Source organism: Cetorhinus maximus, chromosome 2 (genome assembly GCF_964194155.1).
Source record: "Cetorhinus maximus chromosome 2, sCetMax3.hap1.1, whole genome shotgun sequence".
Classification (NCBI taxonomy): Eukaryota; Metazoa; Chordata; class Chondrichthyes; order Lamniformes; family Cetorhinidae; genus Cetorhinus; species Cetorhinus maximus.
In genome coordinates this window covers 178337105-178625462 of record NC_135880.1, presented here as the reverse complement: position 1 = coordinate 178625462, position 288358 = coordinate 178337105, and the positions used below count along the sequence as shown (strand labels likewise).

Here is a 288358-nt window from a genome sequence, read left to right as displayed (position 1 = left end):
TACTACCATCCAGAAGGACAATGGCAGCAGGTAGGTGGGAACTCCACCACCTGGAAGTTCCCCTCCAAGCCACTCACCATCTTGACTTGGAAATATATCGCCGCTCCTTCACTGTCGCTGAGTCAAAATCCTGGAACTCCCTTCCTAACAGCACTGTGGGTGTACCTACACTACATGGACTGCAGCGGTTCAAGAAGGCAGCTCATCACCTTCTAAAGGGCAACTAGGGATGGGCAATAAATGCTGGCTCAGCCAGCAATGCTCACATTCCGTGAATGAATAAGAAAAAATCTCAGCAATGAACCCTCATCAATTAATCTACAAGAGACCCACTCTGAGACTTGAGCACCAAATCTACAAACTTCTAGTCTACAATTGGTCTCACCACCATCTTCTCAATGGCAATTAGGGTTGGGCAATAAATTCTGGCCTCGCCAACAACATCCACATCCCATGAATAAATAAAATAAAAACCCAGACATGAGGTGAAGAAACTCACACTGTTGGAGAACTTTGCCATCAGTCTAAAGTCCTCCCAAACGTGCTACACTTTCTTGATGTCACAGCTCACATTAATCATATATTGTATTTTAAAATATCATTTCCAGAAAGATATTTCATTTGCATTTTGGATAAATCCATAGTATCAGCTTCCACGGTCTCCATGGGGAGCCTGTTTCATTGTAATTTTAACCCTAGTGGCCTGATGAAAACTGAGTGAATAAATGGTTGAAGTAGCCAAGGTTACCTGATCCCTAGGTCCCACCAATTGCAACTCTTACTCAGGCTTCTGAATGGGTAGCTAAGCCCTGCACCAAGTTGTCATGGTCCTTCTTTATCTATGCAGATTGTGGCATCATTAGGCCCTAATTGCAATTTTAACTCAGTTCTGAGCAGGGAAATCTCTGCAGGTTTTCCCCCGTGAAGAGGCTTCACCGGGGAACTTTTCACTTTCATGTGCACTGACCTTCATTGGTAATGCCTCAAACTTAAAATCCTCACCTTTGTTTTCAAATCTCATCGTGGCCTTTCTCCTCCTTAACCCTGTAACCTCCTCCAGTCCCACAACCCTCTTGAGATGTAAACACCTCCAATTTTGGCCTCTTGAACATCCCCGAGTTTAATCGTTCCACCATTGGCAGCCGTGTCTTCCGCTGTCTGGGTCCTAAGCTCTGGACTTCCCACACACCATTCTCTGGCACTCTCTCCACCTACCACTTAAAACTTAACTTTATAAGCAAGCCTTTAGTCACTTGCCCTAATATCCACTTATGTGACTTGGTATCAAATGCTGACTGATGACTTTCTTATGAAGAGCCTTGGGATGTTTTTAGCTATGTTAAAGGTGCTATATAAATGCAAATTGGTATATTTTGTAGGGCCAGGAAGAGCAAGAATCCTTCCCAATATAGCCATGTCTCAAATTTTCTCCAGTGCATGTCATTTTACACTCATCCTCACAAATTACACATGGGCCAGAATTTTTCTCTCAGTGGGTGGGCTCGACGGGAGCAGGTGGGAGCAGTCCTGGAGCTGACCTCCGCCTGCGATCGGCTCCGTGCCGCCATTTTACGCGGGTGGGCCAATTAAGGCCTGCCCAGCATAAGACATGAGCCGTAGCGCTCAGCACTATCTGTGCAGGTTGGGGGAGAGGGAGGGCGCTTCAATCTCCCTGGGGCACGGAGCTGCCTCAGGGAGGTTGAAGAGCTTTTGAAAAACATCAACAAATGTAATAAAAATTTATTGAAACATGTCCCCTCATGTGACTGTGTCACATGAGATGGAACATGTTTTTATTTTTCTGAAAAACTTTTTATTTCATTCATAAAAGCTTTAGGAAACCTCATCCCGCTCGTGGATGAGGTTTCCTAAAAAACATAAAGGCTGCTTGGCCTTTTGGCCTGCCTACTGACCGTAAGTGTCACATGAGGGGATATGCTTTTAACACTTTAAAATTCTTTATTTTTTTTTATATCTTTGTCTCCCTGGGCCTCAGGGACCTTTTCCTGTGTGCACTCGCCCTCCTCCCACCCCAGACAGGCAGCGCTAAGCACCAAACCACGCATTTCACGCTGAGCAGGCCTTAATTGGCCCACCAGCGTGAAATCACGGTCCAGCCCCCATCGCGGGCAGTGGTCAGCTTCCCGACCGCTCCCACCCTCCCCCGCCAAGTCCGCCCGACAAGGGCAAAATTCTGTCCATAGAAACTAGGAGCAGGAGGAGGTCATTCAGCCCTTTGAGCCTGCTCCGCCTTTCAACATGATCATTGTTGATCCTCTATCTCAACGCCATACTCCCACTCTCTCTCCACACTCCCTGACGCCTTTAGAGTCTTGAAATCTATTTCCTTCTTAAATATATTCGGCGTCTTGGCCTCCACAGCCTTCTGTGATAGAGAATTCCACAGGTTCACCAACCTCTGAAAGAAGTTGTTTCTCCTCATCTCAGTCCTAAGTGGTCTACCCCATATCCTGAGATTATGACCCCTTATTCTGGAATCCCAGCCAGAGGAAACATCATCCCTGCATCCAGTCTGTCCAGCCCTGTCAGAATTTTACACATTTCAATTAGATCCCTTCTCATTCTTCTAAACTCCAGTGACTACAGGCCTAGTCAGTCCAATCTCTCCTCATACGACAATCCTGCCACCCCAGGAATCAGTCTGGTGAACCTTCGCTGCACTCCCTCTGTGGCAAGTATATCCTTTCTTAGGAAAGGAGACCAAAACTGTACACACTACTCCATGTGTGATCTCACCAAGGCCCTGTACAACTGCAGTAAGACATCCTTGCTCCTGTACTCAAGTCCTCTCGCAATGAAGGCGAACCTACCATTTGCTTTCTTAACTGCAGTAATAAGTCAGTCATACATAGTGATTAGAAAATTCTTCAATTAGTTAGTTCACATGGATTTTTAATACATGTCAGGGCAGAATGTTAAGATGTTTGGTATACACTTCACACCCAGTAAGGGCTGTTAAACTTCATGCAATCAGTTCTGTGCAGCAGATGATGATAAATAAGACTTAGTCATAATGGACAATTAGTTCAATTTCTAATTAAAACATCTGTTCCATTAAACTGTAGACGGTGTCTGTTTATGTCGATTTAATTCTATTTAAATCATTAAATCAATTGATAATTAGCAGCATAGCTTTTGGCAAGATTGAGGAGCCCTCTGAACATCATCTTGGGCCAGAAGCAATTATAACAGTCACATCCATCTTTCCCTTTTGAGTTCTCTGAATTAAGGTTGCCAACTTCGGTTGGATATATCCTTGCAGGTTTTACAACATGGTCTCCTGCCTTCAAATGCCCCATCTGGCTAAAAAACAATTGCCTTTCTTTGCCATCTCTAAAGTTTTTATAATTAATAAAAAGAATTCAAAGGAGAACAGGAGTTCTGTTTCTTTTTATTATCCCTATGATTTTTGTCCTGGGTGCCACTCACTGCACTGTGTCCTGGAGATTAGTCTTCAGTTCCTGGAGAGCCCAGGACATATCCTGGAGGGTTGGCAACTCGAGGCTCTGAATTTAAAATCATTCATAGAATCATAGGGCACAATTTTGCCCTTGGTATGCAGGATTGGTGGGTGCGGGCGGGAAGCACACCGCGATTTCATGCTGGCTGGCCAACTAAGGTCCGCCCAGCGTGATACGCAAGCGGCAGTGCTGAGCCCTGCCTGTGCGGGCAGGGGGAGGAGGGCGAGCAGGCCTAGCGTGAACTTCGCGCATGCACCTGAAAGAGCATCAAATAATCTCCCTGAGGCACAGAGCTGCCTCAGGGAGATGAAGAATATATCGAAAAAATTATTAAAGAACACAACAATTTAATGAAACGTGTCCCCTCATGTGACTCCGTCACGCGAGCAGGGACATGTTTTTAATTAAAAATTAAAGTTTTTATTTCATTTGTATTTGATTTTGGAAACCTCATCCCGACCGTGGATGAGGTTTCCAAAAAGATGCAAAGGCCGCTTGGCCTTATCGCCTGCACGTCAACCATTATGTTGAATGGGCAGTGAAAAATTAAAGTCAATTGATAATTTAATGGCCTTAATAGGCCCTTTAATTGTCGGTGGGCGCACTGCCGGCTCTGGCACGTGCTCGCCGACTGAACTATCGCGCGACTGCACGTTGACGCCAGCACACTCAGCCGACGTCATTGCGCATCATTTCACACTCGGTTGGGTCAGGCGCACGCCCACTGACCAAGCTAAAAATCCTGCCCATAAAATGGTTACAGGACAGAAGGAGGCCATCTGAGCCATTGTGTCAATGCCAGCTCTCTGCAAGATCAATTTAGGCTAGTCTCATTCCCCTGCCTTTTCCCAAGGCCCCAAAGTTGTTTCTCCTTCAGGTAATTATCCAATTCCCAACCGAGATTGAATCTGCCTTCACCATACTCTTAGCGCATTCCAGATCCCAACCACTTGCTGCATACAAAACCTTTACGCCTTTGGTTCTTAAACTGGTGTCCCTTAGCTCTCGACCCTTCCACCAATGGACTCAGTCTAACCCCCTCATGGTTTTGAACACCTCTATCAAATTTCCTTTCAACCATCTCCAAAGGAAACAAACACAACTTCTCCAATCTATTCATGTAACTGAAGTCCCTCATCCCTAGAACCATTCTCGTGAATATTTCCTGCACCCTCCCTAAATCCTTCACATCTTCCCTAAAGTATGGTGCCCAGAAATGCACACAATACTCCAGCTGAGGCCAAACTAGTGTTTCATAAATGTTCAACATTACTTCCTTGCTTGCTTTGGTATTCTATACTTTTACGTATAAAGCCCATAAGATTCCATAAGCCTTTTTCACAGCTTTCTGAACCTGCCTTGCCATCTTCAATGAATTGTGCACATATACCCCCTGGTCCCTCTGCTCCTGCCCGACCCATCCCACCTTTAGAATTGTATCCTTTATTTTATATTGCCTCTCCTCTTCCTTCCTACCAAAATGTATCACTTCACACTTAAAATTAAATTTAATCTGCCACATGTTCGTCCAGTCCTTTCAGAATTTTTCTTTGTCCTCTTGGAATTTATCACTGTCCTCCTTATAGTTCACAATATTTCCAAATGTTGTGTCATCTGTAAACTTTGAAATTGTGCCCTACACACTCAAGTCTAACTCATTAATATATATGTATATATATATATATATATATTTATAACCTCAAATGTAAGTTTCCCTTGCTTGGGTTGTTAAAACCTCTTTACTTTATAAAGTTGTGGTATACAACTTTGATTGTTATCAGATAAACTGCATTAAAAAGATACGGAACGCACAATCCTGTTGAAAAGGAGGAGCAGCTACAAAGTCAAAATATACGCTGTAGAAATGTGAGACTCTCTTTCAAGATCTTGAAAGGCTATATCCACTTAAACAGCTACTCAAATCTAGCAGCCTGTCCACAATGACCTTGCTGTGCATTGCCCCAATCCTCCTTGTTAAAACTGTGCAAGGGATTGTTTAAATTCTATCCGTCTAATTGAAACAAAAGGACCTCACCTCTGCAGTAATCATAGAGTCTGACTAAACAGAAACACTGGTGTTAGGGCAATTTCACCTTTTCACTACGCTACCGGAGTATCAATTTCAAATTGACCTCTGACCCAGAGCTGGGAAGATAGACTTTAATAAATCTTCCTGTTATACGCTGCCAGGTTCACATTAGAATGAATTTAATAGCACTTTCACACCGTTGTAAAGTTGGCAATGGAGATCGTGTTGTGAACATTCCAACAGCAGGTGAAGGTTTGTTCACGAAGTAGAGTACTCTACTTATCCCACTCACTCAATGAAATTAATTGGAGAGTTATAATAGATGAATCATGCGTTGTTTGTAGTAATGGAATTTTGCTGCCTCATCAGACTCTCAGAACTTACAAGAGAGAGAAACTAAGTAGACATATGTGTCCAGATGAACATTCTCTAGCTTAGCCCAAACACACACAGCTTCTCCCAGACACCTAGGGCAGGATTTTACTTATGGCAGGCGGGCTGTTCAGGAGTGGGCATGGGGCCGATCGCCACCCACGTGAATTTTACGCCAGCGTGAATCGCGGCTCCAGAGAGCAGTGGGAAGGGGCGGTTGGTGGCGGGAGTCCAATGGCCACCAGGCCCAACGGCGGCCCGGCGGCCTACTCAAAAACGGCGCAGGCAGCCGTTGTAAGGCTGCCACCAATGTCGCACAGCAGGGTGTCCGACAGCACTCTCAGAAAGCAGGCCAGGCAGGAGGGCAGGTCGGCGGGGCAGTGTGCCCCAAGACTTTCGGATGAGTGCCTCGCCACCCTCCTCAAGGAGGCGGCAGCACGCCGCGAGATCCTTGTGCCAAGGGACGGGAGGAGGAGGCCCTCTCCCCCCCCACATAACGAAACGTGCCTGGGAGGAGGTGACAGAAAGGGCCAGCTCCCACAATGTGGTGAGACGCAACTGGGTGCAGTGCCACAAGCGCTTCAACAACCTCTTGCGATCAGGAAGGGTGAGTACCGTGTTGGCATGGGTCACTTAGCACAGCAGGTAGGTTGGCCCCCCCTGACTCCCCCTCCCCCCACAACTCAGAATTTTGTTTTTGCATTCATTCATTCGCTGCACGTGGCCTTCGTTGGGTGGGCCAGCATTTATTGCCCATCCCTAGTTGCCCCTGAGACGGTGGTTGTGAGCTGTCTTCTGTATCCGCTGCATGTGGTGCACGTACACCCACAGTGCTGTTTTGGGGTGAGCTCCAGGATCTGGATCTAGGTGCAATGGTGGACCGCCAAGTCATTTCAAAGTCAGGACACTGAGTGACTTGGAGGGGAACTTCCAGGTGGCGGTGCACCAACTATCTGCTGCCCTTGTTCTTCTAGGTGGTAGTGTTCGTTGGTTTGGAAGGTCTTACAGTGTGAGTGGCAAATGTGATGGAGGCAGCATCTGGGCAAGGGGGTCAGCCCTGGCTGTTTGGAGTGAGTGTATGGCAGCTCCAGGGTCATGAATCGGATGAGCCCTGCAATGTTTCACTCAGGTGGGGCTGGCAGGGCTGCAATGGCAATGCAGGGTGGACTAATCAATGCTCCTTTCTCCCTTCAGGAGAAGACCTCACACAATAATGCTGAGAGGCTGCGGACTGGCGGAGGGCAGGCACAATTACTCATACTCACCAGATACAAGCAGGAGGCTCTCCAGCTGGAGAGGCGCCATGAGCCCAGGTCACCCGGCCGCGGTGAGGCTGGAGTGCCACTGGGAGGTAAGAGTGCCATGCACTGAATGTCTGTCAGTGCAAACATTCCATTGTTGACTGTATATTGATTTCAGCATCCAACATGGGTTGCCCATTGATAATGGAAGGAGGAGCGCATCCTGATCCAGGTGCCAGGCGTACACATTAACAGCGTAATGACTTCTACTAATCAAATGTCCTTGTTCTTCCTTTCAGCCTCACCAGTCCACACTCAGGAAGCAGAGGGACCGCCGCTGACCCCTGAGGGCTCAGAAGATATAAATGCACCAGCATCACACCCTCTCAGCCAGGCAGGCACCAGCACAGATACCAGCACCTTGATGGGGATAAGATCATCGGCTAGTGTCTTGGTGCACAGCGGTGAGGGCAGTTCACACTTGCTTGAGGTGCAGGCAGAGGCAGAGAGTGCCCAGGGCACCGGCAGTCGGAGGACGGCTGGGGACCAGGAACATGCTCAGTCAGTGGCTGATGTTGAGCCTCTGGAGCCGTCCCTGAGGCGGCAGATGCTGGAAATCCAGCAGGGTGTGTGGGAGGATCTGACGGAGATACATGAGGGAATGAGTGCCATTGTCTCCGTGATGGAGGAGTCCATGCGGAGCACGAGCCATGCAATGACCCTCATGGCCGAGCGCACTGCCTCCTCCATGGAGAGAGTGGAGACTCTCATGGAGAGGATCCTCCAGGAGCTGAATCAGGGGTTCCTGGGGATGCACTCAGGCCTGCAAGCCCTCACAGTGGCATTAACCTCAGGTGGTCATTGCCCGTGTGGGAGATGGATTGGGCACCTAGTATCCCATCTAGGTGCCCGTCCATCAATGGTGAGCAGGGAGGTCCTAAGCGACCTCACATTGGTGCACGAGCTGCCTGTCATCTCTGTGGGCTCCTCTCAGGGTGCTCCAGATGAGGGCAGCAGCTCCTCTGCCCCTCTGCCAGTGACCGTGGAATCTGATGAGGTTACGACAACTGGGGAGATGCCAGCCATGCCACTGGCTGCTCCCTCCCAGTCATGACCAGCACAGGCGCCACAGGCCAGAGGACACCCGCCAAGGCCATCAAGGCCAACAGGACAGCTGAGTGAGCAGGCTGTCTCCAATGCTGGTGCCAGCGAAGGGGGAGCACCTAGACGTAGCACCCACAAACGTAAACATAAATCACCTTAGGCACAACACAGGCTTATCACTGGTGGTTTCCTTTTGCCCTCTGTTTCATTGTTTTTCAGTTGGTGTGCTGCTCAACAACTTTTAATGGACTTTCGTTTCTGTATGCAATCATTAAATGTTTTGGCTCTCAACAAGCCTCTGGGTGCTTCATTCGTTCTGCTGGTGAAGGGGAACCCATGATGTTATGAGTGACTTGTTTGCCATTGAGCTTTATTGACAAGACACTTAGCTATGTTCCTAACCAGGCAAATGTTGCTCTCAGGTATCGAGTATGGAGCCTGCAAGCCCTGGGTGTTTTGGAGGTTCATCCTTGGTGGGCTAGCTGAAGGGTTGTTGCATCAAAGCCTCCGGGTGTCCCTGCCTCCCTGGAGGTTGCCTGGGTCAGCGTCTATCCCCACAGCGCTCTCCTGAGCATGCTTGTCCTCGGACTCACTGCTGGACTCATGGTCTGCAGCCAGAGCATCTGCGTGTACATCTTCTTCCTCCACTGCGTTCCCCTTTTCCAGCACCAGATTGTGGAGAGTGCAGCATGCAACCATTATCAGTGACACACAATCCGGGGGGTATTGCAGTCCGCCCCTTGAAAAGTCCAGGCATCGGAAGCACGTCCTCAGAAGACCAATGGTTCTCTCCACCACAGCCCTTGTGGTGCCGTGGCTCCTATTGTACCGTTGCTCAGCCCCTGTTCTTGGATGGTGGAGAGGCGTCATGAGCCACCTTTTGAAGGTTTGAAGGGATAGCCCTTGTCACCCAGCAGCCATCCATCCAGCCAGGCTGGAGCACTGAAAATCCTCAGCACCAGGGAGTGTCTCAGGATGTAAGCGTCGTGGGAGTTGCCTGGGTACTGTGCATAGACTTGCAGAATCAGCATCCTATGGTCACAAACTATCTGCACGTTCATGGAATGGAAGCCCTTCCTGTTGACAAAGGAACCCGGCTCACCCGCTGGTGCCTTGATGGCCACATGTGTACAGTATATTACACCCTGGATGCGGGGGACCCCAGCAATCACTGCAAAGCCTCTGGCTCGCTCAGCCTGGCTGGCCTCGTCCAAGCGGTTGGGAATGAAAGTCAATGTATGCCTGACCAGAGCATCTGTCACCAGCTTGACACCACTGTGGACAGCTGACTGGGAGACTCCACAAAGATATCTCACTGACCTCTGAAAAGAGCCGGAGGCATAGAAGTTGAGGGCAACCATGACCTCCAGCACCATTGGCATGGGGTGTCCACCCATACAGTCGGAGCTGATCTCATGGCCGATCATCTGACAGATGGAGGTCAATGTCTCCCTTGAGAGGCAGAGCCTCCTTCGGCATTGCACATCGGACATATAGCTGCATCGCCGCCTGTAAACCCTGGCAGCAGGATAGTGGCATCTTCTGCAGCCCCTTCCACCTTGCACTTCCTGTTGGCCCTGCACCCCTTGTGCCTGCGACTCTCCTCCCAAAGGTAGCTCCCCTAGAGGCTGACTATGGACTCCTGGCCTCCTTCCCCTTCTGGCCCTCTCTTCCTCTTCAGAGGAGGTGCTTCCAGTGGAGAACACAATCCCCATTCCCAGGGTAAGGGAAGGCTGCCTGGAACCTGCAAGGCCCCAAGAATGATGTTTCCTCCAGAGGCCTGAACTGAAGCCTGTTTTTTCTGTCAAAGCAGCTCTGAAGAGAATTGAAGTTGTCCTGTTCACACAAGCAAGTAGCAGTAAGTTTAAAAAGTAAATAACTAACAACTCACATTTGCGAGCCCACTCACCCCTCTTATCCCACCCGTGGATGAGGTTTTTAAAAATGTGGCCTACCCGCCTGCCTGTAGTGCCCATGCGGCACACTGAAAATCACATGGGCTGCTAGAAAATGCTGTCAATTACTCAAGGGCCTTAACTGGCCCGTTAATTAATGGCAGACACGCCTCGGAAGTCATAGCGCTCGGCCTCCAAAATATCGCGATGGTGCGTGGTGACGTCAGGACACACACTCGACATCATCGCACGTCATTTTACGCGTTGGCGTGTCGGGCCCGCCCCCGCACGCCAACGGCAAAATTCTACCCCTAGTGCATTTTAAATGAATAACAACAACTTGCATTTAAACAGCACCTTTAACATAGTAAAACATTCCAAGCCACTTCACAGGAACGTTGTCAAAAACAAAACACCAGGCCATGTCGGAGATTTTAGGGCAGATGACAAATCTGCCCTCTAATGAAGTAAAACGTCTGAAGACAAGAGTGCTATCAACAAAATTTGCTAGCTAGACACGAGGACATATTAGGGGCAGTTCTGCCCTTGTGACCATTCCCGATTTCAATCGCTCTACCATTGGTGGCCCTACCTTCGCTTGGCTAAGTCCGAAGCTCTGGAATTCCCTTCCTGAACTTCTCCACCTCTCTCTACTCTTTGAAACGCTCTTCAGAACCTACCTCTTTGACCATTAAGGTTTTAATCGAATGCTCTAATATTTCCTAATGTGTCTTGTTTGAAAATTTTGTTTGCTAATAATCCGGCCTTTGGACATTTTACTTCATAAGAGGCACTATATCAGTGCCACTTGTTGGTGTTGTTATTAGCCTCTAACTAGAAAGGCAAAACTGGTAATCTGGTTGTCATGGATACAAATAGAAAAAGCAGCGAAACACATGACAGATACTCATCAGTTGATGTATGGGTTTGTACTGAGAAACAACTCATCATCAGGTTTGTGCACAGAAAATCTTAGATACTGCACAGAAGGAGCCCATTTAGTCCATTGTGTCTGTGGCAACTCTTTGAAAGAATGAGGATAATAAACAATTTTGTGTCAACCAATGAATGACTTGAAGGGCTATAAACAAATGTGGGGGTTCCCCCCAATTGACTGCTGTAAGTTTGACAGGAGTTCAGCAAAAACAACCACAACTTCTACTTACCTCAGCACCACCCTCTCTTGACTCCACCATTGTCTCTAAATTGCTTGTCCAACATCCAGTGCTAGATGAGCAGAAATTTCCACCAATTAAATATCAGGAAGTCATTGTCTTCAGTCCGCATCACAAAATTTTTCCCTTGCCACCGACTATGTTCCTCTCCCTGGCAACTGTCTGAGGCTGACCCATACTGTTTGCAACATTGGTGTTGTATTTGACCCCAAAGTGAGTTTCCAGTCACATATCCAAGCCATCACCAAGACCACTAACTTCCACCGCCATTACATCGCTCAACTCCACCCATGCCTCAGCTTGTATGCTGCTGAAGCTCTCATCCATGCCGTTGTCACCTCTAGACTTGACTATTCCAAAGAACTCCAGGCCGGCTTCCCACCTTCCACCTTCCACAAACTTGAGGTTATCCGAATCGTTGCTGCCTGTACCCTAACTCGCATCGAGTCCCATTCACCAATTATCCCTGCACTCGCTGGCCTACACTGGCTCCCAGTTAAGCAACCCCTCCATTTTAAAATGCTTATTCTTGTTTTTAAAACCCTCCATGGCCTCACCCATCATCATCTATATAACCTTCTCCAGCCCCAAAACCCTCCGAGATATCTACACTCTTCTAATCCCAGCCTCTTGAATCACAGAATCACACAGTGCAGGAGGCCCTTCGGCCCATCAACTCTGCACCGACATGTGAGAAACACCTGACCTACCTACCTAATCTCATTTACCAGCACTTGGCCCATAGCCTTGAATGTTATGATGTGCCAAGTGCTCATTCAGGTACTTTTTAAACAATGTGAGGCAACCCGCCTCCACCACTCTCCCAGGCAGCGCATTACAGACCGTCACCACCCTCTGGGTAAAAAAATTTTTCCTCACCTCCCCCCTAAAGCTCCTGCCCATCACCTTGAGCTTATGTCCCCTCGTGACTGACCCTTCAACTAAGCGTAACAGCTGCTCCCTATCCACCCTGTCCATGCCCCTCATAATCTTGTACACCTCAATCAAGTCGCCCCTCAGTCTTCTCTGCTCCAACGAAAACAACCCAAGTCTATCCAACCTCTCTTCATAACTTAAATGTTTCATCCCAGGCAACATCCTGGTGAATCTCCTCTGCACCCCCTCCAGTGCAATCACATCCTTCCTATAATGTGGTGACCAGAACTGCACACAGTACTCCAGCTGTGCCCTCACCAAGGTTCTATACAACTCCAACATGACCTCCCTACTTTTGTAATCTATGCCTCGATTGATAAAGGCAAGTGTCCCATATGCCTTTTTCACCACCCCACTAACATGCCCCTCCGCCTTCAGAGATCTATGGACACACAGGCCAAGGTCCCTTTGTTCCTCAGAACTTCTTGGTGTCATGCCGTTCATTGAATATTTCCTTGTCAAATTACTCCTTCCAAAGTGTATCACCTCACACTTTTCAGGGTTAAATTCCATCTGCCACTTATCTGCTCATTTGACCATCCCGTCTATATCTCCCTGTAGTCCAAGACACTCAACTTCACTGTTAACCACCTGGCCAATCTTTGTGTCATCCGCAAACTTATTAATCCTACCCCCAACATAGTCATCTATGTCGTTTATATAAATGACGAATAATAGGGGACCCAGCACAGATCCCTGGAGTACACCACTGGACACTGGCTTCCAGTCACTAAAGCATCCTTCTGTCATCACCCTCTGTCTCCTACAACTAAGCCAATTTTGAATCTACCTTATCAAATTACCTTCTATCCCATGTGCATTTGCCTTCTTTATAAGTCTCCCATGTAGGAGCTTGTCAAAGGCTTTGCTGAAATCCAGATAAACTACATCAACTGCACTACCCTCATCTACACACCTGGTCACCTCCTCAAAAAATTCAATCAAATTTGTTAGGCATGACCTCCCTCTGACAAAGCCATGCTGACTATCCCTGATCAAACCTTGCCTCTCTAAGTGAAGATAGATTCTCTCCTTCAGAATTTTCTCCAATAGTTTCCCAACCACTGACGTGAAACTCACTAGTCTGTAGTTCCCTGGCTTATCTCTACAACCCTTCTTAAATAGCAGAATCACATTAGCTGTTCTCCAGTCCTCTGGCACCTCCCCGTGGCTAGAGAGGAATTAAAAATTTGGCTCAGAGCACCTGCGATCTCCTCCCTCGCCTCCCTCAGCAGTCTGGGACACAAATCATCTGGACCTGGAGATTTATCCACTTTTAAGCCTGCCAACACCTCCAATACCTTGTCACTCCCTCTATCAATTTGCTCAAGAACCTTGCAGTCTCTCTCCCCAAGATCGATACCTTCATCCTCGTTCTCTTGGGTGAAGACGGATGTGAAGTATTCGTTCAATACTCTACTGATGTCCTCTGGCTCCACCCATAGATTGCCCCCTTTGTCCCTAATGGGCCCTACTCTTTCCCTGGTTATCCTCTTCCCATTGATATATTTATAGAATATCTTGGGATTTTCCCTACTTTTACCAGCCAGAGCTTTGTCATATCCCTTCTTTGCTCTCCTAATTACTTTCTTAAGCTCCACCCTGTACTTTCTGTACTCCACTAATGCCTCTGCTGATTTGCTTCCCTTGTACCTGCTAAAAGCCTCTCTTTTCCTTCTCATCTTATCCTGAATATCTCTGCTCATCCATGGTTCTCTGGGCTTGTTACTCCTTCCTATCACCCTAGAGGGAACATGTTGAGCCTGTACCCTCCCCATTTCCTTTTTGAACACCCCCCACTGCTCCTCTGTAGATTTCCCCACAAGTAGCTGTTCCCAGTCTACCTTGGCCAGATCCTGCCTTATTTTACTAAAATCCGCTCTCCCCCAATCCAAAACATTTTTATGCAACTTGTCTATTTCTTTGTCCATAACAAGCTTAAATTGTACCATGTTGTGGTCACTATCACTAAAATGCTCCCCCACCACCACCTCAGCCACCTGTCCGGCTTCATTCCCCAGAATTAGATCCAGCACTGCGCTGTCCCTTGTTGGACCCTCTACATATTGACCTAAAAAGTTCTCCTGTACACATGTCAAGAAATCCACTCCATCCAAGCCCATAACACTATGTCTATCCCAATTAATGTTGGGAAAGTTGAAATCACCTAATATAATTACCCTATTGTTATTGTTTTTACACACCTCCGCAAATTGTGCACATATTTGCTCCTCAATTTCCCGCTGACTATCTGGGGGTCTATAATAAACACCTAACAATGTGGCTGCCCCTTTTTTATTCCAAAGCTCTACCCACAAAGCCTCATTCAATGCCCCTTCCAATATATCATCTCTCCTTACTGCAGTAACTGACTCCTTAACTAATAATGCAATGCCTCCTCCTCTTTTACCCCCTCCTCTGTCTCGTCTGAAGATTCTATATCTCGGAATGTTGAGCTGCCAATCCTGCTCCTCCCTCAACCACATTTCAATGATGGCTACTATATCACTATTCCATGTGTCAATCCTCACCCTTAACTCATCCTTTTTACCTGTAATACTCCTGGCATTAAAATAGAGGCCATCCAGCCTTGCCTTACTCTCTTGAAACTGAATGCAGCTGTATTCCCTCTGACTTGATTGTTTTACTGTATTATGATGTGTCCCTATTCTGCTAACATTCTGTGTCCCCTCCTCCTGCCGAATTAGTTTAAACACCCCCCCAACAGCACTAGCAAACCCGCCCGCAAGGATGTTAGTCCTGCTCTGGTTCAGATGTAGACCGTCCTGCTTGTACAGTTCCCACCTTCCCCAGAAACGGTCTCAGTGATCCAGGAATCTAAAACCCTCCCTCCTGCACCAACTCTTAAGCCACATATTCATCTGTGCTATTCTCCTATTTCAGAGCTCGCCAGCACATGGCACTGGGAGTAATCCAGAGATTACAACCTGAGAGGTCTTGCTTTTTAGTCTACTGCCTAATTCCCTGAATTCTTGATGCAAGACCTCATCCCTCTTTCTACCTATGTCATTGGTACCAACATGTACCATGACCTCTGCCTTATCACCCTCCCCCTTCAGGATGTCCTGTAGCCGTTCAGTGACATCCCAGACCCTGGCACCAGGGAGGCAACACACCATCGTGGAGTCATGTTGACGGGCACAGTAGCACCTATCTGTTCCCCTGACTATAGAATCCCCTATTACTATTGCTCTTCCTCTCTTCCTCCCCTCCTGTACAGACAGGCTGCTTATGGTGCCAGAAGCTTGGCTCTGTCTGAACTCCCTGGAGGAACCAGCACCCTTATCAGCCTCCAAAATGGAATACCGATTTGCGAGTGGGACCCCAGGGGACTCCTGAACTACCTGCCTGTTTCTCTTGGACTGCCTGGTGGTCACCCATTCCCTTCCTTCCTCAAATCCCTTCAGCTGCGGTGTGACCACCTCTCTAAACATGCTATGCACAATGCTCTCAGACTCGCGGATGCTCTCCAGTGTCCCCAGACGCCGTTCCAGCTCTGAAACCCGAGCTTCCAGGAGCTGCAGCTGGACATATTTCCTGCACACATGCTGGTCCCAGGCACTGGAAATGTTCCCAGCTTCCCACATGGAGCACGAGGAGCACACCACGGCTTTGACCCTGCCATGACTTATCCCTTTAAATTAAACCTTTTAAATCAATTACTCTTCTTTCCTGATCCTCGTTACTACAGAATATACAAATTATAAACCACAAAAACACCTGAAACTATAAGCAATAAAAGTAGTAAATACTTACCCAACCTTACCCACTACTTAGTAGTGATTCTTTTCCCTTGTAGCCTCTACTGCTGCAGCAGGGCAAGACCACTCTCTGAAGATTTAAGAAGTTGGATAGCAAAGAAAAATGCAAAGAACACCTCTTTCCCTATGCACCAAATTCCCACTGTGCACCAAATTGCCAATACCCACACTCACTCTGGCTGTGTCTCACTCAGGATGAGGTCTCTCCCCTACTCGTGTGCAAGCATCCCTGATTTTAATTGCTCCACCATTGGTGGCCGTGCCTTCAGCTGCCTGGGCCCTAAGCTCTGGAATTCCCTCCCTATACCTCTCTACCTCGCTTTCCTCCTTTAAGACACTCCTTAAAACTACCTCTTTGACCAAGCTTTTGTTGATCTGCCCTAATTTCTCCTTATATGGCTTGGTGTCAAATTTCATTCAACAACGTTCCTGTGAAGCACCTTGGGATAGTTAGCACATTAAAGGTTCTATATAAATGCAAATTTTTGTTGTTGTTAAATAGCACCTTTAATAATAATATTGTTTTATTTTAGCTTTTTTACGTAAAGCTTTAATACTGCATTTGCTTCCAGCAAATAGATAAAAAGCTAAGGTTCTGTACCATACTGAGCATTAAAGAACATTTCTCTTTATTCACAATCGACAAACACCAGTGCCTACAGACATTTTAATAAAAGCAAAGTACTGCTGATGCTGGAAACCTGAAATAAAAACAGAAAGGGCTTGAAAAACTCAGCAGATTTGGCAGCATCTATCGAGAGAGAAACAGAGTTAACACTTAGAGTCGAATAGGACTCTTCTTCAGAACAGAAGATTTTTTGAACCCCCCTCCCACACCCTCAAATCCTGGGAAGACGATGGCATAGTGGTATTGTCACTGGACTAGTGATCCAGCAACCCAGAGTAATTCTCTGGGGATCCAGGTTTGAATCCTGCCATGGCAGATGGAATTACAAAGTCTGATGATGACCATGAAACCATTGTCGGTTGCTGTAGAAACACATCTGGTTCATTAATGTCCTTTCGGGAAGGAAATCTGCTGTTCTTTACCTGGCCTATGTGTGACTCCAGACCCACAGCAATGTGGTTGACTTTTAAATGCTCTCTGAACAAGGGCAATTAGGGATGGCAATAAATGCTGGCCTAGCCAGTGATCCCCACATCGCATGAATGAATTTTTAAAAAGTCCAAACCCCACCTGCAGTCAGAGAGAATCTGAGGAGCTGGTAGCTTTCTGTCTAGAGCTACTTTTGTGTTCTGTTACTATTAGGGAAGGAGATAACAGAACAGAGGCTGCAGCATCATGAAGGGCTTCTCTCCCATCAACCTAAAACACTCATAGGTTTATTTCCCCATTATATGATTTAAAAGGAAGAAAGTGAGGGATACTGAAAGGCAGGGAAGGGATCTTAATCAAAATTATATAAGGTGTTGTTGCGTTCTTCTGCTTATTGCAAACTCACCAATCATACAGCAAGGGTTGGTAAAGCAATAATTTATTTGAATATAAGACAATATACAGATGATGTAAAGTGGGAGGCTATGTAGACATGTCTGACCTGTAGGACTGCTGCTGTGTTCTGTCTACAGAGTCACATCCCGTCTCATGGTGGATAGTAATGGACAGCAGTTTAAGGTATGTCCCCTTATAGGTACATGTACATCACATCACAAGATGTTCTTGTAAAAGAAAGTCTTGCATTTATGTAGCGCCTTTCACAACCTTAGACCAACCCAAAATGCCTTACAGACAATGAAGCACTTTTTGAAGTGTATCACTGCTGTAATGTAGGAAACGTGGCAGCCAATTTACGCGCAGCAAGATCCTACAAACAGCAATGTGGCAATGATCTGATAATCTGCTTCTTAGTGATGTTTGGTTGAGCGATCAGGACACCAGGCAGAACTCCACTGCTCTTCTTCGAAATTGTGCCATCGGATCTTTTAGCTCCACCAGAGAGAGATGACAGGGCCTTTGTTTAAAGTAGCTGTACTACTTTTATCAAATCAAAAATTGCTTTAGAAAGAAAAGACAGGAAGACTTTGTATTCCGATAATACCGTTCACTTCTCCACAATACTCTAATGCATTTCCTATGCAATCAGTTAATTGCTGTTGAATTATAGTCACTGTTGATTTGTGGGAAAATCCTGTAGCCATTGGCAAACAGCGAATCGTAAACAGAACCCCATTAAAGTGTGAGCCAAAATTCTGCTTCCTGCTTAGTATTCATGTCTTTTCCCACTAAAAATAGAAGCAGAAAACATACTCTTAGATGTCTGCAAAAAACAGTGAACTACCTCATGAACGCATCCCAGATTACTTCAAGGAATAAGAAGACAAATTGAGATATTAATGAGATTAATGTTCCTGGTAACTCCATAAGCACTTGTGTTGTACTGCTTGTACAGAGTAAGAACATAAAAATGTTACAAATCAGAGCAGGAGTAGGCCATTCAGCCTCTCGAACCTGTTCCATCATTCAATAAGATGATGACTGATCTTCTACTTTAACTCCACTTTCATGCACTATCCCCGTATCCCTTAATTCCCCTTAGTACCCAAAAATCTATCAATATCCATTTTAAATATGTTCAATGACCCAGCTTCCACAGCCCTCTGGGGTAGAGAACTCCAAAGAATTCTCATCCTGAATACCTTACTCTGGTACTGTAACCCTGTGTTCTAGACTCCCCAGCCAGGGGAAACATCTTTGTAGCATCTACTCTATCGGCAGTTTAAGAATTTTATATGTGTCAATGACACATTCATTCTCCTCAAGAATATAGTCCTAGTCCATTCGATCTCTCCTCAAAGGACGATCCCCTCATCCCAAGATCCAGTCTAGTGAACCTTCATTGTGCTCTCTCTAGGGCAAGAATCTCCTTAGGGTAAAGAGACATAAACTGTACATAGTACTCCAGGTGTGGTCTCACAAAGACTCTATACAATTGCAGCAAGACTTTGTAACTCTTATACTTTATAATAAAGGCTAACATACCATTTGCTTTCCTAACTGCTTGCTGTACCTGCATGTTAAATTTCTGTGATTCAAGTGTGAGAATACCCAGTTCCCTCTGAATATCAACATTTCCCAGTCTCTCACCATTTTAAAATACTCTGTTTTTCTATTTTTTCCTGCCAAGGTGGATAACTTCACACTTCCCCATATTATATTCCATCGGTTATGTTCTTGTCCACTTAGACAACCTGTCTATATCCCTTTGCAGCCTCTTTGCATCCACCTTGCAGCTTGCTTTCCCACCTAACATTGTGTTGGATACGCTGTATTCGGTCCCCTCCTCTAAGTCACTGAGCTGGATTGTACCTAGCTGAGAATCAAGCACTCATCCTTGCAGTGCTCCATTAGTTACACCTGAAAATGGCCCAATCATTTTGTTTTCCATCTTACACCAATCCTCAATCCATGCCCCCAGTCCCATGAACCAAATTTTATGTAATAACCTCTTGAGTGGCCCCTTATTGAATGTTTTTTGAAAATCCACTGCTACATCCACTGCTTCCTCTTTACCTACCCTGCTAGTTACAACCTCTGTAATCCAGTTGTCAAACGCAATTTCTCTTTCATAAATCTGTGTTAACTCTGCTTAATCATTTGATAATTCTCTGAGTGCTCTGCATGTCCTTAATCATAGATTCTAGCTATTTCCCTGCTACCAATGTCAGGCTAATTGGCCTATCATTCCCTGTTTTCACTTTCCCTCTTTTCTTGAAAAGTTGGGTTATAATTGCTTTCTCTTTTATGGAGACTGTTCTAAAATCCAGGGAAGATCACAACCGATGCATCCAATATCCCTATGCTACCTTTTAAGGCCCTAGGATGCAGGCTATCAGGTCGAAGGGGTTTGTCACCACTTATACCCATTAATTTCTCCAGCACCATTTCTTTCATAATAATATCCCCAAGTTCCTTGTTCACACTAAACTTCTGCTTCCCACTATTTCCAGAATGCTTTTTGTGTTTCCTACTGTTAAGACAGATTTCATTTCATGTCTTGCCATTTCCTTATTCCCTATTAAATTTTTTCCTGTCTTAGTCTCTAAGGCACCCATATATACTTTCACTAATCTCTTCCTTTTTACATACCAATAGAAACTTTTACAATCTGTTTTTATGTCTCTTGCTCATTTACTCTAATATTCTACTTTCTCTCTCTTTATTTATTTTTTGGTCATGAATTCTAAAATCCACCCAATCCTCAAGCTTACTACTTTTTTTAGCAGCATTATGTGCCTCTTCCTTTAATACTAGCAGCATTTTTAACTTCTGTTATGGATATTATCCTGACGCCGGAAAAGCGAATGAGATACAAACCCAGTAATTATAGACCAGCTTGCAAAACATCTCTGGTAGAGGTAAAACTTTGCAGCTTTATACAGGATGCTATTCAGGTGTACCTAGAGAGTACAGGTGAATACGGAACAATGAGCCTGCATTTAGAAGCGCATAAATATCATGGATGAATTCCATCCCCTAGTTCAGTTACTTTCTTAAGATATTTCAGCTAGTTAATCGCTCTTCACAAACTTGCTGAAATTCCCTGAGAGAATTACTGAACTTGTCGATGAGGGCTATCCATTCGACCATGTGAACATACGAATTAGGAGTAGGAGTAGGCCTTTTGGCCCCTTGAGCCTGCTCCAACCATTCAATAAGATCATTGCTGATCTGATTGAGGCCTCAACATCACACTCTGCCCACCCCCAATAACCCTTTACCCCCTTGCTTATCAAGCATTTATTTACCTTCGTCTTAAATATTCAATGACCCAGCCTCCACCACTCTCCAGGGAAGAGAGTTCCACAGGTTCACAACCCTCTGAGAGAAAAAAGTTGTTTTCATCTCCATCTTAAAATCTTATTTTTAAACTGTGTCCCCATGTTTTAGCCTCTCCCACAAGGGCAAACATCCTTTCAGCATCCGCCCTGTCAAGTCCCCTCAGGATCTTCTATGTTTCATTCTCATTCTTCTAAACTCACATTATTCTGATTCCACTGACAGGTAACATATTCTTAAAGTTAGCTTAAAATTCTCTACACCTATACATTCCCATAGAAAACGTGATACAATGTGCAAGCCCAATTTCTCTTTCAATGCAAGGAGTATGCAAATATGACTGGATAGTTTTAAGCGTGTTATGAAAAGAGACATCCTGTCAGATTGTGTTCTGCAAATTAGTACCACTCATCAATCCACAATTAAACTCTATCAGGTTCTGTACAGCTAGTCAAATGGGATTTATTAACAATAACGGGTGTCATTACTCCCAGCACACATGCAACGCTGAAGGATCTTAAATCAGGACCAACTCATCATCATTTCAGAATTCCTCACCTCCGGTGCGATAAATCAACACTGAAGCCCCAGGCTTTTCTTTTACGCAAACAGTTGAACCATTCGGGTTAACAATCATTATTAATAACCGTTCTTCATCTTAATAAATAAAATGATGAAGGGTCATCTCGACTTGAAATGTTAACTCTGTTTCTCTCTCCACAGATGCTGCCAGACCTGAGTATTTCCAGCAATTTTTGTTTTTATTTCAGATTTCCAGAATCCACAGAATTTTGCTTTTGTATTCGGCTTAACAAAGGAAGTTTCAACAAGAGAAACTATAAAAACAGCCTGTACATTTTAAGCGCTTCCAATTTGAAGCGTTGTGAAATTGAACCATGCCGATATCTCCCAATTCTTCAAATAAGATTTCAGCTGCATCCAAAGCACAGAGTGACATTCAGATCAGTGGGAGAGGCTGAAACATTGATAGACCTGATAGTGACAGACTCCTAGTCAAGACAATGAAGTTCACGTCACAGCCTCTGTTAGCTATTAACCAGGGACCAGGAAGCTGGAGTGGGGAAGAAATAGGATGGGATCTTCCCGAAGTACTCAAGGATGGGGAGGGTTGGAGGGCAGTTTCTGGTGTCAAGGTCAGGATTCTTGTTGGTCCATTCTTGGGATTTGGGCAGCACTGGCAATGCCAGCACTTTGCCCTTGAGAAGGTGGTGGTGAGCTGTCTTCTTGAAGCGCTGCACTCCATGTGGTGAAGATACTCTCACCAGTTAGGGAGGGAGTTCCATAATTTTTCCAGATAGTCCCAGCAACAGTGAAGGAACAACAATATATTTCCAAGTCAGGATGGCGAGTGGTTTGGAGGGGAGTTTACAGGTGGTGGTGTTCCCATGCATCTGCTGCCCTTCTTCTCCTGGGTGGTAGAGGTCACGTGTTTGGAAGGTGCTGTCTAAGGACCCTTGCTGATTTTCTGCAGAGCTTCTTGTAGCTGGTGCACACTGCTGTCACAGTGCACAATGGAGGGAGTGAATGCTTAAGGTGGGGGACGGAATGCCAGTCAAGCAAGGTGCTTTGTCCTGGATGGTGTTGAGATTCCTGAATGTTGTTGGAGCTGCACTCATCCAGGCAAGTGGGGAGTATTCCATCACACTCCTGACTTGTGCCTTGTAGATGGTCGACAGGCTTTGGGGAGTCAGGAGGTGAGTCACATAGTGGATGACACTTTATTCAATTTAGACGGTAATGAAGTACTCCCAGTGGTTAGTCACCGCCCATAGATTTATAATTGATCCCTGTCCGATGGCATTCTGGCAGTACGGTGGACATTTGTGATTGCTATTGAAAGCAAAAGGAAGGAAACTTCGATTTTCTCTTTTGGTGGTTATACCAGGACAAGACTTCCATCCACCTGCACATCAGGTTATTTCCATACTTCAGACCAGACTGACTCTTAACAGCATGTGATAATCACCAACCTATTTTTAAAAAGCATTCTTAACATAGTAAAATGTCTCAAGGTGCTTCAAAGGAGGGTTATCAAACAAAATTTGACACTGAGCCACACAAGAAAATATTGGGACAGGTGACCAAAAGCTTGGTCAAAGAGGTAGATTTTAAGGAGCATCTTAAAGGAGGAGAGAGAGGCAGAGGGGTTTAGGAAGGGAATTCCAGAGCATAGGGTCTGCACAACTGAAGGCACGGCTGCCAATGGTGCAGTAATGGAAATTGGGGCTGGGCTAATCTTACCCGCTTCCCATGCACCATTCTCACAGGGCCATAGTGCCAGGGGGTGGGTAACAATTGACTCTATTGGCATCAATGTGGCTTCTCCAAGTGTCCCACTAATTCAATGTCAACTGGCACAAATCAGTTATAATGTGGACATGCACCTATTGGGGATTGAATGTGTTATGATGTGGCAAATGATATGTGCCAGGCAGACCAAATCCACGAGGGAAACTTGGTTGTGCTATCACAACAGTTTTGCAATTTGTATTTATTACGAGAGCTGTGCACTGAATTCAGAAGCAATAAGTCCACAAAGGCCTTTGGAGATTTTAAAAATTAAATTAAAATATTTATTATCAAAATAAAATATTTCAAACACATACTTAAGACTACAATTACTACTATAATAACTCCTAAAAATCCTAATTAACCTGGTCCCCAATTACACCCCCATTAAGGCAACGGTCCAAAAATAGATTTTAAATTTAAAACAAATTCAGCAAGTTAACACAATACCCTGGATAGTGGAATTCCTAATGGCTTTTCCACAGCTTCTCTTTCATTAGACAGCAGACTTATGCACAAACGCTGGAGGCTTCATTAAGGCTATTTCACACACTCCTGTTAGATTTTAAATGGCCTTCTGACACATAACCTTTCATTCTCCCTTATATGTTTCTCTCTTTTTAATATGTAAATTCTATTGTTCCATATGTCTTTGAAACTGTATCTTCCTCATAACTTAAAAACTTTCATGGTGCCAATATTGCCAGTAACCTTTGCGAAAAATAAACACATTCCTTAGCCTTGCTTATCTGGCTAGTTGTAAACAGACTAAGATTACTTTGAAATCCAAAAATCCCTTCATTTATCTAAAAACGGAAATTCCCTTCACACCCTACATGCTAAGCCAGCATCCATGTTTACTCATTAGCATGTCAAGCACCTATCTTGTTTTGATTATTTAAGCTTGCAGTCTACTTGACTAAAAATGTAATTAAATCATACACAGACAGACCCAACTATACTTACCCCCTTAAACCAACTTCACAATAAACTATAAAAATATTATGAAAATTATTATACTTTCATGACAAATGGATGGGTCTCAAATCTGAAAGGCCATTGACCTGAAATGTTAAATCTTTCTCTTTCCGCAGATGCTGCTGGACCTGCTGAGTATTTACAGCGTCCACAATATTTTGCTCTGATAAAATGTAGTGTGTTTACCCAAGGCACCCAGTACTAAACAAGAGCTGATATGGCAGTAATGAACAGCAAAGTACACAAATGCCGGTATGCTAAAATAATAGCTACCAAAGTAAAAGGTCATATGGAACCCCGTTTTATAAATTGTGATGTTGAATAGAACAGCAAGGAGCTATTGCTAAATCTATACAGATTACTAGTTGGTTAGAATATTGTATCTCATTCTAATTAAATCAGAGGATATAATTTGACTAGGGAAGCTGGGACTATTCTCTTAGCGCAGAGAAGGTTGTGGGATGATTTAATAGAAGTGTTCAAAATTAGAAGGAGCTTTGTTGGAGTAGATAGGAAGAAACTGTTTCTGGCGGTAGGAGGGTCAGTAACAAGAATGGAATTTTAGAATGGTTACAGCACAGAGGAGGCCACTCGATCTGTCATGCCCATGCCAACTCTTTGTAAGAACAACTCAGTTAGTCCCAACCCCCTGCGTTTTTCCCACAGCCTTGCAATTTTTCTTTCTTTTCAGATAATGATCCACTTCTCTTTGGAAAACCACAATTGAATCAGTCTCCTCCGCTCTCTCAGGCAGTGCTTTACAGATCCTTATTCACTCACTGAGTAAAGAATATTTTCCTCATGTCATCGTTATTGCTTTTGCCAATCACCTTAAGTCAGAGCCCTCTGCTTTTCAATCCTTCCGCTAACCAGAGCAGTTTCTCCCTGTCCTGTCCACACCCCCTCGTGGATTTCTTTTATATTCATTCACGGGATGTGGGCATTGATGGCTAGGCCAGCATTTATTGCCCATCCCTAATTGCCCTTGAGAAGGTAGTGGTGAGCTGCCTTCTTGAACTGCTGCAGCCCCTGTGGTGTAGGGACACCCACAGCGCTGTTAGGGAGGGAGTTCCAGGGTTTTGACCCAGCGACAGTGAAGGAACGGCGATATATTTCCAAGTCAGGATGGTGAGTGGCTTGGAGGGGAACTTTTCAACCTTCTCTTCTCCAAGGAGAACTACCCCAGCTTCTCCAATCTGTCCTCATAGCTGCCGTGACCCATCTCTGGGACCACTTTTGTGACTCCTTTCTGAGCTCTCTTCAAGGGCTTACATTCTTCCTAAAGTGTGATACGCAGAATTGGACACAGTACTCCAGTTGAGGTCGAACCAGTGTTTTGCCAGGGTTCATCATAACTTCCTTGCTTTTGTACTCCTCTGCCCCTATTTATAAAGCCCAGGATCTCGTATGCTTTATTAACCACTCCCTGAACCTGCCCTGCCACCTTCATTGATTTGTGCACATATACCCCCGGGTCCCTCTGCTCCTGTGCCCCCTTTTCCCATTCTTCCTACCAAAATGAATTATTTCACAATTCACAAGAGGACCCAGATTTAACATAATTGGCAAGACAGCCAGAGGGGATATAAGTCAACTTTTGTTTTTACACAGTTGTTATGATCTGGAATGTGCTGCCTGAAAGGGTGGTAGAAGCAGATACAACAGTAACTTTCTAAAGGGAATTGGATAAATATTTGAAAAGAAAGAAAGTTGCAGTACTATGGAGAAAGGGCAGGGGAACTGAGACTAATGGGAGAGCTCTTTCGAAGAGCCGGTACAGATACAATGGGCTGAAGGGCCTCCTTCTTTGCCATATGGTTCTTACATTATAAACCTATAACATCAGATACATGTTCATGAACTGAGATTTGCATTGTTTACTTCAGATTTAAAACAATTAACACAGAAGTCAAACTCATCTTTCTGTTCGTGTATCTGGAACTCACACTGCCGTGACGAATAACCTATCTAATACCAATCGCCTCAGCCATGATCCGATGTTGTTCTCGGGCATCTCACTGCTGCATGGTGTACTAGCTGACAGCAAGTACTCTATTAGTAAGTACCTGAGAGAGCTACGAGCTGAATGGTTAACTAAAGAAATAGCATAAGAGTCTTTGCATTAATTATGATCCCAATAACAAATAAATGTTCTTTACTGCTGCAGTGGTCTCCATTTTAGAAACAGAAAAATAAAATTTTGAATTATAATCCACGTGTGTGCATTGGAGACACCTGTTCATTCAGCTGTTGGGAGTAATCATCAGGAAAATGACCACCAGTTAAAACCCAACATTTTTCTTTCCTTTATCTTGCTCTGAACAGATATTTACTGAAAATCACTTTCACAGCCAAATATATTTCCCCAGCAACTGTCTTGGGCTCTGACTTACATTCCAATTTAAGCTGTATGCTTTGTTTTCCAGACCTTGACATGATATTCAACATCCCTCCAATCACAGCTCTCACAACCCATACTCAAGCACCATGGTGGGATTTGAACTCCTGGCATTAATCCAGGCCTCTTGATTACTAGTCCAATAAAATTACCACTATGTTACTATTCCTGCTCAAAACAACTAGGGATAGGCAATAAATGCTGACCTTGCCAGTGACACACATTCCCGAGACAGAATAAAACATTTTAAAAGTTTTCTCTTTCAATGGAGTGATAAAGCAGGAAGGACCAAGACCGTGGAACAGGAGTAAAGTGGGACAAGAGACAAGGTCAATTATGTAGGAGTGATTCGGTGGTGCGAAGTGTTAAACTGGTGAAAGAATGAGGTTCTTCCAATGGATTCTCCGATTGAGAGAAGAAAGAAAGACTTGCATTTATTGAGCACCTTTCTATACCCCAAGGTGTTCCAACAACATTTTTCAGCCAATGAATGTATTTTGAAGGTACAGTAACTGTTCTAATGCAAGAAATGCAGCAGCCAATTTGTGCACAGCAAGCTCCCACAAACAGGAATGCATTAAGACTAGTTCATCTGTTTTTTTGTGATGTTGCCTGAGGGATAAAGATTGGGAAGGACACCCTCGGTTCAGCACTGGCAGTGTCAGGCTAAATCATATACATAGATCTCTGGAGTGGGGCTCGAACCCACAACGTTCTACATGTGACTCTAGACCCACAGCAACATGGTTGACTCCTAACTGCCCTCTGAAATGGCCAAGCAAGCCACTCAGTTCAAGGAAAATATGGATGGGAACAAATGCTCGACTTGCCAGCGATGCCCACATCCCATGAAGGAATCAAGAAAAACAAATATCTTCCAAGGTAGGTCGGTGTCGGTTTTTGTTTGATAATGCTACTGTGGAGTGCACTTGTGCTTTTACTAAATTAACGACGTTAGATGAATGCAAGTTGTTCTTGTCTCACACCTGTCTCTTGGCCCTTCAACCAGGATTCTGAGTTAAATAAAGCACTCTCCTTCTGCATGCTAAGGTATACCGGTTGTGGTAACTGTGCTGTGAAGACTCCCCATAGAGACATATGGAGCAGACTGTATTGCTTTTGATTTATTCATTAATAAGGGGTTGCTTTCTTCATGAGGGTTAACTGTTTGCGTGCACCGTGCCAAAGGCAGCAGCAATTGCTTTTTTTATGCAGTGTAGAGGAATACTAGCCCAGTGATCCCTTTACAGCAGAGGAGGCCAAGGGAAAATTTAATAGATGTGTTCAAAATCATGAATACAGTAAATAAGGAGAAACTGTTTCCAGTGGCAGGAGGGTCAGTGACCAGAGAACACAGATGTAGGATAATTGGTAAAACAACCAGAGGGGAGGTGATTTTTTTTTTGTTGCAGTGAGTTGTTGTGATATGGAGTGCACTGCCTTAAAGGGCAGTGGAAGCAGATTCAATAGGAACTGGATCAATATTGGAAGGGGAAAGTTGCATGGCTATGATTTTTGTTGAATTCATATTCCACCATATGCTGTGGTAGGATTTGAACCCAGGTCCCCAGAGCATTATTGTGGGTCTCTAGATTACCAATCCAGTGACAATACCACTATGCAACCATCTCCCTTCCCCCATATGGATATGGGTGAAGAGCAGGGCAAGTGGTACTAATTGGATAGCTCGTTACTGTAATTGATCATTATCTTCAAGCGTAAAGTGCTTGTTTAGTATCTCTGCCATACCCGAGGAGTGTGGCTCAGTTCGTAGCACCCTCGCCTTTGAATCAGAGGGTTGTGGGTTCATGTCCCACTCCCGGAAACCAAGAACTGTGATTGTACTCGAAAGAGTTGCAATCTGTGACTGTTGATAACTCGAAAGAGTTTCCTTCCAACCAGTCCTCGAGTATCTTTCAGGAAAGTGTCCCAATATTGCCCAGTGATATCTAAATAGATCCACTGCATGGGTTAACATTGCGACGTCACGAGTGCCAACTTGGATTGGTTATGTCAAAAGAAATCTGTGCATTTTAACTATTATATGTTAATCAGATCACAGTACTTCAGTGAAAAGCTTGTAACAAATTTCTATTGCTTAAATTTACATGGCATGTACAGCACAGAATAAAGCTATTTGGCCAATTGGTCCATATTGGTATGCTGCTGCCCATTGCTCTACATTCTCATATAAGATAAAGGCAAAACACTGTGGATGCTGGAAATCTGAAACAAAAACAAAAAATGCTGGAAAAACTCAGCAGGTCTGACAGCACCTGTGGAGAGAGAAACGGAGTTAATGTTTCGAGTCTGTATAAGAGTCATACGGACTCGAAATGTTAACTCTGTCTTTCTCCACAGATGCTGTCAGACCTGCTGAGTTCTTCCGGCATTTTTTGTTTTTGCTCTACATTCTCACCCTAACTAGAGAAAGGAGTCCCAGCTTGTTCGGCCTTTTGTGATAAATATATCCTCTCAATTCTGGTTTTATCCTTGTGAATCTATTTTTGCATCCTCCCCAACTTCCTCTGTATCCTTATTATAACAGTGTAATTACAATTGTAATAGAACATTCTTTAGAACATAGTTTCATGAACACTTATACATTGTAATTTTTAAAAATTTATTTATGGGATGTGAGCGTCACTGGCTGGGCCAGCATTTATTGCCCATCCCTAATTGCCCTTGAGAAGGGGAGGTGATGGCATAGTGGTATTGTCGCTGAACTAATAATCCAGATGCCTAGGGTAATGCTCTGGGGACCTGGGTTTGAATCCCACCAGGGCAGATGGTGCAATTTGAATTCAGTCAAAAAAAACTGAAATTAGTCTAATAATGACCAAGAAAGCATTGTTAATTGTTGTAAAAACCCACCTTGTTCACTAATGCCCTCTAGGAACGGAAATCTGCTGTCCTCACCTGGTCTGGACTACGTGTGACTCCAGACCCACAGCAATGTGGTTGACTCTTAAATGCCCTCTGAACAAGGGCAATTAGGGATGGGCAATAAATGCTGGCCTAACCAGTGATGCCCACATCCAATGAATTAAAAAAAGCTGGTGGTGAGCTGCCTTCTTGAACTGCTGCAGGCCATGTGGTGTAGGTACACCCACAATGCTGTTAGGGAGGGAGTTCCAGGACTTTAACACAGGAACGGTGATATATTTCCAAGTCAGGATGGTGAGTGACTTGGAGGGGAACTTCTAGGTGATGGTGTTCCCATCTATCTGCTGCCCTTGTCCTTCTAATGATTGTGTGTTTGGAAGGTGCTGTCTAAAGAGCCTTGGTGAGTTTCTGCAGTGCAACTTGTAGATGGTACACACTGCTGCTACTGTGTGTCAGTGGTGGAGGGAGGGAATATTTGTGGATGGGATGCCAATCATGCAGGATGCTTTGTCCCAGATGGTGTCAAGCTTCTTGAGTGTTGTGGGAGTTGCACTCATCCAGGCAAATGGAGAGTATTCCATCACACTCCTGACTTGTGCCTTGTAGATGGTGGGCAAGGTTTGGGGAGTCAGGAGGTGAGTTAATCATCACAGGATTCCTAGCCTCTGACCTGCTCTTGCAGCCACACTATTTACATGGCTAGTTCAGTTTCTGGTCAATGGTAACTCCCAGGATGTTGATAGTGAGGGATTCAGTGATGGTAATACCATTGAATGTCAAGGGGCAATGGTTATGTTATTTGCCACTTATCAGCCCAAGTCTGGATATTGTCCAGGTCTTGCTGCATTTGGACATGGACTGCTTCAGTATCTGAGTAGTCATTGTGTAATCATCAGTGAACATCCCCACTTCTGACCTTATGATGGAGGGAAGGTCATTGATGGAGCAGCTGAAGATGGTTGGACCGAGGATACTACCCTGAGGAGCTCCTGCAGTGATGTCCTGGAACTGAGGTGATTGACCTCCAACGACTAAAACCATCTTACTATGTGCCAGGTTTGACTCCAACCAGCGGAGAGTTTTCTCCGATTCCCATTGACTCCTGTTTTGCTAGAGCTCCTTGATGCCACATTGAGTCAAATGCTGCCTTGATGTCAAGGGCAGTCACTCTCACCTCACCTTGGGAGTTCAGCTCTTTTGTCCATGTTTGAACCAGGGCTGTAATGAGATCAGGAGCTGAGTGGCCCTGGCAGAACCCAAATTGAGCATCAGTGATCAGGTTATTGCTAAGCAATTGCTGCTTGATAGCACTGTTGATGATCCCTTCCTTTGCTTTACTGATGGTCGAGAGTAGACTGATGGGGCAGTAATTGGCCAGGTTGGATTTGTCCTTTTTGTGTACAGGACATACCTGGGCAATTTTGCCGGGTAGATGTCAGTCTTGTAGCTGTACTGGAAGAGCTTGGCTGGGAGTGCAAGTTCTGAAGCACAAGTCTTCGGTAATATTGCCGGAATATTATCAGGGCCCATAGCCTTTGCAGTGTCCAGTGCCTTCAGCTATTTCTTGATATCACAGGGAATGAATCGAATTGGCTGAAGACTGGAATCTGTGATGGTGGATACCTCCAGAAGAGGCCAAGATGGATCATTCACTCGGCGCTTCTGGCTGAAGATTGTTGCAAATGCTTCAGCCTCATTTTTTGCTGGGCTCCTCCATCATTGACGATGGGGATATTTGTGGAGCCTCCTCCTCCAGTGAGTTGTTTAATTGTCCACTACCATTCACGATTGGATGTGACAGGACTGCAGAGCTTAGATCTAATCCATTGGTTGTGGAATCGCTTAGCTCTGTCTATCACTTGCTGCCTGTGGTGTTTGGCACACAAGTAGTCCTGTGTTGTAGTTTCACCAGGTTGACACCTCAATTTTAGGTATGCCTGGTGCTGCTCCTGGCATGTCCTCCTGCTCTCTTCATTGGACCAGGGTTGATCCCCTGGCTTGGTGGTAATGGTAGAGTGGGGGATATGGCAGGCCATGAGGTTACAGGTTGTGTTTGAGTACAGTTCTGCTGCTGCTGATGGCCCACAGTGCCTCATGGTTCCCCAGTCTTGAGCTGCTAGATCTATTCAAAATCTATCCCATTACCACGCTGATAGTGCCACACAACACGATGGAGTGTAGTTGGTCAAAGGTTTACTGCAGCTACCATATCAATACTGAGCCACAACGAGTTGCAAGATCCCAAATTCAATTTACAGTTTGTATATTTCTAGCCAGGGTGGGAATCAAGATGCATGGGAACCCTGGACTAGATAGAGGAGGGTGGGCATGTGGTGGGGTGGGTGATAAACAATGAAATATGATACTGCTTTTGATGACTGTCTGGTGAATTTCAGTTACATCACACTTAGAGTATAATGCACTCTCTGCTCTTCATATTATAGAGAGGGCATAGAGGCACTGGAGAAGGTACAAAAAAATTTACAAATTTGATACCAGAATTGAGGTATTATGTTTATCAGTAAGTATTGATCTGTATTATTTTCTGTAGAAAAAAAAATGCTGAGTGGTGACCCGATTAAAGATATTTAAGTTTATGAAAGGATTCATTAAGGTAGACATATATATACATATATATATACTCATTGCTATTTCTAAGTTTTTAAAACTGAACCTTGGCTGAACAAGAATCTTAAAATGGCTGAACCTATGTCTGTCTGTGACCCCAGAACAAAAGAAGCCACTTTGCAGTTTCAGGAAAACTCACACCTCATTATTTCTGAGGAGCCACTAACGATCACTTGGGGACTGCGCAGCCCAACTTCAAAGAGAACTATACAAAGGCCATTTGCATCTGATAACCCAGCTGGCCTGCAGAAGACAGCGGGTCTGCTAAGACAAAAGACCCCCTTGAGTATTCCTTTCAATTCATAATGCTGGGATATTTAGCAGCCTTTGAGACTCACCCAGACGATGGACACACATCCTTTGTTGAAGACCTGGTGGAGAAGTGGGGATCATGTGACATAGGTCTCTGGCTTGTTGAACAAGTAATATTGCCTTGCTGAACTGAATAGCTCAGTCTACTGCTTTACCATCTGACTAGCAGGCCACATAGAAAGGAGCTCCGCCCAGTTTGAAGACCTGGCTCCATCTACACTGCTTCTGATGGAAGTTCTATGCCATCGTCTATAAGACTGCTTCACCTTTGTGTGCCTATCTCATCTTCTGAAGTCAACCACCACCGGAAAAGTGAATTCTGCAGCATCGATTTTCAACCTGCTGACCTAGGTGAAGGAATACCTCATTGAACTTTGATTCTGGACTCTGGAACTCATGTGAATCAATATTTATTTTCTCTGTGGACTCTGTACAGTAAAACCTCCTTTACTCTATCCCTCTCTTTACTGTCTGAGTGCAGAGATGACATTGCAAACCCTCCTTCTCGCGTTTTGAGTAGGTGCAAATAAACTAACCCTTTGAATTCACCCTACCTCGGGTTTGTTGTGGAGTTATTAATAGAAACTTGGATCACACTAAAAACAAGCAGTTGGGGAAATATGCCACCGCTTATAAAGAGGGAAACAAATCAAAACACCTTTCTGTTTACAAACGGGTGGTGAGAGGAGCAATTAGTGCTGTTTAAATTAACCCCCCCTCCTGTCCGTAACAGTAGTCACTCATAAATCCAGTCGGAAATTCAGGAGAGACTCCTTAATCCAGAGAGTGGTGAGAATGTGGAACTCGCTACCACAAGGAGGTGATTGAGGTGAATAATGTAGATAAATTTGAGAGAAATTTAGATAAGCACATAAGGGAGGAAGAAATACAAGAATGTGTTGATAGGATGAGATGGAGAGGAGTGGGAGGAGGCTCATGTGGTGCATAAACAGTGGCATAGGGCAGTTGGGTCAAACGGCCTGTTTCTGTGCTGTCCATTCTAGGCAAGTCTGCACAAGTTGCTGGAAGTGTGCATGTGGGCATTGAATGAGGACAGGAGAGGCCTCAGCTGTGATGCTACCCAAGGAGAAACAGCCTGACTGTACTTACCATGAGAATGTTGATCAGGTCAGGAGCAGGTGGGATTGCTGGTGAACGTGACGCTATGCCCCAGCAGGAGGCAGTGAGCTTCAGAGTAGAAACAAATATGGTTACCGGTCCTTTTGACTCGATGTTGCTCAGATATCTGAACCACCATAATGTGGGTTTAGTGTGGGTGCGCAAAGTGGGGCTAGGTGCTTTTTTCCTAACAGATCTTTATTCAATAGCATGATATTTGCCCAATTTGGCAGCACCCATTGACTATATTTGACCTAGAATCACAGTGAACAGAAGGAAGCCATTCAGCCAATTGGCTCCTTTTGGAAGAGCTGTCCAATTAGTCCCACCAGCAACCCCTCGCTCCACCGCACTCCTGCCGTTCTACTCTTTCCCCATAGCTCTGTGGTCTTTTTTTTCTTTTCAAGTGTTAAGACCAGGATGGGAGGAGTGCGCGAGTTATCAAGCCCCACTACTCTGCAGGCCATACCATTGATTTAAATGGTTAATTTTCTCACCGAAATGGTCAATTGTGTACCTATACTTCTAGTACCCAGAAGGAAAGAGACTCGGACGAGGCTTCTGTCAAAAAACTCAGTACAGTTAATTTATTTTAAAGCAAAATCTCTTTTAGCAAGTTGCAAGCACTGGTTAACACACAATTGTAATCAGACAGTATAACTATCTATCTCTTCCTAGAGAATTCCCCCAGCACACACACAGGCACACACACACACAGACAAACAAAGGACAAACAGATAGAGTCTCTCTGCAGAGATGAACTTTACAGGATGGGTGTTATAAAATAAAGGATAAAGTTCACAGGGTCTCCACGTTGTTGGCCTGGAGTTGCCTCATGTGAAGATGGGCCACTGGTCCCAGTGGATGTCTGGAAGTTCTCACCAACTGGTCTCAGTTTTGCAGGTCTAAATACAGACTGGCTACACTCAGATGAGGGTTCTCTGACTGCAGGTTGATAGCCGCACACAATTTTAGGCAAAGTAGAGAGAGGAAGCCAGTTAGGGTAACCTTCCTTCCTCAGCTCGTTCCCCAGCAAGACTGCCTTCAAAACAAGCAGGTTCACAACTTAAGTTTTTTCTCTCTCATCCACGTGATTTCCAGAAAGTTACCAACCTTCCTTTGCAGTTTATTTCCCTCCATCAATTAAAATGATTGCTGTTCAAAACGAACAACCAGATTCTCCTCAAGTACCATAAAGGTCAGATAATTTCTTGGAAGAGGCCTGCTTGTTGACAGTGCCAAGGTGAACTTATGACCTTTTAAAACAAAAGCCCCAGATTAACATCCAAATATCCAGATCATCCCATGTCCTTTCATTTTGTAAAAGAAAAATTCAGTCTTGAGAGATATAATTCTAACACAAGCATTTATCCAATTCCCTCATGAAAGTTACTATTGAATCTGCTCTGCCATCCTTTCAGGCAGCGCAGTCCAGATCAGAAGGTCTCATTGTGTAAAAACAAATTCTCCTCCTCTTCCCTCTGGTTCTTCTGCCAATTATCACAAATCCATGTCCTCTGGTTCCCAACCCTCCTGCCAGCAAAACACTTTTTCCCTATCTATTCTGTCTAGACCCTTCATGATTTTGAACACCTCTATTAAATTGCCCTCTAAGGAGAAAAATCCCAGCTTCTCCAGTCTCTCCATGAAGTCCCGCATCCCTGGTACCATTTGAGTAAACCTCCTCAGCATCCTGTCTTAAGGCCTTCACATCCTTCCTAAAGTGATGCCCAGAATTGGACACAACACTGCAGCTGAGGCCTAACCAGTGATTTATAAAAGTGTAGCATTGGTTCCTTGCCTTTGCACTCTTATTTCTTTTCTTTACTCTTCATGTGCATCCGGTACATAGAGTGCTGAGTGCCACTTGTGCTACCTCTTACCCAGTTTTATGCCCTTTCTCCCTTATTATCACCTTCTACAGATTAATTGCACACAGCCAGGATTGAAGAAGCAAGATGGGTTAAATTTTCTGACTCTGATGAAATGTTCAACCTAAAAAGGACAATCTGTCTTTGCGCTACTAATCGACCAGCTATGAATTTGATATTGTTAATTGCATAAAATTGGGTTACCACATAGATAGATTCACCAGAGTACAGCCAAAACTAAAGGGTGAAATTATGAGAATAGGTTGCACAGACGACACTTGTATTTCCTTGAATATTGAAGATTATGGAGTGATCTAATTGACATGTTGAAGATAATTAAAGGATATAATAGGGTAGATAGAGAGAAACTAGCTCCTCTGGCGGGCTGAGTCCAGAACAAGAGTTCAGAACCTTTTTTTTGTATTCATTCACGGGATGTGAGTGTCGCCGTCTAGGCCAGCATTTATTGCCCATCCTTAGTTGCCCTTGAGAAGGTGGTGGTGAGCTGCCTTCTTGAACCACTGCAGTCGATGTGGTGTAGGTACACCCACAGTGTTGTTAGGGAGGGAGTTCCAGAGTTTTGACCCAGCAACAGTGAAGGAACAGCGATATATTTCCAAGGCAGGATGGTGAGTGACTTGGATGGGAACTTCAAGATGGTGGTGCTTCCAGCAATCTGCTGCCCTTGTCTTTCTAGATGGTAGTGGTCGTGGACCTGGAACTTGGAATAACTTTGGAATGTACTCAAGCTAAGTTCAAGCCTTACGCCCTTTTTTGAATTACCAGGGAGTTTGGGGAGCCAATAATTCCCCGCTGCTTTCTCCAGCAGCCTCGGCCAATCAATCAACTTGCTAATCAATCAGCACCCTTTTCTCCTGCAGTATAAATTGTTGTGATCATTTAAAATTTGGTATTCTTGCATTTGTCCTGATGAGTGCAAGATGAAAAGCTTTGGCAACATGTCTCTCTTTTCAGCAATGTTCAACATTGAAATTAGCGCCAGGCCATTCAGGGGGTGATGTCAAGAAGGACTTCTTCACAAGAAGGGTAGTGGAAATCTGGAACTCCCTCCCTGCAAAAAGCCTTTGAGGCTGGAGGTCGATTGAAAATTTCAAAACAAAGATTGATAGATTTTTGTTAGGCAAGGAGCAGTAAGGGATAGGGAACCATTACAGGTAAATGGAACTAAGATACAGAGCAGCTATGACCTCATTGAATGGCACAACAGACGCAAGGGGCTGAAGGGTCTCCCTCCTGTTCCTGCATGATCTACTGTATCCACCACTGGTTAAAGCTCATGGCACAGGAGGGGAGGTTTCCTTTGTGTTTGTTTTCGCAGAATCATTTACAGGACAAGATTTTAATTTACATTCGTGCACAGACAGAATCATCCCTGAGCAATAATTTGGTTTGTGTACTGATAGACCATATTTACTTTTCAGTAATAATTAAGATTGTGCAGATGAGAGGCAGCAAGTGCCAAGTGGATCGTACAGAAAGGAGGAAGATTAAGATTTGGGAAGGAAAGGTTTTTTTTTAAAATTGCTGTTGATTTTCAGAATCACAGCATTTGGCTAAGAGCAGAAAACTTCCAGCTGATCCACCAGTCACTGTATTCAGGAACAATAAAGGACAATAAAACCTTAAGAATGGATATGGGTGGAAAATCGGTAGATGTGGTTCTGCCTGACATCAGCATCCAAAAGTGCTTCCGACTGCATAGTTAGGTTCATTGGTATAGCCCTATGCAAATCACAGGGTAGACTGTATCATGGGCTGTGGCTAGGGTGGGTATGTCATGCGGGAAACGTGTACTTCAAGGTTTGGTGTGAAATAAAGTATACACTGGTAGGGAAGATAGCACGAGGCAAAGCGCACAATAGGATCCAGGGCATAAGGCAAAACAGGCATCAATCTAGCGGCTGAGCAAACATGCATCCTGGCATCTGGCATGTGAGGTATGATCAGACAGAGGTGAGAACACGGGGCCACGAGAGAGGAGGAAGTGGCAGTGTGCCGACCGGTGCTGTTCCTAATGCTGCTCCCCTGTGTCAGCTGTGAGCTCAATGGGTAGCGCGCTCACTTCCAAGTTCGATGGTCGTGGGTTCAAATCTTGAGACTTGAGCACAAAAAGCTAAGCTGACACTCGAGTCCAGCACTGAGCGAGTGTTGTACCGTCGGAGGTGTTGCCTTTTAGGTGAGATGCTAAACTGAGGTCCTGTCTGCCCGCTCAGGTAAATATTAAAGACCTAATGGCACTATTTTGAAAAAGAATGGGGGAGTTCTCTCCGGCGTCCTGGGCCAATGTTTATTCCCCAACCAACATCACAAAAAATGATTACCCAGTCATTGTCACATTGTTAATTGTGGGATCTTGCTGTGCATAACCTGGTTGCCGCGTTTCCTACATTACAACAATGACTGCACTTTAAAAGCACTTCATTGGGTGTAAAGTGCTTTGGGGAATCCTGAGGTCACAAAAGGCATGATATAAATCCAAGCCTTTCAAGTCCCTTCACCATCTCATCCTCACCCATCCCAGCTCTTCCATCCTCCCTGTGAGGTGCAGTATATGGAAGGATCCAGCAGCCAAGGCACAATGTATGTCCCTTGCACATAAATCAGAGCCCAAACCAAGGTCTGTCAGTGTACCTCAGGACTCTGAGTATCACTGTCAAACATTGGCAGATGAAATACTCAGAGACTAGTGTGGGGAAAAGAGTGGAATCTGACATAGGTGCTTTTGAGGGGATAAAAGTGAAACAGGGACTGTTAATTTTGGGGGACTGAGGAGAGAAGTTGGAACAGCTAGGGGAGAAGCCAAGGGCACCATCTTTGTGTAGTAGAGAGACAAATCCACAGCAACACCTTCAAGGGAAGAAGGGAGAGCCACGAGCAGTACTTTGTGGAGAGGGACAAGGAACAGAAGTGGAACCAAAAAAAAAAAATGCTTTGTAGAGAGGGAACCAGGAGTGGTGATCCTGGAAATAGGAACATCTCCGAAACTGAGGAAGGAGAGAGCAGCATAAATCAGGGAATGGAAGAAAGTTATCTTAAACTGGATCAGAGGAGGAGGAGTCACCACTTAAACTGGACGGAGTGCAGTGGAAGGAATACAGTGCCAGGTTGAAATAAGTGTGGGAGGTCTGAGAGGGGAGAAAGAATGTTGGATAAACTTGGTGGGGAAGAATGTGTTTACATACAAACATATCAATTAGAAGCAGGAAAGGGCCATTCGGCCCCTCGAGCCTGCTCTACCATTTGATAAGATCGTGGCTGATCTGATTGTGGCCTCAACTCTACTTTCCTGTTTACCCCGATAACCTTTAACTTCCTTGTCGATCTAGAATCTATCTAAATCAGCCTTAAAAACATTCAACGACCCAGCCTCCATTGCTCTCTGGGGAAGAGAATTCCAAAGGCCAACGACCCTCAGAGATAAAACTTAATGTCCATCTTAAATGGGGGACCTCTAATTTTTAAACTCTGTCCCCAACTTCTAGTCTCTCCCATAAAGGGAAACATCCTTTCAGCATCCATCCTGTCAAGTCCCCTCAGGATCTTATATGTTTCAATAAGATCATCTTACGTTCTTCTAAGCTCCAGTGGATACAGGCCCAGCCTGTCTAACCTTTCTCCTCATAAGATAACCCCCATCCCAGCAATCAGTCAAGTGAACCTTTCCTGAACTGCTTCTAAGGCAATTATATCCTTTCTTAAGTAAGGGGACAAAAATTGTAGAGTATTCCAGATGTGGTCTCATTTTAATGTGTCCATAAACTTAGCCCTGGTTAGACCACACCTGGAGTATCATGGACAGTTCTGGGCAACATACCTTATGAAGAATATATTGGCCCTGGAGAGAGTGCAGGGTAAATTTATTAGGATGATAACTGGACTCCAAGGGTTAAATTACAAGGGGGGGAATTACACAAAGTAGGGTTGTATTCCCTAGAATTTAGAAGAATAAGGGATGAGTTGATCAGAATTTTTAAGGTATTAAGAGGAACAGATAGGATAGATAGAGAGAAACTATTTCCACTGGTTGGGGACTCTAGGACTAGGGGACACAGCCTAAAAATTAGAACCAGTCCTTTCAGGAGTGGAAGTAGGAAACATTTCTTCACACAAAGGGTAGTAGAAGTTTGGAGCTCCCTTCCAAAACAGGCAATTGACCTGGGTGTATTTGTGCGTACATTGCTGAAGGTGACAAGGCAGATTGAGAAAGCAGTTAATCAAGCATATGGGATCCTGGGCTTTATAAAGAGAGGCATAGAGTACAAAAGCAAAGACGTTATGATGAACTTTTATAAAACCTTGGTTCAGCATCAACCAAAGCATTGCGGCTAATCCTGTGCATCACACTTTAGGAAGGATGTGAAGGCATTGGAGAGTGTGCAGAAAAGATTCACGAGAATGGTTCCAGGAATGAGAGGCTTCAGTAATGAGGATATTGGAGAAACTAGGACTGTTCCCCTTAGAGAAGGTTGAAAGCAGATTTGACAGAGATGTTCAAAATCCTGAGGGGGCTAGACAGATTAAAAAGGGAGAAACTGTTCCCATTGACGGGAGGATTGAGAACCAGAAGGCACATATTTAAGGTGATTGGCAAAAGATCCAAAGGTGACATGAAAAAACATTTTTTCATGCAGCAAGCGGTTAGGATCTGGAATGCACTGCCTGAGGGTGTGGTGGAGGCAGATTCAATCCAGGCATTCAATAGAGAATTGGATTATCTGAATAGAAACAACTTGCAGGGCTACAGGGATAGGGGATTGGGACTAGGTGAGTTGCTCTTGCAGAGGGCTGGCACAGACACAATGGGCTGAATGGCTGCCTTCTGTACTGTAACTGTTCTATGATTCCTGAGAGAAAGGAAGTTAAAATATAAAAGAGAGCTAATGCATGCCCAAAATGATAAATAGTGTAATTTTCAAATAAAATGGAGCAAAATGACCCTTTCCTTTAGTATGGGTAAAAAAAAAAATCCATGGTCATTAGATTCCAAAGTATTGGAAAACACTTCAAAGGTCAATGCCCCCAAAAATTCAAAACTTTCTGTGGAGGCGTGCACCAAAAATCCCCGAGTTAATGAATCTTGGCATGGAGTTTCCAATAGGTTAGATTATTTTTTCAGACAGACAGTGAGGGGGGTTGGGGGGGTGGGGTTTGAGAAAGATAATTAAGGAAATTTCAAACTCAAATTACATCCAATGCAATTCGGCTTTACACAATCTTTTACAACTGATTTGAAAATAAAGTCATACAGAAGCTGCCCTGTCCCCAAAACTGGCCATTTCCCCAGATCAAATTAATCATCGTGTTTCTGCTAATGGTATCCATTTGTATGACTTCGAGGAGGCTCTTCAAATGATGCTGTTTTTCCTTTCGGTCCAGGACACTAATATGCATCTTTTAAATATATTTTATTTCAATTCACCTGGAAACCTAATACCGCATCCTAGGGTAACTTATAAATGGTTCTGTGCAGTTTTTTAAAGTCATTTTCAGTTATTTAAAATCAGATTATGTACAGACAATGGGCTGGACACTAAATAAAATTTTGTTTTGTGAGAAACCCATTTTCAGCTGCGTTAAAGTAACTGCACCAAGTTACCACTCTTAAAGACATCAAGAAATGCAATAATAGCTTTTAATGTTTAAAAAATCACATTTGAAAACTCATCCTGATTGTGCTGGTTCATGGCAGATTTTACATATGCAAATAAGTTGGGGAGGAAATTTAAGCAAAAACAACTTTTCTTAAAAGTGTCACAATTTTGAGCACAATTTGTTTTTGAATTACAGGTTGCGCTCAAAGTGGAAATTCCTGGTCCCTGTATCTTAAGCACTTCTAAAGCTATTCAGGTGTTCATGCATTTATGTCTCTCATGTCTGCCGCTAGAACTGAAAATCTAACTCCACAACTCCCTCCCTCCAACATCACCACTGCCCCATATCCCACTGCACTTTCAATGTACTTATTTGTTTTTAAATGTTGCCTATATTCAGGGTTGTTGCAGTTATTCGTGTTTTGAAGCCACTGGTCAACTTTTGCTAGCTTTCTAGTTTGACATTTAAATGATACATGTACATTTACCTGGCCTCTTTTATGACCTCAGGAAATATTCAAGGGCTTTACAACCAATTAAGTACTCTTGAAGTGTAGCCACTGTTGTAGGAAGTGCAACAGCCAATTTGCACACAGCAAGCCCCCGCAAACTGCAATGAAGTAAATGTACAGGTCACCTGTTTTCAAGGTGTTATTTGAGGGAGAAATCTTGGCCAAGAGGAAGTCCCCTAATCTTCTTTCACAGTCACCTGAGAGGACAGAATGCTCAATTAGATCTCCTTTCAGTTAGGATTGATCACCGACAATAATTCAGGATTAAAACTTTCACGCAAGAGGTGGGCTCTCATTTCCATTTTACATTGCCAGTCGTCAGAAACTGAGCTGTATTGAATGAAATTGGGTAAATCTGAAACTCCAATCATTAAAGGACTCTGGGCAGCCTCGGAGCCGCTCAATGCGTATCCATTTACTAGGAATTTCAGACCTGCAGGTGACAGCAGGAGAGGAAAGACGCATACGTTTAACTTTAGCCATTGATGTGCGCGCGTCAAAGAAAAAAGCTTTCATGGTGACCACAGGGAGCCAAGTACAATCCACATAAAGCAGGGTGCTGAAATGGGTGCTTATCTTGCTTTTCGAAGCTCCGCGGGGCATGTGAACCATGAGTGCACTCACACATCGTCTCCTGGGACACAGTGATTGGAGCTTTTAAAACCTGGAGCAAGCAGCAGCCGGGAGTTTCTGATAGTCTGCTCCACACCATGCAGCACTCTCCCTGCCTCTGAGCCACTTGTACCATCCGCGATGAGCCTCAAGAAAGTTTCTGCAGTGGATCCATCTGTCACGAATTCCATTTGTGCTCCAACAATAAATTTAGGGCACCTTTTCTTTAATTAAAAAAAATACGATTTCACAAATATATTTCAGAAACTCAGTAGCAATCTGATGATTTTAAGTTGGGCGGGTACACAGGGGAATTTGAAGGTCCTTCGCTTCACGATTTGCACCTGTCTCAGACTTATTCAACGTCGGCTTTCGTTTTCCGTAACTTTTCCTCAGAACTAAAAGGTGGCAATCGTGATTTGACTGACTCTGCCAAGGAAATGTCTAGAATTCCGTGCCTAAGAGCATGCAACAGGGGTTTGGTGGAGGTATCTCTAGGCAACAACAACAGGATGTTCCAGCGGACAGATTCAGCACTGCTCCCCCTTTGCTGTCCACTTCCCAGCATTTTTAACAATCCCATTTCCATCGGACAACAGGTTCAGACCATATAGAAATTTGATATTAACACTACACCAGCCACTGAGGTGACTATATTGAACCACATACAGCGAGACCCCTGCAGCATTTTAACCGCTAGTAATCTGCCCCCCTCTTGTTAGATTGATGTTCCTCCCGACTCTGGGCAATGCTTTGCTCATGACAAAGGCAGGAGGGGGTGACTCGTTATCACAGTGCCCACTTTTTTTGTTTTTGCAAATGGACACACACACACACACACACACAAAACCCCTTTGTAATGCCATTCCAGACAAGCACAGGCTGGAAGGCATCCTGCTCACCTGCTGCTGCTGTTGTGACGGGAAGCCAGACCGTTTCACCGAACCCTGCTTTGAACTCAGCCTCTTCCAGGACTCTGCGAATTTCCCCCGGCTGGACCTCCTCTCTCCGCCCTCCTCCCGCACACTGCGCCCTTTCTCCACCTCGCCTGGGCTCCGCCACTTCTTTTTACTCACTCGCATAGTTTCGGCACTTCTTAGCGTTTAGTCTAGCGAGAAATGCGAGAGCCACCTCTGTACTGCACCGCAAGCATAGTCTCTCTCCCTCTCTTGTCTGTCTGTCTGCCTCTCTTACACTCTCTCTCTCTGTTCGTTTGGCATTTAGGGGAGGACAGGGTGCTTGAGGGCTCCGCCTTTGGTGACAACACAGATGCAGAAGGGGTCCCTGGACCGTTTCAGGGACAGTCGAACAAGATTCAGAGGCATTTCCACGAGAGAAAAAAAAGGGATATTGATGTACGCACCCGCTACCCTTCAAACTCTCCCGCCTCTGCTTCAGTGATTGAGTTCACAGCCCAGGCGCTGTTTGTCCCAGTGCGTTAGATGGTTAGGATAAGCGAAGATAAAAGAGGCAAGCAAAGAAGCCAACAGCATCTGGCTGCTCTTTCCCTCTTGCTTGCTTCACTCGCTCGGCCATGCGAATAGGTTGGAGAATGTGGTTGATATCCTGTTTTTGTATTATGTGCTGGATCTCTGCACCCACTCGCCAAACTCCCAACAGTGTTAGACTTTGATCACATGGAGCATGAACACCAGCAAAAAGAAATAAAGGTTTGCATTTATATATCACCTTTCACAACCTCAGGACCTTCCACAGCACTTCACAGCCAATGCGGCACATTTGAAGTGGAGTCACTGTTGTAATGTGAGAAACGCAGCATACCATTTGCACACAGCAAGCTCCCATGAAGCAGCAACATTGAGCGGAAGACCAGAAATTCCCGCTGAAAATCAATGGATTTTTGGCCGCTCTTGATGCCCGCCACTGGCAGGACCAGAAAATCCCATACATTATAACTACCAGATAATCTATTTGTTTATTGATGTCAGCTAAGGAATAAATACTGACTCGCACATTGCGAAGAACTCCCCTGCTTATCTTCAAAATAGTGCCACAGGATCCCCAACATCCACTCACAGCACATCTGTTTAACATCTCTGAAAGACTGCACCTCTGACAGTGCAGTGCTCCCTCAGTACCAGCCTGAATTTTTTATGCTCAAAACTCTGAAGTGAGACTTGAACCCACAACCTTCTGACTTTGAGGGAGGCATGCTACCCACTGAGCCATTGCTATCAACCAGATAACTGAGCAAAAGTTCAGGGAGAGATTTCCAGGGCCAAGCACACCACATTGTAGGGAGCTGAAGGCACAACCACCAATGGCAGAGTGATTAAAATCAGGATGTAGAAATGGCCAGAATTGGCGGAGAGAGTTCTCAGAGGGCTGTAGGGCTGGCAAAGGATACAGAAATAGGGTGGTCATGGAGATATCTGAAAATAAAGATGAGAATTTCAAAATGGAGATGTTGCCAAGAAGGTCAATCATTTATATGGTTGCAATAAATTGAAAGGACTTTCTAGATTTCAATTGTTTGTCATATTAACTGATGTGTTTAGATTGTTGATAATGCTGAATTGTGCTTTGCAATCTGGTATCCTTGGGTCTACTCCAGCTCTTCACTATGAGGTTAAGACAATTGGATAGATAGTGCTAAATGAAATGTCAGTTAGGGATATTTCAAGCCAAATGTTGATAAAATTTTAGTATTTGTTACTCAAGCGTTTTTTTTACATAGAATTTACAGCACAGAATCAGGTCATTCGACTCAACAGGTCTTTGCTCGTATTTATGCTCCACACGAGACTCCTCTTACTCTACTTCATCTCACTGTATCATCAAAACTTCTATTCCTTTATCCCTCATGTGTTTATCCAGTTCCCCTTAAATGTATCTATGTTATTTATGACAGCTATTCCCTGTGCTAACGGGTTCCATATTCTCACCACTCTCGCGATAAAGACCTTTTTATGATTTATGAAAGGCTATTTTATCGTTATGAACCTCAGCTTTGGTCCTTCCCCACGCCCCACCCCCCCCCACCAACTCCACGAATAGAAATACCATCTCTACATTGATCCTATCAAACCCCTCCATAATTTTAAAGACCTCTATCAGTTCACCTCCGCAGCCTTCTCTCTTCTAGAGAAAAGAGCCCCAAGCCTGTTCCTCGGCTCTGGAAAAGTAATTTTTACCAAGGATTACCCATGTAAATAGACCCGTGGCTGCTGAAACCTGTACCGTAATTGAACAGGGCGAGCCGAAACCTTTGGGGACACATACGCCACACTCATCCTGGACTTCACAAAGGTAAACAAGAGAGACTTCCATCCCTGCATGCCTTGCTTGATCTCAGGACGCCCCAAGGTGCTTTGCAGCCAATGAAATACTTTTGAGATATAACTGCTGTTATGATGTAGGAAATTCGGGAGTCAATTTGTGCACAGCAAGATCCCACAAATATGACAATGGTCAGGTAATCTGTTTACGTGATGTTGGTTGAGGGTTACGTATTGGCCCGACGGCCTCAGCCAGAACTGCCCTGTTCTTACAAACGACAGGCAATTAAAATTTTTTAAATAATGGAAATGTCCTGCTTATAGGCCTTTGAGACCTGCCCAGCTTGGTTTTATGAATGGGTCTTGAATGGGCGGCTAAAGCATGTCTGAAGTGGTGCTGTTCACTCTCCCGCATTGGTACCAAAATTTCAACAAACACATAGGGAAATGGTGGTATAGTGGTATAGTGGTAATGTTATGGACCAGTAATCCAGATGCCCAGGCTAATGCACTGGGGATTTGGGTTCAAATCCTACCGTGGTAACTGGTGGAATTTACATTCAATTAATAAAATCTGGGAATTATAAAGCTGGTCTCTGTCATGGTGACCAATGAAACTATCATTGATTGTTGTTAAAATCCACCTGGCTCTTTAGGGAAAGAAAATCTGCCATCCTTACTTGGCCTAGCCTACATATGACTCCAGATCCTCTTAACAGCCTAGTAAGCCACTCAATTAATAGGCAACTAATGCTGGTTTTGCCACACTGCATGAAAGAATATAAAAAAAACATTAAAAGGGACTGCTTCTGAGAAACTAGTCACGTGCTCAGTGAGTTAGACAAATGTTTGATCGACAAGGGTCATGGTTGAAGCCACCAGATCCTATTGAATATTGGAAAGGTTTGAGGGGCTGAATGGCCTACACTGGCTCCTAGTTCTTGTGATGTTTCTGTGGGATTTGATGAAGATGCTCTTTGGCTGCTGACTGCTCAGTTGTTGCTTCCCACTCACCCCTGATTGGCCTCTTCCTCTCAATGGCCTGAAACCTGATTCTGCTTCATGAAGCAGCTGTTGGATTCCACACCCCCACCCACAATGCTGAGCCCCCCATATACACTCGCCCAAAATATTTCTTGAGTTATATGGCGGAATCATTCCAGATTTGTACTAAGTGCTGTAGTGGGTGTGAAATTTGACATTTCACCCATGGGCCGCAATGGTGGAGTTTCATCATATCACTGTATCGTCTCCTTTCCGCCTCATAAACTAAGCAGTCATGACAAACACTCTGGATCGCTGCTGGCCATCCTCCGATTTGTCCGCCATGCTGCTACCCACCGCTTTCTCACGTCATATCTAAACTGCAGCCGTGCGCACACTTGCAAACACTTGCAGCCCAGGACTGCTCCAGTGAGGACATGACCCCAAAAGCCAAGAAGAATGCAGCCCCCTCCTCCCCCCCACTCCCGATTCAGTGACGCATCCCTGGAATGCCTTTTGGACATCGTGGAGGCCCGCAGCGAAGTCCTCTACCCCCGCTTTGGCCACAGGAGGCCCATCAATTTCACCACTCCGGCTTGGGAAGTGGTGGAGAGGGGTCAGTGCCAATGCTGCACACATGAGGTCAGCCATCCAGTGCAGAAAAAGCATGAATGATCTCACCCATGCCGCCAGGGTAAAGCAACAATCTCATCACTCTCCGTTCACACACTCACAGGCCCATCACACATTCACTGGCATCGCACTCACTGCCAGCTCATGAGACATCACCACTTACTCTCTCTCTCACACACACACTCACATCTCCACCTGGCCTCATCTCCTCTGGAGATAGCCTCCTCATCCCATCCATGGCTCCATTCAGAACACACACACGCCTGGCATCCTTCTCATTTGGCCTGGCATGCACCTTGCTCACACTCTTTCCATCTGTCTTCACGCAGGACAAGATCACACACAATCACTGGGAGAGGTCCTAGACTGAGGGTGGAATGCTGGACATCAAGGTCTTAAGTCTGTTTGAGAGTCACGTGTTGGAGTTGGCCAGAGAGGACGTGGACTGTTCCTGCTGTGACAGTGAGGTCTGTGGCAAGTATCCATGTGAGGTTCCTGCACCACATGATCCCCCTCTTAATGCTATTCTGCGTCCACTGTTCTGTTTGTAATATGTCTGCAAAGTATGAATAATCTTCACTTTCTCCCCTAGGTACATCTGACACGTCACAGTCAGGCAACCTTAATCCCGATCCCAGCACCGAAAGCATCTCAGATGAGGATCCTGAGGGCAGCACCACTGAAGTCCCATCACAGCGCTCACCCACACCCTCCACCAGCGCAGTGACACACTGCTCGGTGAGGTCTAGATGTAGAGCGGCTCGGGATTACAATCTGGTGAGCACAGCACACAATCTGTTCCACAGCAGGCGGAGGCAGGGACAGCCTTTGTCACTGGCACTCAGAAGTCTGCTGGAGTCAAGGAATCTGCTGAGTCCGAGTCAGATGATGAGCCTCTGGATTCGGTCCTCAATCTGTTGGTGGAGCTGTAAAGACAATCATGGGGACATCAGGAAGGGATGTCCGCTGAACTCCTCAGATTGCAAAGTATGATGGAGGTATCCATATGCCTTCAGTCCGAGGTGATAGCGCCAGCATGCTGACACACTGAGGTCAACACTGGCAGGATGACGGCTGCCGTGGGAGCCTTGGTCCAGGACATTGGACCAAGCCCACACAGCAGTGCAGGACCATTGCTGATGTCATAGTTGGCCTCCAACAGTGTAAACAAGAGAGGGGTGTGGGGCAGTTCGATCTCATAGCTTCCCCTGCTCCTCAAGGAGTCAGCCAGGGGCTGTTGGGCACCCATAGGGAGGAGGACCAGCAGCTCGAGACCCTCCAGAGAACACCTGCCAAAGTCATCATAGATGGGGCGTAGCAGTCAGCAGACTGCCTTCACCTCCGCTATGGATGTCAGGGGAGCACCAAAATATAGTGGCAGGGTTACGAAGGTCAAACAGATGTAGTTGCACCCCATGGGCACAGGTGTTAATCACTTCTACATAATGTTCACTTTTGTAAATAAACACCCAAGAATGTCTCCTTGCCTATGGCTCCTTGTTCTGATGAGCAGTGTTTGTGTCTCTCAGGTGTGAAACCTTGGTTCCTGCACAAGATGAAGGCAGGTGTCTCAGTCCAGGGCCTCTTCCCTGTGCAGGGTGTAATCTTCAGAGCAAAGTGATTGTCCGGCTTCATACTCACTGGACATATTAGTGATGCCTGCATCTCGATGGTGCTTGTTATTACTGCCAGAATATTGTGGGCAGGTGTCACAGAGTTCCATCATTCTCTCTGTGCGCCCTCAGCACCTTTGAGTTGGGACTGGCCCCCATCTCTCCAGTATTTGTGACCGGTGACGCTGTGTTCCTGAAGGGGACAGGTGCTGAAGGCTGACAAAGGATCAGGTGCATTTAAAGCTTCATGGCTGTGTCTCCATGATATGGCCCTGATCACAGAGCACAAGCGAGCTGCCCTCAGCCAGACAGGAGTCAGACATTCACAGAGGCAATGTGAAGATCTATGGAGTGTACTCACTGCATGTTGTCACCATCCTCCTGGAATCTAACAGCTATTAGGGCCTCCATTGCGTCTCCATGACATGAGCCTGAGCACTGAGGGTATGTGCACTGCCACTAGCCACACCGGAGTCAAACATTCACAGATGCAAAGTGAGGATGTCAGGACTAACCTCACTGCATCTCGTCATCATCTTCCACGAATCTTGCAGCTATAAGTGTCTCCCGAGCACCCCTGCCTCTTTGTCTCATCGCCAGCATCCCACCTTCGAGGACCTCATCAGCCTTATCCCCTCCAACATCCTCCTCACTGGAGGAGTCAGGTAGCTCCTCCATCTCCTCCTCAGCCAGGTCCTCCCCACATTGCAGTGCCAGGTTGTGTAGCGCACAGCAAACAACAATGATGTGTGACACCCTCTGGTTACTGTATTGCAGTCTCCACCAGACCTTTCGAGGTACATTTTCAGGATTTCTATTGTTCGCTCCACCAAAGTCTGGGTTGCGGCATAAGCCTCATTGTACCATCTCTCTGCTGCAGTCTGAGGCTGCCGCACGGACGTCATCAACCACATCCTCTGCGGGCAGCCCTTGTCCCTGAGGAGACAACCCTGCAGCCTCTGTGGACCCTGGAAGACATCAGGGATCTGTGACCTGCTAAGGATGTAGGAGTCATGGACGATCCCTGGGAATCATGCACAGACCTGCAGGATGCTTTGGCGTGGTCGCACACCGGCTGAACATTCAGCGAGTGGAAGCCCTTACTGTTGATGTAGTTGACTGCTTGTTGTCATGGAGATCTAAGTGTCACGTGAGTGCAGTCGATGGCACCCTGCACCTGTGGAAAACCTGAGATCTGCGCAAATCCCAGCACTATTGCTTCCTGGCTTTCCTGATTCCAGTCGAAATGCACAAAGTTCTCAGCCTTCACGAAGATGGTGCCCAGGACCTCTTGGATACACTTGTACGTGGAGGCGTGCAAGATCCCACACAGGTCACCTGTGGAGCTCTGGAAGGAGCCACTGGCATTAAAATTGAGTGCTGTGATCACTTTCATGGCCACTGGAAGCGGGTGCCCTCCACATCCCCGTGGCGCCAAATCCTGCAGTAGCTGGCATGTGTGACTGACCGGTTCCCTAGACATGCGCAGTCTTCAGCAACACTGGTTCTCAGTCATCTGCAGGAATGATAAGTGCCGTCTATAGATCCTGGGTCTCGCAAGGTCCTACGAGTGACAGCTCTCTGTGGATCATCAGCTGTTTGAGCAGGAGGCCTTGCTGCACCCTCCTCCCTTTGCTGAGCCAGGCACCTCTGCCGCTCTCTTCTTCTTCTTCACTGCTCCCTGTAAGCCATGAGGCAAACCGCTAAATCACCAGGCTCCATGATCCTGATGTTCTCCTGCTGCAGGATCAAAGTGAGAGACATGTGGGTTAGCATATGAGTCCTAAAGTCCTCTCTTGGTTAAGTCTGAAGGCCCCTTCATGCATGCCAGAAAGTGCTGGCCACCACTTGGGTGGCCAGTGTGTAGTGCGTTTCATTGGCTGTCTGAAACCGCGCCCACCTCCACCCCACCCGATTGGCGGCAGCTTCAGCCACTGGACTGCATGCTGTGCTCTCAGCTCAGGTGCAGGCATTCTCCTAACCCGTACTGTAAGGCTGCACTGTTAGTTTGAACCATGAGGGATACTGGTCCAAACCTTAATAAAGACATTGCAAGGGGCCGTGAGCACCTCCACCAGTGACTGCACCATGGTCACCTTTCGCAAAGGGATTGTTTAACTTGTCCAGTCAGCCAATTGTTCTGCTGCCCCCTAAAATGCACATTAATTTGCAGTCTGCACCCGTTGGGTTAAAAGTTCTGGAGAATTTGCTGGCACTTTCATGCTTTTGCGTTGCTTGATTGGGCAGAAATGCTTCGGAGGCCTGACTCCAAACGTGTCAATGGAGCTGCTGCTGAACAGTCTCAGTTGCGGAAGAATGCGCGCTTTTGACAAGCTTTACCAAGTGCATGGCCACTTCTCTCACCCCCTTCCCCGGCATGTGCTTGTATACTTCCTTCAGTCTATGCTGCCTTGCCATATTGTCCACTCACGCCCACCATGACACCCGCTGCAAATGGGAGCAGATGATTCCGGCCATAGAGTCATTTATGGCACAGAAGAGAGCCATTCAGCCCATCGAGTTCAAGATGGACCCCCACAGAGCAATCCAGTCAGTCCCACTCCCCAGCTTTATCGCTGCAAGTTTATTTCCTTCAAGTGCCCATCCAATTTCCATTTGAAATCATGGATTATCTCTACTTCCACCACCCTCGTGGGCAGCACTGCTAGATTGGGCAGAAATACATGGGTCATTACCACTCACTGTGTTAAAAAAGTTCTTTCTCACATTTCCCCTGCCTCTGCCCAAAATCTTAAATCTGTATCCCCCTAGTCATTGTACAACCAGCTAATCGGAACAGTTTTTTCATGTCTGCCTTATCTAAACTTGTCATAATCTCGTACACCTCTATCAAATCTCCCCTCAATCTCCTTTGCTCCAAGGAGGACAACCTTGGAGTAGGTACTGGGTGGGTAGCACAGATCCCTTCACCCATTGCTTCCCACCGCTCTTTGGGGAGGTGATGGTGTAGTCGCAATATCATTAGACTAGTAATCCAGAGGCCCAGGCCAATGCTCTGGAGACATGAGTTCAAATCTCCCCACAGCAGCTGGTGGATTGAATCCAATTACTAAATCTGGAATATGAAGCTAATGGTGGTGCATGAAACTATCGCTGATTGTTGTAAAACTCATCTGGATCACAAATCTCCTTTAAGGAAGGAAATCTGCCATCCTTACCTGGCTTGGCCTACATGTGGTTCTGGACCCACAGCGATGTGGTTGACTCTTGACTGCTCTCTGAAATGGCCTAGCAAGTCACTCAGTTCAAGGGCAATTAGGGATGGGCAACAAATGCTGGCCTTGCCAGCGATACCCACATCCCATGGAGGAATAAAAATAAAAACACATGTTTCTTGTTGTGGTTATAGTGGTAAGCATGTGCCTGGCTAATGTGACACTCATGCATTCTTCAGGATAGCTGCATAATCTAATGTTTTATTCTTCAATTTGGATGTGGGCATCACTGGCAAGGCCAGCATTTGTTGCCCATCCCTAATTTCCCTTGAACTGAGTGGCTTTTTGAACTTAGGCCATTTCAGAGGGCAGTTAAGAGTCAATCACATTGCTGTGGGTCTATTGTCACATGTGGGCCAGACCGGGTAAGGACGGCAGATTATTTTCCCTAAAGGGCATTAGTGAGCCAGATAGGTTTTTATGACAATGGGTGACAGTTTCACGGTCACCATTACTGAGGCCAGCTTTCAATTCCAGATTTTATTAATCGAATTTAGCTGCCATGGTAACAGAACATTAGCCTGGGTCTCTGGATTTCTAGTTCAGTGACATTATCACCATGCCACCATCTATTCATTCCCAATAGAAGCAAACAAAAAGAGCCACCCCATTCTACAGACTGGCAGGGTGCCCACAAGTGCTAGAGGGCAATTGACAGAACACACATAGCACTCAAAAGATCTATATAACTGCCCACCCAATGTAGGAAGAAAACTTCATTCTCATGATGTCCAGCTGGCAGACAATGTCAATTACCTTGCCCTGCACGTGAGTGGTAGGTACCCAGGAAAATGCTACGACTCTAGACTGATTCCTGGTATCAGTAGATTGCCCTGCGAGGAAGGATTAAGTAGAATGGGCCTATCTCCTCTGGTGTTTAGAAGAATGAGGTGTGATCTCATTGAAATGCATAAAAGTCTTCAAGAGGCTGACAGAGCAGGAGAGTCTAGAACTAAGGGTATAGTCTCGGCGTAGGGCATCTTTGGAATTCTCTCCCCCAGAGTGCAGCAGATGCTCAGTTGTTGAGCATTTCCAAGAGCAAGACTGACGGATTTTTGGGCACTAACAGGGAATCTGAAGATAGGCTAGGAAAGTGGAGTTGCCATTGAAGATCAGATGTGATCTTGTTGAATGGTGCAGCAGGCCTTTTGTCTCCTCCTGCTCCGTATGTTCTTATGACATTTACATCATGCAACAATCCATCGTACCTTGTCTCAGAGCCATATTTCTCCATGGTTAATTAGGGATCTGATTATCCTGTACAACCTGGAGGTTGATGCCTCTAGTGAGGCTTCTGCTGACAGATGGGGACAGCAAACACAGTACGATACAATAAGACACTGCACTGCCATGCGAGACTGGGATTGGTTTTACGCACATAATTTGTACTCACTATATCTTGTAGCTTGTTGTAGTTTCGGTCATGAGATTACAGGACCGTCATTAATATAATAGGCAAAAAAAAAAATCACTAAAACCGGGCTGACATACTGTTACAATCCCCATGAGGGAACCATAAACCAAAATAACCAAATGACCCATAGCATACAGGGCTACGAGCCAAATGCTGGAAAATGGGATTCGAATAAATAGGTGCTTGATGGCCGGCACAGACACGATGGGCCAAAGGGCCTGTTTCTGTGTTGTATGACTCTAAGACTAAAAGGAGAAATTGCCAACAGAATATCACTTTGTGAACTCTTACTTTAACATGAATCAGAATGAACCCAAATTAAACATGAATTAAATAGGCAAGTTATACTTCAGCTAAAAAGGTAAATTTCACGTTAAATAGTCGATACAACAAAAATATGTCTTATGCAACCACAAGCATCTCCCTTGCATGTATGGTACTGAATAATTCCACAATATGATGTTCTTTAATCACACAGAGTAGATCAGATGTCCTATTTGACAACAGCTCTTCGAGTTTCACGGGTACAATTATCATCAGCAAGGCACACTTATACGGACCCCCTCTTGCTCAGGCATGACCATCCTGATGGTGTAGCTTTCCAGAGTTTCTTTACAATCAAACAATCAATAAGAACCTGGTTCACAATTTAACTACTTTTGGAAAATAAAACCCAGCTCTTTAGTGTGTCTGAGCTACTTACCCAAATTTTCATATTTTAGACCTTTTAAGCCAGCTCACACAGTGCCACCAAGAGCTCCTTCTTTAGAGCAATACTTTATCTGTCTTCTCTGGTTACATGTCTTCTCATCTTAACTTCCTTCCTGTGGGTACTGTTTTCAGGTCAAGGGTTGTCAGGTCACATGGACCGGTGCTTCTTATTATCAAAGAAAATTGCAACTGATTCCTTTACAATTGATGCAAACTCTTAAAAGTCCCTTTCAAGCATTCTTAAGAATAATTACAGATTCCACAGGCACTTTAAAGAAATTACAAATTTCCTTACCGCTCTCCTTCCGGGTCAAAGATCATCATATTATGAATAAAAAAACAGTGCCAAGAGCTGGACTTTAATTTTCAGAGTGAAGTGACATAATCCTGCTGTAATTAGGAAACTATGTTCGCCGTATTTTGCATCATGAGTTCAAAGATTCTCAAGCCATATCCCACGTCCAATTCATTGGCCAACCTCTTAGGCAGTTCCTTGGGATTGAGGATGACTTGCTTCCACTCTGGTTCGATGGGTTCTGAGATGGTTGGTAAGTCCAATAGGTGATCTGCAGGCTCTGCCATATGTGGTGCTTGAAAGGTTGGGCAGATGGGTTGTTTGGAGGTTTGTGCGCTCCCTCTGATGCCTCGACTTTGCCTCTGCACATTGCCGATGAAGTCTGTTGATGTGTTTGCTGCCTTCTCCAATGAGCCTTCTCCATTTTGGTCAGTCAAAAGCCAAGGTCTCCCATGAGTCAGCGGGGATGTTTGACCTCTTCAGGGATGTCTTGAAGACATCCCTGAGACATTTCCGCCAATAAGAGTGGTGTCAATTTTCATTTAAATTAAATAATGCAGCCCGTTCTCCCCCAAACCTGTCACAGTAGTTCCTTGCTGTCAAACTCTAACACATTTCTTAATTGAACAGATCTATATTTCTCCTGTCACCCATACCTTTGAATGTTGAAAGCATTTGCAAAAATTAACTCGAAACAAACCGTGGTTATTTTACAGAACAGCAATCAGCAGTTATAAATTATGTTGCTATTTCCCTTTTCTATGAAAAATTACACACTCTTTGACAGTCCACAATAGCTGAAATCATTGCTATAAGGGGTAAAGTAGACCTTATTTCATAAGGCTCAAATTTCATTTCTTTAGATGCCCGAATGCTATATTCATGGTAAGTGAGCTTTTAGGAGCAGGAGAAACAGATAAATGCATGAGAGTTAGCTTTTCTAATTTAGCAACTAAAATTATCGTAAATCATGACGGAAAGATAGAGGACAATTCCATTATCAGCAGGGATCACAGATAAACATGTCATGTTTGAGGATATGGAAGGAAAGGAGGCATTATGGTCTGAGATTCTTAATTGGAATTTATATCTTGTCAGGAAGTGACGCTTTTTAATTACGAACTGGCAGAAGGCAGTTATCGAACTCGGCATTCAGTTCAGATGGCGTGAAGTTAGTTGGATTTTACGTTACATATCCATAGATTTAACAAGGTGCCTTCATGTGATTATTGTGGGCAGATCTTTCCGAAGCATTTTTGGTCATGAATCAATTGATGGCCATAGCCCCATGCTTGTTATAATCAAAGAAAAATGGAATAAAGTAAAAAGAATCCAACATTCAAGATCCATGAGCTACTTTGATCAGACAGCACTGTAGCAGACAGAGAATAAACTGGTTCACAACTCACTTATTTGTCATTAAAAGAGGGTTGCTACCTTAACTTAATCATTCTGCATGGCATTTCATCTGCCAATTTGAGAGATTATAGGATAGGAGCATAGACACAGAAAGAGGCCATTTAGCCCCTCGAGCTTTCTGTGCCATCCAATGAGATCATGGGCTTTTTTTTATATTCATTCACGGGATGTGGGCTTCGCCGGCCACATTTAACGCCCATCCCTAGTTGCCCTTGAGAAAGTGGTGATGAGCTGACATTCTTGAACCATTGCAGTCCATGTGGTATAGGTACATCCATTTGTTGCTCAACTCCATATACCAACCTTTGCGCCAAATCCCTTAATCCTTTTAGCTAATGAGAAAGCTATCAATCTCAGGTTTTATATTAACAATTGATTTTGCATCAATTGCTGTTTGCAGAAGAGTGTTCCAAACATCTACTACCCAGGCTAATGCTCTGGGGACATGGGTTCAAATCCCACAATGGCAGCTGGTGGAATTTAAATTCTATTCATAAATCTGGAATATAAAGCTAGTGACCAGGGTGACCATGAAACTATCATCAATTGTCATAAAAACCCATTGGGTTCACTAATGTCCCTTTAGGGAAGGGAATCTGCCATCCTCACCTGGTCTGATCTACATGTGTCTCCAGACCCATAGCAATGTGGTTGACTCTTAACTGCCCTCTGACATGGCCTAGTTAGCCATTCAGTTCAAGGGCAGTTAGGGATGGGCAACAAATGGCAGCCACATCACATGAAAGAATAAAGAAAAAAATCTAGACTCCCCAACCAATGAAAAAAGCTTCTCACTAGATTTTACTCCACCTTTTCCCCTTAATACCTTGAAAACTTCAGCCAAGTCATCCCTTAACCTTCCAGTTTATGGTAATGACGTATAACTTGCAGAGTTAACATCAATAGTTGCATGTTGCTGTACACCAGAGCAAAGTTGTTAAACCTTTAGGTAGATTTAACAGTGACTTTTCTTTAAATTCATTCTTGGGGTGCAGGGTCACTGATAAAACTAACATTTACTGCCCATCCTGACTGAATGAAGTGCTTAGACACTTGAGAAGACAGTGAAGTCAGTCACGTTGGTGTGAAACTGGTTTACATACAAGCCAGACCGGCTAAGGATGGCAGATTTCCTCCCCTAACGGAATTTTCCTGGCCCTATGGAGGCGGGTTTGGAGGTGGGAGAGCCGGGGAATAAGCAGAAAACCCCGTTGGAATGGTCTGGATGCTGTGTCACCTCAAGGGGAATCTCCCAGGGTGGGCTTTCATGGGAATTGGCACCCTGCTCCACAGAGGCAGGCAGCCAATTAGGCTAATTAAGGCCCCATTTAATATCCATTTTCAGATGCCGAAGGCATTTTCTCAGCATCAGATTGTCCCATGCCATCCAAAGCCAGATAGCTCCTTCAAGACAGCCTCCCGGAAGTAGACTGAAGGGCAATCAATGCCTCCACTCACTGGCCCTATGAATGAGCTACAGGAGTGAAAAGGCCACAAGCGCGGTCAAACCATGGTTTCCCCATCACACTGATGGCCGTAACAACCATGGGCAATTCTTTAATTTTACATCTTTAGAAGGTTTCTGGGACAGCTTCCATTTTGAGGTGCCCTTATACTTGCCCCTCTGTCTCAGCAGCACCTACCTCTCCCAGTGGGGTGCAGGCATTAGAGAGCTGCAGACCATCTCAATGGGTCCCCTGCCTCCAGAACTCACCCACCATCCTTAATTGGATGACAAACAGGCCGCCAATTACAAGCCTCACTTAAAGGTATGCTATCGGGCACCTTAACAACAAGTGTGGACTTGGGACCTGTATTTGGTCCCAACTTTGTGTTCCCTCCACCCGAGTTAGACCCAACATTTCAGGATGATGACTTTTCATCAGAACTCTGATGAAAGGTCATTGTCCTGAAACATTGGGTCTGATTTTAACTCAGTGTAGGTGGGTGAGTTTTGAGTGAGTTAAAATCTTGTCTGTTACTCTGCTTCTCTTTCCACAGATGCTGCCCAACCTGCTGAGTATATCCTGCATTTTCTGTCCTTAATGTATTTCAATGATCCCCTTAGCATAGCAAACCTTCCCAAGGTGCTTCACAGGTTATATGGTCAGAAGCCCAACTCAGCATCAAATATGACACCAAAATTGCGAAGCGTCTGGTTCAGCCTCAGACTTTTGCTAAAGAGAGGTATGGAGTCGGAGCCTGAGTTAGTGACAGGACCATAGATAAAGGGTAGTGCATTGTCAAGTGTGGATATGATGTGGTTACACATTAATTTAGTGGTTTGGCTGAAGTGCGTTTATAAATATGAAACGTTCTCTTGTCAGTGCTTCTCTCAACGCTATTCCATTCCTCACTGTTTCTGGATCTAAGACGTTGGAGGTAGAACTATGAAATGTCAATGTCTGTGACAATGTGGTGAGGAGGTGCCTGTGCTACTGCTCTGTTCAGTTTGCTGTCATGTTCATCTCCCCATGTTCAGACTGCACAGCAGCTGTGTACACGTTCCAGTGTCAGAAAAATGAGGAACCTCATGTTAAGCCCGGACAGGGCCAAGTGACAATCTAACAGAGCAGCCATAGCACAAACTTCAAACCAACACATATCCCAAAACCTAACCATCAAAGAAATAATGTGATTTATATACTGCCTTTCACAACCTCAGGACACCCAAATTGCTTTACAGCTGACAAAGTTGCAATGTAGGAAACACAGCAGCCAATTTTGCACACCACAAGCTCCCAGCAACAGAAATGAGATAAATAACCAGCTCATTGGTTTTAGGCGGCTGTCATGAAGCTATTAATGTGTATAATATTTTGGAAAATATTTTTCTTTTAACATAGAGGTTTAGGCTGTGGGTGTGTCTTAATTGGATTAAAATCAATTAGTCTGGGTGCTTTGATATGTACTAGTTTTGAGATGTAAACAGAGAGGTAGAGTGCATTTGCATTTGTTGAATACACCATTCAAGAAGCAGGGTGAAAACTGATGCCAATCCAGCAGCTATCAAGCAATATGTTTATACTACTAATAAAATTGGTACAATGAAAGGGGTTTTATTGTTGAGAGGTTTAGTTCAGAGGTTGGGATGTTCACTGATGATTGCACAATGTTCAGCACCATTCAGGACCCCTCAGATACTGAAGCAGTCCAGATCCAAATGCAGCAAGACCTGGACAATATCCAGGCTTGGACTGACAAGTGGCAAGTAACATTCTCGCCACACAAGTGCCAGGCAAAGACCATCTCCAACAAGGGAGAATCTAACCATCGCCCCTTGACATTCAATGGTATTACCATCATTGAATCCCCCACTATCAACAATCCTGGGGGTTACCATTGACCAGAAACTGAACTGGACTAGCCATATAAATACTGTGGCCACAAGAGCAGGTCAAAGACTAGGAATCCTGCAGCAAGTAACTCACCTCCTGACTACCCCAAAGCCTTTCCACCATCTATAAGGCACAAGTCAGGAGTGTGATGGAATACTCCCCACTTGCCTGGATGAATGCATCTCCAACAACACTGAAGAAGCTTGACGCCATCCAGGACAAAGCAGCCCACTTGATTGGCACCTCATCAAGAAACATATACTCCCTCCAACACCAACGCACAGTGGCAGCAGTGTGTACAATCTACAAGATGCACTGCAGAAACTCACCAAGGCTCCTTAGACAGCACCTTCCAAATCCACGGCCACTACCATCTAGAAGGACAAGGGCAGCAGACACATGGGAACACCACCAGCTGGAAGTTCCTCTCTAAGCCACGCACCATCCTGACTTGGAAATATATCGCCATTCCTTCACTGTCATTGGGTCAAAATCCTGGAACTCCCTCCCTAACAGTACTGTGGGTGTACCTACACCAGGTGGACTGCAGTGGTTCACAAAGGCAGTTCACCACCACCTTCTCAAGGGCACTTAGGGATGGGCAATAAATGCTGGCCTGGCCAGCAAAGGCCACATCCAATAAATGAATTTTTAAAAATCCCTCACTCTCTCCGCACCCCCGTATAAAGAATGGAGCCAACATTTCATTGATTACTAGTTTTGCCAAAAAGACTGAAGCGTTTATTTGCTAATAGCACTGATTTTAATTGAATGGGGGCCCAAACACTCCTTTCAAGTGAAGCAGCATTTCACTTGCATTTCCCCTAACTTAGTCTACTGCATTCGTTGCTCCCAATGCGGTCTCCTCTACATTGGAGAGACCAAACGCAAACTGGGCGACCGTTTTGCGGAACACCTGCGGTCTGTCCGCAAGAAAGACCCAAACCTCCCTGTCGCTTGCCATTTTAACACTCCACCCTGTTCTCTTGCCCACATGTCTGTCCTTGGCTTGCTGCATTGTTCCAGTGAAGCCCAACGCAAACTGGAGGAACAGCACCTCATCTTCCGACTAGGCACTTTACAGCCTTCTGGGCTGAATATTGAATTCAACAACTTTAGATCTTAAACCCCCCTCCCCCCATCCCCACCCCGTTTCTTTTCCCCCCCCCACCCGCCTTTTTTTCAATAATTTATATAGATTCTTCTTTCCCCACCTATTTCCATTATTTTTAAATCTAAAACTAAAACCTTTAGTCTTTCCACCCCACCCCCACTAGAGCTGTACTTTGAATATCCTGTCTTGCATTCTTAATTAGCACTTTTCTCAGACAAAGACCACCACCTTCAACACCTCTTTGACCCTTTTGTCTCTGACATCTTTTGATTATCTGCTCACACCACACCCTCAATGTGTCTCTTCCCCCCCACCCACCTTAAACCAATTTATATTTCTCCCTTGTTGAAACTATGCTTCAGTTCTGCTGAAGGGCCATGAGGGCTCGAAACGTTGACTGATTTCTTCTCCGCCGATGCTGCCAGACTTGCTGAGTTTTTCCAGGTAATTCTGTTTTTATTTTGTTTTGGATTTCCAGCATCCGCAGTAGCTTTTAGCTTTTTGTTTTTATCCCTATATTCCTCCTTGTTGGGTTACAACAAATTGCATTTGGGGAGGGCAAACAAAGCAAGGTAATACTGAATAAACAGGAGGATATTGAGAGGGGTTGAGGAAGTGAGAGACCTTGGTGTGCATGTCCACTTGTCCCTGAAGGTGGTAGGACAGGTGGACAAGTTGGTAAAGAAAACAAATGGAATGCTTTCCTTTATTGGACAAGGAATTGAATAGAAAAGCAGGGATGTAATGCTAGGACTGTATAAAACACTGGTTAGGCCACAGCTGGAATTTTGTGTACAGCTCTGGTCGCCACATTACAGGAAGTACATAATTACTCTGGGGTGAGTACAGAGAAAGATTTACAAAAATGTTGCCAGGGCTTGAAAATTGCAGCTTTGAGGAGAGATTGGATAGGCTGGGGTTGTTTTCCTTAGAACAGAGGAGGGGGCGGTGACCTAATCGAGGTGTACACAATTATGAGGGACTTGGATAGGGTAGATAGGAAAGACCTGTTTCCCCTAGCTCAGGGGTCAGTTACCAGGGGGCACAGATTTAAGGTGATTGGTAGAAGGATTAGAGGGGACGTGAGGATAAACTTTTTCATCCAAAGGGTGGTGGGAGTCTGGAATTCACTGTCTTAGTTGGTGGTTGAGGCTGAAATGCTCAATTCATTTAAAAGGTACCTGGACCTGCACTTGAAGTGCTGTAAACGGCAAGGCTACAGGCCAGGTGCTGGAAAGTGGGATCAAAAATGAGCAGTTAGTTTCTTTTTCTCCTTTTATTTGGCTGGCACAGATACAATGGGCTGAATGGCCTCTTTCTGTGCTGTAACTTTTCTATGGTTCTATGATTCTATGGAAAGACAGAATCTGGTGACTACTAAACCACACAAGGAAACTAGTGGCGCTGTTCAAAAATAAAACGGAGCAAGGAGGTAGCTTATTCTTCTGCACAGTCCTGGTGGCACGTTGCTACAACATGTGTCATTCTTTTTGGGAATAAAAGTAGCTTTTATTTTTGTTTTACCCCTCAATATTTTCATGCAGACAATCTGTTGGGAACGGAGGAGGATTTTAAAATCCTGACTTCTGATCCCCAGGAGGCACCGACACACATCCACCCACCTTAGCACAAAGGAGGAGGCATTGCCTTTATCACATATCTGCCTTCTCTCACACCGGACTCATTGTAGCTTAGAGTTTCTTTGCAACAACATGAACAAAGTGGATCGATATAGCAACTTGGCCACCCCCAGGTGCTTCACAGGAGCATTATCAAATTTCATTTGGCACCGAACTGCATAATAATCGTGGTATTTTATTCGCAGCCCAAAAACTGAGGCTGGAATTTTCCGGTCCCCATGGCGCAGGTGTCATGGTGGGAGAGGGGGTGGGGGTGGGGGGGAAACATGGTGAGAAGGCCAAAAAATGGTTTCGTGCCGGCACAGCGGGATCATCCGACGGTGCCCGCCATAGTGGAATGCCGGTCCCGCTGGAGGCCGCCATGAACCTGCTTTGCATCTCGCTCATGGGGTGCAATGTAAGGCCTAACGGGAATTGTCCCCCCCCCCGCCCCACCCCCCAACGCCAGATTTACCATTACTCCGGTGGGAAAACAAGCCCGACCAGAACACGTCTGGACAAGTGTGACATGCAGAAGTCGGCACTTACCTTTAGGGCCTTGTTCAGGTCGCGGTCATCCGAGGGGAAGAAGATGCTGGAGCCCTACAGCTACCGGACCCTCGAGGAACACACGCATCGCACTGGGTGGATTCTCATGGACATGGCTCCGCTGCAAAGCAGTTCACAGAAGGTGGGAGGTCTCTGTTGATGTCTCGGATCTGCTTTGGAACATCACGGTCTGGCCATGGGCTACTACAGATGATCGGTGAGGTGGGCGGGGGGAGAGGAAGGTCCAGCTGTGAGTGGGAGAAGGTTGTGTACCTTTGGGGGAGGGGGTGCGGGGTGGTGTGGGAAAGGAAGGTCTAGGTTTGACTGGGAGAGGAAGGTGTACTGGGGAGGGTGAGATTGGGGGGGTGCGGGTGGAGGGAACGACAATGTTGGGGTGGGTGAGGTTGGGAGGGTGGATGATGAAGGCGTCGGGGGTGGGGGAGTTTGAGGTTGGGAGGCTGGGAGGAGGGAGTACGGGGAGGAGGGCATAATGGAGAGAATGCAGCAAGTGGGGAGGTAGGTGTAAGAGAAGGAGTTTTGTGGGGGAAGGAGTTCAGAGGGGGGAAGGAGTCCAGGTGGAGGAGGAAGTAAGGGGTGAAGGAGGGAGTAAGGGTGAAGGAGGGAGTAAGGATGGAGGAGGGAGCAAGGGTGGAGGAGGGAGTAAGGGTGGTAGATGTCCAGGTTAACATGCAAGGGAGGGGTCTGTGGAGTCAATGACTGCCTCCTGGGGAGCAAAATGAGAATGGGCGTGATAGGAGGGAATGGTGAGAATGTAAGGGGGGCAGAGGGAGCCAAAATGGTGGGAAGGTGAGGGTGCATCAAAAGCGGTAGAAGGGACAGTGAGGTGGTTGGTGGGGGCTTGAAGGCAGACACGGACTCTGGGGGTGGGAAGGAGGAGGGCAATATGAATGGGGGTGGGATTCTCAGAAAGGCAGGGAATGTGCATGTTCACCTGGACGTCCAGGAAAAAAAAGGGTTTGGGTTGGTAGGTGACGGTGAGGAGGTGGAAGCTGATGTGAGGTGGTCAACAACGATGGTGGAAAAGTCATGGGTGACTGGGAGAGGGCAAAGGATGGGGGAGCTGAGCAAAAATCTGACTACAACCATCGTAGTCAAAATCGAAAGTGAGCGGAGCCTCATGTTGGACGGGCACAGCTGCTGCATGGGAGTGCAGTCAGTGGGTGGGCAGACATGCAGGTCAGCTCAGATGGAGAACTGAAAGAGAACCTCAGCAGGCAGCATTGAAAATGCCCAGGGCATCGATAGTGTGATTGAGGAAGGCTCCGCGTGCGTGGGAGAGAGTGTTTGCACGAGGCTCCAACAGGCCCTGCCACACGCACACTTCTCCCTCCAGTATCACTCGTGGTCCGGCTGCGTGCAACTGAACTGCTAGTGGTGGGGGGGTGGTGAATGCAGTGGGAGGTCTCAAATGGAGCTGAAAGACAACATTACACATTACTCAGTGATGAGTAATAAATGAACTTATTTTCAGATTATAAAGTGACAAAATGTGTTCACCCATGCAAGTCCTTGTTATCAGAATTTCTTAACTTTTCTAGGCCTGCCACTTCTTCTAGGTGCTGCCCTGACATCTGCAGCAAGGGTGGAGACAGCCTATGTAATGATTGGCCCTGCTGCCTCTGATGACTTTGGTGCGTGTCCTCTAGAGAGCCGAGGCCTTGGGGGCCCCGGCTTGCTTTGGTTGTCCTCCTGTGGGCCAGCTGCTCCCTCTGCAGTGACAGAGGATGAGGTTGAGGGGGTCACAGGCAAAGGGGACTTAGAGGGAGAGGACAGCCTCTGAGATTCCTGAGTGGATGACCCAGGGGTGTCCAGCTACTGTTCCTCCTCCTTTCGGGTACCCAAGAGCCCCGGCCTGACTACTAGAGGGAAAGGAGCACCTGGAAGGACATCGAGGTGCCCCATTTCCTCCAACTCGTGTGCCACTCTGTTGACGGCTTCCAAAAGTCTGAATGATGTTCCCCTGCCTTCTGCTGACTCTCCATGATGAGTTGGAAGGCCGAATCCAAAGGCTCGTCATCGGACCTCACAGATGCCTCTTCCCCAGCAGTCCTCCGACTGTCTCCTCCTGCTGTGGACACATGTCTGTACAGTGACCACCAGATTGTTAACCCGAGCTTGCTTTAGATCTATGTCCCACTGAGGTGCATGTCTCTGCGCCGGTAGGTAAGCACTTTGACGGGTCTTCCAGGCTGCTTATTTCCAGCTTTTCAATGGAGGAGGTGTCTTCTTGGTTGGAGGTGAGGACATGGATGGAGCTGAGGGATTGGCTGGCTGAGGGCATTGGTCACTTGGCAGAGCTCCCTGTGAACCAGAGTAGAGATGATTAGTGTATGGCAGCAGAGTCAAAAGCAGGAGAGAGAGCACTCACAGTTGCATTAAGAGAGGGATAATGTAGTGCAGGATCCTCACATATGTGTTCACCACCGACCTCATTGTCACCGCAGACAGTCCATGCCCTCACTACTCACCGTGATGGCACATTCCTCAAAGTGAGTGACGGGCCTAATGTGGGCCACTTCACCCCTGGTCTTGGACCTCTCCCTGCTGATGGGAACAGGCTTCTCCTGCATGAAAACAGATGGAGAGAGTGTGAGCAGGACACATGGCACCGTGTGGAATGTTTATGTGGTGAGCGGAGTCATGGACGGGATGAGGGTGTGAGCCCCAGAGGATATGAGCCTGGTGGAGATGTGAGGGTGCGTGTGAGAGTTAGTGGTGTTGTCCCTTGAGGTGTGCGATCCCTGTGGATGTGTGATGGGTTTTTGAGTGTGTGAGTTGAGAGTGATGAGGTGGTTGACTTACCCTGGCAGAACAGATAAGAGCATTCGTCCTCTTCCTGCACTGGATGGCTGACCTCCTCTGTGCTTGGGTGGCACTGATCACCGCTGCCACCGCCTCCCAGATGGATTGGTGACTCTGGTGGACCTCCTGAGGCCCGAGCTAGGGTAGAGGACATCGCAGTGTCCTTCCACTGCATCCAGCAGGTGCCCCAGAGAGGCGTCAATAAATTTGGGAGCTGCCATCTTCTTTTCTTTCAGGGCCACCTGTCGCCTGGGGCAGTCCTGGTCTGTAGCCGTGAAACATAGAAACTAGGAGCAGGAGTAGGCCATTCAGCCCTTCGAGCCTGCTCCGCCATTCATTATGATCATGGCTGATCATCCAACTCAATAGCCTGTTCCCGCTTTCTCCCCATACCCTTTGATCCCTTTCGTCCCAAGAGCTATATCTAACTCCTTCTTGAAAGCATACAATGCTTTGGTCTCAACTACTTTCTGTGGTAACGAATTCCACTCTCTGGGTGAAGAAATTTCTCCTCATCTATCTGAAGCAGACATGCGCTCTGGTGCATCTTTAAATATGGAGCCCGGAGTGAGGGAGCGCCGAGGTCACTGAGAGACATGCAGATCTGAGCCCGCCTGCCAGCAAATCCGGTGTGTTCTCCGTGAATGCATTATTAACGAAACAGGACGCACCGGGAATGTGACAATACAGCGCGAAAACCCGCCATTGCAGCCGACAGGTAAAACGTCCTTTTTCCTGCCCACTACCACACTTGGTGCAAATCTGGAACAATTCTGCCCTGACTGAGAAATCGGGTTTAAAAAAAAAAGTGGAATCATGTGGTGACAAAAATAGTCAAACAAATTCAGCAGGTAAGCAGTGGATGAGATATTAAAATAAGGGATGATGAATGAAAGTCATATTAAAATTATAAACCAGTACACCATTCCTACCTTACAGGCACTGAAGTGCATAAAGGTTTCCTTGTTTAAGGTACTAGAACACATGACCAAAAGCTTGGTCAGAGAGGTATTTTTTAAATAAAAGAAAGACTTGCTATTATATAGCATTTCTCATGATCACCGGACCTCTGAATGCACTTTATCGCCAATGAAGTACTTTTTGAGATGTAGTCACTTTTATAGTGTAGGAAATGCAGCAATCAGTTTTCTCACAGCAAGCTCCCACAAACAGCAATATGATAATGACCAGGTAACCTGTTTTTGTGGTGTTGATTGAGGGATAAATATTGGCCAGGACACCAGGGAGAACTCACCCTGCCCTTCTTCGAAATAGTGGCCATGGGATCTTTTACACCCAACCAAACAGACAGTGCAGCCTCAGTTTTACATCTCATCCGAGACATGGAAAATCTCAAAGGAGAAGAGAAAGGTAAAGAGGAGGGGAGTTTAGGAAAAGAACTCCAGAGCTTCGGGCCCAGGCAGCTGAAGGCAGGCACCAGTGATAGAGTAACTGGAATCGGGGTGCTCAAGCGGCCAGAATTAGAGTTGTGCAGATACCCCGGAGGGTTGCAGGGCTGGAGGAGATTACAGAGATTACATGGACGTTTCTGAACATCAGCATGTGAATGTTAAAGTTAACAAACAAATAAAGTGTCAAACCCTCCCAGAATTTGGTAACACATTTTTAAAAATTCCATGGTTCATTCTTTTGACAAGCGCCTGGAGCCTCTGGAATCAATTCCCGATCTCCCACCAAAACTTTAGAGTCTGGAGGAATTTAGCTGACCTTCTGTGGTAATTATGGTTTTGTTTAGCATGCACACATGTAGTTGCTGCTGAGTATATTGTAAATAAACTTAAAGTTTCCACCCAAGAAGTGTCTGCAGATCAAGTCTATCATTAATAGCACAATTCGGCCATCCTACAACAAACTGAGGATAAAACAGGATTGAACAGAAGAAATCTAGTTTAAAAGATATCAGCACTGTACCTCGTTCAATGATTGTATGTAGCAAGCTCCTTTAGAATTGAAGAAGTAATCCTCTCTCAAAATGCCACAATTTGGGAGAATTGATCTTTTTGAACCTGCCACAGATGATTGGTCTCAATACATAGAACGCCTCATATTCTTTTTTCAAGCAAACAAGATTACAGGGGAACAGAAGAGGCGAGCGATCCTCTTGAGTACTTATGGGAGCAAAACCTACAGCTTGATTCGAAATTTGACGGCACCCAGTGCCCCAGATTTGAAGAATTTCAATGAGTTGGTGGACCTCATGAAGGGTCACGTTCAACCAAAGCCCTCAGTTGCATTACAGATGTTCAGGTTTAATTCGCGAAACAGAGCCCCAGGTGAGACAACTGCATGCAGCATGGCAAATTTGAGGCAACTAATAGAACATTGTGAGTTAGGTACGACTCTGAACAATATGCTCAGAGGTCATTTAGTGTGTGGTGTGAAAGAGGACACTATTCAGAAAAGATTATCGTCCGAAGTGAATTTGAATTTCAAGAAGGTGCTAGAGATAGTGCTGGCCATGGAAAGCACAATAAGAGATTCAAAAGTATTACAGGCCGCATAAAATGGCGCCATCCTCCACATCGGGCGGGAAACCTCAGCTGAAAGAGGCGCGAAAAAGCAAGACTCCGCCGAGAAGCGGGAAACAGATCCACTAGCCGAAGAATGAAGAAAAATAACTTAGCAGCGAAATCGAAGAATAATTTAAATAGAGGTGGAAGGAAGCACTCTTTTAGCAATTGGCAGTTTAAAAAAATCGAATGCTACTATTGTCACAGAAATGGACATATAATGAGGCAGTGCAAGGAAAGATTCAAGCAGGCTTGTAAACAAAAGAAGAAGCCCAATGAAATCTACAATGTAGAAGAGCCCGAAACAACAAATTCAGACATTTACTCATTGTTTAATCTGAAAGTTGAAAAGACAGAACCAATATTCGTCACAGTGAAAGTAAATGGACATGGGAGCTTCCACTACAGTAATTGAGGAACATATCTTCAGATATTTGAATAACGATGAACATCAATTTAAGTTTAGAAAAAACAGCTGCCAAGCTAAAAGCATATATGGGTGAAGACATTCAAGTAAAAGGCACAAGCAGAGTAACTGTCCATTATGGAAGCCAATCAGCAAAGCTACCAGCGTTAGTATTTGGAGGCAGAGGACCAAGCCTTCTAGGGAAAAATTAGCTAAGGGAAATCAACCTGGATTGGCCACTGGGATTCCAAAAGGAAGCTGGAAGCATTCTTGTTTTGAAAAAGGAGTGTGTAAGGACTCAACAACCTGAAGAAATGCAGGCTGTCTTAAGCCAAGACCTGGAATAATAACAGAAGGAACTCAAAGAGACCCTGCTTGATGACAGAGTTCGAGACGAGGTGAGTAACCTTTGAAGGGAAAAAGAAAACCTGCTGAAGGACCATCACACACTACAAGATTCCCTCAGGTCAAAGTTTGTACCTCTGGAAAAGTATGAAGAAAATCAGAAAGAATTCAGCACCTCTCTGAACAAACTGGAGAATGAGTTGGCAGAGAATTTTCCAGGAGGCAGCAAACAAATACAAAAAAGAGACAGAAGAGCTGAATAATCAGTTAAATGAAGCCAAAGAGGCTTTGGAAGCAAAAGTCACAGAACTTTCTAAGAAGCAGACAGATGATGAAATTTTGGGAGACTCAGCCACTGATCTCAGACAAGTTGCGATCACATCTGAGGGAAGTCTGGCCAACAATGAAGTCAAAAAGAAGGCCGAGATTAAAGTCTGCGCTAGAAAGAAGAGGCACACAGAAAGGAGATACAGAAATACTAATAGGGCTTCAATTCTGGCAGCATACGCATACACCTTCGTACATAGGCCTGGAAATCAAATCGCAAACGCCGATTCCCTTAATCATTTGCCTTTAGAAGAAAATGATGAGCACATCCCAGATCCACAGGAACTTGTTTTACTGTTAAATTTCTTAGATTCCTCGCCGGTACGTGCTCAACAGATCAGAGATTGCATAAGTTGGGACCCAGTCCTATCTCAAGCATGAGAACAAGTGCTACATGGTTGGTCACAGGATCCCGTATCTGATGAAATGAAACTGTACTTCAACAGAAGACATGAAATAACCAGTCAGGATGGCATCTTATTGTGGGGAACACGAGTGATAGTTCCTCCAAAGGGAAGAGAGTCACTTTTAATTGAACTACACAGCGCCCATCCAGGAATTTCCCGAATGAAGACCATAGCACACAGCTATCTATGGTGGCCTGGGATGGATGGTGAAATAGAGAATTTAGTAAAGCATTGTGTGTAATGTCAGCAACTGCAAAAGTTGCCAGTGACAGCTCCATTACACCTACGGGAATGGCCAGGTAGACCCTGGGTGTGGTTACACATTGACTACGTTGGACCTTTCCTGGGAACAATGTTTCTGCTCATTGTCGATGCCCATTCAAAATGGTTGGGTGTATATGAGGTGAAGTCACCAACGTCAGATGCTACAATTGAGAAACTACCTCAGAGTTTTGCCATTCAGGGACTACCAGAGGTAGTCGTTTCCGATGACGGCACGGCATTTAAGAGTGCTGAGTTTCAATGGTTTATCAGCCTCAACAGTATCACTCATGTGAAAACTGTACCGTACCACCCTTCCTCAAACCGACTGGCCGAAAGGGCGGTTCAAACGTTCAAGGCAGGCATGAAAAAATTAATTGGCAATTCCTTGGAAACCAAAGCTAGCACGCTTTCTTTTTCATTACAGGACTACTCCTCATACAACAACAGACATCACACCCACAGAGTTATTGTTGAAATGCTGTCTCAGGAGGAGATTGAGCTTAATAATACCGAATTTAGAGGGGAAGGTGGAAAGGAGTCAGGGAAGCCAGAAAACTAGACATGACCGGCATAGTCGCAAGAGGAAATTTACCGTGGGGGAACCGGTATACTTGAAAAATTTCAGGGAAGAACCTGGTGAAATAAGTGCAGTGACTGGTCCTCTATCTTATCGCTTGGAGGTGGAAGGCTGGATCTTCCGTAAACATGTGGACCATTTAAGGAAGAGAGAGACAAATCATCAAGATTTGGTTCCACCGGTGATCATGATCAGGTCTGCGTTTCCTGTTGAGGATACTCAACCCAGGACTGACATGTCTGATGTTCCTATAAGAGTTGAGGATACAGAACTGCAAGTGCCCACCGAAGCTCCTGATGTTCAGGAAACTCTGGAAAAGGAGGTTCCTGACAAAGAATCTGAGGTTGTGGAGCTGTGACGTTCCACACGTACCAGGAAACCGCCTGAAGGACTGAACTTATAAATTCCTTCCCCAGGGTGAATATTATGTTGTCTTGAAAAACATATACTTGTAAATATAATATGTATAGCCAAGTTAAAGGGGGAGGAATGTAGTAATGATGGTTTTATTTAGTGTGTAATGTACCTTTCAGAATAATACTTGTTAGGTAAGATCACATGATCTGTAGTTATCAATAGCGTGGGCTACCTCGGCAGTCAGTGTAGAGATAGAGTTGGAGTTGAAAGCACACATGTAGTTACTGCTGAGTATATTGTAAATAAACTTAAAGTTTCCACCCAAGAACGTCTGCTGATGAACTCTATCATTTACAGCACAACTCAGCCACCCTACAACATCTTCTGTGGAAGTTCTAGCTAGAAATGGGGGTAAATCCTGGCAGAAATTCACCCCCATACTGTTTGATCTTTTTATTTTAAATGGGTCAATAACATCATGCAAATAGAGAAATATAAAGAGGCTTCAATAAACTGATAATCCGATAAATATTGTGGGTAACTATACAAACTCTCTGGCCCCATTGGAGTGTGAATTGAAAATCCCAGCATGCTCCTGAAGAATTTATTTTAAGAGAGGGAAATCATTGGGATATGCGCTTCAGAGTCTGGAACTCTACATGATTTCATAAAACTACTCCTCACAAATTATGATAATATATTTCTAAATGAAGGAACTTATTTTCATTGAAATGCGGCCAAGGTCACAATTTCTTTAATCATTTATTACTTTCCTGTCAGAATGAAAATTGCTCAGCGTGTGTTATAAGAGGAGACAAAACTGATTTTCAATGTACCACATACACTTAATACATGGTGACATAGGGTTGCCATCCCTCCAGGATTGCCCTGGAGTCCCCAGGAATTGAAGATCAATTTCCAAGGCTCTGCTGTGTGCAACCCTGGAGAAAATTCATTGGGCCATTGAAAAAGATCAGTTTTTCTGTCATTTTCTTTGGACATTTCTCTTTACCAAAAATAAAAATGTTGAAAATGGTGGGATGGGGTGGAGGGGTGGATGAAGAAAGGCTGTTTGGCTGACAGTCAAGCATCGTCAAATTGGGTAATGAGGCTTTTTTGCTTTCCAATTGGAGTTGGAAGGCAGTACGTCACAAGGATGGACGTGTTGGCCGACTAGTGGCTGGAGTGTAGGGTCAAGTCATGTGATGAAACCTCCAGGAATACATTTAGTCAAAGTTGGCAAACCTAGGTGATAATCAGTGACACTCTCACCTCTGAATCAGCAGTTTGTGGATTCACATCCTCCTCCAAAGATTTCAGCACGTAATCCAGGCTGATGCACCCATTGCAGAACTGTAGGAGTGCCGCACTGTTGGAGGTGCTGTACGTATAGGACATCAAATCGAGGCCTAATCTGCCCCTTTGTGCGAATGTAAAAGATTTCGTGGCTATTCCTTTGAAGAAGAGCATGGGAGCTCTCCCAGGTGTCCTGACCAACATTTACCCTTCAACCAACATTACTAAAGCAGATTATCTGGTCATTATCACATCGCTGTTTGTGGCAGCTTGCTGTGCACAGATTGACTACCTACATTGCAACAGCGACTACACTTCAAGAAGAGCTTCACTGGCTGTTAGGTACTTTGAGATATCCTGAGGTTGTGAAAGGCACTATATCAATGCAAGTCTTTCTTTCTAAGTAACAGCTTATTCCACTCCTGGGGCCATCAAGTGGTGGAAGATTTCTCAGCAAGAGGCTGAATCACTCACTGGCACTCAGCAGGGATTTCCAGTCACTTGTACAGCAGAACCCACACTTGAAGACTGGCCAGCTACATTTTGAGGATGGTGTTTGAGAAGTACATGTGCCTGCAACTCACGATAAATAGAGTTTATCGCATTGTACCAAAACTAGTATCAAATGTCAGAAATCATGGAATAGATGTTCATCTTCTTCGTCAGGTTGGCAATGACCTGGTGTGGAATATACACCCTTTTTCAAACCCACCTGATTTTTGACACCCAGGTTTTGAGTTCACCTAAAAATCATCTTCATTATTAAAATGTCGGGAGGGCATGCCAACCCTCCATCCAAAGGCTACCTTTCATTTCACTACCTATCATTGTCTTGCTGATAGCTTTTTGAGGAGAGATTGGGCCGACCAGGCCTGCATTCACTGGAGTTTAGAAGAATGAGAGGGGATTTCATTGAAACATATAAAATACTAACAGGGCTGGACAGACTGGATGCAGGGACAATGTTTCCTCTGGCTGGGGGGGTCTACAACAAGGGGTCTCAGTCTCAGGATATGGGGTAGGCCATTTAGGACTGAGATGAGGAGAAACCTCTTCACTCAGAGGGTGGTGAACCTGTGGAATTCTCTACCACAGAGGGATGTGGAGGCCAAGTCACTGAATATATTTAAGAAGGAAATAAATAGATTTCTGGACTCTAAGGGCATCAAGGGATATTGAGGGGGCCCAGGAGTACGGCATTAAGATAGAGGATCAGCCATGATCATATTGAATGGCGCAGCAGGCTCGAGGGGCCAAATGACCTACTCCTGCTCTTATTTTCTATGTTTCAATGTTAAACTATTTCCAGCGTGCAAAGTAAGACTTACATTTCTATAGCACCTTTCACAACCTCAGGACATCCCAAAAACACTTTTGAATTACCTTTGGAGCATAGTTACCATTGTAAGGAAATGCAGGAGCCAATCTGCACACAGCAAGGTCCCACTGACAGCAATAAGATAATGACCAGATGAACTGGTTTTGTGATGTTGGCTAAGGGATAAGTATTGACCGGGATACTGGGGAGAACTCCTCTGCTCTTCTCTAAAATAGGCCCATGGGACCTTACACTACCACCCGAGAGGTCTTTGGTTTAATGTCTCATCCAAAAGTCAGACAGGGCAGCATAAAGTTCTGGCCATGGTTACCATTAATGAGGGTAGCTCTTTATTCCAAATTTAAATTCCTCGAGGGCCGTGGTGAGATTTGAACTCACGTCTGCAGATCACCCTTGTTAGCTCCTGGATTACTGATCCGGTAAATGTTGCCTAAGCTGCCATACCCCTCAATAACAAAAAATTAAGAAAAAAAGCTGTCAGTTTGTTTAACATTTACTTAATTTTGGAGTATTGATCCACGTGTTCGCTGATAAAATTAGTCACCCTCTGGTTGCAGTAGAATGATCCCAAGTGGTTCGCTAATATCCTCTAGGGAAGGAGACTCACCTTTCTCACTCGGTCTGGGCGTTTATGTGACTCCAGTCCCCACACCAACTTGGTTAAGTCTTAACTGCCCCCTGATGAGGCCTAATGAGCCAATCTGTTACATTGAGGCATGGTTGATGGCCTATAGATTCTGGCGTTGCCAATAACACCCACAGGGGGAGGTGCTGCTGCACTGGTAATGTCATGGGACTAGTAATCCAGAGGCCCAGGCTAATGGTCTGGGAACATGGGTTCAAATCCCATCATGGCAGCTGGTGGAATTTAAATTCAATTAATAAATCTGGAATTGAAAGCTAATCTCAGTAATGCTGACCATGACATGATCATCATATCGTAAAAACGTATCTGGTTCACTACTGCCCTTTAGGGAAGGAAATCTGCCACTCTTACCTGGTCTGGCCTACATGTGACTTCAGACCCACATCAATGTGGTTGACTCTTAACTACCCCTCTGAAATGGCCCAGCAAGATAATCAGTTCAAGGGCAATTAGGGATGGGCAACAAATACTGGCCTTGCCAGTGATGTCTGCATCCCATGAAAGAATTAAAAAATTCTGACACTGAATAACCATTTCCAAAGCAGCTATGCACAGATTTCTGGTAGTCTTCCACACTGTTTAGGAAGATCCCATGTTAAATCGTAGAGGTCTGTGCTGAATTTGTTGATCACAAGGCAGTGCCTTTCAATGTCTCAAAGAACAGCCTTAATTAAAATGCACGCAAGAAGTCAGCAATTAGTCATTTATTTTTTTGCGTCTGCCCTGATAAGAAATCCATAAATCTTTAACAAGCAACTAAATTTTAATTCACTTCTCACAGATGCTAGCTGGTAGCCATAGCGATGGCAAAACCCCTGCCTGGTACATCTTCATGAAATATGCACCGGTCATCTTTGATCTAGTCCTGCTTACTCACAGACATCAGAGTGCTGCAAAGGCAGCTTCCTCTCTTACAGTAATTGGCAGTTCCCCATCAGCAGTCACAAGCAAAAGATCACCCAAAAAATGTTATCACAGCCTCTCATGCAGGAGAATGGCCGCTCCATCTGCAAGAACGTATCTGCACAAGTGTTTCGAATACAACCGTCTCTCTGAATTCAAGCACCTCAAAACACGACTCATGGCATGATTCCAGGAAAATTTCCAACTCTCAAAGACCGAATGAAGGAATAAATATCAATTAGATTCTATTCAATAGAAATAAAGGAAAGGCTTGCATTTACATAGCGCCCTTCACAATCTCAGGATGTCCCAAATCGCTTTACAGCCAGTTAAGTAATTTTTTTGAAGCCCACTCTCTGCTGTGACATAGGAAACACGGAAGCAAATTTGCACACAGCAAGCTCCCATTAATGGCACTGCGAACGTGACCAGATAATCTATATCAGTGATGTTGGCTCAGGGGCAAATATTGGTCAGGACAATAGAGAAAACTCCTTTGCTCTTCTTCAAATAGTGCCATGTAATCTTTTACATCCACCTGAGAGGGTAGACAGGGGCCTCGGTTTGACACTTTGCGTTTTGGGACATCCTGAGGCCATGAAAGGCGCTATAGAATCTTTTTTCATTCATTCTCGGGATGTGGATGTCACTGGCTGGGCCAACATTTATTGCCCATCCCTAATTGCCCTCAAGAAGGTGATGGTGAGCTGCCTTCTTGAACCACTGCAATCCACGTGGTGTAGGTGCACCCACAGTGTTGTTAGGAAGGGAGTTGTAGGATTTTGACAGTAAAGGAACTGCAATATAGTTCCAAGCCAGGATGGTGAGTGGCTTGGAGGAGAGCTTCCAGGTGGTGGCATTCCCATGTGTCTGCTGCCCTTGTCCTTCTAGATGGTAGTGGTCGCAGGTTTGGAAGGTGCTGTCTAAGGAACCTTGCTGAGTTCCTGCAGTGCATCTTGTAGATGGTACACACTGCTGCGTCGGTGGTGGAGGGTGTGAATGTTTGTGGATGGGGTGCCAATCAAGCGGGCTGTTTTGTCCAGGATGGTGTCAAGCTTCTTGAGTATTGTTGGAGCTGCATTCATCCAGGCAAGTGGAGAGTATTCCATCACACTCCTGACTTGTGCCTTGTAGATGTTGGACAGGCTTTGGGGAGTCAGGAGGTGAGTTACTCATCGCAGGATTCCTAGTTTCTGACCTGCTTTTGTAGCCACAGTATTTATATGGCTAGCCTAGTTCAGTTTCTACAAGTCCTTCTTTCTTTTTCTCAGTGTGCTGTGTCACTGTATTATCCTAAGTACCAACCCAGCACAGTGGCGAGGATAAAGAGATTTACAGAGATATTTTAACTCTAGACGTTGCTTGCTGCTTTCCAGTGTGTTTGAAACTAGAACAAGAGTTTACATTGAGATAACATTTACTTTAAATGTCTTGTCAGTGTTACATTAATTGGAACATGGAAATGGTAGTAAAACTATTTGTAACCGAAAGCCTACGTAAGTGCAGCTACACAACTGAACAATCAAACACAGCAGTCTTAGTTGTGTAATAGTTATCCTTTATAATAAAATTATAATAAAGTACCAATTTTACCAAAAAGCATGCCCACTCTTGCTAAGCACATGAGACTCATTGGAGTTTAGAAGAATGAGGGGTAATCTTGTTTCTGAGGGGTCTTGACAAGGTGGATGCTGAGAGGATGCTTCCTCTCATGGGGAAACTATAACTCGGGGGGCACAGATTAAAAATAAGGGGTCTCCCATTTAAGACGGAGATGAGGAGGAATTTCTTCTCTCACAGGGTTGTTAGCCTTTGGAATTCTCTCCCCTGGCGAGCAGTGGAGGCTGGGTCATTGAATATATTCAAGGTGGAGTTAATTGGATTTTTGATTGACAAGAGAGTCAATGGTTATGGGGGGACAGGTGGGAAAATGGAGTTAAGGCCACAATCAATTCAGCCCTCATCTTATTGAATGGTGGAGCAGGCTCGATGGGCCGAATGGCCTACTCCTGCTCCTATTTTTTATGATCTTATGCGATCTTAGGCGTTGGTTTGTCCCAGTGTCATCAATCGAAAACCAAACTAAACTGGCCACTTTTTAAAGGGACACAACCATAAAGTAAACCTTAATCAGTCATGTCCACTATGCATGTATTGGGGATTAAATTGATGGAAATCAGCTTAGCTTTGAAGCTGCTTTACAGAAAGAATAATAATATGGCACAAATTGAAACATTTCGCAAGAGAGATGTGGCAACATATTAAGGGAATACAATGACCTCTTTCACCCGTTGAAGTCGTGGGACTTCCTTATTACCAGCCTGATGCTTCAAAATGTTGTGGGTATGATTGTCCTTGAGCTGCCCCAGAGCAGTGAACTTTAACGGAAAAACTGTGCCTGACTCTCTAGAGTTGTGGCATAGACAACGTCAGCTATTAAATTGCCTGTCACTGTCATCGACTGTTCTTGGTTTCCCAGACTTTCTGTGGTATTAAACAGCAAGCTAATTGCTTTAAAAAAAAAGATGGGGTTAGATCAGTTGAAAGGAGTAGGCAGGCTTTGACAACTAACAGGATCTGAATTGGGCTGCTAATGCATCCAGGAATTGAAAATTAATGTCCAGGACCCTGCTGCCAGCAATGCCATGGAGAACAAGAATTACGGGGCATTTAAAAAAGAGTAATTTTCTTTCAACATATTTGTTTTATTCATTATGAACGTGTTGGAGGTGGGAAGGAAAAAGCTGATTGATTGGCAGTCAAGACTCACCCAGTCAAGCAACTGGATCAACAACCAGCGATCATAGGTTTAAAATAGATTTAAAAGGGGGTGGCGGTGGCAGAGTGGTATTGTCGCTGGACTAGTAATCCAGAGACCCAGGGTAATGCTCTGGGAACCCGGGTTCCAATGGTCAAATTTGAATTCAATAAAAATCTAGAATTAAAAGTCTAATGACGACCATGAAACCATTGTCGATTGCTGTAAAGACCCATCTGGTTCACTAAGGAAATCCACCATCCTTACCTGGTCTGGCCTATATGTGACTCCAGGTCCAGAGCAATGTGGTTGACCCTTAAATAACCTCACAAGCCAATCAGTTGTATCAAACCTCTAGAAAATCACTAAATGAAACCGGATGGACCACCCGGCATCGACCTAGGCACCGGAAAAGACATCAGCAAACTCAGCTCTGTCGACCTGGCAAAGTCCTCCTTACTAACAGCTGTGGGGCTAGTGCCAAAGTTGGGAGAGCTGTCTCACAGAATCATACGGATTCATACCTTACAGCTATTGTCCCACGGAATCATGCCTTACAGATAATGTCCCAGACACCACCATCATCATCCCGGTGGGACAGGACATACCCAGCAGAGGTGGCGGCACAATGGTATACAGTCGGGCGGGAGTTGCCATGGGAGTCCTCAACATTGACTCCGGATCCCATGACTTCTCATGGCATCAGGTCAAACATGGGCAAGGAAACCTCCTGCTGATTACCAGGTACCATCCTCCCTCCGCTGATGAATCAGTGCATTGAGGGTGGCAAGGGCGTAGATGTACTCTGGGTGGGGGGGCTTCAATATCCATCACCAAGAGTAGCTTGGTGGCACCACTACTGGCCAAGCTGGCCGAGTCCTAAAGGACATAGCTGGTAGACTGGGTCTGTGGGAGATGGTGAGGTAACCAACAAGAGGCAAAAACATACATGGCCCCATCCTCACCAACCTGCCTGCCACAGATGCATCTGTCCATTATCTGTAGGAGTGACCACCGCACAGTCCTTATGGAGACAAAGCCCCACCTTCACATTGAGGATACCCTCCAACATGTGGTGTGGCACTACAACCATGCTTAATGGGATAGATTTTGAACAGATCTAGCAACTTAAGACTGAGCAACCATGAGGCGTTGGTGGGCCATCAGCAGCAGAATTGTACTCGAACACAATCTGTAACCTCATGGCCCAGCATATGCCCCACTCTACCATTACCATTAAGCCAGGGATCAACCCTGGTTCAATGAAGAGTGCAGAAGGACACGTTAGGATCAGCTCCAGGCATGTCTAAAAATGAGGTGTCAGCCGGTGAAGCTATAACACAGGACTACTTGCATGCTAAGCAGCAAGTGATAGAGCTAAGCGATCCCACAACCAAAAGATCAGATCTAAGTTCTGCAGTCCTGCCACATCCAGCCTTAATTAGTGGTGGACAATTAAACAACTCACTGGAGGAGGAGGCTGCACAAATATCCCCACCTCAATGATGGGGAAGCACAGCACATCAGTGCAACAGATAAGGCTGAAGCATTTGCTACAATCTTCAGCCAGAAGTGCCGAGTGGGTGATCCATCTTGGCCAGATGCCGGTCTTCAGCCAATTCAATTCACTCCACATGATATCAAGAAATGACTGATGCTGTAAAGGCTATGGGCCCTGACAATATTTCTGAAGACTTGTGCTCCAGAACTTGCCGCACCCCTAGCCAAGCTGTTCCATTACAACTACAACACTGGCATCTACCCGGTTATGTGGAAATTTGCCCAGGTATGTCCTGTACACTAAAAAGCAGGACAAATCCAACCCGGCCAATTACCACCTCATCAGTCTACTCTCCATCATCAGTAAAGTAATGGAAGAGGTCATCAACAGTGCTGTCTAGCGGCACTTGCTTAGAAATAACCTGCTCACTGACGCCCAGTTTGGGTTCCGCCAGGGCCACTCAGCTCCTGATCTCATTACGGCCTTGGTTCAAACATGGACAAAAGAGCTGAACTCCTGAGGTGAGGTGAGAGTGACTGCCCTTGACATCAAGGCAGCATTTGACAGAGTGTGGTATCAAGGAGCCCTAGTAAAACTGGAGTCAACAGGAATCAGGGGGAAAACTCTCCACTGGTTGGATTCATAACTAGCACAAAGAAAGATGGTTGTGGTTGTTGGAGGTCAGTCACCTCAGCTCCAGGGCATCACTGCAGGAATTCCTCAGGGTAGTGTCCTAGGCCCAACCATCTTCAGCTGCTTCATCAATGACCTTTCTTCCATCAGAAGGTGAGAATTGGGGATATTCGCTGATGATTGCACAATGTTCAGCACCATTCGCGACTCCTCAGACACTGAAGCAGTCCATGTCCAAATGCAGCAAGACCTGGACAATATTCAGGCTTTGGCTGACAAGTAGCAAGTAACATTCACACCACACAGGTGCAGGCAATGACCAGCTCCAACAAGAGAGAATCTAACCATTGTCCCTTGATATTCAATGGCATTATCATCACTGAGTCCCCAACTATCAACATTCTGGGGGTTAACATTGACCAGAAACTGAACTGGACTGGCTATATAAATACTGTGGCTACAAAAGCAGCTCAGAGTCTAGGAACCCTGCAGCTAGTAACTAACCTCCTGACTCCCCAAAGCCTGTCCACCAATCACAAGGCACAAGTCAGGAATGTAATGGAATACTCTCCACTTACCTGGATGAGTGCAGCTCCAACAACACTCAAGAAGCTTGACACCATCCAGGACAAAGCAGCCCGCTTGATTGGCATGACATCCACAAACATTCACTCCCTCCATCACTAATGCACAGTAGCAGCAGTGTGTACCATCTACAAGATGCACTGCAGGAACTCACCAAGGCTGCTTAGGCAGCACCTTCCAAACCCACGACCGCTACCATCCAGAAGGACAAGGGCAACAGGCACATGGGAACACCACCACCTGGCCTCCCTCCAAGTCACTCACTATCCTGGCTTGGAAATATATCGCTGTTCCTTCACTGTCGCTGAGTCAAAATCCTGGAACTCCCTCCCTAACAGCACTGTGGGTGTACCTACACCACATGGGCTGCAGCAGTACAAGAAGGCAGCTCACCACCACCTTCTCAAGGGCAGCTAGAGATGGGCAATAAATGCTGGCCCAGCCAGTGAAGCCCACATCCCTTGAATGAATAAATAAATAATAAATAAATATCTAGAGAGGAGATGAGGAGAAGTGCTTTCACTCGGTGAGCTATCAGCATCTGGGAATGCTCGACCTGAAAGGGTGGCACTGATTCCATCAATAATTTTAAGGGAAGTAGAGACAAGTTTCAAAAGGAAATTTAATGGGCACTTGAAGCAAATAAACTTGCAGGGCTACAGAGATCGAGTGGGAGAGTGGGATTGATGAGATTGCTCCGCAGAGAGCTGGCATAGATGTGATGGGCAGAATAGTCTCCATCTGTGCCATAAATGACTCTGTGACGTTAAGAAAGTTGGACAGGTATTTGAGGATGAGTAACTTACTAGGTTACAGACAAAAAGTTGGGGTGTTGGACGAAGCAAGTCTGCACTTTCAAAGAGCTGCAACAGGCTCGATGGCTTGAATGGCTGTTTCTGTGCTGTAAACTTCTGTGATTCTATGAATCATCCAACTGGGTAGTGTAAAGTTTGTTGTCTTTCCAATTGGCAGTGTGGTGTAACAATGGACATGTTAAACAGGCAATGGGAAGACGCGTGATGATACCTCCAGGATTGCATCTGGCTAGAGTTAGAAACCTTATATCCGGAACCTATGCCAGTACATCTCAGTCTTGTAAAACGTTTGAGCCTCTTCAGTTCTCATGCAAGTTAAGTGAATTTTCTATTCCGCCCCACCACCCGCTACCACCCACCCCCAGAAAAATCCCGACTTGTCCAACTGGGCAGAAACGTTACCAAAACTTGTTCTGGCGCAGACATGATGGGCTGAATGGCCTCTTTTTGCTCCATAACTTTTCTATGGTTCTATGGATTTTAGATTTTAATTTGTTATCTTCTAGTATTTGTTTTCTTAATAATGGTGAGACAATCAATTGAACTCACTGCGGACTAAATGTTTCCAGCTACAAGCTGCTTCTCTGTATTAATGTAGTGAAATTCATCCATCGAACCACCTGCCTTAAGCATTTCCTGAGAACCAACAGGTTTCAAACAGAATTGAACATAACCTGCAGATTAATCAGGCAGCCATCTGCAATGTTCCCATAGCAACCGGGCAAAAATGATAGTTAATCTGAAGCAGGTAAGAACACATTGACTAGATTAATCCAAATTGAAGCTTTACTATTGATACTTTAATGCACCCCATAAACCATCCCTTGGATCTAACCGGTGATGTATCACTCACCAGATTTAAGTCACTTCATTAGTTGGCTCCTCGGGGGAAAAGAAAACATTGCAGTGCATTTGTCAATCATAAGGGCCTGGATATTAAGTTACTAATGAAAGTGAAACTGTCAGCATTCCAATGAAATTGACAGCAACTCCTAGAGTTTGCACATGCGCTGTTAACCGTAGCGATCTGGAAGTTGCTCTCAATGATTCTACGATTCCCCATAGGCTGTGCTGTTGCCACACCTCCCCCAACCCCAACCCCAACCCCAACCCCAACCCCAACCCCAACCCCAACCCCAACCCCAACCCCAACCCCAACCCCAACCCCAACCCCAACCCCAACCCCAACCCCAACCCCAACCCCAACCCCAACCCCAACCCCAACCCCAACCCCACCGATTGTAATCAATTAGAAATCACTGAGTTGTTAAGAACTTGCCCTTTTATGCTAATAGTTGTTAATTGTATATTAATTGTGTTCAACTTTATGCAGGTGTTCACCCAGTGCAGAGGGGAGCCATGAAGGAGGAGGACCTCCTCATGAACCTGCTCCTGGGCTTGGCCAAGTTAGCCATTAATAGGTTCAGGCAGCGGGCGATCGAGGGGGTTGTCCCACTCGACTGTTTGCCCCTCTGCCACGGCTATGTTCACAGCCAGGTGTCCCTGGAGGGGGAGCACGCAGTGTCTGCCAGCACCGTCGAGGCCTTCCGTGCCCGGTGGGCACTGCGGGGGCTGGGCAGCTTTATCGACCCTCTTAATCACATTTTGATTTGATGTTTGTAAGTTTTCTTTAAACTTTGTCCTTGGTTATACAGCTAACCTAACTTAGGGGCTGTGTTTATTTTATCTCTCATTTTGTTAATTTAGTTTATTAGGTTGGCTTTAAAAGAGCTCATTCTCCCCAATTGTTCTCACCTGTGGCTCATTTGCTGCTCGTTGCTGCTGCAGTTGCAGCCTGAGAGTGAGGAGAGCTGGGTGTAAAAAATTTTTTTTATATGCAGGTGGTGGGCATTAACTTGAGGCTCCTATAAATAACATAGATTCAAACTGTGGTTGTTGCAGTTAGGAGGTGCATGCTTGTAATGATTAACTCTGTAAATAAATATAAAAGTGTCTGAAGATTGGCTTCAGTTCTATCATTCACCAACTGGCTTTCTAGAGTAAAACATTTGTCTTGTTGTAAAAGCAGTCAAAAATGTTGCATCTTGTTGAATGAGGTTTAACTTTTTTTTTTAGCAACATACTAAGTTTATAATTGCTGACAAACAGCCTCACTGGCTGTGAGAAACTAATTTTATATTTGTGGAATGTCAAATTTCTCCATTATGATAAAAAAAGTTCTATCTAGTTTTAATTTTTTTTTAAAGTTTGTTCATGATATTCTAGTTTCTATTTAATCCCTTACATATGTCCTAATTGACTATTTCACTCTGTGAAAAAAATAATTAAAAGTGAAGGATAACCAGTGCATTTAACATAAAGTTTACATTTTACATCTTACGTTTTACATAATGTTTTGCTTTCACAGAGGGTTGGCCCTTGTTCTGCTATTAACACCTTCTGCTATCTTACCTTTATGTCACTGTCAACACCTTCTTTACTCTTTACCACTACCATTAACACTGCCTTTGTCTTGTGACCATGACATCTTTGTCAATCTCTCCTTAGCTGTCACTTATTCCTGACCTTCTATCTCGTTCCACCTGTTCCACCCCCTCTTAAACAGTATAAAATCCATCACATTTCTACTTCTCTTTAGCTCTAAAGAAGAGTCATATGGACTCAAAATGTTAACTCTGTTTCTCTCTCCACAGATGCTGCCAAACCTGCTGAGTTTTTCTGTCTTTATTCTATATTAGCATGTTTTACTTCCTGATTTGCTGACTGTGATAATGCTTCAATATGATTAGTTGCATAGCCTGCTTGATGATATCATGGTAACTGGACACCAGGAGATCTCTTTGGCTTGGTACCAGATTCAAACTAATACTGGAAAAAGCGAAACTGGTGCTACAGAGATCACTAGATCTTTGTGCGAAACTTATTTGAGGTCAATGGTGAGTGCCATTGCTTAACTGCTGACCACAGTCTTGAATATTGCAACCTATCAATTTTTCTTTGTAGCACTAGCACATAATGCATGTGGTATGACCTGCGGGCTCAGAATTTTTAGGGTCGGTCCACAATATGTGAACCAGCACAAGCTTAATTCCAATGGAAGTGTGAGATTGCCATGGAAAATGTATTTATGCCATTAGATTTCCAATTGCAAATAATGCACTCGTGGTCTCTGATACAATACTCAATATCTATCAAGATTTCTGTTTTTAAGCAACTAGCTTCAAACACAATTAAGTGCAAACTCCAAACAACAAAAACAAGATTAAGCCGATATCTGACTCAAGTTAGAATGAATTTGCAAGTTGCCTTTATTATATTGTGTTCTAATCAGATATAGTCAATTTCCAAACCATTCACTAAAAAAGTATTTCGGAGATCTTTGAGCCCAACCCAAGAAGCTAACCTGAACACATCCTCCTACAGCAGGATGGGAGACTAAACGAACCATGGATCTTTCCACGCCTTACACTTTGTTGTTCAGACAATCGATGGCGATCTTATGATGAAGATAACTCAGATTTCATTTGAGCCGAGATGCCCTCTCCATCTGGTTACTAAAGATAAAAGAAAAATTAAACTCATCACATTCATAGGGACAGGTGGAGGCCAATCAGCCCCTCAAGCATGTTCATCCATTCAATTAGATCAGGAGCTGCATCTTAACTCCATCTACCTGACTTTGGATCTTAATACCCCCTTGTCTAACAAAAATCTATCAATCTCAGTTCGAAATTTTCAATTGACCCTCCCCAACCTCAGCAGCATTTTTGGGGAGAGAGTTCCAGATTTCCACTGCCCCTTATGTGAAAAAGTGCTTCCTGACATCACCCCAGAAAGGGCTGTCTCTAATTTTGAAGTTCTGCCCCCTTGTTCTGGATTCCCCCCACCACCATAGGAAATGATGCACTCGTGGTCTCTGACCCAATACTCAATGTATACGAAGGTTTCTGTTTTAAAGCAACTAGCTTCAAACACAACTAAGAGCAATCTCCAAGCAACAAAAACAAGATCAAGCAGATATCTAACTCAGTCTCGGTCTCTCAAGTTTCACCCCATGCTAGAGTTTAATTCATAGCCACAATAAAACAGATTATTTTTTCACTTTTACAGCTTGTTTTATTACACTGGCTGAATCATACCGTGACACTTTTAAAATTATACACAAACTAAGATATTTAAACGTGCTAGTAAATACGTTTCCAACCAGGCAAATAATATCATCCATGACATTTTCTTTCAGACAGTCTTTTACCAATTATCCATGAGAGCTCTCAGGTTTCCATAGTGACGCTAGTATTGCAAACCGGCCTCTACATTGGTAGAAGGCTCTGTGGTCTAGATAGAATAAATATAAATCAGACTCGAACTACAACAACTTTCATTGATTTAGCACCTTCAATAGAGAAGAACCATCTCAAGGCACTTCACAAAAGTGTAATCAAGCAAAAAATGGACATCAGCACAAAGGGTATATTAGGACGGGGTGACCATTTTTAAAAAAATTCATTCTTGGGACATGAGTATCCCTGGATAGGTCAGCATTTGCTGCACATCCCTAACTGCCCTTGAGAAGGTGGTGGTGAGCCACCTTCTTGAACTGCTGCAGTCCTTGAGGCATAATAACACCCATAGTGCTTTTTCCCTTAGCGGTTTGACACATTTGAGTTGTTTGCGGAGTCATATCAGAGTAAATCACATTGCTGTGGACCTGGGATCACATTTACATGACAGGCCAGACAAGGATGGCAGACTTTCCCCCCTTAAGGTTTTTCCTGATGATCTGGTGGTTTCACTATTAATGAGGCTAGCAATTTAATTCCAAATTTAGGTTCCCACAGCTACCATGGTGGGATTTGAACTCATGTCTCCAGAGTATTCATGCAGGCCACTAAATTTCTAGCTCTGCAACATTACCACTATGCTATCATTCCCCTTGGTCAGCCTTGGGTTACAAGGAGGGAAGGAAAGACAAGGGGGCAGAGGGGTTTAGGACGAGAACTTCAGCCTATGGCCCTGCTGGTGATGGGGGTGAAGAGAGATGTCGATGAACAAGAGCGCACGTGTTAAAGGAACAGAGAGATGGGTTTGGAGGACGTTATCAAGATAAGGAGAGGTGAGGCCATTCAGGCGATTTTAAATTTAAGGATTTGGGCTTTTGGAAGTCAGTGTAGTCCCATAATGAGAGAGAGAAACAGGTGAGCAAGACTTGGTGCAATTTAGGATAGGGGCTGTAGAATTTTTGGTGAACTGAAGTTTACAGAGAGTGGAGGATAAGAGGCTGGCAGGCTAGGCAGGGGCGAATGGGAGTGGTCGGGAAGCCGACTGTCGTCCGCAATTGGGCCACGATCGCGATTTCACCCTGGTGGGCCAATTAAGGCCTGCCCAGTGTGAAATGTGTGCTGAAGCGCTCAGCGCTGCCTATGTGTGGGGGGGTGAGGAGGGCAAGCAGGGAAGTTCAGAACTGCCTCAGGGAGATGAAGATTTATGAAAATAAAAAAACAAAGATTTTTAAAATGTTAACAACATGTCCCCTCATGTGACTCTGTCACGTGAGCGGGGAAGATGTTAGCAATTAGTTTGAAAATTTTATATATATTTTTTTAATGATGGATCAAAACCTCATTCCGCCCGCCGATCGGGTTTCGCAAGAAATCCAACGGCCGCTTGGCCTTTTCGCCTCCTGCCAACCATAAGGTTGGACGGGCAGCGAACAATTGAATTCAATTAGATCCTTAATGACCTTAATAGGCCTGTTAATTGTCGGCGGGCACGCTGCCGATTCCTGCACGTGCCTGCCGACCAAAATATCATGCAAGTGCGCGATGACACCGGGACGCTCGCCTGACATCATCACTGCACGTCATTTTACGCTTGTTTGGGTCGGGCGCGTGCCGAGCAGAAAATGCTGCCCCTAGACGAGGTTTTCCACAGAAATAGGGGAGGGGTGTGTAATGTTATAGAAATAGCGATCATCGTGACGAAGAGGACATGGGGTCGGAAGGTCAGTTTAAGCCAAATATGATTGTGAGCAATAACAACTTGTATTTAAAGAATGCCTTCAACATACTGAGATGTCCTGGTGCGCTTCACAGGTGCGATTATCAAACAACATTTGACACTAATACAAAAGCAAAATACCGCAATACTGGAAAGCTGAAATAAGAACAGTAAATGCTGGAAATACTCAGAGGGTCAAGTGGCACCTGTGGCGAGAAACAGAGTTAACTTTTCAATTCGAATGGTTTTGATGAAAGGTCATCGACCTGAAATGTTAACTCTGCTTCTCTCTCCACAGAAGCTGCCAGATCGGCTGCGTATTTCCAGAATTTACTGTTTAATAACATTTAGCTCCAAAGGAGACATTAGGACAGATGACAACAGAAGTAGGTTTTAGGGAGTGTGTTAAAGGAGGGGAGAGGCAGGGAGGGTTAGGAAGGAAATTGCAAAGCTCAGCTGAAGTCATAGTCACCAATCGTGGAGCGACTAAAATCAGGGACGCACATGTGACAAGAATTGAAGGAGTGTGGAGATCTCGGAGGGTCCTAGAGCAGGAGGAGGCTATAGAGATAAGGAAGGGTGAATTCATGGAGCAGAATTTTTCCCTCAGGCACACTCCCAACCTGAACGGAGAGTAAACTAGTGCGCGATGACATCAGGTGAGCGTCCCGACGTCATTGCGTACTCTCGCGACCTTTCGCTCGGCAGGTGCACGCAGGTGCTGGAGCTGCGCCCAGCATTAATTAACAGGCCACTTAAGGTCCTTAGCAATGCAATTGGCTGAGATTTTTCATTGCCGTGCGATTTTCTGCTCATCGCACAGGCGAAACAGGCAGGCGACCAGCCGTCATTTCCTCAAACCTCATCAAAGCGCAGGATAAAAAGGGTCAGCAGCATTGCCAGTGTGAGTAGTGAGGAGTTTTGGAGATAGTTTGCAGCTGGCTGCTTCTTGGTACTTCATCTCTGTTCAGGGCTTCATTCTTAGCTTTCCCAGGCCTCGTTTCAGGACTCATTGCTCTCTGCCAGGCCCCCAGAGGTTTCAGACCATGTGGACCCTTCCAGGTATCAGACAGCCTTTCCTTACCCTGGTAATGGGGATTGTGGTTTCTGCTGGAGACACCTCCTCTGAGGAGGAAGAAAGGGGTAGAAGGGAGAGGAGGCCACGCGTCCTCTGCAGCTTCCAGGGGAGGGACCTGTGGGAAGAGAGGCACAGGCACAAGGGGCGCAAGGCCAACAGGAAGTCCAAGGCGGAAGGGGCTACAGAAGACACTACTATCCTGCTGCCAGGCAGCGGATGCAGCTACCTCAATATGTCCCAGGTGCAATGCCGAAGGAGGCTCCACCTCTCGAGGGAGACCGTCACCTTCATTTGCCAGATGATTGGGCCTGAAATCAGCTCTGACTGTCTGGGTGGACACCCCATGCCAGTGGCTCTGAAGGTCACAGTGGCCCTCAAATTCTATGCCTCTGGTTCTTTCCAGGGCTTAGTGGGGGATCTTTGTGGAGTCTTTCAATCGCCTATTCATAGTTACATCAAGTTGGTGGCAGAAGCTCTGTTCAGGCAGATACTGACCTTTATTCTTTACTATATGGACGAGGCCAGCCAGGCTGAGCAAACCAGAGGCTTTGCAGCAATTGCTGGGTCCCCCACGTCCAGGGTGCAATCGACTGTACACATATGGCCATCAAGGAGCCAGCGGGTGAGGCCGGTGCCTTCGAACGTGCAGATAGTGTGTGATCACAGGATGTAGATTCTGCAATTGTGTGCAAGGTACCCTGGCAGCTCCCATGACGCCTACACCCTGAGACACTCCGAGGTGCCGAGGCTCTTCAGTGCTCCAGCCCGACTGGATGGATGGCTGCTGGGTGACAAGGACTATCTGCTGAAGAGTCTCTCCACCACCCAAGAACAGAGGCAGAGAAGTGTTACAATATGAGCCATGCCTCCACAAGGGCAGTGGTGAGAGAGCACCACAGGTCTTCTGAAGATGCACTTCTGGTGCCTGGACCGTTCAGGGGGAGCACTACAATACCCCCCAGAGTGGGTGTCACTGATAGTGGTTACATGCTGCGCTCTCCACAATCTGGCACTGGCAAGGGGGGACCCACTGGAAGAAGAGGATCTTGATGCAGCTGCACAGGCCACAGAGGATGAGTCCAGTAGTGAGTCCGAAGATGAGCACTATGTGGAGCACACTGAGGGTGTGGATACAGACCTCGGTTACCTCCAGGGAGGCAGGGACGCCTTAATCCAATGCTCCTTCAGCTAGGCTACCAAAGATCAGCTTCAAGCCAGGGCTGCCTCTTCCATCCCGGATGTCTGAAAGGACCCTTTCTTATGAACGCAAAGAATACACAGTGCCTGTGCAATAAAGTTCAGAGCCTCTTACGTCCAGCATTACATACTGGCTTACCCTGCATCAATAAAATAAAAATGTGAAGCATACTCAGGCCATGATGACAAAAACAGATTTATATAATTTTGACAAGTACAGACTATTTACATCAACTTCCCTAGTCTTAAGTCCCAGACCAGTATACATTAACTAAACGTAAATGAACATAAAATCACCCGTGACCTGTCCCTCTTGTGCTCATGGTGCCTTTAACTTCCGCTTGTGAGTGCTATGTGTAGGTGCTCCCACCTCGCTGGCACCGGCATTGGAGACAACCTGCTGACTCTGCTGTCTTGTTGGCCTTGATGATATTGGCTGTCATCCTCAGGCCAGTGGAACCTGTGCTGGCTGTGCCATGGCTGGCCAGTGGCATGCCTGGCACCTCCCCAGTCGCTGCAGCCTCATCAGATCCAATGGTCACTGGCAGAGGGGCGGAGGAGCTGCTGTCATCATCCGGAGGGCCCTGACAGGAGCCTGCAAGGACGACGGGCAGCTCGTACACCAACATAAGGTCACTGTGGACCTCCCTCGTGCCATTGGACAGGCACCTAACTAGGATACTGGGTGCCTTCCATCTCCCACACTGACACTGACCACCTGAGGTCAGTGCCTGTGTGAGGGCTTGCAGGTCCGAGCGCAACCCTAGGAACCCCTCATTCTGTCCCTGGAGCTGCCTCTCCATGAAGTCGCCCATGATGGTCAACACAGTGCTCATGCTCCGCATTGACTCCTCCATCACAGAGACCATGGCACGCATTCTCCCCTGGACCTCTGTCAGATGCTTCCGCACGTGTTGCTCAACATCCAGCATCTGCCGCCAAATGGTCAACTCCAGAGGCTCATCACCAGCCTTCGACTAAGCACTGTTCCGGTCTCCAGCAGTTCTCTGACTGCCGTCGCCCTGGGCACTCTCTGCCTCCGCCTGTACCTCAACGAGTGTGAGGTGCCCTCACCAATGTGCACCGAGATACTAGACGCCGAACTAATGCCCACCGAGGTGCTGGTATCTACGCTGGTGCCTGCTTCAGAGGGTGGGTGTGATGCAGGTGACAGAGATGCCCAGTGGTCCTCTGGCGTTGGAGGTAGACCTTCAGGGTCTACAGATAGGACGCCTGCTGGCGAACCTAAAAGGGAGAACAAGGACATGCCATTAGTTAAGGTCATCGCACTGTCACTGTGCATGCTAGGCACCCTGGTGAGACAATGGAGATCTGCATCACGGTGCCAATGTCTTCCAATGATCGATGGGGACGCCAGGTTTGAGGCTCACATCAATGAGGAGACGTCACTAGAATAGTTGCACCATCCAAGAGTCTCACCTCGGTGCACTGAACTCTTACCATCGTCTGGCACCCCATCTCTCCACATCTGGTTGCACTGGAAGCGTGCCAGCTCTCCAGCTCATAAGCATCCTGCTCGAACCAGGACAGCAGCAGCAGGCTGGGCGGGCCTCCGCCTGTACGTGACCTCTCTGATTGGTTATGGCTTGTCTTCTCCTGAAAGGACAGAGGAGCATTGATTAGTCCACTCTTTACCTGCAACACCATTGCAGCCTGGCCAAACCCAGCTGAGGAACACCTCGCAGGGCACATCCTAGACATGGCCCTCGAGCCGCAAGGCACTCAGTCCAAGCAGACAGGGCTCAAACCCTTGGCCAGCTCTGGCACGATTGACAGTTGGCACTCAGACTCTAGCACTGCTGAGGTCCATGGGGGGACAGCCAGACCTTAACGCATCTGCACACTGACCCATGTCAACACGGTACTCACCCTTCCTGAGTGCAGCAGGTCATTGAAGCGCTTCCGGCACTGCACCCATGTGCGCCACACCACCTCACAGCTGCTCACCAGGGCTGTCACCTCTTCCCATGCCCTCTTGGTGAGGTGCAGCCATCTCCTCCTCTCATCTCTGGGGACAAAGGTGTCCTTCCTGGCAGCCACCTCCTCCAGCAGGACACCAAGGCACTCAGCAGAAAAGAAGGGAGCGAGGTACCCACCTGACCTGCCGTCCTGCCTGGTGTTTGCTGCCACACCCGAGTGCATCGTCCGAACGGCAGCCAGACGTCCTTCGCTGGCAGCCTTTCCGGGGCTGCCCGGGCCTCCTTTATACCAGCCACCAGGTCGCCATTGGACACAGCGGCAAACAGGCCCCTGCCCCTGCTCGGCCCTTCCCGACCTACGGTGAGCCGTGTTTCACGCGGGCTGGGCCTTAATTGGCCAGCCAGCATGAAATCGCAGTCAGGGCCCGATCACGGGTGGCAGTCGGTTTCATGGCCGCTCCCGGTCCCGCTCGCCACACCCACCCGACGAGGGCAAAATTCAGCTCCTGGAGGGAATTGAAAAGTAGGTTGAGAAATTTAAAATGGAGGCATTCCAGGGCTGGGAGCCAATGTAGATCATCAAACACAGTGGGTGATGGGTGAAAGGGACTTGGTTCGAGTTAGGATATACCCAATGCAGTTCAGCCACAGACAATGGCAGGGAGTTGATGAGTAGGGCACAGAATCTGTGTTGGGAGTTAAAGACAATACCACTCCAGTACTTAACTGGAGAATACTGTGGCTCACTTAAGAACTGAATGTCAGACAAGCAGTCTGACAACATAGAGACACTGGAGGCGTAAAGAATTCATAATTAGTACATTGAATTCCTGAACTGAAAACATTACAGAAAGTGCATTCTCATAATTTAAAAACAAAATTGAACAAATCAATGCTGAGTAAAATACTTATATACATTTTTCACTGATTAACAGCATCAAGCACCCTCTATGAGGCACAGCACAGGCCAGATGCTTAATGCCCATTGTAAGCCACAACTGCTTAAGTAAAAAACCCAACACAAAAACTGTTTATTACAACACTGAACGTTTTGAGTTCCACATCTGCCAACGTTAAGGTCTTTTTTGAGTGACACAGAAAATTTAATGCCAATTTCTGCTTAATTAGACCCCATAACTTGTGACACTACCCAAGTTTAAAATAGGTCCCAGGCATGAAAATATATCACAGAAACCCATAGCCCCACACATCCTTCAAAATTGAATAAATTGGAAAAAATTTCAACTAATAGTGATATTTTCTTTCTCATCTTTTTTTTCTCACTGGTACATTAACAATCGTGTCATTTTAAAATGTACTTTTTTTCAGAGAGTTTTATACATTTTGACCTGTAAATTCCCTTCCCCCTAATCAAAGTGTCTGCTTATTCTGCTTAATTAGTGGAAACAGCAATAAATTTCTAATAAAGGTGAAGTGTGACAACAAAAGGCCCAATAATAGGATCATAGAATGGCAGAAATTTTACAACATGGATGGAGGCTATTTGGCCCATCGTGTGTGTGCCAGTCGCCATGCAGCCTCCAGCCTAATCCCACTTTCCAGCCTAGCCTTGTTACAGCACTTTAAGTGCATATCCAAGTATGTTAAAAATGCTGTTTAACTGAATTCCAGATCCCCAACATTCTCCAATGATCCCCTCAAAACCCATCTGAACCTCCTACTTCTAACCCTACATCTCTGCCCCCTGGGTATGAACCCCTCAAACAGGGTGATTAGGTCCTACCTACCCAATCTATCTAGACCCCTCAAATTTTATACATTAGGGGTGGAATGTTATGACAGCAGGATTTTATGGTCCTGATGGAGTTTAGAATGGCTCGTCACATTTTATAGCCCCATCCCCACCACAAAGTGGTTGTAAAATTCTGGCCCAGGTCTCCTCTGTTCCAAAGAAAACAAACCCAACCTATCCAACCTTTTCTCATCGCTACAGTTCTCTAGTCCAGGCAGCAGCCTCGTGAAATATAAATACAAATCCTCTACTTTATAAAACACATGAATAGCATGTAGATGACTGAGAATGTAATGAACTCAGCCCAACAACATGTGATCTATGGACTTTAATATGAAATGTAGAGTGTAGTAGACCTTTCATTTTTATTCTGTTAATTAAGGAGACCAGCATTTTTTTATTTTTCATGGGACGTGGGTGTCGCTGGCTAGGCCAGCGTTTATTGCCCATCCCTAATTGCCCTTGTTCAGCAGACATTTTTTTTTAACAGTCAACCACATTGCTATGGGCCTGGAGTCACATGTAGGCCAGACGGGGTAAGGATGGCAGATTTCCTTCCCTAAAGGACAGTAGTGAACCAGATGGGTTTTTACAACAATGGCTTCATGGTCATCATCAGACTTTTAATTCCAGATTTTTAAAAATTGAATTCAAATTTCACCATCTGCTGTGATGGGATTCGGACCCAGGCCCCCAGAGCATGACCCTGGGTCTCTAGAATATGAGTCCAGTGACAATACCACAATGCCACTGCCGTACACTGAAATGTTCATAATTGTGCAATCCGTTTATTATTTTACACTTCATTTTTACTTTAATGATTGTCTATAGCTATGTTATGAATTATTATTACTGGTTTTATTTGTATCATCATCACAATTCAGCACCCGCCAATATGGAGATGTTTCAATAAACCAATTATTTATCCATCTATCAAAATCTCCTCTGTACCCTCTCTAGTGCATTTACATCTTTACAACAGTGCAGTGAAAGTGGGAAACGTTCTCTGGTCCAGAAATATTCTGATGTGCCAGATGTGCTTCAAGGCTGTAACAACTTAACCCAAAATGTTTGTGTGTTCCACTCTTATCGCCACATGTAGAATGTTAGATCACTTCTTTTAAGATGGAAGATTCACCACTCCCTCCTTGAGTTAAATTTACTAATATGAGTTCTTGATTTCTCTTCCAGATATTATGCTTCTTTTTCACACCTGTTAAGTTGCTTGAGAGGAACTGAAGTGGACCCCGTGGTGGCCAGATTGGTTGGGCTGGCAGCTTAATGCGGGCCCCAAAAAGCAGAGTGAAGATCTTCTGTCTTCTTCACTGGGTCTTTGAACAGAGGTTCCCTTTCATTTTCCACTCAGATTGCTTCACTGAAGATCATGGCCTAGCCTGAGGTATCATCCCACAGACATTGTCCATCATCCAGCACGACGTTATCTAGCAAGTAATTAGGAAGACAAATGGAATGTTGTCCTTTATTGCAAGTGGGATAGAGTTTATAAGTTGGGAAGTCTTGCTACAACTGCACGGGGCATTAGTGAGAGCATGCCTAGAGTACTGTGTATGGTTTTGGTCATCTCACTTAAGGACGGATATACTTGCATTGTTCAGAGAAGGTTCACTGGTCTGATTCCTGGGATGGGGGTGGGGTTGTCTTATGAGGAAAGGTTGAGCAGGTTTGGCCTATACTCATTGCAATTTAGAAGAATAAGAGATGATTTTATTGAAACATTTAAGACTCTGAGGGGGCTTGACAGAGTAGAGGTTGAGAGAATGTTTCCCCTCGCGTGAGAATCTAGAACTAGGGAGCACAGTTTCAAAATGAGAGGTCTCCCATTTAAGACAGAGATGAGGAGGAATTCCTTCTCTCAAGTTTTGGGATTCTCTACCTCAGTGGGCGTTGGAGCTTGGGTCATTGAATTTATTCAAGGCTGGGTTAGACAGACTTTTAATTGACAAGGGAGTCAAGGGTTATGAGGGACAGGCAGGAAAGTGGAGTTGAGGCCGCAATCAGATCAGCCATGGTGTTATTGAATGGTGGAACAGGCTTGAGGGGCCAAAAAGCATTGCCCTGCTCCTAGTTCTTATGTTCTTACGTTAACCCTATTGGTTAATCTTCCTGTGTGTGTACACGCTGTCAGCATTGGCACAATATTTGATCGTGTGATTATCTTAGTTTAATCAGGCCTTCCCAACATTTGAGATCCATACACTTTCCAACACCAAAAACCAAATAGGTATCTAAAGCAGGAATCCTAGCTGATTAAGCCCAACAGCGATGGGCCTCCCCCTGATGAGGCCAGAAAACTGAGTATAGATTTAGGGTCAAGCCCAAGAATGCTCCTTATCTGTATGGCTCAGTACTCCACCACACCACCATGCAGGCGCTCTGCCCAATCACTGCAACTGCAGAGGAACGCCGAACCAACCACACGCGGCCTGCCTCCCTGCCATGCTGTGTGCCTGCGCTGGGACTCTTGAGCATTCTGGGAATTGTAGTCCTCAACCTACACCTGGAAAACCCACCCAGGAATACACAACCCCTCACAGTTTAAATAGGCTAATTTTATCCAAAGTTTTAAACAAACTCTCTCCCTACCTATTAGCGGCCCCTGCCAAACTCAACCCAACTCCCAGTCCTCTTAAGAATGCCTTTGTTAAAATAACTGATGCATCATCAGACCAAAAAAGAGACCCCTAAGTGGTTAGGATAAAGAGATTTTGACTTTGAGTTATTTTAACTTTTTCAATACTTTTAAAACTACAACAAATGTTTACGTGAAGATTCAGGTTAATGTTACATTTATGCAGCATTATAATGGCATTAACATTATTTACAACCATAACCCGAATTAAGTGAAGCTAAAAAACTGGAGCAGACTCTCAGCTATGGTACAGCAATGCTTTATATTTATATTTGAATCAAGGACTGCTCAATATCTTTGAGAACATGGCTCTCCTAGATGACCAAAAGGAGACCCTGGGGCTTCCCCACTGGCATCAACCGAAAACCAAACAAAAAAACGACTCTATTTAGGGTAACACAGCTAATAAAGAAACGATCCATTAAAAAAAGGAAACCTAGAAACTTAAATATTATTGTTGCCCGTGCCCACGGTGCCATCCAGTCCCTGCAGTGCCCAACAGACCTCAAGCATATTGGTGAACACCGCACACTCCCTCTTCAGGCACACGAAGGTGTCGACAATAACTGTGGAACCGAGGTGAGTGGTCAGAGTGACCGGTCTGTATTCCCCACCATACCCCCCACACAAACCCACACCAGCCGTGTCCAGTCTGGACCTGTGGATAACCACCTTGGTCAGGTCTCAGGGGCAGACACATGAGGAGGTTCCCCTCCAATTTACCCACCACCTCTCCGCACCCCCTTCTGAGAATGTGAAAGCTGGTCAGGCAACCGTTTGATCCTGAGTCCACCTGAATGTAAAGTCTAGCACCTCAGCAATGGTAACTACTGGGGCTAGCCTACCTTTTAGATCTTTTGCAGACGGAAGCCAATTTTAAGAGGAAGGAGTCTTCCTTATTTGATTTCAGTTCAGCTTAAGTGTGCAATAAACTCTGATATCAACCCAAAAGTTTTTTTCTAAAGACGAGCCTTTTGTCTTTTTTTTTGTTTTCAAAGCTTATACCTGATTGAACTGATGTTGTTAACCAAACTGTGTTCCTGGGGAAATAAAATATTCTATCACAATGGACGCATTATTGCTGATGAATATTTATCAAAATGCAACAGAACTGCTCAGCATAATGAATATGAAATCTTGAGGAATTTTCCCTTGTAGAAATATTAATACAAACAACACAGTTGAGCATTCTAGTTCCTATAGCATGCACATCCATATTATTAATTTGTTAGGAAATACTGCCTTGACTTCAAAGGATAGAAGTACCACAAGAATGAAAAAAGGTTTTAGAGAAACTTACCAGTGTTTCTTAAGTTTCCGAGTTTTGTTTTGCTAATGAAGACCTCTCGGTTATATCAGGGACCGAAACCTTTGAACTGAGATCATTGCGTATTCATTGGCACTCAGGCTCCCATTTCCTTAGGGTGCACTGCACTCCAGACCAGCAGCTATCGTGTGTGTGTGTGTGTGTGTGTGTGTTCGTGGAAAAGCCATAGAATGAAGCGACGAAGAGACTAATTGTAGCACAGGTCGAAATGACTGTGTTTGACCGTTGCTTGTCTCTCAATCCCTTCTTGCTGTGTTTGGGCTGTGCATGTGATGGCACACCGCTGTTAGCCCTCACGCTGGCTCCAGAGGTTCACCAGAGTGCTGCACATTTAAACGGCAAGATAATCAATTGCCCTAAAAAAAAACGATTGCCACCTGTTCCAGGGGATCACACAAGGATTGGATTTGAACATCACCTTAACCCCTCCCTCAACCTAACTGCTACATTACACTCTATCAGAAGATAAATAGATGTTAAACTGATTTGTTAAATCCTTTGTGACACACAATCTAATTTGTGTTAACACAATTTACTATTTATAGATCGCTGATAAAATATTACGCTGTCTTGGGGAAGTATACCTTTAGCCCCTGAATCTTATTTTTGCTCATTAATGGTGCCTGGCTTAGGGATCATTGGTATTAAATCTGAAAGGAGCGTCAGCAAGCTAGCGGGTGGTGGATTAATGACTAACCTGATACTTCTCATAATCAGAATAGATGATTGGCTTCGTGTGGGCAAGCTAAGCATGTGTCATGAAGAAGCTGGGCAGGTGCTGTCTGCCGAGATCCTGCTGTGGCTGGGGATTCTGCAAACGGTGGCATGCAAAGCTCCTTGGCTTTCTCGCTTCCTGTTGATCCTTCCTAAATGAGACAACGCATCCTGCTCCGAGTTATCTCTCAGTTGTAGCGATTAAAAGTCCTTTCCTTTATTGCTCTGCAGATGTATAACCACTGGATGAGCTAACCCTTTCAGCCCCACTGCACCAAGGAAGGCCTCTGTGGCAAGTGGTTGCTTTTCAGACCGGAGGCAGGCGTACAGCAATATCCCCAGGGATCAGTGTTAGGGCCATTGCTCTTTTTGATATACATTGATAACCTGGACTTGGGTATAAAGGAAATTTTGCATAAAGCTTGTAGATGGCATAAAGCTGGGAAATGTCGTAACCAGCGAGGAGGATCGTGGCCGACTTCAGGAGGACATGGACAGGTTGGTGAGATGGGCAGTTGGCAGATGGGTTGCCAACTATGATTAAATGCATTCCTGGAGGTTCCATCACATGACTTGCCCCCATGCTCCAGCCATTAGTCAACCACCGCATCCATTCTTGTGACGTACTGCCTTCCTACGCCAACTGGAAAGCAAAAAGAGTCATCACCCAATTGGATGATGCTTGACTGTTAATCGAACAGCCTTTTTTCCCCCATTTTGCAATATTTTTATATCTGGTAAAGAGAAATGTTCAAAGAAAATTTAAAAACAACTATCTTTTTCAATGTCCTTATGATTTTTCTCTAGGGTTACACACAGCAGTGTCCTGGAAATTAATCTTCAAGTCCTGGAGACTCCAGGCCAATCCTGGAGGGTTGGCAAGCCTGCATGGCAGATGAAGTTTAATACAGAGAAGTGTGAAGGGATTCACTTTGGTAGGAAGGATGAAGAGAGGCAAGATATGCTTAAATTGTGCAATCTTATCGGGGATTAAGGAATTGAGGGAGCTGGAGTGTGTCTGTACACAAACCTTTGATGGTGGCAGGGCAAGTCGAGAATGCTGTTAAAAAACCAAACAGGATCCTTGGCATTACAAATAGAAGCATTGAGTACAATTAAGCAAGTAAGGTATCCTAAACTTTATAAAACACTGGTTAGGCCTCAGCTGAAATATTGTGTCCAATTCTGGACACTTTAGAAAGGATGTGAAAGCCTTAGAGAGTTTTACGTTTTTGGTTATCGAGTTTGCTTTGTCTGGTGAACGCCGCTGATATTAAAACATTAGTTGGTGCTTGAAACAATATAGGCAGCGAGACCAATTAACTGAACAAACATTGGTGGCTTATTGGAACTAAGAACAGAGCACTGACACCCTGACCTGAATTTTTCCCTCGGTGGGCGGGCTCAGTGGGAGCGGGCGGGGGCGGTCATGGAGCTGACCTTCGCCCGCGATTGGCTCCCCACCGTCATTTCACGCGGGCGGGCCAATAAAGGCCCACCCAGCGTAATACACGAGCAGTAGCGCTGATTGCTACCTGCGTGGGCTGTGGGAGGGAGTGTCGGGTCCAGCGCTCATACGTGCCTGCGCGTGAAAGAGCGCTTCAGTCTCCCTGGGGCACGGAGCTGCCTCAGGGAGGTTGAAGCGCTTTTGAAAAAATAAATAAGTGCAATAAAAATTTGTTGAAACATGTCCCCTCATGTGGCTGTGTCACATGAGATGGGACATATTTTTATTTTTCAGGAAAAAGTTTTTATTTAATTCGTAAAAGCTTTAGGAAACCTCATCCCGCCCTTGGATGAGGTGCCTGCCCGCCGACCGTAAGGTTGGACAGGCAGCGTAAACTTGAAATTAATTACTTGTTAATGGCCTTAATAGGCCTTTTAGTTATTGGTGGGCACGCAACCAACTCTGACGTGCGCCCGCCAAGCAAAACGTCGCGAGATTGTGCGATGACGTCAGGATGCATGCCTGGCGTCGTTTCACGTTCTGGCATGTGGGGCCCGCCCCCTGCACACCGAATGTAAAATCCTGGCCCAGATGTGCTTCTTCAATCACCACCAGCTCTAGACTTACAGTCACCCAAGAAGCCTGCGCTGTGTAGCGATTGGTCAATACAGTCATATGGTCAACTGATTACATTCTCTTAAAGGTACATAGAGCGAATGCCAAGGAGATTAGCTAGAATGATACCAGGGATGCAAGATTTCAGTTATAAGAGAAACCAGGGAAAATGAAGGCTTTCTCCTTAGAACAGAGAAGGTGAAAGTTAATTTGATAAAGTCATCAAAAATCGGGAAAGGTTTCGATAGGCTGGGAGAAACACCTCTCTGGCTTTGTTTAAGGTGTAAAACATTAAAAGGAACATTCATGTTGGAAATGAGCTGTTCTTATGAAGGCTTTGTCTCCCTAACAATCTGGGAGCAGGCAACAGGTTGTGCAGCCTCTGAAACAAAAAATGCTGGAAAAAAACTCAGCAGGTCCAGCAGCATCCGTGGAAAGAGAAACAGAGTCAACGTTTTGAGACTGTATGACACCCCTCACCCTCCCCCCAAACCCCCCAAGCAGTCTCTGAGTTGGGTTTTCATTTTCTTGATCACTGGGTTCTGAACTCTGCCGAACAGCTCTGTCCAAAACATTAATTTGTCTTTTGGATAGCAATTGACCCGCTTCCAGCACTTTGTCAGCTCTTACTTTAATCTGTAATAAACTCCCCATCACCGACCCCACCACCTTGTTGCAGGCTTAATCAACAAAGCCAAAGGCTCTCAGCAGGCCGGCTGAAAACCTCTGCGGACTTAGGCCCAGCATCAAAAAACAGGCTGCAAACGTCGCGCAGCTGGACGAATAGTGTACTGTACAGTGGATGAACTGACTGAGGGACAGTCCGAGGTTTTCAACTCTGGAGAATGGTGCTCAGGTTGTTTCCGTCTCAGCCTGAGCTCAGTGCAATCTCTACAACGAGCCTGTCGCGAGGTAACTAACGGGGCTCGCACACACTGTAGTCCTCGATAGCTTGAGATGGATACTGAGCAAACAGTATCGCGATTGCCAGAAGCATCCCTCCACGTGCTGGAGGAATGGGTACACAGCTTAGCACAGTCCCCAGAGTCCCGCATACAATCAGCTTGAACTCCACACAGCAGCGGCGAGAAACATGAACAAGGTCCTCTCAGGATTTGTGTAAGAACCAAATCATTCAAGGTTCAGGAGAAAAAAAAGTTGTTCACTCAAAATATTTTAAATGGAAAATCAGTGTTGCAGTAAATTGAAGTCTATGGGTAAATCATCTCAGGATTGCACTAAGTGCAGTAGCGGGCGTGAAAAACAATGTTTTACACCTCACCCCCCACCCCCGCCGCAAAGGCGGGTTTTCATGACATATCATCCGCTTCCAGCCTCATTAATTATGCAGCCACAGGAAACACGCTGTCTCGCTGGCGGACGGTCTCTGAATCACCCGCCACACCGTTACCTCACCGTTTCCTCACTCCGGGTGCCATATCTAAACCGCAGCCATGCACAGTTCTCAACACTTGCGGCCCAGGACTGCCCCAGTGAAGACATGGCCCTGAAAGCCAAGAAGAGTTCAGTGACCCGTCATTGGAATGGCTTTTGGAGGCCCGCTGTGATGTCCTCCACCCCAGCTCTGGCCGCAGGATGTCCAGCAATCTCACCACTCCAGCTTGGGAGGCGGTGGCTGTGGTGATCAGTGCCAATGCTACACAGAAGAGGTCGGCCATTCAGTGCAGACAGAGGGTGAATGATCTCATCTGTGCCGCCAGGGTAAGGGACCTCATCACTCCAAACTCACGCACAAGCCCATCACACATTCACTGGCATCTCACTCACTGCCAGCTCAAGGGGCATCACCACTCACCCTCTCACACACCCTCACATCTCCATCTGGCCTCATCTCCTCTGGAGACTGCTTCCTCAGCCCTCACCATCTTGAGGCCACTTGATCGACATGTGCTCCATACACACCCTGGGATACCCTCCTTCCCTAGTACAGCTCTCGTCCTGCAGCCTCTTCCCTTGCCTGAAGCCAATTCTCTCCCTTCCTCAAGCAAGCCCTAGCCCTGCAGCTATTGAACAGCCACCCCCACCTTATGGCTGGTCTGGTAGGTAGAGACCTGCCCATGAGCCCCCCTAAAAGTGATGTGGTGCTGTCTGTGAAGCCTGGCGCTGATGACCATGAGTGCTGCCCGAAGCAAGGTCAGCAAACAAACCTCAAAATCCCAAGTGAAGTGCAGTTCTCCAGGTGCATGTCGCTTATGTACAGTTATGAAAAACATCTGTGTGCATGTCAAGATGATCTAGGGTGAGGGGATGATTCCGGCAAGCAGGGCTTATAATGATATGTTATATCAGATGTATAACATCAGCAGATGTGTCATGAAACCAGTTTGCAATTGTCTGCTCCACCCAGAAATGCAGCCCGCCATTGACGGGTGGAGCAGACAGTTGCAAACTGGTTTCACGATGTCGTCAAACCGATTTTTGGCCATCCCGCCATATTGTCCGCTCACGCCCGTCATGATGCCTGACGCCAACGAAGACAGAAAATTCCGCCCTATGTGTTGATCCAGCAGCAAATCTCCTATTCCAGTTTTGGGTGAGACTTTAAACCGAGGACAGGTCTCTTCTCTCAGGTAAACGTGTAAGATCCCATGACCACCGCTGAAAGAAGAATGGGGAGTTCTCCCTGGTGCTCTGGCCAATATTTATCCCTCAGCCAACATCGCTAAAACAGGTTAGCTGGCCATTTGTCTCATTGTGCTCTTTGTGGGATCTTGCTGTGTGAAAATTTGTCACCGTTTTTTCCCACAATACAACGGTGACTGCACTTCAGAAGTGCTTCCTTGGCTGCAAAGTGCTTTGCAATGTTCTGAAGTTGTGAAAAGCGCCAGAGAAATACACACCCTTTATTTTCTTTACAAAACTGGCAAGGAATTCTTGGTACAACAAGAGTGTTAGAATAGAATCCTCAATACACTACACGGCTGCTGCAGATCACCTGCTATCTGATGACTTTTGTAGGTCAGGCGAGAGAAAGCTGAGCTGAAGGAGAAAGTGAGAGGGTATCGCGCGAGCATGCAGTCCACATGTGACCATCTCAAACAGAAATGGGATTCCCACTACTCTTCCAGCAAAGTAACAGTGACAGCTCACAAGAATTTCCCCACAGGGGGAGCTAGAGCATGGCAATGCATGCCAGTGTTAACCCACCTATAGCCTTATTCACCCAGTCTATTTGCCACCTCCTTAATCACAGAATCACAGAATTTTAACAGCAAGAGGAAGCCATTCGGCCCATCGTGTCTGCATTGGCTCTCCAAATGAGCATTATGACCTTGTGCCAATGCCCTGCCTTCTCCCCTAATCCTCTTTCTCTTCATCCAACTGTCCAATCTAATTTCAAATGGGGTCATAACCTTAAAATTGCAGCTAAGACATTCAGGGCTTTTTTAAAAAAAACTCTTTTGTGGGATGTGGGTGTCGTTGATAAGGCCAGCATTTGTTGCCCATTCCGCATTGCCTTTGAATGTCTTGCTAGTCCACTTCAGAGGGTATTTTTAAGAGTCAGCCATATTGCTGTGGGTCTGGAGTCACATGTAGGCCAGACCAGGTAAGGACGGCAGATGTTGAAGGATATTAGTGACCAGGTGTGTATTTATGACAATCAATGATAATTTCATGGTCACTATTACTGAGACTAGCTTTTGATTCCAGATATTTCATTATTAATTAGTGTAATCACAACTATCATGGTGGGATTTAAACCTATGCCCCCGGCATTATTCTGGCTCCCTGGATTACTAGCCCAGTGACATTACCACTATGTCACCATCTCCCTGTAAAATTGCATTAAGAACTTTTTGACATTAGGCTATTGGAAATCCAGAACTCTCTCTCTCCCTCCCCGCCCCCCCAAAAAGTATTGAGGCTGTGAATTGAAAATTTCAACATTGTGATTGATAGAATTTTGTTTGATAATGAGTATTAAAGGCCATGGCACCAAGGTGCATAGATGGGAGTTAAAGTACACATCAGCCATGATCTAACTGAGTGGCAGAACGTGCTCAAGGGATTGAATGGCCTCCTTCTGTTCCTGTGATCCTACATTCTTATGTTCCTTATGCCTGCTTCAACCTTTAACCCGGATATAAATTCCACAGTCCTCCCACACAATAAAAGAATGGCATATTGCTGAAAAGTGAGTAAAGTTTATTCTATTTTCAGGGCTAGTTACAGGCTTGCTTCATTGCTACATTAGCCGCTTGGGTCATGTGACTCAGCATTTGGCTGGTGACACCAGGAGTTTCCCCAGCTGCGGGAACCGAGCTGATGAATGGCGCGTGGGTTAGTTGCTGGGAAATGCTGAAGGCTTGTGATTGGTAACCGTGATCCAGATACACAACCCTGGATCCCAGAGACACCATTCATGCATCTGAAGCCATTCGTATACCAACAGTGTGCCAAGACCACAACCTTGATGTCAAGGACACAACCCTGATGTCAAGGCCACAACCCTGATGTCAAGGCCCCAATCTTGATGTCAAGGCCCAAGATTTGGTATCAAGATGTATACTGTAGTGTTCAATGGTTTTATTGATTTGTGTTTGATTATGTTAGTCTCGTAACTGATCCTTGTACACTTGCTTGATTGCTTAAGCCTGTGGACGGAGCTAGAGATTTAAGAAATCAGAGATGTTCCAGAGAGATCTAGGGATCTGAGCAGAACACGTGTGTATAGAAAATCCTCTAAATTCTGAGATATAAACCCATTGGGATTTAGAACTAGGGTCATCTTTGCATTGTTCTGAGATAAATCAGATAGCTAAGATACACAGCAAACTGGTGAATACATAACACCAACCTCATCCTGATATCAAGGCTCCAATCTTGATGTCAAGGCCCTAATCTTGATGCGAAGACCCCAACTTTGTCTTGCTAAATGATGATTCTAGGCACAACCAAATGTAAAAATATAGATACAATTCCCTGCTGTGGCATCCCCTCCCCACTTCCATGTAACAAGGACTCTTTGTCTCTTCCCCCAGAGACCCTGGGCTAGAAACTGAATGGCACAAGCCTTGTTCTTTGGGCAATGAATGGGCGCTGAAGACTTCAATCTACCTTGTGGGGTGCCCTCATCAATCTGATCTGTGCTAATGTTTATGCTCCACATGATCATCTCCCCCCACCCACCCAACTTCATCTAACCTCATCATCATATCCTTATATTCCTATCTCCCTCGTGTCATTATTTAGGTTCCTCTTAAATGCATCTTTGTGTTCAATTCAACCACTACAGACACAAAATAAAACCAATAACAGGATACTTAGTTTATGCATCGACCTACCTATTGGGCAAAATTTTCCGTGCCCGCTGGTGTGTTCAGGTGGAGTGAGTGGACAAGATGGCGAGAAGGCCAAAGATCGGTTTCATGGTGTCATGAAGCACAGTTTGCTCAGCCAACAGCTCTGTGTCACCATCATCTGCTCAGCCCGTCGATGGCGGGCCGCGTTCCCCACCATCGGTCATCAAGAACCTCATTGTAATACATCAGCTTATCATTATAAGGCCAGCCCGCCAGACCCATCCCCCCTCCACTGGATCATCCACCCATGTTGGCGGGAAAACAAGCCAGTGCAGAACACGTCTCGACGTGCAGAAGTCGGGACATACCGCCAGAGCCTTGCTCACAATGGAATGCAGGTCTGCACACATCTCCACGATCTGCTGGACCAATGTCTCCATGACATCCGCTATCCTCCCCATGAGACCTCCATACACGCACATATGGGCACCACTTCATCAGAGAGCTGGCAGACGCACCCCACCGACTCGCAAGCCACTCTGTTGAGGGCTTCCAACAGCTCTGTGTCACCATCATCTGACTCAGACCCCATAGATGTCTCTTCCCCAGCAGTCCTCCGAGTGCCGGGGAGCTCGGCTGAACCTGCCTCCTCCTGCTGTGGGCACGTGTCCGTGCGGTGACCACCAGATAGTGAACCCAAACCTGCCCTAGATCTAGGTTCCACCGAGGTGTGTGTCTCTGCGCTGGTGGAGGGTGTGGGTGAGTGCTGTGAGTCTTCCAGGCTGCTTATTTCCAGCTCTTCAATGGAGGAAGTGTGCCCTTGTCTGGAGGTGAGGACCTGGATGGGGCTGAGGGACTGGCTGGCTGAGGATGTCGGTCACTTGGCAGAGCTCCCTGTGAATCAAAGTAGAGATAATGAGTGTATGGCAGCAGAGCCAAAAACAGGAGAGAGCGCACTCACATTTGCAGGAGAGAGGGATGATGTGGTGCAGGATCCTCAAAAAGGTGTTCGCTGCCGACCTCACCATTGCCGCAGGTAAGGTCCATGTCCTCACCAGTCAGTGAGGTGGCACACTCCTCAAAGTGAGGGAGGGGCCTAGTGTAGGCCACCCCACCCCTGGTCTGGGACCTCTCCCTGCGGATGTGAGCAGGCTTCTCCTGCATAAAAACAGACGGAATGTTTGTGTGGTGAGCGGAGCCATGATGGGATGAGGATGAGGACACAAGCCCCAAGAGGATATTAGCCTGATGGAGATGTGAGGGTGTGTGTGAGAGTTACTGATGTTGTCCCTTGAGGTGTGAGATCCATGTGGATGTGTGATGGGCTTGTGAGTGTGTGAGTTGCGAGTGATGAGAAGAGTGAGTTACCCTGGGGGAACGGATGAGACAATTCATCCTGTAGATGCACTGGGTGGCTGTCCTCTTTTGCAGGGCATTGGCGCTGACAACAGCTGCCACCACCTCCCATGCTGGATTAATGATGCAGCTGCCCATCTTGCAGCCAGGACGGCATAGAGGACATCAGGGTGGGCCTCCATGGCATTCAAAAGGTGCTCAAAGGGAGGTCAATAAGGCAGTATTCTTGCCTTTTGGGGCTATGGCTTCTGTGCAGCATTCGTGGGCTGGGATCACTGAGAGGCGTGCGTGTGGCTGGACTTTAAATATCGCGCCCGGCAAGATGAAGCAGTAAGGTGATAGTGTGGTGGGTGAATAAGAGCCCGCCTGCCATGGTGTGTTTCTCAGAAATGCATAATTAATGTGGCGGATTAGGGAAGGTATGGTGTGAAAAGCCACCATTGCGGCTTCTTACCCACCCACTACCTCACTTAGAGCAAATCTGGGACAATTCTGCCTATTGTCTTGTTAAAAAGACTGACCCCACTCTCATTTTGATTTTCACGGGCAAACTAAGTGCTACCACAATTACTGACAAAACAATGCTTGAATTTCACTTCAAATGGAAAGCGCATTGGGACATGATTGTGAAAGATCCTGTTTTAAGATGCACAATCAGGATTGTTTAGCTCAGAATTACACAGACAACCAAATTAAGATTATCAGTCATGCTCACAGTATAGCTCACTTATGCATACTACAAGCTACATATATTCACACACAGGGTCCTGTCCTTTGGCAGACAGGAGGAGCATCTCCACGCATTGTGCCTTTTTCAACTAAAAAAAAATTTGGGGGACAGCCATTCCCTGTTTGGTAATACCTTGGTAATACCTTGACCAATCAGCGCCAGCTTTCCTGGTTTGAATTCAAACCAAAGCTTGGCAGTTAACTGTTCCCTGGTGCATTTTCCATGGCACACCTCTACCAATCAGACCCACTTGCCAATCAATTAGCACTCTTTTCTCGTGCAGTATAAGTTGTTGTTTCCTTTACAATTGGTATTCTTGCGAGTCTGGCCTGATGAGTGCAAGACAAAAAGTTTTGACAGTATGTCTCTTCTTCAACAATATTCAAGTTCTGTACTACCAAATTACTAAAGAATTATTAAAGTCAAGAAGCTGGGAGGTGCTGAGGCAAAAATACAAGGATAGGGCCAGAATTTTCCAGTCCCTCCTGGAGCGGAATCCCCCCTTGCAAGGTCGCCGAGCAATTGAAATCTCCGTTCACATCGGCAGGAACGGAAGATCCCGCCGGTGTGAGGGGCTGGAATATTTCAGCCTTAGGTTTAGGCTGAGTGCACTTAGCCTAATACATTGACAGCTGAACCTTAACACCTTGGAACTTTTACTCGGTTAAAGGTGCTTTCTAAATGCAAGTTGTTGTGGTTGCACGAACGTACCTAAATTCCCAAAATGAGACTAATTCGCGCATCATTAAGCAGGTCAAACATTTCAGAAATAGAGGAATTTGGAAAATATCTGCTGTGAGAAACATTAAGCAGCACAGCCTAATGATTTCAATATATTACAAAACATCGTACATGTCTGGTCAAATGTCACAGAAATGATGATTGAGGTGATGGTCACATTTAGAAAGTTGTCTTACTAGAGGAACATCTGAATGTGGCAGTACTCACCCCGCTGCATAAATTGTGGTTTTATGGACCATAATTATGTTATTGTATCAGAGGGGGGGACAGAAAGCATGGTTTAATAGCATGCACAACAATGAACTTTGGACTCGCAGGAATTTAAAGTATAGCATTACCATTTAGTCTCTGCTTTTTCACTGTTTAAACAGGCATGTGCTTACATTCAAACTGTCAGTGATTCACCAATTTAAACACCAGCCAGAACAACAGCACCATATTTATTTTTCCCACACCTATTGAAACCACACAACCTTGATTCCAATTCCACCCTTTCAAAATCTTCAAGAATCCATTCCACAAAGTTTCATGTATCTCCAGCTTTACTGCAATTATTGGATAATAAATTGAGTTCATGGAGGTGATGTTCTGTAAGATTGATGTGTAAATTAAACCCTGTATCTTTATCTCAGGAACAGGAGGAGGCCATTCAGCCACTTGAGGCTGTTCTGCCATTCGATTTGGCCATGACTAATCTGTATATTAGCACCATCTACCCACCTTTGCCCCATTACCCTCAATACCTGTAACAAACAAAAATCTATTCTCAGTTTTAAAATGTTCAGTTGATTCCCAGCCTCAACAGCTTTTTGAGGGGGAGAGAGTTCCAGATTTCCTCTAGCCTTTATGTGAACAAGTGCTCCTGGTATCACCCCTGAACTGTCTAGCTCCAACTTTAAGGTTGTGTCCCCTTGTTCTGGGCTCCCCATCAGAGAAAATAGTTTAGTAGGTAGTCTACCTACCTTATAAAACCCTTTAATGATCCTAAATGCCTCAGTTAAATCACTCCTTAATCTTTCATGCTTAGCGGGGGGTACAAGCCTGCAACCTGTCCTCACAATCTAATTCGTTAAACCCTGGTATCAATCTGGGAATCCGTCCAGCACCCACTTCTAGGTCAACTTGACACCTAAAGTGTTTGGATGTAAGGGTTGCCAACACTTCTGGATTGACCTAGAGCCTCCAAGAACTAGATTAATCTTTTGAACAACCCAGGAGAGCAAAATCTTAGATGCATTAAAAATAGTTGTGTTTTTTTTACATTTTCATTGAGCATTTTTGTTTATTAATTAGAAAAACCATTGGAGATGGGAATAAAAAGCTGTTTGAATGGGCAGAGTGGCTGGATGCAAGAGGTCTTGTGAGGAAACCTCCTGGAACATGGAGGTAAAGGAGGATTATTTTTTGGCAGTTAACAAACGTGCAAGTTCTGAAAGGCTTTCCATACTCAAAAGGGGTAACATCCACCACTTCCTATCAGGGATTTGAGTCAGTGACAAAACACTAGCTTTGTGTGGTAAATTTTTTTTTATGTGAAGTTCACTGTTGTGGCCTCTAATTTACTTTGAACATGATCCCTTTTTGTGAATCTGATTGCACGTTAACAAATAAAGGTCTCCCCTCCAGTATATTAAATTCTAATCAAAGTACTTAGCCAAGGTTGGTAATCCTAGGTGGTTGGTAAGTATAGTTGCAGTTGGTGTTATTAGTGCTCCACTAGTTTTCTAATGCTTAATGTAATGGAGGTTGAAACACTAATTGATGTCCTTTTTTATGACAGAATCATTTTATAAAGAACACTTTCTGTAACCCACCCCTAGCTCCCAAAGCTCCATATTGTGAATCTGTCATGAGAAGATAAGAACAGGAGAAAGCCATTCAGACCTTTGAATCTGCACCGCCATTCATAACAATCATGGCTGATCTTCTCCCTCAACTCCACCTTCTTGCACTGACACCACACCACTTAGGTACATAGAAATAGTCCATGAAACATCCCTCTATCAGAGAGAGACAATTGGTTATGTAGATGAGGGGCATCACTCTGCATCAGGCATGGGGCAGGCAAGGAGGCAGGTCCCAAGTCCACCTCAGCTGGAACGGGAATTGAACCCACGCTTTTGGTATTATTCTAAACCACATACTAGCTGTCTAACCTAACCTACCCCCTGCCATAATCACTGAATTCTATCCCTATTTATGCTGCAGGGCTGGTTCCTTCACAGAAAAGCAGATCTCTAATTGTGCATTTGTTTGCAAGTCATGATTTACAATAAATGTTGGATCTGTACAGGCCAGTGGATCAGAAATCAGATTGCTACGCCTTCATTCACTCAAGCATAGAAAATTAAGAGGAGACCTAATCATGATGTTTAAGGTGATTAAAGGATTTGATAGGGTTGATAGAGAGAAGTTATTTCCTCTGGTTGAGGGACTGGGCGGGGGGGCGGGGGGTGGTGGGGGTGGGGGGTGGGGGGGGCGGTGCAAAAGCCAGAAGCTGTTTATTTTAATTCCCTATCCTGCTCAACAGCCAGCCAGATTAGTAGGCTTGGTCAACTGACAGACAGGAAAGCCAGGCAGTGGTAGAAGGCTGCAGCTGGGAATGAGTATGATCCCCAGTGACTGGGAAAAATTACAGTTTGAAGGGAGGGCTTTGGCAAAGATAACGGGGGAATAAGGTGGGGGGGTGGAATCAGACGTTGGCAATTGGGGGGTGAGAAGTCAGGGTGTCAGGCCAATCTTGGGACCCGAACAAGTGGGAAGAACCTTCAAATTCGAGCCAGACCATTCAGCGGTGATGTCAGGAAGTATTTCTTCACGCAAAAATCTGAAATCTGGAACTCTGTCCCTCCAAAAAAGCTGTTGAGGCTGGGGGTCACTTAAAAATGTCAAAACTTAGATTGAATATCAGTCAAAATTTGACTCCAAGCTATTTTGAGAAACGTTAGGACAAGTGTCCAAAAACTTCATCAAAGAGTTTTAAGGAGTGTCTTCAAAGGGGAGAGAGAGAGGGAGAGAAGATTGGAAAGGGAATTCCAGAGCTTAGGGCCCAGGCAGCTGAGGACACGGCCACCAATGGAGGAGGGAAGGAAATCGGGGGATGGATAGTAAGCCAGAATTGGGGCAGTGGAGAGTTTTTTTTTTATTCTTTTACAGGATGTGGGCATCACTGGCTAGACCAGCATTTTTTGGCCATCCCTTAATTGCCCTTGAGAAGATGGTGGTGAGCTGCCTTGTTGAATTGCTGCAATCTATGTGGTGTCGGTACATCCACAGTGCTGTTAGGGAGGGAGTTCCAAGATTTTGATCCAGCGATAGTGAAGGAACAGTGATATATTTCCAAGTCAGGATTATGTGTGGCTTAGAGGGGAACTTCCAGGTGGTGGTGTTCCCATGTGTCTGCTGCTCTTGTCCTTCTAGGTGGTAGAGGTCATGGGTTTGGAAGATGCTGTCTAAGGAGCCTTGGTGAGTTCCTGCAGTGCATTTTGTAGATGTTACACCCTGCTGTCACTGTGCATCGGTGGTGGAGGGAGTGGATTTGAAGGTGAGGAATGGGGTGCCAATCAAGCCGGCTGCTTTATCCTGGATGGAGTCGAGTTTCTTGAGTGTTGTTGGGGCTGCACTCAGGCAGGCAAATGGAGAGTATTCCAACACACTCCTGACTTGTGCCTTGTAGATGGTGGACAGGCTTTGAGGAGTCAGGAAGTAAATTACTCTCTGCAGGATTCCCAGCCTCTGATCTGCTCTTGTAGCCACAGTATTTATATGGATGGTCCAGTTCAGTTTTTAGCCAACGGGGAGGCAGTGACATAGTGATTATGTCACGGAGCTAGTAATCCAGAGGCCCAGGGTAATGCTCTGGGGATATGGGTTTGAATCCCAACATTGCAGCTGGTGGAATTTAAATTCAATTAATAAATCTGGAATTAAAAGCTAGTTTTGGTAATAGTGACCATAAAACCATTGTCGATTGTTGTAAAACCCCATCTGGTTCGCTAATGCCCTTTAGGGAAGGAAATTTGTTGTCCTTACCAGATCTGGCCTACATATGACTGCAGACCCACAGCAATTGATGTGGTTGACTCTTAAATGCCCTCTGAAATGACTGAGCAAGCCGCTCAGTTGTATCAAAAATGAGTGCAAAGATCTCAGACGGTTGTAGAGTTGGAGGAGGTCACAGAGATAGGGGGGGGGCCGTAAAGTGAAAAACTTATTAGCAATTAGGTTGTGAGCAGTCGATCACATTAATGTTGAGTAGTCATTTTCTGATGGTTTTGTAATTCCTTTGCGCTACCAGTGGTCAAAACTCAACCAGCTGCATTGCTGCTCAATGGCTTAAGCCAATTGGTTTCAGCTTCATGGAATTGTTACAACACAGGAGGCCATTCATCCCCTCAAGTCTGTGCCAGCTCTCCATCAGAGCAATTTAGCTAGTCCCACTTGTCGGCCTTTTCCCCATAGTCTTGCAAACATTTTCTCTTCAGGTAATTATCCAATTCTCTTTTGAAAGCCACGATTGAACTGGCCTCCACCACACTCTCAGGCAGTGCATTCCAGATTCCAACCACTCGCTGCAAAAAATTGTTTTCTTCATGGCTCCAGTTTCTTTTGCCAATCACCTTAAACTTGAGTTTTATACAAACAATGGCAGTTTTTCAATTTAAAATAACAGCTATGTTTTGGTGATACTTAATGATTCATCAAGAGCCAATATAAATTCTGCTTTGACAATGTGGCATGGTTCTGTTCGTTTAACAAATCTATTTGTGTTAAATTATACAGTCGAATTGTTTGGAAAAGACACTTAGGAAAATACTGCAATTGAAATACCTTCTGTGAAGAAAATAATTTATGTTTGAACCAACACAAAAAAAACTTAGAATTGTCTGTAATAGATCAATGAAAAGACAGAGAGGAGAAAAGAACAAGCTATGTAAACAGGAATTCTAGAAACTGAAGGATCAATGAAATTGTGGCAGGACTTCATGCAGATTCTCATCTTTGTTTTCAAATCCCTCCATGGCCACCCTCTCCCACCCTCTCCCTATCCCTGTAATCTCCTCCAACTCTGCAACCAAATGTCTTTTGAGCATCTCTGATTTTAATTGCACTGCCATTGGCAGAAGTGCCTTCTGCTGCCTGAGCCCTAAGCTCTGGAATTCCCTCCTTCCCATCTCTCCACCTCTCTGACACTCCTTAAAACCTACCTCTTTGACAAATCTTTTGGTCACCTGTCCTAATATGTTGCATCCCTGATATCTATCAGGGAGCCTGATTTGATTTTAGTGCTGGCTGACCAGGATTTCCAGGGCTCAAGATTCTGGGAGGTTAAGCGGAGGTGGGAGCATCCAGATCTAGCAGCCAAATGCTACCCTAACATAGCTAGTGAACCAGGAGGAGCAGAAGTGACTCTGTGCCTCGTCCTAACATCACCCCCCCCCACCTCCCTGAGGCAACCTTCTGTCCCATGATTGGCATGACCCTGTGACCCTCCAAACCCGCTATCAACATCCTGGGGGTTACCATTGACTAGAGACTGAACTGGACTAGCCATATAAATACTGCGGCTACAAGGGCAGGTCAGAGGCTAGGGATCCTGCAATGAGTAACTCATATATGACTTGAATGAAAGGGACCAAAGATTAGTTGCTAAATTTGCCAATGACACAAAGATAGGTAGGAAAGTAAGTTGTGAAGAGGACACAAGGAGGCCACAAAGTGACATAGATATGTTAAGTGAGTGGGCAAAGATCTGGTAAATGGAGCATAATGTGGGCAAATGTGAAATTGTCCATTTTGACAGGAAGAATAAAAAAGAAACATGTTATCTAAATGGTGAGAGATTGCAGAGCTCTGAGATGCAGAGGGATCTGGGTGTCCTAGTGCATGAATCACAAGAGGTTAGTATGTAGGTGCAGCAAGTAATTAGGAAAGCCATTAGAATGTTATCATTTATTGTGAGGGGAATGGAATACAGTTGAATGGCAGAGCAGGCTTGAAGGGCCGAGGGGAATTGAATTAACGTTTTGAGTCTGCACAACTCTTCTTCAGAGTTGTGTGGACTCAAAATGTTAACTCTGTTTTTCCCTCCACAGATGCTGTCAGACCTGTTGAGTTTTTCCAACATTTTCTGTTTTTATTTCATATTTCCAACATCCACAGTATTTTGTTTTTATCCAACAACACTCAAGAAGGTCAACACCATCCAGGACAAAGCAGCCAGCTTGATTGGTACCCCATCCACAAACATTTACTCCCTTCACCACTGACGCACAGTGGCAGCAGCGTGTACCATCTACAAGATGCACTGCAGCAACTCACCGAGGCTCCTTAGACAGCACTTTCCAAACCCACAACCGCTACCATTTAGAAGGACAAGGACAGCAGACACATGGAAGCACCACCACCTGGAAATTCCCCTCCATGCCACTCATCATCCTGATTTGGAAATATATTGCTGTTCCTTGGCTGTTGCTGGGTCAAAACCCTGGAACTCCCTCCCTAACAGCACTGTGGGTGTAGCTACATCACATGGGCTGCAGCAGTTCAAGAAGGCAACTCACCACCACCTTCTCAAGGGCAATTAGGGATGGGCAAATAAATGCTGGCCCAGCCAGCGACGCTCTCATCCCAGGAATGAATTTTTAAAAATACAAGCCTTATGCCCGGTGATTAATCCCTCACCCTGATTGCCTCCAATTCCACCCCTGCCTTATGCCCCCATTATCTTTGCCAAAGCCCCTCTTCAAACTGTAATTTTGCAGCCTTCTACCACTGCCTGGCTTTCCTGCCTGTCAGTCCGTTAGGCCTATTAATTTGCTCAGAAAGGTAGGGAATTTAAAAACCAACTTCAGGCTTTTGCCTCCAGCCACCCCTCCATCCTCCAGTAAACATCAAGGCCCAAAATTCCAATCCTAGGAAAACACAAATGGAAAAGTACAGAAATTGTACAATATTTTGTGGCAAGGTTGCTCTCTTGAAAATCAGACCCTGTAGAGTCACTTAGTTACTTCCTACTCAACAGCACCCCTGAATGGTTGAGTCATGTGTTATCATTAAAGCAGATAGACTGAAACAATATAATTTCAGTAAAAACACAGAACGTCTATGTTGAGAGCCAGAGGGGAGGTGAGGTGATTTTTTTTACACGGTGAGTTGTTGTGATCTGGAACGCGCTGCCTGAAAGGGTGGTGGGAGCAGATTCAGTCGTAACTTTCAAAAGCGAATTGGATAAGCACTTGAAGGGGAAAAAAATTTTAGGGTTCTGGCAAAAGAGCAGGCGAGCTAATCGGATAGCTCCTTCAAAGAGCCAGCATCTGCACGATGGACTGAATGGCCTCTTTTTCTTTTCTTTATTCTTTTGTGGCAAGGCCAGTATTTGTTGCCCATCCCTAACTGCCCTTGAATTGAGCAGCTTGCTAGGCCATTTCAGAGGGCAGTTCATGGTCAACCACATTGCTGTGGGTCTGGAGTCATATGTAGGCCAGACTGGGTAAGGACAGCAAATTTCCTTCCCTAGAGGACATTAGTAAGCCAGACGGGTTTTTAGAACAGTGATAGCTGTCATGGTCACTCTCACTGAAGCTAGTTTTATATTCCAGATTTATTAATTGAATTTAAATTCTACCTGCCATGGTGGGATTTAAATCCTTGTCCCCAGAACATTAGTTTAGGCCTCTGGATTACTAGCCCAGTGACATCACCACTACACCACCATCTCCCTTTGTGCTGGTTGATTCTGAGAAGGAAGAAAGGCTTGTGTTTATATAGCTCCTTTCACAAACTCACGATGTCCCAAAGCGCTTTACAGCCAGTTAAATACTTTTGAAGTGTAGCCATTCTTGTAATGTGGGAAATGTGACAGCCTATTTTACACAAAGCAAGATCCCATGAAGAGTAATGAGATAAATGAGTAGACTATGTCTATAAGTGGTGTTGATTGATGGATAAATGCTGGTCAGAACACTAGGAGAACAATCTGTTCTTCTTCAATAGTATAAAAGCAAAATACTGCGGATGCTAGAAATCTGAAATAAATAAATATAAGATCACATGGCACGACTTGAAGAACAGAAATAGAAACAGGAAAAACTCGGAAGGTCTGGCAGGATCTGTGGAGAGAGAAACAGGGTTAATGTTTTGATACGGTATGACCCTGAAGAAAAGTCATACGGACTCGAAGCATTAACTCTGTTTCTCTCTCCACAGATGCTGCCAGACGTGCTGAGTTTTTCCAGCATTTTCTGTTTCTATTTCTGTTCTTCACGTCATGCCATGTGATCGTTTACCTCCACCAGAGCATAGTCAGGCTTGATGACACTTCATCTCATTTGCATCTCCAACAATGAAGCTCAACCTTGATACTGCGTACAAGTATCACCTTAAATTGTGTGCTCAAGTTTAGGTTTGAGTCTGGAACCTACTATCTTCATTGACTTAAGAACAAGCATGTTCCCACTGAGCCACACATCATTCTAGGTGTTTATTTTCAGGATTGATTCTGGTCAGGTGGCTTTCATTAACCATCCCAAATTGCCTTGAGAAAGTGGCAGTGAGTTGACGTGCTACAGTTTTCATGTTGATAAAGGTCCCATAATGAGGTGGGCGAGGGAATTTCAGGAGATTGACCCAGCAACAATGGAGGAATAACATTTACATACTTGCATTGGATGCGGTACACTGAAGGTTCACTAGATTGGTCCCTGGTTGTCCTATGATGTGAGGCTGAGTAAATTGGGTTTTTATTCTCCGGAATTTAGAAGAATGAGAGACGATCTCAATGAAACCTACAACATTCTGACGGGGTTTGATAGGATGGACGCTGAGAGATTGTTTCCACTGGCCAGGGAATCTAAGACACGGGGGCACAGTCTCAGGGAAAAGGGGCAGTTAATTTGGGATTGAGGTGAGGAGAAATGACTGCACTCAAAGGGTTGTGAATCTTTGGATTTCTCTACCCCAGAGGGCTGTGGATGCTCCATCATTGAATACATTTAAGGCTGGGATAGACAGATTTTTGGTCTATCAGGGAATTAAGGGATATGGGGAGCAGGCGGGAAAGTGCAGTTGAAGCCCAAGCTCAGCCATGATCATATTGAATAGCTGAGCAGGCTCGACTGGCTGAATGGTCTTCTCCTGCTCCTATTTCTCATGATCTATCTAAATGTGAGGCATGGAAGGGAGACTGGAAGTAACAATGTTCCTATGACATCCCTTTTGGTGGTAGTGGTTGTGGGGAAGGAAGTTCTGTCAAAGTTAGCTTGGCAAGTTGTTGCAGTGCACCTTTTAAATCATACATATCCCAGCAGTGAGTGCTGGAAGTCACCACTCTGGGAAATCAATAGAATTTGACAGCCAATTTCTCAGCCAGAATCTATTTTCTTTGGGGAAGTTAAGTGACTCTTCTCACAGCTGAAAACAAGGATTTTGGAACTAAATTAGTCTCTGTGAGGGAGGTATCAGAGGGGATGAAGTCAGATAATTACAGACATACTTGAGTAGGAAGAAGGCAAATGACATCCAACCATATAACAAACAAAGCCTCTGGTGAAGTGGTTCTGTTACACATTGGGTAAGTGTCAAGTGGTGAATAAACACAGGGAAGAAGTGTTCGAGGCCAGGAGTAGGCTGGATCTCATACCTGCAGAGAGCAGAGTAATGACAATGAATCATTGGTACTGCAACATCTGAAAGATAGCAAACAAGTCATTCCAGAACTAGAGGAAAAGGTACAAAAGTGTCAAGACTCCAGCTAGAGATCAAAATAATTGACCTCTCATAAATAGAAAATGTATAGGAGTAGACTACAACAATACATGAACATAACACCTTTAAAAAGAGTCAGATGTATATAAATAGTCATTTGGTCATACAGAACTTGAGTATTGCTGATAAAAAAAAAGACACGTTGAAGCTTTTCGTTCTGCACTCATCAGGACATTCGCAAGAATACCAAATGTAATGGGAGCAACAATTTATACTGCATGACAAGAGAGTGCTGATTGGTTGGCATGTGGAATCTGATTGGTAGAGGCATTGCCATGGAGAATGCACCATTTAACTGATGACTACCAGTTAACTGCCGAGCTAGTTTAAATTCAAACCAGACATGTTGACTCTGATTGGTCATGGCATTGCACTGGCAGAGCTACATCAATAGCTTCCTCCTCTTCATCAATTGTGTGCTACTTAAAAGCACAGCGTCAATTTCCATATGCATATAGATAACTCCCAATTTCACCTGTATCTCTCTTTCATCAGCACAAAACTCTTGTTACATTCTCCAGCTGCAAGTCTGACATTTACAGCTGGATAAGCTGAAATCTACTCGATCTTTGTGTCAGCCCTGGCTCAGCTGGTAGTACACTTGCCTCTGAGTCTCCAGATTCAAGTCCTACTCCAGGGCTTGAGGACAAAAATCAAAGCTGACACTCCAGCCCAGTACAAAAATTGAGGCCCCAACTGCCCTCTCAGGTGGATATAAAAACTCCCCATGGCACTATATCAAAGAAGAATAGGGGCGTTCTCCCCAGTGTCCTGGCCAATATTTATCCCTCGATCAACATCACAAAAAAAATCACATTGCTGTTAGTGAGAGCTTACTGTGAACAAATTGGATGCTGTGTTTCTTACATTACACCAGTGACAACACTTCAAAAAGCACTTTATTGGCTGTAACACTCTTTGAGCTGTCCGCTGGTTGTGAAAAACGTTATATAAATGCAAGTATTTCTTTCTTTTAAAGTAGGAATGTCTGAAACCATTGTTTGCGAGCTCCCAGCTCAATGCTTGCCACCACTTTCATTCCCTATGCCACCTTGGCTACGCTCATAGGTGCAGAACTTTGGCACACTGACTGACAGAAAATTGAGCCTTCCTCCACAAAAGCACTCTTCCGACCCTGTGCTATTTCCTTCCTCCATTTCCCCTATCTGCACTAACTGCTGAAATACTAGTTCAGACCATTGTCATCTCATCTACTTTGCCAGTGCCTTCCTAGTCAGTACTGCTCATTACAACTTGCTCAGAATCCCACAGAAAACCCTCGGTGGAACCAAGTCCTGCACTTCCATCACTCTCCCACACCTACCAAGCTTCTGACCTTCACATTGAAACCCCTTCAACACCTCATGCTGCTTCAGCAGCCTCATCCAGCCATGCTGCCCGACATTTCCTCTGCACATGAACAGCAGTGTGGGGGCAGGATTATTGAGCCTGATTATGTCTCCAGGCAACATTCAGGGTGGCTGATGGTAATCGGAATGATCCCTTACTGGCATTCCCAGCTCTCTGGTGCATGGGTGCAATATTCCCCTGCTATCGGGACGGAGATCAGTAAACTCAATATATAACTCAGACATCAAATTGAATTGCTCATGGGCAGAGAGCCAACACTGGGCCAGACAGTACCAGTTATTCCTTGTAAAATTAATTAAAGCAAATGCAATAGTTTAACTGCAAACAACAAGAGACTAAAAAGTGCAATAGTAAAAGATAAAAAAAATGTTGTGGCATTTCATAACTTATTTTTTCTTTTATGCTTTTTTATTTCTTAATTGTCCAGTTGAAGGATAGGTAAGGAGAAACTGTTTCCACCGTCAGAAAGTCTGGTAACCAGAGGACACAGATTGAAGATATTGGCAAAAACCCAGAGAGAGAGATGAGAAGAAATTTTTTTTTCACAGCGAATTGTTGTGATTTGGACTGTGCAACCTGAAAGGACAGTAGAAGCAGATTCAGTAGTAACTTACAAAAGGGAATTTACAGGGCTATGGGGAAAGAGTGGGATTAATTGGATAGCACTTTCAAAGAGTCGGTTCAGGCCTCACTACATGCTGTATCATTCTATGATTCTATGAAATTGCAGTAGTAGATTGCTCCTCATTTGTCTTAAACCACACTGATTGGTCCCCACCCAATTTTATGGAAACTCGGTCATGTTTTGTGTGTACATAAAGATATTTGGCCTCTTCCTAATGAATAAGCATTGCACCATCAATGAAGATAATATATGGCATAATCTTTTCTTAGCACCCTGGTGGCTGTTCTGGCAACCTTCCATCTCATTAGATGATGGTTTACACCGTGGTGGTCAACTCTGTGTTAAGCATCACCTGGTGTGGCTCAGGAGCTCCACTCTGGCATGGCGGTCTCTGCCACATTAGGTACAGAGGAAGACAGTAAGCTGAGAAGGTGCATGATTCACTGGCCTCTGTTTCTCTGGACTCTTTCCTTGGTCAGCCAAGCTTTTCATTTCAGCTCACCTCTTCTAATGCCCTTCCACATAGTCAGCCTCCAGAGGTCATGGCCCTCAGTGACTGTCACCCAGTTGTCAGTCTCAATGCCCGACATCTTCATATCTCACTTGCAGGTGTCCTTGTAGCGGAGGTATGGAAGCGCAGGAGGGACCAGTGTACAGTTTTGATCTCCTTATTTAAGAAAGAATATAAATGCATTAGAAGCAATTCAGGGAAGGCTCACTCGATTGATAACTATGATGGGGGAGGTTATTTTATGAAGAAAGATTGGACAAGTCAGGACTGCATCCACTGGAGTTTAGAAGATTAAGAGGTGACCTTATTGAAACATATAAGATCCTGGAGGACTTGGCAGGACGGATGCTGAAAGGATGTTTCCCTTCGTAAGAGAGACTCAAACTAGTGGACACAGTTTAAAACTCAAGAGCCTCCCACTGAAGACAGGGATGAGAAGAAATTTTTTCTCTCAGGGGTTCGTAAATCTTTGGAACTCTCTTCCCCAGAGAGTGTGGAGGCAGGGTCAATGAATATTTTTAAGGCAGAAGTAGATAGATTTTTGACTAACAAGGGAGTCAAAGGTTATCGGGGGCAGGCCAAATTAAAGTTGAGGCCACAATCAGATCAGCCATGATCTTATTGAATGGTGGAGCAGGCTCGAGGGGCCAAATGGCCTACTCCTGCTCTTTTTAATATATGTGTTCATGGGGTGTGGGCGTCACTGGCTAGGCCAACATTTATTGCCCATCCTTAATTGCCCTTGAGAAGGTGGCGGGAGCTGCCTTCTTGAACTGCTGCAATTCATTTGTTGGATGAACACCCACAGTGCTGTTAGGAAGGGAGTCTCTCCCAATTTTGGCATAAGCCCCCAGATGATAGTAAGGAGGACTTTGCATGGTTGATAGGACTGGGTGTGCCTGCTCTTAAACCATATGTTTGTATGTTCATATGTCATGACCCAGTGACCAATTCACCATCCAGGAGTTTTTTGGACCAGCATCTCTATCTGCTAGAATTATACCTGGAGAAACCTTACATTGCATGGTTCAGCTTTGCAATTTGATTGAGAATTTCTATTGGCTTCCTTCTAAACTAAATTTTGGCAACAGGAGTGTTGATCTTAATTACTATAATCAACCTGGCATTCAGACTAGCAAATTCCTGTTGCATTTACTTCGTAAGAAATATCTTGCATTTACACTGCACCTTTCACAACCTCAGGACATCTCAAAGTCCTTTGCAACCAATGAAGTGCTTTTGAGGTATAGTCACTGTTGTAATGTAGGAAATGCAGCAGCAAATTTGCATATAGTCAGTTCCCACAAACAGTATCGTTACTTTCTAGAAAGACCGGTGGTGAAGGACAAAACAGGAACCAATCTTTACACACTTTTAGAGTCATTTATTTATAGACATACACATAACAAACATGCATTTTCTAACCTCAAATGCCAGCTCCAGCCTGTTCCTATTTAATGTCCACCTTCTGCATCCAATTTTGTGATGTTGATTGAGGGATAAATATTGGATGCCAGAGAGAGCTCCTCTGCTCTTCTTCTGAATAATGCCATGGGATCTTTTAAATCCACCTGGCAGAGCCTCAGCTTAACATCTCATCTGAAAGACAGCACTGCCGACAGAGCAGCGCTCCCTCAGTACTGCACTGTGTCAGCCTAGCATTTGAAATGGAACTTGAACCCAGAGTTGAGAGTTCTACCCAATGAGCCCCTGCTGATACCACGCACTGTATGATAGGTCTAATGCCATGGGAAAATAATTTCTGTTTATCTTATTTATGAATGAGGACGTTTCGATCTGCTTCTCTCTCCTTATAGATCAAAACAACATTGCTTTGCAATTTCTTTTATTCATTTATGGGATGTGGGCGCCGCTGGCTGGGCCAGCCTTTATTGCCCATCCCTAGTTGCCCTTGAGAAGATGGTGATGAACTGCCGTCTTGAACTGCTGCAGTCCATGTGGTGTAGGTACACCCACAGTGCTGTTAGGGAGGGACTTCCAAGATTTTGACCCAGCGACAGTGAAGGAATGGCGACATATTTCCAAGTCAGGATGATGAGTGGCTTGGAGGGTATGAGACGTTATTATATGAGATGTTAAATAGTGGGGACATTCTTAATGCTTGTTCATTAATAAAGGCAAATAATTATAAGTATTATTGTGACTGATTCTAACAATCGATTCACAAGTAACATGTTTGGCTAAAGCGAGGGTTAAGGTGATTGCATCTTATTTCTTTGCACACAGACCACAGCACTATATTGTCAATAATACAAATTTGAGCTTTTCCTAATTAAAATAATTGTCTAAACTGTGTACACAGTTCCAGTCTCCATATTATAAAGAGGATATAGAGGCACTGGAGAAGGATCAATTTTAAAAATTACAAGGATGATACCAGAACTGAAAGGACATATCTATCAGGAAAGATTGAACAGTTTTCTTGTTATGACCGATGCAGTTGGTAAAGCGGAGTTATTTAAAAATCTCAGAGGGAAATTTAAACAACTGTCATAACCTATAATTTTAAGTGTTATGTTTTAGATGCGACTCTAAACTCAGGAATCAGACCATCAGTTCTCGAGGTTTTACATTAAACTAAAGGAAACATTTTATTAATTTACACAGGGTAAAATATATATACACATGGCTACAAACTACTACTATCATAGCTTTTAACAAATTCCCGAACTAATATCCATTAAGGCAACAGTAATCCATAGACTTAACCAAAAACCAGGCAAAGCATTTTCACCTTACAAATTCAAAATTATGTTCTTTTCACTGTGGAGCCAGTTGGAGGCTTGCAGCTGCCTTTTGACCTTGCATTGCCTCTGCTTTGCACACCCGAAAACTACTGAAGTTATACCTACCACCACTGATTGAATTCAAATTCTCATTGTCTCACCAGTCTCTTTAAACTTCACCTTTTAACAATGAAACTCCATTCATTGTACCAATTTTATTAGTAATATAAACATATTGCTTGGTAGCTGCTAGAAAGGCATCAAGTTTTCACCCCACTTCTTGAATGCTCTATTCAAAAAATGCAAATGCACTCTATCTCTCTTATATATCAAAACTAGTACATATCAAAGCACCCAGACTAGCTGGCTTTAATCCAATTAAGACACACCTGCACACTAAACCTCTATTTTAAAAGAAAAATGTTTTCAAAAATATTATATACATTAATAGCTTCATGACATTTCTATAGAAAAGGAAAGGCTGAGCAATTTAAATAGATGCATTTAAGGGGAAGCTAGATGGGTGAGAAAGGAATAGAAGGTTATGCTGATAGGGTGAGATGAAGAGGGATAAGAGGAGGCTGATGTGGAATATAAACACCAGCATAGACTCGTTGAGCAAATGATCTGTTTCTGTGCTGTAAATTCTATGTAGTTCCAAGTAATATTGGCAGATGTCAAGCATATTAATGTTTAGATGGACATGATATGTCATGTACTTCACAAAAATCCTGAGGCTTAAACACAGCAACATTGTGCATTGTTGCATCCGTTTGCAGTGGAAGCATTAAATAAAAAGCTTCTTAAGATGACACACAGCAAACAATAGAGCCTCTCAGTCATGAAGCTCTCACCTTGTAGCGTGGGAGTTTAATAAACCCTTTAATGTGATAAAGTTGCCTTGGAACAGGAGAACCCTTCACACATTCACAGCAGATGGATTGAATGAAAAGGTGGTGAAAAAGTGTTTGGAAGGTGTGATGTGAGAGTGAGAAAATGCAAGATAGATGGATGGATGGATTGAAAGAACGGGGCAAAAAACAGTTTGGAAGAAGTGATGAGATGAAAGAAGAGATGAGGTACATGGATCGATTGGATGAAAAAAGATGTAGATGAATGCAAATGAGAAAAAACATAATCGGATGGAAGGACTGAATGAAAAAGGAGAAGCAAGAGTTTGGAAGGAGTGAAGAGAGTGAAAAAAGGAATAATACACAGCTGCTCTGAAGAAGAGTCATACAGACTCGAAATGTTAACTCTCCACAGATGCTGCCAGATTTGCTGAGTTTTTCCAGCATTTTCTGTTTTTATTAAACAGCTGGATGGATGGAGTGAAGGAGAGCTGACAGAGATGGCTGTTCCCAGCCTGGTGCCAACTGCTGCAGCAGGGAGATTCCAGGAGCTGAGGTCATCAGCCAGCCAAGGGGCGGGGTGCGCAGACGTCCTGTGCCACACATCCCCGCCCCCTCTAGCCGTACCCCTATTCCTTATCTTGCTACCTCTACCCCTGCCCCCTCTAGTTCCCCCTTTAGCCCTGCCCCCTCTCCATAGCCCTACCCTCCCTGGCCCCGCCCCCTCTCTCTGACCCTGCCCTGTCTCCTCTAGACCCGCTCCTCCTTCTAGCCCCGTCCCCTCTCTCTGACCCTCCCATCTCTAGCCCTGCCCCACCCCCTCTAGCCCCACTTCTGGCACCGACCCTCTCCCTGACCCTGCCCTGTCTCTAGCCCCACCCCAGTCCCCCTAGCCCCACCTCTGGCACTGACGCTCTCCCTGACCCGAGGTTTCCTACCCACAGTGGTTGACAGGGTCCTCAACCGTGTCTAACCCATCTCCCGTGTCTCTACCCTCACACCTTCCTCTCCCTCCCAGAACCATGATAGAGTCCTCCTTGTCCTCACTTTTCACCCCACCAGCCTCCGCATTCAAAGGATCATCCTCCGCCATTTCCAGCATGATGCTACCACCAAACACATCTTCCCTTCACCCCACCCCCGTCACCATTCTGTAGGGACCATTCCCTCCGGGACGCCCTCCATCATCCCCAACACCTCAGCCCCCTCCAATGGCACCTTCCCATGCAACCGCAGAAAGTGCAACACCTGCTCCTTTACTTCCCCCCTCCTCACTGTCCAGGGGTCCAAACACTTCTTTCAAGTGAAGCAGGGCCTTCAGTCTGTCCGCAAGCATGATCCAAGCTGTCGCTTGCCATTTCAACACTCTACCCTGCTCTCATGCCCACATGTCCGTCCTTGGCCTGCTGCAATGTTCCAGTGAAGCTCAACGCAAACTGGAGGAACAGCACCTCATCTTCCGATTGGGCACTTTACAGCCTTCCGGACTGAATATTGAGTTCAACAGTTTTAGATCATGAACTCTCTCCTCCATCACCACCCCTTTTTGATCCCCTTTTTTCAATATTTATTTTTTAATTTGTTATATTTTATTTTCCCACCTATTTCTAATATTATTTTAAAAATTTATTTCCATTCATTGTTTTATCCACACCTTTTAGCCTATTTCGATCTTTTCTCCCACACCATCCCCTCCCCCCACCCCCATTAGGGCCATCTGACACTTGCTCATCCTGCTTTCTATTCTTAATGTCATCATTAGCACCTCCTTTAGCCAGTATCACCACCATCAACACCCCTTTGACCTTTTGTTTATGACACCTTTTGCAGTCTCTCCTTTGCCTCCACTTGTCGCTGGCCTTCTATCCAGCTTCACCTGTCCCACCCACCCCCTTAAACAGTATGGGCAGAATTTTTCCATCAGTGTGCAGGGGGCGGGACCCACACGCCAACACGTGAAATGACATGCGGTGACGTCGGGCGTGTGTCCCAATGTCACCGCGCGCCATCGCGATATTTTGCTGGGCGGGTGCGCGACGATGTACGTTGCACATGCGCCAGTAATTACCATAAGACCATAAGACATAGGAGCAGAAATTAGGCCATTCGGCCCATCGAGTCTGCTCCGCCATTCCATCATGGCTGATAAGTTTCTCAACCCCATTCTGCCGCCTTCGCCCTGTAACCTTTGATCCCCTTACCAATCAAGAACCTATCTATCTCGGTCTTAAATACACTCAATGACCTGGCCTCCACAGCCTTCTGTGGCAATGAATTCCATAGATTCACCACTCTCTGGCTAGAGAAGTTTCTCCTCATCTCTGTTCTAAAAGGTCTTCCCTTTACTCTGAGGCTGTGCCCTCGGGTCCTAGTCTCTCCTACTAATGGAAACATCTTCCCCACGTCCACTCTATCCAGGCTTTTCAGTATTCTGTAAGTTTCAATCAGATCCCCCCTCATCCTTCTAAACTCCATCCAGTATAGACCCAGAGTCCTCAAACGTTTCTCATATGTTAAGCCTTTCATTCCTGGGATCATTCTCGTGAACCTCCTCTGGACCCTCTCCAGGGCCAGCACATCCTTCCTGAGATATGGGGCCCAAAATTGCTCACAATATTACTGGGCCAATTAAAGTAGTTGAGGCTCCAATTGTCATGGATTTTAAGGCGCCCGTGTGATATTCGGCTCATCGCACAGGCGCAGCGGGCAGGTGGCTATCCGAAACTTTAATGAAGCTCATCCACGGGCGGGAAAGAGGGATTATTGTTTTTGCGAATCCTGACATTTAATAGCCAGTGCTCAGAAGTTATTGAAAGTTGCGTGTGTGAGGTGGAGAAGTGTCGAACACATAGCAGGTGCTTGGACTCCGCTCAAAACCTTCAGGTCAGCACTTCTCAGTGAGGATTTGTTTTGGGGCCTATAGGTTTCAGCAAGCCTCCCTGAGCCTGGGAATGGGAGCTGATCTCTCCACTGGAGGCACCTCACCTGAGGAGGGAGGGCTAGAAGGGGGAAGAGGCTAGGAGTACACATTCAGCCTCCAGGGGAGCCACCTTTGGGAGGACAGGCGCAGGCACAAGGGGCGCAGGGCCAAGAGGTAGTCCAAGGAGCAAGGGGCCGCAGAAGACCCCACTATCCTGCTGTCAGGGTATACAGGCGGCGAAGCAGCTACCTCAATCTGTCTGAGGTGCAGTGCCGAAGGAGGCTCCGTCCGTCAAGGGAGACTGTCAACTATATCTGACAGATGATTGGACCTGAGATCTCCGCTAACTGTGTGGGTGGGCACCTCATGCCTGTGTCTCTAAAAGTCACAGCTGCCCTCAACTTCTATGCCTCCGGCACTTTCCAGGGCTCAGTGGGTGATCTCAGCGGTGTTTCCCAATCGGCTGTCCACACTCGTGTCAAGCAGGTCACAAACGCTCTGTTCAGGTGTGCACTGACCTTCATCCACCACCGCTGGGATGAGGCCAGCCAGACACAGCGAACCAGAGGCTTTGCAGCGATTGCTGGCTTCCCCCGCGTCCAGGGTGCAATCGACGGCACACATGTGGCCATCAAGGTGCCAGCGGGTGAACCTGGTGCCTTTGTCAACAGGAAGGGCTTCCACTCCATGAACATGCAGATAGTGCGTGACCACAGGATGCTGATTCTACAAGTCTGTGCAAGGTACCCAGGCAGCTCCCATGACGTTTACATCCTCAGACACTCCCAGGTGCCACCGGGGCTCTTCAGTGCTCCAGCCTGGCTGGATGGATGGCTGCTGGGTGACAAGGGCTACTCTCTCAGGAGGTGGCTCATGACACTTCTCTGCCATCCAAGAACAGAAATTGAGCAGCGATACAATAGGAGCCACACCTCCACAAGGGCTGTGGTGGAGAGAGCCATCGGTCTTCTCAAAATGCGCTTCCAATGCCTGGATCGCTCAGGGGGTGCACTCCAATACCCCCCAGATCGAGTGTCGCTTATAGTGGTTGCATGCTGCGCTCTGCACAATCTAGCTCTGCAAAGGGGGGATGCTGTGGACAAAGAAGATGTAGATGGAGTGGCTGGGGCTGAACATGATGACTCCAGCAGTGAGTCCGAGGATGAGAACGCACAGGGAAATGATGAAGGGGCATACTCCAGGGAGGCAGGGACACCCGGGAGGCTCTAATCCAAGGACCATTTAGTTAGCACAGCACATATGGACCTGCAACACAAGCCTGGCATGTAGCCTCCATCCTGGAGACCTCATCTGTCTGGATAGGAGGATTGGCGATGGGCGCAGTCAATAAATCTAAAAGACACACAAATCATTCATCAAATCTCAGGAATCCATACACCTTCCCAAAAAAAGAGGCACCCACAGCCATTTGAGACGACATAAATTTAATATTGTAATCCAAGTCTCTTCACATAACAGAAATAAAATGGTTTTGCACTTCTCACAAAGCTCGAAACAACTCATTGATGAAAGGGAGCAACAGAAAAGCACCAGTGATGAGCCTGGGAGGTGCCTAAGGTGCCTTCATCTTTCGTTTGCGGGTGCTACGTCTTTCTAGTGCCCCATCGCTGGCAGCGGCATCTGAGGCAGCTTGCTCTCTCTGGTGTCCTGTTGGCCTCGATGACCTTGGCGGATGTCCTCTGGCCTGTCGAGCCTGTGATGGACTTGCCTGGGAGGGAGCTGCCAGCTCCGCAGCTGGCATCTCCCCAGTCGTCGCAGCTTCACTGGGTGCTGCGGTCACTGGCAGAGGGGCGCAGGAGCTGCTGTCCTCATCTGCACTGCCCTGAGAGGCGCCAGCAGAGATGACAGGCAACTGCTCCGCTGATGTGAGGCCCATTTGGCCCTCCCTGCTCACTGTAGATGGATGGGCACCGAGGTGGGATACCTGGTGGCCAAACCACCGCCCACACGGGCACTGACCAGACAAAGTCAATGCCCCTGTGAGGGTGCGCAGGTCCGAGCAGAACCCCAGGAATCCCCGATCCTGTCCCTGGAGCTGCCTCTCCATGAGAGTCGCCAATCTCTCCATGGAGGAAGCTTGGTGTTCAACCATGATGCTCAATCATGGCACGCGTAGATTCCTCCACCACTGACACCAAGCCAAGCAGAGCCTCATGTATCTTCACCAGATGTTCCCGAACACCCGGCCGCAAGTCAGCACTTGGCTGCATCGCCCACGACTCCAGAGGCTCATCATCTGCCATGGACTGAGCACGTGCCTGGGCCCCTGTAGTCCTCCAACATTCTGTCTCCGCCAGCTGCTCCAGCGACTGTGAAGTGCCCTCACCGCTGTGCCCTGGGACACTAGCCAAAGATATAATGCCCACCGAGGTGCCAGTATCTGCGCTGGTGCCTGCCTGGCAGGGATGGTGTAACGCTTCTAAAGGTGCAACTTCATGCCCCTCAGGTGTCAGAGAGGGCCCCTGCTGCTCCTGCTCCCGGCCGTGCGCCGATGATGCTGAAAGGAAGAGTAAGGAAATTCGATCAGATAGCCTGCGGGCAATGTCAATGTACATGCCTGTCCCCCGTCTCATCAAGCGCTCATCATTCTACACGCACTAGGCAAACCATGTTGGTAACGTCACTCACTGAACAATCAGCAATGGCATGGATGTTGGGAGACGACTGGTGACATGAGTGCTAGCCATACATACCTGCCCTTGGAACCCCAACCTCTCCGGCTCCAGTGGACCTGGGCACATGCCGCCTCTCCAGTGCCTCCTGCTCAAAATGGCTCAGCATCAATATCTGGCCTGGTCCACCACCAGTCCTCAGCTGCTCGGTGCTGTAATGAGAATTCTTCTCCTGCAAATGAAAAAATTGCATTGATAATTGATACTTGTACTATCAATCTCCTCGCGGCCAGCCCACCCCAAGCCCAGCTGGCCATTGCAGGGCTGCAGTGCATCCTTCCCCCACTGGTGGCTGGCATTCACACAAATATGCCTGGTGTGTCCTTTTCACAACACCACCCCCCCACCCCGCCCCCCCCGGCCCTGCCCACATGCTGCCTTCACCACAGTCGGGAACACACAGTAGTACCGGCCTTTGCAAGGAGGCACAATGACATGGAGCACAGAGGGCAGCACATCCATCTGTGCCACAGCACCTTGAAGATCCCCTCACACCAGGTCATCACTCTGACTTCCAAATGTCGTGGAGTTCGACCAATGCGCCTGGGTGTAGCTCCTCCAGGTTGAACCCTCCACAGTCATGTGGGTGTCACTGCACCACCTGCTGCGGGTGCAGAACCCATCTCATCTCAACCCTCTCAGGCTGATGAACACATAGGCAATTTCTGGTGGACCGCCCAGCTAAGGACACATGCCGTCACTGGCTCATTGCACTCAGACATGAGTAGTCCACCAGCGGGGGAAGAAGGTTACATGATAGGTGCAGTGAACGATGCCAACATGCTACTCACCCTTCCCGTGCACAGCTGGTCGTTGAAGCACTTGCGGCACTGGGTCCATGAGCATCGTGGGAGCTCACGACCTCCGCAACCTCCTCCCATGCATGCTTGGTCAAGTGGGGCGGCTTCCTCCTCCCCTCCTCAGGGACGAGCACATCCCATTGTGCTGCCACCTCCTCAGGGAGGGCAGCAAGGCACTCATCGGAAAACCTGGGGGCACACTGGCCACCCGCCCTACCCTCCTGCATGGCTCTTTCAGAGGTGTCTTGCCTTGCCCCCGCCTCTGGCCATGTAAAGCAGCCTTGGGGTGGCTGCAGTTTGGCCTTTACAAGGCCGGGAGTCGTCAAACACGCTGGGTGGGCCTTAATTGGCCGGCCCGCGCAAAATGGCGGCGCGGACCCGATCGTGACTGGGGAAAATTCTCCCCTATATATTTCACCACATTTCTACTTCTCTTTAGCTTTGAAGAGTCATACAGACTCGAAATGTTAACTCTGTCTTTCTCTCCACAGATGCTGTCAGACCTGCTGAGTTTTTCCAGCATTTTCTATTTTTGTTTTAGATTTCCAGCATCTGCAGTATTTTGCTCTTACCTCTATCTCTTTCTCTGACCCCGCCCCCTCTCCACAGCCCCGCCCATTTAGCCCCACCCTCCCTCTCTCTGAAACAAAAACAGAATTACCTGGAAAAACTCAGCAGGTCTGGCAGCATTGGTGGAGAAGAGAAGAGTTGACGTTTCGAGTCCAACATGACCCTTCAACAGAACTGAAGTATAGTTAGGAGAGGGGTGAAATATAAGCTGGTTTAAGGTGGGGGGGCAGGGGGAGAGAAGTTGAGGGTGGGATGGTTGTGGGGACAAGCAAGCAGTGATAGGAGCAGATAATCAAAAGATGTCACAGACAAAAGGAAGGGTGGTGCTGTTGTTGTCTGGCGCACTGACCTCTACCTCGCGGAGGCTGAGCGTCAACTCGCAGACACTTCCTCCTACCTCTCCCTGGACCATGACCCCACCACAGAACATCAAGCCATTGTTTCCAGGACTGTCACTGACCTCGTCTCCTCTGGAATTCTTCCTCCCACAGCTTCCAACCTGATAGTCGCCCAACCTCGGACGGCCCGCTTCTACCTCCTACCCAAAATCCACAAACAGAACTGTCCTGGCAGACCGATCATGTCAGCCTGTTCCTGCCCCACGGAACTCATTTCTCGTTATCTTGACTCCCTTCTCTCTCCCCTTGTCCAGTCCCTTCGCACCTACATCCGTGACTCCTCTGACACCTTACGTCACATCAACAATTTCCAGTTCCCTGGCCCCAACCGCTTCCTCTTCACCATGGATGTCCAATCCCTCTACACCTCCATTCCCCACCAGGATGGTCTGAGGGCCCTTAGCTTCTTCCTTGAACAGAGGCCCGAACAATCCCCATCCACCACTACTCTCCTCCGTCTGGCTGAACTTGTTCTCACACTGAACAATTTCTCCTTTAACTCCTCTCACTTCCTCCAAATAAAAGGTGTGGCTATGGGTACCCGCATGGGCCCCAGCTATGCCTGTCTCTTTATGGGGTATGTGGAACATTCCTTGTTCCAGTCCTACTCTGGCCCCCTCCCACAACTCTTTCTCCGGTACATCGATAATTACTTCGGTGCTGCTTCATGTTCTCGTTGGGACCTGGAAAAATTTATTAATTTTGCTTCCAATCTCCACCCCTCCATCATTTTCACATGGTCCATCTCTGACACTTCCCTTCCCTTCCTTGACCTCTCTGTCTCAATTTCTGATGATAGACTGTCCACCAATATCCATTACAAGCCTACCGACTCCCACAGCTACCTTGACTACAGCTCCTCACACCCCGCTTCCTGTAAGGACTCCATCCCATTCTCTCAGTTCCTTCGCCTCCGTCGCATCTGTTCTGATGACGCTACCTTCAAAAACAGCTCCTCTGACATGTCCTCCTTCTTTTTTAACCGAGGTTTTCCACCCACGGTCGTTGACAGGGCTCTCAACCGTGTCCGGCCCATCTCCCGCGCATCCGCCCTCACGCATTCTCCTCCCTCCCAGAAACATGATAGGGTCCCCCTTGTCCTCACTTATCACCCCACCAGCCTCCGCATTCAAAGGATCATCCTCCGCCATTTCCGCCAACTCCAGCATGATGCCACCACCAAACACATCTTCCCTTCACCACCCCCGGCGGCATTCCGTAGGGATCGTTCCCTCCGGGACACCCTGGTCCACTCCTCCATCACCCCCTACTCCTCAACCCCCACCTATGGCACCTCCCCATGCCCACGCAGAAGATGCAACACCTGCCCCTTCACTTACTCTCTCCTCACCGTCCAAGGGCCCAAACACTCCTTTCAAGTGAAGCAGCATTTCACTTGCATTTCCCCTAACTTAGTCTACTGCATTCGTTGCTCCCAATGCGGTCTCCTCTACATTGGAGAGACCAAACGCAAACTGGGCGACCGCTTTGCAGAACACCTGCGGTCTGTCCGCAAGAAAGACCCAAACCTCCCTGTCGCTTGCCATTTTAACACTCCACCCTGCTCTCTTGCCCACATGTCTGTCCTTGGCTTGCTGCATTGTTCCAGTGAAGCCCAATGCAAACAGGAGGAACAGCACCTCATCTTCCGACTAGGCACTTTACAGCCTTCCAGGCTGAATATTGAATTCAACAACTTTAGATCTTAAACTGCGCCCCCCCCCCCCCGGCCCCGTTTCTTCCCCCTCCCTTTTGTTTGTTTTTTTTTCAATAATTTATATAGATTCTTCTTTTCCCACCTATTTCCATTATTTTTAAATCTATAACTGTAATACCCTGTCAAGCTTTCCACCCCACCCCCACTAGAGCAGTACCTTGAGTGTCCTGCCATCCATTCTTAATTAGCACATTTTCTTAGATAATATCACCACCTTCAACACCTCTTTGTTCTTTTGTCTGTGACATCTTTTGATTATCTGCTCCTATCACTGCTTGCTTGTCCCTACAACCACCCAACCCCCCCCCCAACTTCTTCCCCCCCACCCCCCTTAAACCAGCTTATATTTCACCCCTCTCCTAAATTTACTCAGTTTTGTTGAAGGGCCATGTTGGACTGGAAACGTCGACTCTTTTCTTCTCCGCCGATGCTGCCAGACCTGCTGAGTTTTTCCAGGTAATTCTGTTTTTGTTTTGGATCTCCAGAATCCATCTCTCTGACCCCGCCGTCTCCTCCGGACCCGCCCCCTCTCCATGAGCCTGCCCTCAGCCCCGCCCCACCCCGCCCACAACCCCGCCCCACCCCGCCCACAGCCCCGCCCCACCCCGCCCACAGCCCCGCCCCGCTCCCCACTGCCCCGCCCATCTATCCCCGCCCTCCCCGTCTGACCCCGCCCCCGTTCCTTTAGCCCCTCCCCTCGGTGATGGATCCGAGCAGGGACCTGAGTCCGGGCAGTTCGGAGAGTTCGCGCCGCGGCCTTGGGGCTGAGGAGCGGGAGGCGTTGGAGGAGCGCCCGGGCCTCAGGGAGAGGGGGCAGACGGCGGTGGCTGCCGCTGGCGAGGGTCGCTGGCTCCGTGGCTGCATGGAGCCCCCATCGCCGGGGAGAGGCGGGGCCGCCGGGCTCAGCCCGGACACCTTCCCCCTCCTATTCGACTTGGACGGGAGGCTGGTCAAAGAGTCTCAGTTCAGGAAACTCATCTTCAAGGAGGGTGAGTGATGGCCACCAGGGCCAAAAAGCCCTTGGGGGAGTGATGCCTTCTAGGGATGAGCAGCCATGGGAAGGTTGAATGCCTTCCATGAATAAACAGTGTGTAGGAGAGTGATGCTATCCAGTGCTGAATAACTCATTGGAATTTGATGCCTTCCAAGGCTGACCAACCTATGGAAGAGTGGGGCTTTCTAGGAATGTGACGTCTTCCAGGAGTGAACACCTCATTGGGTGTGATTCCTTCCAGAGTTGAACAGTCAACCCAGGGGAGAGCAGGAGTGATGACCTGGAGCTGAATAATCCCCAGGAATGAACAGGTCCCCTCAGGACCCGCGATGGGCAGTAATCCGCACTGCAACCACCTCCCCCCCACCCAGGTCAGGGCAGCCCTCCTGTGACAGGATCCTCAGGGGATCAGGAGAGTGGTGATGTGATATGATGTCACAGGAAGAGGCATTTGTCATTCCCTCTGCCCGGGACAAGGGGTTGTGGAGGATCAGGGGAGGAGATGGGTGAATGATGTCTCCCAGATAAGAAGTATCCCGTGGACAGGAATTGCCCAAGGCATGGGAAAATGAGTGGATAATGAGGACTGTATGTTCTGAGTAGTTGCTGGCGGTGTATGTAATGAGTGACTAATACAGTGATATTATTTGCTCTTGTGTGCAGATGTGTTATACAGGAGTGGTAGTTTATTCAGGGTGGGGTTGCAGCCTTGTTGCTTTGTGGTGATGGTTACAAAGCTAAAATTAAAGGAAGGCTGCGTTATTTCTGTATACATTAGATCGAGCAAATGGTTAAGTTTGCCCTCACTTTCTCCCTGATTAAGGGTGTGTTTCCAGTGCACTCTCATAATCATAGCCATTGTATGTTTGAGTATTGTGAGTCCAGATGCTTCTGCTTGTGATTGCAATAGATTCCAAATGCAATCGCTGGGAGTTAGACCTGCATCTGCTAGTGAACAGGCTGAATAATGCAGGTACTGCCAGTGTGAGATGGGTTTTACAGTATGGCAGTGTAGTATGACTGCTCCTGCTTGTCACGTGAGCAGCTCTTCACAGTGCTATTCTAAACAGAAAGATTTGCATTTGTATAGTGCCTTACACAATCTCAGGGCTTCCCAAATCATTTTACAACCAATGAAGTACTTTTTCAAGTGTAGTCGCTGTTGTAATGTAGGAAATGTGTCAGTCTCCTGTTTGCTCTCTCGCGTACTAGTGAGGGACTTTATAATAACTTTAAGCTACAGTCCAAAGTTTTGAGTGACATGCTGTGTGCTGTTTCTCTGTTTTTAATCTATAATGTGCCGTACTATTCAAGCAACAAGAGTTCATCAGCTAATATGCCAAGATTACAAGATGCCCTAAATAAAAACAGAAAATGCTAGAAAAACTCGGGTCTGGCAGCATCTGTGGAGAGAGGAACCGAGTTAACATTTCGAGTCCGATATGACTCTTCGGAACCAGATTACAAGATTTCCTCTTTGGAAACCTGAGTTGATAAGATTTTTTTTGTGAGCCTAAGAGACTATTGTACCTAGAGCAATGAGGTATTGCATATCAGGAGAAAATGAACAAGTTGGGTCTTTTCTCTCTTGAAAAGAGAAGGCTGAGGGTGACCTGCTAGAGGTCTTTAAAATTATAAAAGCGTTTGGCAAGAGTTGACAGAGTGAGAGAGTGTATCTACTTGGTGAGGAATACCAGAACAAGAGGCCATCAATGTAAGATAGTCACCAAAAATCCAATCGGGAATTCAGAAGAAACTTCTGAGAGAGTGGTGAGAATGTGGAACTCACTACCACAGGCAGTGGTTGAGGTGAATAGTGTCAATACATTTGTGGGGAAACTAGATAAGTAGTTGAGGGAGAAAGAAATAGAGGGTTTTGCTGATGGAGTTTGAGGAAGAAGGATGGGAAGAGGCTCAAGTGGAGCATAAATGCCAGCATGGACTGGTTGGGCCGAATGGCCTGTTTCTCTGTTGTATATCCCATGTAATTTTTGCAGTTACCAGGGATGTTTGTAAGGGTGATTTCCATTTATTTTAGTGGTGTGGCAAACATTGCTTATACACTTTTCTGTTGGTCCCTGGATGAGTTACACTGCGGTACCCGACCCCACTTGTGCACTTTTAAAATTATTTCTTCAGGTTAATCACAAAGTAAGCCACAAGCCAGAAATTCTTGCAGCAGCTTCACACTTCTAGTGAGACACATATTAACTTGCCTGTTGTCAACCAGTGTGGCTGGAAGCCTTGAAACTTCCACACTTGAAAGAGTTTGTGTAAAGCAGTGAGCTGTATATTTTAATAATTAATATGGATCTTTTCTTCTTGGCAATTGACTTTAACCTAACTCAGCTGTTGGAATACTGAGAGGGCTGGTGCAAAATTGGTTCTGCGCTTGCTGTGATTTTAATCCTCTGTAGCCTATGTAGAGTAAAATTCAGTGAATGGGTAAAATTGTGGCAAATGGATTTAGTGTGGGCAAATGTGAGGTGACCCACTTCAGACCTAAAAGGGATGGATAAGAGGGCTTTCTAAATGGTGATAAGCTAGAAACAGTGGAGATCCAAAGAGACTTGGGGGTCCAGGTGCACAGATCATTGAAATGTCATGAACAAGTACAGAAGATAATTAAAAAGGCTCATGAAATGCTGCCCTTTTAATCTCGCGAAAGGAAGACTTGTGTTTATATAGCTTTTCACAACCACCAGATGTCTCGAAGCACTTTACAGCCAATGAAGTTCTTTTTGAAGTGTAGCCATTGTTGTAATGACTAGAATACAAGGGGGTACCAGTCATGCCTCAGATGTACACAACCCTGGTTAGACCACACCTGGAGTAACGTGAGCAGATCCGGGCACCACAACATAGGAGTGATATATTGGCCTTAGAGGGAGAGCAGCATAGACTTACCAGAAAGATATCAGGACTCCAAGGGCTAAATTACAAGGAGAAAGTAAACAAATTAGCGTTGTATTTCCTGGGAATTAGATTAAGGGATAATTTGTTCAAAGTTTTCAAGGTAGGCTGGAAGCAAGAGAAGTAGAAACTGAATAAATAAAACTAGCGTGGGTAAAGTAACTTGTAATCATTTAAAGATGCATCTGTCTGTGTTTCTGACTGAGTGGCGTGTAGATAACGTAGTTGCGACTGACAATGTGTAAAAATCTTGTGCTTTCCCCACTGCTCGTAATAATGATGGTAGTTGGAATATGTTGACAGAAGGATGTGTCTGGCAGCAGATGGTTTGGGTGCTCTGTGTTGACAGTGTGGTAAATGATAATTTATTCATGTTTATTGCTGGATTTGAGCAGAAGCATTCCTCCTTATAAGAGTCACATCTGGGGAAGTTCACAATTCAACACTTTATACACAGCTGAGCAAAGATTTAGGTTTCAGCTTTTTGAACATTCCTATGAAATTAAGCATTATCAGATCATGGTGTTGTTACCGCTGTAAAGTCAGCTGTGAGTCGAATGTAAAACATGGTAACAGGCGATTGGGTCCTTCAGGTGTTTATACTCCACACGAGTGTCCTCCCACCCCTCTTCAGCGTATCCTTCTATTTCTTTCTCTCTCGTGTTCTTATCTAACTTCCCCCAAAAATCATTTATGAAACCTGGATGACAGGAAGACAGCATCAGACGCGGAAGAACGAGGAGCTGTGGTAGTTTTGGGTCAGGAGAGAAGCCGCGAAACCTAACTTCCTGCCTTTGTGACTTTGATATAACCGATAGGGCACTGCTTCTGGCTTCCAGTTTTCTCTTGTGTTTTCTGCTGTGCAGCATTAAAGAACGTCCTACATTTCTATAGCACCTTTCATGACCTTGGAGCTTCCCAAAGCACTTTACAGCCAATGAAGTACTTTTAAAGTGTGGTCAGTGTTGTAATGTAGGAAACACAGCAGCCAATTTACACACAGCAAGATCTCACAAACAGCAATGTAATAACCAGATCATCAGTTTTAGTGATGCTGGTTCAAGGAGAAGTACTGGCCCAGGACACCGGGGCCAGGGTGGGGAGAGAGGGGTTGTGGGGGGAGGGGGGTTGTGGGGTGCTACCCTGCTCTTCTTCGAAGTTTAGATCCACTTGATCAGACAGGCGAGGGCCTCAATTTAACAACTCATCTGGAATACAGTACCCCTGACGGTGCAGCACTCCCTCAGTACTGATCACGAAGTGTCAACCTAGATTTTGTGCTCATGTCTCAGGAGTGGAGTTTGAATCTGTGACCTGACTCAGGTGAGAGTGCTGCCCAGTCTTCTTCTTATCGTGTCCACAGACAGTCTATACATGGCCCAGCCAAAACTGGACACATTTTTGCGCCTTGTTATTGAATTCGGCAAGATCTGCAACAGTGCAGGGTTCCTCTAGCGATAGGCATTGCAGGAGATGTTGCATAGTCTGTGGCTCAGTTCCACATTCACAAGTTGTCGGGCTGGTTGTATATCCCCATTTGCTTAGTGACATCTTTGAACGACCTACACCAGTCCTAAGCCTGTTAAGGCACTTCCAGGTTGCCCAGTTGCAATTAGCTCCTGGGGGAAGGCTTTCATCCGGTAGAATTTCCATCACTGGGGGTTGTTCGAGACTGGCGAGCCGGTCTTTCCACAAGGCGATGCGGGCTTCAGATGGGGTTGATTGTAATGGAACAACACTGTTCATGAAGCTCTTCCTTGACTTTAGGCGGCTGGGTGTAGGTGTATGACCATGTAGAGAGTGCCTCTCATCTGATGTTTGACAGAGTCGCTCTTTCTTGCTGGCTACCATTCTTCTTATATCAGGGGGAGCGATACCCGCCAGGATATATAGGCTGTTGGTGTTTGTTGGTTTTAAACAACCTGTGATAAGTCGGCAGCTTGCATTCAGAATGGCATCCATCTTCTTAGCATGAGTAGATCTTTCCCATGTAGGGCAAGCGTATTTGGCAGTGGAATAGCAAAGAGCAAGTGCACTGGTTCGCAATGTTTTCGAGCTTGCTCCCCATTTTGTGTTAGTGAGCTTATTCAGGGTGTTGTTTCGTGCGCTCACTTTTGCTTTTGTCTTTTCAATGTGATTCTTGAAGGTGAGGCATCTGTCAAGGGTGACTCCTAAGTAGATAGGGTGCTCGCAATGCGCCAGTGTTGCTCCACACCGGGTTACTTTAAGCTGGCGTTTGGTTTCACGGTTTCTGAGGTGGAATGCACAAACTTGCGTCTTTGATGGGTTTGTGCGAAGGTGGTTTTCTTCATAGTAGGATGTTAGTCCCTCCAAGGCCTCAGAAAGCGTTTTCTCCACGGTGTTAAAATCAGTGCTTTGGGCAGTGACACATAAGTCATCAGCATATATAAATGACACCATCTATAGGTTGGTCATTCGTGTAGATGTTGTACAACAGCGGTGCAAGCACGCTTCCCTGAGGAAGACCATTCTTCTGAATACGCCACCTGCTGCGCTTCCCACCTGCCCAGTGAGAGACACTGATGTTTAAAGTGTGTGAAATAAAAGCAGGAGCTCCCATCAGCTCTGAGAAAGACAACTTCCATTAACGTTTGAGATTTCTGACAATAGTTCTCCACTTGAAAGTTGTTCACTCCTTTTCAAATTGACTAGAATTCTTATGCCAGTGTTTCTTATTTTCTTAGTACTTATTTTCCTCTCCTGTAGCTTGCTTATTTTAACAGCAACATGAAAAAGTATGGTAGGATAAAGTTAACAGATTTATTTTTGCGTTTTTCAGTGTGATAATCTTGTTTCCATGGTAGTGGAGTGCTACTCCACCATGGTAGTGGAGTGTGGCTACTTTCTGTTGCCTCCCTTCAAGTTCCCTGAACCTCATGCATTCCTGTAAAATAAGTGCAAAGAGAGATAACAGGGTCCTGGGAATAGAGTGGGCACATAGGTTACTGCTCACATGGAGGATAGACACCAACACAGACTGGTTTGGCTGAGGGGCCTGTTTCTGTGTTCTAATCTTTTGCGGATTGTCAGTACCCCTGGGTTATCGCAGCTTAGTGTTCAGTTCACCTGCATGGAGTTGCAGTGTGTGGTGTTTTTATATTCAGTGGTCTATCTCCATTGAAGCCAGTAGAGTAACCAGAAAACACAGTTGTAAACAGAAATCTTTAAAGAACGGCACGGACACACGCGTATGGTTGTGCAGTATGTCCCGCTGTACCCTCTAATTTTACTTTGCTTGCAGCCTCTTTACACCATGTGGTCTCTTTATGGTTGGTGTGTGGCCATGCACACATGCATCTTAAAGGGAACGCTGGTGGTTTGTGGTCTGTTTGTTGTGCTGCACGGTATGTTCCTGACTGCAGTCTAACCGCACACTCATGACGTTTGACTGTGAGGCCATTGATGCAAATTTGCCAAACACGAGTTTACACCTGAGCATTGCCATTCTGCAGATTTCCAGTCTTAGTACGGCGCTATATAAATCCGAGCTCCTTCAGTATTGTAGCTATGAACATTTATCATAAAACCTGCAACAATCTGAGCACTGTCTGCACCCGACAAAGCATATAATATGCAGCCATACTTCCTGACTAAACGTACGGCTAAATATTTGGCCATGTTATTTTCCTTCATTGTTCTTATCAAGAATTTCAAATGTGTAGAGCATACGTTTCTCACAGAATAATAGACACAGATCCATGTGCAATGAAATGTTTAATCACCCTGTGGAAAGTATTCCACAAGCTTTATGTTGTAGGGCAGCATGTGCCCTATCGTCTAAGTGCCATGCCGAGTGGCGTAGGGGACCATGGTCTTCCAAACCTTCCGATCATAGTAAGAGTGGGTGGCCTCGTTGTTGGAATTCTGGTTAAGCCAGTCTAGCTGCTTCCTTCACTGTCGGCCTCTTGCTGTTCTTCCATTAATCCTTCCGGTGGCAATTAGACTCTCCAACCCTTCTGCACGGATACATGTCTGAAGAACTCCATTTGTCGTCTTCTGATATTATTTAAGAGTCCCCTTGTTCTTCCGGCCTCATTCAGTTCTTCATCATTAGTTCATTTCTCCACACAGCTTACCCTCAGGATCCTCCCGAAGCCTCACACTTCAAAGCTGTTGATTTTCTTCTCTTCCTCTTTCCCAGTGCTCCAAGTTTCACATCTGTGTGCCCTGCACCGGGGCGGCGGCGGTGGGGTGGGTGGGGGGGGGCAGATTCTGAATGACAGCCTTGCTTGGGATGGCATTGCACTCAAAAAGAGCAAACTTCTTTCAACTGCTGTTTGTTATAGGGCAGGCTAAAGGGTGGAGGGAGAAACCCCTGGGTGGAGTTAATGGTCAAAAGTAGAAAGCAAAATGATGTATGTCTTGAGCAGAGCTGTGGAGTTAAACTGGGGAGGATGCCTGTGTTAACGACGGGAGGAGCTCATTGACCATGCGACCCTTGGCTGTAAGAAAGAGTATACAGCCTTATTGTAAAAGATGTGATGAAACAAATGGCCGTTTGTTTAATCAAGTGATATGGTTGTGCAATGTCCTGATCTTTGCCGGGTGCTCCGATTGCAGGTTTTATGTTACATTTCCACAGTTACAGTATTGAAAGAAATAAGAACCTAGGCATTCCTAAAGCGCCTCTCATGATCCCAGGACATCCCAATGCAATTTACAGCAACTAAAGCATTTTTGAAATGTAGACATTGTTGTAACCCTCATCCTCATTTTCAAATTCGCCCGTGCCCCCCATCCCTCCCGGGTGCCGGTGTCCCCCCAGTTCTGACCTCTAGTGCATCCCCTGATGCTAACTCCTCCACCATTTGCAGCTGTGCCTTCGGCTGCCTAGGCCCTGAGGTCTGGAATTCCCTCCTTAAGCCCTTCCACTTTATCCCTCTCCGTTCAGCCGCCCTTTAAAACCCACTTCTTTGACGAAGTTTTTGGCTATCTGCCCTAATATCTCTCTCTCTCGCTTAGAGTCGGACTTGTTTTTGTTGGCAATGCTGTAGGTAAATGCCTTGGAACGTTTTCCTATGTTAAATGCGGGTTGTTGTTGAATTGTTGGGAGCGTGTCAACCAATTTGTGTGCAGCAAGGTCCCAGTTTTAGTGAATGATCTGTGATGGATAAATATGGGCCAGGACACTAGGGAGAACTCCCTGACTCCTCTTTGGAATAGTGCCATGGAAGCTTTTGCATCTAACCATGAGAATAGATAAGAACTCACTTTAAAACCTCCCAACAGTGCAGCACTCCCTCAGCACTGCAGTAGGAGTACCAGCCGCTGCAGTGGGATTTGAACCGGCACTTTCAGACTCGAGAGGTGATAGTGCCATCCACTGAGCCACAGCTCATTGTTGAATGTTCCAAAATTCTCAGTAAATAAATTATATTCATTTTTAAAAAATATGGAAGTAATAGATTTAAACCCGCTTTCTGCTACAGCGAAGTAGACAAATCTTTACGTGACCTTAACCTGCTTTCGATAATACTCTGTAATCATCATTTGAAAGGCTTTTACACTAGTGAGCAGACTACAAAACACACTGATTCTGAGTAAATCTTGACTGTAACCAGGCAAATGGATCATCAATATGCATCTTGTCATACTTGATCAGTATTAGTCCTATGTATGTATTGTCAAGGCATTTTGTGTAGTTATGGTTCTCCAGAGGAAAGCCATATGTGAATATGTATGTGAGCATATGGCATAGTGAGAGAGCTAATGGGTTGGAATGCTTTCTTTCAGACACCAGTAAGACAGTCGCTACTCTAGTCAAGTCATCTCGAACTGAAATAGCTTTACAAATATGGAGCTGGTGTCATCCCATAAATGAGTAATATCCTTTTAGTAGATGCGGCAGCCTGTTTGTGTGCACTTATAGAATGATACCACCTCTGAAGGAGGCCATTCGGACCATTGTATGGAAAGAACTTTGTATTTGAAAGAACTATCCAATTAATCCCATTCCCCTGCTCTTTATAGTCCTACAAATTTTTCCCCTTCAAGTATTTATCCAGCCCCTTTTTGAAAATTACTATTTGAGTCTGCTTCCACTGCCCTTTCAGGCAGTGCATTCCAAATCCTCGCAACCCTGTTTTTAAATAAAATCTCACTTCCCCCTGGTTCTTTTGCCAATTCCCTTAAATCTGTCCCCTCTGGTTACTGACCTTTTTGCTACTGGAAACAGTTCCTCCCTTGTCCAGCTCCCTTCATCTTCCTTGTAGGTGATGCCATAGGTTATTGAATTCCATCCTGTTTCGTGACGCTGTGAAGGCCCACAGCGCTGTGCCACCAGTCTATCAATGTCAGCCATGGCTCAGTGGTTAGCATCCTTGCCTCGGAGTCAGAAGGTTCTGAGTTCAAGCCCCACTCCAGGGCTTGAGCTCAAAAATCCAGGCTGACACTCTCAGAGCAGTACTGAGGGAGCACTGCACTGTAGTAGGTGCCATCTTTCGGAGAGGTCAGCTCTCTTGGGTGAGTATAAAAACTCCCACAGGCACTATCTTGAAGATGAACAGGTGAGGTGATCCTCAACCAGCAATAGCAAAGCAGGTTATCTGATCATTATCACATTACTGTTGTGGGATCTTGCTGTGCACAAATTGGCTTTTGCATTTCCTACATTGCAAAAATGATCGCATATCGAAAGTGCTTCATTGACTTGAAGTGCTGTGGTAGGTGCTATAGACACTTAGGCATAGTTGCCAAGGTAACCCTGCCTTGTGACACTTGTGGAATCTCGCCATCATCTCTTATTGGATTTGGTGAAAAACTAAAAGCAATTCCCCATCTCCTGCCTGGAAGAATGAAGGCACAGGGTTTAGAAAGCAGTTTGTTAATGTGTGTGGACCTGGCTCATCTACAATTTGATGTGTGCAAGATCACTGCAAGACAGACGAAAGTAGTGCCAACAGAAGTCAAGAAAGCTTATTCTAATGTTTGATTTCTTCCAGTTTCTTCTACCGTTAAATTAGAGGAGAGAAAAGCTGCTCGATTCAGGACTTATGTAATTTGGCCTGAGGGAGTTTGTCAGAAATAAGCATTTTATGAACGCACTAATTGTCAGTTCTGAAAGGATGCTCTGTAATTCTAATCCTTGTACACAAGGCCCGTTCCATGCAGAACTGTCTATTCATAAGGACAGTGTACAGAATTGTGTTTTGATTAATGTTTAGTCCTCCAGTTATGGAATCTGTTATAATGAACAGCAATGGCTTAAAACTCGTGAGTCTTTGATAGACATTTGACAAAGTGAGAGCTGTCTTCTCCATGTCATATAAAAAAGATTCTGTGTTAATGTATATGCTTTTCAAATTTTAACTGAGCTGCATACATATATGTTCATATAATATATATTTAAGGGGAAGCTTGTATTTAGAGGGAAGCTGAATAAGCACATAAGGGAGAAAGGAATAGAAGGCTATGTGGATAGGGAGAGATGAAGTAGAGTGGAAGCAGGCTCTGGTGTTAATGTTATGGTAATTGTGTTGTTAAGGTTAAGGACAAATGGGTGGAGGGTATTGATTGATACAAATATCTTGGGCACATATAAAGAGAGGCTGCTGGGACAGTGGGTTAGTAGATAGGAGACAGACATATGTAATACTGCATTCTGTAAATAAACCAACTATTACGAAAAGGATTTGGGCCTAGTTTCATACTTTACCATCTGGCTTGGGATCCATTTATCATTGCGTGGAGCATAAACACCAGCATAGACAAGCAGGGCCGAATGGCCTGTTTCTGTGCTTTAAATTCTACCTGATTCTCTTTTTTTATTAAGTTTGTTAGCTGCTTCCTGAAAGCCAGTTGTTTGTCTTGATGTGGGCAACAATGAGTTAAAGCAATAGAATAATTACTTTCCAGGGATCGGTGCACTGCTCTAAGGGTTAAGTAGCCTGCCTTGGGTTGGTGGCGGAGAAGGAGATCATCAAGAATTCACTCCATCTTTGAAATCCTGGTTGCCTGTGAAGCTTTTAGATGTTTGATGTCACTGGTTGTTCTTGAGATAGTTACTTGACATGCAAGTTAGATCTTGTAATGTCAACTTCATGCATATTAACCTGAGGACTTTAATTATTTAAAACCATCGATACTCACTTTTGATCTGGGTGATTTGAAAGCCAAGTATGCAGGTGATGTAAGTGCAGCTGGCTTGCCATTCTAAAGCTTCTTGCTCTAAATGCTTGGTGAGGTACAATTCCTAAGGCAGGAACATAATTACATTCTGATCTTCGAAGACTCTGTTAAAAGTTTCTAAAGAGGACAGTTCAGTGTTTTTGACAAACTTATTTACAAAACAGTTTCAATCAGTATATAAGTTAAGTATTTTTGGACCTTTTTTCCTGCTGTATTCATTCTGTATGTTTGTAACTATAAATATTGTAAATAAATTGGACTTGTAGTTTTAGCCTGAAAAATATGATCCTAAGATGGTGTTCATCTAAGGAAATGAGTGCATTGCGAACAACCTAGGCAAGTTCTAACACAGTATCTCAGTGGACATAATTAATAATGAATTTTCTGGTACACTTCACTATCAACATCTTGCCTAAAGGTGTCAGTTTTATTAAGTGGGTGAGTCTGTCAATAGAAAGTGAACTTTGATGCAAGCTTGAATAGAGTGAGTTAGGAAATACCCTGAATCGTAAGAGTTCATGGGAAGATGGGGATGGAATGAGATTTTCATTTCATTAAAAAATGAGGCTGCCTAAGGACCTTTGCGACCCCATCAGCTGTGGCTCAGTGGGTGGCAATCTCACTACTGAGTCAGTAGGTTATGGGTTCAAGTCCCACTCCAGAAACTTGAGAGCAGAATCCAGGCTGACACTCCCGAGATGCACCGTTGGAGCATTCGAGTTGCGCCTTCGAGGTGAGACATTAAACTGAGGCCCTTGTCTGTCCTCTCAGGTAGATGTAAAAGATCCCACAACACTATTTTGAAAAATGAGTTCTCCCCAGTGTCCCTAGCTGATATTGATCCCTCAACATCAGTAAGAATAGATGATCTGGTTGTTATTATGTTGCCATTGTGCAAATTGGCTGCTGTGTTTTCTACATTACAACAGTGACTGCCCTTCAAAAAGTACTCCACTGGCTGTAAAGCACTTTAGGATATTTGGAGATTGTGAAAGGGGTCATATAAATACAAATTGTATCCTTTTTGATACAATGGAAGGTAGGGTACATAATAGAATTTTTTTTAAACGTTCTGGGTGAAAAATCTCCAATACCTAGGAAAGAAATCCATTTCAACCCGGCATTTTCAGCAGCTACAATTCAGTTCCAGAAGCAAACCTGAAAGCACCATAGTGTTACCACAAATGGTCAATTTACCAGCTCACTCAACCACAGGGAGTCTCAAACATCACCCATACATGTCCATATATTGTAGCCCTGCTACCCATTGCTTCCTGCCCATTAATTTTAAATGGATATAAACATGTCCCTGTGGTTTTTCCAATGGGAGCCGTGTTTGAGCAAAGCTTTCCATCAATCGTGTTAACTCAGAAGATCGACGCCATTGAGCAGTGCTGAATATTACAACCTGTGAAGGTCACAGCTTTGATCTCTGGTCACTCTGCATCACAGGCAATTGAAAGAAAGAACCTGCATTTCCATAGCGCTTTTCACAACCTTGGGATGTTGCAAAGCACTTTACAGTCAAGGAGGTAGCTTTTGAAGTGTAGTTTCTGTTGGAAAGGCAGCAGCCAATTTGGCCAATGCTGAGCATGTGCACTTAGCTATAGGTTGAGAGCATATACTACATCAAATTTACAGTACCATTTGGCCCAACTGCTCTGTGCTGGTGTTCATGCTCCATCTGAGCCTCCTCCCACCCCTCTTCATCTCATCCTGTCAACATATCCTTCTATTCTTTTCTCCCTTGTGTTTATCCAGCTTCCCCTTAAATGCTCAATGATATTCACTTCAACCGTTCCCTGTGGTAGCGAGTTCCACAGTCTCATTACTCTCTGGGTAAAGAAATTTTTCCTGCAATTTTCTGTTGGATTTATTAGTGCCTGTCTCATATCTATGACCCCTAGTTTTGGATTCTCCCTCAAGTGGAAACATCTTCCCTACCTCTAACCTATCAAATTCTTTATAATTTTAAAGACCTTTTATTAGGTCACATTCCCAGCCTTCTCTTTGCTAGAGTAAAGAACCCTGGCCTGTTCAGGCTTTCTTGATGGTACTAACCTCTCAATTATATAGAATTACATAGAATATACATCACAGAAACAGGCCATTCAGCCCAACCAGTCTATGCTGGTGTTTACCCTTCACTCGAGCCTCTTCCCATCCTTTCTTATCTAACTATCAGCCTAACCCTCTCTTCCTTTCATGCCTTTATCTAGTTTCCCCTTAAATGCATCTATACTATTCACCTCAACCTGTGGTAGCGAGTTCCCCGTTCTCGCCACTCTGTGTGAAGCAGTTTCTCCTGAATTCCGAATTGGATTTCTTGGTGACTATCTTATATTGATGGCCTCTTGTTTTGCTCTTCCCCACCAAGTGGAAGCACCTCCCTTGTGTCCACTCTATCAAAACCTTTCACAATTTTAAATAGCTCATTTAGATCACCCCTCAGCCTTCTCTTTTCAAGAGAAAAAGAGACCCAGCCTGTTCACCCTTTGCTGATATGTAAAGCCTCACTGTTCTGGTATAATGTTCCCTCAGGCTGATAACAAAAAACACATCAGCTCTGGACTTCCAAAGAGGAACTGTTGTAATTTTGACATATTGCTGATGAAATCTTGTTGCTTTAATGGTAAAACACATTACCGATTAAAAACAGAGAAACAGCACACAGCACGTTGCTCACAATATTTGGACTGTAACTTAAATTTACTGTAAAGTCCCTCACTAGTTCACGAGAGAGCAAACAGGAGGCTGACACATTTTCTACATTACAACAGCAACTACACAACAGCGACTACACTTGGGAAAAAGAACTTCATTGGTTATAAAATGCTTTGGGAAACCCTGAGATTGTGAAAGGCACTATACAAATGCAAGTCTTTCTGTTTAGAATAGCACTGTAAAGAGTTGCTCACGTGACAAGCAGCGTTCATACTACACTGTCATACTGTAAGACCCACCTCACATTGGTGGTACCTGGATTATTCCACCTGTTCACTAGCAGATGCAGGTCTGAACTCCCAGCGATTGCATTTGGAATCTATTGCAATCACAAGCAGAATCATTCACACTCGCAATACTCAAACTTACAATGGATAAGATTGAGTGCAGTTCTGGCATCAATCTTGTAAATCTCTTTTTCACCTTCTCCCGTTCCTTTTTGTAACATTGAGTCCAGAAAAAAAAAGTCCACCAGGGTTTCCGCCTCTGTCTGCTATCCAGTGATAACTGCTGGAGATTAGCACGGTGGAACTGTGTACCCAGATCCCACATCTCTTCACTGAGATGGCAGCCAGGGAAATCACTGCAGTAGCAGCCAGAGGCACATGGGTGCTGATGGGAGCCAGAGAGCGCACACATTGTGATTCCAAACCCTTTACAAGTGTGTCAATTGTTGGTACTTTGCTCCTGAGTCAGAAGGTAGTGGGTTCACAGCCCTATAATCTAGATGACACCCCCAGTGCTAATACAGAGGGAGTGCTTCACTGTCACAAGCACTGTCCTTGGGATGAAATGCTAAACCGAATCTGCCACATCTGCCCCCTCAGGATCCCGGGGTCACTATTGTGAAGGGCAGAGTGAGTTCTCCCTGTTGTCCTGGCCAATATTTAACCCTCTATCGAAACCTAAAAGCAAATGGTCAGGTTGTTACCATGCTGCTGTTTGCGGGAGTTTGTTGTGTTTTCTACAACAGTGACTAAACTCAAAGCATGTCATCGTCTGTGAAGGAACGTCCTGAGGTGGTGAAAGGCGCTATCTAAATGCAAGTACTTTCTTTCCAAAACTATGTCCAGTTTAAGTCAAATAAAAACCTGTAGCGTTGGGATAAACTGCAGTACATCCTGTAGTGATGTTGTCTAGATCATTTCTTGGGTCTCCATCTGGTATTCTGGAGGAATTCCCCAATTTTTAAAAATCTAAACGGATGTTTAATAAGGACGGAGACGTTAGTCGCAAGCAAGACTTTAAGACTACCGGTGTCTCTTAGATTCCAAAGGATTTGGGAAGTGAATACAACTCACGGTTTTGTCCTCGTGTTCAGGTGGGGTGGACCCCAGTATTCGTAAGGATGTGTGGAAGTTTCTGTTCGGGATGTATCCCTGCACTTCCACAACTCGAGAGCGTAAGGCGCTGGCGTTGGAGCTATATGTCCGCTACAAGATGATGAAGTGTCGGTGGCAGGCCCTGATGCCAAGTAGCAGGAGGATGAGGGTGGATGAGACTGACAGTAAGTACTGCCTCAGCTGTGTGCCCATGTATGATACTTGGAGTATTGTGTAACTTCTTCCGCTTTGTTTTAGAGTTGTACTGGGGATAACTAAAACATAACATAAGAAAGGGGAACAGGAGTAGATCCCTCGAGCCTGCTCCGCCATACAACAAGATCATGGCTGATCTTCTGCCTTAACTCCACTTTCTCACCTGACCCCTATATCCCTAGATTCCCTTAGAGATCTATAAATTTCAGTCATGAATATACTCAATGATGGTGCATCTGGAATAGAAAAATTCTAAGCATTCACAGTGGAAAAAACTCCTCCTCATCTTGGTCTTAAATGTCCTCCTCCTGAGACTATAACCCCTAAACTGCGTTGTTGAAAATTGGGGATAAGTTATCAGCCTGGACTAGACTTTGGTGGATTGGGACATCTCAGAGTGTGCGACTTTTGATCTCTTCCACCCCCTCACCACCACCACAGTCTCCAGCTGGGAAATGTTTTTCTGGGTCACAACTTGCTGCAAGTGTGAGCTGGCAAAGGGCATCTAGGACAGCGAGGGTAGCGGGGAATCAGGCCTCATGCCCATCCAACGTACTGGGAATCAACACAGAACAACTGGTCGTTTCACAGGAACATTTAGCTACAATGACTCTGATCTAATAAAGTTGGGATGGGTTATGGTCCGTATGGTCAGAATATCAGGCTTGGACTTAATTTTGATATGTCTGTACTGAAACAACATAAATATTAAATCAGCATTTAGAAGGGACCTGCCTGTGTCGGGTTATTTCCTGAACTCTGCTTGACCCCTAGCCAGATTTCATTAGCAGTTGCAATCCTTGATTAGCACAAAGTTCAATAAATATTATATGTATCGGATCCCATATCTTTGAAGCTTGGGATTGGACATCTGCCAGATTTGGGTATTTTACGGATATTGGGTCCTAGGCCATGAAGTATAAAAAATAAAGAATAAAAGGGTTTTATTCAAATTGCTACCCAGGGTGCCAGCTTTGAATGTAGCCGGTTTTCGGGTCCTTCCAAATTTTTGGGGTGCCGGCTAAGGGGTCTGGTACCTGTACTCGTAAAAAATATCAGTCAGAAGAAAATAAGAATGTGCCTGGCTGTTGAGAGACTTATTTTGTTACTTAACTGAGGTTTACAAATCATAGAATCCTATTGCTAAATGTAGGCCATTCAGCCCATTGTGCCAGAATTGTCTCTTTGGAAAACCTGTCGATTTAATTCCACTCCCCCTGCTCTTTCTCCATAACTGCGCACATTCCGCCCTTCGAGTATTTATCCATTTCCCTTTTGAACGTTATTGAATCTGCTTCCACCGCTGTTTCAGACATCGCATTCCAGATCACAGCAATCCAAAACCCTTCCCATTTTGTTTTGCCAACGATTTCACAATTTTAATTTCAAATCTTTTAATGATTTTCATGAAGTTCCTGGAACAAGTCAATAAAAATGTTGCCCGTAGACAACCTGGTGAGCGATTTACCAATACTCAGCCCTCCAGCGCCATTCTATAATGGTCTGCACCAATCATAGTGGCTTTAATACAGTAAGCCTGATCCTGCTATTTATTTTAAAGAGGGGCTGAGCCATGATAATTAGCTGAAAATTCTCTTAACTTAAGGAGGGATACACTTTCATTGTGAGCAGTTCAGATAAGGTTCACTAGGCTGATTCCTGGAATGAAGGAGTTGTCTTAGAGGAAAGGTTGGGCCAAACGCATTGGAATTTGGAAGAATGAGAGGTGATCTTACTGAAACATAAAAGATTCTGAGGGGGCTTGACAGGGTGGATGTTGAGAGGATGTTTCCTCATGGGGGAATCTAGAACTAGGGGACACAGTTTAAAAATGAGGTTTCCCAGAGATTAGGGGGAATTTCTTCTCCCAGATGGTGGTTAATCTTTGGAATTCTCTTCCACAGTGAGTAATGGAGGCTGGGTCATTAAATTTTTTCAAGGCTGCATTAGGCAGATTTTTGACCTACGTGGAAGTTGAGGGTTATGGGAGGCAAGCAGGAAAGTGAATTTGAGGCCACAATTAGATTAACCATGATATTGAGTGTTGGCTCGATGGGCTGAATGGCTAACTCCAGCTCCAATTTCTTCCATTTTGTTGAGGGTCTCTTTGGGTCAGAGCAAAATTCCAAGGAAATTAGGGCATTGCATAGGAATGAGATAAGTCACTCATGCCAGAATTTCCTGGAATTTCTGCACCATAACAATGACTGCATTGTAATAAATTGCATTTCATTGAAACACAAGATGAGCCATGATTTTACTGAATGGCGGAGTAGGCTCGAGGGACCGAATGGTCTACTTCTGTTCATGTTTCTTATGTTCTTATTGTAGGAACTATGGCATAAGTTTTTAGCAAATTCCGGTCCCTTTGCTGTTTGCCAGACAGTGATTAGATGGAACATGTACTGCAACATCTCACCAAGGCTCCTTCAACAGCACCTTCCAAGCCCACGACCTCAGCCACCTAGGACAAGCGCATGGGAACACCACCACCTGCAAGTTTCCACCAAGATGCACACCATCCTGACTTGGAACTATATTGGCATTGCTTCACTGTTTTTGGGTCAAAATTCTGATACACCCTCCCTAACAGCACTGTGGGTGGACCTTCACCACATGGACTGCAGCGGTTCAAGAGGGTGACTCACCACCACCTTCACAAGAGTATTTAGGGATGGGCAATAAATGCTGGCCTAGCCAGCAATGCCCACATACCATGAATGAATGGGGGGGAAAGAAAGAATCCTCACTCATTATCTCTCTCTTGATGTGAAACAATTTGACTTTACAGTGTTAGTGTTCCTGCATTCTGATCACCTGAATCCGTTTCAGTGGAGTGATGTGAGATCCTTTTTCAGGAACTAGTGTGCTAAGCACTTTAGTTTCACACCGTTAATGAATGTTCAGACTTGTGCTTGAAGCATTTTGGTGTTTAGTAGGAATTGATGGGATAGTCCATTGCCCTGGCTGTGGATCAGGGTTACCACCTCCGGTTAGACATATTCCTGGTGGCTTTGTCATGCAATCTTCCACCTCCAATCAGCTCACTCAATCGAACATCTCCAATACCTTCATAACTAATAAACCAAAGTGTTCAGAGAAAATGTAAAAAGATACACACTTTTTGCTAATGTTACTATGATTTTTTTTAATGATTTTCCTACTGGATGTTCCTTCCAGCAGTGTCCTGGAGATTAATCTTCAATTCCTGGAGCCTCCCTGACAATTAACAACAACAACTTGCATCTGTATAGTACCTTTAAGATAGTAAAACATTCTGAGGCACTTTACAGGAGCATTATCAAACATAGTTTGACACTGAGCCACATAAGGCAATATTAGGATAGGCAGCCAAAAGCTTGGTCAAAAAGGCACGTTTTAAGAAAGAGATGTAGAGGGGCTGCGAGGTTTAGGGAGTAATTAAGGTCCAGGCAACTGAAGGCACAGCTGGCAATGATGGAGCAACTAAAATCTGCAATGTGCAAGAGGCCAGAATTGGCAGACACTGGAATCTCGAATGGTTGTAGGGCTGGAGGAAGTCACAGCAATAGGGAGGAGGTCGAGCCCATGGAGGAATTTAAAAACAAGGATAAGAATTTTAAAAGTAGGATAATTGGTGACCCTACAGCCAGTATAATTTGAGTTGCCGGCTCCATATCCTTCTCAGCACCAGCTGCCAGCCCAATGGAATTGGCACCCTTGGGATGTTGGCTTATTTCTGAAGTAGATGATGTGTGTTGGGCTGATCTCTGGTGTTTTTTGCTTTGTCCCTGTAGCAGAGCTTTATGAAGCGGCCCTTGCTTATCAACAAACTGGCAGTGCCTGCAAACTTAAAGGGCAGGAAGTGGATCTTTCGGAGGAGAAGAGTGAGCAGATGACCTTTATAGAGCTGCAAGCAAAGGTCGGTTTCACAAACGGCCAAGGCATTGCTAAAACGCACCAAATGTTTATTTCACATGTGGTAATGGTTATATAATATCATTGGTTTGGCCACAGCTTTTAAAAAAAAATGTTTTTAAAAAAAAAAAATTCCTCAAGTCTGGCAGCATCTGTGGAGAGAGAAAGTTAACGTTTCAGGTTGATGCTCTTTTGTCAGAACCTAATGTGATCTCAAGGTGGTAGACTCAGTAATGGTGGGGCCATTGGAAGGTCAAGGGAGACGGCTGAGCTTCCTCTTGTTGGACATGGTCACCGCCTGGCACTATCGTGGCACACAAGGTGATTCATTTGAAACACAAAATCTGCTTCTCTCTCCATGGTTGGATGGTCAAGGCATGGAGTAATTTAAACACAGGAACAGGAGGGAGGCCTTTCAAACCCTTGAGCTTATTCTGCCATTGAGTTAGATCATGGCTGATCTGTCCCTCTATCTGTGCTGTAAAATTCTTTGACTGATGTAACTTAATTTCCAGCAAGCTCTAGTAACCAGCTTCACAGAATAAAGTAGGTTGATAAAATGCCAATTTTAAAAAAAACTTTTTTTTCTTAAAAGAAATTTCTCGGCAAGAATTTGCAGAGGAGACCTTTCCCCATTCTGTCACGCCCTCTCCACGTCCATCCACTGAGCAATATCTAGAAGCACTCCCACAAGTTTATTGCTTCCCTTGAAGTTATGGCTAATGTGGATAACTCAGGATGTCGGCATTTTCTTGGCCTTGTAACTTGAACGTGGTCCACCTCCCTTCCAAGTGTGCTCGCTCTCACTTCCTTTCCTTTCACATTCGATGAAGAAAGCAGTCGGAAGACCTTTCGAGTAGAACTTGCCTGAAAGGCAAAAATAGTGTGGATGCTGGAAATCAGAAACACAAACACAAAATGCTGGAAGCACTTATCAGGTCTGGTCGTACCTGTGGAGAAAGGACCAGAGTTTACATTTCAGATCAGTTACCTTTTGTGCCACTATAGTGCCAGGCAGCGACTATTGCCAACAAGAGGAAACCCAGCCATCTCCCCTGACCTTCCAGTGGCCCCACCAGTGCTAAGCCTACCACCTAAGATCACCACTAGGTTCTGACAGAGGTCGTCGACCTGGAACATTAACTCTGTTTCTCTCTCTCCACCGATACTGTCACAAACTCAGTTGAGGGTCTCCTGCATTCTATGCTTGTATTTTGAGTAGATGTTAGTCACCCAGATGTATAGGCCAGTTTAACATCAGTTACGAATGTCAGATACGATGACAGCGAAGGGGTACCACGTAATATATCCTCAAAGTCTATAATTGTAACATTTTCTGCACTTAAAAGGCCTTTAGTTGGATATTGAAATTTCATATTGTGTGGAGAACTCGGAATTTAAATTGACCATAGTGACTCCTGGTGGCATTGCAACAGCTGGTTTTCAGATGCTGCAGAAAGAATGTATAATGAGTAGGACATCATAAATTATATTTATATAGCGCCTTCAACATAAACATTCCAAAGCATTTCAGAGCAGCATTATATCACAAAATTTGGCATTGAGTTACATAAGGAGATATTAGCTCAGATTTTCTTCTTGTTCTAAGGCCAGACGTTTGGTCAAAGAGGTAGGTTTCAAGGAGCATCTTAAAGGAGGAAAGGGAGGCAGAGAGGTTTAGGGAGAAAATTCCAGAACTTAGGCTGACGCTTAGGCTGCCAATGGTGGAGCAATGAAAATTGGGCATGCTTAAGAGGCCAGAATTAGATGTGCGGACAGAGATCTCAGAGGGTGGTGGGGCTGCCCGAGATTGCAGACATGTAATTGTGACTGGCTGAAATCTAGTTATGTGTTATTATTGACCCCTGATCTAACGCTTACTTCTAATTATGGAATCAAAAAAACCTTACAGCATGGAAAGAGGCCATTTGGCTTATCGTGCCTGTGCCAACTCTTTGAAGGAGCCGGCCAATTTATCCCACTCCTCTACATTTTCCCCATCGACCTGCAATTTTTCTCCCTTTCAAGGATTTATCCAATTCTCTTTTGAAAGTTACTGTTGAATCTGCTTCCACCACCTTTTCAGGTAGCACATTCCAGATCGTAACAGCTTGCTGTGTAAAGGAAATGAAAAAAATTCTCCTCACCTCCAGCTTTTGATTCCTTTACCAATTACTTTAAATCTCTGTTCTCTGGTTACGGACCTTCCTGTCAGTGGAAACAGTTTCTCTTTATTTACTCTTGTCAAAACCCTTTACAGTTTTAGACACCTCTATTAAATCTCCCCTTAACCTTCTCTGCTCTGAAGAGAACAATACCATTTTCTCAAGCCTGTCCGTGCAATGCTCAAATCTTGTGAACCAACAATGCATTGGAAATCTATTTAATGGAAAAATGAGAGTAAATTATTAATGGGATGATATAAAGATGAACATTTTATAAACTGTTCTCCAGGTTTATGTGGACCGTCAGAGAATCAATGTACATGAACTGCATGAAGCAATTAGGATCATAGACAAAGATGTACCAAGAACTGAAAGAGACCTGGATTACTATCAGTAAGTGTGTACTTGTTTTTAAACCTAGTACATATGGAAGGAGTGATTGCTTTCAGATCCTCTCCTGAAGGTGCTCTGCTACCTCCCTACTCAGAGGGATGAGAGCAAGCCATTTAGTCCCTTCACTGCAGAGTGAAATCTCTGCCGATCAGCAGTCTAACTTCATATATCCACCTTTGCACTGTATCTCTTAATAGCTTTGGCAACTGAAAGTTACCAATCTCGGATTTAATATTTGCAATTGATGTAGCATTAGTTGCCGTTTGTGGAAGAGTTCCAAACTACTACCACCTTTAGATCATTGGTTTATTTGGCGGCTGGTGCTGAATTGTGATGATGCTACAAACTAAATAAGTAATTATAAATCATAACATTGTTATAGACAATCATTAAAATTAAAATAAAGTATAAAATAATAAAAAGATTGCACATTTTCAGCGTACAAATAATTACAATACATTGCAAAATGCAGGTCTCCTTAATTTATAGAATAAAAATGAAAGATCTACTGCACTCTGCATTTTGTATTAAAGTCCATAGATCACGTGTTGCCAGGTTGAGTTCATTAAATTCTCAATAATTTACATACTATTTATGAGTTTTGGGAAATGGGTTATCTCAAAGTCTATTCGTTCTATATCTTATTTGTGGAATGGTGTCTTTTCTCCTTAAATCCATTCCACAATTACTTTCGTGAGGTTGCTGCAATGGGGAGTGGGATTTGAGAGGTTTCTTTTTTAACGAAACCCAGGCAGAACGCTTCCCACCTTTCTGCAAGGGAACATATCTGCAGTTGTTCGATTGTATCAGAGTTGCTTTGGTACGTGTGTAGAACTGTTTCCTAATTTCACTCCTGAGAGGTCTGGCTCTGATATTTAGGGTATGTGCCCTCGTCCTAGACTCCCAAACCAGTGAAAATAGGCTAGACAGAAAGAAACTGTCAGTTCCCCTTTAATATCTCAGAATTTGATCAAGTCACCCTTTTTTTTTTAAGCATATCTTCACAAACACTTTTTTTCCCTTTGGGGGATATTGGGGACGTGGTGGATGGGTGCCTGAGCTGGATATCAGCCCATTAAACTGAATGTTCCTCCTGTGGCCAACAAGTCCACATGTGGGACTTGAACCCAAAGCTTTGGCCCAGAGGCTGGGGCGCTACCATTGTGATACAGGATCCCCCTTAACCATGTAGATTCCAAGGAATGCAACCCTAATTTATGTAAATGAAAGCGAAATATTAGGGAACACTGAAGTAAAAACAGAAAATGCTGGAAATACTCAGCAGGTCAGGCAGCCTTGGTGGAGAGAGGAACAGAGTTAGCGTTACAGGATGACCTTGTTCATAGTTACAGGAGTCCCGATGAAAGATCATTGATCTGAAACATTAACTCTGTTTTTCTCTCCACAGACGCTGCCTGGCCTCCTGAGGATGTCCAGATTTTCTGTTTTTATTCCTAATTTATGTCATTCCTCCTAACTTAACCCTTAGAGTTCAGGTATTATTCAGGTGAATCTGTGCTGCACTCCCTCCAAGGCCAATATACCCTCCCGAAGGTGGGGTGCCCAGGACTGTCTCCATCGTTGCATTTTTCATGAATTCACGACAGAGTCGTGCAGACTCGAAACGTTAACTCTGTTTCTCTTTCCAGAGATGCTGTCAGACCTGCTGAGTTTTTCCAGCATTTTCTGTTTTTATCCTGTTTCTCTGGTCTGGTCTGGTTATCTATTTTTCAATACGATGCTTGTTCTGTTCCTTAGAAATGAAGGCGCGATCAACCTAATGGTGTTGCGAGACATACTCATCACTTTTGCTGCATTTCATCCAGGTAACACAATCATTGCATTTGCTCCTCTTCTCAGTGTTCCTTCCTTGCGTCATCTACAGAAAAAAAAAGTCTTGCATTTAGAAAGCACCTTTCATGACCTCAGGATGTCCAGCTAATGAAGTACTTTTGAAGTATAGTCACTGTTGTAATATAGGGGGCGCAGCCACCAATCTGTGTACAGCTAGATTCCACAAGTAGCATTGTAATAATGACCAGATAATCTGATTGTCGTGATTTTTGCTTGAGGGGTAAATGTTGGTCAGGACGCCAGGGAGAACCGCTTTGCTCATCTCCAAATCATAGTGTGGGATTTCTTATGTTCACCTGAAAGATCGTACTGAACCTGGGGAGTAGCATCTTATCCAAAGAATGGCACCTCCGACAGTGCAGCACACCATCAGTATTGCTCTGGGAGCATCAATCTGGATTTTATGTTCAAATCAGAGGAGCAGGACTTGAATTTGTAACCTTCTGACTCTGAGGTGAAAGTGTTATCCACTGAGCCACAACAATAATAAAGGACTTTATTAAAATACAAACTATTGTCCTGGCATATTATAATGGGTTAGGAAATTGTCCTACCACCTCTGAGGTCAAAATCTCCCCTGTTTCACCTTACGGGCAATTAGGGATGGGCAATAAATGCTGGCCTTGTTAGTGATGCACACACCCCATTAATGAATAAAAAATACAGTCAGATTTATCATTTGTTATTGTCATAGTTGCCTTCAAAAAAGACCATGTAGTCTCAGTTTATGAAATTACATTTATAACTGTCATTTTTGATTTAAAAATAACTTTTTAAGAAGGTGTGTAAAATGTGTGTTCTCTAATAAATGCTTTTTCCTTGTCTTTTTTTAGATGTAAGCTATGCTCAAGGCATGAATGACCTTGTTAGCCGATTTTTAGAGGTGTTGGACTCTGAGGTGGATGCATACTGGTGCTCTACATTCTACTTTGAGAAAATGGCTCTCGACTTCAAAGAAGAAGGCTTGATAAGGAAAATTAGTAAGTCCACTTTAGCCGTATGTTCAGATTTGAGCTGGGACTTTTTTATAGGTCTACTCACCTCTCTCCTTCTTGAAGACTCTCCTTAAAATGTGTCTTTCTGGCCAAGCCTTTAGTCATTGGTCCTAGTATCTCCTTATGTGGCTGGGTGTCCATTTTGTCTAAAAACATTCCTGTGAGAACACCTTGAGACATTTTAGTCCGTTGAAGGTGCTATTTTAATGCAGGTTGTTTTTGTTCTCTTGCAAGCCAAACAGTTCTCTCAGTGCACAGAGGGTATCGATCATATGAATTAGGAGCAGGAGTAGGCCATTCAGCCTCTCGAGCCAGCTCCGTCTTTCAATAAGATCATGGCTGATCTGATTGTGGCCTCAACTCCACATTCCGCCTACCTCCAATAACCTTTGACTCCATTGTTAGTCAAGAAACTATCTACCTCTGCCTCCACTGCTCTCTGGGGAAGAGAGCTCCAAAGATTTATGACCCTGGCAGTTGTCTGTAGTTCCCAACGTCACTTCAGACAGGTGTGGGTGCCACTTATGGTGTTATTTGTTTAAATTTTACATCTCACCCGCAATACTTAGCAACACTCATCACAAGCACTGTTGTGACCTAGGAACAGACTGGGTCTCTTCATTACAAAATAGAAGGCTGAGATATGATCTGATAGAGGTGTCTATAATTATGAAGGGGTTCAATAGGATAGATGTGAAGAAGACTTTTCCGCTTCCAAAACTTGAGGGCATAAATATGATGGTTACTAATAAATCTAATAAGTAACTCGGGAGAAACCTCTCTACCCAGAGAGTGGTGAGAATGTGGAATACGCTAGCACAGGGAGTGGTTGAGATAAATAGTATAGATACATTTAAGGGCAATTTGTTAAGTACACGAAGGGGAGAGGAACAAAGGAATATGTTGGTACAGAATTTTGCAACACAGATGGGAGGCCATTTGGCCCATTGTGCCTATGCCAGCTATTTGAAAGAACTATCCAATTAGTCCAATTCCACAAACCACCCTCCCCACATTATCTCCTACCCAACTCTTTCCCCACTTTTTCTTTTCAAGTATTTATCCTGTTCCCTTTTGAAAGTTACTATTGAATCTGCCTCCATCGCCCTTTCAGGCAGTGCACTGCAGGTTATCATCATTTTGCTGTGTAAAAATGAAATTCTTCCTCTCTCACTTCTGGTCCCTCTAATTATCTTAAATCTGTGACCTCTGGTTATCCACCCTCCTGCCAGTGGAAACAGTTTTGCTTTGTTTACTCAAAAGCCTTCATGATTTTGAAAGCCTCCATTAAATCTCCCCTTAACCTTCTCTGTTCTAAGGAGGGCTGTGGAAGCTCAATCATTGAGCATGTTCAAGACAGAAATCGATAGGCTTGTGGAAAGCAATGACATCAAAGGATGTGGGGATAGTGGGGAAAAATGGCATAGAGGTAGATGATCAGCCATGATCTGTTTGAATGGCCAACTCCTGTTTCTGTTTCCTATGTTCCTATGAGAACAACCCCAGCTTCTCCAGTCCCTCCACATAACTGAAGTTCCTCAACCCCGGTACCATTATTTTTTCCAATTATGCTATGTCTTTGAATTTAATTAAAACCACCTTAACCAAATCATTCATGGGATGTGACTATTGCTGGCTAGGCCAGCATTTATTGTCCATTCCGAATTGTCCTTGAGAAGGTGATGATGAACCACCTCCTTGAACCACTGCAGTCCATGTGGTGTAGGTACATATACAGTACTGTTAAGGAGGGAGTTCCAGGATTTTGAACCAACGACAGTGAAGGAATGGCGATATAGTTCCAAGTCAGGATGGTGTGTGACTTGGAGGGGAACTTGCAGGTGGTTGTGTTCCCATGTATCTGCTGCCCTTGTCCTTCTAGATTGTAGCGGTTGTGGGTTTGGAAGGTGCCGTCTAAGAAGCCTTAGTGAGTTCCTGCAGTGCATCTTGTTGGCGGTACACACTGCTGCCACTCTGCGTCAGTGGTGGAGGGAGTGAATGTTTGTGGGAGGGGTGCCAATCAAGCAGCTACTTTGTCCTGGATGGTGTTGAGCTTCTTGAGTGTTGTTGGAGCTGCACTCATCCAGGCAAGTGGAGAATATTCCATCATACTCTTGACTTGTGCCTTGGTGGTGGACAGGCTTTGGGGAGTAAGGAGGTGAGTTACTCGTCGCAGGATTCCTAGCTTCTGACCTGCTCTTGTAGCCACAGTATTTATATGGCTAGCCTAGTTCAGTTTCTGGTCAATGGTAACCTCCCAGGATGTTGATAGTGGGGGATTCAGCAATGGCAATGTCATTGAATGTCAAAGGGCGATAGTTAGATTCTCTCTTGTTGGAAATGATCATTGCCAGGCACTGTGTGGCGCGCATGTTACTTGCCACTTGTTAGCCCAAGCCTGGATATAGTCCAGGTCTTGCTGCATTTGGACATGAACTGCATTTGAGGAGTTGCGAATGGTGGTGAACATCATGCAATCATCAGTGAACATCCCCACTTCTGACTTTATGATGGAAGGAAGGTCATTGATGAAGCAGCTGAAGATGGTTGGGCCGAGGACACTACCCTGAGAAATTCCTGCTGTGATGTCCTGGAGCTGAGATGACTGACCTCCAACAACCACAACCATCTTCCTTTGTGCTGGGTGTGACTCCAACCAGTGGAGAGATTCCCTTCGATTCCCATTGACTCCAGTTTTACTAGGGCTCCTTGATGCCACACTCGGTCAAATGCTGCCTTGATGTCAAGGGCAATCACTCTCACCTCACCTCTGGAGTTCAGCTATTTTGCCCATGTTTATACCAAGGCTGCAGTGAGATCAGGAGCTGAGTGACCCTGGTGGAACCCAAACTGAGTGTCAGTGAGCAGATTATTGCTAAACAAGTGCTGCTTGATAGCACTGTTAATGACCCCTTCCATCTCTTTACCTACGATTGAGTGTAGACTGATGGGGTGGTATTTGACTGGGTTGGGTTTTCCGCATTGCCGGGTAGATTCCAGTGTTGTAGCTGTACTGGAATAGCTTGGCTCGGGGCATGGCTAACTCTGCAGCACAGGCCTTCAGCACTATTGCAGGGGTTGTCAGGGCCCATAAGCTTTGAAGTATCCAGTGCCTTCAGCTGTTTCTTGATATCACGTGGAGTGAATTGAATTGGCTGAAGACTGACACCTATGATGTTGGAGACCTCCAGAGGAGGCTGAGGTGGATCATCCACTCAGTACTTCTGGCTGAAGATTGTTACGAATGTTTCAACCTTATCTTTTGCGCCAATGCGCTGGGCTTCCCCCTAATTGAGGATGGGGATATTTGTGGAGTCTCCTCTTCCAGTGAGTTGTCTAATTGTCCACCACCATTCATGACTGGATGTGGCAGGACTGTAGAGCTTAGATCTGATCCGTTGATTGTGGGATCGCTTAGCTCTGTGTATCATTTGTTGCTTATGCTGTTTGGGACGCATGTAGTCCTGTGCTATAGCCTCACCAGGTTGACATCTCATTTTTAGGTATGCCTGGTGCTGCTCCTGGCATGCCCTCCTGCACTCTTCATTGAACCAGGGTTGATCCCCTGTCATGGTGGTAATGGTAGAGTGGGAGATATACCGGACCATGAGGTTACAGCTTGTGTTCGAGTACAGTTCTGCTGCTGCTGATGGCTCACAATGCCTCATGGATACCCAGTCTTGAGTTGCTGGACCTGTTTGAAATCTATGGTAGTGCCACATCCTCAATGTGTGCACTTTCTTTTTATGTGACTATGGTTCTAATCGGTGGGTTTCCTGTATAATGTTACAGATTTTGACACTTTGCTGCCATCTCCTGTCCAATATCCATGCCATGCCAGTTTGAAGTTTAATACTCTGCTTTTGTGACTATTAATTATCTCTGACTCAAGGCTCGCTCTTGCTCATTGAGAGTGCTACCCACTGAGATATGGCCAACAGTTATCTATATATATATATATATATATATATATATATATATATACACAGGGCCCAAAAGCCAACGTGAGCTCCAGCGTAACCCTTATAAGGGACCTTTGAAGCCCCCCAGAAACAGGATGCATCATCTCTGCTGTTTCTGACGTGTCTTATAAAAGCAGAACTACTGCCATCCACTTACAGGGTCAGGGGCAGGGACTCCCTATGCTAGGAGTTCCCAGTACATTGGCTAAGTCGGGTGGCATGTCTCTGGAGGCTGGCACACCCAGCAAGTGAGTGTGAGTGTGTCCCCCATTGGGTGGCCAGGGCTTCAGCAGCAGATGAGCTGAGATGGAGCTAAGTCGAAAGGTGTTACGAAAATGGACGGTCTTGGAGATGGCACGAATGTAAACCCACGATCAGATGTGACACCAACCTTGCGAACAAACTGGTTTAATCTCAGGCTGTTGCTAGGGAGAGGGGTGGAGTCAGGATTGGTAGCTGAGGAATGAAACAATTGTTTCCGATCCTGGCCTGCAGTTAAACTAAGGCTCTTTTACTTGATGGATCTCTGAAGAATGGCAGCATTGTTCTGTATAAGAATTTCTAGGACACATGGCCAGGGTAAGGGAATGCTAGGCCACACACTGTCCCCATTCTACCACCCCAGTGTTGGGCCAGAGGTGCTGGAGATGCATTGCTAATAGTACTTGTAGCCACCTAGCCCATACTGACTAGATCCCTTCCCACTGACCCCTCAAAATCTGGTGGTCAGCATTGGAAGGCACAACCCTGGCAAGACCATCCAGACCATGCTCTGATGCAATTGGGTTTTTGGGTCCCTTGCTTTAAGCCCATTAACTGCCAACCCACCATGCAGCTCCTTGATCGGAAAGGGTTCATCTTGAGAAGGAACAACAACTAATATTTATATAGCACCTTTAATGTAAATCCCAAGGCACTTCACAGGAGCATTATAAAACAAGTAAGAATGTAGGAGACCAGCCGGGAGTGCATTGAAATGGTTGGGTCTAAAGGTAACAAAGGTATTATTAAGGATTTCAGCAGCAGCTGAGCTGAGGTGGGTGAAGTCGAACAACGTTATGGAGGTGGAAATAGATGGCCTTGAAGAGAGCAGGAATATGAAGTCGGAAGCTCATCTCGTGATTAAGTATGATACCAAGGTTACAAATAGACCAGCTTAATTTTAGACTGTTGCCAGGGAGAGGGATGGAGTCGGTAACTGAGGAGTGAAATGATTGTTTCCAATCCTGGTCTGGGATTAACCTAAGGCTCTTTTGTTTGATGGCCAGTGCAGCAGCACAGCCTAAGTATGTACACCTAAAGCCCAGATAGCATGGCTGGTCTCAGTATGAGGTGGTTGAACACTGGCATTTCGATACGTACTAGGTTGCCTATGACTGACCAGTGCATGCACACAATGTGATGCCCTTGGGTGGGCAACAGGGCCAATTAAGGAGCAGTCAGCATACTAACAAATGATAGGATTAAGCTTTCAACCGATCCACACGGGAACAGCAACTTGCATTTGTATAGCACCTATAACATTGTAAAATGCCCCCAGTGCTTCACAGGATTGATTATCGGAGAAAGACTTGACACCAAGTGGCGTCAGGGGATATTAGGACAGGTGACCAGAAACCTGGGGCAAAGAGGTAGGTCTTAAGCAGCGTGTTAAAGGAGGTAAGAAAGGTGGAGAGGTTTAAGAGAATCCCAGATTTTAGGGCCCCAGGCAGCTGAAGGCATGGCCACCAATGATGGAGCGATGGAAATTAGGGACATGTAAGAGACCGGAATCCCCCAAATGCTGACTGCACTGTGTGGCTTAACTGAAGCACAGTGGATTGTAATATATAATATGTAATATATATACCCCTGTCTATACTCTCAATGGTGGGAATGAGGACTTAATGGAATTGAAATGATTCATGTTAGTGACCTGTTCCTAATAATGTCTATGCTGAGGTCTAATTAAATGTGATGAATAGATTTGAATTTGATTCAGCCCAGAACTCCAAACTCGTTGCTGTCTACATTTCAAGCCAATGCTGTTAACCATCAAGTTATCGGCCAGCAGACACTGGTCTGACTGAATAATGTGGATGGGGGGGTGGGCGGGGTCAGCTTTTTTTTAAAGAGAAATAATGAGGTGGAACAAATTTCTCCAATAGGGAGAGAAAATAGGCCCTATGAAAGAAACTAAAACCCAGCAAGAATAACTTTTTCAGTTCTCTGCCTGGGGTTAGGGGTGTGGTTGAAGAAAGGAGAATCAGTCCTAAATTTAAACTACTATAGATGTTGGCGTATAAGTCAACCTTTGAAGCCTCAGAAAATTCCTTCAAAAACAGGGTTGACTTATTCGGCAAGTATAGAAGTGCACCATCGGCGTGGGTGTGGGCAGTCGCCATTTTGAAATACCATCGACACCCAACACGGAGTGGGCATGTCTTAAACTCCCGCACATCTTAGCAACAGAGCCTGAAGCACCTGCTTGATCCCTTGCACCCAGTTGTAAGGTACCAGTAACTAAAATATCCATTTGTCGGGTGAAAAATTGAGGCTGACTAATAATGTGAGTATAGAATGTCTTATAGGTCAATTATATGAAAAAATCATGGAAAAATGGGGTTGTCTTAGGTCAACTTATAGGCCACAGTTTATGGTATGTCAATTGCAGCTCAGCTGGTAGCGCACTCACCTTTGAACCATAAGGTCCCGGGTTCAAGTCCCACTGCAGGGCTTGAGCACAAAGGTCAAAGCTGACACTCCAGTGTAGTCCCTTCTCTGGTGGATGTAAAAGACCCCATGACCCTATTTCAAAGAAGCATTTGGGAGTTCTCCCTGGTGTCCTGGTCAATATTTTTCCTTCCGGGAATGTCACGAGAAACAGATTATCTGATCATTATCACATTGCTGTTGATGGGATCTTGCTGTGCACAAATTGGTGCAGCATTTCCTACGTTACAACAGTGACTGCACTTCAAAAAGGTACTTCAGTGGCTATAAAGCTCTTTGGGCCTTCCGCTGGTTGTGAAAAGCGCTATATAAATGCAAATCTGTATTTTTTGTATTCTCTCTTTATTCCTTTAAAAAACGGCGCTGAGAAGTAACCTGATAGACGTCATAAAGATTGTGTAGTGGTTTGATAGGTTAGTGTAGAGAAAACGTTTCCATTTGTGAGAGAGTCCAAAACTAATGGTCATAAATATGAGATAGTCACCAACAAATCCAAAAGAGACTTCAATAGAAACTGACTTACCCAGAGAGTGGTGAGAATGTGGAACTCGCTACCACAGGAAGTGGTTGAGGTGAATAGTATAGATACATTTAATGGGAAGCTGGATAAACACATGATGGAGGAAGAAACAGAAGGATATGCTGGTAGGGTGAGATGAAGAAAGAGTGGGAGGAAGTACCTGTGGAGCAATAATACCAGTACGACCCTGTTGAGCGGAATGGCCTATTTTGCTGCTGTACATTCTGTGCAAGCCTAAATCAGATTGTAGCCTGAGAGACAGTGCCAAAGAAATCCCTGTATTTCCCTCTGCATAACATTTCACCATTTTAATTCACTTTATCCTACCTTCATGGCTGAGTTTGTGTGGAACATATTTAGAACTCTTTGATCCTAGACTCAGCAGGTATGCTACCAGCTTTTGAGTTTGTGCTCACCTTATGAGGTGAGAGTGACATCAAGGCCGCATTTGACCAAGTGTAGCATCAAGGAGCCCTAGCAAAACTGGAGTTAATGGGAATTGGGGGAAAACTCTCCACTGGTTGGAGTCATACCTAGCACAAAGGAAGATGGTTGTGGTTGTTGGAGGTCAGTCATCTCAGCCCCAGGATATCACTGCAGGAGTTGCTCAGGGTAGTGTCCTCGACCCAACCATCTTCAGCTGCTTCATCAATGACCTTCCCTTCATCATAAGGTCAGAAGTGGGGATGTTCGCTGATGATTGCACAATGTTCAGCACCATTTGTGACTCCTCAGATACTGAAGCAGTCCATGTCCAAATGCAGCAAGACCTGGACAACATCCAGGCTTGGGCAGATTTGTGGCACGAATGTTACTTGTTACTTAACTGCCATGCAGTAATCATCTCCAACAAGAGAGAATCTAACCATTGCTCCTTGACATTCAATGGCATTACTATCACTGAATCCCCACTATCAACATCCTGGGGGTTACCATTGACCAGAAACTGAACTGGACTAGCCATATAAATATTGTGGCTACAAGAGCAGATCAGAAGCTCGGAATCCTGCAGAGAATAACTCACCACCTGACTCCCCAAAGCCTGTCCACAGTCTACGAGGCACAAGCCAGGGGTGTGATAGGATACTCCCTACTTGCCTGGATGACTGCAACTCCAACAACACTCAGGAAGCTGAACACCATCCAGGACAAAGTAGCCCACTTGATTGGCACCCCTTCCACAAACATTCAATCGCTCCACCTCCGATGCATAGTGGCAGCAGTGTATACTATCTACAGGATGCACTGCAGGAACTCACCATGGCTCCTTAGACAGCACCTTCCAAATCCACGACCACTACCGCCTGGAAAGACAAGGGCAGCAGATACATGGGAACACCACCATCTGGAAGTTCCCTTCTAAGCCACTCACCATTCTGACTTGGAAATATATGGCTGTTCCTTCACTGTCGCTTGGTCAAAATCCTGGAACTCCCTCCCTAACAGCACTGTGGGTGTACCTACACCACATGGACTACAGCGGTTCAAGAAGGCAGCTCACCATCACCTTCTCAAGGGCAACTAGGGATGGGCAATAAACACTAGCCTGGCCAGCGACGCCCACATCCCTTGAATGAATAATTTTTTAAAAAATTATCAGGGTCTCAGATCACATGTGAAAGATGGTTAGGTGAGAATGGGAATGAGGTACAGTTGCTGTCTGTGGATCCATAACTTTGGATGAATCAGGAGAAGGCAGGAAGAAAATTCTGTGTGCGCATGTGTGTGGGTGCGCACACGATGTTTTGTTCATTTGTTGTCAAGCTGATTGTTTTATTTTGCCAACCGCAGTGTAGGCTCCATTTTGATTCAGGGATTCTAAGAGGGCAGAACTTTAAAATTGTAGCTAGGCCGTTCAGAGGTTGATGTGAGGAAACACTTCCTCACACAAAGGGTAGTGGAAATCTGGAACTCTATCCCCCCAAAAGCTGCTGAGTCTGGGGTCAGTTGAAAATTTAAAAACTGAGATTGATAGCCTTCCCTTCGACAAGGTATGTTGAGGGTTACAGCACCAAAGGCAGGTAAATGGAATCAAGATGCACAATGGGCATAATTTAATTGAATGGCAAAGCAGACTCGAGGGGTTGAATGGCCTCCTACTGTTCCTATGCATCATTTAACATGGTTTATTTCTACGGGGGGGAGGGGCTTTCACTGATGAGTTAAGACCTGCTTTTGATCACAACTTTTCAGTTTTAATTTTGTTTGCAATAATTGACTGCAAAGTACTTCATGTGTGTCCAGGACTTGAGGAGCAGCTCCTGAAGGAACTGGACTCACAGCTTTATGCTCACCTTCTAAGGGATGATATGAACGGCCTCACCTTCTGTCACAGGTAAGGTAACGATAGCCACTCATCAACACCTCTCCTCCTCTCTTTAGAGAGACTTACAGATCAGCTGCCTCATTTTTTTCAGTGTGTGCCAGGTTTTGATTTCGTGGTTCCAGCCCTACTTTCCTTTCACTCTGCAAGAGTGAAATTCTCCTTTCTCCACAAGATACAACATCAGACTCAGCCCCTTACCTACCCACTTCCTCAGGAAGACATCAGTTCCTAGCAAAGCTGCCCCTCATTCAAACACCAATCAAGTGTTCACATTGCAACACTATTCAGAGAGGCAGCAGAATAGTGGCTGCTGTAGGGAAAGTTCAAGTGTCTGGCGAGAGTTATCATCCTGGCAGTCTTATCTGTGATTATTAAGAGATAACCTAATTGAGGTGTTTAAGATGATTAAAGGAATTGATAGGGTAGACAGAGAGAAACTATTTCCTCTGTGTGGGGAGGACTGGTGGGGGGTGATAGGAGACCTGAACAAGTGGGCAGAACCTTAAAACTGGAGTCCAGGCTGTTCAAGGGTGGTGTCAGGAAGCACTTCTTCACAGAAAGCGTAGTGGAAATCTAGAACTCTGTTCCTGAAAATAGTGTTGGGGATCAATCAAAGATTTCAAACCTTGGTTGATTTTTGTTGGGTAAGGGGATTAAAGGTTGTAGAAACAAGGTAGGTGAATGGAATTAAGACACTGAGTGGTTAGGACTTGGAATGCACTGCCTGAGAGTGTGGTGGAGGCAGGTTCATTTGAGGCTTTGAACATTATTATCTGACAAGGAAGAATGTGCAGAGCTATGGGGAGAAGACTGGGAGTGGCACTAGGTGAGTTGCTCATTCGGAGACTTGGTGCAGACATGATGGGCTGAATGGCCTCCTGTGCTGTAACAATTATCATTGACCTATGATCTCACTGAATGGCGGAACAAGCTCGAGGGAATGAATGACCTCCCCCTGTTCCGATGTTCATGCTTCCAATGGTCAAGTCATTTTGGAGATCGAAATGAGTATGGCCTGTGAAGGATAATACCTGAACAGAGGGGTTTTCACTATCAGTAAAGATTGAACAGGCCGGGTCTCTTTTCCCCAGAAAAGAGAAGACTTGGGAAGTGACCTGTTAAAGAATGGTTAAGGCACATCCGGCCCATCGAGCCCATGCCGGCACCCTGCAAGAGTAGTTTAGCTATTCCTGCTCCCCTGTCCTTTCTCCGTGGCCCTAGATTATTTTTTCCTTCAGGTGCTTATCTAATTCCCCTTTGAAGAGCTCGAATGAACCTGCCTCCATCACACTCTCAGGCAGTCATGCCAGATCCAACCCACTCGCTGTGTGTGGGAAAAAAAGTTTCTCATGCCACCTTTGGTTCTTTTGCCAGTCATTAAACTGTTTCTTCTTGTTTGCAATCCTTCCACTAATGGGAACAGTTTCTCTTTATCTACTCTGTCTAGACCCCTCGTGATTTTGAATATCTCTATCAAATCCCCTCTCTGCTTTTTCTAAGGAGAACAACCCCAACTTCTCCCTGGAACTATTCTCATGAATCTTTTCTGCACCCTTTCTAAAGTCTTCACATCCTTTTTAAAGTGTGGTGCCCAGAACTGAATGGAGTAAAGGCCTTTTAAATTTACGAAGCGGTTTCAATAGGGCATGTAGAGATGTTTAGATGTTTCTACTTGTGTGGAGTCCAAATCTAATGGGCATAAATATGAGTCCAATAGGGAATTCAGGAGAAACTTTTTTACCCAGAGTGGTGAGAATGTGGAACTCGCTACCACAGGGAGTGGTTGTGCTGAATAGCGTAGATATCATTACGGGGAAGCTGGATAAACACACGAGGAAGAAGGGTATAGAAGGTTATGTCAAGAGGGCAAGATGAAGTAGGGCGAGAGGAGGCATGTATGGAGCATAAACAACAGCATGGACTATTTGGGCCGAATGGGCTGTTTCTGTGCTGTAAATTCTACGTAGCAGGCATCACCTCATCGTTTTTCATCATGTGCTCAGCCCCCATGCTTAAGTAGGATATTGCCATTAACCCATAGGAGGAAATTACATGCCAATACTGTCCTGAGATCTGATTTAGATTCTTAGACCAGATTCTGGACTACTTTGACCCTATTTGTTGAAATAATCTTTCCTCGGAGCTGATGTAGCCATTCCCACTGTAACTTTGACACAAAGTGAGACAGAAATCCTATTGGGTTGAAGCTGCAGTGATGGTCCCAATGCTAACTACCCATTGGAAGGTTGATTTTATTTTATTCACAGTAGCACCACATTCAAAACCTGTAGCATGTTTTAACAGCTGTGTGGATCTGCTGGTTTTGAGCCTACAAGTCAAACAAAAATGAGATGTTTTTAAATTGCTAATGTGCTGATTTTAAGGAATTCTTTACAAAGTTATTATATTTGTTGAACTCAGTCTCCAATGCTCCAATCAGTCTTCCAAGACTAGTTCAGTTGAGTGGTGTGTTTACATTTGAAGCTCTATGCCTAGCCCTTCCAATGAATATTGATGTACCTACGTTGCTATGGTGATCAAGGAATTTGTTTGAGGCCTGGGGAAAGGGTTTTTTTCCCCAAGTGAGAAATGAATCCTACTTTGATAATAAATATCCCCGTTACATGGCAGTACAGTTGAAAATAACCATTTAGGTTATTTATCATACAGAGCAGGAAGAGACCATTCAGCCCAACATGTCTATGCCAGCTCCTTTGAAAGAGCTACCTAATAAGTCCCACCCCCCTGCTCACTTCCCCTGCAAACTTTGCCCTTTTCGAGAATACATTCAATTCCTTTTTGAAGTCTGTTCCCTAGCTACTGACTTCATCCCTCTCCCTAGCAACAGTCTGAGATTCAGCCAGTCTGTTCACAGCCTTGGTGTCACATCTGATCCCGAGATGAGCTTCCAGCTCATAATTGTGCTACCACTAAGACAGTCTATTTTCACCTTCGCACCATTGCCCAACTACACCCCTGTTTCAGCTCATGTGCTGCTGAAGCCCTCATTCGTACCTTTGTTATCTTTTGACTTTATGATTCCAATGAATTCCTGGTTGATCCCTCACATTCTACCCTCTGTTAATTTGAGGTCATCCAAAACTCTGCTTCCCACTTCTTAACTCGCAGCAAACCCCATTTACCTATCATCCCTGAGTTCACTGCCCACATTGACTCCTGGTCAAGCAACGTCTTGATTTTAAAATTCTCCCCATGGCGCCACTCTTCACTATCTCTGGAATCTCCAGCCCCACAACCTCCTGAGATCTCTGTGCACCTCTAATCCTGGCCTCTTGTGCCTCCGTGATTTTAATTGCCCCTGTATTGGTGGCCATGCCTTCAGCTGCCAGGGCCCCGCTCTCTGGAATTTTCGTCCTACACCTCTGTCTCTCTACCTGGCTTCCCTCCTTTAAGACACTCCTTAAAACACACTTTTTTGACTGAGCTTTTGGTCATCTGACCTAATTCTCCTTAAGTGGCATGATATCATACTTTGTTTTTTAATGCTCCTGTGAAGCGCCTTGGGACGATTCATTACGCTAAAGGCGCTATATAAATGTTTGAAAGTTGCAATTGAATTTGCTTCCAACACCCTTTCAGACAGCGTGTTCTAGATCGTAACAAAGATCCTAGGTAATACTACATTCCAGAAAATGGGAGAGGAATTTCATAGGAACACTTTGTACATCAAAATGAGAACATAATTGCTATCCTCATGTCCTGAAGTGCCAGAAAAGCTTGCCGTTTTATGTAAGATCAAACCCTACACCCTCAAAACAAAATTCTTTTTTAAGAAAAACTCCTTTTGATATTCAGCCGGCATTATAAATATGGTGAGAGCAGACCTCTTTCCCGTTCCACTAATAATAAACCTTCTGCCTGAGTTTGGCATGCAGATCCAAGTGTGTGGTTGGCTGGTGTGTACTGTGAAAGAACACATTAACCAGCCCGCTTGTCTAATGTGCTTTTGGGGAGGCTAATAAGATTCGCCAATCTTCTGAAGAGCTTTCACTGTTGCAGTTGAACATGCAAAGGACATGGGGAAAAGGATTAACTTGTTGTATTAAATTGGAAAAGTCACCTTTGGGCCGCCGACAGGTGTAAGAATATAATTAACTCATTAGGCTCCTTAGGTTTGCATGAACGGTGGAGAGAGTGGTGTTTAAGGTGATGGTTGAGGTGCCGATCAAGCGTGTTACTTTGTCCTGGATGATGCCAGGCTTCTTGAGGGATATAATAATGATGATTGTCATAATGTATCTTTTATTCACAATTCATTTTTTAATTAATAAATTGTTGCTCCCTTTGAAATTTGGTATTCTTGCAACTGCCCTGATGAGTGCAAGAAAAGTTTTGACATCATGTCTCTTTCCAGCAATATTCAATTTTATTTTATTCTTTTACGCTATGTGGGTGTCGCTGGCTAGGCCAGCATTTGTTGCCCATCTCTAACTGCCCTTGAGAAGGTGGTGGCGAGCTGCCTTCTTGAACCGCTAATTAATAAACTGGAAGCAGACCTACTCCTGTTGTTGTTGAGATTGTTTCGGCACATTTATTAAAAGGTTCGATAGGGTAGATGTATAAAAATGTTCCACTTGTGGAGGAGACCAGAACTAGTGGCCATCAATATAAGATAATCACTATTAAATCCAATAGAGACTTCAGGAGAAACTTCTTTACCCAGAGAGTGGTGAGAATGTGGAACTCACTACCACAGGGACTGGTTGAAGTGAAGAGAAATAGATGCACTTAAGGGGAGGCTAGATATGTATATGAGGGAGAAATGAATAGAAGGATATGTTGATAGAGTGAGATGAAGAGGAGTGGGAGGAGACTTATTTGGAGCATAAATATAGCATGGTGTTTCTGTGCTGTAAAATTCTGTATAATTCTTTGTAATAACAATTTTGAATATAATTGGGATAACAGCTTGTTCCATTTGTGGTCCCTGCGGGATTGCCTTCTCTTCCCTGTTGGCAGGTGGCTACTTCTGGGATTTCAGCGAGAGTTTGAGCACAGCGACGCAGTCCGGCTATTTGAGATACTCAGCAGTCACCACCTTGAGCTAAGTTCGCTGGAGGCAGAAAGTGCGCGTCATTCGGAGAGAATGACGCATTTCCAGAGGGAAGGTGAGTAACCTGGTGAAATCAAGTGCAACGTGGACTGTGTCAGTGAGCTGTCAAGTGGTCCAGAGTGCTTTGCGTTTGACTATTAAGTTGCTGCTTATTGGTCGATTGTCACGACCATGTAATAGGCGTTTTCTCAAAATGGTCCACGAGCTAAGAATTTGTATGCACGTTTATGTAGCCCTTTTTAAAATTTGCAAGTGAGTCGATTGAAAAATAACCAGCAGCAAAGCTTTAGTCTTAAACAAGGTAAAGGTTTGTTTGTTAAGTAACTTACAGCATTAGTCTTGTAAGAAAGTAATAAAGTTACTAACTGAACACACAAAAACATTAAATGCATATAAGAATAAAAGATACTTATAAAGATAAAATTCACTTCAGTCCTTTTTGATATTGTTACAGGTCCGTAGCTTGCAGTTGAATTGTTGGTTGTCTGAATTGAAGGGTTGAAGTTCAAAAGTTTTGTTCAGCAGCTGCAGTGGCTTTTGTAGTTGATTAGTCAGTGTTTGCAGGTGGACTCAGCAGTTCAAGCAAGTTTTGGGAGAGAGAGGAGGTTCCTTGTTCCTCATTAGTTTGAAGATTATGACACTTGAAGGTTGCCTAGATTCTTTTTAGCAATACAATAGTTGATTACTGGATACCTTCCTCCTTGTTCTCCCTTGGCTGAGAGCCCTTTCTGAAGATGTGCCTTGGAGTTCTTCCTGGGTGTTCTGCACAAAATAGGTGTACTCAGCCAGACTTTATACAGTTCAAAACTTAAAATGGCTGCTATCCCAAACTGTCGAATCATGCTTCCATTTTAGGTATTGGGTTAGCCCAAGTCTGGACCATGAAACTACCATAGTTTATTGTAAAAACCCATCTGGTTCGCCAATGTCCTTGGGGAAAGAAATCTGCCATCTTTACCTGGTCTGATCTACATGTGACTACAACAATGTGGCTGACTCGTAACTGCCCATCTGAAAATAGCCCAGCAAGCCACTCAGTTCAAGGGCAATTGAAAATGGGCAACAAATACTGGCCTTGCCTGCGACACCCAAATCCCAAGAAAGAATAAATAAAAAGCTCCATCCGTTGTATTTTAGCAAGGTGATTAGCCTTTTAAATGTCTCCGCTATTAACTTCTTCCAGGTTTGCTCAGATAGGAAAGAGCTCTTCACACCTCCAGGGAAGCCATTGTCAATGAGTTTCTGATTGCCCTCGTGAAAATGCACATTGAATTTCAAATGTCTTCACATGTCTATTTGCAATTTACTTGGAGCCTTCTAGAAGTTTGACAAACATTGCAATTGTAAAATGTCAGGTGACTTTTTGAAGGCATTTTTAAGGCTCATTGTGCTCATTTAAAAGAAAGATTAACTTTTTTACAAAATGTATACTATCACAACCACTGAACATGTTTGTGACACCAAATGTTAATACTATATCCCACCCTGTCTCACACACTGTTTGATTAATATTTTTATCCACCAGCCTCCCTAGTAGCTCCATTAAAATAGGAACATGCAATGGGCTGGGAAAATCCAGCTGATCCAACAAGCCTGAATCATAGAATGTTCTGGCACAGAATGAGGCCATTTCGCCTGTCATTTTAGTGCCAGTTCCTTGAAAGAGCTCTCCAATTGGTCCCACTGCTCCATAGACCTGAAAATGTTTTCTTTTCAATTGTATATCCAGTTCTATGTTGAATTTAACAATTGAATTTGCTTCCACTGCTCTTTTCAGACAGCGGATTCCAGATTGGCATCCCATCTACCATCTTAAACATTCACGCCCTCCACCACCAATGCATAATGGCAGCAGTGTGTGCCATTTACAAGATGCACTGCAGCAACTCGCAAACCTACACCACAGGGACTGCAGCGGTTCAAGCAGGCAGCTCACAAGCACCTTTTCCAAGGACAATAAATGCTGGCCTAACCAGCGATGCCCACATCCTATGGGTGGATAAAAGAAATAATAACTCAGTTTAAAAAAAGTTCTCCTCATCTCCTCTCTGATTCTTTTGCCAGTTAACTTAAATTTGCCTCCTTTGTTGACTGACCCTCCTGCCAGTGGAAACAGTTTCTCCTTATTTACTCTATCAAGAGCCTTCATGGATCAGAAAGTTCAGTGTTGCTTACTTCTGATTTAAGGGTAGACCATATTTATTTTCAAAATTCCATCACTTGTTACACAGGCAAACACAGCAGCAAATTTGAACACAGCAAGATTTCACAAACTGCAACGTGATCTGTTTTTTTTAAGAGAAATAAATGTCGGTCAGGACACCAGGTATAACAACCCTTCTCTTTGAAATAGTGGCCATGGGATCTTTTACATCCACCTGAGAGAGAAGACAAGGCCTTGGTTCAATGTCTCACCCAAAAGACAGTATCTCTGATAGTGCAACAGTCCCTCAGTACTTGAACCCACAATATTCTGATTTAACCTGTCCCACACCTCATGGTGGCTGGAACATCCTGACAAAACACTTCTTCTCAACCTCCCTATGTAATATAAAATATGATTTAAAATATAATCTGCTGGGAGAGGCAAAAAAGAAAACAGAGGCCCAAGGTCAATAAGGGAATAAATAATCTGTAAAATTCCTCTCTGAACCCCAGATGATTGAAACAAGTGCAGGAGATTGCGTCGATCATGTGTTCTCTATAAAGATGCGTAACCTTCTCTGTCATGCAATCTCTGCTCCAGTCAGGAACCGGTACACCCCTCTCTTGAAGTAAAGGAGTCAGAACCCACCACACCAGCTGTCAACACGTTCCAGAGGCTCTCTTCTTTCTCTCCAGGGAAAAGAAAACTCATCCACAGTGCACTCAAACCTGCGATATAGAAGCTGCAAATAGCACCATAGCACTTTTGACAGTAAAGAAATAATTATCCAGGAATCCTGCTCCTGAGCACTCTCTAGTGATTTGAGCTGAAATGTGTGCAGGAGTTGATGTCAGATCAGGAATCGATCAGAAGTGCTTGCAATACTGAGCACAAATAACACTCGATGTTTAGGCACATGTGAAGCATAGCCACCTGGCTGTGGGACCAGAAGGTGCCTTTAACTGGGTACCATAGCTTCAAAGGAGAAACGTAAAACAGAACGAGTTTGGACAACGTTTCATTGCTGCAGTATGTTGTTTCAATTGGTGCAAGGCATGGTTTACACCAGTAATTGTGGAAAGTGGGATTTGGGTTCACTCCAGTAATTATGGAACGTGGGATCCGGGTTCACTCCAGTAATTATGGAATATAGGGCGGCAGTTTACACCACCATTAGCTTATGTGTTCAGAGTGTTATGATACATCAGTGGGTAAAGGCTGAGTTGTTTAAATCCCAGAGGGAAACGAACAATTGTCATAACCTATATTTTCAATTGGTATGTTTGAGATGCAGCTCTGAATTCAGGAATAAAACCACCAAGCTTCAGGAGGTTTTTTTATATAAAACTAAATTAAACATATTAATTTAACAACAAATTAGACATATACACATGTCTACAAATTACTACCATAACTTTTAAACAAATCCCCAAATTAATCACTCCCAAATCAATCTTCACCAAGGCAACAATAACCCATAGACTTTAAACAGACACCAGGCAAAGCACATTTGACCTTACGAATTCAAAATGAGGTTCCTTTGCAATTTGGTTCTTTTGCAGACAGTTGTGGGCTTACAAGCTGGTTAGATCTTAAATGTCTTTGCCTCATACACACAAATTCCCTTCTGTTTATACCTAGCTTCCCCTTTGAATGTAAATTTTCCATTGTATTATTAGGTTTTTAAAATTTTACCTCTCCTAACAAACCCTTTCATTCCACCAATTTTATTAGTAAACTGAAAAAAACACATTGCCTGACGTCTTCTAGCTACGTGCAAGATTTCACCCATTCTTTTAAATGGATTATTCAACAAATGCAAATGTGCTCTTTACCTTCTATCCTTTTTTACAGTTTACCCAATTAACATTTCAAACTACTATATATCAAAGCACCCAGACTAGCTGGCTTTAATCCAATTAACACACACATAGACACAGACCCTACTACAATTCCAATTTAAAAATAATTTCCAATAACATTATAGACAATATCTCTTCATGACATCCCCCCCATCGAATAATGAACTGTCATAACCTTAAAAGACGGTTTCATTTTTTAATGACCTATCTCGCACTATCTCCTATACTTACTACACTATTGCAGTACCAGCTGCTTGCATTAACATAACGATATATGTACACAAGTCCTTGGTATCAATATAAATCACTCCAATCCAGTGTCCAGGTTTTTTAAAATGTCCAATTTTCCCTATTAAGTTTCAAACTCTTAATTATGCATCTGCGAACAAATTTTCTCTACCAGCAACATGTATAATCCGTGGATGAAATGGCTGTAATAACGGACTCCATCTGAAAATTCTTGCACTTTTGTCTCGCAATTTGTCCAAAAACTTCAAAGGATTGTGGTCTATATAAACAATTGTTTCTGATGAATTGTTTGCAACATTAATTTCAAAATTCTGCAATGCTAGCATCAAATCCAAGGTCTCTTTTTCAATCATTGAATATCTTCTCTGTTGTACATTCAGCTTCTGTGAAAAATACCCTGTCAGTTTTTCAATTCCATGTATTCCATCGTCTTGTAACAATACGGCCCCAATGCCTATATCGCTTGCGTCAACGGCCAACTTCAATTGCTTGGCATAATTGGGTACTGTCAAAACTGGTGTTGTAGTTAATACAGTTTTCAAATTATCAAATAACTTCTGACAGTCCAGTGTCCACTGAAACTACTTGTTCCTTTTTAATAGTTCAGTCAGTGAAGCAACCACTCGGCTAAAATTTGGTACAAATTTCCGGTAAAACTCACTCATGCCCAGAAATCTCAAAACTTCTCGTTTTGTTGTAGGCACTGGGAAATCCACAATAGCCTTGACTTTCACATCTGTCAGAGCCACTTTTCCATATACAGTGGTATGGCCTAGATATGTAACTTGCACTTTTGCAGATGCACTTTTAGCTAAGTTCATCATCAAATTAGCTTCTTGTAATTGGGAAAATAATTCTTCCAGATGCTGTAAATGCTCCTCCCATGTCTGACTGAAAACTATCAGATCATCAATATAAACAGCACAATTGCTTAGACCTGCAATTACTTTGTCAGTCTTCATAACATGACTTTAAACGATATAGTCCATTTGGCATCACAAAAGCCAATATCTCCTTTGTTCTCTCTGACAACGGTACCTGCCAATATCCTTTTAGCAAGTCAATCTTTGTGATAACTTTTCATTGTCCCACTTTCTCAATGCAGTCGCCCAACCGTGACATAAATGGATATGAATCCGCTTTTGTCACAGCATTCACCTTTCGATACTCTACATCCAGTTTTGGAGCAGCACAATAGGTGAACTCCAGTTACCGCAACTAGACTGAGTGATATCACGTTGAAGCATGAAATCAATTTCTTTCTGTACTTGTGATAACTTTGCCGGATTTTATCTATAAAAATGTTGCCTTATTGAAGATGAAACTTGTACAGACACATCATGTATAGCTAAATCTGTCTCTCCCAACTTATTCTCACAAATAAGTTTGTGTGACTGCAATAGCTTTTCCAAATTACTTTGACACTTGTTTGGAAGGTAACTCAATATTTCATTTAAATTTTCAAGAACCCCCTCATTATCAAATTTGATTAGAGGAAAATCAGTTTCAGAGTCCTGCACTTCTACCTCTTTCTCATCATCCAACTCGTTCTTTTCCTCTTCCCTGTCAAAGCACTTTTTAAGCATATTTACATGACACACCTTCTGCTTCTTTCTTCTTTCGAAGTATTTATTAAATAATTTACTTTGCTCAACTTCTTTTCAATCCTGCAAGGCCCACTAAACCTTGCATTTAATGAATCGCCTATCACTGGTAACAGAACTAGTACTTCCTCTCCAGAAACTAAACTGCGAGCTTTAGCTTTCTTATCTGCCTTCATTTTCATCACTTGCCGTGATATCACTAAATGTTTCCTAGCCCACTCACATGCTCTGTTCAATCTTTCCCTGAAATTTGATATGTAATCCAGGAGAATAGTTTCTGAATTTTGATTTTTCATTAATCACCTTCAGTGATCCCCTTATCTCATGACCACAGACTAGTTCAAAAGGACTAAAACCAGTCGATGTATTAGGAGCATCTCTAAGAAATAACAAAAATGGAATTTATTTATCCCAATCCTGTGGATAATCCTGACAGTATGTTCTCATCATCATAGTTTTTAAAGTTTGATGCCACCTTTCGAAAGCTCCTTGTGACTCCGGGTGATAAGCTGTTGACTTAAACTGTTTTATCCCCAAACTGTTTATTACTTCCTTAAACAACTGTGACATGAAATTTGACCTCTGATCTGATTGTATTTCCTTAGATAAACCATATCTTGTGAAAAATTTAGCTAACTCCTCCACCACCATCTTAGTTGTAATATTTCTTAAAGGTATCGCTTCAGGAAACCTGGTAGACACGTCCATTATTGTCAGTAAGTACTGATTTCCACTTTTAGTCTGAGGGAGGGGTCCTACACAATCAATCATGACCCTAGTGAAAGGTTCCTCAAATGCTGGTATTGGGATTAAAGGCACCGGCATAATCACTGTTTGTAGTTTCCCTGTTACTTGACATGCGTAACATATTCTATAGAATTTGACTACAACTCTATGCAATCCTGGCCAAAAAAAAACACTATCTTTTCCTGTGTTTTCCTAATTCCTAAATGTCCCCCCATTGGAATTTCATGAGCAATCCTCAGAATCTCATTTCTGTACCCTAATGGGATAACAATCTGCTGCACCTCACTCCGGCTTTCATTTGCTGAAACATGACCCGGCCTCCATTTTCTCATTAAAATATCTCCCTTAAGGTAATAACATTTTGGTATACATTTTGCTTCTATTCCCAAGTAAGCTTTCTGATATAACTGCTTTAATTGCAAATCATTTTTCTGTATCTCCACTAACCTCCTGGAGTTAAACGTGTCAGCTGAATTGTCCGGTAGTCTTTCCTCCTGAACAATGTTATCAAACGCAGTGCCAGCTAATTGGATTTTGACACCTTCTTCTTGCCTTTGAACTTCTTGTTTTTCTTGTTTCAACCTGTGTGCCTCTGATCTCATTACTGCACAATCTGGAAACAATCCAGGATGCTCCTTCTGTAACATCTCTGTTGAAAACACTTCTACAGGCTGCTTACTACCATAGGCATCACCCAAATCTGTGATCCAGGTATATCATTACCCAAAAGAAATTGAACCCCTGCAATGAGCAATTTTTCCACCATCCCAACAATAACTTCACCCGACTTCCATTTACTCTTTAAATTTACTTTCCACATTGGAATAGGCTTAGCATCTCCATGAACCCCACTTATTATCACCTGTTCCTGCAATACTCCCTCTGAACAACAAATATCACTATCGCACAACATTAAGGATCGACTAGCCCCTGTGTCTCTTAAAATGTTAACACCTTTACCTACTCCACCCTGTACACATGAAAAGATTTTCCCTTCGCACACAAAGTCTTTAAACATTTCTGCAACCTGCTCCTCCAAATTATCTCGGGTAAACTGTGAACACATTCCCACTTCTTTACCTATCACTGATTCTCCCTGTTTCACTTGTACACAAACCACTGTTTTTTTCTGTGCCTGAATCTCAGAACCCACAGTACTTTTACTTCCAGAACTTTTCTGCACCCCAATAATTCCAACAGGTTTTCCCTGCAATTTCCAACACACTGACTTTGTATACCCCATTTTATTACAATGAAAACACCTCAATTTTCTAATTTTCTCAGCACCTTCCTTTTTATCCTGAGAAAAAACTTCCTGGGAATTTCCAACTACTCCTCTTCCCTGACTACCCACCTTCCTTTCACCTCCCACTTTCTATCCTTTTCCGATTTGAAAGGGTGACGAAGAAAAGGTTTAGCTTTACAAACTAACTCATAATCACCAGCTATGTCTGCTGCCTGTCTTACAGAATCAACCCTCTGTTCCTCCACGTGAGTTCTCACTACCTAAGGAATTGAATCTTTAAATTCTTCCAAAAGAATGACTTCCCTGAGAGCCGCATATGTTGTCTCTATTTTTAATGCCCATTTCTAACAGTCAAAATTACTTTGTTTTACTCTCTCAAATTCAATATAAGTTTACCCAAGCTGTTTTCTCATGTTCCTAAATTTCTGCCTGTATGCTTCAGGAACCAACTCATATGCATGCACAATAGCCTTCTTCACCACATAAGTCACTGATACTTCAGACAGCGAAGCATATACCTCATGCATTCTACCCACTAACTTAGACTGTAACAACAATGCCCAGTACTCTGTGACCATTTCACCTATTTAGCTATCTTCTCAAATGAAATAAAGAACACTTCAACATCTTTTCCCTCAAACTTTGGAAGAGTTTGTACAAATTTAAACATCTTCCCACTGGGTTTTAGGTTAAAGGTTTTATCATCATCTGAACTCTCCTCAGAATCTGAGATCTCTTTTTTAACTTCCAACCTTTTAAGCAGGTACTCTCGTTCCCTTGTCTCTCTTTCTTTATCCTTCTCTCTTGCCTGAAATTCCAGTTCCAGCTTCCTTTCTTTCTCCTGCTTTTCTGCTTGCTCCCTTTGAAATACCCTTACTTCGTCATTTGCTTCTAATTCAAGTTTTTTCAGCTCCTTTGCTTGCTCACGTTCAAGCTTCTTCATTTGTAACTGAAGTCTCACTATCTTCAGCTGTGACTCCCTGGTGTCAGGTATCACTTTCAACTGCAGATGCTGTGCTATATTTTTAATTATACCTGATTTCCCAATTGTAATTTATACGCCAACCCTGTTAACTTACTCTTGGTTATTTTTTGTAACCCAATCAGCGTTATAGCTTCTACTCCCAGACAAGCCTTCGCAATTGCCAAAGCCATCTTGCAGTCTCACCGCTTATAAAAAATCTCACCAACTCCTGAATTCAAAGTGCTTCTCGCACTCGTAACCTTCAGATTAACCAATTTCAAACCAATCAAGGAATTACAAATATTATCCTGCCAAGAGCCCCAATTGTTATGACACAGCAGTTGGTAAAGGCCGAGTCATTTAAATCCCAGAGGGAAACTTGAACAACTGTCATAACCTATATTTTCAATTGGTATTGAAGGATGCAGCTCTGAATTCAGGAATAAAACCACCAAGCCTCAAGAGGTTTTTATATAAAACTAAATTAAACATTTATTAATTTAACAACTAATTAAACACATACACATGTCTACAAATTACTACCATGATAACTTTTAAACAAATCCCCAAATTAAATCACTCCCAGGTAAATCTTCACCAAGGCAACAATAACCCATAGACTTTAAGCAGACACCAGCAAAGCACATTTGACCTACGAATTCAAAATGAGGTCCCTTGCAGTTTGGTTTCTTTGCAGACACAGTTGTAGGCTTACAGGCTGGTTAGATCTTAAATGCCTCTTCCTCATAAACACAAACTCCTTTCTGTTTACACTTAGTTTTTCCTTTGAATGTAAATTTTCCATTTTATTACTAGGTTTTTTAATTTTACCTCTCCTAATAATAAACTTTCATTCCACCAATTTTATTAGCTGAAAAAAAACACATTGCCTGACGTCTTCTAGCTATGTGCAAGATTTCACCCATTCTTTTGAATGGTTTATTCAACAAATGCAAATGTACTCTTTACCTTCTATCCTTACTTACTGTTTACCCAATTAACATCTCAAACTACTATACATCAAAGCACCCAGATTAACTGGCTTAATCCAAGTTAAGACATGCACGCGCACACACACACACACCCGTAGACACAGACCCTACTTTAAAAATAATTTCCAATAACATCATAGACATTAATATCTCTTCATGATGAGTGCAATACATGATTTATAACTGGGGAATGTTCTATATACACAAAAGAGAAGTAAAATGAAACACATTACCTTGGATAGATATTGAAATGAATCTGTTTCTGTCCCAAAGCAGTTGGCCAAGTGACATTCTACCTCTTTTGTTCAATCTCCAGTGCTTCAGTAAGCTTCTCCGCTGGTGGTTTGTGCTTGTACCTGTAAATGATGTTAAATACTGTTTTAAATGTAAAAGCCATATTGAAACATTTTCTGAAAATGCATTCTAAAACTCATTGGCTGGGAAACTCCCTGAAGTGACTACAGCATGCCTTTTGTTAAATGGAATCACGTTGAGATCACTGCTGGTTCACCGCAGTCACCACATGAAAGCAGCACAGTTTTCACTAAGAATTGACACAATAGCTGCAGTACATCACAGAAAATTCCAGCGGCTTCTCCCAAATCGATTTAAGCCCATGCTTCATTGTGGTAAACCTAACCCCAGCTCCTTTGCCAAATTTGCTATTTCGTATTTCTTATTCTCCTGTGCAATTTCTAGTGAAATTATCAGAAAAAACGCCTTTCTCTTCTCAACCTTCTCTTCTCCAAGGACAGCAGCCCCAACTTCACCAATCTATCTACATAACTGAAGTTCCTCACCTCTGAACCATTCTGGTGAATCTTTTCTGCACTCTCTAATGCCTTCACATCCTTCCTAAAGTGTGATGCCCAGAACTGGAAGCAGTACTCCAGCTGAGGCTGAACCAGGTTTATTATAACTTCCTTGATATTGTACTATGCTCCTATTAATAGAGCCTAGGATATTGCATGCTTTATTAACCACTCCCTGAACCTGCACTGCCACTTTCAATGATTTGTGCACATATACCCCAGATCCCTCGGATCCTGCACCCCTTTCAGAATTATACCCTTTATTTTATATTGTCCCTTTTTGTTCTTCCTAACAAAATGAATCACTTCACACTTCTCTACATTAAATTTATCTGTCACTTGTCCCCCATTCCACCAACCTATGTCCTTTTGAAGTTTAATGCTAATCTCCATGCAGTTTGCAATACTTCCAAGATTTGCATCTCTGCAAATTTTGGCGTTGTTCCCTGTACACCAAAGTCTAAGTCATTAATATACATCAATAAAACCAGGGTCCTAACACTGGCCCCTAGGGAATCCCACTGTAAACCTTCCTCCAGACTGAAAAACAACCATTCGCTACTACTCTCTGATGTCAGGTGCCAGGATGCACTGTCATTTTAATGGAGTATTGCATCTGGGAAATGGTAGTATAACGTTACTGGACTAGTAATCCAGAGGCCCAAAGTAATGCTGTGAAGGCATGAGTTCAAATCCCACCAAGGCAGCATGTTTATCAATTAATAAATCGGGAATGAAAAATGCTCATCTCATTAATAATGATCATGAAACTACCAGATTGTTGTAAAATCCCATCTGGTTCTCTAATGCCCTTCTGCTGTCCTTACCCGGTCTGACCTACATGTGACTCCAGACCCACAGCAACGTGGCTGCCTAGCAAGCCACTCAGATGTGTTAAATCACTACAAGATAATAAAAACAAAGTGCTGGAAAAACACAGCGGGTCTGAGAGCAGTGGAGAGAGAAACAGAGTTCACGTGTTGAGTCCAATATGACTCTTCTTCGGAACAGCAGATTTTTCAGCAGCATAAATCCATCACATTCCTATCTCCCTTCAGTTCCAACAAAGAGTCATATTGGACTCGAATAGTCAACTCTGTTTCTCTCTCCACAGATGCTGCCAGACCTCTGAGTTTTTCCAGCACTTGGTTGTGTTAAATCACTATAAGATAATAATAAAAACTGCTCGAGTTTGCCCCACTATTCGGATAGATCAAGGCTGGTTTGCACCTGAGCCCTCCACATTCCTCAATACCCTCACCTAACGAAATTCTATTGACCTCCGTCTTGAACGCTACAGTTTCCCCAGCATCCAGAATCTTTTGGGGAGAGAGTTCCAGATTTAGTGCTCCCTGATATCACCCTTGAACTGCCTAGCTCTAATTTCAAGGCTATGCCCTCTTGTTCTTCATTCCTCCATCAGAGGAAATAGTTTGTCTGTATTTCCCCTATCAAACCCTTTTAATGTTTTAAACACTGTGATTAGATCACACCCGGATCATCTTTACCCAGCGAGTCCTAGCCTGTGAAATCTGTCCTTATAATTTAACATTTTTAGTTCAGGTATCATCCTGGTGAACCAGCACTGCAGCCCCCCCTCTCCCACCTTCCCCCTCCAAAGCTAATACACCCTTCCCAGAGTTGAGCAATATTACTATTTAAAATTGGCACTAAATTCAGATATTTGGCACTAAAATTTGATAATCAAGTTTGCAAGACGGCTATAAAACATTGATGGGCTGAATAGCCTCCTATGTCCTGTACTATTTTATGATTCTTTGAAAAGAGTAAGAAGAAAGAAATTTCTTTGCAAAGTGGATTGTTGGAGCATGGCATGTTTTGCCGCTGGGAGTGGCTGAAGGAGAGATGCTGCATTGATCAAAGGGAAAATAGTTTAAAAATTTGATGCTTGGAACTGTACTGGGGCTATGGAGAGAACAGGATCAGTTCAGATCCTTCTAGCAAAGGACAAATATAGACACAATGGGCTGAACACACTCTGAGCAAACACTTTGTTTTACACAGTGAGTTATTACAATCTTGAATGCATTCCTGAAAGGCCGATGGAACCAAATTCAGTAATAACTTTCAGAAGGGAATTGGACAAATACTTGAAGGGAAAGCATTTTGCTGGGATATAGGGAAAGAATGGGGGAGCCGGACTAATTGGATAACTCTACCAAAGAGCTGACACGGGCATGATGGGCCCAACGGCCACCTTCTGTGCTATATTATTCTATCATTCTGTGCAGATGATGACATTCTCTGCTGCAAACTGCTGTTGGGTATTCTTAGCTCTCTTAAAAGGAATTTCCTTGGAAGAAAAATAAATGATCTGAGGGAGTAGGTAGGAGTGGAGGACTAAACTAGATAGCTTATTTGGAGAAAAGAATGGGACAAAGACTTGTGGAATCATGCAGCACAAAAAGAGGCCATTCAGCCCATTGTGCCTGTGCCAGCTCTTTGAAAGTCCATCCCCCTTGCTCCTTGCCTATAGTCCTGCTGCTAATATTTACTTTTAAAGAATGTATCCAGTTCCCTTTTCCCTGCATTCCAGATGATTATATCTTGCTGTGTAAGAAAATTTGACAAACAGTCTGATTTTAAGCTGCATATATAATTCTACAATTCTCTGTACGATAAATAGTAATATTGTGTTCTGTCCTTTTAAAGAATTAGTATTGTATTCTTGAACTATGGGGATGATTGCAATGCAGAAGGAAGCTGTTCAGCCTTTTGTGTCTGTATTGGTCCTTCACTAGAACAATCTGAACTAATCCTCCTGTCCTGTTCTCTCCATAGCCCCTGTTCAGTTCCCAGCGTCAAATTTTTAACTATTTTCTCTTTGATAAATGGAACATCTTTCCTTCAGCCACTCCCAGTAGCAAAACATTCCATGCTCCAACAATCCACTTTGTAAAGAAATTTCTTCTTTCTTACTCTTTTCAAAATATCATAAAATAGTACAGCACAGAGAAGGCTATTTGGACCATCGAGGTTTTATGGCTCTCTTTAGACTTGATTATCCAAATTTAGTGCCAAATTTAAATTCATGGCCACTTGTCCCTCGCCAATCAGAGGAAGCATTCTCTCTTTGTACAAAGCATGAAAGCTCTTCATAATTAAAAAAAAACTCTTAAATCTCTTCTTAACCTTCTCTATTCTGTCAGAAATAGTTCCAGAGTCTCAAACCCTTACTATACAATGTGGATCACCCTGGTGAATCTAAATTTTTAGTAGTCATTTGGTAGTACAGAACTTGAGTATTGCTGAAAAAGAGACATTTTTGTCAAAGCTTTTCACCTTGCACTCATCAGGACAATTTGCAAAAATACCCAATGTAAGGGGAGCACAATGTATCCTATGAGAAGAGAGTGCTGATTGGTTGGCACTCAGTCCACTTGTCAACCAATCAGCACTCTCTTCTCATACAGTATAAATTGTTGTTCTTTTTACATGTGGTATTCTTGCAAACTGTCCTAATGAGTGTAAGACAAAAAGCCTTAACAAAAAATGTCTCTTTCTTTCAGCAATACTAAATTTTAAGCTTGATGGCTTTAAAATTCTTTCTACAATGCAGTACCCAAATCTGTTCACAGTACTATAAATTCATCATTATTTCTTTACCCCTGTTCTCTAGCCCTTTTCTGACGGTTATCCTAAGTCCCTATTTCAAGGAATTATGAATATCCGCGTCACTGTGTGATTCCTTGTTTTTTCTCCTTAAAATATATCATCGCACAGTCACCCATATTTAATTGCATCTGCCGCCAACTTGCCCATTCCTGAAGTCTGGTGGTGGCAGTAGCAAAATGTGTTTATTTTTTAGAAAAAGCAGCTTAGAAAATTAAGAACCTGTAAATTTCAGCAAATCTTATACTCTCCTTTTCAAAAAAAAAATACTGATTCTTTTCAAAAGTTGACTGATAAATAAGGCGTGTTTCTTATGTTTGCCAATTGTGTTTTCTTTCTTCCGCAACTGTAGAAGGCAAGATCAGGCCCGAGTTGCCGTTGACCAATAACGATTACACCTTTGAACTCTTCATCTGTGCCGCAATCTTGCTGGAGAAAAAGGAGCTGCTGTTAAAATGCTCAGATGAAGTGGAACTCATTCAGTTCACAAACAGGTAAACTTACAAGCACACACTCGATCATCTAGTGTTCTCAATAATGCCAAGAACAACAGATTGTCTTTACCTCAGTTTAGTGCTTCGCATTTAGAGATAAACATTGCACAGTGATCTGCCTTAAATATGTTGCTATTGGACTCATTCGCTGGTGGGCACTGTTGTTGCCACAGGGTCCCTTTGTACAACGGCGACACTTCCTTAAGCATGGAAATTAGCCTTTAATTGACCTCCGGATGTCTCCTACAATAGCGCATCCAATTTCAACTCTAGCCTGCTGAGATATTTTGGCCTGAATGGGACAGGCTTCGTTAAAGGCAGCCTAACTTGTAGTCAGCTTTCCTGAAGGCAATTGCTCACTGCCTGTTACCAGGATAAGACCATAAGACATAGGAGCAGAAGTAGGCCATTTGGCCCATCGAGTCTGCTCCGCCATTCAATGAGATCATGGCTGATCTGATCATCCTGAACTCCACTTTCCTGCCTTTTCCCCATAGCCATTGATTCCCTTACAGATTAAAAATCTCTGTCTGTCTGAACCTCGAATATACTTAATGACCCAGCCTCTATAACCCTCTGCAGTAAACGGTTGTAGGGTGCAAAGGGTGTAAACACTCCCCTCATTATTCTATAGCACTTTGTATGTTACACATCAGGTCTTTTACTAATTTGTTCTTTGGGCGTGGTGACTTCAGCAAGCATTGATTGCCCTGGGAAGATGGTGATGGAGGTAACATGCTTTTTTGAGATCACTGGAGCCCAATGGTTTGAGGTGGGCAATTTCAGGATATTGACCCAGTGATGATGAAACAACGTAGGGGATGGTAGCATAGTGGTGATGGTGCTAGATTAATAATCCAGAGACCCAGACCAGTGCTGTGAAAACATGGGTTCAAATCTCACCGTGGCAGCTGGTGGAATTTATATTTAATTAATAAAATCTGGACTATAAAGCTAGTCTCAGTAATGAAATGAAATTATCATCGATTTGGCGTAAAAACCCATCTGATTCACTAATGTCCTTTAGGGAAGGAAATCTGCCGTCCTTACCTAGTCTGGCCTACATGTGACTCCCGACCCACAGTTATGTGGTTGATGCTTAACTGCCCTCTGAAATGAGCTAGCAAATGTGTCAGTTCAAGGCCAATTAGAGATGGGCAACAAAGAATGAGGCTTGAAAGGGAACTTGGAGGGCATGTCATTCCCACGAGGATTTGGAGGTGTCATCCTTCTCGAGTGGTTGCAGGGAGAGGGAGGTATTGTGGAAGTACATTCTTTAAATTGTCCATACTGCAGCCACAGGGCACCATTGATGGAAAGGGTGGCTGTTGAGTCCAATTGCAGAAGCACTGGTCAAGTAAATTGTTCTGCTCTGGATGGGGTTGAGCTTCTTGATTGTTGATGTTGTTAGCATCCAGACAAATAGTGAGTGTTCCATCGTTCTCCTGTCTTGAGCTTCGGAAATGGTAGAGAGGCTCTTGGGGGGTTCAGAAGGTGAGCCACAGGTGGCAGTGTTCCCAGACACTGCCCTGCTCCTGTGGCTACAGTGTTGTTAGGACTGGTCCAGTTCAGTGTCTGATCATTGAAGCCCCACCACTGAGATAATGATGTGAGGGAATTTCTCACATTGATACCACTTGTCAAGTGGCTTGGCTTTCTCTTGTTGAGATGAGTAATTACCTGATATTTGTGTGAAATGAAGCTTACCTGCTATTTGCAGGTGCCAGTCTGGCTGTGATCCAGGTCCCACACAAGGCTGGCATGGGCTGCTTCACCATCCGAGGAATTGTGAATGGAGTAGGACAGTTTGGAGGCATCAGCAAACAGTTCCACTTCTGACCTTCTGATGGAGGGAAGGTCATTGATGAAGCAGCTGAAGATGGTTGGGCCTGGGACATTACCCAGGAACAGCTTCAGTGTCCTGGGTTTGAGATGATTGACCTCCAAAAACCACAGCCATCTTCCTTTTTGTGTCAAGTGTGACGGCAGGTATTTGAGAAAGAGGCTTGGTCACCTTTTAAAGGATCATGATTGATGGAGCATAGATTCATGCAACATGCCAGGTGGGCGAAAAGAATAGAAGGATATGTTGATAGGGTGAGATGAAAGAGGATGGGAGAAGGCTGCTCTGTGTTATATTCCTGACAGCCAGTTGGCAAAGGAAGAAACCTGAGCTAGTCTTTACTTGGGCTAGATTTATTCCGAGTGAAACATTACAGGTATAATCTCCTGACTCCACTCTACTCCTGTGTCAGTAAGTGTGTCTTTATACACTTGAGCATACCAATGAAATAAACAAATGAACTAATAATCAAAACAAAAAACTACTGCGGATGCTGGAAATCCAAAACAAAAACAGATGCTGCCAGACCTGCTGAGTTTTTCCAGGTAATTCTGTTCTTGTTTTGAACTAATAATCAAGTTAATTAACAGCCCTTTAAAGGGGCAAGCTGACTTTTTATACTTTTTTTGAGTATCAATAAAAATAAATTAACCCCTTAAAGGAGCACTAAGTCTCTTTATATGTTCTCAAATAACCATCCAATAAATACCTTCCACCTGTATGCGCTTAAACTCAATCAATACAAATAACACCATAGAGCATAAACACTGACACAGACCATTTGGGCTGAATGGCCTGCTAAGGCATGGTCACAGGAAAGCCCACATCCAGTCTGCATTGGCTGCTGTCTCTTGGATAACCCATGAGTACAGGGGAAGGTGTAGTGTGAGGAATAGAAACATGATGTTCACTGGAGAATCCCTGTAGATTTCCAATAGAAATAACTGATGAGTCGATCAGGGAGAAATGAATTGGCATTCCTTTTGATTTTAATTAAATTTCTTTACTGAACTTGCCAATCATTAGGAGCAAACCTCTGATTCAGTGGTAAGGCTCCCCATTCTGAGTGAGCAGGTGTGGGGTTCAAACTCCACTCCAGATGGTCCTGGCATGTTTACAGCCTCTGAATTTTGGGTCTCCACCCATTGGGATACTGGCATCCAATGGGTGCGAGTGGCTCTCAAGTTCCCATTCTATTGGTTGTGGGAGCCCCCAAGGACTACCCCCCATGTCATACTGAACTCCCTATTCAGCAGGTACAAAGGTGCTTACAGTATAGCTGTGTGGAAGGAGTGTTCACATCAGGACATAGGCTGTCAATCGGCCTGCGAATCCTAAGTCTGCTCTGCATGGGAAGAGTGTGGACTGAAGATAGCATCAACCATTCATTGGAAGACAGATACAAGCACATGGAGTCAATATGTCAATATCTCCTTGACAACGTTTCTTGGTTTCAGGAATTTTTATGGCTATGGGCCCAAGTTTCCAAATAGCAATTAAGGTTACTTAAAAAAAAAATAGATTGGATCAAATTTAGGTGGTTTCAAATTATTCAACCAATGCCATTCTCAACCTCAATATTGACTAGCATTGAATCCAAATAGAATTGAAGAAGATTTGACGAGTCCCACACTAGCTGGCCACTTTCTGACCGATATCTCGGTTTGTGCAGCAATACTGCACTTGTTCGTTCTTTCAGTTACACCACACTCTTTGTACCTTTAGCTTGCAGGGAGCGCTGAACTTGGACAGAGTTCTCGAAAGAGCAGAGCAAGCGTTCTTCAACTACTGCAACAAATCTGTGATGGACTGTTTCAAGAAACTCTGTACAGAGCCAAAGAAAAAGGGTTTCTTTAGTTTTAAGCTGATGGATTTGTTCTCCTGACAGGCTGCACTGTCACTGATTGCATCCAGGTTATGACCATTGAGGAGAAGCACTTGCATACAATTCAGGGCCTGACTCACCAAAGTAAGATAACCTCCCAAACTGAATGTGCCTTTGCAGAAATCTTTTGAGGTTTACATTGTATTTTTAAGCCGAATTGGCTGACCTTTGTCAGTGTTATTACTGCAAGGTCCCAGTCATTAAAGACTTGAATTTACACGCAATCGTTTTCATTTCCCTTTCTAAACTGCAGCCCATGGTTCAAACTTATGTTGACCTATCTCTCAGAAGATTGTTGAATTAGTCAATCAGTAAATGCTTTAAAAAGGGCTAAGCTGTGCAACAACTTGGGCTTTCTGCCCTATCACAATAAAACAATGCCATTCCATTGTGTTTGGGTCTTTACTGTGCCCGACTTCATTCCTTTGCCGAGGAGCAATGCATGAGGTCAGTTAATGCTGGTCCCACTGAGGTTCTTCAGGTTGGATGTTACGAGAGGCGGTCATGAGGTGATTGTCTGTCACTCTTGAGGAAATGCCTCAGTCCTTCTCTGCGATAAATCCCTGGGTGTGCAGTGTGTGGAATATCCTGGGCAGGACTGCCATTCTACCACTTTGTGCCTTCATACTTTCACTAATTAACCACACCTCTATCGGCATAAATGATTCATAAACTGCATATATGCCCAACCAGTGATATTTCAGTAGGCTACGAGGAGCCTTCATTTGTGGAAGTATTTCACTTGAAAAATTTTGCAGTGTGATTAAAAAATGTTGAATAGATCTTTTATTATTGTTACTGAATAATGTTAAATAAAATGTGATCTTAGTTTTGACCCTTCATTTTTTGAGCTCCATGAAATTTGATATCATGTATTCAAACCATTCAGCTAACACAGTGGGCTCTTTATACTGCCCACTTAATTACACAGACGAACAAGTCTGATTCCACTGGAAAGAAAGACTTGCATCTATGCTCCACCTTTCAGCTCTGCTTGGCCCAGCTAATTAAGCAGCTTCTTTTTGAAGGAAATAGGCAGCCAATTTGCACACAGCAAGCTCCCACAGCCAGCAATGCGATAATGACCATTTCATCTGTTTTCAATAGTTAGCTGAGGCATAAATATTAACCAGGACACCAGGGAGAACTCCCCTTCTCTCTTTCAAAATATTGTCGTGGAATCTTTTACATCCATCTGAGAGGTTAACATCTCATCCAAAAGATGCCACCTGTGACAGCACAGCACTCCCTCCACAGGTCATCGAGGAAGCTGAAGGTGGTTGAGCCTAGGACACTGCCCTGAGGAACATCCTGGAGCTGAGGTGATCAGCCTCCAACAACTGGAACCATCTTTGCTTCATGCTAGGTATGACTCCAGCTATTTGAGGGGATTTTGATTAGGGGGAAAAAAGGAGCACACAGTTCCAATTAGTTATTTTAAATTCCTTTATGGAGCCCACCACTCATTAGGAGCAAACCTGTGGCTCAGTGATAGTGTTTCTGCTTCTTTGTTAGAAGGTGCAGGATCTGACTCCTGTTCCACAGAGTCACAGGTGTAGTTTGAAGATGCATCCTTTCTCCCTTTTTTAAAAAAGTATCAAATTTGGTATGTCCCCAACCATGTTGGGGCAGAACCCAATTCCAATGATCTCTGAAAATTCCTTTATTGCTATCCTTCCTTTTCTAGAACTATTCTATGGTGGCCGGTAACATATTCCTCCATTTCCTTTTATAACCTTCATATCCACTCTGAGACGATGTCCTGTTCCTTCCCCTCGGCAACATGTAACTCTCCCCTCACCTAAAGTGCAGCTCACTAATTCCTTTCCTCCCTGGTGCACCCACAGTCCTGTAAATTGTCACTACCCCATCCTCTTCATTCAGCTAAGCTTCATTAATTACTGTCGCTTCAAAATCTGCCATTTTATATTTGGCATTCATGTTATGCAATCTTGGTGATTGACTAGTAGAAAGATATAGAATATACAGCAGAGAACAGGCCAGTCTGGTGCAGGGTGGGGGCGGCGGCAGCCCTCCTTGTCCTCACTTCAGGTACCAGGCCCTAAGAGGGCTTTGGTGACTATGGACTTCCACTGGATTGGCCCATGATTATGCTTGGTAAAGTACTACTGCAGTATGGATGACCAGGAAACTCTCCCACTCTTACAGCCTGCCATCAGGGGCACTGGAAGGATTTACAGGCTGATACACAACCTGTTTGGCCAAGTGATGAATGCACCTTCCATGGCCATCAAGTCCTGAAGTGGGTCTTGAACCCTGAGCTTCTGGCCCAGAGTTAAGGATGCTACCCACTGCACCACAAGACCTCCCTCCCACCCTACCAACTTATCCTATTCCTTTCTCCCTCATGTTGATCCAGTTTCCCCTTAAAGGCATCCATACTATTCACCGCAACCACTCCCTATGGTAGCAAGTTCCAAATTTTCACCACCCTCTAGCTGAAGAAGTCTCTCCTGAATTCCCTTCTGGATTTATTGGTGACCATCTTATATTTAATGCTCCACACTTCTCTGGTATGAATTCTTCAATTGCCCCCATTCAGCGGAAAACTATCTGTAAACTGGCTCCGAGCCTAAAGTAATATAATTCACTCAGCTCCATCTGGGGATAAACAGGAAACAAATTTAAAAGGCCAAATATATTTCTTTAAAAACTATACCTAAATCAATACAGGAATACAAAACAACACATTGTTTTAAATACTGCAGCTGCTGGAAATCTGAAATAAAAACAGAAAATGCTGGGAAGATCAGGCGACATCTTTGGAGCAAAACAGAGTTAATGTTTCACATTGCCCTGAATCATTAACAATGCCGTTTGACCTGCTGACTATTCCCAGTATTTTCCCTTTTTATTTTACTTTGTTTTGTTTTTTTTTAAATAGTGGGAAGGGAAGAGACAGATGTAAATATGTACGAAATAGGAGCAGAAGGAGGCCATGTGGCCTTTCGAGCCTGCTCCACCATTCAGTAAGATCCTAGCTGATCTGTATGTTTCGAATTCCACATTCCCATCTACCCCCGATAACCTTCGATTCTCTTGCCTGACAAGAATCTATCTACGTGTGCCTTAAAAATATCCAATGACTCCGCCTCCACTGCCTTCGGAGGCAGAGAGTTCTGAAGTCGCACAGCCCTCAGAGAACGTTTCTCCTCATCTCTGTCCTAAAAGGGCAACCCCTAATTTTAAAATAGTGCTCCCCTAGTCCTAGACTCACCCACAAGAGGAAACATCCTTTCCACATCCACTTTGTCAAGACTGTTCAGGATCTTGTACACTTCAGTCAAATCACCCCTCACTCTTCTAAACTCCAGAGGAATCAAGCCCAGACTGTCCAACCTGTCCTCATAGGACAACCCACTCATTCTAGGTATCAATCTAGTAAACCTCCTCTGAACAGCCTCCAACACATTTACATCCTTCCTATATATATATATATATATATATATATATATATAAAGAGACTATAAAACAAGCATTAATAAAATAAGTTAGGTCACATTTATTCAAATTGATATTCATTGTAAAGCTTTCTGTAAAAGTTCCAGTTCCTTTCTTTGAGGTTTGGTAACATTAGTGCAGCCATAATCTTGCAGTTGAAGTGGAATGTACTTTTCCAAGAGGCGTAGGCTCTGCCCAGCAGGGCTGCTATACAGCCTGGTCCACGATGGGTTAAATTCCCCTTTATATCCAAAGAAAGCAATGCTCTCTGCAAAAGAATAAAAAGTATATTGTCACGTGGGCGGCAAACATGAATCGTGCTTTCTCGTGCTGAGAAAGTTCTGTAAATGTTAAGTAAGTAAAGCAAAGAATTTCAATTGGTGCGCTTTTAACCAACTAACGTTGAAAAAATAAACCTGATACTTTTGTTTTTTTGGGTTTAGCTCAATGGATTTTTTTTTTACTGAATGTGCATAGCTGAAGCAAGGCAGGAGTCGATTCATTTCTCAAGCATGAATTATGGCTTTTAAAACCTCTGCAGGTGAGCACGATGCCTTTTACAGGAGTCAAAGGACTCCAACTTAGGACTATAAACAACTGGATGTAAAATCAAAAACAAAGGAATCATATCAATACATTCATAAATCTTGCAACTAGAATAGCATGTTTCAGCCTCGAGGTATTCCCACTTGAAATTTGTGTGTGATTAAAATGCTGTTATTATATTAATTGATATATATTCTGTTTCCGACTTTGATTGTCCAGTATTCACTTGTACCTTTCATAGAATTAATGGCACTCTGCCTTTCATAAGATCTAACGAATACCTTATGTCTGTGGGTGGATGTAAAAGATCCCATGGCACTATTTTGAAGACGAGCAGGGGAGTTCTCCCCAGCGTCCTAGCCAATACCTATCTCTCCATCACCATCACTAAACAGATTATCTGGTCATTGCTGGTTGTGGGAGCTTGCTGTGCACAGATTCGCTACCATGTTTCCTATATTATAACAGGGACGACACTTCAGAAGGTACTTCATTGGCTGTGAAGCAAGTTTTTCTTTATGTATGAGGTTCAAGCAGAAAAGTTGTGGAGGCTTACGAGAAAGAAGTGACTTAGAAAAATAGAGAAGAGAGAACGAGAGATTGATGGATGGGTCTTTTAGAGTAGATAGAGAAACTGTGTCTGTCGGCAGGAGGGTCAGTAACCAGAGAACACAGAATTAAAATAATTTGCAAAACAACCCAAGGATTGTGGGGGGTGGAATAGAGATAAGATTTTTTGTTGGTACACACACAGTTATGATCTAGAATGTACTGCTGGAAAGGGTAGGACAACAGATTCAAAAGTAACTTTCAATAGAGAATTGGATAAATACTTGAATGGGGGTGGGGGGGTGGAATTTACAGGGCTATAGGGGAAAGAGCAGGGTGAAGAGTAAGACTATTGGATAACTATTTCAGAGTTGGCAGAGGTACGATGGGCTGAATGGCCTCTTTCTGTGTTGCATCATGCTAACGAGAGATTGGAAATGTTGTGACAGTTCTAAGAGGAGAATCAATAGGAGCAAAGGCCTTAATAAAGGAATAAGCCAGTTTTAGCAGTAGAACTGTGCCCCAGACAAACCATGAGCAATATTATCAGACACCTGACAGATTTGTAATTTAATTCTCACGCTACTCAAAACCACAGGGTGTTAATAAGAGACAGTGGGGAGTGTATACAGGCAGTAATTTCATCGAATGGATTTAAAATTGCATCAAGAATCAAGAATGTCAAACTTCAAATGGCTTGTATCTGCCATTTGAATGCTTGAATGAGATTACAGCCTTGAAATTGCTCCAGTATATCTTGATCATGTATCTTGAACAACATGAGAGAGGAGCTCATTCAGGTTTTATTGCTAAGCGCAGCTACCCTAGATACATCACTGTCTTCTGTTTCTTGTTCTCAAGTATTTACACAGTCACTCTAGAGGCATCATTCCCACTTCGAATTTGTGTATGATTAAAATACTGTGATTATCTTAATCAATACATATTCTGTTTCCCACTTTGACTGTCAAGTATTCACTTGTACTTTCACAGAATAAATGGCACTCTGCCTTTTATAAGGCCACAATTCATATCTTAAATGCCTCAAATGCAATTTAGCACTTGTTTATTAGTGATGTTTAGAGTTGTTTATAGCTGCAAATGAAGATTTTATTCAGTATTACTAATTCAGAATATTCAGAGCAACATTAGGAAGCAGTACTAAACCATTTTACATTTGAATTTATAACACAGTGGATTCCTATTGCTAACCCCTCAGGTACCAGCCAACGTATAGAGGCAGTTTTCTTCAGAAACATTGCTGTCTTGTCACAGACACACACATTTGATCTATATTGTTTGCTCTATTGTGGCAATGGTCGAGGGAAAGGGGAAGAGATTGAGGCTGGGTCCATCAGCAAGTTAGAGGTCAGCAGTGCCTTATGGATAGCACGCTTGCCTCTGAGTCAGAAGGTTGTGGGTTCAAATCCCACTCCAGAGACTTGAGCACAAAATCTAGGCTGGCCCCACCAGCACAGAAGTGCTGCCATTCAGGTGGGACATTAACTGCCCTTTCAACATCCCCACTAATTGTGTTTTTCGCTAGTGATCTGGGAAATGAACACTAAAAACGCTCAACAATAGACACTAGTCATTTGTAAGCGCTTGCTGTGCACAAATTGGCTGCCACATTTCCATCTTTACAACAGTAAAGCATTTTGGGATATCCTAACCTTGTACAAGGCACTATATAAATGCAAGTCTGTTCAGTGTTAGAAAGAGAAAATTCTTTCATGTAGTTTTTGATCAACATGCCACTGCTGCCACCTCACTTCAGGATAAACCAGAGGCTCCACTCTGATTATTAGGGCCGAACAAGGAGGATTCAGAGATTAATTTGAGTGAGCTCCAAGCAGACTAAATCAGAAAGCCAGAGCACCAGGAAATCCAGCCCAGTATAAATCACATTTCACAAGGAAAATTTCCATTCCATTCTTTCGCCACATTGTTGAGGCTTTGTTTACATTAAAATTGTGCTTTCATTCAAAATGCAGAAAGAAAAAATGTGTACAATTGATAAAACTCCAACAGTAAATGGGCCTAAACATCACTAATAAACAAGAGAATAGTGGAACTTGTCAAGCTTCCTGCGACAGCACCTCCCAAACCCCTGACCTCTACCATCTAGAAGGACAAGGGCAACAGATAGATGGGAACACCACCACCTGCAAGTTCCTCTCTAAGCCACACATCATCCTGACTTGGAAATATATCACCGTTCCTTCACTGTCGCTGGGTCAAAATCCTGGAACTCCCTCCCTAACAGCACTGTGGGTGTACCTACACGAAATGGACTGCAGCGGTTCAAGAAGGCAGCTCAACACCACCTTCTAAAGGGGCAACTAGGGATGGGCAATAAATGCTGGCCTTGCCAGCGATGCCCACATCACACAAACAAAGAAGTCACAAGTTATATCTACATACTCTATGCATTGACATGCTGCGGATAAATGTTAGGACCAAAGACACGTACCTTTTTTGCGAAGTTGTGCAGGTTTTGCTGTGCCCAGTGGGACCATCTTTTCAGAAATGGCTTCAACATCCCCGCTAATTGTGTCTTTTGAACCTAATAAAATAATTGATCTGGAAAAGGAAACACTCTATTACTGACAGATGCAAAGCTACAGAGCACACGACTGATCGAAAGATGGGAACAGGAGGAGGCCATTCAGCCTCTCCAACCTGTTCTGCCATTCAATGAGATCTGTATCTTAACTCCATCTACCTTTCTTAATCCCCTTACCCATCTAAAAAAAACCTATCAATTTCAGCGCTGTAACCTTCACTGGACCCTCAACAGTCTTTTGGGAGAGTGGGGTCCAGATTTCTACTATCCTTAATGTGAAGAAATGCTTTCTGACCTACCCAGCCAGTATCAGTGAGATTAAAGCATGCATTACGTTTTCCTGAACAGAAACAGCACTCTTCACCGCTCTTCCATGTGCTCACTGACCTACATTGGCTCCTGGTTAAACAACGCCTCCATTTTAAAATTCTCATCCTGATTTTCCAATCCCTCCATGACCTCGCCTGTCCCTATCTCCTCCAGCTCCACAATCGATGGGGAACAAATGCTGGCCTTTGCAGCAATGTTCACATTCCAAGAATGAATTAAAAATAAAATCAGTCCAATTCCACATTCTAAATTGGAAGTTGCTTTCTCCTCGGCCTACCTTTGAGAGATGCCAGTGCTCAGGTATTTGGCCATGGCCGCATCAGCTTTGGCAAACGATATATTTTTGGTAACCGTTCCACTGCAGGCATCAACCATCACCATGAAGAATCCCCTTTGAAATGGAAACCTGGCGCCATTCACCTAAAAAGAGACATTTTGTCATTATACTGGAGACAGATAATAAAAGGGTGTGGTGAAGAGGTGTCCGTCAGTGTTGCTCCATTAATCTTCCATTGGGCTTAAAACGAGTATAAGAAACCATTCTGGTTTTCCTCTTTGAACGTGCACAAACCTAACTGGAGCACATGCGGCCAAGAGATCCCAGCATCCAACCACCACCACCACTCTTGATTTTCACAGTAGGAGGCGCACAACAGCATCCCAGCTTCGGATCGCTAATTTTTGATCACAACCCAGTGGCTTGATGCTTTCCCGATTCCAATACAGCTAACAGCAGGATGTAAGTCAGTGGGAGCTATTCAAAAACCCTATTCCCATAATAGTTTCTTACCCTCTGTGCCTTCATAGTGAGAATCTATGCCACCCCTCAACATCGCTGCATCGACATATTATCTGGATGAAATTATAGGAACAGGAAGAGGCCATTCAGCCCCTCCATCCTGTCCCACCATTCAATTAGATCATGGCTGGTCTGTAATTAAACTATCTGCCCATCTTGGTTCTGTAGCCCTCATTACCCTTTAGCTATCAAAAACCTATCAATTGAAAATTTCACCGTGATGTTCAGCAACACGAGGGCAGTTCAATGTGTACTGGCGCTATGTGGACTTAGGGAAGATGAGGGGCTACCTAGAGCTTGGCAAAGGGGTAATGCAAGCTTAACACCAGATAAACAGTGTCTGTGACTAATTATTCATTAGACAAGTCAAATTAATCTGATCTGTGATGGTCTGTATTCTGCCCGTAGAAACATAGAATAATACAACACAGAAAGAAACTATTCAGACCAAAGTCTGGACTGGCACTTTTCAAAGAGCTATCCAAGTAGCCCCACAGTTTTTTCCCCCTTTAAGTATTTGTTCAATTCTCTTTCGAAAGCTACTATTGAATTTGTTTCCACCACCCTATCAGGCAGCACATTCAAATCCTAAGCACTCACTGCCCCTAGTGCTTTTACCAATCACATTAAATCCATGTCCTCTGCTTATCAACCCTTTAGCCATTGGAAACAGTTTATCTTTATATCCTCCTTCAGATCCCACAGTCTAATAGGGCGTCAGCCACCATGGACTTCCATTAGATTGGTCCATAATATTATTTGTAAAAGTACTGCAGTGGTTTGCCATTGCCTTCTGACCAGTAATCTCTCCCACTCTTTACCACCTACCACCAGACGTATTGGAAGGATTTACAGGCTGATAATCAACCTGTTTGGCCACATTATGAATGCAACTTCCATGGCCATCAAGTGTCCAGAAGTGGGACTTGAACCCAGAGCTTCTGGCCCAGGAGGTGGGGACACTATCCACTGCACCACAAGGCCTCTATATATACTCTATCTAAATCCTTAATGATTTTTAAAAATTTTAAATCGCCTCTTACCCTTCTCTGCTCTAAAAAGAGCAATCCAATGATCCCTCTATGCACAATTTCAATTGGTTATTATACCTATTTATTATAAATCAATAACTATTTTCTGAAATACCACTTCGGTCTGCCTTGACTGCCAATGATTTTCCATCTTCTTCCTCTATATTGCAGGGAAAAAGCTACACTTGCAAGCAATGCTTAAAAAGTGCAATGTAAACTTTAATTTTCTGACCATTGACACTCCCTCCTGGCTGAATGAAGACCCCAAGACCAACAACAGAAAGAAAACACTGTGGGTTAGAGTGACCTCTCATTTACGTTCGTTACATCAGCATGACACAAAGATACACACCTCTTGATTAAGATTCCTGTTATCAAACTCCAGTACCATGGGTAACAATCTACACATCTCTCTATACGCCTGACAACACAGGTTTAAATCAAAGACTGATGGGATCAGTCACCACTGATGCCACAATTGCATGCTAACAATTATTAGTCTGTGTGTATATAAACAATGCCCACATTAAGCTACGTGAGAGACCAAACAGAACAAGACAAATCCTTTATTCTTTCATCAGCTTGATGAAAAATTAATTAAAAGATTTTTCATGTGTTTTGGGGTCAGACGAACATAATCAAAATAGGAAGAAAAGAACATTTACAAATCCTTTATTCTTTCATCAGCTTGATGAAAAATTAATTAAAAGATTTTTCATGTGTTTTGGGGTCAGACGAACATAATCAAAATAGGAAGAAAAGAACATTTACCCCGTGTTGTCTTTAGAAGGATACATCAATGTCAATGTGTAGATCACTTTCAATGATGGGGTGCTCATTTTCATTCCAGCTTTTCACCAACAACAACTTATAGTTATATAGCACCTTAACGCAATGAAACGTCCCAGGGTGCTTCACAGTAAAACAAAGTATGATACTGAGCCACATAAGGAGAAACGAGGTCAAATGACCAAAAGCTTGGTCAAAGAGGTAGGCTTTAAGGAGTGTCTTACAGGAGGAAAAAGTGAGGTAGAGGCACAGAGAGGTGTAGGGAGGAAATTCTGGAGATTGGGGCCTACCAGTGGTGGAACAATCATGATTGGGGATGCATAAGAGGGCAGAATTAGAGGAGCACAGATGTCAGAGAGTTGTTGGGCTGGAGCAGATTACAGAGATGGGGAGGGATGAGGCCATGGACAGATTTGAAAACAAGGATGAGAATTTTAAAATCAAGGTGCTGCTCGACCAGGACATGATATAGGTCAGTGAGCACAGGATGGTGATGGGGGAACGAGACTCGGTGTGAGTTAAGACACAGGCAGCAGAGTTTTGGATGACCTTATTTAAGAAACCATTATTTGTAGAATATTATCAGAAGAGGGTGGGTTCTAAATATTTGTACAGCTCCACATTCTTTCCCGCTTATTGTCACCTTACATTTTCATTGAATCGTGCTCTGTACAATGAACTTTTCTGTTCATTCCTGTTTCGATGAAGGTGACAGGAACAGCTCATAGGTTACTTACAGAAATAAAGGACTCTCTGTGTTCCTGCTGAATTGCAGCTTTGCTGAGCGATTGGATTTGCACGAAGAGGTAGGTTTTGTGTGGATCACTCGTAAACACTAGCTGCAGAATATAAATAACATCGAAATTAGCTCTCATCTGAAAAACCATCCAAATGGGAATGATGCTCTTCAGGTTATACCAGCACATGGGGGAGCAAATTGCTTGAATTTAAGAAATTGGTTAGAGCATAGAACAGGAGGAGGCCATTCAGCCCTTTGAGCCTATTCCACCATTCAATTAGATCATCGCTAATCTGTATCGTAACCCCATCTGCTCACCTTTGCTCACCAGCAATTATTGCCCATCCCTAATTTCCCTTGTTTAGAGGGCATTTAAGAGTCAACAGGTCTGGAGTCACATGTAGGCCAGACAAGGTAATGATGGCAGATTTCCTTCCCTAAAGGACATTTGTGAACCAGTTGGATTTTTATGGAATTGGACTTTTAATTCCAGATTTTTATTGAATTCAAATTCCACCATCTGCCATGGTGGGATTTGAACCCAGGTCGCCAGAGAATTACTGGGTCCCTGGATTATCAGTCCAGTGACAATACCACTATGCCACCACCTCCCCTTATATGAGCAATAGATGACAACGCATGCAGAATGATCAGCCAAAGGAGCAGAGTTGCCTGACTATGTTGGATTTAAGAACTTACCTGAGAAGCCCCGCAGTTCTCACATTTATTCGAACTCTTTGGTGGCATTGCTACCGTGGCTTTCGGTGCTGTGGAATATTTCGGGTAGCCAGAGGACATGCAGTTACTCACGCCCTGCGACCACATAGTGGCCGTGATCTTCACTCGCTCGCAGCCCTCTTTGGAGCAGTAACTGTGTCCCTCCCGACGGTGTCGTGCCTGGAGCATTAGAAATAGCAGCCTAAAAGGAAGGAGAGAGGGAGAGATGAGACTTCCTTCCTTTCCTCAATGCAGGAGAGGCATGTGTGGCATCAACTTCTCAACACATGCAAAATTGCCCTTTGGACTTTTAGTGAATTGATTCCAAGGTCAGCTACATAACATCGACAACACAGAAACAGACCATTCGGCCCAGCTGGTCCTTGCTGGCATTTATGCTCCACACAAGTTTCCTCCCATGTTACTAGCATATCCTTCTATTCCTTTCCCCCTCATGTATTTATCCAGCTTCCCCTTAAAATGTATCCATACTATTCACCTCAACCACTCCCTGTGATAGCGAGTTCCACATTCTGACCACAGTCTGGGTAAAGAAGCTTCTCCTGAATTCCCTGATTGGATTTATTGGTGATTCTCTCATATTTTTATCCTCTGGTTTTGGACTTCCCACACAAGTGAGAATATTCATCTTCGTTTCTAACCAATCAAACACCTTTATAATTTTTAAAGCCCCTATCAGGTCACCCTCTCAGCCCTCTGCGCTAGAGAAAGGAGACTCAGTAAGCTTGGACTCTCTCAGTTTTGATATCATCCTTGTAGAGTCACAGAATGGTTACAGCTCAGAAAGAGGCCATTCGGCTCATCATGTCTATGCTGACCCTCTGCTAGAGCACCTCAGCTAGCCCCACTCCCCTGTGTTTTCCCCATAGCCCTGCAAAATTGTTCTTCTTCAGATAATTATCCAATTCTCCTCTGAAAGCCACAATTGAGTGTTATTTGCAACTTTCCCAGTTGCACAAGACATCTTACAATCAATTCACCACAACTAACAGAATGTTATCATTTATCACGAGGGAGATTGAATACAAAAGTAGGGAGCTTATGCTTCAGTTATACAGGGCATTGGTGAGACCACATCTGGAATACGGTGTACAGTATTGGTCACCATATTTAGGAAGGATGAGAGGGTTAACTAGGCTAATACCTAGAATGGGCAAGTTGTCTTATGAGGAAAGGGTGGACAGACTAGGCTTGTATCCAGTTGAGTTTAGAAGAGTAAAAGGCGACTTGATTGAAACATATAAGATCCTTACAGGTCTTGACAGGGTCGATGTGGAGAGGATGTTTCCTCTTGTGGGTGGATCTAGTACTTGGGGGTCACTGTTTAAAAATAAAGGGGTCGCCCATTTAAGACAGAGATGAGGAGAAATTTTTTCTCTCAGAGGGTCGTGAGTCTTTGGAACTCTCTTCCCCAAAAAGGCGGTGGAAGCAAAGTCTTTGAATATTTTAAAGGCAGAGCTAGATAGATTCTTGATGAACAAGGGGGTGAAAGGTTATCAGGGGTAGGTGGGAATGTAGATCTGAGGTTACAATTAGATCAGCCATGATCTCATTGAATGGCGCAGCAGGCTTGAGGGGCCGAGTGGCCTAGTCCTAATTTGTATATTCGTATGTAGAATGGCATAATTAATTCCTGATCAGAGACAAGATATAAACACATGCAAAAACAGAATTACCTGGAAAAACTCAGCAGGTCTGGCAGCATCGGCGGAGAAGAAAAGAGTTGACGTTTTGAGTCCTCATGATGGTTGAAGGGTCATGAGGACTCGAAACGTCAACTCTTTTCTTCTCCGTCGATGCTGCCAGACCTGCTGAGTTTTTCCAGGTAATTCTGTTTTTGTTTTGGATTTCCAGCATCTGCAGTAGTTTTTTGTTTATATATATAAACACATGCACTATTTCTTAATATATAAAAAATTATATCAAGGTTTTGCATCCGAAAACACTTTCGGTCAACATTTCCCCTCCTCCCCCACAACCATCACCAACCATTTTAAAACAAAAACAGAATTATAAACCTTGTCCAAATTTAGAATGGAAACTGCCTCTGCAAACTTCTCATGTCGTGATCATGGCCTCCCAACAGTTGGTGGTGCTGTAGCACCTCGTTTCTGAACAGCCCAATTCCTCAAACTGGTTCTGCAAAAACTCTGCTCGGTCAGCTCTAGGTCTCAGTTGCTCAGGTTGTTCACTTATTTCATCAATTTTTACAGCACAGGAGGAGCCCATTCATGCCTGTGCCGACTCTCTGAAAGAGCTATCCAATTAGCCCCATTACCCAGCTCTTTTCCCTCACAGCTCTACAAAATTCTCTCCCCTCTTAAGTGTTTAGCCAACTCCCTGGGCACAAATTCTAAAAAGTTGTTAAATAAGTTACGTCTGACATTTTTCTACATGGACAATCTGAGAATTGTACAGTTATTTAAATCAGTTGTTAAACTGATCTAGGATTAGGAACTGTGTGGATATTAAATTCCACAGACAGTTTTATAAGGTGTTATTTTGTGTAATGAAATGTCGCAGGTCGGAAAGAAAGCTTAATTTCACTTTTCTACGAGGGGGGAGGTCAACAACAGCAACAAACTTGCACTTACATAGCACCTTTGGTATAATGACATGTCTGAAGGCACTTCACAACAGCATCAAACAAATTCTGACACTGAGCAACATAAGAACATTTGAGAAGCAGGCTTTAAGGAGAGTCTTAAAAGGATAGAGGTAGAGAGGGTATTGCTGACATATCACCCTCTGTGCTCACTGACCTATACTGGTTCCCAGTCTAGCAACACCTCAGTTTTATAAAATTTTCATGCTGGTTTTCAAATCCCTCCTTGACCTCACCTCTCCCCTACCTCTGTAATCTCCTCCAGCCCCACACCCTCCAAAATCTCTGCACTTCACCAATTCTAGCCACTTAGTGTTCCCGATTCTAATTGCTCCACCATTGGTGGCCGTGCCTGGGTTCTAAGCTCTGGAATTCCCTTCCCAAACCTCTCTGCCTCATTCTCCCTGTCTTTAAAATGCTCCTGAAAACCTACGTCTTTAACCTTCTGCCCTATTATGCGGCTCGGTATCAAATTTTCCTTTTTTAAATCACCACTGTGAAGCGCCTTGAGATTTTTAAAAATTATGTTAAAGGCGTTATAAGAATAAAAGTTGTTATTTCCTAAAAAACAAAAGATGGGGGGTCAAATAGATTCCTCTGTTGTCGTGAATTGTTAAACATCCAGCACATTATTCCACCAGTCAGGAAACATCTACAGAGGAAAGAATGAACATACCCAGTACTGTTGTCAAAATAATATTGTCTCTCCTTTGGTTTATTCTGAATCTCTTTAAGAGAAGGCACTGCTACGTAATCCTCCACACTGTGGGCAGTTGAGTTTTGTCTTTGGTAGATATCAGCTATGACTTGGAAAGTTGTGGCTTGTGGGTAACAGAGGCCAACCTGGATCCAATCATCTCTACAAAAACAAAAATACAAAACCAATGAACAGGTCTGGTCGTGACCACACATAGAAGGACAGCTTGTGGGGGGAAAATCTTCAGGTCAAATGGGCGGATAAGTGGCAGATGGAATTTAACCCTGAAAAGCGTGAGGTGTTACACTTTGGAAGGAGTAATTTGACAAGGAAGTACTCAATGAACGGCATGGCACTAGGAAGCTCTGAGGAACAAAGGGACCTTGGCATGTGTGTCCATAGATCTCTGAAGGCGGAGGGGCATGTTAGTGGGATGGTGAAAAAGGCATATGGGACACTTGCCTTTATCAATCGAAGCATAGATTACAAAAGTAGGGAGGTCATGTTGAAGTTGTATAGAACCTTGGTGAGGCCACAGCTGGTGTACTGTGTGCAGTTCTGGTCACCACATTATAGGAAGGATGTGATTGCACTGGAGGGGGTGCAGAGGAGATTCACCAGGATGTTGCCTGGGGTGAAACATTTAAGTCATGAAGAGAAGTTGGATAGACTTAGGTTGTTTTTGTGGGAGCAGAGAAGACTGAGGGGCGATCTGATCGAGGTGTACAAGATTATGAGAGGCATGGACAGGGTGGATAGGGAGCAGCTGTTCTCCTTAGTTGAAGGGTCAGTCACGAGGGGACATAAGTTCAAGGTGAGGGGCAGGAGGAAAAACCTTTTTACCCAGAGGGTGGTGACGGTCTGGAATGCACTGCTGGGAGGGTGGAGGAGGCGGGTTGCCTTACATCCTTTAAAAAGTACCTGGATGAGCACTTGGCACGTCATAACATTCAAGGCTATGGGCCAAGTGCTGGTAAATGAGATTAGGTAGGTAGGTCAGGTGTTTCTCACGTGTTGTGCAGACTCAATGGGCCGAAGAGCCTCTTCTACACTGTGTGATTCTATGAACCTGTCGCCATGCAACAGCTTGACCCTAATTCAATACTACATGAACAATTCCACTCAGAAAGTGGGAAATAAAAGAATACGTGGTATGATGGAACTTGGTTCTGCCGGTAACCGCACAATATGTGATCTAGGAGGGCGCGATGGGGTGTTGCACTCTGTGTCCAGATTAGGGAACGGCCAAATTTTGCTGGAGCGTGGCATCTCACAACGAGCCCTGTTAGTGAGACATTTTCCCCACTCTTTAGCTCCAAGATGTTTCTGCGCCATAACTTGGAGTGTGAGCTGATAACGGTGCGGTGAGGGCAACAGGACATCTGGGGCCTCAGTGAACAATGGGACCAACAGCCTATCTCCGTAACCAATAAGATTTAAGGATTGAGAATGAAACAAAGGAAGGACCTAGAAGAAAATAGAGTGAAGGTACCGAAAGAGAAATAAAGAGAGGGAAAGAAAGAATGGATTAAGGCAGAAAAAAGAGAGAATGGAAAGTGAGAAAAACATCAAAATAATAAATAATCTAAATGTTTAAAGATCTCCAAAACAAATTTAGCACCTCCAGGAATGACATTGGACAGTTTAAATTGTTTGCTTTCTGGGCCCTGAGGTTAACTGATATTGCTGTAACAATTATTGTTTTTTATTCTTTCACCAGTAAAATCAGCATTTGTTGCCCATCCCTAATTGCCCTTGAACTGGGTACTGCAAAGCCATTTTAGAGGACATTAAGGAGTTACCACGTTGGTGGAGTTAGAGTCACACTGCACTGCAGCAACTCACCAAGGTTCCTTTGACAGCATCTTCCAAACCTGTGACCTCTGCCACCTAGAAGGACAAGGGCAGCGAATGCAGGGAAACACCTCCACCTGCAAGTTCCGCTCCATGCCACACACCATCCTGACTTGGAAATATATCGCCGTTCCTTCACTGTCATTGGGTCAAAATCCTGGAACTCCCTCCCTAACAGCACTGTGGGTGTACCTACACCACATGGACTGCAGCGGTTCAATAAGGCAGCTTACCACCACCTTCTCAAGGGCAATTAGGGATGGGCAATAAAAAAAAAATGCTGACCGATCCAGCGACACCCAGATCCTGTGAAAGAATAAATAATAATAACTTAGGCCAGACCGGGTAAGGATGGCAGATTTCCTTCCCTAAAGGGCATTAGTGAACCAGATGGGTTTTTAGTTTCAACTTTTTCTTCTTGATTCTCTTCCTGTGCATGAAGCACACATTTACATCTGCTTCCGTAGCTAGTCTTCCCTGGAACAGGCCACTATTGCCAGAGGCTTGAGGGGCTGCACTCCAGATCAAGTATGGCTGACCAGAAGACCAACCCAACCCATCCCTCCCTGCCATGGGCATATTGGGAGGATTTGCAGCTTGATAACCTGTTTGGCCACATTATGAACACACCTTTCCGTCAAGGCCTGGATTGGGACTTGAAACCAGATTTTCTGGCTCAGAGGCAGGGACAGTACCCACTGCGGCACAAGGCCTCCTGCTTTCTTTAAATGCCACCAGCTACTGTGGTGGAATTCGAACCTGTGCATCCAGAGTATTAGCCAGGGCCTCTGGATTATTAGTCCGGTAACATCACTGTTCCGCCACCATCACCCACAGTGTTGTTGCAATTATTGCAGTGTTCAGAGTACTTACGCTCTTAGTTACCAGCCCTAATTTCTGTGGCAGGTTTAATGGGCAGTTAATGTGCAAATCCAGCAAGTTCTTTAAAATAACGGGGAGGTTGAGGGTGAAATGCTGCGGTGTAAAGCAATCAGCAGAGTGGAGAAAATTAACCAGCAGATTCTGAAGATTCACAACTCAGTGTAACGCTACATCCCCGGAAATCACTGGGCAATTTGCTCATTAATAGAAGCGTGCATCATTAACACAGCCGTTATTTTCAAACATGATTTAGTTCCGGGTTTCCCAGGGTTAACACCACGCACGTTGATGGGCAAACATTTACCAAAAAAAAAATAACATTTTTAAAAAGCTTTTTAAAAAAAGTTATAACTTCTAGAGATATTCGTGCCCTGTTACAGTACATAGCAACTGAAAAGTGACAGCTGCCTCTCGAGGTGTTTCAGTGATGTGTGAAACCATAGCTTACTTATTGAAGTTTATAAGATACAGAAAGGTTTCCTCTGGTGCCCGGCCATTCCAATGAATCGTGTACCCCTTCTGGAGCATCACGACGGGCTGGTATTGCTGGAAGTCTGCTCGCTGATTGATGCCGCGTAGGGTCATGGAATGTTGGGAATATTCGTCCCTGACAATGGTCATGGTTAGATTTTGAGGTCGACGAGTTTGTATGTAAACCTGGAATGATAGTCACAACATCACCACACAGCGATTAACCCAATGACCAGGCGCTCCAGTGCCACTGTCCTTTCACTTCCAACCTCTGTTCGTACACACAAAGCCAAGTGGTCCTTCCTCTAGACAAAAGTCAGAATTTTGCAGACCCTCAGAGGCACGTGAAAGGTATCTTGCTGACAGTGGCTCACCCTCCGCCGCACCGCACCCCCACAGCTAAACGGAGGGCCTTCCCAGCAACAGCCCCGAGCGAGAAAATTCTATGCCACAATGAGGGGTCTATGGCCAGGGAAGGCAGCCCTGTGTCCCTAACAATTTCATGGAAGGAGTTTCCCCCCCAACACTGGGCCCAGTGGTCATCGGAAATATGTTTCTTGATGACTTGCCGCGGGCCCCAGGTCTCCTACCTGCCCCATCAGCAACCACCTCTCGCAGTGGCATTGCTGAGGCTGCTGGCCCTCTGATTGGGCAGGCAGCTCTTGGGAGTGGGCTGCTGTCCTTTATAGGGATGGTGCAGCCCCTAAGGCAACCACTTAACTGTCGCTGGTAAAACGTGGCCCCTGTATCCCGTCATCCGCCAAAAGCAGCCTCGTTCCCCACTTCTGGCCTCTGTAGTGGGCCCCATACCACCTACGAAAAATTCCAACCTAAGTATCTGTCGTGACTCAGTGGGTAGCACACTTGCTTCTGACTCAGGAAGTTGTGGATGCGAGCCCCATTTCAGGAATTTGGAATGCAAAAAATCTAGGCTCACACTCCCAGTGTAGTACTGAGGGAGTGCTGCATTGTCAAAGGTGCTGCCTTTTGGGCGAAATATTAAGCTGTGGTTCTGTCTGCCCTCTCAGTTGAACGTAAAAGGTCCCATGACTCTGTTCTGGTCAATCAAAAATCTGTCCAACTCAACCCTGAATATATTCAGTGGCCCAACCTCCACTTGGTCTCCGGGGAAGAGAATTCCAAACACTAAACGACCCTCATAGAGGAAATTCTTCCTCATCTCCGTCTTAAATGGGAGACCCCTGACTTTGAAACTGCGGCCCCTAGTTCTAAATACCATCAAGCCCATCAAATTGGAGCGGGGGTACTGGCGAAGGCTATCCATTGCAACCGTGTCTTAGTGCTGCGGTCATCAAATCCTTTAGCTAGGAGAGTCTGCACGCAGTTGACTGGGGAACTCTATTTGCTATCCTGCTTTTCTTTAACTGGGAAAAATGAGGTGGTACTTAATGTGAACGTAATCTCAATAAACCAATATTGATGAGCTCTGAAGAGATTTGCAAATGAAAACCAATGCAAACTTTAAATCACTGAGGGAGAAAAGGACACAGATTCAACTGAGTTAATAAATCACTCAAACCAAGAGCTGAGAGATTTTTGGACACCAATCAACTGCAGTGCCTATTCAATCAATTCTCTAAAAAAAACAACTAAAGTCAATCTTTTTTTTAAATTCATTTATGGGATGTGGGCATCGCAGGCTACACCAGCATTTATTGCCCACCCCTAATTGCCCTCAAGAAAGACCAGCATCTTTTGATAATTACGGCTACACATTAAGGCAGAGTCATCTCACTCCACCTGTCGTAGCCTCAGAATTGAGTCACTCTGTGGAAAGGTGGGGTACCGTCCTGTGGGATCGACCTCCGCATTGAGAAATTAACAGTCGAATCAAAGGAATTTGCCTGTCTACTCAGCGCAAGTGACCACGTTGGACTCAAAATGCACTGCTTGTGTCTGGTAACCTACAAAGAACACTTTAAATCTGATTGGGTTAGCAAGCAAATTTAGCCTCAGCTCAGCGGGGAGCACTCACACCGAAGCAAGGTGGTCGTGGGCTCAAGTCCCATTCTAGAGGCGTGAGCATGTATTCTAGGCTGGCACTCCAATGCAGTGCTGTGGGAGAGCTGCACTGTCGGAGGCGCCGCCTTTCGGGTGAGACATTAAACTGAGGCCCTGCCTGCTCTCTCGGGTGGATGTGAAAGATTCCACAGCCAATGGGCAGGATTTTGCGCCAAGCGGGAGACCCGCTCGAGTGTAAAATGACACGTGATGATGCCGGGTGAGCATCCTGATGCCATCGCGCACTTGTGCGATATTTCGGTCAGCAGGCACACGCGGGAGTCGGCAGCGACAATTAAAAGGCCTATTAAGGCTGTTAAAGATTTAATTAAATGTTATTTTTCGCTGCCCGTCCAACCTTACGGTCGGCGGGGCAGGCGAAGAGGCCAAGCGGCCTTTGCACTTTTTAGGAAACCTCATCCACGGGTGGGATGAGGTTTCCAACAGCAAATAAAAATAAATTAAAAACGTTAACGTTTCATTAAGAACATGTCCCTGTTCGTGGAACACAGTCACATGAGCGGGGAAATGTTTTTTAACACCTTAAAATTCTTTAATTTTTATTATTCGAAACTGTTCATATCCCTGAGATAGCTCTATGCCTCAGGGAGCACTCACGAACTTGAACTTGCCCCCACGCCCTGCCCCACCCCGACACAGGCAGTGCTGAGCGTGCGTTTCACACTGGACGGGCCTTAACTGACCCGCCAGCGTGAAATTGTGGTCCGGCCCCAATCACGGGCAGCGGTCAGCTTCCCGCTCGCCCGATGAGGAAAAAAATCCTGGCCAATATTTCAAAGGGGAAGCAGGGGGAGTTTTCACCAATTTCCTGGCCAATATTTTTCCCTTAACCAAAATCACTTTTTAATTTAAAAAAAAGGCACAGGTTATCTATTCATTAGTGGGGACCTTACTGAGCACAAATTAGCTGCTGCTTTTCCCCCACATTAAAACCACACTTCAAAAAAGTATTTCATTGGCTGTGAAGCACTTTGGGACATCCTGAGGTCATGAAAGGTCCCCCTGCCACCCCACACCACCAACCCCCCCCACAGCCGACCTGTCCTCGTTTCTTTTTTTACCTGAGCGTATTTTCCACTGCAAACTGAGCCAAACCAGGACGTGACATTCTCGCAGTTGGGATGCTGGATCAAGAAGTTGTCCATGCGGCCTACATACGTGTCTCTGTAGCCTGTCACGGAGCCATCGATGTCATGGAACACGGCATTCTTGTCGCCATCGAGATTGTAGTCTTCAAACCATGGGCCCGGCTTGCCAAAGAAAACTCTCAAGGACACCTGAGGGAGAGGGGGGTAAATGCAGTCAAATGTGTTGCGGGCAGACCATTACTGACGTAAGTGCAGTATATTGAAAAGGCTGTAAGCATCTTGTTATAGTGCCCTCGCTGCCGGGGAGGTGTAAATAAAGTTAGCTCAATAATGGTTGATCACAGTTGAGCATGTATTAGTCTTACTCTGAGCAGTACACAACATGAAGCACCAGATCCAAGTATCAGTTGTGGCTCAGTGAGTGGCACTCTCACCTCTGAACCTGAAGGTTGTGGTTTCAGGTCCCACTACAGAGACTTGAGCACACAATGCAGTCTGATGTTCCAATGGAGTGCTGCACTGTCAGAGGTGCTGTCCTTCGGTAAAATAACAGATAGAAGAACCAGTGGGGAGATTTATTATTTTTTTTTAAATTTTTTAACACAATGAGTTGTTGTGATCTGGAATGCGCTGCCTGATAGGGTAGCGGAAGCAAACTCAACCGTAACTTTCAAAAGGGAATTGGATAAATACTTGAAGGGAAAAATACTGCAGGGCTATGGGGAAAGAGCAGGGGCACACATTCCAAGCTGGCACTGTACCGAGGGTGTGCTGCACTGCCAGAGGTACCATCTTTCGGAAGGGAAGTTAAAGTTGGCTCCCCCAATAACCTCCCCCCAACACCGCCCCAGGACTTTCAGCTGGAAAGCGTGTTCACCAGTGAACGTCGTGCCAAAAACCAGACTCGGACACAGCGGTGATGGTCTGCACTGTGGATTGACCTGCTAACATTCACCATCTTGAATAGGTGCTTAGTTACAGTACTGGAGGGGGGTTGGGACCCTCTACTCCAGCATTGAATCAACATTTTCCCGGAGAGATTGGGAGAAGAGAGAACAGGGAACCAAAAGAAAAATCAACAAGGGCACAGGTAACAGTGGAAAACAAGCACTTGTATCTATGTAGGAACCATCCCATAAGAATGGTAGTCAATGTTTCTTATACTCATAAACCACAGAACAGTTAGTGAATATTCAAAGGGGGTATTCAATCAGACAACACCCCAGCTTTAAGGCACAACAAAACAGCATATAATAACTTTAACTGTGAATAATTATGCATCATAACGTGGGGCGGAACTTTATGTCCTGCGGGCAGGCGCGTGCCCAACCCGATCAGGCGTAAAATCACGCGCGATGACATCAGGCGAGCGTCCTGCGATTTTTTGGCCAGTGGGTGCACGCGAGAGTCGGCAGCATGCCTACCGACAACTGAGGCCCTTAAGCAAGTAATTAATCTGTATCTTTCGCTGCCCATTCAAACGTTCGGTTGGCGGGCGGGCGAATAGGCCAGGCGGCCTTTGCACTTTTTACAAAACCTCATCCACGGGCGGGATGAGGTTTCCAACGGTAAATAAAAAGCCAGGAAAAATTTTTTGACTTCATTTTAAACATGTCCCTCTTCAGGTGACAATATATGTGGGGGCAAGTTTATATCATTTCTAAAATCTTTACTTTCCTTTGTACAATTCTTCAGCTCCCTGAGGCAGTTCTGTGCCCTCAGGGAGCTGTCAGCGCATGCTCTCCCTGCGCATGCGCAGACTTCCGTGCTCGCCCTCCTCCCACCCCCCCATCTCAACAGCGCTGAGTGTTTCAGCGCACCTTTCACGCTGGCCGGCTATTACTTGGCCAGCCGGTGTGAATTCGCGGTCGGGGCAGCGCATCTTTTCCCAGCTGCTCCCGGGCCTGCCCGCCAAGGGGAAATTCCTGCCCATGGAGTTCTACAACTCACCGAGATCCCTGCATGACCACAGCACTCCCTATCTCGGAAACGTCCTCCAGTCCTATAAACCTCCAAAAGCTCTGCACTCCTTCAGTTATCCCCTCTGGAGCATCCCAATTTCCTTTACTCAACCGTGGGCGGCCATACTTTCAGCTGCCTAGGCCTCAAGCCTGGGATTCTCTCCCTGAGCCCCTCTACCTCTCCTTCCTCTCCTAAGACCTTCTCTAAAACCTACTTCTTTGACCAAGCTTTTGATCACCTGTCCTAATATCTCCTTATGCGGCTCAGTGTCGAATTTTGCTTGCGAACACTCCTGCGAAGTGCCTTGGGACCTTTTACTATGTTAAAAGGCGCTATATAAATGCAAGTTGCTGTTTGTAAATTTATGGTCTGGTGATCTGACTGTCATATTTGTCGATATTCCAAAGAATTTTACAACATGCACGAACATTTCAAAACAGCAAAGAACAAGACGGACATACACTCGTGCCAAACTTCACCAGAGACAAACTGTTCTTGGGAGTCAGTTGCCAGGGGTTCTTTAGGAAGAATCCTACAGCGCTGGTGAATCGGACCGGTGTTGCCATGTAGTTCTGGAAGGTTGTCTTGGTAACGTGAATGGGACCATCGTAAATCTGAAATCCTCGGATGGGGAAAGTCCTGTTTTGAAGCCGGAAAAAGGAGAATACGTAAAACTTCTGTCTAAATAGAGAAAAAAAGTTTATTCTTGCAACCAAATGTGGGAGCTTCATTTGATATTAAGCATAGAAGGAGGCCAAGAATATTAAAGGAGAAAGAGAATCTAAGGACAAAGGCAGGAGTTCATATCTGTTTGTTAAAACTTGCAAACTATCATGTCTGTAAAGCACAGAATGAAACATGTCCACAGGCTATGGAAGGTGGAGAACAAGATAATAAGATAGTAATTCAGTGACGACATTGGGAGAGAGACAGAGTTGGTATCCAGTGACGCCATGTGAACTGAAGAAGGTTCGATAGGTAAAGACTACTTTTAATTAAGCAACCAAGGGTATAGAGAGGTTGCACAAGGTAAACGTGGCTTATTTTAAAATGGAGCTTTTGACAGGATGTGTCATTAGAAAGAAAACTAGTTGTGAGAGTTAGCAGGTACGAGACTGACAGGAGCGAATTGAGAATAGGGAGGGGGTCGCTGGGGAGACAAAGGCAGTCGGAAATTACAACATGTCAGATTGGATGGACCCAGGTCAATCTTTTCTTATGCTGCTCTGGGCTTGGAGAGAGAGAGACTGTGGGATTTTTTTTTTGATTGGGCATTTCCAAGAGCTTCACAAGATTTCAGCACCATGCAAGGGAGATCGATCTAGCTCTTAAACATCAGTCTTACCTCAGAATGTAGGAGAGTTGGTCATTCACTCCCTTGAGCCTGTTCCACAATTTAATCTGCTCGTGGTCGATTGGGAACCCAACACCATCCACCCATCCTGGCTCCACAACCCTCAATGGCCTTGTGTAGCAAAGACCACCAATCTCATACTTAAAATGAATAATTCGACTAGAATCTACTACTTTTGTGGGAGAGGGAGTTCCACACTTCCTTTGTGCGAATGAAGCGTTTACTAACTTGAAATAAAAACAGAAAATGCTGGAAAAACTCAGCAGGTCTGGCCACATCGGTGGAGAGAGAAACAGAGTTAACATTCAGAGCCCTGAAGAAGAGTCTAATGGACTCGAAACGTTAACTCGGTTTCTCTCTCCGCAGATGCTGCCAGACCTGCTGAGTTTTTCCAGCATTTTCTGTTTTTATTTCAGATTTCCAACATCCGCAGGATTTTGCTTTTATGTTTACTAACTAGGGCCTGGCTCTGATTTTAAGGTTATGTCTCCTTGTCCTCGACTCTCCCACCATCCTCCTTATCAATTCCTTACAAAATCCTAAAAGCTTTAAAGCAACCAGATCACCCTTTAACCTATTTTATTCCAGGGGGATACAAGCCTAGATCTGTTGTCTCGTACTTTAGCAATATTTTACATAACAGGATATGCTCACAGGGTTCCAAGGTTAATTAAAGAACCTTACTTGTCTTTTGGCAGCGTGCGATTTTTCCCATCAACCCCACCGACACCCCAATATTTGTTCTGGCCTCCTTGGGATCCATAGTTCCCACTTTCTCCGACAAACAAAGATTCCGAGATCTCTTGACTTGAACCTTCGTCCTTTGGGAAGCTCCCGTCACTGTGGAAACAGTTGTTCATTAGGAAACAAAAGGGGAGCATCAACCTTCCAATTCTTTTTGCCACTCTATGGTATGGATGCTGTAGCATAGCAGCTATGCCCGGGACTTGTAATCCAAAAAGTTTAGGCTCACGACCTGCACACATGAATCACATCATATGGGATCATAGAATGGTTACAGAACAGAAAGAGGCTATTCGGCCCTTCGTGCCTGTGCTGGCTCTCAGCAAGAGCGATTCGCCTCACGCCGCTCCCCTGCCTGTTCCTCGCAGCCCTGCAAATGTTTTTTTCTATTCAGATAATGATTCAGTTCTCTTTTGAAAGCCACGATTGAACCCGCCTCCACCACACTTTCAGGCAGTGCGTTCCAGATTCTAACCAGCTGCTGCGTTAAAAAAAGTTTTTCCTCAGGCCGCTGTTGCTTCTTTTGCCAATCAGCTTAAAACGGTGACAAAGTTGACATACGACCTTGACAGGTGAGAAGCCATTTGCCCACCCTGGATCAGATGGGTTCAAATCTCACCACGGCAGCTGAGGAATTTAAATTTAATGTATTAAACCTGCAATCAAAAGCCGGTCTCAATAAAGGTGTAAAACCCATCTGGTTCACTAGCGTCCTTTAGGGAAGGAAATCTGCTGTCCTTATCCAGTCTGGCCTACATGTGACTCCAGACAACCACAGCAACGTGGTTGACTCTTAAATGACTTCTGAAATGGTCTAGCAAGCCACTCAGTTTAGCGACGGGAATTAAATGCTGGTCATCCCACTGATGCCCCACATACTGTGAACAAACAATAAAAATAAAACACACAAAAACCTATGCATAGGGTTAACAAGCCAGTCCAAAGGGGCATGAAAAGATGATGGGAGGGTTTGAACAATCAAGATAAAGGACATGCAGCATTTTCTCATTCCTAAAATTAATTCTCATCCGTCTATCAATCTCAGGACGTTTGTGATTGATCCCTAGCCTCAGCTGCTTTTTGGGGGCAGAGAGTTGCAGATTTCCACGAGCCGGTGTGTGAAGAGGGTAGCTCCAGGTCGCTACACTGGGACGTGAGTCGGGTTCCTAGTGAAACCAATTCCCACCACCCCCTGCCAAAAAAATAAGCACCCATCATGGACTTGTGAAGAAAATTATAGGAACCTCCCAGAAACTGACAGTATTAACAAGGTCAGTGGGTGCTAGAGTCAAAAAGGCCAACAAACATGAACTTACTGAGAGACAGCTTTTGGCTCCAGAGGGGAGTCAATTTCTGCAATTAGACACAGCGTGAAACACTGCCGATTCCTTAAAATGAACAATTTAACTCCTTAAGCACGCAACTTGCAACTTCCAGACCAGGAAAAACATTTAGTAGAACTTGCGCATTTATGCAGTTCATGTGCAAACTGCCCAAAAGAGGCGATGGATTTAATATGGTTTAAACACTGCCTTTGTAATCGATGTTATTCACCCAAATATGGTCCAGGCAACGCACGGGTGGTGTAAGCTGTACGGCCTGTAACTTATGAATTAAAAACAAACTGCAGCTGCTGCCATCTCTCAGCCGATAGTCCACAATCACTGAGTTCAGACAAAGTGCGACAGGTGAAAGGTTAACTCCTGCTTTCCTCCCACTGTGTATTTCTGGCAGTTTCTGTTTCCTTACATTCACGTGTTCATCTCTCTTACCTAGCAAACGACAGTCCAATTCCATTGTCAGAAAACCTGAAAGATTAAAAGAAAAGTGATACACACAGGCAATGGTTAACCAGGGACTGAAAACTACCAACGTTCCCTCTAAAGTGCATGTGTCCGTGCCCAGCCACACAGCAAACCGAAACATACTGAACATTGAAATCAACCAGATGCTCAAATCTCCAGCAGAATGAAGACTAAAACATAAACTGGCCATGGACACAGTAGTGGTCAGATGAGTTCGTAGCCTGCCCTGTACAAAGAAAATTTATAGAGGGTGTATTGCCTGGTACATTCCCCATTCTAATCACTCTGCCACTGGTGGCTGTGACTTCGGCTGCCAAGGCCCTAAGCTCTGAAACTCCCTTCGTAAACCTCTCCTCCCCTTTCTTCTCCTTTAACGTGCTCCTTTGAAACTTAGCTCTTTGGCCAAGCTTTTAGTCACCTGTTGTAATACCTTCTTATGTGGCTCAGTGTCAAAAACGTTTCTGTGATGCACCTTGGGAGTTCCCCAGCAGTCAGTATTGGGACCCTTGCTTTTCCTAATATATGTTAATGATCTAGATCTTGGTGTGCAGGTGACAATTTCAAAGTTTGCGGATGATACAAAGCTTGGAAGCATTGTAAACTCTAAGGAGGACAGTGTAAAACTTCAAAAGGACACAGGCAAGTTAGTGGAGTGGGCAGATAGGTGGCAGATGAAGTTCAATGTGGAGAAGTATGAGATGATGTATTTTGGTAGGAAGAACACGGAGAGACAATGTAAAATATGGGGTACAATTCTTAAGGGGGTGCAGGAGCAGAGGGGCTTGGGTGTATATATTCATAGATTATTGAAGGTGGCAGGACAGGTGGAGAGAGCAGTTAATAAAGCATACAGTATCCTGGGCTTTATTAATAGGGGCATGGAATACAAGAGCAGGAAGGTTATGCTGAGCTTATATAAAATGCTAGTTAGACCACAGCTGAATTATTGTGTACAGTTCTGGGTGTCACCCTACAGGAAGGGTGTGAACACATTGAAGAAAGTGCAGAAGAGGTTTACAAGAATGATTCCAGGGATGAGAAACTTCAGTTATGAAGATAGATTGGAGACATTGGGACTGTTTTCCTTGGAGAGGAGAAGGCTAAGAGGAGACTTGATAGAGGTGTTCAAAATCATGAGGGGGCTGGATTGAGTAGACAGGAAAAAACTGTTCCTGCTCATAAAAGGATCGAGAACGAGGGGGCACAGGTTTAAAGTGATTTGCAAAAGAAGCAAATGTGACGTGAGAAAAAACTTTTTTCACACAACGAGTGGTTCGGGTCTGGAATGCACTGTGTGGAAGTGCGGTGGAGGCAGGTTCAATCGAGGCACTCAAGAGGGCATTGGATGATTATCTGAATAGAAACAATGTGCAAGGGTACAGGGAAAGAGCGGGAGAATGGCACTAGGTCATAATGCTTATTCAGAGAGCCGGTGCAGACATGGTAGGCCGAATGGCCTCCTTCTGCCCCAGAACATCCTGTGATTCTGTGAAAAGGTGCTATATAAATGCAAGTTGTTGGGTAGGGTCTTGACAAACAAGAATAGTTCTGCTAATATTGTTTCCATGAGCTGAAAGATTAAAGCTGCAGCTGTCAGCTGCCTTTATGCAAGGGGAGACACAATATAAAGCTTATTTTCGGGGTACATAGCGCACTGATTATGTTTCTGGGCTAGTAATCCAGGCAATATTAACCCAAAACCCACCTAGTTTGACACTTTGAAATCAGTTTAAAGAAATCGTCTGGTGTCAGTACGAGTGACCATGAAGCTGTCGGATTTCCGTGAAAATCTGACTATTTCGTGAATGTCTGACAGAGAGGGAATCCTGCTGTCTTTACCTGATCTGGCCTACATGTGATCCACCTAGTGTCACCTCCAGACATGACTGTTCCAATATGCTCCTGGCTAATCATTCATCCTTCATAAATTTAAAGTTTATCCAAAACTCTGCCCACCCATACCCTATCCCATTGGAGAAATCCCATTTTCCCATCGCTCTGGTATTTATTTGCTGATCAGGAATCTCTCCTGCTCTTGTTGTCTGCCACTGGCGTATGTTGGAATGAATTGCAGGTTGATACTCGACCTGTTTGGCTGTGTCTCCGCCTCTCTAACCTCGGTAAAACCAACCTCTCTTTTATCCAAGCTTTTGGTCACCCCTCCTCCTGCTATCGCCTTCTTAGGCCCAGCCTCCACCTTAGCTTAGCTCCCAATACCTCCAACTTAAAAATGATCGTTCCTATTTTAAAATCTATTCATTCCTCCCAATTAGTGTCAGCCATGGTTCAGTTGGTAGCACTCTTGCCTCTGAGCCAAATGGTATGGGATCAAGTCCCACTCAAAGTCTTGAGAGCAACAATCAAGGCTGGCACTCCCAGTGCAGTGCTGAGGGAGTGCTGCACTGTCAGAAGTGCTGTCCTTTGGTTGAGACGTTCAACCAAGGCCCCAACTGTCCTCTCAGGATGATGTAAAGAATCCCGAGGTTACAGTTTTGAAGAAGAGCAGGAGAGGTCTCCCCAGTGGCCTGGTCAATATTTACCCCTCAACCAACATCACAGATTATCTGGTCATTATCACATTACTGTTTGTGGGATCTTGCTGTGTTCCCTACATTACAACAGTGGCTACACTTCAAAAGTACTTCATTGGCTGCAGAGTGCTTTGGGACACCCTGTGGTCGTGGAAGGAGCTAAAGAAATGCAAGTTCTTTCTCCCCTTCCCATCTCTGTAGTCTTATCCAGCCCAATCCCCACATCCCACCCCCTGATCTCTGTTCCTCTGACTCTTATGCATCTTCCCACCCACACCCCGTCCCTTTCAGCCCCACCATTGACCAGGAATCTCTCCCACTCTTATCGCCTGCCATTGGCGTGTGTTGGAAGGATTTGTAGGTTGACACTCAACCCATTTGGCCGTGTCTCCGCCTCTCTAACCTCCTTAAAACCAATCTCTCTTTTATCCAAGCTTTTGGTCACACCCCCTCCTGCTATCGCCTTCTTTGGCCCAGCCTCCATCTTTGTTTGGTTACATCTGTGAGAAGCAAACACCTTTGGGACATTTGTCTGCATTTTAAAAAGCTGAGATGCCAATGCATCGCATTGAGTGAGGACAGGAGTGGGCTAATTGGTACGTGGGAGAGGAACTTTAATCTTTGGCTGCATCCCAGGATTGGTAGAGCCCTGGAAGCCAGTTCCCTGTTTGGTCAAGGAATGCAAAGGAAACTTGCAAGTAAATAGAAGCAGGCTGTTAAGAGCGTGACTGTGGCGTCTTACAGATGTAATCAAACAAAGATGGAGGCTGGGCCAAAGAAGGTGGTAGCAGGAAGGGGTGACCAAGAGCTTGATAAGAGAGAGATTGGTTTTAACAAGGTTAGAGACGCAGAGACACAGCCAAATGGGTCGAGTATCAACCTATAAATCCTTCCAACACACGCCAATGGCCTCAGAGTGGGGAGAAAGTGGAACTCACTACCACAGGGATTGGCTGAGGTGAATAACATGGATGGATTTGAGGGCGAGCTGGATAAACACATGAGGGAGACAGGAACAGAAGGGTAAGGGTGACAGGGCAAGATGAAGTATGAGTGGGAGGAGGCTCACGGGGAGCATAAGTGCCAGTATGGACGAGTGGCCTGTTTCGATCTGGAGATTCGATGTAAAGGCCTCAAGCCTCTCCTTTCAAGCCTGCTCAAAAAAGTAACAGCACATTGGAACATCACCTACCCTGAATTCCGAAATATGACGTCTCCTCCTCGGACCCAAGCTCCATGGTCATTATTTTTGAATGCTATCAGCCTGTCGATGAGGGCTGCCACACGCGGCTTCTGTGGATCAGCATCTTGGTGAGGACGGAACCTTAACATAAATGGGTAAAAAACTTAAACATACTGAACAACATCCCACAGATGGAATTACTGGAGCTCTGCAATGGGCATTTCCCCTGTTAGGAGAAAGGACTGGATGCTGTGATGGGGGAGAGTTAGGATACTGGGAAGTTGTGCTTCAATGGGGCAAATGACCTTTAATCATCATCTAATTGATGCCATGGCAGCACAGAATACGACTTAACAGCACCACAGGAAACTCAGGAGCAGAATGAGATGAATGATTTCAAAAGAAAATTGGATGGGCACTCGAGGGAAACAAACTTGCAGGGCTCCAGGGATTGAGCGGGGAAATGGGACTGACTGGATTCCTCTAGAGAGAGCAGGCATGGATTTGATGGGCTGAATGGCCTCCTGTGCCTTAACGGCTCTACAATATAATATTTACTCTCTATAAACCAAGCCAGAATGATTCCACTGAAATAAAAAGCATTTCCTGAGAAATGTGATTTTTTTTTTTTGTACGATAGTGTCCGCCCTGGCTCAGTGGGTAGCACTCTCGCCTCCAAGGCAGTGGGTTGTGGGTTCAAGTCTCACTCCTGAGTCCCAAGCGTAAAATCTTAGTCAACGCTCTTGGCACCTGTACTGAGGGAGTGCTGTACTGTTGGAGAGGCCATCTTTCAGATGAGTCATTAAACCAGGGTCCTGTCCAACCTCTCAGGTGACCACAAGAGATCTCACAGACGTTCTTTCAAAGAAGAGCAGAAAGGATCACCTAGCAAACATTTATTCCTCAACCAACGTAACCCCCAAAAAATTATCTTTTCATTATTGCCGTGTGTGGGAGCTTGCTGTGTGTAAATTGGCTGCCACGTTTCTTACATTACAACAGTGACTGCACATCAAAAAGTACTTCATTAGTTGTGAAGCGCTTTGGGATGTCCTGGGGTCGTGAAAGATGCTATATAAACACAAGCCCATTCCACCACATCATACATGGAGTTTTCTTTATGCTGTCACTACAGAGAAATAAGGGGTGACACAGCGCGGTGTGAACATCACTATACTAGTAATCCAGAGGCCCAGGTAATGCTCTGGGGTTCGAATCCCACCACGGCAGCTGCTGGAATTTGAATTCAATTAATATCTAGAATTAAAAGCTAGTCTCAGTAATGGTGCCCATGACAACTATCATCGATTGTCTTAAAAACCCATCTGGTTCATTAATGTCCTTTAGGGAAGGAAATCTGCCGTCCTTACCTGGTCTGACTTACATGTGACTCCAGACCCACAGCAATGTGGTTAACTCTCAAATGACCTAGCAAGCCACTCAGTTCAAGGGCAATTACTGGGCAACAAATGCTGGCCTTGCCAGTGATGCCCACGTCCCATGAATGAATAAAGGGGAAAAAAAATGCATTTTCCAGATCAAATGAAAATAATTGGTTCCTTTTCCAAAAGGTCAATGTCCTCACTCACCTCGCACTGTTGTCTAAACAGAGGTACTCCCTTGGGTCATCAGCACTGGCATTGGTGATTTTCACTCCCTTGTCAATGAATAATCCAGCCTAGCAATAAGGATCAGGAGCCATTACAGGAAATCCGCACCAACGTTATAACACATTACTCGTTATCCTTGTACGAATTACAAAACAATGCCAAGAATAAACCTTCTAGGAGAACCCAGTTCATTACATAATCTAGAACCAAGACTATGGTTGTTGAATAAAAGTGCTTGCAATCTGCACCCAATCCAAAATCTGAAACCTAAATGGGAAGGGAAGGGAAGAGGGGACACAAACTTTCTTCAGTAACAGGACGAAACAGTCAGAATGTTTACAGATTGGGATGGTTCAATCCTTACGGACTAGTGGATAGGTCTTTAAACAAATCAGAGCAGAGTACTCACTGATATTGTCCTGGCCAACATTTAACCGTCAACCAACATCAACAAAACCTATCATCTGGTTACCATTTTTTACCATCTGTTTGCAGGATCTTACTGTGCTCAAAATTGGCAGCCACTTTTGCCACAACATGAGTACACTTCAAACAAAAAAAAATAATTGGTTGTAAAGCACTTTAGGGTCATGAAAGGCATTATATAAATGCGAGTTCTTCTTTTCATTGGGAAGTTGGCTGTCTCATGTCTCCAAAGGATTATATGGGGTAGCAAGGGGGTGCAGAAGAGAAGGGGTTTTACCCCTTAAGAAATTTATGCCAATTCTACCCTGGATGAACTGGAATGGTGCAGCAGCTTAGACAGATACATCAGAGAATGGTCGAGGCTCCACTGAATGTCCCCCTCTAACCTCAGCTGCTTGGAAACAGGGAGTGGAGGAAGAGGGAGGTAAGAGGGAAGAAAAGAGAGGAGAAAAGCGAAATACAGAAATAGTGCACTGAGATTCTAAATAAAAGTTAAAGGACAGTGAACAGAAATAAAAGGGATTGAAGGAAAGTTGGAAAAAGAAATAACATTTATTTGAAGCAAATTAACATGAAGAAAAAATCAGAATATCAGAAGAAAAGCAAATGAGAACACCATGTTGAATATCCCTCATGTTTAGATAAGACTGGAGAAGGCCACCTCTGGAAAAATAAATCGTGGCCCAAATGTTTTTTTATTTGCCTTCCAGCCAAGATCAATATCAGTAGCACATGGTCATTCACTAACCCGCTGAGCTCCAGTCTGTATCCTGTAGTTTTATTTCAGTGTTAGACAGAAACACTAAAGAAAACTCCAGGCTTTAGTCGCCTGTGCACATTAACAAGGAAACACTTTGCAATGGAGAAGGGACCAGAGGTTGCCAATCCAGCAGGTTTGGCTCAGTGTCTCCAAGGAATTGAATACTAATCTCCAGAACACTGCTGCAACACATATCATGGGGCATATCATATGTTATTTTCATTCACTTTGAATGCTTTTGTTAACCAATTGGAGATGGGAAAATAAGGCTGCTTGACTGACAGTTGAACTACCCAACTGGGGAACAGAGAATCTTTTGCTTTCCAATAGGGCTTGGGAAGACGGGTCACCATGAGAATGGACATGCGACCAATGGCAGGAGTGAGAGGGCAGGACTGCTGGAGGCAGGAGGTCATTTGATGAAACCTCCAGGAATACAGCCAATCCGAGTTGGCAATCCTGGGGGGTGGGGAGGGAAGAACGAGTGTCAATCTCAGATTAAAAAAACCGAACCAAAATCTGAATGGAAGCAAAACAGTGAAAAGCAAGTGTGAAACGTGTATAAATAAATCCTATCACTTCTTTCCTAAAGTCATAAGTTTAAGTGTTAAAATGACAAAGGAACTAGAGGTGATAGGAGGAAGCTTTTTTTTCAAATACATATAGCAAGCTGTTATGATCTGGAATGCACTGTCTGAAAGGAGAAGCAGGTTTAATGGTAACTTTCAAAAGGGAATTGGATAAATAATTGAATGAGAAAAATTTGCAGGGCAGTGACGGAAAGAGTGGGGGAGGAGGAGTGAGACAAATTGGGTAGCTCTTTCAAAGAGCCGGCACAGGCATGATGGGCAGAATGGACTCCTTCAGTGCTGTACCATTCTTTGATTCTATGATACAAGTGATGGGACACTTACCTTGAAGTTTGAATGAACCCTGTTGTTGTAGAAAGTGCCCAGTGGAGTGAGTTCGGCTTTAGTTTCAGGGAACAGCCCTTGGGAGTCTCCTGTGGGAACTTTATGGAACAGGTACCATATACCAGTATCCTAATGTAAATAATAAACAAGTGAGCTTGCATGTTTTTGAATGGAAAAAAAGAGAATTTATTCCTACGACAAACACTGAAGCCATTGGTTAAAAATTGTATCTGATCAGCATTTTAAAGCATCTCACTTTTTAAAAAAATAAGTGTTCTTAAAAATCATTCTCACTGAACTCTCTGCAAAAGAAGATCATAAGAAATAGGAGCAGGAGTAGGCCATTCAGCCCATTTAGCCTGCTCCTCCATTCAATAAGATCATAGCTGATCCGACTGTGGCCTCAACTCCACTTTCCTGCCCGTCTCCCATGACTCTTGACCCCCTTGTCAATCAGAAATCCGATCAAGTCAGTCTTGAATATACTCGATGACCCAGCCTCCACTGCTCTCTGTGGAAGAGAATTCCAAAGATTAACACCCTCTGAGAGAAGAAATTCTTCCTCATCTCCATCTTAAATGTGAAGCCCCTTATTTTGAACTCTGCTCCTTAGTCTCTTCGGGGAGGCGGTGGTGTAGTGGTATTGTCACTGGACTGGTATTCCAGTGACCCAGGGTAATGCTCTGGGGACCTGGGTTTGAATCCCAACATGGCAGATCTCGAAATCTGAATTCAATAAACATCTGGATGACCATTGTTGATTGTTGTAAAAACCCACCTGGTTCACTAATGTCGTTCAGGGAAGGAAATCTGCTGTCCTTACCTGGTCTGGCCTACATGTGACTCCAGACCCACAGCAATGTGGTTGACTCTTAACTGCCCTCTGAACAAGGGCAAATAGGGATAGGCAATAAATGCTGGCCTAGCAGCGATGCCCACATCCCATGAACGAATAAAAAAAAACTTCTAGACTCCCTCACAAGAGGAAACATCCTCCCAGCATCCACCCTGTGAAGTCCCCTCAGAATCTTATGTTTCAATAAGATCATCTCATTCTTCTAAATGCCAACGAGTATAGGCCCAACCTATTCAACCTTTCCTCATAAGACAATGCCTTCATCCCAGGAATCAGTCAAGTGAATCTTCTTTGAACTGCTTCCAATGCGACTATACCTTCCTTAAGTAAGGAGACCAAAACTTTGCACAGGACTCCAAGTGCGGTTTCACCAAATAAAATGCCAACATCAGTTACAGGGAGAGGTCCCACACCATCAACAATTTCCCCCCATAACTAAACCTTCTTTCAATAGGCTTGGGGAGGACTTGGGATCACAATTTGTAATTGTACAGAGCTAGATTCTAGGTTAAATGTTAGGAGATCGACTGTTATCCTCTGGAACAGGATGCCATCTCGTCCAGTAGACATCGATTCACACAATTCCTTCATTGAGAGTCAGAGTTGTTTCTGGCTGCACTGAGATCACCTCGTACAAGAGGGGAAACGTACGTCAGGGCCAGAATAATCTCCTGGACTAATTTTGAACACTTCAGAAGGTTACAGAGGAATTTTATCCTTTTCTTTGGCTTCTCCCAGGAGCTAACATGGCTCTGGGTCAGGTGAGGAGTGTCTGTATTGAAACAGGCAAGCAGCTGAATCAAATTCATACATATTCGCCTATCTTTTCCTCCCCTCCTGCACAAACTAATCCTTTGCTTGCCTGCCATACAGCTTTGAGGTCTAACCAATTCGAATCATTAGATGCTGTCTGGCCTTCCCTTCTCCATAACACAAGGCCTGCTGTCCCAGATGAAGTCATAGACTAGGGATTGGACCTGGAATCTGGATGGATCAACTGCAGGGTGGAACACAGGGACAGAGTAGACCATTCGGCTCCAGTTACAGACTGGAGAAGGGATCATCAATTTTCTAATACACAATACAACAATCACAAGCCTATGTGATTCTTCCCCAATCTGTTCAATTCACAAGGCATTGGGATCCTGATAGCCAATCCATTTAGTCCAACTTATGTTAAGAAGTGATAACCAGGCAACTACAGAACCATATTACATATTATATTACATAATAGCATGGAAAAGGCCATTAGGCCCATCTGGTCAATGCTGGTGTTTACACTCCACACAAGCCTCTTCCTATTCCTCCTCATTTCATCCTATCAGCATATCCTTCTATTCCTTTCTTTCTCCTGTGTTTATCTAGCTTCCACTCAAATGCATCTATACTATTACACTGCAGGAACTCACCAAGACTCCTCAGACAGCACCTTCCAAACCCACGACCACTACCACCTAGAAGAACAAGGGCAGCAGGCACGTGGGAACACCACCAGCTGGAAGTTCCCCTCCAAGCCACACACAATCCTGACTCAGAAATATATCGCTGTTTCGTCACTGTTGCTGGGTCAAAATCCTGGGACTCCCTCCCTAACAACATTGTGGGTATACCTACACCACATGGACTGCAGCGGTTCAAGAAGTTGGCTCATCACCACCTTCTCAAGGGCAACTAGGGATGGGCAATAAATGCTGGCCTAGCCAGTGATGACCACATCCCAAGAATGAATATTAAAAAAAATTCATCTCAACCACTCCTTGTGGTAGTGAGGTCTACATTCTCACCATTCTCTGGATAAAGGAGTTTCACCTGAATTCCCAATTGGATTTATGGGTGACTATCTTATATTTATGGCTCCTAATCCTAAGCTTGCCCACAAGTAGAAACATCCACTTGACATTTACCCTATCAAACCCTTTCAGAATTTTAAAGATCCCATCAGGTCATCCCTCAGTGTTCTCTTTTCTCGTTTCTAGAAATCAAAAAGGTCATTCCAGGATTTTTTTTTATTCTTTCATGGGACGTGGGCATCACTGGCAAGGCCAGAATTTGTTGCCAGTCTCTTATTTCCCTGAACTGAGTGGCTTGCTTATCCATTTCAGAGGGCATTTAAGAGTCAACCACATTGCTGTGAGTCTGGAGTCACATGTAGGCCAGACCGGGTAAGGACGGCAGATTTCCTTCCCTACAGGGCATTAGCAACCCGGGCATTAGCAACCCAGATGGATTTGTACAACCCCAATGGTAGTTTCATGGTCACTGAGACAGGCTTTCAATTCCAGATTCTATTAATTGAATTCAAATTCTACCAGCTGCCATGGTGGGATTTGAACCCATGTCCCCAGAGCATTAGCTTGAGTGACATTACCCCTACATCCCCACTTAGAGATGAGGCAACATAAGTCAGCCTTGGTTCCTGAATCTTTAAAGTTACTTGTGGTTTTAGCTGCCTTGAAGGATTGTTTGTTGTGCAATCTGAATATCGGGAGACAAATCGGGTGAGCTACCCACTGTACTCAGTTTTGGGATGGGAACTCCCCAACATGCCCTGTTCTATGCAGGGAGCATAAAATGATCTTTCCCATTCCAATGGCAAGGATGGCAGTTTGAATGTTGCTTGTACATCATGGGCCTGAATGTCCTGATGCTCGCTGTTACTAACATGCAAATTGTTCAGCAACTTGTGGCGTGGACAAGATACGGCGTGAACTGAAAACTGGCACAACTCGCTGGTTGATCTACTCCATTTCTCTGATTGCTTTGCACAAACAACACCTGGGCCCTCAGCCTCCCTGTTATTTTTCAGGACTTACTAGAATTACACATTAATTTCCCATTAACCTCACCACAAGTCAGGTTATTAATAGCATGAGTACCCTTTTAACAATATAACTGTTGATGACTCCCAATCAGCCTCTCTGGCCCAGAAAGCGAACATTTTAAAAGGTGGAGTCTCATTCTTCCAGAAGTGAATTATTGGAGATTTTTACTTGCAAATTTTTATTTCTTTTTTAGTTTTACTTTTCTTTTCTCTTAAACCAAGCTTTCTTTCCTTCTCTTTATTTCTCTTTCTGGACCTGATTTGATTCTAATTTACCCGATTTCATTCTCTGTTGTTCCGCTGTTTCTTTCTCAGTCCTTAAAATCACATTGGTTATGGGGATAGACTGTTGGTCCCGTTGTTCACCGATGTCTGAGATGTCCCATTGCCCTCACCAATTTGTTATCAGCTCTCACTCCGAGCGAGCTATAGCTTGCAAAAGCTGGGTCCAAATCCTGGAACTCCCTCCCTAACAGCACTGTGGGTGTACCTACACCACAGGGACTGCAGAGGTTCAAGAAGGCAGCTCACCACCACCTTCTCAAGGGCAACTAGTGATGGGCAATAAATGCTGGACCAGCCAGCGTCATCCACATCCCATGAATGAATTTTCTTTTAAAAATTTGGAGCTAAAGAATAAAAGAAAAAAATCTAACTCCATCAACCACGAGATGCCCCACTCTAGTCAAATCTGGCCATATGTGTTCCAACAGGGCTGCTGATTATATTGGAGCTTCTCTTGCTTCCTGATGACTTATACCAAAAACTGGGCACTACACAACCATATTGGCTAAGCTTCCTTGCCCTGGTCTTCCCTCTCCGTGAACCCTATCCACATCATAGAAACTCCCAGAGCGTGACTAGTAACCTGGCATGAATAGGGACTCACCTGTGAGCCTGCAGCCGCATTGTTAATGAGGTGGTTGTTGGGGTTGGCAACCCAGAAAGTGGAAACTGCCCTGAGGGAGAAAGGAAGAGGGAGTTGCAACTGAATAATTTTTAAATTGTTGCCTGCTTGGAGGGCTGTCCTCTGCCCTCACAGAATTGTAAAATAAGCATAGCATCAGAAATAGGAGCTGGAGTAGACCATTCGACTTGCTCCGTCATTCAATGAGGTCGTGGCTGATCTTCTATCAACTCCATTTTCCTGCACTATCCCTTCATTCTCTTAATACCCAAAAATCCATCGACCAGTGCAATCGCAGGAAACTTGTGCTTCTGGCTCTTTAGCCCAGGGCCAGAGGCACTGAGATGCATTCGGGTGCAAAACTGCGAGGAAATTCGGGTGTAAGGTAATGACTTGTGCAACACACTTGTGCCTGAGTACCTTCAATCTTTTACCCCTGGGTATTTGCTTTCTGTCCTAATTGCACATGACCCCAGACACAGAAAATTCCACCCAAGGAGGTTGAAAATCTTTAGTACTCAATATGCCCAAGCACTCAAAAAAAAAGTTGTCAAATATCGCCCCTTCTGATCATTATGAATTATAAAATCCTCCCAACAAATCGCACAAGAAATGGGCACGGCCCCCAAAAATGCAACATTTACTTGCAGTCAGTTGCTGGCACAGGGATGTAATCGCCATAAACGTTGTTAAGAATCAAAGGGCACATAACATCGTTCCTGTCCGTGGGCAGAAGAGTCCCCGGTTTGGTGACAAGGCCTAGGTTGTGGTAAAGAACGTTCCTCTGCTCAATGCCATCTTCGAGGAAAAAACAGTGACCCAGTGTGTCATAGCCAATGGTGTCCCTTATCTGCAAAAAGAACAGAAACACAAAAACAAGTCTGGCTTTTTTTTCTTGCAGTGATTTGGTCCATCAAGGTTCGCATCTTGCACCATTCAAAAGGGGGGAGGCAGGTGAGCGCCACCCTGTAAACAGCTCTCAAGCAACCTGAAGCCAACTGAATGTCACCTGATAAGAAAGTTGTCAACAATTGTACAAAGTGGTGTCAACAGAAGCAATGTGGCGATGATGGTGGTTCACTCCTGATGAGGTTACATGGTGTGCTTCTGCACCATGTCACACTAGAGATCACCAACCCTCCAGGATTATCCTGGAGTCACCAGCAACTGCAAATTAATCTCCAGGATACTGCTGGGAGAGACACCCAGGAGAAATACGATAGCATTTCTTTGAAGAGGCTTGGTTGTTTCACTATGTTAAAGGTGACATATAAATGCAAGTTGGTGTTAACACAGGCTACAAATTATGTCTCAATACAATTTATCCACTTCCAGAAGTTGAACTTTCTAGCCAAAGATTTCTTGCGCTTGTTTAAATGTTCAAGGTCCATGACCTGGCAGCAAAGTATTTCACCATTTCACACACTCTACAATCAGCATAAACCAATGTAATCAGGAAATAATTCATGCCTTCAAACTTCAAGTTTACACCTGAAATGCTGTGCACAGTTCTTATCTCCACGTTACCAAAAGAATACGAAGGAACAAGAAAAGGTGCAGAAAAGACTTACAAGGAAGATGCCAGAACTGAGAGGTTACAACACTGAAGAGAGACTGAACAGGCTGGGGCTTTTCTCTCTAGAAAAGAGAAGGCTGAGGGGTGACCTGATTGAGGTCTTTGAGAATTATGAAGGGACTCAATGGGGGAAGATGTTCCCACTTGTCAGGAAGTCCAAATTACAGGCCATAAATATAAGGTAGTCACTAAGAAATCCAAGAGAATGGTTAAGAATGGAACTTGCTACCACAGGGAGTAGTTGAGGTGAATAGCATAGATGCATTTAAGGGGCAGCTGAATAAGTACAAGGAAGAAAGAGAAGGATATGCTGATGGGGTGGAGACTTATTTGTAGAATAGAGATGGCATGGCCAGTTGGATTGAATGGCCTCTTTCTGTGCTGTAAATTCCAAGTAAGGTGTAACATTCTAGACCAGGTGGCAAAAAAGTACTTACCAACAAGCCATTGGTTGCATGGACTGTGACACATCTGGAGAAACAATGGTGAATTGCAAGATTTCTTAGATACGTTGGCGATCTGTAGCCCCCACGTTCATCCACATCCCCACAGAGGTGGAAGTGAACAGGGTAACTGCCCATAACCTGCTGACCCATGTGTACCAGCTCCACATTAGAGAGATGAACTGATGTAAAATTCTTCACAATCTTTAACACAATGGAGGAACAAAATAAGGATTAGAACTGAGTTCCTACTTAAAAGGAAACACGAGAAGGAAAATCAACGGAGGAACAAAATAAGGATCAGAACTGAGTTCCTACTTAAAAGGAAACCCGAGAAGGAAGATCAAGTCCCATCACTGACTCAGAGGATTATTTTTAGTTTGATTTATTGGAGATGGTCAGAAGCCACAACTCAAGACACTCCTGCCATTCTTTATACCAGAGCAGGATAGAACTACCTCAGCAAAGATGCCGTAAGGACAGCAGTAAACCCTGAACCTTGTGGGAAAGGGTTCACTGGATTGATTTCTGGGGTGAGAGCATTATCCTATGAGGAAAGATTGAGCAGAATGGGCCTATGTTCTCTGGAGTTTGGAATAATGCGGAGTGATCGCATTGAAGCATACAAGATTCTGAGAGGGCTTGAGAAATATAATGCAGTTTGCATGACAGTTGACGGCAGTGCATAATGGAAAAGATTAAACATTCTTCCCTACAAGCACTCATCATTGCCCTAAATTCTCTAAGAATAAAGTTTTGAAAATGCATTACAATGTTGGCTATAGAATTGTAATTAAAGCTAGGCCCGAGTCTACAGTTAAACCTCAGACAGGACAGACAGCTTGTCACCATCAACCAAACTCACCTTTAGATGCCCTCCAAATGTGTCATGCTTAAAGAACTGACACCAGTTGTCACCGTAGCAGGAATCTTCCATCTCCCCCTCAAGGACAATGTTCCTCGTCAAAACCCCCACCTCTGCTCTCATGTCAATTCCATCCACAATTTCTCCAACGTGAAGAAACTGGGCCTTCCCTGAGAAAAAGAGAAAGCATTGAAGACCCAAGCTTGCGGAGAGAGATGTTATGTCAGCAAAGTACTCCAAGGAGTTAAATTTTTAAGAAATGGTCGGGGTAAAAAAAAAACAGGCCCCAGAACCAATCCATATTCTGATGCAAATCGGACATTTTCAGATATCTAGTTATTCAAAACCAGGGGCCATGAAGATATCACAAAAGTCACAAAAAGTTAGTATGCAGGTACAGCAAGTAATTAAGAAGGCTAATGGAATGCTATCCTTTATTGCGAGAGGAACTGAACACAAAAGTAAGGATGTTATGCTTCAGTTATACAGGGCATTGGTGAGACTGCATCTTGAATACTGTGTGCCGTTTTGGTCTCCTTATTTAAGGAAGGATGTAAATGCGTTGGAGGCGGTTCAGAGGAGGTTTACTAGATTGATACCTGGAATGAGTGGGTTGTCTTATGAGGATAGTTTGGACAGACTGGGCTTGTTTCCACTGGAGTTTAGAAGAATGAGGGGTGACTTGATTGAAGTATATAATATCCTGAATGGCCTTGACAAGGTGGACGTACAAAGGATGTTTCCTCTTGTGGGTGAGTCCAGAACTAGGGGGCACTGTTTTAAAATTAGGGGTCGCCCTTTTAGGACAAGAGATGAAGAGAAATTTTTTCTCTGAGGGTTGTGCGACTTTGGAACACCCTGTCTCAGAAGGCAGTGGAGGCAGGGTCACTGAATATTTTTAAGGTGGTGTAGATAGATTCTTGCTAGGCAAGGGAATCAAAGGTTATCAGGGATAGATGGGAATGTGGAATTTGAAACACAAACAGATCAGTCATGATCTTATTGAATGGAGGAGCAAGCTCGAGGGGTGAACTAGCCTATTTCTGCTCTTATCATATGTTCATATATGATAGCCCTTCATAAATCCAATAGGAAATTCAGGAGAAATTTCTTTACCTAGCGAATGGAGAGAATGTGGAATTCACTGTACATGCAGTAGTTGAAGTGAATGGTGTTAATTACATGCAGATGAAGAGGATTAATTGGGGTTTCACTTGAGCACACATAAAGAGACACTCACTGCAAGTGTGGTGTGGCTCAGTTAGGAGTTGTACGCTTGTGGTGTTTCACTGTGTAAATAAATCGAAGACTGAATAAAGGTTGGCTCCTGTACTATCCTTCACCAACTGGCTTTCTGGGATAGAACAAATGGTATAGTTGCATTTAAGACAAGCACACGAGGGAAAAAGGAATAGAAGGGCATGTTATCTGGGTGAGATGAAAAGGAGTCATATGCGAAGCATTAACAGCAACAGGGACCCATTGGACTGAATGGCCGGTTTCCATGCTGTAAATAATATGTAATTCCCACCCTCTAATCATATTTTAATCGTTATGAGTTCCACTTGGATTTAAGTTACTACCTCACAGATAGTGTACATCCTATGATGAATCCTGCTTCACACTCACTCGATGCTTAATTAGAAGTGCTTTCTTCATAGCTGGACCAGCATGGAAATCAGTTACTCGGCAATGTCGGAATAATCCCGCGGATATGAATGGAATAATGGACAGGCTTGAGGAGGAATAGGCAAAAGAGCAAAACGCAAATGCTGAAGCATTAGGGGAGGTTGGATAGAGGCGTACAGGAGCGGGTGGACAAAGAATAGTTGTTCCCATTTGCTGATGGTACAAGGACAAGGGGGACATAGATTCAAGGTTCTGGGCAAAAGATGAAAGGAAGAACATTTTTACACAGCGGGTGGTAATGACAGGGAACTCACTGCTCGAGGGTGGTGGAAGTGGCCATGATCAATAGGTTCAAAAGGAAATTGGATGGGCACTTGAGGGAAATAAACTTGCAGGGATACGGGAATAGAGTGGGGGAATGGGACTGACTGCATTGCTCTAGAGGGCCAGCATGGACTTGATGGGCTGAATGGTCTCTTTCGGTACTGTAATGGCTCTATGACTCAAAAGTCCAGACAGATGCAGAATGAGGTGCTTTGGATATTAACAGGCATTGGTGATAGTTGTCAAAAACAAAGAGAAGTGTATCGATGGTTATTTTAACCTATTATACTTTCTCTGATTAGATTTTACGGCATTTTTATAGTAAGAGTGACGGTATTACAACTGCTGTTAAAATATATCGCAACGTAGAATAATATTGAGCAAAAGGAATTTTTATTTATTTTTAAAGAAAGCAGTGGGTCAATATTTATTACTTACTGGGGGTTAGTTGGCTAAAGAGATTGATTTTTCTCCATCCTGTCAATGTGGGCTATTCAGGAGCAGTGAATATCCCGGGACTCCCTTTGCCTGTGGTGACGCACAAACATTTCAATTCACCTTCAGCTATCGCTGGTGCCAAAAATAACTGGCTGCTCCCCCACCCACCTGTCTGGTACCATACTTGCTTATCCCCAACCATCGCCCATATCAGTAGACTGGCACTGCCCATATGGCATCACCGCGTGAATATTTCCTCCTCGTTCTACACCTGTCTCTTAGTCCTTGCCCCCAAACGCAGCTCAACTCACTATAAACACTGTCCCGCTGGTTAAAGAATCACATGCACAATTTCGTGCAATGACGCCGGTTCAAAATGGGTGTAAAAATAAGCCAGAAATTAGTCACAAGTAGGAAAACAAGAGTGAATTTTGTGGTGCCTCTGTGCTTTTGTATTGGGAGTGGGGGAGGGCGCAAGTGGTGAATGGAGCTGATCATTTTCTATAAATATATAAGTGTCGGTTACAGAGGAAGCAGATAAATCACATTAACATGTTCAAGCAGCAGTTCACACCTTGCAAAAGTGCGATTAACTGGCATGAGGTCCCTTTAGGCAGCCTCTGTGGCCCCTACAGTCGCTGCTTATCCCCCCACATCCTCTGTGGCATCTCCAATTCCTGCGATTGCTGCTCCTAAACAAACCACAAAAGACCAGACGCATGTCCTGTCACAGCCTGCTGAAACTCGAGCTATATTCATCTGCCGTGGATGTGAATCTCCGCAGTTGGCACACTGAGCAGTATGCATTTCAGTTCTCCACAGATGAATAAGATGAAGTGCTTCTGCCCTGTACAGTTTGCCTGTATCCAGAAATATCTCCCCAAATATAATCCAAAATATAATTCAACACCAGCATGAGAAGAGAAGGTCAAAGTGTCTATCGCTCCTACTGAGTGAGGTTTGGTGCGTCTGTGAAATTTTTGATTATATTTTCCCCCTCATTGACCCTGGAATTTTTCCCTACCTCTCCCGGGAGGTTACATGGCTGCATTGGGGGAATGGGAGGAAATGTCTCATCTCGATGGTCCAGTTCATCATGAATGCATGGGGCAGTCTCAAGGGACCAGGCAGACAGTTTCATCAATTCAGGGCAGATAAAGACTATCAATCAGTTCAATACGTTGATAATCCCAGCCACCTACCTTTCACCTTGACTTGACGCCCTTTGCATTCAGGACAAGGAAGCAGGGTGAATTCCTCAGCCTGATACATGGAGTAATCGGTACTAGCAATGACAATCTGGTCATCCTTCTCCCAGCCTTCCACCTCATCCAGCAGGTCGAGGATTAAGCCATCGGACACCTCTACATGGAATTCTGACAGTGGAATCCCTAATCGTATAGGAGGAATCAGGGAGAGAGACAAACAAAATTAACATCCAAATAATTTAGTATCTTTCTCCCCCTGCGATTAGTTTTGAAATCGCTGAACTGGATATGTTAGAAAATGGAAGTTTCAAAAATACTGTTTTTGATCCATTATATTGTAAATACCAATACAGGCAGTAAATGCTAACTATATAGCATATACAGCACAAAGACAGGCCATTTGGCCCATCTGGTCCTGCCTTATTTATTCTCCACATTGACCTCCTTGCACTCCCTTCATCTCACCCCATCAGCATATCCTTCTATTTCTTACTCCTGAATGTGTTTATCCAGCTGCTGCATAAATGCACCTATCCTATTCACAGCCATCACTCCCTGTGATAGCGAATTCTCATGACTCTCTGGGTAAAGTTGCTACTCCTGAATTTCCTATTGGAATTATTTATAACTTTTAGAAATAAGTCCCCTAGTTTTGATTACCCCCACTGCCCCAAGTGGAAACATCTTTGTTTTTCAAAAAATTATAAAAGCAAAATACTGCGGATGCTGGAAATCTGAAATAAAAACAGAAAAAGCTGGAAAAACTCAGCAGGTCTGACAGCATCTGTGGAGAGAGAAACAGAGTTAACGTTTTGAGTCTGTATGACTCTTCTTCAGAGCTCTGCATCGATAGCAAGGAGAACATTTATTGCCCATCCCTAATAGCCCTTGAGAAGGTGGTGAGCTGCCTTCTTGAACCGCTGCAGTCCAACTGGTGTAGGTACACCCACAGTGCTATTAGGGAGGGAGTTTCAGGGTTTTGACCCAGTGACTGTGAAGGAACAGCGATATATTTCAAGTGTGGCTTGGAGGGAAACTTCAATGGGACCTTCTCTACACCTACCCTATTGAACCCTTTCATAAGCTTAAAGCCCTCTATCGAGTAATTCCCCCTTAGAATTCACTTTCCTAGGGTAAAGAGCCCCAGCCTGTTCAGTGTTTCTCGATGGGTATAACCTCTCAGTTCATTGTCCAATTGGTTGAATGAACAATGGGTTCCCCAAGGCTCACCCTCAATGACTCCAACACGTACCTACATGGACATCAAGAGGGTTGGACAAGACTACAATACTTAATGCCTAGCTGGGACCTTATCATTAACAAAGGAATAGCCTTTCTCTCATTCTGAATAGCTCTTGAAGTCATAAGCAGCCCGCTTGATCAGCAACCCATCCCTAACTCAAACATCGACGCCCTCCAACACCATTAGCACCCTGGCAGCAGAGCGTACCATATACAAGATGCACTGCAGCAACTCATCAGGGCTTCTTCAACAGCATCTCCCAAACCCACAGCCTCCGCTCTCTAGAAGGACAAGGTCAGCAGCAGGCACATTTGAAGTTGACATGCCATCCAATCTTGAGACATTTTGCCATTCCTTCATTGCTGCTGGGTCAAAATCCCAGAAATCCCTCACTAACAGCACCGTACAACAGCTTCACCACATTGGATTACAGTGGTTCTAGAAGGGTGGTCACAATATTTGGCCAGATTTTGTTTTGAGTGGTGAAGGAGTTGCTTGCACCACTCACCTCACATCCCATTGCCCGACACCTTTAGTGGGTTTGAGAGATTTCTACTCTTCAGGCATCTGTTTTGAATTCAGTACCCTCTACAGGGCACCTGTGACATGTATGAACAGGTAAAGTAATAGGGGGGCTGTCCAACCAGATTGCAGATTCCTCAGTGAGCCACATGTAAAGCAAAGCAGGACGTAAAAATCAGAAAACATGAATTACATTTAAATCAATATACACAAAGCAAAATAAAAATTTGGGCATACAGATGGGATGAAGGTAGAAACAAAAAATTAAGTTTTTTATAAAACTACAACATTAATTTTCTTCTGAAGGAATGAGATCCAACACTTGTAAAATTAAATTTTCAGGGCCAAAGAGGTCGTTCAAAAGTGTAAATCACTTGTTACACTGTAAAGAAAGCCTCACATTCCTGATTCTGCAAGCTCTATTTTTAAAAATCTGTCTTTAGAGCAAGAATATTGGGCAATTAACCCAAGTTCATCACTGTGCAGATTCCATCGACAAGGGCTGTAACTGTGCCCCCTGTCAGGGAGCAGGATAACACGAACAGTAACTTCTGGACTTCCATGTTTAACTGCAGATGTGCAGACGGCAGAGGTTGCTGTCAGTTTTACCCAGCAACAACGAAGCATGCTGATGTCTTAGCTATTATTGGCACTGCAAAGCCTGGGCCAATATTTTTTGGTACCTTTTTTCCATTGACTTGAGGCAGATACTGCAAACTTCACTCCGTCCACGGTGACAAACTCTCTGCGGGCTTTTGCTTTTCCTCCTGTATCATGGTTCTCATAATCTCGAATGGACTCACTGCAGGATGAGTTACCAGCACCAACCACACTTACAAGAGCCCATGCTTGTCTGTCCATTAAATCAGAAAATAAAACATTTACAGGAGTCACTGCAATGACCAAGGTTTGATATTGAGCTCATTCATCTCATTATTTTCTGCGAACGCTTTCTTAACACTTGCCAAAAGAAACATCTCAATTTCTGCGATTGAGCACATGACCACAGGGCCGTACTGAAAGAGCAATGCACTGTCTGTCCTGCAGATGAGACATGAAATCAAGGTCTGTCTGCCCTCTCAGGTGGACCCTAAAGATCCCACAGACAGTATTTCAATAAAGAGTTGGGGGGAGCAGGTGTGTCCTGGCCAACGTTCATCCCTTAAATCAACATCATTAAGAAAAAGAATATTATCTACTCATTATCACATAGCTGTCTGTGGGAGCTTGCTAAGTGTAAATTAGCTGCTGTGTTTAATCCTTTACAACATTTACCACACTGCAGCCAATGAAGTACTTTTGAAAAGTGCTTTGGCAGGAACTGAGGTCATAAAAGGCACTATAGAAATGAAAGTTGTTTTCCTTTTTTTGGCAGACACCATATTAACTACCTTGGCAATAAAATCCCAATCAATTACCTGTTAAACGTGCTGCAATAATATTCTCATCTCAAAGCAAAGCTACACTTTCAACATCAAACAGCTTCACTTCAAGATTGGCTCTCAGTGCTGAGAAAACTCAGGAACGCATGCACACTCACTGAACATCTGTTAAGCTAAACGTTTTTTGAAAATCTATTCACCTACATCAAAATGGGGACGTGTAAAATGCAAGGTACAACCACTTATATTTATATAGCACCCTTAATGTAACAAAAACTGCCCCCAGGCACATCACAGCAGAGTTACAAAGCAAAATTTGACATCGGACCACAGAAAGTGATATGCGGCAGATGGCTAAAAGCCTGGTTAAAGAGCTGGGCTTTGAGGGGCATCTTAAAGGAGGAAAGAGGGTGGTAAAGAGGCTAGGAGGTTTACGGAGGGAATTCCAGAGTTTAAGAACTAGGTAGCTGAAGGCACAGCCGCCAATGGTGCTAAAACTTTTTTAAAAATTTATTCTCTCATGGGATGTGGGTGCCTCTGGTAAGGTCAGCATTCATTGCCTATCCCTAATTGTCCCTTGAACTGAGTGGTTTGCTAGGCCATTTCAGAGGGCAGTGAAGAGTCAACCACATCGCTGTGGGTCTGCAGTCACATGTAGGCCCAGGCCAGACCAGGTAAGGATGGCAGATTTCCTTGAAGCAGATAGGATTTTACAACAATCGATGATAGTTTCATGGTCACCATTACTGAGACTAACCTTATATTCCAGATTTTTTTTAAAATTGGAATTTAAATTCCGCCAGACGCTGTGATGGGATTTGAACCCGTGCCCGTGGATTGGCCTGGGTCTCTCAATCACTGATCCGGTGATGTTAGCACTACGCCTCCATCTCCCCGAAAACCCCAGGTTTAGTTGAGCAGCAATTAGTCTCTTTTCAATGGTTTTATGAGCACAGATTTCTAATCTCTACATCATAAAATGGATGCAGGCGCACTGGGGAATGTGCAAAATAAGATTTACATGGACGTTTCCAGAACTGAGAGGTTGTATCCCATCAGGAAGGGTTGAACTGGCTGGAGGTCTTTTCTCTAAAACAGAGGAGGCTGAAAGGTGGCCAAATAGAGGTCTTTAAAGCAGACGATTGTGGTTCCAATAGACCCACTGCAGCACATAACCTTGGCTGACACTAGGGGGCAATTCTGAAGGAGCGCTGTAGTACAGAAGGTGCAAAATTCGGGTTGCCAACCCTCTATAGACTTGCCCTGGAGCTTCATGGAATTGAATGATTAATCTTCTGGACTCTCTGCTGTGAGCTAAAACCCAGGCGAGAAACCATGTTTTCCATCATCATAAAAAAAGTCATGAGAACGTGTTAATACAAATAGTGTTTTTCATTTTTTTGAACAATTTTGTTTGACTATAAAAATATTGCAGATTGGAGAAAAGAATTGACGGGATGGGGCAGGAGGTCACATGATTAAACCTCCGGGAATAGGTTCAACCAGAGTTGGTACCTCCACTTGGGTGAGGTTCTATGGGACAGTCCTGATGGCTCCAATGGGATGGATATTAAAGGAGACATTGCCAAGAGCAGCAGAGAGCTCTCCCAGCATCTCAATAAATATTCCCTCCCCAAACAAATCACAGAATCACAGAATGGTTACAGCACAGAAGCAGGCCATCTGGCCCGTTAAGTCTGTGCTGGCCCTCTGAAAGGGCCATTCATCTAGTGCTACGCCCCTGCCTTTTCCCTGTAACCCTGCAAATTTTTCCATTTCGGATAATGATCTAATTCTTTTTTGAAAGCCTCAATTGACTCTTCCTCCACAGCACTCTCAGGTAGTGCATTCCAGATTCTAACCACTCGCTGCGTGAAAGTTTCTCCTTATGTCGGCTATAGCATCTTTTCCTTGTTATATTAAGTCTGTGTTCTCAATCATGTTCTAGATCCTTCCACCAATGGGAACGGTTTCTCCCTATCTACTCTGTCCAGATCCCTCATGATTTTGAACACCCCTATCAAATCTCCTCTCAACTGTCTCCATGCAAAACAGTCCCAATTTCTCCAATCTGACTACGTAACTGAAGTTCTTCATCCCCGAACCGTTCTCGTGAACTTTTTCTGCACCCTCTCTAATGCCTTCACATCTTTCCTCAAGTGTGGTGCCCAGAACTAGACACAATACTCCAGTTGAGGCCGAACTAGTGTTATATACAAGTTTAACATGACTTCTTTGCTTTTGTAGTCTACGTCCATATTGATAAATCTCAATATGCTGCATGCTTTATTAACCACTCTCTCAAACTATCCTGCCACTGTCAATCATTTATGCACATGTACACCTGGCTACCTCTGCTCCTGCACCCCTTTTAGAGTTGTACCCTATATTTTATATTGTCTCTCTGCATTCATCCTAACAAAATGAGTCACTTCATTAAATTTCTGTATTAAATTTCATCTGTTATTTGTCTGCCTGTCCCACCAACCTGTTTATGTTCTTTTGAAGTTATTCGTACCATTTCAGTTCTGGGAACTTACAGCACTTGAATCCCCTCCATTTACACCATATATATTTCTAAGTTTCAATTTTTCAAAATGGTTTGCCAGATTTGTCCATATAATTATCACTTTACAGCATTAAGTGGTTTTCGAAGTGTAATGGAGGGAACATGACAGACCAATTTGCGCATAAGCCCCACAAACAGCAAACTGCAAAACCAACACAGAAAAAGTAAAACCACACCACCACTGCAACGAAACTGTTACGCCTCAAGAAACGGGCAATGGCTCAAAACCAGTGAAGGGCAAGTTCAGGACTGCAGCCAATTAACAACCTTCTCTTCACACAGAAGGGAGGTTGGAAAGGTTAGGACTGTTCTCCTTAGAATGGAGAGGGTTAAAGGTGACTGAATCGAGGTTTACAAGATGATGAGAGGTTTTGAAAGAGAAAAACTATCCCCTCAATAACCAAGAGGTCCAAGATTGAAAATTATTGGCAAAAAATCTAGAAGGGAGACAAGGAGAATGTTCTCACACCAAGAGGTGTCGGAATCCGGAATGCTCCCTTCCTGAAAAGGTGGTTGAAGCCGATTCTATAGATAACTTCAGAGGGATAAAGGCAAAATACCACGGATGCTGGAAATCTGAAACAAAAACAAAAAATGCTGGAAAAACTCAGCAGGTCTGACAGCATCTGTGGAGAGTTAATGTTTCAAGTCGGTATGACTCTTCTTCAGAGGGAGTCGGATGAATACTTGCAGCCGACAGATTTACAGGAATACGAAAAGAAAGCAAGGGTGTGGAACTAAACACAGGCAGGATGGACTGAATGGCCTCCTTCTCTGCTGTAAGCTTCAATGATTCTCTGGCACATGAAACACTTGGGAATCATTTAGAAAACAATTAAATGTCTTGATATGGTGGTGGCTGCAAAGGGCGAGAGAGAGAGCGAACCTACTGTGAATTTTTGAATGGATTATATAAGGTGAGGTGAGAGTGACTGCCCTTGAGGTCAAGGCAGCAATTGACCGATTGTGGCATCAAGGAGCCCTACCAAAACTGGAGTCAATGGAAATCAGGGGGGAAACTCTCCACTGGTTGGAGTCATACCTAGCACAAAGGAAGATAGGTTGTTGGAGGTCCAGGACATCACTGCAGGAGTTCCTCAGTGTAGTGTCCTAGGCCCAACCATCTTCAGCTGCTTCCTCAACGACCTTCCTTCCATCATAAGGCCAGAAGTGGGGATGTTCCTGATGATTGCATAATGTTCAGCACCATTCACAACTCCTCAGATACTGAAGCAGTCCATGTCCAAATGCAGCAAGACCTGGACAATGTCCAGGCTTGGGCTGAGAAGTAACATTCGTGCCACAAAAGTGCCAGGCAATGGCCATCTCCAACAAGACAGAATCTAACCATTGCCCCTTGCCATTCAATGGCATTACCATCACTGAATCCCCCCTTATCAACATCCTGGGGGTTACCATTGACCAGAAACTGAACTGGGCCAGCCATATAAATACTGTGGCTATAAGAGCAGGTCAGAGGCTAGGAATCCAGCAGCAAGTAACTCACCTCCTGACTCCCTAAAGCCTGTCAACCATCTACAAGGCACAGGTCAGGAGTGTAATGGAATATTGTCCACTTGCCTGGACGAGTGCAGTTCCCACAACACTCAAGAAGCTTGACACCACCCAGGACAAAGCAGCCCGCTTGATTGGCACCCCATCCACAAACATTCACTCCCTCCACCACTGATAAACAGTAGCAGCAGTGTGTACCATCTACAAGATGCACTGCAGGAATTCACCAAGGCTCCTTCGACAGCACCTTCCAAACCCACGGCCACTACCATCTAGAAGGACAAGGGCAGCAGACACATGGTAACACCATCACCTGGAAGTTCCCCTCCAAGTCACTCACCATCCTGATTTGGAAATATATCACCGTTCCTTCACTGTTGCTAGGTCAAAATCCTGCAACTCCCTTCCTAACAGCACTGTGGATGTACCTACACAATATAGACTGCAGCGGTTCAAGAAGGCAGCTCACCACCACCTGCTCAAGGGCAATTAGGGATGGGCAATAAATGCTGGCCCAGCCAGCGACACCTACATCCCATCAATGAATAAGAAAAATGTTTCAAATAGCCTTTCTCCTCTGTGACCAGGGTTTAAAGTAACCTTCACAACCCAGGTCCAACTTACGTTGCCCTAATTTCTCCAATTACTTATTAGGTATGGGTGACACCGAGTTTCATGCAAAGTCATAAAGAATAGCAAGATCCCAGATTCAGTGTGTGGAGATTGAACAGACCTAAGCTAGGAAGCAGCTGATCTCCAAGGGGCTGACTTAAGGGAGGGGAGAGAAAAAAAAATCAGCAAGGGTTTCCATTCCCAGTCACTAAACTGTAGACCTTAACAGTGTGCATGAGTGGAAAAGACTGAAGTCAGCTTGTATTTTTTTTAAATCATTCATTGGATACGAGGGTCGTTGGCAAGGCCAGCATTTATTGCCCATCCCTAATTGCCCTTGAGAAGGTGGTGGTGAGCTGCCTTCTTGAACCGCTGCAGTCCATGTGGTGTAGGTACATCCACAGTGCTGTTAGAATAGAATTAGTGAATCACAGAATGGTTACAGCACAGAAGGTGGCATTTGGCAATCATGTCTGTGCTAGTTCTCTGAAGGAGCTATTCATCTAACGCCACTTCCCTGCCTTTTCTCTGCATTTTTTTTTTCCTTTTCAGATAGTGATCCAATTCCTATTTGAAAGCCTCGATTGACCATGCTTCCACCACACTCTCAGGCAGCACATTCCAGATCCTAACCACTTGCTGCGTAAACAAGTTTCTCCTCATGTCGTCATTGCTTCTTTTGCCAATTAGATAAATCTGTGACCTCTGGTTCTCGATCCTTCCACCAATATGAACATCTACTCTGTCCAGACCTCTCTTGATTTTGAATACCTCTATCAAACCTCCTCTCAGCCTTCTCTTCTCCAAGGAAAACAGTCCCAACTTCTCCAATCTATCTGCTAGATAGACTATCATAGCCTGCCAACAACAACTTGAGTTTATACTGCACTTTTAAGGTACTAAAATAACCCAAAGGGCTTTACCGGAGTGTTATCAGGCAAAATCTGATGCAGAGCCACTTAAAGAGAGTACCAAAAGCTGTGTCAAAGAGGCAGGTTTTAAGGGGCATATTATAGGGAAGACAGAGTTAGAGTGGCTTAGAAGTTTACGGAGGGAATTCCAGAGCTTCGGCCTAAGCACCTGAAGGGATGGTCATCAGTGGTGGACCAAAGGAATGCACAAGGGGTCATAGTTCACTTTCTAAGTCATGATAGATCTAAAATTAGTGCAGAGGGAAGTGTAGCCAGCCTCGATCTGTACTCTAGGAGAGCAATAAGGGCAGAGATTGGAAAACACACCTGTGTCGTGTAGCTGAAAACTAGGGAAGAGGAGGACACAGCAGTGTCGGAGAACAATAATGATTGCACTCCCATCACAAGTTTGTATGTTAATCCTAAAATTAAATGCACCCTTCGCAAGAAGAAGCAATTCAGTTGCATCTTACCTGTAACTTAAGTCTTGAACGTGTCTACTTCCAAGCAGTTCCTGAATAGTCCTCTTTGTTTCTGGAAGAAGATTTTTAGCAGCTGAGTCCCTCACAGCGACAGAGATTATTCGGCCAGAGTCTTGAGACCTCAGGAACGTCTGCAGCCTCCTGCTTTCGTCGGCAAAGTCGTGGGTGTCAAACCTGTCGGCCAGCAGCACCTGTCCCGTGTCCTGATCGATCACACGGACATTCAGTCCGCGGGTGGCTGGCTTCTCAAAGTACGAGCCCGCCTCCAGCCCAGACGGGGGCACACTCCTGGACAGCAGAGTCCAGGACGTTTTCGGGGCACCGTGCAGCTCCAGTGTGCCCCCAGCCTGCACCCCGATGAACTTCTTGCCGAAGCCCGGCACGTCCTCACCCTCATTGGATCGGCCGCACAGCGTGATCTTGGCTCGGGATTTATAGAGACATTTCTCTGCTCCAATGTGAAGCGCCCCTCCATCCTTTACCAGGATGTAACCGCATTTTAGGGAAATATTTCTGGAACCATCTGTGCTATCGGCGAAGACCAACACCCCTGCAGAATGATACATTTATAAAAAAGCCTTCAGATTATGGAAAATCTAAAAATACATTTGAATAAACAGATGAGATATAACTGTAGGAATGACAGTCAATCACCCCGAGGCCAGAGAGGGAAGAGAGATTGTTTCAGACAATTACATTCGGAAGAAACATAGGAAGAAGAGGAGGAGACCATTCATCCCCCTCAAGACTGTTCTGCCATTCTATTAGCTCGTGGTTCATCTGCATCTTAACCCCATGAGTTCTGTAACCCTTAAACTCCCTGTGAAGAAGTGCTTCCTGACTTCACCTTTGAACAGCCTAGCTCAAATTTTAAGGTTATTCCCAATTGTTCTGGATCCCCCTGGAAGTCATACCTAGCACAATGGATCAGCTGGAAGTTCCCCTCCAAGCTACAAACATCCTGACTTGGAAATATATCGCCGTTCCTTCACTGTCGCTGTGTTAAAATCCTGGAACTCCCTCCCGAACAGCACTGTGGGCGTACCTACACCACATGGACTGCAGCGGTTCAAGAAGACAGCTCACCACCATCTTCTCAAGGGCAACAGGAATGGGTAGTGATGCCCATGAAAGAATTTAAAAAAAACCTGGTGTAGCATAAGTTGCTGCAAGATGGAATATACTAACAGTCAGTATATTTTTAAAGCGGGGAGGTGAGGGAAGATAATCGCCCAATGGCTCAGTGGGTATGTGCACCACTTGGTTTGAAATGCAGCCATGCAGATTAGGGCAAGGCAGGTTCAATACTTGATCTGTGCTGACGTAGCTCATCTCAAATCAGGAAAGGATTGGGATCCACAATGGCTGTGCTCCAGGGTGGAGCTGTGACTGAGGCCCCTCCTCCAGATGTCCAAACATTCTGCTCAAAGGCTCATCTCTATTGGTTCCAATAAAATTAAAATAATTGGTGCGTCGAGGTCACCCAATGGAAGTCCTTCAAATTATGCAAAGGCTTGATAGACACAGAGAAGATGGGGGAGTCCAAAACCTGGGGACAGAAACTGAACTTATAAGATGCATAAGATAGTCCCTAATAAATCAAATAAAAGTTTCAGGAGGAACATCTTTACCCAGAGAGTGTGGAGAATGTGGAACTCGCTACCACAGGGAGTGGTGGAGGGGAATAGCATAGTTAAATTTTAGGTGAAAATAGATAAACACATGAGCGAGAGAGGGATGCTGATGGGTTGAACAGAGGAGGAGTGGGAGGAGGCGCAAATAGAACATAAACATCAGCATGACTAGATGGGCCAAATGGTCTGTTCCCGTCTTGTAAAATTGTATGTAATTTTTATCTTCAAGAGATGAGGGTAGACAATTTGGGGGTGGTGGAGTGGAAAGGGGGAGGTGATGGCATAGTGATATTGTCGCTGGACTAGTAATCCAAAGACCCAGGGTAATGCTCTGGGGACTCAGGTTTTAATCCTGCCACGGCTGATTGAATTTGAATTCAATAAAAATCTGGAATTAAAAGTATCATAATGACCATGAAACCATTGTCGATTGTTGTAATAAAAAACCCTTCTGATTCACTAATGCCCTCTAGGGAGGGAAATCTGCCATCCTTACATGGTCTGGCCCACATGTGACTCCAGACCCACAGCAATGTGGTTGGCTCTTAAATGCCCTCTGAACAAGGGCAATTAGGGATGGAAAATAAATGCCAGCCTAGCCAGCGACACCAACATCCCATGAATGGATAAAAAAGGGGTATGCTTTTAACAGTGACAAAATAAACAATATTATTCAATAACTTAAACAAATGGTTATTCAGCCAAATGAAAAGCAGACAGGAAATATGAACACGATGAATAAAAAAAATGACTGCAGAAGAGTTGTCCGGAGGCCCTTGTAATGGAATTGGCAATCTCACCTCCATGCTGAATGATAATGGAATGAACAGTTGCTGATGAAACTAGTCGAAGATTATCTCCTCTTTTGATGATGATTCTTTTCTGTCTGTCATGACCCGGATTCCAGTCCTTAAGTCCAAATTTCTGATCGGGACAGTTCTCTGAAATATCGCAAGGCAATTACCTTAGTCTCGGACTGCTGTCAGCTATTCTCTTGTCAATGCAAAGGCTGCACAGCTCCAGGGGGCAGCATTTGGAATATTAAATATTTGCTTTAATTCTGAAATGATGATGGCTTTTGACAGGGTAAATAAGACGACACTGGGAGGTATTTAATGCCCTCCCATAGTGGGTTTGGTGGCGGGTGGGGTATTTAGTCAGGTGGGCGCGTACCCTGCCACCTTCCCGCCTCCACTCCGATTGTCCATGGCAGGAAGACCCGTGGACGGCCTTCTTACCCCTCCACCAATTGGGGCCCTTAAGTGGCCAATTAATGCCCACTTAAGGGTCTCATACCAACACCACTGGTATGAACAGATTGGAGGGGGAAGGGTCACCATACAGGCAGCACAACAAGCAAGCGTGTGCAGACTTTCTTGTGGGCTCCCAGGATTGGGAGGTCCCTTGTTCAAAGGCACTCAGTGCCTGATCGAGGGACCCAGCATCAGGAAGGGTGTACCCGCTGAGGGCCAAACCCCCTCACCCCCTCACCCACCCCGATGACACCCCCACCCCGCGACACCCCCCCTACTGCCAATCGCTCACCCATGGCATGAATCCAGCCATAGCAACCAGGGCTGCTGGGCCTTGTGTGGGCGTATTGCCAGCAGTAGCCATTCGGGTGGTCTCTGATTGGAAGGCAGCTCTTAGCAGGCGGGAATTCTGCCTCAGGGTTCTTGATCCCAGGGAAGGCCCACTGCTGGTCCGTCCAGTGCCTTAGTGGCACTTCAGTGGGCCTTCCAGGAAAGAAGCGGAACTCCTACTGGCTCCACAGCCACTAGGCGAGACTCACGCCGCCTTCATTAAATACAGGCCACTAATTCCACTGGCACGAGGATTCGACACCAGAAGACACGTACAGAGGAAAGGTAATTAATTTAAAAGGTAATTGTTTAAATAAACGCGGTGAGTTCTTATGATCTTGAACACCCTGTAAGAAAGGGCGGTGGAAACAAGTTCAATAGTAACTTTCAAAAAAAGGAATTGGATAATCACTTGAAAGGGAATAATTTACAGGGTATTGGGGATACAGCAAAGCAGGGCGAATTGGATAGCTCTTTCAAGGAGCCAGTACAGGCATGATGCACTGAAGGGCCTCCTTCTGTATGATTTCCAGTTAAGCCAGCTGATACAATCCAATGAGAACTTTTAATTAGCCAATTTCCCAGAAGAGTTCCAAAAGTACGGGTAAAACCCCAGTGAAAACCTTAAAGTATCATTTTCAAAGCAAACTAAATCACAAGTTATAAGTAGTGGGCCGTAACTTCCGAAGGGGTGACAATTGACCCTTCTTCAGGGCCATACGGACTCGAAACGTTAACTCTGTTTTACTCTCCACAGACACTGTCAGACCTGCTGAGTTTTTCCAGCATTTTGTTTTTGTTTCAGATTTCCAGCATCCGCGGTATTTTGGTTTTACCTAAGTGTATAATGTAAGTGGGCAGGATCTGCGTGGAGTCGGGTTGGGCCTCGGTGGGGGGGATGTGGTCAGTTTGGGTCGGACTTTGGGGGGTGGGGGTGTTGGGTCGGACCTTGGGGTGGTGGGTTCGGGTCAGGATGGGTCGGGTCGGACCTTGGGGGGGGTGGGGATATTGGGTCAGGCCTTGGGCCTTGGGGGGTGGGGGTATTGGGTTGGGCCTTGGGGGGTGGGGGTATTGGGTTGGGCCTTGAGTGGGGGGTGAGCTGGGGTCAGGATGGGTCGGGTCAGACCTTGGGGTTGGGGTTTGGGGGTCAGGTGGGGCCGGTGGTGTGGGCTGGATCAGGCCTTGGGGGGGTGGGGGTGAGTCGGGTCGAGCCTTAGGGGCGTGGATTCGGGTCAGGTCTGGCTTTGTGTTGAGGAAAGGGGGGAGGTGCGGGGGTCCTGTTTCTGTGCTGTAGCGCAGATCCAGAAATGAGAACGTTTTCTGACTGCAAGTGTTTCTTTTTGAACCAAAAAAAGGCACAGCTGGGGTCACGTAAACCATGGATGCAATTGCAGGAAAAGATACATTTTAGGGAGATGATACAAACAGAAATACTGTCAACTGCCCAAGAATGACAGAGAATGGCTTCACAATGCTAATGAGGCAAGTAGGAAATTGGTTACATAACAATTTCTCGAGAATGGAAGGAACCAAACCAGGAGGGAAATGACTCGTGCGCAGCAAGTGTTTCTAATCTGGAACGCACTGCCCGAGAGGCTGGTGGAGACAGGTTCAATCGTAGCTTTCAAAAGGGGAGTGGATAAGCAACCGAACGGAAAGTATTTGCAACGATACAGGAAAAGGCAGGTGAGTTGCACTAGCTAAATTGTCCTTATAGAGAGTCAGCACGGACATGACGGATCGAATGGCCTCATTCTGTGCTGTAAACATTCCATGATTCTATGTGTTTGCCAAGATCACGTATGTAGAGACACTTACCATCTCGCTCGAACTTTGATTTGGTTCCCAAGGCAACTGCCAGCACAATAAGCAATATACCCACACAGACAGCAACACATATGTAGCTACTCTTCACTTTCTTTCTGCCCAAGTCCTCAGACATGTGCCGCTGACTGACTCCTCGGTGCATAAAGGTGGCTTGATTGTCAGTTTTGGAGGAGCTCCACTGCACAGAGGGATCGGACACCCCGGGAACAGGAGGAGGCCGGACTGGCATCACTCTGCCGGGCACATAGCCTGGTGATTGGCAGCGCCCCCCATTCGAAGCCGGGCTGTACGGGAGGGAGCGAGCGGGCCTTTTTCTGTCCTGTTGCATGTCGCCAGTCAGCTGTAGAGAACCAAACAAGAAAGTGGGAAAGGCAGGTCGAAAAAAAGTACCAAAAAAAAATCTTTGTCTTTTGCCTTCTCTTGTTAACAGTGTGTTAATGCTACAGAACAGCCCGAGGCTGCAGTCTTAATAGAGCTTCCACGCTCTATTGTAATCCAATCCTTTCATCTTGTGCTGAAAGCATTGGGCGAACGTACAGGGTGGCTTAGATGAGAGCCCCTTCCAGCTTGCGGGCTGTAAGAACAATACAGCCTTTGTATTGCTCCTCCGACAGCAACTCAGTGCTATAATGTACACAAAGAAAAGATGTTCCATTGAGAGGAAACAGGACTAAAAGTCAAACTGTTAAGAGGGTGCACTTAGAAGGAAAGAGACACTGGTTCCTTTCCAGCTATTCACGAGCACTCAATGATTCACTACGACAGGAGGCAGTCAGCGTAACACAGCCCACAGTATACTGTCCTGGAAACTGTCAACACAGCTCAAGAGTATCTTGTTAAGTCAGTCTGTAAAAAAAAAAGCAATTCAACAGATGGCACAATTGTAGAGTTCTGCAAAAAAAAAAATCACCAAACATTATGCTGTAGAATATAAGGAAAAGACTTGCATTTCAGTGGCACTTGTCACAGCCTCAGGACATGCCAATGCACTTCACAGCCAACTGAGTACTTTTGATTTGTAATCGCTGTTGTAGCACAGGGCAAATATGGCAGGCAATTTGCGCTAGCAAGTTCCCACAAACAGCAATCAAATAACTGACCCAAACATCTGTTTTAGGCATTAGTTGAGGGTAAATTTTGGTCAGGACACCAGGAGTAGTCCCCCAGTGCTCTTCTTCAAATAAGTCATGGGATCTTTGATATCCTGAGAAGGCAGAAGGGGCCTTAGTTTAATGCCTTATCTGAAAGAGAGTACCTCCAGCAGTGCAGTAATACTTCAGCACCATACTGAGGGAGAAGAACATTGGAAATAGGAGCAGGAGTAGGCCATTCGGCCCCTCAAGCCTGCCCCACAATTCAATAAGATCATGGCTGATTTGCCCCAGGCCTCAACTCCTCTTTCGTGCCATCTCCTCATAACCTTCCACTCCCCAATATTTCAAAAATCTATCTACCTCCTCTTTAAATACTTTCAGTGATCTACCCTCCACAAGTGTCGGTCTCGATTTTGTGTTCATGTCTCTGCTGAACTCATGGCCTTCAGGAGTGAATATGCAATGATTTTGTTTGCCTTCTTGACTACTTACATCAATATCAACTTGCATTTATATAGCGCCTTCAAGGTAGAAAAACATCCCAAAGGGCTTCACAGGAGTGATTGTCAAACAAAATCTGACACTGAGCCACATAAGGAGATATTAGGACAGGTGACCAAAAGCTTGGTCAAAGAGGTTGGTTTATGGTGCATCTCAAAGGATCTTAAAGAAGAGTGAGAGAGAGGTAGAGAGGTGGAGAGGTTTAAGGAGGGAATTCCAGAGCAAAGGGCCTAGGCAACTGAAGGCACAGCCACCATTGGTCGGGGATGTGCAAGAGGTTAGAACTGGGAGGAGGAGTGTAGAAATCTTGCAGGGTGTTTGGAGATGGAGGAGGTTATGGAGATAAAGAGGGGTGAGGCCGTGGAGGAATTTGAACAAAGAGGCTGAGAAGTCCAGGCATAGCTGGGCCAGAAGCTAATGTAGGTCAACGAACATGGTTATAGGTGAATGGGACTTAGGACCTAGAAACAAGATGTAACATGGATATTCAGGCACCTCGCCAGTCTACCAAGGTTAATACTGCAGTTAATTAAAATAACCAGTCATCTCCTAGTGCAGAACAAAGGTAAAACACTCTGGGCCAAGTCAGCATGAATTAAATGTGCCTCAAGGCTAGTACTGACATCTATGTCTCTAGATATTATTGTTGGTCTTGGTATGGTGCCCACCAGCTGTAGGATGATCTAGTGCCAGGAAACCTAGGATCTGTGCACAGCAGTATACCACTATTGGGATTTCCTGACTCAACACCACGCCCGATCTGCAACACAGTGTACTGACTAGCTGGCCAATTCTACAACATTTCACTCATGACTGTGGGGCTCCAATTCTTCATGGGGCATGTGAATTGGTGGCGGGTGGGGGTGCAGCGGGGTAAAGGAAGAAGCGGAAGAATATGAAACAAAATGACCATGTATATAAATTCAAAGCTTTCAAATTAAAGAGAACAGATAGAATAGATAGAGAGCAACATTTCCGCTGGTTGGGGTGTCTAGGACTAGGAGGACAGGGTTTTAAAAAATCAGAGCCAGACCTTTTAGGACTGAAATTAGGAAACACTTCTATGCACAAAGGGTGGTAGAAGTTTGGAACTCTCTTCCGCAAATGACAGTTGGTACAAGGGCAATTGTTAATTTTATCTCCCAGATTGATAGATTTGTGTTAACCAAATGTATTAAGGGATATGGGGCATTGGTGGGTATATGGAGTTAAATCGCAGATCATCCATGATCTCACTGAATGGCAGAACAAGGTCAAGGGGCTGAATGGCCTCCTCCCGTTCCTATGGTCGAATCCTTCCACTCTCCTTTGTTCTGATTCTATTAAACTGCTTGTTCATCATTTATTATTTTCAGGTCTGACGAAGGGATGAATATCTGAAAGTTCAATCCATCGCCTCCTCTCTGTGGCTCAGTTGGTAGCACACTCACCTCTGAATCACAAGTTCTGGGTTCAAGTCCCACTGTAGGGCTTGAGCACAAAAATCAAAGTCAATGCAGTACTGAGCGAGTTCTGCACTGTTGGAGGTGCTGTCTTTCAGACAAGATGCTAAACCAAATGTCTGCCTGCTCTGCTGGATGCAAAAAGACCCCATGACACTATGTTAAAGAAGAGTAGGGGAGTTCTTCCTGGCCAATATTTATCCCTCAATCAACATCACAAAAAATAGATTTTGTCATTATTACATTGCTGTTTGTGGGAGCTTGCTGTGTGTAAATTGACTGCCACATTTCCAACATTACAACAGTGACCACACTTCAGAAATTCTTCGTTGGCTGTAAAGTGCTTTGAGATGCCCGGTGGTTGTGAAAGACGCTATATAAATGCAAGTCTTGCTTCCTTTCTGGTGCTGATGAGCTTGCTCCATTCCTAGCAAATATTGTTTCAGAGTTCCAGAAGTTGCGGTTTCTTTATAATGTGAGAGGAAAAAAAATGCCCTCTGTTGAGAGAAAAGCTTTTTATCAGGTTTGAGTGCAAATCCAGGAGTCACAAAAGTTATTGAGTGAAGAGTGTTTTGAGTAGGGAAGGTTTGCAGGAAATGGTTTGACACACTGGCTAATCTCAGCATGTCCACACACAAAGGGTTTGAAGGATATGGGCAGGAAAGCGCTCAAAGTTTGGTCAAAATCACCTAGGGCAGTTCTAGTAATATTGGGATGAGAGGAGGCCATTCAACCCCTCAAACCTGTTTCACCATTCAATTAGATCATGGCTGATTTGTTTCATAATTCCATGTACCCATCTTGGTTTCGTAACCCTTACTACTTTCCTTAGAATTACTGAAGCAACATCTTCTGGGAGCAAATGGTACAAATCGGCCAATATGGCACTTGGGAAATTTGTTTTGAAATGCAATTTTCAAGTGGTGAGAATGTGGAACACAGAAAGCAGAAGGAATAGAGAGTTACTCTGGTGGAGTGAGTGTAGCTCAAGTGGAACATACACACCCACATCAACTGCTTAGGTCGAATGGCCTGCTTCTGTGAAATATATCCCACGTCATTCAATGCTAGTTATAGAAGCAATACATTCATGTTAGTCGCCTTGTACATAAACAGAAATTTTACCCAACCTCAGACACTCTTCTTTCATCCTTCAAAATCTCAATTTAAACTCTATAGACATTTTAAGCTTTTCTAGTTTTAATACTTACCCGGCTGTACAGTCCAGAACGTCATGTGTTGGTTCTTGAAACACCGTGTCTCGGCTTTTTAAAAGCTAACATTTTGTATGAATTTCTTTACATAGAGTTACATTGTATTCACAGAACAGACAGAGGCCATTCAGCCCAGCTGGTCTGTGCTGGTGTTCATGCTCCAAACAAGCTTCCACCCAAACCTCTTTGTCTCACCCTATCAGCTTATCCTTCTATTCCTCTCTCCCTCAAGTGCTTTTCGAGCTTCCCCGTAAATGTACCTATACTATTCACCTCAACTGCTCCATATGGTAGTGAGTTCCACATTCTCACCACTCTCTATGTTAAAAGAAGTTTCTCCTGAATTCCCTATTGGATTTATTACTGGTCGAATATCCTTCATTTGTACATCCAAAACTGAACATTTTTTGAATGGCTTTGCAGTTAATTTGTATGTTAATAAAGCAATGTAATATTATATTACAGGTGTAACAAGTGTTAACAGGTAAGAAGTAAGGTGTGAGAGTTGCCAAATGGAGAAACAACCTAGGCCGGGATTTTCCTGCTTTGCCGTGGTGGGACCCGCTGTGAGGGATGCGGCGGGCCAGCCAAAATTCCATTGGCTTTCAGCAGGACCAGAAGATCCCAGTAGTGGGCGGGGCTAGAAAATCCCAGCCCTAGTATTTGTAGACTATAGCTAGCCTGGGCTTAGGCTGTGGTAATGTAAGTAGGCCTGGGCCTACCATATATACTGTAGACCCGAAAACCGAAAATATCTGAACACCGAAACGCAATTGGCCCCAAGGGTTTCAGATAAAAGATACTCAACCTGCACTGACTATCTTACATTTATAGCCCTAGTTTTGAAAATGTTGTGCTAGTTTGGTTCAGTGAGGGGGGAGGAGTGGAAATCAACCATAAATTCTGTTTTTGAACCCAGTTTCACAGCAAATGAAAATTAGAATGTGTAGCACTGCCTTCATAAGCTTAAACTGTGGAAGGGAAGCAAACTCCATACACTGCAATTTAACAAAACCCACAAAAACTATTTAATCACAAGGACAGTAATTTCTGAAGATCATCATTGTGGAAATTGATCTAATTCTAAAACAACACAGTCCTTATTGTTAACAGATTTCCAGTTGAGAATTCCTGCCTACAAGAGGAAAACATACAGCCTGTCCAAACACATCACGTGTAATTGACTGGAAACTATGCTTAAAAGAAACACTGAGTGCTTCTACCAGATCACACACTTGCACAGCAGCAGAAACCACTGCAATTGCCAACACAACATAAATCCGGTTTCACGTATTAGCCAACTTCCTTTGATGTTTCTAGGTGGCCTCCTTCTGAATGGACAGAAGTTGTTAGCTATCAGACACTCCCTCCGCTCTGCACCCCAACCCCCCAACACACACACACACACCTACTGACAGCAGCACTTAGATACTTACTGCCTCTTTCTGCTTTCAACTTGCAGTGATAAAGGAGTTTCCATAACAAATCTTTGAGCAGCTTGCAGTAAACCAGAGGCCCAGTAATTTGGTAGCAGATGCTCATTACAATACTCAATACTCATTATACTACTTGTTGTAATCTCCATCAAATGCACCAATTTCTCAAAGCTCAAAATCCTTGATTCTGTTGTGATTTACAGGTGTGCCAAATCAGAAAAAAAGTGCTGAAATCGGAGACATCAAATATTAGCCCTCACAGACTAAGATGATAGAATTTTACAGCACAGAAAAAGGCCATTCAGCCCAATGTGCCTAGGGCAGCTCCTTGAACGAACTAGCCAATTAATTCAACTCCCCCACCCCGCTCCTCCTCACTAGCATTGCCATTTTCCCCTTCAAGTATTTATCCAATTTCCTTTCGAAAATCACTCCTTTCTCGTCATCCCATCTCTGGTTCTTTTGTCAATCAGCTTAAATTTGTGTGCTCTAATCACCAACCCTTCTGCCAGTGAAGCAGTTTCTCCCTATTTACTCTTCCAAAACCCTCATAATTTTTGAACGCCTCTATCAAATCTCTCCATTACCTTCATTGCTTTGGGGAGAACAATCCCAGCTTCTCTGGTGTCTCCACATTAAACAAAGTCCCTCATCCCTAGTACCATTCCAATCAACCTCCTGTGCACGCCCTCCAAGGGCCTGACATCCTTCCTAAAGCGCAGTGACACGTTGTTGAATAAAACCCACCATACTCGAACGATGCAATGCCAAGGCGTTTTGGAATAACAGCAGCCTTGCCTTGAACTGAAAGGATATGTACCTACATTTCATTACACATCTTTCAGTCAGGGCTCGGAATGACAAGACTGATGAGAGACAAGCAACTACATCACTGCAAAGGGGAGGAAGATAAAATACTCAAATACTCAAAATCGGTCTCAAGCTGTTACTTGACATCTGTTAAAAAGAGCCATTAGCAGTGAACTAGCATAGACATGAGCAGGAACATCCAAGGAGGACAAACTAATTCTAGAAAAGCACTGCAAAGGCTTCCAAGAGAAGTATGATTTATAAACAGAAACAGAAACACAAAATGCTGGAAATACTCAGCAGGTCAAGTAGCATCTGAGGGGAAGGAAACATGGTTGATGTTTCAGATCAATGACCTTTCAAAGTTAGAGATGTAGCTGGTTTTAATTAAGTACAGAGGCAACAAAGAACAAACAGGGTAGCTCTGTGGAAGGCGGGAGAGATTAAATAACAAAAGGGATGATGGTGCAAGGGAAATGAGGTAAGTGAGGGGACAAGTACAGAAACAAAAAGATATGTTGAGAGGAGGTGTGAATAGCAACAGCAGAAACATTTTAAAATTTATTCTTCCATGGGATGTGGGTGTCGCTGGCAAGGCCAGCATTTGTTGCCCATCCCTAATTGCCCTTGAACTGAATGACCATTTCAGAGGGCAGTTAAGAGTCAACCACATTACTATGGGTCTGGAGTCACACATAGGCCAGACCAGGTAAGGATGGCAGATTTCCTTCCCTAAAGGACATTAGAGAACTAGATGGGTTTTTTGTGACAATCGATGATAGTTTCATGCTCATCATTACTGCTTTATATTCCAGATTTTATTAATTGAATTCAAATTCCACCAGTTGCCATGGTGAGATTTGAAACCTTGGCCCCAGAGTATTAGCCTAGGCCTCTGGATTACTAGCCCAGTGACATTACCACCATCTCCCCCATTACCATTACTGATGTCCTATAAAATGGGAGCAATGGTTATATTCAGCATAGACTTATTTAGAAGACTTAATGTGTCTAGAGCCAATGAGCCAGAAAAAGCTAAAAGCAAAATACCACGGATGCTGTAAATCTGACATAAAAACAGAAAATGCTGGAAAAACTCAGCAGGTCTGACAGCATCTGTGGAGGGAGAAAGCACCTGAGCCAGACAAATCACCTGCTCAAACGTATTTTATAGTCACCAAACCCTCTAATTTAATTTTGGACTGCACAGGCCCTTTAAATATTTTTACATACGCCGTGTGGGAACCTTGGGTGTGCTGAGTGACCACATAGCCGAGAGGGAATATTGGTTGTAATCTAAAATTGTTGAATTCAACATTCAGACCTCCTAGCCCACTTTTTCCCCTGGCTTTGTACTTGCTTCTAAACTGTTACACCACTAAATTCTTCCAGTTCTGACGAAAGGTCATTATGACCTGAAACGTTAACTCTGTTTCTATCTCAACAGACGTTGCGCCTCATCTGCTCAGAGTTTTCCAGCATGTTCCGTTTTCATTTCAGATTTTCTAGCACCGGCTCGATGTTGCTCGTACAGTTTGTAGGTGGCCTGTCCTGAGCCAGTTTCTCACAGTCAGAAGGGAAGACAGGCAGTAAAGGTGGCTTAGCATCTGGGGTAGAGAGCCTGCTAGCATTGGCCATCCTGCCAAGACATTGAAGGATTAAGAATTGGCATTGTTAAACTGCATTGTCATCACAAGTCTCACTATCTTACGGTGACCAAATAGGTCAAATACCACTTTTATTTCTGGGATCTTTTGCAGGGGTTTGGTTAATTAAATTCCATGATTCTGTCTGTTTTTCATGGAAATCAGCTGAATAGAGAAGCTGGGCTTGTTCTCCTTGGAGCGGAGAGGATTTATATATATGGGTTGTGGGCGTCGCTGGCTAGGCCAGCATTTATTGTCCATCCCTAATTGCCCTTGAGAAGGTGGTGGTGAGCTGCCTTCTTGAACCGCTGCAGTCCATGTGGTGTAGGGAGTCCAAAGTGCTGTTAGGGAGGGAGTTCCAGGATTTTGACCCAGCGACAGTGAAGGAACGGCGATATATTTCCAATCAGGATGGTGGGTGGCTTGGAGGGGTGGTGGTGTTCCCATGTGTCTGCTGGCCTTATCCTTCTAGATGGTAGTGGCCGTGGGTTTGGAAGGTGCTCTCTCTGTCCTGAGCCAGTTTCTCACAGCCAGAAGGGAAGACAGGCAGTAAAGGTGGCTTAGAATCTGGGGTCGAGAGCCTGCTAGCATTGGCCATCCTGGTGGTGGTGTTCCCATGTGTCTGCTGGCCTTGTCCTTCTAGATGGTAGTAGCCATGGGTTTGGAAGGTGCTCTCTCTACATATGGCCACGCCTCATGGTCTTACTGTTTCCTCTTCAGTTGCTTGTAGGAGCTTCCCGTTTTCAATTTCAAGCTATCTAACATCTCCATTCCCTTTCTCCCTCTTGGTCTACATCCCTCTAATCTTCCTTCAATCATCTCCTGCAAGTTCTCATGTCTTAGAATATGGCCAACCAAACCTCGTTGTGTTTTCTTGATGATATTCACTAACGATCTTTCCTCTCCACCATCCTGACAGCTTCTTCATTACTCTCATGTTCTCTCCAACTGACCTGCTCCATCCTCCTCCAGAACCACATTTCGCAACTTTCGAGTCTTTGATTGTCCGCTTTTCCCAAAGTCCATGTTTCAGCCTCGTACAACAAGACATTCCAAATCACAGTCTTGATCATTCTTTTCTTAAGATCGCTACTCATTCCCATGCTGAGCAATTCTTTGTCGTTGCTATTCTAGCCCTGATTTCTTCATGGAAGTGACCATCTTCTGATAAGATGTTCCCTGGCATTTAAATTCTGAAACCTGCTCCAGCTGCCGACCATTTATTGTGATCTTTGTTTTCCCACCATTATTTCTTCCAGTCCTCCTAACTTTCACATTTTTTGCCTTAACTTTCATTCCGTAAGCTTTCACTACTTCATTCATTTATCCACTAGCATCTGTAGATCTCCTGCTGTGCTTGCCCTGTCACTACTACTAAAAAGTTAATGGCAGATTTAATAAAAGGTATTTAAAACCACAAAGACTTTTGCTAGCGTAAATGCGGAGAAACTGTTTCTGCTGGCAGGAGGGCCAGTAACCAGAGGACTCAAATTTAGGATAATTGGCATAAGAACCAGAGGGGAGATGAGAATTTTATTTTTTTTTTGCACAGCGATTTGTTTGTGATCTGGAATGCACTGGCCTAAAAGGCTGGTGGAAGCTGATTCAATAACAACTTTCAAAAGGGACTTGAATAAATACTTGATGGGAAAAAATTTGCAAAGCTGTGGGGAAATAGCAAGGGAGTGGGACTAATTGGGTAGCTCTTTCAAAGAGCCAGTGCAGGCACAATGGGCCGAATGGCCTCCTTCTATACAGTATCATTCTAATCAGAAATTGATTACCAGGAACTTTTACAGCAGATATGCATTCTTAGAAAATGCGTCACTGGTAATAGCACTTGACTTTGTCCATACACAGGCATTTCTGCTTTTCATATCTTTCACACTTCTGCAGTTCGCCCTCACCAGTAAGGTCATTCTTTCGCAGAAAGAGCTAGAGAATCCAAAACATACACAAATATCACTTGGTCCATCGAAGTCACTCCTTCAGTGGACCGCAGCCCACCTGCTACTGGAACGTGTCTTTGCAAAGACGGTCGGAAAGGAGACGCAGCAGTTTTTCTCAACGTTCATCCCAAGCAGCTCCGTGACACGGGACTTTGCGCTTTACAGGTGGGGGACACACATTAACTGCAGCTGGAGGACCATCAGCTCAGTAAAAGGCGTTCTTTGGTCTGTCCGAAACTTTTAGGTCTTCCAGTGCAAAAAGTTGTCCCCGCCTGAGTGTTGCAGACTGGCACATTCCAAGCTCTAGGGCCACGTGCTGAGGGATGCACTGAAGCTTGGGGCAGCCGCTGCAAAGATAGAATGGGGAAATTCTGCCATCTGAGGTCTTTCAGCTATAGTATACCGGGGTACTGGACACTGGGTAAAACCCATTCGGCTGTATGTTCAACGAATATTAACTGTAATTGTAAATGTAGTGAGTAACATTTAGTTTTGGAAAAAAATGATTTGGTTTACATGGAATGTAATGTCAATTTTGAACGGTCATGTAATGTACTTATATAAATTTTATTAATAAAATATATTTTGGGGATAAAAAGATAAAATAAAAATACACATTTAATCAGACCCTACTGAACAACAACAACAACAACTTGCATTTCAATAGCACCTTTAAGATGGTAAAATATCCCAAGGGACTTCGCAGGAGTATTACCAGACATAATTTGACACCTAGCCACACAGGCAATATTAGGACAGGTAACCAAAAGCTTGGTCAAAGAGACAGGTTTTAAAGAGTGATGTAAAAAAGGAGAGAGAGAGGGGGAGCTAGAGAAGTTTGGGAGGGAACTTCAGAGCTTAGGGTCCAGGCAGCAGCACGCATGCAATGGTGGAGCAATGTATATTGGAGATGCACAAGAGTTATGATGTTAAGGAGGTAACTTAATAATGTAGAAAATCTGCAAATTATCATCTCCCCCAAAGGCAAAAACGTCCCAATATCTATCTAATCGTACATCGAAAATGTAATTCTTGATTAATTGGCTTTCTTGGTATGCACTTCCATAATCCCAACAACTCAGGAACAATTAGGTTTGGCACGTAGTCAAGAGTAGTTAATGCTTTATTGACATCACCTATTTCTAGAACCTCAGTGTGGCATTTAACTTTGACTAAGAGTACTGCAAAATGATTGCCAGCAAACAAACGATCACATTCGGTTACTGTCCCTCATGGTACTGGTGTGATCTCAGTCATGTGCAATAAATTTTGCATGATGCGAGGTCAAGAGAGTAATACAAAGTAGTGAATCACAGAACCATAACCCAATTGCATTTTGAGAGCAGGGAAAAGGCTGAAAGGTTCAATTATGGCCCAGAATTCAATGACAACTTATTTGGATTTTCCCCCTACTTTGGTGAAGGATAAGTTAGGAAAACCTTCTACACACAAGGATGGTAGCAGTTTGGAACTCTCTTTCGCAAATGGTATTTGATGCCGGATCAATTATTAAATTTAAATCTAGGATTGAGAGACTTCTGTTAACCAAAGGCGTTAAAGGATAATGCTCAAAGGTGGGTATGTAAAGTTAGGTCACAGATCAGTTGTAATCTCACTAAATGGTGAACAACAAGTTTGAGGGGTTGGGTGGCCTCCTCCTCTTCCTATGTTCCAAGCAGAATTGACTGAATGAGATGGATGTCGTGGCAATGTCACTGGACTAATAATCCAGAGGCCCAGACTAATCCTCTGGGGACATGGGTTCAAATCCCACCATGGCACCTGGTGGAATTTAAATTCAATTAACCTGGGACTGAAAGCTAGTCTCAGTAATGGTGACCATGAAACTATCATTGATTGCCGTCAAAACCTATATGCTTCACTAATGTCCTTTAGGGAAGGAGATTCGCCATCCTTACCTGGTCTGGCCTACATGTAACGCCAGACCCACAGTAATGTGGTTGACACTTAACTGCCCTCTGAAATTAGCTAGCAAGTCACTCAGGACAATGAGGAATGCCTTGCCAACATCCCATGAAAGAATGAAGAAAAAGATCCCCCTCCTTGGGTGAGTGTATTGCGTGATCTAACACTGTGCCATATAGCACTGTGCCAAATTCAGTACCGAATCTGTACTGGTTACCCCCATCTCAGGTGAGGCGTAGTAGCAGAACCACATCTGGCCTACCTGGACACATACAAGTGGTGATCAAATGCTCTGTATGATATTCACTACAGAGTCTCACAAAGTGTGATCCTAGAATACGATACTTGATATTCGGCAGAGCTGGGAGGGCCATATCTCAAGCTGACTTGGTGCCTCTTAGTGCAGGAGGAGTTAATGGAAAATGGAAGAAAAACAGGCACTCGGCCTGGCAAGTATTGCCACTACATGGGAGTCCTTCCCCTTTTCAATGGCAAACAAACCAGTAACTCCAAAATTTCCTACACTGGTCAGTTGATTTGTGTAATGCATTTAACACAATCACTTTTCCAAGCCCGCAGCTAACCAGCCCCTCATCAACCATCCACCGCACCCACCTTTGACACGTCTAATTTATCCCCCAATCAGTTATTTATAGAATGTTGTTCCTGATATATATTAATGATCTAGATCTTGGTGTGTAGGGGACAATTTCAAAGTTTGCGGATGATACAAAGCTTGGGAGTGTTGTAAACTGCGAGGGCGACAGTGTAGAACTTTAAAAGGACATGGACTAGTTGGTGGAGTGGGCAGATAGGTGGCAGATGAAGTTCAATGTGGAGAAGTGTGGGGTGATGCATTTTGTTAGGAAGGATATGGACAGACAATATAAAATAAGGGGTGAAATTTTGAAGGGGATGCAGAATATAAGAACATAAGGACTAGGAGTAGGCAATTCAGCCCCTCGAGCCTGCCCTGCCATTCAATACGATCATAGCTGATCTAATTTCGGCCTCAACTCCAATTTCCCGCCCTTACCTATAACCTTTCAACCCATTACTAATTAAAAATCTGTCTATCTCCTCCTTAAATTTATTCAGCGTCCCGGCATCCACTGCACTCTGAGGCAGTGAATTCCACAGATTCATGACCATTTGGGAAAAGTAATTCCTCTTCATCTGATTTAAATCTACCACCCCTTAGCCTAAAACTATGGCCTCTCATTCTAGAATGCCCCTGAAGGGGAAACATCCGCTCCACATCTACTTTGTCTATCCCCTTTACCATCTTATATACCCCAATTAGATCTCCTCTCATCCTTTTAAACTCTAGCAAGTATAGGCCTAAACTGCTCAATCTCCCCTCGTAAGACAAGTCCCGCATCTCTGGAATCAATCTAGTGAACCTCCTCTGAACCGGCTCCAGTGCAACTACATCCTTTCTCAATAAGGGGACCAAAACTGTACACAGTACTCCAGGTGCAGTCTCACCAATGCCTTGTACAGTTGCAACAACACTTCCCTATTTTTATACTCTATTCCTTTAGCAATAAATACAAAAATTCCATTTGCCTTCCTTATTACCTGCTGTACCTGCATACTAGCTTTCAGCGATTCATGCACGAGGACACCCAGATCCCTCTGCACTGCAGCATTCTGAAGATTCTTTCCATTTAAATAATAAGTCGCCTTTTTATTCTTCCGACCAAAATGCAGGAGCTGGGTGTATATGTGCATAGATCATTGAAGGTAGCAGGACAGATGGAGAAAACAGTTAAAGCATAAAGTATTCTGGGCTTTACTAATAGGGGCATAGAGTACAAGAGCAGGGAGGTTATGCTGAATTTATATAAGACACTCATTAGACCTCAGCTGGAGTATTGTGTACAGTCCTGGATGCCACACTATAGGAAGGATGTGAACACATTGGAGAGAGTGCAGAAGAGGTTTACAAGAATGGTTCGAGGGATGAGAAACTTCAGTTATGAAGATAGATTGGAGAGGTTGGGACTGTTCTCCTTGGAGAGAAGGAGGCTAAGAGGAGATTTGATAGAGATATTCATAATCATGGGGGTGCTGGACAGAGTAGATAGGGAGAAGCTGTTCCCGCTCGTAAAATGATCAAGAACAAGAGGGCACAGGTTTAAAGTGATTTGCAAAAGAAGCAAATGTGATGTGAGAAAAAACTTTTTTCCCCACAACCAGTGGTTCAGGTCTGGACTGCACTGCCTGGAAGTGCGGTGGAGGCAGGTTCAATCGAGGCATTCAAGAAGGCATTAGATGACTATTTGGTTAGAACCAATGTGCAGGGGTACGGGGAAAAGGCAGGGCAATGGCACTAGGTCATAACGCTCATTCGCAGGGCTGGTGCAAAAGTGATGGGCCGAATGGCCTCCTTCTATGCCATTAAAATTCTGTGAAAAAGAAGCCTCAGCTTTTGGAAAAGAACCTGTATGACTTGTCATATTTCAAGTTTTTTGACTATTTATTATAGGAAATATTTTATCAAATAGTTGCTATTAACAATAACAAACTTGTACATACATTGTGTATTTAACATGGTGCTACACAGGAGCATTATCAAACAAAATTTGACACCAAGCCATGTAAGGGACATATTAAGCCAAAAGATTGGCCAACCAGGCAGCTTTTGAGGAGCATCTTAAAGGAGGAAAGAGAGTTCGAGAGGGAGAAAGGTTGAGGGAGGGATATCAAGAGCTTAGGGCTAGGCTTCTGAAGGCCCGGCCAGCAACGCTGGAACAATTAAAATCGGGGATGAGCGACAAGCTGGAAATGGAGGAGTCCCAATATCTGAGAGGGTTGTGAGGCTCCAGAGGGTTACAGAGATCGGGAGCGGTGGAGGGGGGAGGCCATGGAGGGATTTGAAATCAAGGGTGTGAATTTTAAAACTCTGGCGATTTTGGACTGGGAGCCAGGTTAGTGAGGGCAGGGGTTGATAGGTGAATGAGATTTGGGGTCAATTAGTGTTGGGATTTTGGATGAGCAGGACTTTACCGAGGGTGGAGGCTGGCCAGGAGAGTTAAGCATTGCAGAGAAACAACCAAATTCACACCTCCCTTTAGGAATCTGAGAAAGTATATTTGATCCAGTAGTTGGGATGAAACAAAGCAGTTAGCAGAGTTGGTTGTCTGGCAAAACATGAGATAACAGGGTTTGTTAATACATTCACACATATAACGTTGGGGTAGGTTTCATTCACCTGAGCACCACTGGAAGTTCAGTGCCCAGGAGGGAAGTAACAGGTCCCTTTGATTATTCAACTAATGCATCGCTAACATGAGAGAGAGAGAGAGAAAGAGCTGGGACAGGGTCAGAGGTCGAGGCCTTGTTCTATTGTGTCAAGGAGGGGGAGGCAGCCTGCAGAATCTTGGAGTGCAAACAGTCACAAGAGGGAGAGAGAAAGCAGGTACGAGAGAGAGAGAGAGAGAGGGGGAGAGAGATAAAACACTCTCTTCTAAAGGTTAGGGTCAATTAATTGCAGGAGTTCACCAGTTTATGAAGAGAATTTAGCTCATTAACAGGTTATAATGGAATGCTTTTATTACCTTCTATGTTACAAAAAGCTTCATGAAATAGATTAACATCCACTGCAAACTGTAGTGTCATTCATGTGTCACATGTAAAAGAGGTCAGCCTGTTAGATTACAATGGGGGTCGGTCCCCTTAACAGTGATTTTAACTCAGGCAGATTTTCAGAAAGTAGAGGCTTTCAGAAAGTAATGCATGGGGCATGGGAGATTATAATATCCAGGGCTATTGCTATGGCCAACCACAGTACCATCCCTCCCCCCACCCCCCCCAACACCCCACACCATCATATAGCACCTTTGATGACCTAAGGACATCCCAAAGCACTTTACAGCCAGTAAGGTACTTTTTGAAGTGCAGTCCTGCACTATTGCAATGTAGGAACTGGGGCAGACAATTTGTGCACAGCAAGATCCCACTGCCAGCAATGTGATCATCACCGGATATTCTGTTTTTGTGATGTTGGCTGAGGGATAAATATTGGCTGGGACACTGGAGAGAATGCCCCTGCTCTTTTCCCAAAATACTGCCATGGGAAGGTCTGAGAAGGCAGCTGGGTTGGGGGGGTTGGGGGGTTCGGCACCTCCGACAGCACAGCACTGCGCTGGTAGTGCTCAAAACCCTGGGGTAGGACTTGATCCCAAAGCGTTTGAGCTGATAGGCAAGTGTCCTATTAATAGCTAACACTGCTATATCAGGGCGTAGGAAGAACTAAACTTCAGACCTGACCTAGAGCTATGTCCAATTAGCTTCACTCACCTGCCCTTTGCATGGAGCCCTGCAATTCTTCCACCCCCACACCTCTCTAGTAGGTTCCCCTGTCGAAAGTTCCTTTTCACTCTGCCTCCGCCACCCTTCCTGGCAGCACATTCCAGATCACAGCAGCTCGCTGTGTTAAACAACGACAAAAAAAAATTCCTCCTTATCTCTCGCTCTCTTGCCAATGACATTAAATCAGTCTCTGACCCTGGCTGCAACTGGAAGCAGAGTCTCCCCCTGGTCATTCGATGACTTGTCAGATTGTCAGGGGAGGGGGATGGGCAACATTACAGCTGCAAAAGAACAATGGGGAGAGGGGGGGTTAGTAAAGAAGATTTAAACATGGGGCTCCCTTACAACTTTAAGTCTATCCTCCCACAGCCCAGCCAGACTCTTCACTTTCACTTTAAAATAAAATAACACATGTTTTCTCTGTGCCCAAGAGGTCCTAACTCCTTACCTTGTGTCTGTGGAGCAACTCAAGTCCCTTTAAAAGAGAAAAAATCAACATTCAAAGTTTCTCACCGGTGTGGGGCGAAAAGTTTCCTTAGCTTCCCTTCTTAGGACGTGCAGACTTGGTTTAAAGACAGGCAGGCAGTCGCAGGGGGCAAGTGTTACGATGAGTTGCCGGCTTGGGACATGGCTTGCAGCATCTTGTCCAAAGCCATTGGGCTGTCTCTGCTGATGTCCTATTGCAGCTCCTACATCACAAGCTGCAGCCGAAAGCTCCGCTTCCCCCTTTGGCGTTTCAGTAAGTTTCCATTCGCAAGGAAAATAAACCCCCCCTCCCCTCCCCACCCCGCACCCCCCAACCCCCCAACCCCCCAAAACCCTCTCCTCCCCTCTGCCCCACACACTCGCCTTCTTGCAATTGAGTCAGCCACGGTGCAGAGGGAAAAAAGGAAGTGAATAATGCTCAGATTGGGTTAAATCAGCGGCAGGAATAAGGTGGAGTTTCACTCCGGCGTCATCAACTTCATTTCTCTTGCCCAAGAGTTGCGAAGCTTCTTTTTTCAGCTCAGGAGCGTGTAATTGACGACACCTAATGGACATGTGAAGAAAAGCCAGCCTCGTCCTCTTCACCCCATTTTGTACCATTGAAATATGAATTTTTTGTCATTTCTGCTTTTTGAATTGAAGGTTTAAGCAGTCACATTAGCTTATTACAGGCTCCGTGCTCATGCAAAAACGAGAACTCATAAAGAAAGACTTGCATTGATATAGCAGCACCTTTCTCAGTCACTGAAGGTGGTTTCCCTTTCTCAAAGAGCTTTACAGTCAATGAAGTGCTTTTTGAAGTGTAGTCACTGTGATGTAGGGAAACCCCGCAGGCACACTGCAAGCTCCCACAAACAGCAATGAGATAATGGCCAGATAACCTCTTATGCATTTCCTATTTCGATTGAGGGATATAAATATTGGTCAGGCCACGGGGGTGGGGGGGGTGGAGAACTCCCCTGCTCTTCTTCGAAATAGTGGCCATGGGGTCCTTTACTGAGGTCTGTCCTCCATTTTGATTTTGCTTTTGCCAAGTGTGCCAATCTGTATCTTACATAAGAACATAAGGGGCAGAATCTTCGGCTCGGCGAGCGGGGACGGGGCCCACTCGACGAGGCGTAAAAAGACGCGGGGGTGACGTTGGGCGTGCATCCCGATGTCACTGAACGTCATTTAGGTTTTCAGTTTGGCAGGCGCGCCCCCCGAGTCAGCTGCACACCCGCCAGACTGTCAAAGGCCTATTAAGGCCATTTCAAAAGCCACTTAAGCAGTTTACCTGGGCTGCCCGTCCAACCTTCAGGCTGGCGGGGGGGCAGGCAAAGAGCCCAGGCGGCCTTCGCATTTTTCATGGAAGCTCATCCACGGACGGGATGGGGTTTCGTGAATGATTTAAAATTTTCACAAAAATTTTCATTGAAATGAATGCACATGTCGCAGCTCATGTGACAGTTTCACAGTGTCGCCTAGCCAGCAACACGCACATGCTGTGAACAAATAAAACATTTTAAAAATCTCATTGGGTATAGAGTGCTTTGTGATGTCCTGAAGAAAGACCAGCTCTTATTTATCTATGCACCTAGGCCCCTATCCCCCCACTATATTATCCCAATTTTTGCATTAGTCACAAACCATTTAAACTGCCAGACTAGCGAAAGTGAGTAGCAACTCATACTGTAAATAAAACTGTGCTGGTGCTGCCAAGGGTAGCATCCACCAAAAAAGAGAGATATCACCCAGCATTCCTAACAGCAATGCAAATCCAAAGCAGGATGCCAACATAGAAAGGGTTGCCAACCCTCCAGGATTGCCCTGGAGCCCCCAGGAGCTAAAGGCTGATCCCTAGGACACTGTTGCATGTAACCTAGGAATAATATCATAGGGTCACTTAAAAAACTGCCTCTTAAAAAAAAATCTTCAAACTCTTCTGTTTACTAATTACAAAAATATTTGATACAGGGCAAAAAAATAACTTGCTTGACTGGCAGCCAGGAATTATCCAATTGGGTAACAATGGCTCTATTCACTTTCTGATTGACTAGGGAGGCTCGTGCACAGTGAGGATGCACATGTTGGGTGACCAATGGCTAAAGTGTGGGGGCGGGGCAGTTGGCGGCAGTAGGTCATGTGATGACACCTCCAGGAATATGGCCAACCAGATTGGCTTCATAGCTTGCGCATAGCTAGGTTCTTTTGACCACTTTTGGTTGGGAGAGCTTCCCTGTCTGTCTTCACTTTGAGTTGACTGATCTCAGGTGGTGCAGCAGTTGTCAGACTATCATTTTTCAGAGCACGCCTGGCTAGCATTGGGGGGGGGGAGAAAAATTGGCCAATTTCCCCATTCCTGATTGCCACCCAATAATCCATGCAGGTGGGAGTAAACACCTCGATTTTAAAATTCTCATCCTCGTTTTCAAATCCCTCTGTGGACTTGTGTAGTGTGCAATTGTTCTGTGTTTGATTATGTGAGTCTGGTAATTAATGTATGCACTCTGTGCTTGATTGGTTAAGCCTGGGTGTTGATTCAGAGAAAAATAAACAAGATGTAGAAAGAACTGGAAGCCAGAGCTGAAGCATGGAGTAGACATTTTAAAGCAATGTGAATAAAATCTGTTACGCACATAGAAACTAGTGTCATCTCTGCACAACTCTAAGATATAAAATATACAACACCTTTCCCACTCCCAACCTCTGTAACCTCCTCCAGCTCTACAATTCTGTGGGATTTCAGCATTCCTACAATTCTGACCTCTTGCGCATCCCCGATTTTCATGGCTCCACCATTGACAGCTGTTTCTACAGCTGCCTGGGCCCTAAGCTATGGAGTTTCCTTCCTAAATCTCTCTGCCTCTCTCTCTCTTCCTTTAAGGTGCTCCTTTGAAACCTACATCTTTGATCAAGCTTTTGGACAAAGTGGGGAGTGAAGGGTTAATAATAAAACTGTCTTGTATCTTGAAGCAGCATGTCTTTCAAAGTAAACAGGATGGTTTTGAAATGCCATGACAAGAAAGCGTAGCTTGTCATCTGTGGCAAATGTCTGAGTATTGTCTACAAGAAATGCAAGGAGATAATTGAGTGGAATGGCATCGAGTGTGATAAAGATAGGCAGAGGGATCCATTATTTATAGTATGGAAAGACAATGGTTAAAAAATCCAACTCTTCAAAGAATTCAAAAACAAGTGGAGCGGAAGATCTGTTTGAGAAAAGTAGCTTTGAAGTCAACAATTAAGACTGCTTATGTAATTAGACTTTTCAATAGATTCAAGAGAAAGTACATCATGAGATCTTATTATCTTCTCAACATTGAGTTCAACAACTTCAGACCATGAACTCTGTCCTCCATTTTAATTTTGCCAAGTGCCAATCTGTATCTTTCATGTTTCATGTTTCTATTTTCCTTTATTCTGCCATTAACACTTACTCTGGACCAATGCTTTGTTTCGTTACTACCACCATTACCACTCCCATTGCCTTTTGTTCCATGATATCTTTATCATCTAATCTCTCCCACCCTCTAACCTGTCCCTGACCTTCCCTTCTATACTACCTGACCCTCCCCACTTTCAACAGCATAAAACCCATCACAGTTCTACTTCTCTTCAGTTCTGAAGAAGAGTCATATTGGACTCAAAGCATTAACTCTGTTTTGTCTCCACAGATGCTGCCAAACCTGCTGACATTTTCCAGCATTTTATGTTTCATTTACAGATTTCCACAGTATTTTGCCTTTATATTATTTGAGATGTTATGACATGTTCCTTTAATGTACAAATTAAAATATGCAAAATACAGTTTATAATCAAGCATGGTTTTCAATCCTTCTTTGGAAGGCTCAACAGATCAAGCTTATTCAGTATGTGTTGTGACACACAGGAGAAAAAGAGGTTAACTAAAAGTTAAATGTTAACAAGTACCAGTCCTAATATCTCTTTGTGTAGCTCGTAATTTAATTTTGCTTGGTAGTCACTCCTGGGAAGCACCTTAAGACATTTTGCAATATTAACCGGTGCAGAAGGAAGTTATAACGAACATTTATAAAACACTGGTTTAGCCTCAACTGGCGTATTGCATCCAGATCTGGGCAGCAAATGAAGGTTTTAGACAGGGTGCAGAAAAGATTTACAAGAATGGTTCCAGGGATGAGAGACTTGAGTTATGAGGATAGATTGGAGAAGCTGGGTGTTCACCGTAGCGAAGAGAAGGTTGAGAGGAGATTGGACGGCAGCGGTTCAAGAAGACAGCTCAAGATCACCTTCTCAAGGGCAATTAGAGATGGGCAATAAATGCTGGCCCAGCCAACAACGCCCATGTCCCGCTAAAAAGAATAAAAAAATATTTGCTGGAGGTATTCAAAATCATGAGGGATCTGGACAGAGTAGATAAGGAGGAACTGTTCCCGTTGGTGGAAAGTTCATGAACCAAAGAGCACTGATTTATGGTGATTGATAAAAGGGGGCATGAGGAAAAACTTGTTTTTACGCAGCGAATGGTTAAGATCAGGATGTGAATCACAAAATTTTTGAACGCAGATGCAGCAGGCAATTAGGAATGCACATAGCATGTTGACATTTTTTTCCAAAGGGAATGGAATATAAAAGTAGGGAGGTGTTACTGCAGCTGTATAGGTCATTGGTGAGACCACATCTGGAATACTGTCTACAGTTTTGGTCTCCTTATTTAAAAAAGGATATAATTGCCTTAGAAGCAGTTCAGGGAAGATTCATTGATTCATTCCTGGGATGAAAAGCTTATCCTATGAAGAAAGATTGAAGAGGTTGGACTTATACTCATTGGAGTTTAGAAGAAGGAGATGTGATCTTATTGAAACATATAAGATCCTGAGGGGACTTGACAGGATGGATACCGGGAGGATTTTTCCATTTGTGAGGGAGACTAGGGCACACAATTTAAGAACAAGAGGTCTGCCTGTTAAGATGAAAGTGAGGAAAATGTTGTGATGAGGACATAAGGAATCTGCAAGGGGATATAGACAGGTTGAATGAGTGAGCAAAAACTTGACAGATGGAGTTTTAAGTAGGAAAGTGTGAGGTCATGCACTTTGGTAGGAAGAATTAAAAGACAGACTATTATTTAAATAGAGAGAGACTCCAAAAAAGTGTAGGGATCTGGGTGTTCTTGTCCATGAAACACAAAAAGTTAGCATGCAGGTGCAGCAAGTAACTAAGAAGGCAAATTGAATTTGTATTGCTAGTGAGATGGAGTTTAAAAATAGGGAAGTCTTGTTACAACTGTACAAGGTGTTGGTGAGGCTGCACCTGGAATACTGTGTACAGTTTTGGTCCCCGTATTGGCATTGGAGGCAGTTCAAAAGAGATTCACTAGGCTGATTCCTGGGATGAAGGGGTTAACTTATCAAGAACGGCTGAACAGGTTAGGCCTTTATTCATTGGAGTTTAGAAGAATGAGGGGTGATCGTATTGAAATGTACAAGATTCTGAGGGGGCTTGACAGGGTAGAAGTTGAGAGGATGTTTCCACTAGTGGGGTAATCTCGAACTAGGAGACATAGTTCATAATAAGGGGACACTCATTTAAAACTGAGATGCGAAGGAATTTCTTCTCTCAGAGGGTAGTGAATGTCTGGAATTCTCTACCCCAGAGAGTTGTGGAGGCTAGATCACTGAAAGTATTTAAAGAGGAGATAGATAGATTTTTGAAATATCAGGGAGTTGAGGGCCATGAGGAGCTGGCACGAAAGAGGAGTTGAGGCCTGGGGCAGATCAGCCATGATCTTATTGAATGGTGGGGCAGGCTTGAGGGGTCGAATGGCCTACTCCTGCTCCTATTTCTTATGTTCTTATGTTCTAATTTTTTTCTCTCAGAGTGTAATTATTATGTGTCACTCTCTTCCCCAGAAAGCAATGGAGGCTGGGTCACTGAATTTATTCAAGGCAGCGCTAGACAGATTTTTGGTAGACAAGGGAGTCAAGAGTTATGGGGGGGCAGGCAGAAAAGTGGAGTTGAGACCACAACCAGATCAGTCATGAGCAATCTCAGAGGGCTGAATGGCCTACTCCTGCTCTTAAGTCCTTTTTAAGTTAAATTTTTATGTCCTATGTCCCTATCTGGGATGGACTGTCTGGGAGTGTGGTGGAGGCAGATCCAATGATGGCTTTCAAAAAGGAACTGGATAATTATCTGAAGTAGAAACAATTTCAGGGTTAGAGGAAAAGGGCCAGGGAGTGGAACTAGGTATATTTAATATATTTATAGGTATATTTACCAATATTGCTTTGTCATTGTTAACAATTACCCTCCATTACTGCAGCTGATCAGACAAACAGGAACACAGGAAATGATCTGACACTCGATTAAATGAAAGTTGATGGATAAGGGTCTGAGGTGATCTGTGCATCAGATAATTCAAATTAAAGAACACTGGAATGGCAATAGGCCATTCAGCATGTCCAGCTTGTCCCATCCTTCAGTTAAATCAAGACTGATCTCTATATTAACTCCATCTACCTTCCTTGGTTCTGTAACTTTTAATACCCTTTTCCTAACAAAACTCTATCAAGCTCAGTTTTGAAATTTCTAATTCGCCCCAAGCCTCGACAGCTTTTTGAATGAGAGAGAGAGATTTCCATACTTTCCGCCTCACTTTGCATGAATAAATACTTCCTAAATAGCCTGGCTCTAATTTTGAGGTTCTGCCCCCTTGTTCTGGACACCCCCCATCAGAGAAAACAGTTTCTCTCTATCTACATATGAACATATGAGTTATGAGCAGGAGTAGGCCACTCGGCCCCTCGAACCTTTTCGCCATTCAATAAGATCATGGTTGATTTGATTATAACCTCAACCCCACATTGCTGCCTACCCCCGATAACCTTTCACCCCCTTGTTAATCAAGAATATATCCACCTCTGCCCTAAAAATATTCAAAGACTCTGCTTCCACTGCCTTTTCAGGAAGAGAGTTCCAAAGACTCATGGCCCCGTGACAGAAAAAATTTTTCCTCATCTCTGTCTTAAATGAGCGGCCCCTTATTTATAAACAGTGACCCCTAGTTCTAGATTCTCCCACAAGAGGAACCATCCTCTCTACATCCACCCTGTCAAGACCCCTCAGGATCTTAAAGGTTTCAATCAAGTCGCCTCTTACTCTTCTAAACTCCAGTGGATACAAGCCTAACCTGTCCAGCCTTTCCTCATAAGACAACCCACCCATTCCTGGTATTAGTCTAGTAAACCTTCTCTGAACTGCTTCTAGCGCATTTACATTTTTCTTTAAATATGGAGACCAGTACTGTACACAGTACTCCAGATGTGGATTTACCAGTGCCCTGTACAACTGAAGCCCTACATTTGTATTCAATTCCGTTCACATTAGCTTTCCCAATTACTTGCTGCACCTGCATACTAGCCTTTTGTGATTCATGCACTAGGACACCCAGATCCCTCTGAATCTCAGAGCTCTGAAATCTCTCACCATTTGGATAATAAGCTTCTTTTTTATTTTTCCTGCCAAAATGAACAATTTCACATTTTCCCACGTTATACTCCATTTTCCAGACCTTTGTCCACTCACGTAACCTATCTATGTCCCTTTGTAGCCTCCTTATGTCCTCTTCACAATTTACTTTCTTACCTATCTTTGTGTCATCAGCAAATTTTGCCACCAATCCTTCCCATCCCTTTATCCAAGTCATTTATATCTATCCTATCAACTCCTGCAATCATCTTAAACACCCCAATTAGATCACCCCTTAATCTTCTTTTACTCAAAGGAATACAAGCCTAGTCCCTGCAACTTGTCCTCATAATTTAACCCTTTCAGACCCGGTATCATTCCGGTGAATCTACGCTGCAGCTCCTCCAAGGCCAGTATATCCTTTTCTATTAAGGAACTATTTATCCTACAATGTTACATATGTTTGAAATGAGCTTTGGTTCTTCAATTCAAAAATATTGAGAGAGTAAATTTGTTGAAAATTCCATTGGTTTCAAAATCTAGCAAGCAGCTCATGTGAGAAAAGCAGATTTTATTTCCAGTCTAATAATTTTAGAAAACAAATAGTTTTTTTCTCAGAAGTTACCTTCCAGACTGAGCTGGGGAGCTTTCATTTGCAGTATCCACATGGCATTGGGTAACATTGCCAGCAGTTTCCTGGAAAACCTATTACAGTTGAAGAATGAGACACTCAGGGAGTTGCATAAATCACATAAGTCCACAATCTTGAATTTGGGTGGGCTTTATTGCCAAAGGTTAACAACAGAAAAAATTGGATTGCAGATGTATGTGGGTGGATATCAGTTTTTCTGTTGAGGGAACACAGGCAGAGTTTAACATAATTATTAGTAATGTTTCAACTACAATGAGAATTTATATAGCACCTTTAATGCAGTAAAACATCCCAAGTGCTTCACAGGAGTATGATCAAACAAAATTTGACACTGTGCCACATAAGGACAAATTAGGACAGATGAACAAAAGTTTGCCATGTACAAACACTAAAATAACAAAATGACTCAGTTAAGATGACTTATTTGTGCAGGTAACTGTCAATGACCCAGAAATTGAAAGAGAAAAAAGCTTTTACGAAAGAAATGTAATGAAACCAGAAGATGTTGATCTATGTTGAAGCAACAGGCAAATCATTTGCAGTGCAAAGGCTTACCTAACGATTAGAAAAGGCTGTTCAGAGTTTGTGCTTGCTAACTTCAGCAGTTGAGTCCAGTTGGTCAATCCTCAGGAGAAAGCAGTGAGAGTCCAGGTTTGGCTACCAACTCACTTTCCTCTGCGTTTCAATGGAAATAATTTAACCTCCTGCAACTGGCTAGTTTTAAAAAAGAACTTTGCAAATCGAAGTTGTGTTTTTTTTCTTTCCCGTCTTCAAATTAAAACACTGTTATAAAGACTGTCCCATTTAACTTTAAATCATTGGAACTCCCCACAACATAACTGAGTTCGACTTTCCCTCTCCACAACTCCTCCCTACCCAAGCTGTAGGATCTGTTCTACTCATTGCCGCCTGCTTCTTATGTAAGGAGAAGATGCTGACCTGTGCTCCTCCTCCATTGGATCTGGAGAAGAATTTTTCAGGGTGAATAATTCAATGTTGTTCCAACAGCCCCTGATTTCTGTCAACAGGATTTTACTTCAGATAACATTCCCCTGACAGGGCACGTACTCAGGATGGAGTCCTGCATCTTGCTAATGCTTCCTCTTCCAAATCATTTCCCCCCATAAGTGCAAAATAAACATTGACCATGAACATTATATTTTGTAAATAGTCATCCCACAATTGCATTAATCCAGTCATGAGGTACCAGAACTAAATGAGAACCAAATTAGCTGCAGCGTTTTAACCCATGGCCATTGCAAAGCAATGTGTGCTTGTAATCCATTAAAATTCCCGGCTGTGGCTCAGATGGTAGTTCTCTCTCACCTATGTGTGCCAGAAGGCTGTGGGTTCAAATCCCACTCCAGAGGCTTGAGACAAAATCCAAGCTGACATTCATAATGCAGCAGTCAGGAAGTGCTGCACTGTTGAAGGTGCTGTCTTTTCAGATGGGACATTAAATTGAGGACCAGTCTGTCCCCTCCGGTGGACATAAAAGACCCCACAACATTATTCAAAAAAGAGCAGGAGAGTTTTCTCCCCCAGCATCCTGATCACTATTTATTCCTCAACCAAACACCACTAAGAAGAAGATCATTATCACATTGCTGTTTGTGGGGTCTTGCTGTGCATAAATTGGCTGCCTTATTTCATATAGTGAAACAGTGACTATACTTCAAAAGTGCTTCATTAGCTGTAAAGCACTTTGGGGCATAAGAATATAAGAAATTAGAGCAGGAAGAGACCATACGTCCATCGAGCCTGCTCTGCCATTCAATATGATTAAGGTTGTGCAAGGTGCTATATAAATACTACTCTTCTTTGTGTTTGATGGGGCACTTATACAGCAGTTTCTGTGTCAATCCGACATAACTTTTGCACAATATCCATGCAAATCCTCCAGATTAACAATGTTATCCTCCCTTGTCTGGGTGATATTGTTCCACCGGCCCCTTGACAAATACAAATACTCCCCAGAGGTGAGCTGCAACTAGTAAACAATGGATAGTCTGCGTAAATTAAGAAATTGTTGTAACGTTGTTCAATTTTAAATAGCCAGGCAGTGAAGGATCGAGCTGGAGCGCAATCATTACAACTTTATAAGCTTTTATTTACAGAGATGCATATTACAAACATGCACCTCCCAACCCAAGAACCACAGTTTTGGTCTGCTCCTATGTATGGGAGCACAAGTGAATCTCCAGTGAATCGTTTTTTTATTCTTTCACGGGATGTGTGCATCACTGGCTAGGTCAACGTTTATTGCCCATTCCTAATTGCCTTTGAGAAGGTGGGGGTGAGCTGACTTCTTGAATCACTGCAGTGCATGTGGTGTAGATACACCCACAGTGCTGTTAGGGAGTTCAGGATTTTGACCCAGCGACAGTGAAGGAACAACGATATATTTCCAAGTCAGGATGGTGAGTGGCTTGGAGGGGAACTTGCAGGTGATGGTGTTCACTTGCATCTGCTGCCCTTGTCCTTCCAGGTGGTAGTTGTCGTGGGTTTAGAAGGTTCTGCCTAAGGAGCCTTGGTGAGTTGCTGCAGTGCATCTTATAGATGGGACACACTGCTGCTACTGTGTGTTGGTGGTGGAGGGAGTGAATGTTTGTGGATGGGATGCCAATCAAGCGGGGCTGCATAGTCCAGGATGGTGTCAAGCTTCTTAAGTGTTGTTGGAGCCACAGTCATCCAGTCAAGTGGGGAGTATTCCATCACACTCCTTGTGCCTTATAGATGGTGGACAGGCTTTGGAGAGTCAGGAGGTGAGTTACTCGCTGCAGAATTCCCAGCTTCTGACCTGCTCTTGTAGCCACCTGAACTCTAAACACTCAATTACTAGATTTTAACAGTGATGTAAGTTTATAATGCTATTTGGTCTTTTTTTTCCCCCATTAAACAATTGTTATCACTGATCACAGAAGAATTAAAGTGAGTTTGTGGATCCCATATGGTCCCACTCCAAGGCCATCGAAATCTAGGCAGGGAGTGGCGCAAACCCTTTCACATACTGGGCCTGTGCACAGTGCATTACACCAGGCCCAGGAACAGGCCTCATGACCTGCTTACCTCGGTTTGCCAACACTCCAGATTGCCATGGAGTCTCCAGGAATTGAAGGCCAAGCTCCAGGCCACTAGTGGGAGAGACAATCAGGAGAAAAACTATGGGGGCATTAAAAAATATTTTATATCTTTTGTTTCATTTTTTTTAACTCTTTTATGAACGGGTCAAAGTCACCTAAATCAAGTCATGGAAACTCGAGCCGCAAGAACTCACATAATTTTCAAACATATTCATAAGAAAATGCACAACATATTAACAAAGGTATATTGGACAGGAGATTGGTGGTGTAGGTATAGGTAAAAAGATAGTTACCGGCTGAGGTGAGAAAGTAAAGTTGGGAACACCTGTCAGGAGGACAAAGATAAACAGAGCTTCAAAACAGAAGGGGCAAAGTGATTGGTAAAAATTGGGGAGGCAATTAAGATCTGACATAGCTAAGAAGTGAAATTGCTAAGATCTGAATGAACTAAGGTGTGAAGTAGCTAAGATTGGAAGTTGCTAAGATCTGAAGTTGCTAAAATCTGAAGTAACTAAGGCATGAAGTAGCTAAGATCTAAGTTAAGATCTGAAGTTGCTAAGATACAAAGTAATTAAGGTATGAAGTAGCTAAGATAAGTTGCTAAGATGTGAAGTAACTAAGACGTGAAGTTGCTAAGGTGTGAAATTGCTAAGGTGTGAAGTTGCTAAAATTAATGTTCAGGGCAGAGGAATTTTGAGGTTTTTTTAAATGTTTTTGTTATTATTAACAACAAAGAACAAAAAAGAATCTTGTGACCATGAGTAATGACAATCATTGCGATAGCTGACATTGTTTGGGAATAATGGAGGAAAAGGATGTAGTTGAAATTGTTGAGAGGAAGAGGATATAGTTGGGAGAGATAACTGAAATAACAGAAAAAGTACCATAAAAAGTGGAAAAAGAAAGGGGGAGAGTAACTGAGACACAGGAAGAGATAGAGAGAGAGAGAGAAATATATCTACTGATCCTATAAAGAGCAGGATTGAAGAAGAGATTCCAGACATTTATAAAACCCATCAATTTGGTGAAAGGAATATGTCCGTATATAAATGGAAACCTGCTGATGCAGGATCTTTGAGTAAATAGATATTCTGGAGGTTTATCGATTTAACCCCTCTTCATTTCAGCCTAGCAGCATATCCTTCTATTCCTTTCACCCTTATATTCTTAACTTGCTTTCCCTTAAATGCATCTTGGCTATTCACCTCAACTACTCCTTATGCTAGCAAGTTCCACATCCTCAAATATTATTTTTGTTGACAGTCTGATTGCCTCATCTGATTTATAGCCATACTCTGAAGATATGGATTGTTAACTATTGGCTACTGTAAAGGAGAACGATAAGATATTCAGTTACTGAAGTTCCAGATTGAAATGTATGAATTTCTCATGGGAGGAGTGATACAGCTTTTTGAAAGAATGTCTCAGTTGAACGCAGTTCCAATTCAGCTTCATTTAAAATAATCACAATTTTAAACATCCTACCGAGGACTCTTTTGCCTCTCTTGTTTGTAAATTTTGCACTTTGTCAAGCCCTGTTTTTGAAAAAAAATAACTGCTAAAGCTTCGATGGCATTCCTCATGGACACTCTGGGATGTGGGCCAGGGAGCGCGGTGGTCGATGCCAGAATGGAACAGTCAGGGTAGGTAGGGCAACACATCTGTGCCAGGGCAACACATCTGTGCCAGGGGACTGGAGATGAGTTGCGATCAAGGCTGTAAGTTGGAGCCTTGGGAGGGTTGGGCTGCTTCCCAGGCAACTCAGGAACCTAAGATCTGTCAAAGCGTGTGAAGGCATTTCTGGGCCTGACAATGGGAAAATGGCCGCCAGCCCTCCAGGACTGGTCTGGAGTCTCCAAGAATTACTGATTAATCTCCTAGAGGCTGCTGAAAGTAAACTCAGGAGAAAAATCATAGAAGCACTAAATAAAATGTTGTTTTTTCTTCTCCCAACCCTGTTTTCTTGGTAGACTTTTGTCTATTCACAGAATCATAGAATAATACAACACAGAAGGAGACCATGTGGCCCATCATTCCTGCGCTCTTTGGAAGAGTTTTCAAATTTAGCCACACTGCCTCCCCTGCCCTTTCCCCATGGCCCTGCAAGTGTTTTTTCCTACAACTACTTTTTGAATCCCCTTTTGAAAGTTATTATCAAAACTGCTTCCACTGCCCTTTCAGGAAGTGTGCTCCAGATCACCACAAATCATTATCATTCATTATAGAAAAAAAAACTGGAAAATGACGGGAGGGAATGGGTTGCTTGACCAAACGAGGTGATTGGAGGCGGGAAGTCACCTGATGGAACCTCCAGGAAAAGATATCTAACCAGAATTGGCAACGCTGGTGGTGTCCATTGAGCTGAGGTCAGAAGCAGTTGAGTTCCTGGACCTGAGGCCCAGAGTGGAGACAATCCTTGGACTCAGCCAGGGAATCAAGGCATTCCCGAGGTTGAGGCTGAAGTCGGTGGAAGAAGATGGGTTAATTCCATATAACATATTTGGCAAGTCTGTACTCTTTATTATTACTTATCCATCTCTCGTCCTGTCGCACATGGGAGTGAAAAGAAAGATTTGCATTGGATGTAGCACCTTTCAGAAGATCCCTAAGTGCTTTGGAGCCAACAACGTACTTTTTTTAAGTGTAATAATGTAAGAAACACAGCAGTCAATTTGTGCACAGCAAGCTCCCAACAGCAATGGGATAATGACCAGATAATCTGCACATGTGATGTTGGCTGAGGGATAAACATTGGTCAGGACACTGGGGAGAACTCCCTAACTCTTCTTCAAAAGCCCATGGGATCTTTAACATCAACAAAAGAGGGCCTGAAAGACAGCACCTCCAACAGTGCAGCAATTCCTCAGTACTGCATTAGGAGTGTCAGCCTAGATTTTTGTACTCAAAGTCCTGGCATGGGACTTGAACCCACAACTTTCTGATTGAGAGGCCACTGCATCACAGCTGGCACTCTGAAGAGTCGCCTGTAAGTGTGGGTTTCAGCTGAAGCAGGATAAGGGGACCAAGGAAAATCGAGCCAATTCCCCATTTTGAAGCCAAGTTTTCTATAAACCCTTTGCTTTTACATTCTTACTAATGCTCACAGGAAGTTGGAGGAACTGAGCCATGTTTAAAAAATTTATTATCAATTGAATAAAATGCAGTGGATTTGGAATGAAACCAGCTTCCCTCAAAGTAATGAATTAAAATGAATTATTGAGATGTTAAAGCTAGTCAAGTGATGGTAATGAGGTTGCTATCATCATAATTAGCAATTAAGTAATTAACAAAAAGCAGTAGATAAATAATCAAATAGCAACCTGCAAATTAAACAAATGGGGAAAATAAAATAAAACCTAGGATCTTTTTTCGCAATGTTAGCCTGAGGTGGTGCCTTTACTGCTATATGGCTTAATGCCTTCCGTTCTTCCACAGCATCAAGTCCTATTTCTGTTCTGAGTACAATCACTGCTGGTTTTTTTTATAACCAAAAAGCCTCATCTCACACATTACTGATGTGGAATTTCATCTGCCACTTTTTAACCCATTTCTCCATCCTATCACTATCCCTTGGTAGCTTGATGCAGCCTTCAAAAAATTTAACTATACCCCTGAATTTGATGTCATCTGCAAAGTTTAACACCATTCCCCCTAGGCTTATATCAGACTCATTGATACAGAGTGAACATACACGTCCCAGAACACAGCTTTGTGGGACATTGTTGCACACTTAAAACCACTCTGAAAAGATGCACTGAACTCTTACCTGGTCTTACATAGCCTCTTTCTGTGCTGCAAATGCTATTTGGCCCAACAGGTCTGTGCCAGTGTTTATGTTCCCCACAAACCTCTTCCTACCCTACTTCATCTCACCCCATCAACATATTTTTCTATTCCTTTCTCCCTCACAGAATCATAGAATTTTAATGACACAGAAGGAGGCCATTCGGCCCATCGTGTCTGCACCGGCTCTCCAAATGAGCGTTATGACCTAGTGCCATTGCCCTGCATTTTCCCCGCACCCCTGCACATTGTTTCTATTCAAATAATCATCTAATGCCCTCTTGAATGTCTCAATTGAACCTGCCTCCACCCCGCTTCCAGGCAGTGCAGTCTATGCCTGAACTACTGGTATGAAATAGCTTTTTCTCACATCACACTTGCTTCTTTTGCAAATCACTTTAAATCTGTGCCCTTGATCTGTCCTTGATCCTTTTACGAGCGGGAACAGTTTCTCCCTATCTACTCTGTCCAGTCCCCTCATGATTTTAAGCATCTCTATTAAATCTCCTCTTAGCCTTCTTCTCTCCAAGGAAAACAGTCTCAGCCTCTCCAATCTATCCTCATAGCTGAAGTTTCTCATCCCGGGAACCATTCTCGTAAACTTCTCCTGCACTCTCTCCAGTGTGTTCACATCCTTCCTACAGTGTGGTGCCCAGAGCTGTACACTATACTCCAGCTGAGGTCTAACGAGTGTCTTATATAAATTCAGCATAACCTCCCTGCTCTTGTACCCTATGCTCCTATTAGTAAAGCCCAGGATACTATATGCTTTATTAACTGCTCTCTCCTTCTGTCCTGCCACCTTCAATGACCTATGCACATACACACCCAGGTCTTTCTGCTCCTGCACCCCCTTCAAAATTTCACCCCTTATTTTATATTGTCTGCTCATGTTCTTCCTACCAAAATGCATCACCTCACAATTCTCCGCATGGAACTTCATCTGCCACCTATTTGCCCACTCCACCAACTAGTCTATGTCCTCATGTATTTACCTAGCTTCCCATTAAACCCACCAATGCTCATGACCTCAATCACTCCCTGAGTTCTACATTCTCTGCGTAAAGAAGTTTTTCCTGAATTACCTAATGAATAAATTAGTGATTATCTTATAATTATGGCCCCTAGTTCTGATCTCGCTCACAAGTGGAAACATCTTCTTTATATCAACCTAGCTGAAGTTCTTCATAATTTTAAAGATCTCTATCAGGTCAACCCTCAGCCTTCCCTTTTTTTAGAGAAAAGAGCCCCAGGCTGCTTAAATTTTCCTGATAGACATTAATCTCTCAGTATAATTCCTACTTAACAAACAGGATTTCTCCTTTGCCTTCTCTTGCCTGAACTTTGCCTTCATGCCTGGTTTAGGTGCCAAATCAAAATTCTGCTTACTAGTTCCTGAGCACCTCCCCTGAACTGCATTCCAAAACATACACACCGCAAAGCCACCAGATGTGGATTGTACAGTTAAACAGCATTTGTGGATTCCTTTTATGGTGCTCAGGTTTGTCTGTTGGGACCGCTATAGTACAATGGAGCATTAGGTTTGGGACAATTATTCGGAATCTGAAAAAATACCCTTGTCTTGGCTGAGTATAGCTCAGCCAAACAAGTGAGATTGTTAAAACACAGAATGCAGTTTTAAAACAAAATCAGCATTTCTTTGCAACTGACTTTAACAGAGTGGCCCCCTTAGCAGTTGAACTGAAGCCAAGGGAAATTTGACAGCTGAAAACATTAAGAGAGTTCTTGAAATTAAAACTACATTTCTCCCCACCAAATCACAGGAGTATTTTTCTACTGGGCTGGGTCTTGCTACAAATGGTTAATCTCATGACAAGTCCTGTTACTTGCGCTTGTTCCCATAACCTTCAGCTCCAAACTGTTCTTTATGCCCTAACTTGGTTCGAGCGTGAGCTCATGATGGCGCAACGGGGGCAAAGGGACATCTGAGAACTCAGAGTGCAGCACTAGTCTGTCTCCTTAACCATTGAGATTTAAGGATTGAGAAAGAAACAGAGGAACAACGGAGAAAAATATGGAATGAATTAAAGTCAAATCAGGTCCAGAAAGAGAAATAAAGACATAGCAAGAGTAGATTGAGAGAGAGAGAGGAAAGAGAGAGAGAGAGAGGAAAAGAAAGAAAATTACATTTTAAAATTTGACATTATCTAAATCTTCAACAACTCACAGCCTGAAGGAATGAGACTCCACACTTATAATTGTTCACATCCTGGACAAGAGAAGTTGAGTGACAGCCATTAACAAATACCATGGAGTCAGTTACACTGTTAAATGTTAGACTTGGCTTTCTGAGTTTAAACTGTAATAAATGTGCAAATGCAACAACTTCAGGAAACTCCCAGGGAGATTGATGCTGTTTTAATATAGATAATGGTGGAGCAGTGTAAATCGACCAGCGACTTCTGGTAATTCACAACTCACAGGGTGTCCATTTTCAGGTTAGACATTAAACCGAGACCCTGTCTGCTCTCTCGGGTGAAAGGTCCATGGCACCATGTTGAAGAAAAGTAGGGATGTTCTCCCCCAGTGCCCTGGCCAACGTTTATCCTTCAATCAACATCAGGTAACTATGGAGAACTCCCTAGCTCTTCTTCAGGATCTGCTACATCCACCTGAGGAGACAGGGGGGTCTCAGTCTAACATCTCATACAGAAGACAGCAGCACTGACAATGCTGCTGTCTCCCAGTACTGCTGGCCAATGTTCTGCAGTGTCTAGCAGACTAGAATTTAGACATGAGGGTGTTTAGAAATCAAACCCATAACACCACTGGAGCTGGGTGGGCCCTCTGAATGGGCTGTGCAGCACCTGGGGCCATTTTCAGCACAGCCCGTGTAGCATCCCATGCTGAGATGGGCTCCCATGCAGGAGCGCCATGTGTGTATCAGAAGCTTCCAGACTGTGTTGTCAAACAGTCTTACCAGCTGGTTTGGCGCAAAATTTACAAACTTGAGCCACGCAAACCCATTGAACATATTCAATCATCAAAGAAAGTGAATGCAGCTCACCAGTAGCATTATTTGAAGAGCCCAGCACCCAACATGCAGGTAAGGTGATTTACACTGGCACTTGCTATTGCAAAGGTATTGTGGCGAGTTCCTGGATCTGCCAGTGTTGCTGTATCCTCACAAGGATGGCACAGGAATAGTTGATCTGTCCACACATATTGGTTGACAACACCTATGGAACCGTACTGCAGAATGAGCCACCCATCTTCAAACAAGATGGCAAAAGGAAGGATAAAACTTAAAAGAGAAGGCAAAAAAAACCTCATGGTTTCCTTACAAGAAAATAAAGACTTGTGTATATAGTGCCTTTCATGACCCCAGGATGTCCCAAAGCATTTGACAGCCAATAAGTATTTTTGAAGTTTAGTCATTGTGGTTATTAGTAGAAGTGGCAGCCAATTTGCGCACAGCCAGCTCCCACAAACAGCAATGAGTTAAATGACCCAGATAATCATTTTTTTTTTAAATGACTTAAGTTGGGGAATAAATATTGGTTAGGACATTGGGAAAAACTATACTGCTCTTTACCCTCACACACATTCCAATGATGCCAGCCTCACATTCAGCTCTGGCTGTTTACTCATAACCTCCAGCTATTTAGCTGTGGCAGGCACATTGTCCAGTGTGACACAAGCACTGACATTCTTCTCTCTCTCTCTCTCTTACAAGGCATTCTTGTAGAGTACCTTGAAGTCATTAAAAAAAAAATCAGTGTGGTAATCTGGGTCAAATATTTGAAAGGAATATTTAAATCACTATTAACCTCAGTAATTAATTGATTTTACCATCCCATTCTACTGAGATTAAACTTCATAGGCAATTTCAGCAATTTCTCACTCATTTTAACATCATTTTATGCTAGAAATCTTCTGTACCATTGACGCTGAACAACTGTAGTTCATATCTGGGAAATGTAGTTTAAACTGCACCAAAGAGATCTATCCTGGTTCAGCTACATGTCAATTTTAAAATTCTCATCCTTGTTTTCAAATCTCTCCAAAGTCTTGCCCCTTCCCATCTCTGTAATCTTCTCCAACCCCACAACTGTTGGAGAGCCCTATGTTCTTCCAATTCTGACCTCCTGTGCATCCATGATTTTCATTGCTCCATTATTGAAAACTATGCCTTCAGCTGCCAGGGCCCAAAGCTCACGATTGACTCTCTAGATCCCCATCTTTACCTTTCCTCTTTGATGCTTCTTAAACCCAGCCTTTTGACCATGTTTGCGGACATCCATCCTAATATCTCCTTATGTGGCTCAGTGTCAAATTTTGTTTCAGGAGTGCCAAGTGGGTCCACCTTAGCCTCCACCTGAAGCCTCCGCCATCACAGATGCTGCTCTTCAGTCAACTCCATTCACTTACCGTGACATCAAGAAACACTGGATGCAACATTGCTTAGGGGCCCCTGACAACATCCTGTCTGCACGTTGAAAACTTGTGCTCCAGAACTTGCCTCACCCTTAGCCAAGCTGTCCCTGTACAGGTACAACACCGACATCTACCCAACAATGTTAAAAATTTCCCAAGTATGTCCTATCCACAAAAAGCAGAACAAATTCGACCTGGCCATTACCATTCCATCAGTCACCTCTCAATCATCAGCAAAAATGATGGAAGGCTATCAAGCAGCACTTAATCACCAATAACCTGCTCATCGATGCGCAGTTTGGGTTCTTTGAATACCACCTGTCTCCAGACTTCATTGCAGCCTTGGTCCAAACGTGAACAAAAGAGCAGAATTCCTGAGGTGAAGTGAGAGTAACTGCCTTTGACATCAAGGCAGCGCTTGACAGAGTGTGAAATCAAGGAGTCCTAACAAAGGCAACGGGAATCAGGGGAAAACTCTCTACAGGCTGTAGTCATACCTAATCCAAAGGAAAATGATTGTGGTTGTTGGATGCCAATTATCTCAGTCCCGGATCATCACTGTAGGAGTTCCTCAGATTAGCATTCAGCTGTTTTATCAATGACATACCTTCCATCATAAGGTCAGAAGTGGGAATGTTCACTGATGATTATACAATGTTTGGTACCATTTGCAACTCCTCAGATGCCGAAGTAGTCCATGCCAATATGCAGCAAGAACTGGACAACATTCAGACTTGGGCTAAGGTGGGAAGTATCATTCGCACCACACAAGTGCCAGGCAATGACCTTCTCCAACAAGAGAGGATCTAACCATCTTCCCATGACATTCAATGGCATTACCATTGTTGAATCCCCCATCCCGGAGGTCACCATTGACCAGAAACAGAACTGGACCAGCCATATACTTTGGCAACAACGCCAGGTCAGAGGCTAGGAATTCTGAGGTGGGTATCTCCCCTCCTGACCCCAAAGTCTGTCCACCATCAACAGGGCACAAGTCAGGAGTGTGGTGGAATACTCTCCACTGGCTTGGATGAGTGCAGCTTCAACAGCACTCAAAGAACACACCACCATTCAAGACAAAGCAGCCCGATTGATTGACGCTCCAACCACCAACTTAAATATTCACGCTTCCATCACTGATGCAGTGACAGCAATGTGTGCGATCTAGAAGATGCACTGCAGCAACTCAACAAGGCTCCTTTG

At 44.4% G+C, this 288358-nt stretch overlaps 2 protein-coding genes and 1 long non-coding RNA gene across 4 annotated transcripts; 1 reads left to right on the top strand and 2 right to left on the bottom strand.

Annotated features, from left to right (window-relative positions):
• Positions 1-83997: 83997 nt before the first annotated feature.
• Positions 83998-107794, bottom strand: LOC144668057 (uncharacterized). The gene is made up of 3 exons (XR_013573416.1): positions 107707-107794; positions 84943-85025; positions 83998-84244 (listed from the first exon to the last, which is right to left on the bottom strand). It is a non-coding gene; the product is annotated as an uncharacterized LOC144668057 (long non-coding RNA).
• Positions 107795-133170: 25376 nt separating this feature from the next.
• Positions 133171-191376, top strand: LOC144689723 (TBC1 domain family member 15). Its single transcript, XM_078557064.1, has 10 exons — positions 133171-133456; positions 148568-148753; positions 152561-152685; positions 155136-155239; positions 156998-157065; positions 157927-158073; positions 167527-167617; positions 172589-172737; positions 187290-187431; positions 191000-191376. Exons 1-10 carry the CDS (start codon positions 133171-133173, stop codon positions 191157-191159), a joined length of 1458 nt encoding a protein of 485 aa, XP_078413190.1. The 3' UTR covers positions 191160-191376.
• A 2668-nt stretch (positions 191377-194044) lies between these two features.
• Positions 194045-276851, bottom strand: cemip2 (cell migration inducing hyaluronidase 2). 2 transcript variants are annotated; one of them, XM_078529772.1, is made up of 24 exons: positions 276444-276851; positions 250976-251324; positions 248375-248515; positions 245932-246490; positions 239153-239322; positions 236699-236887; positions 233106-233275; positions 232235-232444; positions 230866-231071; positions 230204-230273; positions 225638-225766; positions 223517-223605; positions 221937-222068; positions 218181-218216; positions 216349-216504; positions 214772-214949; positions 212322-212537; positions 209195-209403; positions 205990-206172; positions 202670-202889; positions 201969-202070; positions 198890-199032; positions 198190-198299; positions 194045-194889 (listed from the first exon to the last, which is right to left on the bottom strand). In XM_078529772.1, the coding sequence occupies exons 2-24, from the start codon at positions 251310-251312 to the stop codon at positions 194699-194701; spliced, it is 4146 nt and encodes a 1381-aa protein (XP_078385898.1). In that variant the 5' UTR covers positions 251313-251324; positions 276444-276851; the 3' UTR covers positions 194045-194698. The 2 variants fall into 2 exon arrangements, with proteins under 2 accessions (XP_078385898.1, XP_078385905.1); XM_078529779.1 differs by lacking the exon at positions 276444-276851 and adding an exon at positions 267308-267339.
• Positions 276852-288358: the final 11507 nt, after the last annotated feature.

Coding starts and splice junctions, on each gene's coding strand:
- LOC144689723 (XM_078557064.1), top strand. CDS start 133,171: ATGGATCCGAGCAGGGACCTGAGTCCGGGCAGTTCGGAGAGTTCGCGC. Junction 158,074..167,526: donor AGGCTTGATAAGGAAAATTA/GTAAGTCCACTT, acceptor ATGTGTGTCCAG/GACTTGAGGAGCAGCTCCTG. Junction 172,738..187,289: donor GACGCATTTCCAGAGGGAAG/GTGAGTAACCTG, acceptor CCGCAACTGTAG/AAGGCAAGATCAGGCCCGAG.
- cemip2 (XM_078529772.1), bottom strand. CDS start 251,312: ATGCAACAGGACAGAAAAAGGCCCGCTCGCTCCCTCCCGTACAGCCCG. Junction 202,071..202,669: donor AGAACTGCGGGGCTTCTCAG/GTAAGTTCTTAA, acceptor TATATTCTGCAG/CTAGTGTTTACGAGTGATCC. Junction 199,033..201,968: donor ACAGAGAGTCCTTTATTTCT/GTAAGTAACCTA, acceptor GTCTCTTTTTAG/GTGAATGGCGCCAGGTTTCC.